Below are 272,914 nucleotides of genomic sequence, written 5' to 3'. Positions count from 1 at the left end.
GGTGCAAAAAAAGGCAGTGAGCTTTGGCTGTTTCAAGTTCTTGCCGGACGCGAACAGCCCCTGCTCCAATTTGACCGAACATTGCATTAAGCAGTGGTCGCCGCCTATAAAAGTGGCAGTGGCTGTGACCAATTTACAGCGGGGCATGCGAGCGTAACGGAACGCTACGCGAGTGTTGCGCTGGAAAGCGCCGCAAATACCGTGGCTCGAGTCTGAGATAGTGTTTGTTGCGCTAAAAAAAACGATTAATCGCTCATTCTGGGTGCACAGCGCAATCATGACAACTGAATGGTTTTGCACTAGAAACTTTGCATGATCTCTGGGATTTTTTTTTTCGAGGTGTGCAGCACTGAATTTGCGGAACAAGAGTTTTTCGGCGCCCCGTTGTCGGCGACACTGCTAATTCTACGGTTCGAGTGTCGCTGTTCGCGCAGCGTCGCGTCCACGCCATTGACCAATGTCTATGAACTAAATTCAATGACCCTGCCACGCATTCGGACCGTTTGTTTAAGTCGGATGGCGCGAATCGAGCATGACCGGCTCGAGAAAATAGCCGGGGAAAGAGCAGTTTGCGCTGATCCACCATGTTGGCAGCCTGACTCGCTGCTGGGTCGCCGCCGCTCGGCCATGCCTCCGCTCGCCACTTCGCTCTAAGCGGGTCAAGCACTTTGTGCACTTCGAGTAATGCGGCCTAAAATGCACGCGTTTGGATTGGGACCAGAATAAGTTTCGAATAAAGCGATATTTCGAGCAAAGCAAAGCGATTTCTTTATAACGAGGGCTACTGTGTTAGTCTATTCTTGGTAAGATGACACGTCACCACCCGTTTCAAGGGGGAGACCAGTATAAATAAATAAATAAATAAATAAATAAATAAATAAATAAATAAATAAATAAGTAAATAAATAAATAAATAAATAAATAAATAAATAAATAAATAAACAAACAAACAAACAAACAAACAAACAAACAAACAAACAAGCAAACAAGCAAACAAGCAAACAAGCAAACAAGCAAACAAACAAACAAACAAACAAACAAACAAACAAACAAATAAACAAATAAATAAATAAATAAATAAATAAATAAATAAATAAATAAATAAATAAATAAATAAATAAATAAATAAATAAATAAATAAATAAATCAAGTATGTAGAAAGGGGCGTTCGGAAGCATGACATGCTAACTGGTATAATCGATTGCAAGTTAATACACTTGTTTGTATACCACTGCTAATCAATCTTTAAATACCGGGCGTGTAGAAACAAAAAAACGTAAGCGTTTGAAACGAGCCCGAGCTTGACAACCGGGATACTGTCTGCGCTCGTTTAGAGACGCGGAAGGCCCCATTAAGCAGAACAATTTGCTCTGTGATAGGACATTTATTGTTCGCTTGAATTAACATCGATCATCCGCTAACGGCGGGGCTGTTGTATAAGCCATGAGTTTTCTGTTGCAAAAAAAAAAAAAAAAAAGAAAATGCCGCGCGCTCGTGAGCGCGTGCCTCGCGGCGACCACCGAGTACATGGCTCGCGCAGTGGCTTTAGCAAAAAAGAAAACAAAAACTCCAGCGCTGTCGTCAACCGCTGCTGCGCATGTAAAAAAAAAAAAAACGCCAACGCTAATGCTAAAGATGAAAAGACAGCCTGCTTGGGAGAGCTCATCGTGGCCGCCGCATTCCGTAAAAACCATTATGGATCATTGAAGGCATGGCTTCGAGTGTGCCACTCCTTCCCGAGGTGACTTGCAGATCCTGCAACCGCTGCCTAGAGTCGATAGCAAAGAGATAGTGGAAGTCTGCAACGCTGAGGATGACTTTGCATCCACCACTCACCGCGAAAAAGACCACGACCTCTTCGATGCATATGGCTACGATTACCGGTACCGCAACTACGCAAATAAACAATGATATTGAAACTTAAACATGTGTCCGGCAATGCTCACCTACAACTGCTCCGCCGTTCAAGTATTACGCGGGAGTGAAAGCTTTCCTGAGGTTTTTTCAAGCACCTGACGAATCGAACGGGTTGGTCCGCCTCGTTCAAGTTTCTCTACTTTGCAGGGCGTCCAGCATAAGGTTATGAACGCAATGGCGCCGAAATGGCGTTTGCAACTCGGTCTTAATCACTGCCGCGATCCAAACATAATCACAAAACGCCCAATTCTGGTACTGTTCGTCCTGTAGTACCGTTTCTTTTCTTGGCGTTCTCGTGAGGAACTGACCTTGTATCCAGAGCGGTCTATAACGATAGGAAGCAGCCATGTTGGATTGGCCACCTTCAGTGATGAATGCAAAATAGCAATTTAAAGTCCGGAATATTCGACATAAACAATAGTATCAAAACCTTTTTTTTACGTGACAGATGGTTGAAACGCGAAACACTCTCCTATTCAACAGTAGAAAATCTGAACCGCTTCGACCGTGTCGTAATGGCGCAAACGGATAAACGTCGGCTTCATAACACGGGGTACTCGGGTGTTGCGTCGTCCGATACACAGAAGTAGCCGAGATGAACAGGAGGACGGACCAAGGGGCCAACCTCGGTCGTCTGAAGAAAGAAGAGAAGGAAGACGAGGATCACCGGAAGCCATGGACATTCGTAGCTATCTAATGTAAACACAGTTATCCTCCCTTAATCCTTATTGTGGACTTAGACTTTTAAAGACTAATTCCTTGGGCTACTAAAACGCAGAAATTTTTGTCTGCATGTCTGTCTGTCACTCGATTCAGCCACCCGGCCAAAGTGAAATAAAATCTGCGCAGTAGTCTTAATGTAAACGTCTTAGCCCTGTGTCAGTGTTCAGACTTGTCAACATCGCTGAACAAGAACAACACATTACGCAAATATAAGGCAGAAAATCAATACAAAAGTGATATTTGCAGTGTTCCATTACAAAGTTCGTGGATGCTTGGTTTTTGCGATAGCAAATAAAATACTACATCAACGGCAGGAAACCGTCGCCTGCTGTTGCCAGCGCTACCTCCTGGCGGTATTTAAGAAATCAAACGGCAATAGCAACGAAAGGTTCCACTAGATTGGATCCACGTTCCGCTTGGAACGCTCGTGCAGAATGGCATCGTGGTTCTGTAAATGTTGTAGCAGGGTGCCTCGAATCACGCGCGTCTCCGCCGTTCGGCAGCGCTGGTATCGAGGCACCCGACTTGGAGCAGTAGAAAGCTGTAAATTTAAATTGACTTGAGCAAACCTCTGGCGTGTTATCTTGGGAGGAACGAGGAGGGAGAGGAACAGGATGAGAGGGGAGCGGGAAAGAGAAGGGATGCATTTACTTGGCAGGGGCGCCAGTCGACTATCGTATTTCGGCGGCATTTGCAACGAAAGGAGCAGATACGCGACCATTTTTTTTTATTAATCACCAGGTTCGATTCAGACAACGGGAAGCACTTTTATGTTTTGGCGCTTGATGTGCCTTCGCTTATCATCATCGTCGTTTCTTGTACCCATTGTGTAAAGTCGGCTTTCCTTGGGGGAAGTTTCACTCGGACGAAGGACACCGTCAGTGAGGCACAAAGAGCTTCGATTTAAAATATTCTTCGCGGGTTTGAAGCAGTAACTAAACCAAATACGCAAGGAGCAAATAATTCGGCAGAAGTCTTCTTTCGTGATTTATTTTAATCATGATTTTGACCACGTGGTCTCGTCCAGAAATTTTATTTAAAAATGGGCATTTTCTAACTGATGCGCTTGCAACACATTAAGTTACAAATACAAGTAAAATTGAAATTCACATTTCGTTCTGGAGCGCCTCGTTTAAGTGTTGTAAGAAAACCGGACTCGGTTGCGGATTGTTTCGGGCGTCGCACGGGAACATCTGACGACGGTAATATGATGGAGTAGCAGCTTTTGTTGCTATACCTGACTTCTTATCGGCCATAATGGTCGGAACTGAAAACAGTGTATCTCTTATTTCTGTAAAGCGCCAGAAAAGAAGGGTACCCGTAGCTTTCGAGTTCGCTACGCCAGATGTTCGCAGCTTCCTACAAGACCGAACTTGCAAGTTCCACAATAAAACTTGGTTATCCATGTTATCCTTTCCTTCTTTCAAGCCAGCTGTGCTTTGAATTCTAAGACAAGCTGGTGGAGACGTGACAGTCCGCATAATTTCCCGTCAGGCCATCATAGGTCACGTGCTGGCGAGCAGAAAATGGCCAGCTAAAAGCCATTCTCGACCCGAGCTCGGGAGAAAGTAAAAACAAACCCAGCCACGAAGTCACGACGGGAACACCGAGTACAGCATAAAACCCTCAGCATTCCGGGAAAGGGCCCATGACTCGGGGTGCAAACGTGGCTGCTGCAGAAACAGAAGGGGAAAACAGCGAAGTCTGGCGGACGTTGTTAGTCGCCTTCTGCGCAGCGGCGACGCTTGTCCGGCGGGTTCGAGTTGCGCGACTCCGATTCCGGTCACGGCCCGGTCCGCCAGAGTCGCTGACAAATCGGGCCTCGCTCGACCAGGTACCGTTGAGTGGGCGAAGCAGAAGCGCCGCGATTTATGGCGTGAACGGGGACACAAACACAACTCCGTGACCACGCATGAGGTTCCTAATTAATTCAGCCACGCTGCGCGCTGACAAATGGCATCAGACTCTCCGCTCCGGCCCCCCCCCTCCTCCCTTTCCTACTCTCCCGTGAAAGAGCGCTCTGCGCGGTTACAGCGTTGCGGAGCAAAGGAGCCGAGCACTATGCCCATCACGAAGCGGTGCGCGGGATGCTCTCCGTCGGCGGGCTGAGAGGGTGAGACGGGGGTCCCGCAAATCGAGTTAGGATGGCGCTCTCTTCCGCGGCGCCCTTTAACCTCCTTAGAGCAGAACACCTGCGCGCTCGCGCACTCGCGCGGGCTTTTTCGAGACTCGTGGGCCGGCAAAACCGCAACCGCCACAGCGCCGCGGCTCTTCGGACGGGAACTAAGGAACGGGGCAAAGAGCGGTCCTCATTCAATTTGCCGTGGTGCAAAATGCTCGCAAAACGGGGCCATGTGCTGCTGGGGCCTGGGCTTTCTGAGGTTAGAAGACCCTCGCGCTGCGGCGGCGTTGAAGCGTCTCGAGGCGGCGCCGAGGAGCACCCGGCTCGGGATCAAAGCCAACTCTTGACTTAGTTAGGACACATTTGGCTCGTAGCTTTTAGCAGCGTCTCTCGCCTATAAGCTATACATATATATACATTTTTTTTCTCTTTATACCCTCCGTTGGGTCAGTATCTAGGCAGCCGTTGCTGCTGTTCTTGACTCGGCGTCTGCACTTCATGCTGCTACTGTATAATGTCTAGTAGGGCGGACGGGCCGCTACGCGCTTCACGCCAAATCACGAAGGCGCAAGAGCGGGTCGACAGGGGAGAAAAAGAAAGCAGCTGTTGCCGATGGTTGTTCTTCCCTAACGTTTGTTTCCTAGTAGGGCGGCATGGACTCCCAGGAAAACAACTGTAGTCTGAGGTCCATTTGAACCGGCTGATCTCTGTTATCCGGTTGTTTTGCTCTTTGCTAGCCTTAGCTATTCTTTTCGAATGCATACATATTTGATAAGCGAACAAAAGTTAAGGATCACGAAGAACGTCCTTCGAAAAAGATGGCCCCGAATTCACGCTTTGAACGTGGCTGCACAGCGAAGCTCCCGAACGAGTGCGAGAAACAAGACGCGAGTGCTTCTAATTTGCGAATGAGCAGCTGAGTTAATTGACTTAGTAAAGCTTGAAATGACTACTGTTTTACTGTATAGCAACAAACATAAGGCTGCTGGTTTCACTGCGCCTTTGCGGTGTTTCTGGACTGGTTTAGTAGCGGCGCGATTTATGGTTATTTGTAATGAAAATGTGACTTATAATTATCCATAATAGTGGCTGAGATAAAACTTCCCGCCGTTATGTAGTCCTTTCAGCAGTCGAACTTCATGTAATCAGTTTAGAGACGATTTTTGTGCAGCATAAGTTACAACAGTTTTCTGTAACCGATGACAGCCAGGAAGTCCGTACAATTCTATGGCGAACTAATAACAGTCGCGCACTTGACCTCCCTTTGACGATAGACAAAATGGAGATGGTAATTGGAGCTAAAAACGACAGAAGTACCCCACGACTGGACGGCATTCATCACGCCCAGCTCAGCGACCTTCCATCCAAGCAAAAGCGCCTTTTACTGGACTCAACTTTTTGGAGACAGAAATGTAAAGGTCTGCAGAGTAAAAATAAACGCTCAACCTGTGCAACATCTGTATCTCGAGGGACTTCTGGGAGACCGGATAAATTCATTTTTACTGGAAAAGATTGGGGGTTGAACAGTACCTGAACAAAGTAAGCAACGTAGTAGCCTAGCAAATCTTCGCCCCATTTTCGCTGATTTCTAATGTATGTAAAGTAATTGAGCGCATGGCTATGTGCAAACTTCACTGGTATACGGAAAAGCATGACCTCCTTTACCATGACCAAATAGGATAAAGGCCTGGGCTGGACACAAGGCATTCTACTCCAAATTTGTCAGGGCATAGTAGAAACACCCAGCAGTCGTCAAATACGTACAGTGGTCGGAAGTGACGTATTTGAGTCTGTACTATACCGTACTGTTGTCACCAAGATGCAGCACCTCGAAATTAGAGGACGCATGCTCAACTTAATCACGTCCTTCCTCGAAAACAAGACTTTTCGGGTTCGCGTAGGGGAAGATGACAGCCTCTGAACTGCAAACAACATAGGAGTGCCTTACGGAGGGGTAATCTCCTCTACGTCTTTGAATCTTGTTATTGCGGGCCTACCACATCAGCTCCCGGCCGTTTCACCAATTTCCATTAGGCCATGACGTAGATACTCTACCCACAATTCTCACATACCCACTCGAGAGGGTTGGCTCATAACGATTATAGCGGTCGTCAGAACCCTGCTTCTGATTCAACGTGCAACCAGGCTGACCTCGAGTCCGAAGATGTGCCGTCTGACGGAGGGATAGGCTGTGGGCATATCAAGAAATTACACAGCATTATAGGCTGAGCGGTTAGCACAGGACCGGGATAATTGGAGATAAAAGGGAGAGGCCTTCGCCCTGAAGTGGGCGTAGATAAGCTGCTACTGCTGCTGCTGCTGCTGATAATAAGCTGAGCCGTCTGAAGCTTCCGGCAGCTCACAGATCCCTTACGAGAGGAAAATCAGTAGCGTGGCGTAGAGTGCAGGCATACACTTTCCCCCACCCCGCCATATGCCATCGACAGTACCCAGAAATATACCAGGACACTTGCAAATGGTGTGGACTATCAAGCTGCTTCACTCACACACATGGTTTGGGCCTGTAATCTCAAACACCGGCCCACTAACCCTGGATTTCTAATGAGAACTTACGAGCAGTGGGAGCAGCTCAGCTGCATCCCCGAAGTACAAAAAACAGTCGTCCAGCTTGCGGAAGACGCCACTAAGGACCACGGGCTCCTGGCCGTCGGCTTACAAAGCGCCCACCCGAAACCTCCCTCTCGGGTGGTTACGCTCAGCACAGATGACAGATCTCTCTCTCTCTCTCTCTCTCTCTCTCTCTCTCTCTCTCTCTCTCTCTCTCTCTCTCTCTCTCTCTCTTTCTCTCTCTCTCTCTCTCAACGATTCCCTACTGGCTTCGACGTCAACATAAACGACCGAAATTCTCACATAACCCTTCAGTCGGATTGTCCAGTGACGATGGCAGCGGCCGCCCGAGGTTCACGGCTGATTCACCAATTGCCATCGGTTGCGACATCAACACGCCTACTTGAAGGCGCACTCCTCCGCGTTCAATTTCGACACGAATGCTTTAGCATTCACAAGTCAGAAGAAGTGGTTACATGTCGTTGAACTTCTTTTGCTCTTGTGTGTGTGTGTGTGCATCTGAGGAGTAGCACGAAGGGCAAAAATGTTAGTGGATGAATAAATAAAAAAGCAATGAGATGCTCAGTGGACCTGTAATGTGTCTCTAAGAAGCTCGCAAATATCACTCTCCGAGCGGACTATAGAAATGAGCGCTCTCAACGACCCGTCCATCGCCCGCTTTTTTTTTCTCATACACACTATCCTGTCAACGCTTCTCGTAATGGTAGCAGTGGCAGAGCACTTCTCGAGCGCGTAGTTCGATCGTATCTGTTTTTTGCTACTTTGATAGAAAGAAAGAGAGAGAGGTGGTGAGATCCTTCGCTTCTCCACCACTCCCTGGCCAAGTACGTTCGACAGGCGGCCTCCCTTCCCTCTCTCCCCTCTCCTCGGCCTTTCATCTGTCGTCACGCGTCGGTCGCGGCTCGCACTTTCCAATCTCGCGGGATAACATTTGCATGAAAGCGCACACTCGCGCCGGCTTCATGCGCGCGCGCTAAAACCAGCGGTGCTTGTCGTCTTGGTTTCGATTGCTTTCGAGTACCGCCACACCACCGCCTGGGAGACGTCGGTTCGCCGGCACCACTGGCAGAGTGCGCGCGCGCGTGGCCCGTTTCGTAGGGAGAGGGGGGGGGGGGGGGAAGCCAGCACCCAGGGCGCAGCATATTCTCCCCCCTCGCCGCCGCTCCCCAGCTAGGTCGCAGCGCGCTAGCAACCCTGTGGCGAGCGACGACGGCGACGGCGACGTTGCAACTCCCGAGGCGCAAACAGGCTAGAAACAGCAACATCGAGCCCGCCGTCATTGAAAAGGGCTCCTCGCGCACCGCTGCCCTTACCGCCGTGCGCCGCGTTGGGAGATAGCGTGGGTGCAGGGGGGAGGGCGAGGAGGCGATCTCGCAATCCGCGGATGCCTCATTCGACGAAGTCCGCCGAGCCGTCTCCTCGTGTTGACACTGTCCGGGAGCAAATATTAATTCCCCGGCTTCAATAGAAAATCACCTTCTCCACCCCCCCCTCCACCACCCCCACCCGACGCGGTGCACGGGGAAGATGAAAAAAGGAGTCATGCGACCGTGTTCATCGCCGGATAACCGGCCCACCTCCGTCCTTTTTATTTTTTTTTTAATGTCTTGTTGCTTCCTTCCTCGTGCATTTTCTCTTCTTTCCCGCCGCACCGCAACCCCGAGGGCATTGCATGTCACCGCCCTCGCTTTCTTTCCCTCCCCTCTTCTTTTGTTGTGTGATTCGGACTCCGTGGCCGCAGCCGACGACGACCCCGCGCGCGACGCGCGGTGTCGTCGCACACGCTGCTCGGGAAAAGATAAGCGGATCGTCCCCTCTGACCCCGTATAGTTCGGCGCGGTAACCTTCGCGCTTAGCGCCGTGTCCGACCGGCGTCGAGGGCCCCGCCCCCTTTGCTCATATCCTGCGCGAGGGGCGCCATCAATAACTCCTGCCGATAAGCCGCTAATTAGCTTCGGATGGTGGCGCGCGACTAGCTGAAATGAGTGCTTGGCCACCCCGGCCCACCTTTCATATTTCGGAGCCCTCGTTTTCTTTTACCTGTCAGAGCGCACGCGCTTTGGGGAACAGCGAGCTCGATTCGATGAGCGCTATGAAGAGGCCAGGTGATGGTTATATATACGTCGCGGATGATGGCGGGGTGATACAAAAGTAAATGCACGAAGAAAGCTTTAGCGGAGAGATCAGGGCTGCGATGGTATTCAGGTACAACGCAAGCGTGCATTGTGTATGGTATACGTCTTGTCACTGATCCGACGTCACTCTTTATTCCATAGATTAGCTAGCGTAAGATGCTTGAAGTTTTCTACGCAATTTAGCGGTAACGGTCTCATGTCTTGTCGTTAGAAGCACATTGGGAGTAGTACGCGGGGGAAGTGACGGTGGTTAAGGTAGCGTCTGTTAAGTTGCAGGATCGTCATGAACTTAACATTGACAGTACTCGTTCACGTACGCCGCGAAGATCGTCGGCGTCGCCACACTTTCATAGATGCGAATTTGTGCGACTTGTGATCTTTGACAAGTTGCCAGAAAAACATTCCTTTTACTCTTAAACAAGGGCGGATATTTAATAAGGCTTCGTGCACCCATTAGGATTTGGCATATTCCAGGGCAGCTACGTTACAAGCTTGGGACTCGTGGGGTCCGAGAAATTTGTAGCACTCTGTGAAGCGCCGCAAAACGGCGCATTATTTAAACTATATTCAGGCATTGTTACATTGAAGGGGTTTTTGCACGTAAGGTCAAACTGCGTGTTGAAAGGGTCCAACCCTCGTAGATGCTGAATGTAGTCACCTTGAAGCACGAGTTCAACACAGCGGGATTGCCCCACACTATTCACACCTTTACTGCCAACGGAATCAACAAGTAGTGAGGTCACAACTTCATTTATAGGGGCCAACAACACAGGGAAGTCGTCGTCACCAGTGTAAACGTGGCCCAGTCTGCCGTCTCTCTTACCTGTGGAGCTCCGACGACCACTCGCGACCCAGCAAATTTCGGTTGCTTCCATAATAGAGGAGGAGTTACGGCTCTCATCGATGCGTTCGTATGCTTCTAAATACGTTAAAAAATCCAACCGTCACCAGCGCCCTGTAGGAGGAGGTGCCTTGGGTACACTACTTGCCAGCCTTGGGTGACATTCGCGGAAGGTCTATTTTTTAATGGAGGCTCAGTAGTCTCAAATCCCGCATTTATGATCTTCGCCATGTTTTTCTTCTCTAACCTCTTCCCGATTCTTGTCTGTAAGCCAAAGTTACCCCGTACCATTTTACTGTCCCGCTTTGAAGGTTTTCACTCACCTACCTTCCGAAAACGCAGCAAAGTCACAGTCTTCATCCTCCGGGAATTTACCTATACTGTTCATTAACTGCACCCACGTAATACCAACCGGTATGTATAACCGAAAAAAGAAAACTTTTTTGGTATGCTTCTCAGTGTATACATATCCTAATCAGCTGGTCTTGGTAACCGGAGACTAGGGTATACCTTCAGGACATTACCAGACCCTTAAAATCCACGGGATGCCTTGATTTCCACCAGCCACTGTGGGAAGCTCCGTGGGGGACCGCAGTGGCCCAAGGCTTGTTTTAAACGCGTCTGAACATGGTATTTAAATACTAAATGATGATGGCCCTACATTTCTCCGCGCGCGGTACAACGTATGCCGGCTCTCTAGGTTAGACCTTGGTTTTATGCCGTTTTTAGGCTGTTTCTGGGGGTTTGCTGATATTGAAACTCGGGTGGCTATCGGCAATGCAACACGGGCTGTTTGTGTGGGCCACTCGAACCCTGGAAGCCTCTTCTTCGTAAGTGAAGGACGTATATGACGTTGTCTGGGAAGGCCTGCACAGCCGTGCTACCCGTTCAAGACGTTGGAATTCCACGAAAGCCATCGGAAGCTAAAAGTCGCAGAGAAGTTCTGCGCGAAGGATTCTGGCACAGCCGATTACGTTGAATTTGCCAGGACTGGCCATGCCTCTTCCTTACTGGTTCAACGTATATGCGTGCTCTTTTCATGAAAGAGTTAAAGGCAGCCCATACGCCCTGCAGGTGTAGCTCGTCAGACGTACGGTCAGGGTGGAGTCACATTTTGCCCTAATGCCTCTTTGACACTTAAGATTGTCAAACGCTTGCGGGTCGCTTTCATCGGGACTGGGTGGATGGTTTGATGGCTGCAGAGTGGAACTCTAGCCGTGTCGCTACCTGCCAAATCGCCGGCAACGTAGTGCTCAGTTGCACTGCCAACTGCTTCGGCAAGGTCCCAGAAAGGATTAGCGATCCTCAAGCGGCGGTAGTGTTACCTTTGACGTCAGGATACACTCTCCCATGCTATAGCCACTTTTCTTCGTGAGCCTTCTGCTATCAACTGCAATGGGGACTTCATGAAGTAAAAGCCCCACTCGTCTGTCGGCGGCCTTTTAGCAGCAGAGCTGTTATTTTTTTCGTTCCGCCGTACAGCGTTACCAGAAAAAGATACCAAGAAAAAATACCGAGCGCACGTCAGCGTGCGCCTTGTGAGGAGAACTCGGCGTCGGCCAGCTCGACCTTCGAGAACACTCTGTCCAGTATTCGTGGCGTGATCTCTCGCGCGCTGCCCTCCTCGTCAGTTCACGTGCGTTCGCGCCAGAAGTTGGGAGCACAGACGCGGAGTTCGCGCAACAGGTGTCGAGTTCACGCTGCAGACGTTGAGGTTGAGTTCGCGAAGCCGGTTGCCACGGGTTCTAGCGCGTGCTGACAGGGTCCACTTTGGGAGAGATGTGAAAGTCTGCGGACAAAACGATCCGATCCTGCCAGTCGTAGAGAACTTTCAGCGGCAAGTTGGGAAATCTATGTGCGGTGCAACAGCCGGGTCTCTGTCGAAGGGAGAGGGGCGGCCAGCTATGCTGTTTCTCCTACCTTGTACGACTATTGCTAGCTGCGCTACCGTCTGCCGGCAGCCTTTTTTCTTCGTTCTTTTGAGTACACGATTACGTGACAATATAAAATACAGCGCACATTGAGAGCCCCTCCCCACCCCCCTCTTTATATCCAGGATAATCTACTGCAGCGCCATCCCCTCGAAACCAGTCAAGGTGACTTTGTCGTCTGTCGTTGGGAGTACGTCCTCATGACAGCCAATCCCTCCCTCATCGGGATGGCCACCGGCGCCCGCTTCGGCGCCTGTGGTGCTGTAGAGACCACATGCACATTTTTATGGCTCCCAATATTTACCCTTCCTGAAGAGTAACAACTTTCGCAGATAGCATAGCGCTTTTAAGGAAATGCCCTGTACCCGCCGCGGTAGCTCAGTGGCTAAGTCGTTGTGCTGCTGAGCCCAAGGACGCGGGTTCGATTCCCGGCCGCGGCGGCCGCGTTTCTGATGGAGGCGAAAAGAGAAAACGCCCGTGTGTTCGAGATTTCGGCGCACGTTAAAGATCCCCTGGTGGTCAAAATTAAGCCGGAGCCCTCCACTACGGCGCGCCCCATCGCCTGAGAAGAGTCGGCGCGTTAAACACCACAATCAATCAATCAATCAATCAATCAATCAATCAATCAATCAATCAATCAATCAATCAATCAATCAATCAATCAATCAATCAATCAATCAATCAATCAATCAATCAATCAATCAATCAATCAATCAATCAAACGCGCTGTGCAAATGAAAGATTGTGAATGTGAGGGAGAAGGAAAGTAATTATACAAGGTGAGTACTTAAACGACTTCACCTGAATGTTGGACTTGTTGGTTCCTCCAGTCCATGATCGATTCCCGATCGAACCACGGTAGATCTGAGGAGACTAGTTCCTGTCGTCACTTTCACTGAAAGCGACCAAAACACTTATCCCTTTTCACCACGGTACCGGCTTGCAATAACGACTGCAGCGCCTTAAAAAGGACTATCACCATTTTTCGTTTTGCCTCTCTTTTAGTCCATGAACCTCACTTCCGCAGTGCGAGGTAGTGAACAGGCTCGGCACCTGGTTAGTCTTCCGTCCTTCTTTTCTCTTTTTTCCTCGCGGAGAGGTAAAGTGGCGCCCAAATCAGTGTAACTACGACCAGGCCAACGCGTGGTTCCTTCCTTCTTCTCTCACTTAATGTGCACCTCAAGAACTAGCGCAGTGACCCAGAGGGCTCGTGGCGCAGTACATTAATGTAATAAAAAACAAAACAAAATATCAGCTCCTGTTTTTTATCTTGAATCACCGCCGCGAGTTCCTGTATACCTTTTTTCCCCAACTTTTTGTGTGCTGAGAAGAAATAACGAAAACCCCGGTACCTCGCAGTTTTTAGATTTATCTGGGATCGCTGCCTGGATTAGGATAGCATAACAAGGAATGGAAGTGTCTGCAATTTAGCCGGCACATATCGTATAAGGTTGTTTTACAACAGCGACCGGGGCAGCCGGCAAGCGAGTCCGTACGGGCGCCTGGCGAATCGCTGAACACAAATTAATTGCGTCTCGTCGAGGGAAAACATTCTCAGCCACTGCACAGTCATGGCCCGCCGCATGCATTCTTCAACGGACGAGCTCGGCGAAGTGCGCCGCGCCCAGTGTTAGTGGTGAATATGAAGCGCCTCTCGTATAAGCGGACACTTTGGCATGGGCCGGGAATGGCGAAGCTGTACGCTGTAAATCTCCGCGCTGCTTGTGTCCGCGCGCGTACACGGGTTCGTATACGTGGCTGGCGCATAATGTGGCTATCGGGAAAGAGAACGCGCACGTTCCCCAAACGCCTTACTCATAAAAAGGCCGGAGGGTTGCTTCATCAGAGCAGTTTTTCTCCTTGGGTTATTACGTACCTTATATTCTACTCTAGCATGGCTTTGTAATTGTTCTTTAACTCAACATTTAGGCAGAAGTTTCTTTTGTTTTAATGTATGATGACACGTAGCAGCTTTCTGTTCGTCTTGGAGGTGTTAGATCTCTTGGAAAATGCTCCTCTTCATCTGGTTTCCCCCTCTTTTTTTCGGGGAGCGCGTTCTGACTGAGACAACCCCGAAGGAACGCTGCCTATACTAAAATACCGGAGTTTTATTCGTTATCGATGCCTTTTCTCTTCCGTTAAATTTTGTGACGTTATTCGTGAAACATAGACGCCAGCAGTTGCGTTTTTCAACGGCACCACGAGAAACGGGGATTCCGATCAGTACTAAGCCAGAGGCCATGCGCAATCTTGGTGGCGACGCTTGTAGTCACTCGGCATAAGAGCAACGTGAGGGCGGCGGCAGGGAATTCGGGATGCATAAGCAATACAGCCGCTGCCTTTGGAGTGCCCTCTTCGGGGTGGATTCCGTGGCTGGCCCCTGTTGGAGTCAATCGCGCAGGAGCTGTTTTTCTGGGAGCGCGTTTCCTATGCGACTGACTGCTTCCCAACAGGGCTCGGTCTCCCTGGGAAAATGTTACACCTTTCTTTCACATGAAGGATGTTTATGAGAGGTGAAGTTTCCGCGTGTTCTTCATTTGCATTGCCCAGTCACTCGCTTTAAATTCCCGACATTGACCTAGCTTCAAAACGGAGATCGGGAGCGACTTCTTTGTCCGCGGCTAGTAGGCACGTGAAGCGCGTACTTGAGGGTGTTCCCAGACTGAAAATTTGGTGCGGACGGAACAGAGGGAAAGGAAAAAAAATTGGAGTGTGTTCTACTGCATGGTGAATGCGGCCGTAGTGCGAAAGCGATCGGTAGCAAGCATCCGGGCGGATGCGCCCGACAGCATCCAGCGGGGACAGCTGAACGTGGAGGAAGAAACCGGAAGAAACAACGAAGAAGTGAGAGACGGGCGCGTCTGATGATGAACCTCAGCCTCAATGAACACCTCAGGACTACAATTTGGAAAAACACGGTTTCCTTACGCAACCACGCAGGATGCCTGGAAGCGATGACTAAAATTTTCTAGCGCTTTGTTGTGAGTGAGTGAGCGTGTGTGTGTGTGTGTGTGTGTGTGTGTGTGTGTGTGAGAGAGAGAGAGAGAGAGAGAGAGAGAGAGCTGTTGGCGAACAAGTAGTACTGGCCTTGTGAGGTGTGCACTTGCTTCGCCCGGACAGCACCGTTTATGAATACTCACGGCGAATCACACATAGTGACAAAGGTTTCAATACATTTCATGAGATCCGCCGCGGTGGCTCATTGGCTAAGGCGTTGCGCTGCTGAGCACGAGGTCGCGGGTTCGATTCCCGGCCGCGGCGGCCACTTTTCTGATGGAGGCGAAAAGCAAAAGCGCCCGTGTGTGCGAGATTTCGGCGTACGTTAAAGATCCACGGGTGGTGAAAATTAATCCGGAGCCCTTTATTACGGCGCGCCTGATCGCCTGTGTTGCGCCGGCGCGTTAAACCCTACAATCAATCAATAAATTTCATGATTTTTCCTCCACCAGGAACCTACCACCGTGTCTCATGGCGCCGTGAGGGACGAGGCAAACTCCGAGGCCAGAATATGTACACTTCTTGTACTCCCTATGTACTTCATGTATATATACAGGATATATACAAGACAACTGAAATAGCCTACACTGGGGCTTAGAAGATAGCCTGGGTCTAACCGGCACCTTGTGAAACAGGAGGACTAAAAGAAAAATGCCACACCCATAAATACAGAGGCATGCGGGGCGGCTTTCCTTTGAAATTCCTCAAACGCAGCTGCCCGCTCCATCGCATAATATGGGTAGCGTTGTTCGTTTGCTGGTAAAACCATATTTTACCATATTTTTAAACCCCGAACATGTTTCAGGAGAATCGGGTTAAACCCGATTTTTTCCCCGAATGAGCCTTTTCAAAGCAGCGACCTGCACAATCGTGCGCTGATGGTCCGCCGTTCTCAACCAGCACTTGCTGGAAGCGATCCCCACAAATACAGCTTTCGAACTCATTGAGTGTCGGCATGACTCTACCGCTCGCTACCCCAGGCTGGCAAATTCTGCACTGGCATTGTCGTCCATGGAAGCTGTGATGTTGAGAGAACTTTCTCTCAGCTTAGGTTCATTCAACAATCGGACAGGTTTCGAAACGAGACCTACATGTTTCGCGTGCAGATGATAATCTACGCAAACAACAATGTGCAAAAATTCGATGACCAGCTTTTAGTGAATAAAACGTTTCATTTCTTAAAAGTTACCAATGCTCTTCACTGTCATCATTACTGAAAATTTTGGAGAATATTTGCTAGAAAACCCTGATATCCCCACTGACAACCAGCTTGAACCAAACACCAATTTTAACGCGCTAGAGTTAAAAAGCCCATGATACCTACTGATAAAATCAGCTGGGTGTATCACTTAGTACACCTCTATATTTAACCCGAAAACCCCCGAATTGCGGATTGGTGTAAAAAAAAAAAAAAAACCTGATTCCTTCCCGATTATCAGCTTTAAAAATAGCGCCCGACTTTTACCCCTCGATTTGAAAAAAAAGGATATAAAACCCGAAAACAAACAACCCTAAATATGGGCAGTCCATGATAAAATGATTGACGCCACTCGATACTTCACTCGTTGAACACAGTGGGGATAAGGCAAGGCCCAGCTTATAAAGCCTCGCCGGTGTTCTTGCGAATTTGACTCGTAGACGGAACAGCAATGAGTCTTCTAACCTTTTAAAGCAATCCTGTATACCTTTACCCCCAATGGTTTCATCGCCCTGGGCAAAAACGATCTCCATGGGCAAAAAAAGCCAAGGTGTCTAGGCCTAAGACGCCGGGTGCATGCGTCAGGCTAATCAGGCATAGAGCTCAGAATTCATTTAAGGAAGCCACAAAACGAGTATCGAAACCGCATTATGGATGATAAGGCGCCTGTGAACAATGTGACCCCCACCATGTGTTCCTGGTAAAGATTATATTTGCAGGTTATGCTTGAAGGCTAGGCAGGACTAGTGTCAGTAAATAGAGCAGTTCTTGCCGAAGACGCCGAGCGCACGCGTCTGGCTAGGCAGGACCCAGCATTTGCGTCCAGAGAAGCCGAGCGTAGTGTCAGTAGATGAGGTATTAGAGTACCGCCCTTGAGGCACGCAAGTCGGCAACGGCGGCCATTCATCAGTGTTGCGAGATTGCCCCATTTAGGGCCTCGCCGTTAACTTCAACCGGGTCGTTTGTTGACAACACCACCGAAGATGTAGCAAAACGGCTTCTTTGGACACACTTCTGCTGCTGAAATGCTGCTGCACGCGCTGTCCTTGATTCGCATTCGGAACGATGTCAATCGCGCGCTGCCGCAGATCAGGCAGGACAAGCTAAGCCTACCAAAGTTGACCGACTAAAACGCATGAACAACAAAATGGCGGCGCCCATGAACCATCGCGGTGTAAACAGATGTCACGTCATGAGAACTGACCAATGATCATGGCGGTGGCACGGAACAATAGGTGAATGGAGGGCCGATATTCTGTAGCCTTATCTAGTGACACTATCCGAGCCCAAGCGACAAGCCCGCCGAGACGACGAGAAGCATTTCATATTCTCCTCCATCACCATTTCTAGTGGTGCAACAGCTTTGCTGGACATTCAAGAGGGGCAGCGTGAACTCACAGGGAGCCAAGATGTTCGATGACGGTCTTCTTTACCATGGAGTTGATTGTTCTCATCACGCGTATGCACGTATTTTAAAGCATTTCATTTCCAAGCCCGTATAAATAGTTTGTTAAGTTCGAAAGCACTTTTGGGTATTGATGTGATTTTGTTAGCTTTGCTCACAGTTATGAAACCTCCTAGCGTTTGCTGATGCGTCAGAACACCGCTAGAACTAAAGCGTCACAATAAGCGTGTAAAACACGCTTGTTAAGTACGAACGAAGTACTGTGGAGAGTCATAACTGTAGCCTTTGCAGTGGACCATGTTCCTTCCAAGGGAATTTTCGGATGATATTCTCTTTCCTTGCTAAATGGCTTGACGTAATAAATTGCACATTGTCAGAAAAATAAAAACAAAAGGACCAGAAAAATGTGGGCTTGCAGAGAAAAGAAAATTGTTGCTACGCCCCGTTTAGATGGGTCGATGACACTACAGCCTGAAGTTAACTGAATAGTGGCGCGATGCTTCGAATTCAAAGCGATGCTTTGAATTTGTTGCCGTGGACGACGAAGGGTGAATTAATGAATTTATTTTTGGGGTATAGGAGGACGTGAGGGCACGCTTGTCAGCGGCCTTCGTAACAAGTAATTTCGATAGACCTGTGAATGCAGAACTGCAAATACTGCCCGTTTAGCTCAATCTTGTGTAGCTTCGAAAGTTTTCAGAACCCCAAACCAAGCTCCTATTGACGTCATGTATTTGTCTCCGCTTATTTCGAAAGGTTTTTTGACGTGTTCCTAGATTAACTCGGCATTACGCCGCAAAAAATTACCTCCTCTTTTGTGTCTGACCAAGGGGCTGGGCAATACTTCTAAAGACGATGATCGTCCCCTGAAGATCATAGCTGGCACGAGTCCCTACCATATTGCGTGGTGCTGTCACAAGAAACCCCCATTACGTTCCCTTCCCTTTCCCTCCCCTGAACACTGGGAGAGAGCACTGTCCAGCTCGGACCTTGACGGCCAGTTTTAGCAGGTGAAGAGAGCCGAAGAAGCCGGATGATTTCAAGGGGCCCTGGAATGAGGCTGACCGCTTCACAAAGACGTTTTTAACACGAAAGTGTTTTATGCCGGGGTACAGCAAGACCTCACCGACGTCATATATATCCGTCACGGAAACGACATCGCCAGAAATATTTCCACTGACGCGGCGGCGCTCGGTTTCGCGCCCACGATCCCTCTGGCCGCAACGGGAGGTGGGAGACGCTCTGCCCACTGGGCTATAACTCACGCCTGTTTAGCTCTACGAACGCGCCTTACATCCTTCCCTATAAGATTCAGATGGTGGTGTCGTCTAGGAGAGGTGAAGCGAACTAGAGCGTGTTGACGCTGATGAGCGCCGATAGGTGGCGCTACTGCTGTGGGTGGGATGGCCCTGCGTAAGAAAACTTGCATTAAGGCAGAAAGGAAACGACACCGACTGGCGAATGTCGCGCTCATGACTGCTTTGGTGCGACGAGAGACACGCCAGCGGGAAGCGGAACGCCTTTGCGGTACACACCACGGAGCACGACCGAAGTGGGTCCCACCTTTGCCGAAGCGAGCCGCCAGCAGGACTTCGGTCTCCAAGCACACCCACGAGACAGCTTCCGATCCGCACATCGTGCTCCTTTCGCTGCAGCGGACCGTGAATTCACCAAACGATTCGCTGACAACTAGTTCGGTTTCGTTCGCATGGTTTGCGAGCGCCTGTGGTTTCAGTCGGATTTACGCAATTCTCCGGCGCGTGTAATCCAGTGTCTAATGTTGATGCGTCCAACGGTGCCATACCGATGAAGTATAAATAGCGATGTGCAAGTTCACATCGGTGCAGAATAACCATTCAGCTGCTCCTGTGAAGGCACATTTTACTTCCGTGTTGTACCGATTCCTATGGAAAAGGGATCAACTACATTTTTTTCTCTCCTCCTCCTCAACAATTGTATAGCAGCAGCTGGTGGTAGCCCATGCTTAAGTATTAATCCACTGTCCCGTTGCTCCTTTCCCTCCTTCTCTTCCTCCACATGACATTCTAGTAGAGTAGAAAGGGTGAGGGGGTTGACGCAGGATAGTTTGAGCCAGACATGTTGGAGAGCATGCGGCTTCAGACATGGGCCTCCACGTGGAAACTTTGTCAGCACCAAACTTAGTTTGGAGACAGAACGCACACTAGGGGAGCCACAATTACCTCAAACGCACAGCGGTGAAAACTGGGTGCTCGATGCCGGTATTGTGGTCAGGGTTTTCGAAAGCACTGAAGGCGAGGAACAATATTAAGACAAGCTAGGCGTTTCGCCACTGGCTGAGAGCGAATTTGCCGCATCTGCTACTCAACACAATCGAGTTCAGCGGTGGGGAAGGCAGGCTAATTAGGCCCGTGATGACAGGCGATGTTTCCCTTGCTTCAAATGTGAATTTCAAGTAACGAAAACCGACGTTTTATGTTAAGTGTAATGCGACCTGGGAAAAAAATAGTGTAGTGAAAAACAACCTCTTTTTAGTCTTGCTAAATGTCACCGGCTCAATGTTCTATTGCACGTCAGGTATTTGCACTAATATTTTAAATCTAGCCTTACCCGAATAGCTACGCCTGGTTCCGACGCGAAATCGCTATTGTCTCTAATGCCTGCTAACTAAAATATATTCCGAATGTGCGACCGCTGACTTCTTTATTATTAGATTAAGTTTTGCTTACCTCGAATGCATTTCTTGTTTTTCGCACTTCGAGTCGATCGGGTATTACTGTAACCGGAACTAATATTCAAAACTATCAAGAATGAATTCTTTTATCCAATAGCTCTTAAAAACCACAATTGTTCTGATTCGTTTAGAACCCGTTCGTATTCACGGACACATATGTGTTAGCGAATATCACCGATTTCGAATACGAATACAACGCTAGTGTGGTTTGATCGGTACTCAGTTTACATTCAAGTACTTTAAACCTAGCACTGAAAGTAAAAAAAAAAAAAAAATTAGCCAGGCATCGCTGCTTTTTAAAATAAAAAAAAATAGGCCAAGTAATAAATTAAAGCGAATGATTGCCCTGATATTTGAATTCATTTCTGTCCCAAATTGAATCTGATTTAATTTTTCTTACAATATTAACCGCAATCAAAGGGTGCTGTCAGTGTTAGCGCTTCCATTGCTTCTAGCCAAGATAGCATTTATTCATGGGTCTGGCCCCGTGGAACATAATGGTCATAACCCCTATCCACTCCCCTTTTGCCGTCCAGTTAAGACAGTCGTTAACCACATGCAGCTTCTACACGACCAACAAACGTTTTAAGAATTTTCTAAGCTACATCACGGGTCGTCAGAAATGAAAAAAAAAAAAAAAAATCAAACATCACTTGGGTTATTAGCCGAATATGTCTGGTCCACTGAACGTAAAAATACAAATCTGCAGGAACCCTTTCTGTGCTAACAGCGATAAAACCTCATTTAAATAATGTAACTCTTTCTCGAACATAAGCAACCTTTGTTGGTATGTAGTGCGTAACGGGGTTTTTAATGGTAATGGTCTTCGCAGGATATAACCTTCCTATTTTAATACCACTTACCTTTCGCGGATTTTTATCTTGTGATGCTGCCTGCCTCGGTTTTTGTTAACTTCGAGAGTTTGCTTTAAATTTGGAGCTTTGGTACGTGCACTCTATGTCGTGTATCTGCTGTACTGCGTTTTTAGCCGCAACAAAAATATTAATAAAAGCGCTATACTGTAGCCAATAAGCACAACAAACGGTTGTTGGGTTGAAATGCGTGACTTAAAAAAATATCTGCTTTCACATAACGTATAGTGAGTTTATTATTCTGTTGATAACAAGCGTTTATTTTAAACTGTTCGTGTTTCTTGAGGTTTTTTATCGTTACTTATCTTGTGATGAGTACTCTTGAGTGTGATTGAGATATGTGGCAACGTACGGTAGGCGGCTGTTGAAAGTGATTAGGGGTTAAAAACAGGGGGTGGTATAACAAGGAATTACCGCTCAAAGAAACAGGATTTTTAGAAGAGCGAAACTCCTCATTCTGTGTGATACAGTAAAAGCTCGTTAATTCGACACCAGTTAATTCGGAAATTCGGATAATTCGGACAGCTTTATTGGTCCCGGCCAAAGCGCATGTTAGTCTATGGGTCCAAACCTTCGTTAATTCGTCAGAATTCGGCCCCGCACCGCCTAATTCGGACAAATGCTGGTCTCCTGACCAATTAAGAAATTATTAATGATGTCACGGGCGCCCAGGAAGACCACGATTCTGACGAAGAGTCATCCGAGGAGGTGCAGCCGCGACCTCATCGCACCTCACGAGAAGTCTCGGAGGCGCTTTTGATATTGGAGGACGTTTGCCTGAGCAGTTCCGACAGTTTGCGTGCTGTTGGCACTTGCAAGAGTTAAGAAAAATTGTAATGTCAGCCGGAATCTGCGCGAAAAAGCAGACGACTATTACAAAATACTTCAGCAAATAAAGGTATGCTTCTCCAACGTGATTTTAATGTTGTTTTTCCTGTTCATTCATTAATTCGGCATTCGGATAATTCGGATATTTTTCCCGGTCCCGTGAGATCCGAATTAATGAGTTTTTACTGTATTACAAAAAAAAAAAAGTTGACTGGGTGCTCTGAAGATTAGCAGAAAATGTCCCCTTGCTACAATTACCGATATGTTCGACGCCAGTAAGCAACCTCTGCAATAATTTTTTGTTCAATAACGCTCATACAGGAAGCAGGCTTTTTAAATTTCAAAAGTACACAAATCGCTTTAAAATTTATTGCTTTGTTACGGGCCCACGTATTTATTCGCAATTGCGCCGTGCCTTTTTTTCAGTGCTTTCAGTGTTTTCAATGTTTTCTCTCCACGAAACATTCGGGAAAAAAGATTATAACACAAAAAAATAGTTATCGCAAGTCGTTATGATTTTATTTTATTTTTGTTTTTATCTCCCTTTGCCAGACATAAAGAGATCAACTTAGAGATTTCTTTTTATTGGTTGTCCCAGTCCCAACAGTGACTAGTAAGGACGTCATGTAGTTGCTCATAAAGTTTCGCTTCGAAAATGTTTGAAAAGGGAATCCTTTAACTTATCCCGCTGGTTGGGCAACCAGAGCGTTCTATAGTCCGGTACCAAAGCAGCGCCTAAGTCAAGCATGGGGACACGTGATTGTTCCGCCCGCTTCCTTTTCGTTCCTGCACTTATCCGTTCTATCAGCGCAGCTCCTTTTTGAACACTAGCATCATGGTCTGGGGAGGAGATGAAGTTTTATCTCGCAATCATAACCTCTGCCCATGGTTCTGTCGCAACAGTGTCGTTAGCGAGAGACTTCCAAATCGCCCCCTTCTAACCGCTATGATTGGGGACACTGCGCTTTGTGGGTACGCTAACTGCAGATCGTACCATTTGGGACGCTTGCTATTGCAGTGTAGAGATGGATTTTTGCAACAACGTGCTTGTACGGTCAGCGTCATTCACTAAAGAGGCTACTAAGTGCTGTCTGGCCCGGTCCTCTCGAATAATTCTCACTCTAATCGCGCACTGTGATCCAGGCGTGCGCATTTATGCCGCAAGAACAGGGCTTTTAAAACAGAAAGAAGGAGCAAATCAAATATGGTGGAGTGTAATTTTATTCCGAATGGGACGATGTAAGCCACACAATTTTTTTACATGTTCCCTTGCTGGCTGAACGTTCCTACATGTCACACATTGTTCCATGTTTGTGTATGCATGTTGGGTCAAAATATGAAACCAACCAGAAATTGGAGGCGGATAGTTCCGGGAAAAAAATCAGGGTGCCCCTATACATAGCTACTAGTTTTTGAACTAATCAGGAAAGCGGAACAATGCCGGTATTTTTGTATATTTAATAGAGCGTCTCATGTTATGGCTATTTTTTTATAGAAGAAGGGAGGGGATATATTTGATTTCACCTATTTGGGCCCCCGTGGAGCTTTGTGACTGCTTGGAGAGGGTATAAAATGAACTTTATCTTTCTATTTTTAACTCTTAGGTTCGTCAAAGCGCGTTAGCAAAGTAACAAAATTTAAGACATGATATAGCGGTCGCATGAAAGTAAATGTTACGCCATCTCGTTTGCCTTTTTTTACCGATTGAATTTTTGACTCGATCACTTTCGTGAGTTGTGACTTTCGTGTGTATTGAATCGCCACCTAGCCATTCTTTGAATTTTGATTGGGCTGACCTCACAGTTAGCCGCGGCCAGCTGACGACGAAAAAGTCTAAGACGTACGAAGATAACACATTTACGTATAATAATTGTACGTACGTTAGGACATTTTAAGCGAGCAGGAAAAACTAAATATCGCTTTACGACTAACTGTTGGGTCCGTGGGACAATGTACGCAACCAAACGAAAGCCTTCCTTGCCTTAAGGGAATTTTTTCAAATGACGAAGATGTGTGAACACTATTAAATAAGTGCACTTTCCTCTGAAACGCTCTGAAATGGGTGTGGAAACACACAAGGGTGTTATGTATATTGGCGAAACTATCTGTGTCGCGTCGTGGATGTTGTATGTATATAGATGTGTATAGTTCTCTTGGTTTTTTTTTAACTATATTCCACTGCTGTAAGGAATCATGTATATATATATATATATATATATATATATATATATATATATATATATATATATATATATATATATATATATATTGTTACGATAGAAGCGGAAGAAACGAAACTTGGAGAGAAGACGACGAAAACGAACTGACCGGCCGCGAGTGGAAAAGAGGAGGAAGACGTTGGTGCTGCGCGCTACTCGCTCTGTGCTCACCGCTCCCCGCCTACGAGTTCCCTGCGCACTGGTCGCCCCATCTTTAATAAAGCCCATCTCATTCCCTACGACCGTGTCAATTGGTGGAGGAGCCGGGGATCGACACCCCCTGGAAACAACCGACGACTCTTGACGGAGCAGGCGGATTTGCTGGGCTACCCTCCAGACAGACCGGCATGCCGAACACCCGAGCTACTGACGCCGCTGCACCATCAAGGGTGAGCATCTGGCCCTACCCGAGGGAACCGCGCAAGTTTTTGGGGGCTCCGGATGAGGACGTAGAAGATTGGCTGAAAAATTATGAAAGGGTCAGCAAGTACAACCACTGGGACCCGGCGTCACAGCTCGCCAACGTGCCCTTCTCTCTCGATAAAACCGCCCTGGTGTGGTTCGAAAACAACGAGGAAAAGTTGACTGCGTGGGATAACTTTGTTACCGAGATTAAGAAGTCTTTCGGGGATTCAGGCGCTAAAAAGAAAAAGGCTGAGCAAACTCTCGCGCAACGAGCCCAGGTTCCTGGAGAAACCTGCACAACGTACATCGAAGAAGTGCTCCAGCTGTGCCGCTTGGTTAACCGTAGCATGTGCGATGAGGACCAGGTGGGTCACCTGCTCAAAGGAATTGCTGAGGACGCGTACAACTTTTTAATAACGAAGGAAGATCTTGTGACTGCACAGGACGTGATTCGCCACTGCAGGGCGTTTGAGGCACTGAAGATGCGGCGAATTGCTCCCAAGTTCGGTCGTCTAGCAAACGTCCCCACCGTAGCGACTGTGGACTTCAATTCGAACCCTTCCGAAGATATCGCGTCACTGGTTCGCAGAATTATCAGAGAAGAGCTTGGCCAGCGAAGCGTCTGCCGCGACTCGCCCTGCCATCATTGTCCCGCTCCAGCCCGCCCCGTCTACCATCAGTGTGCATTGCAAGAGTCATCAGAAGAGCCTCCGATGCCCTGGTGTGAGGACAGTTCGAGGTGTCGGCCAACTTTTCGGAATGAACGCTCTGGAGCCCGGGCTAATCGGTCCCCGTTTCGGAGGTTTGCATCGTCCAATAGTGACCCTCCGCGCCGACCTCCTGATGATCACAGACGACCCTACCAAGGATATGTTGCGCCCCGACCGCCTCCTGTTTGTTATAACTGCGACCTCCCCGGTCATATATCCCGATTTTGTCCCTATCGCCTACGGCAGCCTCAAGGACATTTCGTGAGACCACCTACGGCAATGCGCAACAACCCGCCTTCCGACACGACTATACCGACTTCCACTTTCTACCGGTCCAGCCAGTCAAGCAACATGCGCCACGACTCGCCCGCGTCCGACCGCAGCTTCTCTCCTCCACGTACGCACCAAGCCCGATCACCCTCGCCGCGGGGAAGGCGAGGATCGCCGACGCTGGGAAACTAGCTTCTGCGACCCACGGGGGTGAGGTCGCGAGACGGTCGCTTTCACCAATTTCCCCACCTGTGATAATGTCAAAAAACAAAGTGATCGTTAGTGTGAATGGTGTAGAAACGTTAGCTTTAGTGGACACTGGTGCCGCAGTTTCGGTTATGAGTCTTTCTTTCAAGAATCGTCTTGGACACAAAGTTATGTTTGCGTGTGATCGCAACGTTCATTTCCGCGGTGTCGGGGGCGAGCATCTGCGCGCTATCGGCGTTTGTTCCTCGACAGTTACGCTTGGTGAAAAGGCATTCCGGACGGAGTTTATTGTGCTGGCGCAAGCTACCCATGATGTTATTTTGGGTATAGATTTCCTACGTGACAGCGGAGCTACGCTCGACTGTGGTACTGGCGAGATTTCTTTCCGGAGTGAAATTCTGCCCACACCAATTGACGATCCCAGCGAGACCAGCGCAGGTGTGCTGGTAACTACACCGTTACTGAACTTGAGTGCCTAGCTGTGATCTTCGCCGTTCAAAAGTTTCGTCCATACCTGTATGGGCGTCACTTCTCCATCATCACGGACCACCACTCACTATGCTGGCTCGTTGGCCTGCGGGACCCATCTGGTCGGCTCGCTCGCTGGGCATTGCGCTTACAAGAGTACGATTTCTCTGTGTCGTACAAGAGCGGACGCCGACACACTGACGTGGACTGCTTGTCACGCCTTCCTGTCCCGGCGCCTCCGTGTGACGACGATCACTTTGATGACTGTCTGGCATCTCTGTCGACTGCAATTCCCACCGCCTCCAACTTGAAGGAAGAACAACTGAAGGATAGTTCTTTAAAAACCATGTTTGATGCAGCGCAGCGAGCGCAGCCATCGTGCCCGTTTGTCGTGCGCGACGGCTTGTTGTTCAAGAGGAACTATTCGGTGGATGGCGCCCGCTTCCTTTTGGTTGTTCCAGCCAGTCTTCGCGCCGCCATTTTGCATGCTACGCACGACGACCCCACAGCGGGTCATCTTGGCTTTGTGCGCACGCTACATCGGCTTAAACAGAATTTTTAGTGGCCAGGAATGCGGCGATTTGCGAAGTAATACGTGGCCGGCTGCCTGCAATGCCAGCGTCATAAACGCCCTGGGAGCCCTTCGCCGGGACCTCTGCATCCCGTGACTCCACCTACGTCACCATTTGAACAAGTCGGAATAGATCTTCTTGGACCTCTACCGAAGTCTTCGACAGGTCACCGGTGGATTATCGTGTGCGTCGATTACTTGACCCGGTACGTCGAGACGGCCTCTCTCGTTGCAGCTACAGCTGAGGACGTCTCAGCCTTCCTTCTGCATTCTGTTATCCTTCGTCATGGCGCTCCGCGCGTTATCATCAGTGACCGCGGGCGACAGTTTACGGCAGACGTTTTAGAAGAACTATTGAGACTTTGTGGCTCTGTCTCTCGCCATAGCACCGCATACCATCCGCAAACTAATGGTCTGACGGAGCGCACAAACCGCACGCTGACCAATATGCTATCAATGTATGTTACGTCCGACCAGAAGAATTGGGACACTGTGCTACCATTCGTTACGTACGCCTACAATACCGCCAAACACGAAATTACTGGCTACGCTCCGTTTTTCCTACTGTATGTCCGTGCTCCACGTACATTTCTCGACAGCATCTTGCCCTTCTCACCACATCACCACCTTTCACTCGCCCAAACTTTGTGCCGTGCTGAAGAGGAGCGCCGGCTCTCCCGTATTCGTACTCTCAGCTCGCAAGCTCGTACCAAGGCTCGCTACGATGACCGACATCCTCCCGTCGCTTTCACTCCGGGTGAACAAGTTTGGTTATGGACTCCGGTGCGCAAGAAAGGACTGCACCAAAAATTCCTCTCCACTTACTCCGGACCGTTCGTGGTGCTCTCCCGCTTCAACGATGTCAACTATGTCGTCGCCAAAGTCACGTCTAATGGTCGCCGCTCGAGCAGGACACAGGTCGTGCATGTAGCTCGCCTGAAACGCTGTCACTCTCGCACCCCTTAACTCGCTCGGCGAGCTTCGTCTGCCCCGGGGGAAAATGTTACGATAGAAGCGGAAGAAACGAAACTTGGAGAGAAGACGACGAAAACGAACTGACCGGCCGCGAGTGGAAAAGAGGAGGAAGACGTTGGTGCTGCGCGCTACTCGCTCTGTGCTCACCGCTCCCCGCCTACGAGTTCCCTGCGCACTGGTCGCCCCATCTTTAATAAAGCCCATCTCATTCCCTACGACCGTGTCAATTATATATATATATATATATATATATATATATATATATATATATATATATATATATATATATATATATATATATATATATATATATGGGTGTGCTTGTGTACTACACAGAGCAAGTAGTTACTGAGTGCGCATCTTTCATCCGCTGCTGTATCAATGTACTTAATCTAACCCCTTGTGGTTCCTTAGGGCAAGTATTGTACCTTTTGTATACTCCAATGCCTGGAGTAGCCAGCTCCTGTTTGGGTTGGAGCTAAACTCTCCAATAAATAATTATTTCTCTCTCTCTCTGTCGCAACTTATAACGCATTATACCTATCAGCGTAGCGTACGAGACGAGGGTGCATTCGCCAGAAATGTGACGTATCTCGAGCGGATACAGTCTGAGGCGAGTGGAGATATTTTCGGTTCGGTGGTGTAACGCTTGGAGAGGGCGGAGGATGCGTGACCAGCGATGTTTCGTGCTAGCCGCCATTAGGTGTCTTACCAGGCTCCTCGGCTGCCAGAAATAATTAGAGCAAATGAGCTGCACACACGTAATAAACCAAAACAGTCTGGAGCGTGCCGACATCGAATGCATCACAATAATGCAGTGGGCTTTGGGTAAAAAAAAAATCAGAGAATTATCTACTAATGCGTAGCATTCTTATGCCGCTTGTCTTGAGTGTGAGTTTTTTCCTGCCAAAATGTTTGGTTTTTTTAAAGTCCTGTCCGACCAATTATCGCCATTTACGCTATTATAACGATTAGAAGTGGAACTTTCGCGAAGTCTGCATTATTGTGGAAATTCAGGGCGTTACACGTTTCGCCATTTTTCGTAATTTCTTTATATTTTTCTTGTTTTCTGGTTTTTCAAAATTTCATGCGACCAGTTATCTCCATTTACGCCATTTTAGCGATTACAGGTGGGACTTCCGTGATATCTGCATTTTTGTGGAAATGCAGGGCGTTACAGGGTCCTGGCTGGGGGGGTACTCGGCAATGAATGGTACGCATTAAAATCCACTTAAAGAATCTTGTGTCTGTACTTATTAATGCGAAGGCTGCACTGACCCATTGAGCAAAAAAAAAAAAAGAAAAACCGGCGTCGGCGTTGTCCCGCGTCTGTAACGGCTCCTCAATATATATATTGGCTGCGACGCGTTCTATAACGCGTGTTTAGAAGAAAACACGACTAAAAGGAGGGCGCGTAGCGGCTAGAAATACGGCTATGTGCTGGCCTGACGTACCCAATGGCTGCGTCTATGCATTGGCTGTGAATACGGGTATGTTCCAGCATGACGTTTACAGTGGCTGCAACGCGTCGCGTGACTGCGAGCGGAACACAGAGAAACTAAGCGCTCCCTCCGTTGAATTGAAAACTCGGCGGAGTGGGCGTGGATATGCGCCGTGTCGATTCTCACTACCGCGCTTGCCTCGCCTAGCGGCGCAGCGCTCGCCAGCGCGCTAGACATCTTTGTACAGCGCCCGGCGGACCCCACCGTAGAGCTTCTTACTAATACCCTAGAGAGGAGCCTAGAATGCTGCTCACATCAAGGCCGTCTGTGTCGTCATGGGCCGCCGTTATACCATGCGCTTGCCTTAGTTTCATCATTGGTTTGGTTTGAAACGTTTCAGTGGCCATAAATTTAAATACAGTGCCACAAAAACGCAAAGAAGAGTGTGTAATTGTAGAATTATAAAATAAAACACGCTGTTCGAAAGCTGAGGAAATTGAAAGTAAAGCGCATTCCTTTACTGAGACTCTGCCGGATCGGTTCTGCCTGCTATTCTACAGACCAAGTGGGTAGTTCACAAATTTTGGGAGAAACTCATTAAAGACACTGATATTGAGAGCATTTCAAATAATGAATTGTTTGAAAAGCTCAGAAAAGCTTTATGCGCGTACCTGTGAAAACGAGCACCTTGCCTTCACGATGTTTTCGTTCGTATTTTCGTTACAGACCATCAGCTACAACTTTCGCAGCAACAAATTACCCGCTCAGTCAAGATGTGCGTTCGCTGTTAACATATGTCCTGCTACTAACCGGGAAGCGCGTTCTCCTTACGACAAGCTAACGTGTCTACATTGCGGGCTCGTACATAAGTAAATGTGGGCTCACTGAGGTCGCTCACCGGTACTGGTCCTTCCACTTGCTTATAACGAAGCAGGGCTTATAATGAAACATGAACAAATGAAGCGAATTTTGAGTTTCCAGGCGATGCGAGATTAGCGAAGCGAGTTTCGGCTATTTTGGCCGGAGCGGCCACCTCGTAGACATAGCACTGACTAGTGAAGAAAGCAAACCCACGAAGACGCTTAAGAATCCGATAGACATGCCAAGCCAGCAGTTGTGGTCTTCCCGAAAAATCATAACGCCCTCGCCGACACGAATTCCCAGGTGCAGTTTTCTCTCTAGTATACGTACTAAGAAACTCCATGGAGCCGACAATTCCGGCCTATTCGTTCGGCGATAGGGCATGAGTGAGCTCTTTTTTAAACTGAAGACTCAACGGCGTGGGTACGCGTAGCACCAAGCTTTGAACAATCGCCGCTTCCCCACCCAACGGCTCAGCAGTCACCACAGTGGCGGGGGGCTCTGTGGGCCACACGGCGGCGCCCAGTTTGCTGGCAGAACCATTAGACGATAAGCCAATAATGATTTCGATTTAGCAACTCATAAGAAGTTCTCAGGTACCCTCAGAATTTTTTAACTAGAGTTAGCAGAGGGGAACACCCTTATACAGGCGCAAGAATTTTATTACGATCTCATGATACAGTCGTGTGACTGTCATTTTTGTGAAGTACCCGAGCGGAGATTGATCAGCTACTGGTTAAGATATATTTGTTAAAAATAGCATGGGCAACAACCAAAGCGGCAAGACAAAGATAATTATGAAATTTTCACATACTGGTTTCAAGTTTTTATATTAACAATTTTCATCAGCCCCGTTTTTTTTGTTTGCGCCGATTTTTTTTTTCTTTTGCCTTTACGCCATTGGTTGTTCTTTATTGAACCTGTACAGTGGGTTTTCGAAAATCTGTCGTCATTCGTTCGTTTTGCATCTCCTGCTTGTGGTTTAATGGGTGATACTAAAAAAGAAAGGAGGCTGAGGCTTGCCTTTGTGTATGTTTTATTTTTGCTTCATATTTTCTGCACCACATGGGCGCTCACAGCACCGCCGACAACACGATGGGGAATGGATGCTGTGATCTGCACACCACATTCATACAAGTTTGTTTGGGATTGGTGAGATATGTGTCAATTCCTACAGTCATTTATTTACTCCTATTGAAAGGCAAGTAAAAACACCAGAGTGTAGACATAAAAAAACACCATGGAGCAAGGGGTGGGGGGACAAAGAATAATACAGCTTTCTTCCTTCAGCGGCTCTCAAAGCACCATTCGACGCGTGGAAGTCGGCATAAAAAGCTGGCCAAGTGCTCTAAACTCACCGCCTTCTGCTGAAGGCATCTCAAATGGCCGCTAAAAATGTTACTGTTGATGCATCGGGGGTCCCAAAAAGTTCAAAGGTTTTTGCCTCCTATGAGCATATTCGTCACACATGGGTACTAGAATCGTTCCAAAGCTTATATACCAAAGGCGGAGTACAGTTGAGTGTAATCCGCATCAAAATGATGTAAGCGACTGTTCTTTAAACTGAACTGTATGCCTTACTTGCTTGATGAAGCACACGCCACAGAACAAGCATTACGAAAAACAAATTTTTGTGCAAGTTACAAAAAATTGCACCGCAATTAAGTTAATACTTTTATTTTTATTGGTTTTATTTATGCGTTGTCTACACCGAGGTCCACTATTTTAATGCCATACTACGGTGACGTTTGCTCAGCATCGCAGAAGGCCAGTGCACTCGTCGCAAAATAGTTTGAAAGAAAAATTGACCAGAACAAATTGAACTAACTGCTGTCAAATCGCGTTACAATATAGTAATCCTTTCGAGTCATTTTGTTTCCCCATCGGACATTAACGTGGTAGGTCTGCAGAAAGAAGGAAAGTGCGAACCAAATAAACGCACTTGTGTTCCCGGATCTTACCCTCTGCATCACCACCTGTGCATGTGCCTTCGGTAAGGTCGACTTTGATTGTGAGGGACATTGGCCGATAAGTTCAGGTGAGAATAATTACAGCGCACACCACATTAAACGCAATGGTAACAAATTAAGGCTGTACTTACCAAATTAAGAAAAAAAAACGTTTCTTTAACGGGAAAACGGAGCTCAAACTTGGTTGAGGCCGGCGGTGCCGTACACAGTGCGCGCTCGTTTCCTTTCTCGACGGTGACATGAACGTTTTCTCTCCGGCGACCAGGGGCCACTTTTAAAACATCGTCACACACGGAGCTTCCGCGAACATTCACCAGGACTATGTTGGAAGGCTCAGGGAAAAGTGGCCGGGTATGAGAAGGCAGCTCATCGATTCACTAGCGGGGACGCCACAGCTCTGGGTCCTCGCCGGGCGTTTATTCACTCTGGTGGAGGCGCGCGTCGGCGTCAGCCGTCGTTCTCGTGGCTTAGCGGGCTCCATCTCGTCGCTCGCAGAGAACAGGCGAGGCCCGCGCTGCAGCGAGAGTTTTCAGTTTCCTGCGCCTCTTCGAGGGACGCAGCTGAGTCGGGCGCCGATCGCCGTTAGCGCTGCTACTGCCGCCCACTCCATGCTGAGGCTATCGGCTGAGAAGATCCAGGTTCGCTGTCGCGCGACGGGAGGAACAAGAGATACTTTAGCTTCGCCGCGAAAGGTTATAAGTGCGTGGGGCGCATCAAATCGCGCACTTTATACTTCTCTTAGAAGAAGGTCACGTAGCGTTTTTCTCGCACCTCGTTTTTTTCGGTTGCATGCCAGGGTTTTAAGCTGACGATCGGCGCTTGTTCGTATATGAAGATTAAAAAAACAGCCAACTCCCTTTTCGTTACATTTTGTATGCTGACGGAACAATGGAAGGCTGAAATTTAGAGGCTAAGTTTATTGATGTGAGGACATCAATCTGCCTGCCAATAATACTAGAGAATTACATTAGAACTCGATAACGAGGTATAGTTTTGTACGTTAACCGGCAGCTGTACGTTAACCTCGCTGACATGTATGTAATACATGTCAGATAGCAATTTGAGGAATGATAAAATGCTGCTGGATACGGCCCTTGGCGGCAGCAATGGCCTAACTTGTTTAGATTTAACGTTGGCACCGAAGCTAGGGCGTGGTATACGGCAGGATAGCTGCAATGGAGGCGTATGAATTATTCATTTAACTGTCTTTGATTTCTCAGCATGTTTCAAAGTCATGTGCACACGCGGTTGTCTTTGGAGTTACGTTGCCATCAAACATGCAGTGTACGCAGACGAGAATTGAACGCCCGACACTGCTCTTAGCTGTACGACACCTTAGCCACAACAGAGACGCGTATTGCAACAGAGCCGCGTATTGTTGACGTCACCGTAACGTAGACAAAAGTCTATTTTTTTGGTTAGCTATATTGCTAATTGAAAAAAAAAAAAACATATTAGCTCAGTTATTTTTTTCTTTCCTTTGAGCGTCGGTTTTGCTGTACCATTTTTTTAAATCTGGAAATTCAAAACGCGATGCTTTGAAACAAAAAATGATTACCTTGGTAGAACTTGTTGACTTGCATTCCAGGACAGTCCTGAGGAGAGATGTAAACATGGTTAAAATAGACGCAGGCATGAAAAAACCGTAGTATGTATTTCAACGTCATATTTTGAGCGCTAAAAATAATTCTCAGCGACAGCCAAAATTTATTTTTCTTGAGGAGATGCTAGCAGTTTGCTGTATAATTTGCTGGTAGCACGGAATTAATCCCGACAAAAAGAAAAAAAATTAAGAGCGAAGGCTTTGTGCACGAAAAAGCTTGATGAAGAAGTCACACTGTAAAAAAAAATTTGCTCAACATTTTATTACCATTATACAATTGAGCTCCTTATCTCAAAAGAGAGCTAAAGTTGTAAATGTAAAGATAAAGGAAAATTTTAAAAATGTCAAGCGAATATGCAATGCTCACCACGCTTGAATGCTCACAGACGTGGTGTCGATAGTACTGTTTCCACTTTTAAAAGCCCTAGAAAAGCTTACTCAGGCGAGAAAAGCTATGAAAGAAAGAAACAGGTAAAAGAAACAATTTATTTCTTTAAAAAATGTCTCAACGGCACACCTGCTCAGTACATTTAGAGAGCGCTGTACTCCAGAGTTGTGCTGCTGTTCGAGTAAAGTTTCATACTAATGCTGTTTACCCGATGTCCTTCACCTTAAAACGAATACTGCTGAGGGCCTCAAACGGCCGACCAGCTTAATTTATAGAAACATGCCACCTTTTGGTGCTTTATTGATGCGAGCAGAGCCTAAAGCTGTCAAATTTTAGCGCGTGCCCAAAGATCGCGACCGAGATTTAGAGTTTTAGATTTAGAGTTGGAATGAAGGTTGAAATTCGCGCCAGTGTACTCACATCGCTCCTAATGTCAATGTTTGTGCGCACGACGCGGCCGTGGAGTGGTTGCGTGGGCCTGAAGTTGTTCCCCAGCGGCGCCTTCGGGTGGAACGCGTCGCCCTGCATCAGCTTGCGCGTGGCGAACAGCTGCCGTCGCCGAGATTATCCAGTGGGGGGGAGGGTAAGAAAGAGAGGGAACAATATTAGTGGGAGGAAATAGATCTCAGCGCCGATGTAAGGCGCGCTCAAAGTGCTGTGAGGTTGTCTGGAAACTTTGGTATAAGGTCCGTCTTCATAAAGCGCCTTGCCCATTCCTCGTGTATAGTTTTTTGACATTTTATGCTCGCCCTCTCGCTGTTGTACGAGTAATGTCCAAAATTCACCATTCATCCCTGTAGTCATCCCCCATCTGGCGTACATCCCCTGTCATTAGCAGGGGATGCTGTTTAATATGGTTTACCATGTATATTTTTATGCGTGCTTGTCTATGTGCAAATGTATTAAGAGTACTTATTTGCATTTCAATTTGTTTTTGTGCCAAAAAACGGTTTGTTTGAAGCTGTTCTGCCTGCCTTGATTTTCTGCATCTGTATATTTGCCTGGGTGGAGGGAGCCTGTCAAGCTGGTTTTTCCAGCTTTTTTCCCCCCTCCTCCCTCATCGAATGGATAAAAATAAAGACATTATTATTATTAACGAGTTCACATTGAAGAACCATCTTTCTCTCTCTCTCTCTCCCTCTCTCTCTCTCTCTCTCTCTCTCTCTCTCTCTCTCTCTCTCTCTCACACACACACACACACGCGTGCGCGCGCGCACGCACACGCACGCACGCACACATGCGCACACGCACGCACGCACGCACGCACGCACGCACACACACACACACACATCAGCTAGAGTTATACCTGCGTTCGGCTGCACAAATGCATGTCCAGGCAAAACTTTTTTTTTTTTTTCAGAACAAACATTCAACAATTTTGCCATTTGTTCAACGCACGTTTGCATAGTCCGAATAAATGTTCAAACTGTTTTATACTTCCTAAGCTGGCAGAAAGTACTGGACTTCATAAAGGACTACAGCAGCGAATGCATAAAACAATGGCGGAATATTAATGACCCTTCAGCTAGCAGATTACCCCAACAGTGGAGGAGGAAAGAAAGCAAGAGGGGCTCCCGGGCTTCCCTGACATTTCACCGCTGCCTCACCGGCGTCGCTAATGCGTCACTAAGGGGTGGTACCTGTTGGCGTGTCATGTACAGCGGCCGGTTCATCAGGATCCAAGTGACCGTCTCCTCGCAACCCGGCGTCGTGCTCGAACCCTCGTAAGTCATGTAACTGTCCGTGTCCGGAAGCAGGTCCTGGATCGACACCGATTTCACGGCAACCTGCGAGCCTGCGGGTGCGCGCGAGTAAGGAAAGTGGCACACGGACTTCCTTTCTTTGTTTTTTACATTGCGACTAAAAGGTGACAACTCTGTAGTGGTCTCCGCAACACGTGCTCTGATCACAGATGAAAAAAAAAAAAGGTACTTGGAGAGATCTCTCCGAGGGCCCCGCAGGAAATTCGAAGCTTGTAGTCCTTAATCGCGTGAAGATAACCGCCGTGAGTGGCCCTTTGTTTTGGTCGTCGAAACGCAGTGCCTTGATCGTCGACCGACGGGGCCTCAGCTCAGCTTTGCAGCTATGGCTAGAGCGCCGTCCGATTGCATTCGTATTTTTAAAGGCTGGGATAGCGTGCTGCAAAACTTTTGCTATCGTAATGGTGTATCGGTTATATAGTGCCCCCTTGACAGGAAATGCTTTATATTTATTTTTAGTTTCTGTTGTTCCGTTGATCATGTTTAATTAGATTATTATTTAGTTTGAAGATCCTTAAAACATTGGTTTTGTTCGTTAGATCAGCTCCCGTTAGGTTATGTTATATTAGGTTGTTCCGGTTAGTTTAGTGAGGTTAGCTTACGTTAGAGAAAGCCTAGCGTTTTTAAATTATCTGATCTAAAAACGCTCTGGAGAGCGAGTGGGAACAGACCCGGCGTTACGCAATATAACGCGACTCGACGTCCCTTTAGTGGAGTGCTTATAGTGACATCGGAGTAGACAGAGCGTCGATAACAGGATATGGTTGACTAATACCGGTTTATTTCCGTGAGCCTTATTTCGAGGCATCCTTCGGCCAAGCGGATGAAGACGCACGGCGGATAGAAAACCGTCAACCGGGCATAAACAATTGGAGCTTTGCGCACAAAACTGTGAGCGCGGGAGCCCCGGAATGATTTTCTAACCGATTTGCCCGGGACCTCATTATCGGGACATTCCAGCGGTGCTGTTCGCGTGCGAGCGGCTGTACGTGACAGTCTCTGCTCTTATTACTTTTTTTTTCCGAGTTAACCATCAGTTGTACGGGCTTCAATGGATCCATGACGTCGCAACCATGGCGTTGATCATGTGATCACATCGACAACTTTCAGCGAAGTCACTCCTGCCTTTCAGACAGGGTTTTTTTTCTTGTTTGACTTAGCTTGTCTTCTTTTTTCAAGCCATATTCTAGCTCCTTCTTGCAACAAAAAAGTCAATAAGTGCTTTTAGTTTAAACAACACTGGGAGGCTCAGTGATTTACAGGCGGAAACACAACATTACGGACCGCGCGAGCGCGTAGCGAAAACTGTCGCTGCGCTCTCTGGAGGCACGGCGCCTGCTCTCGAGACCGACGCGGCGGGCATGCGCGTCTTCGCTTACTCGCAGGAACGCAAGCTTTCTCGCTTTCGGCAGCTGCAGCTCTAGGGCCGCATTTCCGATTATTATTAAGACACAACGAGAGAGAGCGAGAGAGAGAGAGAGAGAGAGAGAGAGAGAGAGAGAGAGAGAGAGAGAGAGAGAGAGAGAGAGAGAGAGAGAGAGAGAGAGAGAGAGAGAGAGAGAGAGAGAGAGAGAGAGAGAGAGAGAGAGAGAGAGAGAGAGAGAGAGAGAGGACTTTTATTTACATAAAGGGTTAGGGCACGGTGGGCACGACCCGGAGGGTCGCGTCGACTTCAGCCTGTGCTCTGGATCGAGAGAGAGAGAGAGACAGAAAGACTTTATTTATGGCCAGCAGGGAGTGGGAGGTCGGGATGCGCAGAGCCTCCACATCCCACCCACGTTCACGACGTCTTCGGGACTAGGCCCCGCCGGCGTCGGCGTGAACGGTGCGCGAAAGGTACTCGGGAGTTCGTCCCTCTCCCCCCCGTCTTCGACTCGCTCCGCTATCTGCCTGGCGAGAGCAGCCTCGAGCTGCTGGACGGCTAGAGTTTGTGCGCCCAGGTCCGTCGAATAGACGGCACTCGTTATGGTGTCCGGCAGCCGGCCGTAGAGGTCGGCAGCTTCCACGGGGTGCACTGCACAGTCCCACAGGATGTGGGCCAGAATTGCGCGATGTTGCCCACACACACTACACACGTCACTGGCGTACACGTTCGGGCACACGTGACGCGCGAGCGCCGGCGTGATCACTGACTGTGTTTGTAGTTGGCGTAGTAGCACTGCCTGCTGTCGTGTTAGTTCCGGGTGGGGCGCAGGAGCGGTGCGCCGACCGAGCCGGTACCACTCCAGCACCTCCCCGTACGTGAGGAGCGGCTCCGGGTCCCACTCCACGTCGTCGTTGTCGTCTTCGTCGTCGTTGTCTTCGCGTTGGCCTCCCTCTGACGCGGAGCTCGGCAGGGGGGAAGAGACCGCCACCGCGCGGTTGGTCAGTCCTCGCGCGGCTGCGTCCGCCGTCTCGTTGCGGTTGGGGAGACCGTCGCCCACGTTGCCTCTGATGTTGGTGTGCGCCGGGAACAACCGAAGGTGGGTGGCCGGCACCGCTGCACTGATCACCGCACTGCACTTCACCGCGCGCACTGCACTTTCACATACGTTGTTCTTGGCGTAGTTCGCGATGGCCGACCGCGAGTCACTGAGAACTGTGGTGCAATGCGGATCCGTCAGCGCCAGCGCGATCGCCGTCTCCTCCGTCTGGTTGGCGGACGGCACGCGGACGCTGTAGGCGCTGTATATTTCTCCCGTGGTGGCGCGGACCGCCACCGCTACGTAGGCGTCGGGTCGGTCGGTGTACCGGGCGGCGTCCACGTACAGGGCGCCCGTGTCGTTGGCGTGCGTTGCGGCGAGAGCGCGGGCCCTCGCCTCTCTTCGACCGCGGTTGCGGTCGGGGTGGACGTTGCGGGGCAGCGGGAGAATCCGGAGTCGCCCCATCACCTCCGGCTGGAGCTGCTGCCGCTGCTGTTGCTGCGCTGTCTCGTTCTGCTGCGACGACGTGCCCGCTAGCCCGAGGCGTTCCAGGATACGCCTGCCCGAGCTCGTGGTGGCGAGGCGCTCGAGTTGCACCGTTCGTTCAGCCTCGCTGATCTCCTCGAGGGTGTTGTGCACCCCGAGCTCGAGCAGCCGGGCCGTGCTGGTGCTATTTAGCAAGCCCAGGGTCGTCCTGTACGCCTTGCGGATGGCCGCGTTGATGCGGTCCCTCTCCTGGCGCAGCCAGAAGTGGAACGCCCCGACGTAGGCGACGTGGCTCATCGCGAAGGACTGGAGCAGGCGGAGGAGGCTGGCCTCCTTCATTCTGCTGTGCCGCGTCGACACCCTCCGGATGAGTCGGGCCGCCGCGCTGATCTTGGTGAGGAGGTGGTCCACCGCGGTCTTGTTGCTTCTGCTGGCCTCGATGTGCATGCCGAGGACCCGGAGAGTGGCGACCCTGGGGATGACTGTGCCGTCCCTCGTTCGTATGTGGATGTTTGCCGATTCTTCTGCCTCTTTCTTGCGGTACCTGCCCGGCGGTGGGACGATCAGCAGCTCCGACTTCTGCGGCGAGCACCGCAGTCCCGTGCCGATGAGTTGGTCTTAGATGGCATTCACCGCTGTCTGCAACGCGTCCTCGATGTGGCCGTTGCTGCCCCCGGGGACCCACAGCGTGATGTCATCCGCGTAGATGGTGTGGCGGACCTGCGGGATCTCCGAGAGCCTGCGCGCCACGCCGATCAGGACTAGGTTGAAGAGCAGCGGTGATATCACCGAGCCCTGGGGGGTTCCCGTGCTCCCTAGCCTCTTGGGCGGCAGCTGTAGGTCGCCCGCGTGTATTGTGATGGTTCGTTCTGAAAGAAAGTCCCAAATCTATTCATAGGACCTTCTGCCCATGCTGAGGCTGCTGACCTGCGCGAGGATGGCGGAGTGCTTGACGTTGTCAAACGCACTCTGCAGGTCCAGCCCCAGCACGACCCTGTTGTCGTGGGTGCGTACGGACGCGTCCAGAATGTCATGTTGTAACTGAATCATTGCGTCTTGTGTGCTCAGTCTCTCTCCGATTCTAGGTATCGTTGCCACCTGTCGTTCAGTATGTGTTCTAGGATCTTCCCCACGCATGACGTTAGGGAGATTGGGCGCAGGTTCTCTATGCTCGGCGGTTTGCCCGGCTTTGGAATGAGTACCATCTTCGCCGTCTTCCACTGCTTCGGTAGTGTTCCCGAACGCCAACAGCGGTTGAAGTATGTCGTCAAGGACGCGATGGCTCCGTCTCCGAGGTTTCGTAGGGCCTTGTTCGTTATCCCGTCCGGTCCGGCCGCCGACTTGCAATTGATGCTCTGGAGCACAGCCCCGACCTCCCACTCCTCGATGTCGCGGTCGAGAGCCGGGTTGTCCACGCCCGCGTATTCGCTGTGTCGTTCAACGGGGGTGCTTGGGAGGTACTTGGTATCTATGCGGTTTCTCGTCTCTTCTTCTCCCAGCGCTTTGGTTGCCGCGTGTATGACCTGCGCGAGGCGGTGTTGCTGGTAGCCCTTGGTGCCGGTCTCGTCCAGGAGGTGGCGGAGTAACTTCCACGTTCTCCCCTTGTGGAGTTGGCCGTCCGCTTCGTTGCACACCGCGTGTCAGCGTTGGGTGCAGAGCTCCCTGGTGTGCTTCTCGATTTCGCGGCCGAGCGTCGCTATTCTCTTGCGGAGGCGGTGGTTGTTGCGCCTTTTCCGCCACCTCTTCTGCATCGACCGGCGGGCTTCCAGCATGTGCGCCAGGCGGTTGTCCATGCCGGGGCAGTCCTCGTCTACGTCGTGTTCCGTCGTCGCGTCCTTCGCTAGGCGAACGACGTCGCTGGTCCAGTTCTCGATGTCTGTGATGTCTCGTGCGGGCCCTTCTTCTTCGACTCGCGCGCGGAAGAGATTCCAATCCGTAATCTATTGTCGGCGGAGTGTCCGGTCTTCAATACACAATGTATGCAGACGATATAACCCTGTGTCACTCGAAGACACTACGAGGCGACGCCTTTGCAGCATTCCTTTCGCTGCGACGATCAGTTTACGGCCGGACGCCAATTCACCGGCTTTTGCGCATGAGTTTTTCACGTTCTATAACTGATAGTCTGCCAGAAAGCGTTTTTAAAGCGAAGCTTTGTATATCTCACCCATGGCGTATGTCACGTCGAAAACGCACTGCGGGAAGACCAACTTTCTCTAACGATGATGACGGTGAGGAGGAGAAGGAGGAGGAAAACACTTTATTGACACCAAAGGGCTCAGGGATTACCGTGGACGAAGTGAAAAAAAAAAAGAGCGTTTTCCGTGGTCGAGATCGAACATGGATGGGTCTCTCCCGTTATAAAGCCGACGCCTATCTGACTGTGCCATTCTGACAAGGTCGAAGCGCGGTTTGGATTTGGGGATGGGTGAATGAGCGTAGAAAATTAGACAAAAATTATGCACCCCTTCGTCTAACGATGACGATGTCTGAACGCGAAGCCTGCTTTGTGCGAAATCATACGGCGAAGGGTCAAAGTCAAAGCCGTTGCAATCAAAAGTCCAAAGTGCATGCGAGTCAAAGCTCAGCGAGTCAAAGTCCAATGTCCAAGTTGTCTCCGAGTGAAAGTCCAAACTCAGACGACAACCAAGGAATCCCTCACGAGAAAGCTTCGCGTTCAACCATCGCCGTCGTTAGACGCGGGGGAGCATAATTTTTTTGTTTCGATACAGTTGGGTAAAAGCAAAAATCAAAGAGTCCATACCGAGTAACGATAGATCAGCTCGCAGAGAACAGATGCGTAAAAGCCGGCGTAGTCAGAACGTACGCGAGGCCGCAGATACGTAACTGGAGGGCACGGTATCGCCCAAAAGAATTACCCCATGGTGCGTTACTGACAATCGCAATGTGGCTGGTGAAAGAAACTTCCGTGCATGTCAGTCAGCGAGGACGAACATGCGCGCCGCGTCTTTCTCGACAGCAGGCGCCGTGCCTCCAGAGTGCGCAGATTTGATTGATTGATTATGGGGTTTAATGTGCCGATGCAACGCAGGTGATGAGGCACGCCGTAGTCGAGGGCTCCGGATGAAGTTTGACCCCCGGTGGGTCTTTAACATGCGCTGAAATCTCGTACAAACGGGCGTTTTTTCTTTTCGCCTGCATCACAAAAGCGACCGCCGCGGCCGGGAATCGAACCCGCGTCCTCGTGCTCAGCCATAGTGCACAGCAGCAGTTCTCGCCACACGCTGGCGTGGTCCGGAATATTGTGTCCCTGACTGTGTAGTCGGTAAAACGCTTGTCTGTAACAGCGATTTTAACTTCAACTAGTTACACCTGAATATGCCGAAATAGACTCTTTACAAGCGTGTTGGAGACAAAAGGGGGTGGGCTTAGACTTCAGAACGACGCAGTGATTTTCTTCAAATCTCGCTCGGCGAGGCAGGAGAAGGATGAAAGAACGAAAGCTGTGTTATAGACGAGCGTTCTGTTACATACTGTACTTGTACCCAACGAAGGTGGAGAGAAGGTTGCCGGTTAGCGATGGCCAGTTTTGTCGGAATTATGCCGTGTGGTCCGATTATGTGCATCAACAGCAGACTGAAAAAACAATGTTGGAAAGCGGTAAGGAAGCGTCGGCTTTTACGAAGGCCATAAGCGATAATCCACGACCAAGACCCTTCTCTTGGGACAACCTAATACGGTGTTGTAAGTGACTTTGGTGAGAAATAATCATTGCGCTAGACCAGCTAAGGCAAAAACGTGAGTGCAGATGGATTGCAAGAACGGGTGGCATTTCGCATCTGCCCGCTTACTTGTGTCCCTTAAGCCCGATATCTTGAGTCTAAGCCCTGCTGAGTTGGAACAGCAACAGCAACAAACTAACCAAGTAATAGCGCATAAAAACCAACAGGACACCCAAACTTTTCCCTAAAACTCCCAAGTCACCGAGGTCTCGGCCACTCTGGCTGATAAACTCTGTAGAGACCAATGCTATGACTCTGGCCCTGCAGCAGAACTTCCCGGTGCCCCCTTCATACACGCAAGCAACGGACACAGCCCCCTAATATACAAAACGGCCACGAACGTGCGTTCTCTTAATTGGGAGGCCAGATCGGCTTTCCGCGACCGGTCCTCCTGGTTCTTCCGAACTCCCGTGACTATGTTTTCGGTCATCGTGATCCACCCACGTAACATTCATCTCTCTCGGCTCCTCGGGGACAGGGCTGCATCAGCTGCCAAAACGAGATACAGGAGTAAAGCGGGCGAGGGAGTTAGCGCTCCCACGCGCTCAACGAAATCACCAGAGTCGCATCAAGAAGGCAACTAACGAGGGTGTGTGTGTGCGTGCGTGGGCCTCGTGCAGGGAGGGCTCACAGCTCCGCAGTTGCCTCGTGCTTCGTCCCCGTGGCCGGCGCTCGCATCTGAGCGCTGTGCTGTTCTCCTGTGCCGAGCACGCGAGGCGAGATGCCGGGGCCCGAAGGCGAGCAGCCCACGTGGCGGGCCATCCGCTCGCCTCTTACCGAAGCGGTGGCGGCGGCGCGCTTTTCCCGCGCGGCCGATTAGGGGGCGGCCTCATTACCCGCCGATGGCCTCCGACGACGCTGATCGCAGCCCAATTACGAAGGTTCTCCGTCGCAGGCATCTCATCCCGCTCAACACGTGTCTGCCCACTCTCCAAGACGGCGGCGCCAACCCCGCCGAGGAAAAAGGGCGCCGCTTTGCCAAAGCACTCTACGTGTGTGCGCGCTGTACTCATTTGCTCGAACTCGGAGGGGCATCGCCAACGTGAGGTGGCGGCGGGGGAAAAAAAAAGGTGTTCATTTGCAGTCCGCTGATTAAAACGACAACGCAGTGCTTGAAGCATTACCGGGAGTTTTGGTAAAAAACAATGACGCGTTTCTCTTTTTTTTTTGCGCGAAGGGCAGTGGCGTTTCAACCCATTTGGCACGGGATTGTGAAGTGGGAGTGAATGAGAGGATGGATAACCAAACACGATCGTGATAGCGAAGTGTAGAGGGTGCACACGTAAACAAACACGCGTGAGAAAATGCCTAATGAGTAGACGAGTAGCATAAAAATGAATAAAAACGGATGCGCTGGTTTTAAATGCAAGGAGGACCGTTCAAAAAGGCTTCCAGACTTCGTGTGTTTATTAACGAACGTTCAGCCAGATACCCGTACGTATTGTTATACAAAAAAACCGGACGGAACGGAATGCGTTGGAAGGTCTCCGGCTATTCATACCACGTGATTTCTAGCCAAATCGTATCAACAACCTCGCTCGCGCCTCCTATCATGCTCTACATGACTCGCGCCAGTGTTTCTGACACGAACGAGCCTTAAGTGTGAGGAAAGATACTGCGTGGACACACATACCAAGTCCATTCGTTCTGAGGCGCATGCAAAAGGCTTGAGGTAACAGACGATAAACACTTCAGAGGTTCGGTGTTATCACAGTAAAATGCGACTTCAATATAATTAGAATCACCAGTTTCACTTTATCTCATGTAATTTTTAATACGAAGCGTTAGGTGCACGCCGTGAATCACTTCATAAGATGTCTTGATGAGCTTTTGTTTACTTTCTGAGTGGACAATAATGCGCGCTGATGTATACGAACCTGCGATTGTGAGGCCAAAACACGTTATTGTTTAGGTTTTATGTCAATAATCAAATTGAAAAACTTTGTCACAAGTAGGGCCGAGTAATTTGTTAGTTGACTGACCACTGTTTGTACGTGTGAACAGCTTGCGGCAGCGCGAAAAAGCATTCCCTTTCCAAACTACCCACACAGCCGTACAAGTGCACCATGCTGAGCGAATTTTAGTTTGTGACAAGGTCAGATCACGGAATCCGCTCGTGTTGCAGGTCAGATCCCAGAAGGCGGGCCAGAGTTCAGCACCTCTTCCAGTGTCCTTCGCTTGAGGTCAAGCGCCAATCTTCTAACATCACGTACCGCATTGTTCCAGCAAATATTTTTAATGGCGAATCTGTTTAGCAAATCGTAATTTTTTCTGTCCGTATTTCAAAATACCAAGAAAATGAAAGCGCGCGCACGTGAGCGCGTGCCTCGCGGCGACCACGCAGCGTCCCCGGTGCACATTTGTCAATACATTAGTTTTGTCAATACAATAATACAATTGTCAATACATTACATTACATTTGTCAATACATTAGCACATTAGTCAAAAAATAAATTTCAGCATTCGCCGTAATCGTGGCACCACTTGCACGCAACGAGAAAGACTCGTCATAGCTTACGTTCTTCCAACGTGATGTCCAGTGATTATCACTTCCAAAAAAATGAAGCAAGCTCACACTTATAGCAACAATGAAGGATAAAGGGTCGTTGCGGCAGCGATAAATAAGGAAATCGGCTGCAATCGTGGACCTAAACTGTCATGATGGTCGTGAAAGTTGCGTACAGCTTCGCTGCCTTCAAGTCTTAGGCGTCTTAGTGTGAGCTTCCTTGCATTTGTTTCCTTTTGCCTTTCCTTCTCGCTCAGTTTGTTTGTGAAATTTTTAACTAGTTTTTGCTGGGATGAGCTCGCAGATACCATGTATCGTTATCTTATCTAGCTGCGCGCAGCACTAAAATTTGTCTGTGGAAGTTTTCTTCATATGCGAAGCATACCTCGACGAAACCCGGTAGGCTATTAAGACTTATTTTTTTGGTTTCACTCCTTTGTCGTCTCCTCTGTTCTTTGAAGCCGTTTTTATTACCCTTTCAAAATCATTTCTGCTAGCTATTACAACGAAAGTGAACACAAAATGTTCCCATACACGACCTCACTTTCCAAATGACTAAAACTGTTGGTGTCACCCATACATGTCGACACTGTTCAGCTCAAAGAAAACCTGAGGCATTTATGAGAGAAAAAAAAAAACTAGCACATTGCAAAAAAATTCAGCGTCTTTTCTTTCAAATTACATGCTACCAAAATAGACAAAAATGCCTTCAAAGCGGCGTCGAAGAAGGGTGATATAAGAGCAGTGCATAAACATGGGATGTCAGCTAAAGCTGCGCCAAGCAAACATAAATTATCAAGAAAAAGATGCTGGCTTGCCTCGTTGGTGCGAGCCACGCTGCCGAGGCTACGTCACCACGGCCAAGTATTGGTGACGTGGTCCACGACACGTGGAACACACTGTTGCGGTTAAGGTAGCTGAAAGTGTTATCTTGTTTGACTTCATTCTACTTGACAATGCTTCTTTGTTTCTGGGACCAAGGATGCCCGGAGGGGAGTTGAAGCCCGTGAAAATGAATTCATACTAGTCATCTCTCGCGTCAGGAATCTTTATGCGACTGGTAATTATACGCTTCGTATGCCTTTAACAACTCTCTCAGGAATTTATCGAATTTTTTGCGCCTAAAAATATCCCCCAGCTGGGACCCCGGGCCATCTATTTATGCAACCAAAGTTATACAACTACTACTACTACTTTCATTACTACTAGTACTGCTATTACTACTACTACTACTACGGCGACCATTCCTGCTCCGGTCACAGCTCGCCACGCCTTTCTTGCTCTTTATTATTCTCGCACCGGAGCTCTCGTCTCTTTTTACCCTGTAAAGCGTGCTTTGCCCTTTGTGCACAGAGGCTAATGAAGAAGTCCAACTAACGGCCGAAGAAAACGCGAGATTTTTATGGTGGCCGGCAAAGAAACAAGGTAAGGAGAAATAAATAGACGCAAAAAAAAAACTAAACTACAGCTTAACCTAATGAACAGGTTAGGCCATATTGACGTTTTCTAGTAAAAACAATGAGTACAATACCAACTCCGGTATAATAACAACTCCGGGGAGAACAACTCCAAACTACGATATAATAATTGTGGAGACTAAAAATGTGCATTCATTTGGGGTTTCGATTTCTCACCTTTGAAGCCCAAGTGCAGCAGCTGGCTTGTGAGAAGCCGAAGCTCCACGTTAGCCGCATCTCGTAGCTGTAAAAAAAGCGGCATGTTTTAACACGAAAGTGTTTTATTCGTGGATACACCAAGATTTCACTGACGTCACATCCGTCACAGAAATGACGCCAGCCCAACGAAGCAAGCGGCCTGTGAAGGCTGCACCCGTGCACACAGGGTCTTCTTGCCGGGAAGCTGTCTCGTCTACCTCTACCACCAGGGTCTTTAGTTTTTGAGGCCATATGTACTATCGGCGTCAAATGAAACGCGAGCACGAAAATATGAACCAGAACGTGCAAAATAGAAAAATACTGTTCGTAGAGTTCATATAATGGCACGCTATTGGTATTTTTCGTAATCCACTTTTCCTAACTTTGTTTTAGTAACTAATCAACGCGTCATTTTGCTTGCATGGAAAGAAATCGTGCTATTTGTGTGTTCAGGTTCATATTTTCGTGTTCGCGTTTCATTTGACGCCGATAGAAATTGTTATCTATGTTGGACAGAGATTTGAATGGCTCTTTATACGCTATACTTCGTACTCTTTGAGGCGATGTGGCTAAAATGGGCTGCAATGATCACAAAGAAGGTTTTGGTAATAGAAGTAAGGGCATCTTTTGGTATGGCGGAAGGCGGGGTTGGATAAGCAGTGGTTGTGAGCTGATGTGCGTGCGATTGCGTCTAAGTATTGGAAAACGGGTGTCGAGATTTCTTGCTCCAGAGGTCGAAAATTTCGAGTGCCACCGGACTGCGATGGGCAAAAAAAAAAGAAACGCAACGTGGGTGAAATGTGAGACGTCTTAAAGACAGATATGAACGTAATGCGTTACAAGGAACGAGTTACTTCTACATAGTTACTATTTTCGGTAACGAGTAACGTATTTCGTTTCTTTTTAAAAAGGGAACGGGTAACGTATTTAGTTCTCTTTAAGGTCAAGCAATGAGTAACGTTAACTCCTTACTTCTGAAGAGTAACGTATACAACACCACTTAAACGGCCTTGTTTTTATTCTGACCTGTCCATGCGTCTATAGGCACATTGCGCTGATGTTTGCCTCGAAAGCAGCAGCGCCGTTTTCTACATCCTGGAGGTTTGGGGCGTCATTTCTATCGTGAATCATGCCACGCTCATCACCACCTCTTGTCGCAGCAATGAATTTGCGCAAGTGTCGGCGCACTGACCGACTTACGGACAACCGGGATTATCGCGACTCGAGCACGAGAGCCCACACAAAGAAGGCCGGATGGCTTTGTGCCGGAGTGCTTGCGCCGCATGGGTACCCGCTGACCTCCAATGAAGGCGCAGTTCCCGAATATTCACCAGCTCTTTCTTAAGCACCACACTGTCGTTCCGTCAAGCGCCTCGGTAGAACGTCTCTCGAGCGCGCCGGAGATGTATTTTCGAGGAATCGGGAAAACATAGAGAAGTAGCTACTGCATAAGTGCAACGACTACTAAACAAAAAACAATGAACCATGGAACAAAACAGTTCTGCGTTTTGTAGTCACATTAACGGGAAAAGTAACTCGTTACTTTTCGGGTAACTTACGCGTTCCCTTTGAGAATCGGTAGCGAGTAACGTGTTTAGTTACTCTTTGAGCGAGTAACGCATAACGGTATATTTATTAACTTATTGTCCCCTCTGCTAGTTCCCATCACGTTAATCGGCGGTGGTTAGACTAACGACATGCCGGATTGTCGCGTTAAGCAAGAAGAGGAAGATAGCGACGCGGATTTTTAAAGGAATGCTTGACTTGAGGAATAACTGCGTGTACAGCCTTTAAAAACATTATACACAAATAGACGGAGCATCAACCGAAATACAAAAAATCAAGTATTTTGGGGCCTGGAAATGTAATAGCAGCGTGCTTGTCGTATACTTAATAAGTTTTCATCGTTCGTTTCTGTTGTAACTCAGTCCTAGTGGTTATGTGGTTTACATGGAAAGAGACTACGGAATTTGCGCGTTTTGTCTGAAATTTTTGTGTTGACGATTGGTTTCTCAATATCTCAACGCGATGGTACCCTAACTAAGCTGTACTGTCTTTAAATGGTCAACCATGGCTGAAATCGCGGAAATCTTCCTCGCTTAACACGCATTTCTTGCAAGCATAAAAGCTATTCGGACGCGTGGACGGAGGCGCATATCCGGACCTGGAATACTCGATGAGCAGCCGGGTACCGTTACAGGCTTCACAAATTGTGCATTCAGCTAGTGAACTGCCATTCCAAGATCAATTCATGCCGTTTGCTCCGCTGTCCTAACCATACTAAATGCGAGAAGATAAATGCCAGAAACTTTGTTCTGTTTTAGTCAAGCGAAGCCACGGAAGCCTCTCAAAAACACCATTTGTCTTGCGAGCTTGTCGGATGGAAGGTTTCGAGCGTCGCTAGCGTATTAGGCTCGATTTTATCTCGCCTACGCTCGGAACAAAACCTCGCTACAAGCATTGGCCATTTCCGCTCCGTGTTGACCCTCTGTGGCACGCTGGCACCGACGGAGAATACCATGTTCTTAGTTTTCTTCCCCCCTTGTCTTCGTCAATTTGTCTTAGTCGATTCACTTCTTCCAATTCGTGTCTCGAGGTATGGCTATTTGAGTGAGCAACATTTTCTCTCCAGACACAATTCTGCTCCTAGAAGAAAAGCGGGACACGTGGAGAAAACACAGCTGGGATTATTTAAGCTGAAGAAAGACAGGGAAAAAAGTAAGCTTCCTCTAGCGGGTTTGTATCTTTATTTCGGGCAACAGGGCATCGGTTACAGAACGCAAGCGCGGTTCGGGCCTTTGTCTCTAAGGGGATATTTTATCGCTGTGATGCTAGTGTCGATATTTATTTGTTTCCTTGTTTTATAAAATGTCACCTTCAGTAGGAAGCTCACGCACGTGGCTTCCACGATTGTCTGCGCGAGGACTGCTACAGGCAGATGTGTTGATGTCGCTGGCCGGACATGAATTAGTCATGAGCCTGCCATGGCTGTCCGGCACGCGCAGTTTGTCGTTGTCTGCCGGCGCTGTCGTTGCATCAACGGTAAGTGAAATTATGCAAGCGCACGTGGCGGTTTTTACCTGATACAAGATAATAGCCGGGCACACCGATTCGCTTAGGGCCAACCGAAAATCGCAAGCGGTGAGTGCTTCGCTTTGTTTTTTTACTTGTTTCTAACGTATACATTTCATATTGCCTCTCGAGGTAATGCGATAAACTAGCCAGACAAGGACGCCTGCTTTAGACAAACTTAGCCTTTTATGGAGGGCTGACTAATCCTTACCGTCCTGTGGTTGCTCCATTAACCACTTATTCTAACCACTCGCTTTACCTGCGTTGAATTACAAACCACACGCTTTGTGCGTTGTCCGGCGAACACACTGGTGTCTTTCATCTCAGTGGCGCTGCGGCTTTCTTTCGGAGGCTTCGGAAACGGGGTTTTGTGATCGGGATGTTATTTGCCGTTCCTGAGTTTCATTGAAAATTTTAATCAATTCTCACTTGACTTTCTATTATTCTTGAAACTAATCTAGTTCATTTCTATTTATTTTCTTCCTCTCTCCTTTAAGTAGGGGCGAAGCCCCTTAGGGGCTTGGACTGTTGGCGTCTCCTGTCATTGTCGTCGTCGTAATCGTCGTCGTCTCATGTAGTCACGGTACTAAAATACCGGGAAACTCGTTTGCGTCTCGCGCTAGAACGTAAAGCTTACAAAAAAAAAAAAAAAAAAACACCGCGGCATTTCTTTACACCTCGGGCTAGAGAGATTCGTACGTCAAAGACAAGAGACTTTTACAGCAAAGCTGTATACCTCTACCCCCGAAAGGTTTCATCTCCGTTGGTAAAAAAACGCCAAGGCGCCAAGAATACACTTATACACTGCATGCTTCGCTCCTCCTCAGGTTTCACGTTAGTGGAGATGGCCCGGAAATTTTTTTTTTCGTTTTCTTTACACTCTGTTCAATTCCTCGCACACGGCATATATTTTACATTAGGTTGTACCCTGTCGCAAGCTAGGATTTTGTTTTTACCATTGCCGATTCTCCAATAGAGCATGCGCTATCCACCCATTAACATCGTCGGCAGCACTGTCATCAGCTATGCGAGCTACATATTCCAGTTTTGGGGGTCGTTCGTCGCCGATCAGCAGTACGGCCAGAAGCAGAGGTTAATCAGGGCCTGCTACACCTGGTTTGCTCGTCACACTTTCATGCTCTTTACTTCAGCGGAGGTCACCATTGGTTCATCGCAAGGAGGTTGGTGTCGACGAAACTGAGGCGGTGCGTCACTGTCAGCGATCGTCGCGACATCTTAACATTCGAAATTTCGCTGCATTGGCGCTGGCTTTTTGAACGAAACCCGGTGTTGTGATTGACTGACAAGAGAACAAATGGTCTACTCAAACAGCACGTGAAGGGCAAATGCACAAAGAGATGCATCTTGTTCTGGGTGCTTATCTACTGTGTTCCTCATTTAAGGGCTGTTGAAATGTCCACTCATCTGAAAATGAACGTGAGAAAGTCTTGGTTTGGTGATGACTGCCTTGCGAACCAATGCAACTCCTGTGATGTTGCTGCTCAAGCTGTCGTTTTGTCCCAGTACACTCAGCGCCACTAGAAACAAAGGTACCGAAGCTGCGTCACCACGCAAAGCAACATCTGCCAGCTACGTTTACTTGACTCGTAAGCACGAAAGTACACGGGCTGTGGTTAGAATAGCTGATCACTCGCAAAGTTTTAAAAAATGGGGAAGAAACAGTGAGCATAATCTTCTCATCCTTGCCGTTGTTTCGTATACCGAGAAAGATGGCCCTTACGCCCCTCTGGGTGGAATCGCTAAGTAAACGGGAACGCAACGTCGTCTATCAAGTTTGCTGGAAGAAAGCAAGAAACCGGGAAGAAAAGGCGAAGACAAGGAAAACTGACTTACACAACTGACTTACAAAACTAAATACAGAATTTTTCGTATCAACAGAATTTGAACGAAGGTGGGCTTAATCCACAGCCACTCACTCTTTTTTTTTCTACTGTGGCAACAAGCTCGTCGCATAGTTCTAGAGCTGTTCCAGCTGCCCGCGCGCTTATAATTTGGCAACCACGTCCAATTTTGGCAAAAGAATTTGCACAAGATTTTCTGCTGTTAAAAATTCCTCCGAGTAAGAGAAGGGTACTAAATGGCCGATGGAACATCCGTACTAAAACTGATGCCATTAACAGAAGAATGAGTTTTCGGGTGCTGAGACGCTGTCGCTAGAGGCCGCATGAACAGGGAAATTTGGACACAGCGTAGAACTAAAGCAAAATACTGAGCATTATTTATTAGTTAGCCTTCGTTCTAAAGCTTGCCGATGAATCTCGTCGAATACTGGCTTACACGCAGTTCTATAAAATAAGTAAAGCCTCATTGGCGTGATTTTTATGGTACTTCAAAATAAAAAATGTACGTATTTCTCCACAGCGTCACAGTGGGACAGAGCTTTCACGATGTAATGTCTGGAAACAACGAAATAACCAGAAATATCATAACGGAATCTGCTATATGCTTTTCAAAAGTACTGGAGGTTTAACGCGCCCGAGCTACATTTCTGCTATAAGGCGTGCCGTAGTGGAGGGTCTCCGGATTGTCTTTGACCACGTGAAAATCTTTAACGTGTGCCGATATCTCCGCACACGTGCGTTTCATTTTCGCCTCCATCGGAAAAGACGCCGCCACGGCTGGAAATCGACTTACGTCCTTGGGCTTAGCCACTCAGCCACCGCGGCGGGCGCTGCTTGCTGGCTGTTATATTATGTGCTTTATCATTACTATTTCTTTACCACACCTCGGCAACCTAAACAGTAGCGGTACTGTTCATTTAGGTACTGTTTATAGGTAACGGGGATGGCATGGCCGTGAAAATATTCATGGGCTCTTTTCAGAATAAAGTAATACATCATTAATAGCGTTAATTTAACACAGACAAAAATGAGAAGCACGGTACGACGGTAGCGCTGTCCCGTGTATTTTTTTTTATTTACTGTCACAATCACGCTAGTAATCAAGTCTCACATTGCTCGTTACCTGTACCAACTTCCCGCTTAACTACGCGCCAAGTCGGAGGTTGAAGCGCGCGCCTCCTGTGGTGGCTGTATTTTTAATAGAGGTGAAAAACAACTACAACAACAAAAACAACGAGAGAGTAAACTCGTAAACACCACATTTCGGGGCACCTTAACGAACGTCAGGTGCTTGGCTATGCCGTAGCACTCATTAACGGCGGCACTTGTAGGGCCAGGCGTTCTCTCGTCTTACGAATCGCGGATTTAAATTTTCAGGCTTTCGCCAGTGTGCCAGACGTTGTCCCATTTACCTTGGTTATGGCGTCAAGAACATTAAAAACTGCATGAGGGGGACATTAAGAGAGGTCTCATTTCGGATTCGTTTTATACCCAGATGCATTTCTCGTTTTAAATGCTTCTGTGTTGCTCACCCGTCATCCTGTCTTCAGCGCCTTTCTTGCTGACATCTGCCACTTGCGCATGCGCTTCGCACTAGCGTTTTCTAAATGCCAGCCGCTCATACCCGAGTATGAGGAGGAGTAAAACTTTATTTTATGATAAGAATAAAAGAGAGATAGGGCCTGTGGCCCTCCGCACAGGTGCAGTCCCTATTCCGAAATCCCATTGGTCAAGGCGGCCGCTCTCGCCCGTTGAGCTAGAGCCCTTTGGGACTCCAGCCCCGAGCTGCCTCCCATGCCTCTCTGGCAGGGGAAGGGTTGGGGGATAACGCACGGTTGCTGTGGCATGCCCACACCATGTGGAAGGTGTCCACACCTCCCCACAGTGCAGACACCGCCAATCTGTTTTAGGGTCGAAATGCTTTGTAACTGCAGGGCAATAAATGTGTTCGTCTGCAGGCGCCACAGTATCCGCTCATCTACCTTGCTCAGACGCTTTGCAGGGTCTGGGTAAAGCCGGTGGTCATCGCAGTAATGTTTTACGATTTCTCTAAACCGCAGAAGTGGTTTGCTAATCTCCGGGCCGGAAGAGCTTGGGTGACGCGGCCGGTGGGTAAGCGCTCGGGCAGCCGCGTGCGCGGCCTCGTTACCTCTTAGGCCCTGCCCGGAAACCACACAATTTCTTTAGGTGCGGGGTCTACGAACCGCAACACTCGTTTTAAAATACTGTAGGCCAAGGGTGGTACCTTGTCCGCTAAATAGCTTTCACAGGCTCGGCGAGAGTCCGTGATACCCGACGGAACCATGAGGGGACGACCTTCGTTGCTGCTCCGACTTCCCGACGGAAACACTACTATGGACTAGGGGTGGACGATTGGTCGATTAACGTTCCGGTTATTCGAGTTATGCATTAGTAGCGATTAATTTTTTAAACCGGTCATTCGGTTGAGGTCATGCGAGCAAGCTGAAACAAGGGCACCGCGTTGATATTGTTCGCGAGCGTGTCGGGGATCATATTCGTGTTCAAATAACTCGCCTCACGTCACAACACAAAACGCTGCGAGTATGCTCAGAGATTGTAATTAAAACCAAAAGTCAAAACAGACAAGAAAGCGGCTACTCTTAATACAAGTTTACAGGGTACAAAAATCGGCAAAAGAGCACTCGCATGGTTTTTATATAAACTACCTCTGTCGTAACGAAACCACGATTAAGTGGCTTTCACTGCAATTACGGCGAGTGCCGATGTTCCTGATTCTAGAAAAGTGTGAGTGACGAACGCGGTGATAAGCGCCTCGCCCGCATCGGTGCCCTGATGATGACCTGCTTACTCCATCTGGAATGTCTGTGAACGGGCCGATGAGCACATTAATCTTGTCATTATTCGTTATAAATAATATTATTATATTATTAGTATAAATATTCTGAAAATATTCTTGGTCGTTTTTTTTCTAAGCCAACGCAACAGATTAATCAGAATAAAATTTTTAACCGGCACGCAGCCCTACTATGGACTGTGATGCGAAAGAGTGTATGGGATACCATGCAAAACAGATTTTACTTGCACTCATCTCCGTGGGAAATTCCGCCGATGGCGCACATTCGTTTGCCATCCGCCATAACTGAGGCTTCTGCGCAACCCTCAGCGAGCAGAAAATGTTTTCTGACATCCTCACCACCAAACACCAAACCTGATTTTTTTTGGTCCCAGTTCTCAATTACGCATTGCAGCCACCTGGCTTTACGTTGACGTAAAGAAACATGCTGATATTCAAAGTCTGCCTTTTCTGGAGCTTGCAATGGTACCGCCCTGGTAATTAAAGCTACCTTCGTATCCTTGTAAGGACTACTTTTCCACCTGCCTTCCTAGGGCACATAAATTTCGCATCTAAGTGAACTGGACTGTAAAACTAGCAGAAAAGCTGATCGCTGGTTAGAAGGTCAATAAGACAGCCTCCCTCAGGTGTATCAAAGCTGTAATATTTGATTTTGTACGTACAGGCATGCAGAACTTTGTTAAGGTCAGTGTACCTCCATTCAGTCAGTAGCGGATTTACAGGCAATGGAGAGGGGAGGGGTATCTCCCCTCCGCTCCACCTCTTCTGCTTGGTTCCGCTTTTGAGTGCAACGCTTCAAAGCTCACCCCAACTTACGCAGCACTCCGACTGGGGCAAGAACGGTGAAACGGGCTCGTATCCCCGTTGCTCACCTTAATGATGACCGCTAGTGCGACGAGACCCTGCGCTCGTTGCCTTGCTTCGGATACGTTGGCGTAGAGGTCGCAATTGTAACCCAGGATCTGGAGCTGCAGAGGAAAGGGACCAAGGAATCATCTGCTGGCCCCGATGCTAGAGCGAGTTATCTGAAGGATGATTTTTTAGATGGGGAGAATCTTATGCTCGGGGCTGTGTCCCTCCCTCCCTTGTTGTTGTCCGCCGTCCGCACTCTACTGCGCATGCGCGTCCCTTCAGCCCCGTCAGCGTTTGGGCTGCTGTCAGCGCAGTCCACTATAAAAAGAAATAGTTAGGCGGCGCCCGGTTTCGATCCCACGACTCTCTGGCCACAACGGGAGGTACGTGGCGCTCTTGCCACTGCGCTACAAACCGAGACGGGAGCATGTGCTACGAACGCGCCTTATGTCCTTCACTCATTCAAACTACGTCAAGAAGCTACTGATACAACGAAGGCACGCGAAGCTGAACGTCAACGGCAGCGACTAACTGAAAACTAATGGGAACTTCAGTCGACCCCATGGCTGCTTCGCATACTACTCAGGGTTCCCCTACAAGAAGATGGTGTAATTTTTTTTTTCGGTATGCCTTTCGCATAAGTGTGAAGAAGAGGAAAGGTGAAGTTTTTCAGTGTAGACAAAAATTGTCGGAAATGTACAGATGCCGGAACAGTCACAAAAATATATCCTTGTTTACTTTTTTATACCTTCTCTTTATTTCTCGCACCCTCAAAGTCATGGGGAAAGGGTATTATCACTTGGCGATAGTTACGTGATTGCTAGTTTACGTAGTTGACAAGGAACAAAATGGGGCTTGGTTTCAAGTTGTCACGTTATGCGATCCTTTGAATGCAAGGTTAGGTGGTATCTGATGTCAATTAAAAAAACCACGAGGTGAAAGGGGCGGCTATGGAGAAGCTGTGACTGTGCATCATAGTTGTCTCATCTACAATGACACGTAGACTTTCTCCAAAAGCCGCAATCGTATTTTAATGCGCTTAGCCTACGCGCAGCTGCTAGCCCAACATGACAGATTTAGTGTTTTGCTTTCCCGAGTGCTTCCCTTATTTAAAATTAGTAGCCTTTTGAGAAGAATCAGGACCACGACTTTGGGACATTCCTGTCGTTAGCCTAAAGTTTAAGCATAACACACGCACGCACGCACGCACGCACACACACACACACACACACACACACACACACACACAGACGCGCGCGCGCGCGCGTGTGTGTGCGTGTGTGCGCGCGTGTGTGTGCGCGTGTGTGTGCGCGTGTGTGTGCGCGTGTGCGCGCGTGTGTGCGCATGCGCGCACACGCGCACGCACGCACGCCTTCACACGGGCGAGCACATGCACACGCAGACGTGCCCACACATTCGCACACACACTCGCACACACGCACGCATGCACGCACACGCACGCACGCTCACGCACACGTCCATACGCACGCACACACGCACAGCAATACAGAATTAAAGATTAAAACTTTCCTAATCCAAATTTGTAAGGTACGCTGGCAACCTTTCTTGATCACTAATTACTGGCGGAAACCATTGACTTGTTCTTGCGATCACGTATTAGATAACTTGATCCCCTGTTAGATAACCAACAAAAAATTAAGTGCTGTTCCGCGATTATGTGCACACCCGGTATGCCTGATATCTAAAAGTAACTCAAATGTCCATTAAAACTGCGAACAACGGAATCGTGGAGTCGGGCTATCTCTCCCTTTTTCCCACGGGAAAAGAAAGAAGGCCAAGTGCTCCCACTTCATGTGACAGCGGTGGTATGCGGAGAGCACATCAGTCGATCGATGTCGACAAGCTGACTCGGCCGTCTTGCGTCGGGTTCACGTGGACGGGGACTGCCCCACTGGAGAGGGCACCCGACCGGCGACTTCGTCCACGTGAGAGTCGCGTGATGGCTTTTCGATATCCGACAAGGTTCCGCGTGCCTCGTTACGCGAAATTGCGCGATCCCTGTCGCGGCGAGAAATGCGGTCGATCGCACTGTGACCATTGCTGGAGGCTGAAAGTCACCAAATGGGGGGAGGCAAAAAAAAAAAAAAAAACAGGAAAGACGAGAAAAAAATTGGTTCATCGTGCGTTTTCTGAAGCACAAGACAAAAGGGTCTAATTAAATGGCGTTCCAGACGTTTTTTTTTCTTGTGCTTGCCTGCTCCTTATCTTTGTTAAGCTAGGGTCACGCTAGGAATTTGTTTTGTTTTTCTTTGATTTCACTTTTTTTTCTCTTTCCTTTCCCCGGGGCACACCCACGGCCCGATGCACTTTTCGGGCCGCTTCGCAGAGATCATCATGGTCGACGTATTGGAGGACGAACAAGAGGGAGAGAGACGGAAGTAATAATATGCCCATGTACTTTTCTTCCCCTGTATCCGGGTCAGAAATTAAATGGCAGTTCGCCGATAACAAAATGGGAATTGACTTCCCAAGCACGTATTAGTGAGTGCCAGATTTTAACCAAAGAGCAGTAATAGCGTCGCTAATGCTCGTGACGGCAAAAAAAAGGTAAAAGCTAAATGTAAATTACGACGTTGAGTACTCATTACCCCTTCGGCAACAACTACAATTTAAAGGAGTAATTAGATAAGCGGGCTAATCGCAATATAAAATAACCAGGTTTATTCATAAGCAACGCATGAAGCTGATCAATACAAGTTCTGTTCTACACAAGGAGAAATTGAAATGCGGTCACGTCAGCAGCCTTTCTTGCGTTCGTTTTGCTGAGGTGCTGGTTCGTAAGCAGAGAGTGCTGTAAGGGAGGCGAAACGCATGGGCCATTTGGAAAGAACGAGTAGTTGAGGAACTTTGCCTTCCAAGTCGCTTAAACGCCAAGCGCTAGTGTTCCCTCTTTCTTGCGTCAAATTCGACGATATTCGTGGTAAACTGCTTTGATAAGATAAACTTGATGCACTTCCTCTTCGGGTGATGATTCTGCTTGGCAACATAGATCTTATTTTGTCGGAAAGAAAAAAAAAATTCGTATTACTGAGGCGGAGGCTGGTAGGGAGGCGCACAGAATTCCCTTAAAATAAGTTGTTTTGCAGTTGGGGCCATGAGAATGTTCGTAAGCAGTATCGTATGGGAGGGGTTTAATCAATTGTGTCCTTACAACTCTCTTGAGCGGCAACATTAGGAAGCCCTGAAGCCTTCTCTTTTTAAACACTTCCTCTTCCCATTTGTGTTCCCCGTACTTCTAGCCAGCAGCCACCTGTCTTCTCGTTGCGAGTGCCAGCAAACCGCTGTTTTTGTTCTGACGCTAACGATATATTATTATAACACTCTTCTTGAAGTTGCTTTCTCGACAGAAAACCGTTTCCCTGTTTTTAGGGTATCAAAAATATTTACAGCGTATCTGCTTGCTTCGTACAAACGAAATCGAAAAACGATTCTGCTCTGCCGACATCTCACATTACTTTTCTCCTCGTTTGCAGGATTGCAGGATTGCAGGAAGGCTGTCTTTTTATTACTTTGGTTAGGGGATGACAGCGTTTAAACCTAGCTTAGATAAGAGAATATTTCAAAGTCGAGAAAGTGGAAATTTGGAGGAAACATTTGTAAAGTTAGTACTTCGGGGTTCTTTGTTTTCGTGATTAACTTGTAGGTGTGCTATCAATTACATCACGGTTAATGTATCACTATTAAATTTAAGCGTCTGTGTTAGAGGGTTGAGTTATACCCCCCCCTCCCCCCCTGGAGGTCGGTTTTCTACGTTTTCCGCGAACTAAAACCTAAAAGCCCGATCTAAATAAAAGAAGAGCACGACTGTTTTCGCGTGATCGAAATAAATCGGTTCGTCTCATAAAAATGCAACCAAGTGGGGCACAGTGGCGTCTTTAGGAAGGTCTACCGAAAGAAGACTGTGAAAATGTTTTGCCGGAGCTCACTGAGTGCGTCCATCCTCAGATGTTGATGGGTGAAAAGTGGTAGATTCGTGTAACAGACAGACTACAACTTTCGTGTTTAGGTAGCCCAAGAAGTGTTATGGTATTCAACAGATCAAAAATCCCTTTTGCTTTTTTTTTAACGTGAAGAATTTTTAGGCAACAAGCTCACTACCGTGCGTTTCTCAGTTTTGGAGAAATGCTCGGTTCTGATTAGTCGACAGGTGGTGGGGAGGGTAAGAGGTGAAGAGATAGGTTACAGGTACAAAGGAGGTAACTACGCTTGACTGTTTAATGCCAGTATGCGAAACAAGCAGTGTGGAGAAAGTTTTCCTACGTAAGTCACAGCTGTTTAGTGGTTTGCGCGATGAACCTTGTTGCGCAGATGAGGATGCCATAGATCGGGAGGATGATAGCAAAAAACGTGAGTTTTCCCCAGCAGACGTAGGCTTTTTGTTGCAAATTATTCCGATTTATTACGCACAAAATACTTTCAACAAAGCAAAACCCATCTTAAATTTTCTGAGCATCCGAACGGGCTAGCAGTGACAAAAAATTTGGTTCTCATCCACGCTGTAAAGGTGGTTGAACTGCGAAGCTGTAAGTGACACCACCCACAGCGATTACGCATACGGTGGCAGTGGAATTCCCACACGTGGCTCTGCAAAGAGTGAAACCAGAGACGACCGAACGCAGCAGCGACGGCCGAAAGAAAACGGTGAGGAGCGTCTGGCTAAGGGTGAGCAGGAGGATGGCACGAACGGTCTCTCTCTCTCTCACTGCCTCCTCCTCACTCTTGTATCACTCTTGTTCTATTCGCCGCTAATCCAAACCACGTGAACGCCGTTATCATAAGCGGTTTGCACTTCACACTAGGACTTTGGATGAGCGCAGGTGTTAGACCAGCCGCTGTGCTCTTTGAGTACACCCTCTGTCTCCCCGTTTCCTCGTTTGGGTGTAGCTTAGTGACGGGCCCTCGCTCCGCTTCTCAATTCGGGTCCAGGTTCGATTCCTGTCGGTGCCAGTAATTTATTTCATTCAGCCTGGCGTTTTCTGCTGATGCGGACACGAAAAATTTCCTTGACTGGTAGGGGTACAATGCTTCGCAGTAAAAAAAAAAAAAAAAAAAAAGAAAAACCTGGACCATCTCTACGAAACCTGGGGAGGGGCGAAGCATGCGGTGTATAAGGGTATTGTAAGTCTCTCTTTTGCCACATGGTGCGCTGATTGGGCGCCGAAAAAGCGTCGGTGGGAGGAGAAAACGCGCGCTTGCGGAGTCGGTAGCGCCGTCTCTTGCGTTGAACCGGATTTAAGCAATTAAATGATACAGACTGTCCCTAAGTTGTCTTCGTGTCACATGCCGCAGCATGTTAAGAAGTATGCTTTACAGAAGAAAGCCAGGCGTTTGAAACCTATTTCGTGACAGAATTTAACAAATTTATGCTAATAATGCAATTAAATCCTGGCTTTTCCTGTATTTTAAATAAGTTTATATCATGTTCGTTTATTTTGAAACGGTGTTATTTATTTTGCACTTGTTTTTTGACCATCGTTTGACAACTTGATTTAGCGTGGCGACATGAGACGCTGACAGGAGACGTCGACAGTACGAGCCTGTAGGGTGCTTCGCCCCTAAAATAACTTTACACGTTTCCCACAGGCGTATAAAATTCAGGGCCCTCTATGAGAATTCAGGAAGTAGGGCCACTACGCTTTACTTACACTACTAGATAAAAGGTATTCCCTGTGAGGTTTTGTACATTGTACGTAATGTAAAAATTACTTGCGGAAGTTGGTTAGCAATTACGGCAAAGACGCAAAATGTAAGCCACGTGTCACTGCTTGTCGTTTCCCTTTTTCGCTTCCCGGTTCTTGTTGTTTCCCATGTTGCTATAACCTTGCCACGCGCGGGCTTTATTAGCCGAGCAGGGTCATACTCATTTTCGCTTGAAACCGTTTCTGCACTCGCCTTCTCACCATTTCCACCGCCTCCGGACAAATCAGAATCGAGCATTTGCACCAAACTTCTCAGCACGTTGCAGATCTTTCAGGAAAGCCACTCTCCCCGTCTTCGCCATCTTTTCACTCTCCCTTCTATCCCGTCGAGTTGTCTTCCTTCCCCTACCTATAAGTTCCTCCTTGTTTTTTTTTTTTTTACATTATGTGAAGATAGCAAATGCAGTGTTTTCGCGCCGCTTCAAATGAAATAATTATGGGGGTCTATGTGATTATGAAGAGTGAAATGCTTTTATGAGTTTCCTAAATTCATTTCTGTCGCCGTTTTATGTTTCAGTTCATGGGTTTTTAACAGCGAAGCTGCTTAGCCATTCGTTGATTCCGGCGTTTCATAAAACTGAGCAAAAGAGTATAACGAAAATAAATCACCGGCACCTGCAGTATTCGAACCTGCGTCTGGTGTTAGTCAGTTGTCTTACCCACTTAGCTACGACCGTGACTTAGTACCCGAGAGTCCAACGGCTTACTCACTCGGCATGCGACTCTGAGGAGACGAATCACGCCACCTGTTCGTCACAGAACACGCGATAGGGTACACGCTGCACCTGCGGGCGCCTTGTTTAAGTGTGCGCGTTGCGTTCGTTCGCTTGTTCTGCCTTTTCGAGTTGCTTCTTCGCCGTTATAGCAACAAAGATGGAGTGAATGTCGTTGCGGCAGCGAAGAAGAAGCAAATCGCCTCCAATTTTGGACGATGGTCATGACGGTTGCGAACAGCTTCGCTATCTTCAAGTCTTGCGCGTTGGTGTGAGCGTCTGTCATTTTTTGTCACATTAAGCCATACTTTACGCCTCGAGCTTCGCGATCGCTGCGCCGCCTGCCGCCGCTTCTCCGCGGCGTTGACGGGATTTGCGCTGCGTGACTGATAGGGGCTCGTGCAGTGTTTTGGTTCTATTTCGCTTCTTTTCGCCTTTCCGTGCCCTAAAAAAAACTTGTTATGGTGACGACTATAGGCAAAGAGTACGTTTAGGTCACTTAAAAAGCAGCTGCGTCTTCGTAGAGTACGCGATCGCCTGCAAGAGCTACCCGGGGACGCGGTTCTGCGCGCTTCGTCGCCGCTCTTCCGGGCGTCGGCGACGACAGCAACATATCACTCATGTCACCTCCAAAACATCAGGCACAAATGAATTCTACTGGCGCCTCGTTTATACCTGATACTGGCACAATCAGAGGTTGGCTTCATTTTGCAGTGTGGACAACGAATGCGGCTTCGTTTCGCATATATACGCCGCAGAAAAATATGTTTCGGGGATGTTATTACCCAATCCCGGACAATAACTTATGCCTTTTATAAGAATATAAAACATGTGAAAATGTAAAGTATATTCCAAGCCTGTGCGTCGTTAAATATGTGCCCACACACGCCATATACGCCTCGAGCTTCGCGATCGCTGCGCCGCCTGCCGCCGCTTCTCCGCGGCGTTGACGGGATTTGCGCTGCGTGACTGATAGGGGCTCGTGCAGTGTTTTGGTTCTATTTCGCTTCTTTTCGCCTTTCCGTGCCCTAAAAAAAACTTGTTATGGTGACGACTATAGGCAAAGAGTACGTTTAGGTCACTTAAAAAGCAGCTGCGTCTTCGTAGAGTACGCGATCGCCTGCAAGAGCTACCCGGGGACGCGGTTCTGCGCGCTTCGTCGCCGCTCTTCCGGGCGTCGGCGACGACAGCAACATATCACTCATGTCACCTCCAAAACATCAGGCACAAATGAATTCTACTGGCGCCTCGTTTATACCTGATACTGGCACAATCAGAGGTTGGCTTCATTTTGCAGTGTGGACAACGAATGCGGCTTCGTTTCGCATATATACGCCGCAGAAAAATATGTTTCGGGGATGTTATTACCCAATCCCGGACAATAACTTATGCCTTTTATAAGAATATAAAACATGTGAAAATGTAAAGTATATTCCAAGCCTGTGCGTCGTTAAATATGTGCCCACACACGCCATATAGCAAGAACCAAGGAAATGAAACCACAGAAAAATAAATGCTGTGCCAATGCGGAATTTAGAAACATAATAGCTCTAACGGAAATGAAAAAAAAAAAAAACAGTGCAGCTTCTGGCATGCTAAAGACGTTCGTCTGGACTTAAGCCAGGTAGGTTTCACTGGACCAACTATACGCGAAATGCACTGCTACTTCGCGAGAAATCGGTGGGGAGGCGGGGAGGGGGACGCCGTGTACAAATGCGGAGCGGAATCAAGCAATGAACGTTTTAGTAAACCCACACATAAATCTCGCGTTCACTTTCCTTTTGTTTTTCTACTTCAACGAAGAGCTGATCGTACGGCGGACGAATTTTTGGAAGTATACCGAGTAGGCTGTTCAACAAGCGACGAAATGTGTCGTTGGAAGAGTGTTGTATGTGATAAAGCCCTCTGATTTCAGTTTCTGGTTTATTCTGCAGGCTCCCTGTGCCATATGACGATATTTCGATGAAACATTTAGTCGCGGATGGGGATTATATTCTAAGCCCGTCTCCGCGCTGCTCGCAGAGGATATATGTAGCAGATGAATGTTTGTGGGCGCTCACCTCACGACAAGACGACTCTGTCGTGTGCTGATCCCCGAGTACAATTATGCATTTTCCATCGTACTTTTGTTGAATATTCCCGAAATTAACACAGACTGGCTTGTAAATGGTGGGGATCAATATCTGAGGTATAATATTGGCAAACGTAACTGGCGTGCTGTCAGGTATGAGTGGTCCGCTGATTATGTAAGCGCACAAAACTGATTTAAATCGTAGTGTGTAGCCGTAGCATGAACATCTGAGGAACCGGTGGTTACGGAGACACGGCTAGTAAATTCAGGTCAGTGTAACTACAATCGGCTCCATCATACGCCGGTTCCGCGACGCTGGCCTGTGACACACACCTGGCGCTTATACAGACCGAAAATACCACACTAAGATGGCGTCGGAAACATTTACACTCTCGTAAACACACCCCATTTGCGAACAGAGTGACTGCTCCACACAAACATGAATTTCAAACGCCTACAAGCGGTAAATCTCAGTCGTGAACGTGCCGCAAAAGCAGCGGCGGCACTGGGGAGCGGGGCGCGGACTCCCGCGCCTGCTTTCGAAACGGGCCGCTAGGGGGATTTCAGTGGCGCCCCTACAGGCCGCGCTCGAGGCGTATATGTAGCCTGCACACACGCTCCCAACATTAAAAAAAAAAAAGGGTGAAGCCAGAACAACGGTAGCACGTACATATGTGAGGAATTCTATCTGACGTGTCTTGCTGCGCATTGTCTGACTACAGAACGTCTGTAATAACGTTATTTAACCTGAGATACAGCGTAGACGACGTTAAAGAGAAACAACGCACTTTCTGGGCTGCGGTAGGCATACGTTTTTGCAATATAAGATAAACTTTATGCACTTCTTCTTCGGGTGATGATTCCGCATGGTTGATTTCGGGTTGATACATTTTTGTTTGTGTGTTCGTGGTTTTTATTACGGCTAATTTATTCTCATACTGCTTTATTCGCACATTTTATATAATAAGTGTAAAGTAAAAGTCATGCAAGGGTTTTTATGTGTTTTTGTGCCGAATTTAGGTAGCCCATTTTTTTTAGTTTATGTAGCCCGCTCCCATTTACAGTGAGTAAAGACTTGATGTTTCGTGAAATAAATAAATTTGCAATGAATTTTTAATTATACTCTTTGATCTACAGGCTATTTAATTTTAACTAGCTGGTGATCACATCGTTAGAAAATAGCTGCAAGCCCTGAATAAGACATTTTTTTAATTTTTCCATAAATGCTGGTGTCGCTTCACGTTGCGATTAATACCCAACGAGGACAACCCCGAGGTCGCCATTAGACCTAAGAAGGCATTTCTAGCGCCCTTGTATTTTTTTTTATTAGCCTCTGCTGATAATTTCTACGTCTATTTGTTTGGACATGCTTTATAAGAGTAAATTGGCCATCTGATCTAAAATATAAAAGGAAACGAGTGGCCAGAGACACGTTGGCTTTACTATGCAAAACTAAGGAATGTTTTCTTCAGGTTTAAATATGTTGGCTAATCGACTTACCTGCACACGGCTCGCTTATAATGAAACTATTTTCTTATTTCATTCCAACAGCATCAGACTTTAGCACAAATTTCCAGGCTCAGCACGACACTTTTTGCGGTATTATCATAATACATTTCTGGGAATTGCTCGAAAACAAATACCCTTTCCTGAATTAATTGAATTGGCTGAATTGAATTAGTGCCCGGCCGGAAGCTTACCTCTGCGGGAAAGACGAATCCCGAGACGGAGTGCTCCGAGCCCCGGTCGTCGGTGCGACCGAAGTGGAGCCGCAGCTCATAGACGCGGTAGCGGTACGATAGCGGGCCTAGGCTGATGTTGACTCCACCCAGCTCGTCGTCGGAAAGATGGAAAACGATGCCTTGGCCCGTGTTCCGCAGGAGGCCGTCTACCTGAAACCCGAAGAGAACAGCACCGGTGTAGGGACAAGACCTACATGGCAGAAATCTGCATCACACAGCTCCTGGAAAAAAAAATAGCTAAAAAAAATTATAAATATATATAGGTTGTATTCACTGGCGAGGCCCTGTATGCAGGCAACTATGTGAGTGCGCCGTCACTGGTTACGTCGGGCTCCGCGGGATGGCGGTATTTGTCCGTGCTAAGCACATGTTGTGTGTCGGACGTTCCAAACTCTACCCCAACGGACGTAAAGCAATGCCTCGACTCCAATGTGAGTGCGATTAATAACGGCTCAGTTGAGACCGTTGAGAATCGGGTTGAAACGGAGCAGTCGACGCACGCCGGTGTTTTTTTTTCTTCTGCGGCGTGCGGGCGCAGTGGCACAAGCCGTGCCATGTCCGTGGCGCTTCGGTTATGTCCTTGGCCGTTTCCAGTGCTGCCAAGCGAAGACATTGACAGCTAAACTTTTCAGTGAGTACCACCTATATGTTGTACTGAAGGTTTATTGTTCAGGTACGAAAAGAGGACGCTAAGAAATGGTAGAGCGAAAAGATCAGGGCACTGGCCGGCTGTCTGTATGCTGTGCAGTTCTCTGGCTAACGCTGCTCAGCGCTCAACCCTGATGATGATTGCTGACCGGTGGCTTTGTTTTCTTCGCACTGCGTGCAATGTTGTTGTTGTAAAAAGTTTATTCACAAAAGGAAGGAACTAGGCGTGGGAGAGGTAGTGCGTAGATATGGAGGGGATTGAAGGTTGGAGTTCCTCAGCACGGAGCACCGCGAAGCGAGTCTTGGGTTCTTTTGAAGCGGGTATCCGCTTCGCAGTATACGAGCACTATACTACTCGTGTTAAGTCGTTTTTACTACCGCATTGTGCAATTTGAATGAGTGTGTGTTCTACGACCTTTGTGGACAGCACGAGACTGCTTGACGCTGCTTTTTAACAAGTAGGATTTTTTTTTAATCGGAAAACAATTGGCGCAGCTTGCATGAGCGGTGCTAGGCTGGAAAACCCGCAGAGCTGGCGGCCCCTCTCCCTTCGTCGGAGACTCGGCTGTTACATCTCACATGGATTTCCGAAACTTTCCGCTGAAAGTTCCCAATGACTGGCAGGCCCGGATCGTTTTGTCACCAGCCTTTCACATCCCTCCCAAAGTGAACCGCGTTAGCCCGCGCTAGAACCTGCAGCCATAGGCTTCGCAAACTCGGCGTCTGCAGCGCGAACTCGGCGTCTGTGCCCCCCACTTAAGGCGTTAAAGCACGTGAGCTGGCGAGGAGAACAGCACGCGGGAGATCGCGCCACGAACGCTGGGCAGAGTGTTCTCGAAGGTCGAGCTGGTCTACGCCGTGCGCTCCTCACGAGGCGTACGCTTACCTGCGCTCGGATGGGCTGAATTTTCTGGTAGCGCCGAACGGCGGAACGAAAAGCTCAAACAGCTCTGCTGTTGAAACAGATTCAACGTTTGTTTTTATTCAAGAAAAAATGTTGTGACTCGTTTGCGTTTATGTTGTCCAACAAATATTACCGTCCTTAAAAATTGCCATCAAGCCACGGTTTGAACGCGATTAGACAGCGAAGCCACTAAGTACACGATAGAAAACACTATTGACCGGGGTGCAAGGTTTGTTCAATTAGATTCAATATCCAACATGTTTTTTTCCGTCCCTTGAGGTTCCGTTTAACGAGAGTCTACTGTACTAAAAAATTCGCGACACTGAGTTCTGGTTTCAGGAACACAGTAGGACCGCTCTATAAAGGCAGCATATCACATTCGTCCAGCTAGCCTTTGCATCAAATATAATTATAGAGGAATACTTTTGGAAAAAATATCCTTAATACATGCGAAATTTGTTGTCAAATATTGCTCCCACAAGTGTTCGCCTGGTGGCTTTCACTCTCCATGACATAATCGCAACGTCCTCCTGAACATGATACTGAACACAAAGTAGTTTCACATTTTTGCTTACTGGGGAGGAAGCTTTGCAGAACACTCAAGACCTGTTGTTATTAGCCATGAAAGTGATGTTATGACCGGAAGTGCAAAGTCAAAATCACGATTTCCACCATTCCGTGACACTCATGCTGCGAGTGAAATGCCTATGAAGACTTCAATCTGGGTTCGCTGGTTGCTGTTTACTGTAGAGTGAAGAATTTTAAATGCGGGTACGTGTTGCCAAGCGACCAGAATTTTCATAGTTTCGGTTTTGTTTTTTCAGTCTTCTCCCTCGGCAGCAGCGTGTCTGTTCGAGTGCGAAAATTTCTCCTTGTATGCGGGAGCACGAGCAAAAGCTGAGGACGGAGAGAGCTGGGCCGGGGTTGTAGTAAAGGGAAGCGAAAAATTTAGAATTTAAACGGCAACTGCCGAGGCCCTTGTAAGAATCTCGGGGTCAGCGTGCGCGATGATGGTGGCCAGACCAGTTCCCCTTTGTTATCGTTTCTTCTTTCTGCGCGCTCTCTCGCTGTTTTTTTATCTCTACCTATCTATTTTTGTTTATTATTCTTTTCTACGCTTATTATTTCCTTCTCTTCACTCGACTGCACCGCTTCCAGCCCCATTTCCTATTTCGTCTTTGTTTTCTGGAGGTTTTTGCAATGCCCTCCCTTTTATGCCCGCGCTGGTACACGATAGCCGTCATTTTCTGTTTACTGTCAGCACATTTCCTCTTTCGCGGGGCCGAAATTCTTCCAAAGTGTGTGCAGCAGCCTGGTATATGTTTGGACGCGCGTATTTATTTTGTTGTGTTTTATTTTTTTATATTTCTTGTTAATCAAGAAAGAGATTTTGCCTTTTTCCCCCAACAGATGTACATTTTTTTTACGCAGCGTGAACTGAGCTGCCTTTCTTCTTGTAACCCAGCTGGATAGCAAAACACAGAGCGCCGTTCGTTAGGTATTAGTAACATAACTTAAAATGTGTTTTGTAGTACCGTTAGTGACCGTTGGTTTTTTTCAATTGAAACTATTTTCTTTCTCGCTCAAAGCTGCTAATAGAGTCATTCCAACCAGTTTCTTTCGCGAAATTCAGGACAATGCGGTTACACTCTGTCCTAACTCTAACTCTGTCTAATTCCTAACTCTGTTTGTCAGCTCCACACCCATACACAAGCACTCACTCACTCACTCACTCACTCACTCACTCACTCACTCACTCACTCACTCACTCACTCACTCACTCACTCACTCACTCACTCAATCCCTCTCTCACTCAATCCCTCACTCACTCACTCTCTCGCTCACTCATTTACACTCACTCACTCACTCACTCTCACTCACTTACACTCATTCACTCACTCACTCACTCACTCATTCACTCACTCACTCTCACTCACTCACTCACTCACTCACTCACTCACTCACTCACTCACTCACTCAATTCCTCTCTCACTCAATCCCTCACTCACTCAATCTCTCGCTCACTCATTTACACTCACTCACTCACTCTCACTCACTTACACTCACTCACTCACTCACTCACTCACTCACTCACTCACTCAATCAATCCCTCTCTCACTCAATCCCTCACTCACTCACTCTCTCGCTCACTCATTTACACTCACTCACTCACTCACTCTCACTCACTTACACTCATTCACTCACTCACTCACTCACTCATTCACTCACTCACTCACTCTCACTCACTCACTCACTCACTCACTCACTCACTCACTCACTCACCCACTCACTCACTCACTCAATCCCTCTCTCACTCAATCCCTCACTCACTCACTCTCTCGCTCACTCATTTACACTCACTCACTCACTCTCACTCACTTACACTCATTCACTCACTCACTCACTCACTCACTCACAAAATTGACGACGGAAAAGTAACGGTGTTGACCCCGCCCCATTCGCACTGTCATGTCAAGAAACAAGTGAGAGCGCATGTAGAATAATGATGGGAGGTGTTAACAAACGTACGTATACCCGGCGGAAAAATGAGCTGGGGCACGCAAGCGCGTGGAAAAATGCATCGCCGCGCCATCTGACGTTGCCCTTCTGGTGTCGAGGTACCGTTGTGCGCGTGCGCATCCAAACACGCTCGCTGCCCTGTCTTTTCCTTCACTTCAAGTGGCAAAGCTGATCACATTCAGCATTTGAAGCTCCATAGAAATTTTTGGGGCGTACCATTGTGACCAGGTATGCCTAGCCTGCTTCTTTTGCTTCACATCGCGGACATGTAGCTCGCGTCTATGCTACGATAAAAAAAGTGTGGATGATTCCTCTATCATATGAATCAGTAAAACACGAAAGTCAAATGTGGGGCGAAATGTGCAGCTGAGCATGATTTGCGGGTCGGCGGCGGTCTTGTAGGTGTGCTTGGCGAGCGACGTCCTGCTGGCGGGTCGCTTTGGCAAAGGTGTACTCGCGTCATTTCCGTGACGGATATGACGTCAGTGAAATCTTGGGGTATCGCGGCATAAAGCACTTTCGGGTTAAAATATATAACACGAAAACGAACAACCCTATGTATAACGTACTCTTTAGTGCTAAAGGTTGCTTCCCCGCAAGAATACGCTGTGTGCAGGAGTGCACCCTTTACAGGCCGGTTGCTTCGTTGTACTGGCGTCACTTCCGTGACGGATATGCCGTCAGCAAAATCTTCGTGTACCCGGGAATAAAACACTTTCATGTTAAAATATGTTCTGCATGTACAATTTAAGATGCGTGAGCATCACAAACGCCTTACTTGGCTCAGTTTAAGAAAAAGTGGCGTCCACATTTACCCGTGGCTTGAACGTGACTAAAAAAATTCCAGTGGTTGCATGCAGCAGTCATCAATATTGCAATTGGCTGCATGCTTCCAGAAACATCTCACAGAAATACACATTGGCAGCGAACGCGACTATGTACCGAACTAACGCCCCCATTGGCTGCAACGCGTCATGCGGCTGCGAACATGAGTATATGGCATCGAACGGCGGTGTGTGAAGGTCTGACGCACCCATCGGTTATACGACGGCCTGACGTTGGACCTAACGTTCCGCTATGCGGTTCATGTTATCATTTGGTGCCCGCAGCTTGTCGTACTCTGAATTTGACATTGCTTGGTACATAGTTAGCGTCAACGTTAACATCACCAGATGCTCATGCTGGATATAGGCTTAACATTATAAACCTGTGGCGGGTTGGCCGGTGACGATAACAGCGGCCTCCAGAAAGAAGCTCGCGGAAATTCACGTATTTCCCACCAGTAGCTACATTAGTATACCTACCGGTACATATGCTTTCACAACTCAACAAGAAGTGATGCTCACTCATTCCCCCATCACAAAGGAAAGCTAAGGTACCCCCACCCCCTAACGTTTTTACAGTGTAGCTGTATATATCTAACGCAGCGTCAAGAGTGCCGTCCGACGGCACTCTAGCTGATCGCTTCAGGCATGGCTAGAGTGCCGTCCGACGAAATTTGAATGTTAAATGCAGAGCATTTCAGTAACTCACGATGTCACCCGCGTTGACGTCCGTAGTCGTAGTCCGCACCCCTCCCCCTACACTATATAAAAAAAATACTATCCGGCGCCTGGTCTCGACCCTGCGGGCGGAACGCAATGTACATGGTGCTCTACCCACTGCGCCACAAAACCGACACACAATGAAAGGCTACGAACGCGCCTTATATCCTTGACTCATTCAAACTACGTCAAGAAGCTGCTGATACAACGCATTCACTACCATCAACTCCCCAAACACTAAACGTTAACGCAATACACCCACCCCCTATGCGACGCATTTACTCGAGTCCCCCTCGCGGGGAGATGGGCCCAATTTTTTTAAAACTAGGCTAGCACCTGCCAAAGCGTCTGTGTAATAAGTATGTGTATTTCGCCAAATGCAAAAACGTGAGCTTCAAGCTTTAATCTTCCGCACTCCCAGTTAAGACATGGCTGCGCGGAAAAAGAATGTCTATTCCTTGGTCGGACAATTGTCACATATGCAATCAACCAGAGACAATTGATCATTGTTTTGTGTTGTGCCGGGACGCTGTGTTCTTCTGGGACGTTTTGCAGCGGACACTAAAAAAGGACATTGACATCACCCCGTACACCATTCGCTTCTTGCCATTTGAAGAATGTAATCGGGTGCCATATGACGATTTTGTTCTCCTAGGATTTTTTAGCTTGTGGAAGTGCCGCATGACTGATCGGCATGCCGAACACCCTAGGCCGACTAAGTGCATTTTTCGGGAACAGGTGGCGTTGGTGCGGAGCGTTTATAAAGCGCACCGGATCCACCGGAGTGGCTGCTCTCTTTTGGATGCGTGCGTTTGCTTGCCTGAGTTTTGAAATGGTGCCGGTCTTTGTTAGACTGATGTCTTTACCCTTTGCTGCCTGTTAGTTTTTATATTGTGTGGTTATTGTTTTTTCTGAGTTTTTCTAAAGATTTTCTAAAATGACCCTGGATTAAAGGTGAAAAAAAGTTGTAGTAGTGTAGAGGATCCGTCCTCGCTTCTTGATTCGAAGGACGGTGGTTCGGGACCGGCTTTTGCCTCGGTTTTTTTTTTCATCTTTTAATTGAACTATAATACTTATAGTTTAGGTTAGGTTTGTTTTTAAATGATTTCTATGTGTGCGTTCGGTCATGATATGTTATGTTTAGGTTAGGTTGCCTAGCTTAGGGCGATGTAGTACCAGACGCGGCAATTTTGTTACAAAACGCCGGTGGACTTCGATATAGTGGAGTGCTTATAATACCGTCGGACGGCACTCTATACACGGCGTTTATCTGATCCCCGCAGCTCTCGCTACCGTGTGGAACGAAAACTGGGGGACTTATGTTAACCCTATGGAAAAATTCCCGAACAAAAACAACAAAGGTCTTAAGGCCTCCATATTGTAAAAGGTCTTACATTGCCCCTGGAGAAATGTCATCCCAGCAATTAATTTTAGTTTAGAGGGGAAGCCGACTTTAAAGAAATTGGGGTAAGCTATGTCTTTGTAAGCTGGCTCTCTCACATTGCCTGTTGCGCGGTGAAGCATGACCACCTACGGCGTCTATCTCCCCGCTGCCATTTCTATGCGTGCAAAGGGTGAAGCGGCGTGCACGCACAGACAGGTACCCATTCTGCTTGGGGGATATTTTAACGTGCGCGTCTCATAGCCCGATGCGACCTGACTGCTGCGATTTGGGTTGGTGTGTTACGTAGCCACTAAGATTATGTTTGCAAAGGAACAAAAAGACACGGACGAACGACTGAGGTATACAGAAACAGAGCGCCACTCCCAACTAAAATTTAATTACGCAAGAAGAAACAAATATACTCAGCCTTGGCGCATGTCACACCTTGATACCAGGAATTGCGTCGCATGTTTTTATCTAAACACGCCATTTCACTTTAGATAGTGCGAGGGTCGGCTGGCTAACGCACTTTTCTCCGCATTTTCTGGTTGGCTGGGCTGCGATAATTTCTCTGGTTTGCTCGTTTTTAGGTTTGTACATGCAAGTGGTTGCGTCGAACCTCTCCGTGCATCCCTTGTAAGCATGAACTTACACCAAATCGCCCAGCTTTCTGTTGTGATGCCAGTTAGATACTAATAGGCCTACGACGCGGAAGGGAAATGGAATGCTCCACGTTTTTCTCTTGTAGTCCTTCCTAGTTTCATTCATCTAATCAGCTAGAAGTATGCTCAATCGCAAATCACAAACAAACGTGTTTTTAAGGCTTGGTTTCAAGAGGCGGTAACCGACCTACAAAGACAGTAATATTTCTCGTAGCGCACCATTCTGATTCAATGCTAATTCAGCTTTACTTCTATTCTGATAAGTTCATTAAAAAATAAAAAAAAGAAACGTTTATTGGCCTAATTATACATATTGCAAATACCCGGATAAACCTTATTTTCTTTCTCTTCGCGACACTTTCCTTGTATTGACGGAAAGGTCAATAATAGGGAAGGACGGAATAAATATAACCTACAGGCTGGCACGGTAAAATAATTTATCACGAAGACTTGTGCTCGGAGTTATCGGCGTTCGGAAGCGACACCACATCGAAACGTGCGCCAACATTTGGCCGCGATAAATTTGGCGCTCGCTCGATCAATCTTGAAAGCTCTCGGCGTGTATAAGCCCGCGAAAACAACGCAACTCGGAGTCAGGCACCTATTCTGCGTTGCCTCGACCAAAGCAGAGAAAGTCGGTTATTCTGACGCGATGAGACGATGTCATTGATCGCGCCTACAAAAAAGAAAATAATAATAAGACGCGTCAACGCATTCATAAGCTGCGCGACAAGCCACTTTAATATGCAGCCTTTTCAAGAAGCGCCTTCATCACCAGCGCTGGCATGGGCTGGACGGAGACGTGGACGCCAATGCACCAGAGGAAAGAAAAACAACAAAAAAGATATTGAACCAAAAATTAAAAGAAAACGATACGACAGAATGAGCCGGGATACATTGCTCCGGCAACGGCCTGTCTGCTTATTTTCGGCTTGAATTAGTTTCCGAAGACGCTTTAAGCGTCGTCAATCACTGCTCAGCGTGAGGAATTTGTTTAGCGGCTTTAACGGAACCGAAGAGCGCCGCGAGGCGATGTACATTTGTGAGACAGCGTTGATTTTGGGGCGCGCTACACTTAATTTTGTTTTAAGCATGCTTACTCATTTATACTAGACTGGAATATACTTCGCGAAATTTAGACGAAGCTGTATTCACAAAAAACGAGCAATTTAAAACCACTTTAAATCAGCTCGTCTCAAAGCCTCGAGACAAACTTGCTCTACTGAGATGGTCTCAACTTGAAATTCCGACTGGCCCTTCACTCTACTCCGACAGAGGGGTGTACTTTAATTCATTAACCCGTGGAAAATTATTAGGGGACAACACAAGCACTCACTACGACGTCGATTTCAGCTATGATTACTCGCGTGTCTTAACGGTGCTCTTGCAACACAAGTCTGAGAAGTTGGAGAGGAAACCAGAAGAAGAAAAAAAACGCGAGAGAAAGAATCATATGATGAGACGGAGCCGGAGGGATAGCGGATGGCTCAAAACAAGAGCGTATTGTTCGCCACGCTCTCGAGACAGCGGAGGCCAGCTTCGGTAGACGGTGGGGTCCACGCCGGCTCTCGAAGATCTGACGCAAGGGTTCATCCTGCACTGCCGGGGCCGCCCCGCCGGACGGAGGAAGAGAGGGGAGGCAGCGCGCGCCTCGCTCCGAGAGTGATCGCGGCGCCATTTGTCTCGCGAGGGGCGTTTCCATCGCGAAATGGGCTCTCGGGGGCGAGCGAAGGAACCCTTGTTGTCGCGGGGCCACCGATAACGAGCCTCATTTCCGCTCTTTGTCGCCCTGTGTCTCCCTACAGCCCCGGGGCAAGATATCGCGGGCGCCCCGCGCGCGCGCGTGGCCATCATGGACACGTCCCGACCAGCTGGGGCGGCGAGCCGGACTCCGCAAACGCCTCCCACACCCCACGAAAGCCTGCGCAACGCTCGGGCATCCCTCATTTATCTCGCGTTGCGACCCGCAACTTCGGCCTTACTTGTGTTACTTTCCTTCTTTTTCGCCAGTCAGTAGAGGAAAGAGAAAGCTGGAGATCTCACTGTGATGACACCACGAAGTGGCTTTCTTATCTTCGAGGCGCTGACTCCTCTTCCACCTTTTTTATTTTGTATTTGGCGCCATACGCCAAAGATCATGGCGATGAGGGGCGCATTGCGTTCGGCGTATACACTTCTGGCGAGGCGGTTTCTCCGTGACCAGTCGAGCCGGGTCGGCCATTGGAGTCCCTTTTCGCTTGCGGCCAGACGGCGGCCAAATGAGCGACGAGACGAGCGCCAGCTTACGTAACCTCTCTCTGAGAGGGGTCGACGCATCGCAGACGAAGCTAGTTATTATGCCTGCTAGAGATATTATACCTGCCAGACGGTCTGGCCATTTGCGTGCTCTGAATGCAAGCATGTCCTTCAGGGGCCGCGCTAAGTGAAAGTATCTCCAGGAAACCTTTGGTGACATCTGACGCAAGAAACAATGAATGGTGACGTTAGTGGCGCATGCTAGCTCAATGAAACGAAGAACTCGTCTAGTATAGTGTTGTACTCTGTGTTAGTGTACCTGGAAAACGTTTTTCATCGCGATGAATCAGTGCTACACACCCAGCTTATGATCTCTGTTAGAATTCCGTAAATATCATGCAAAGTCCACTGTAGTGAACGCTGGAATGACAATGTGGTAATGCGAAAACAAATGTTCCGCCCCATAGCGTAAAATGACTTGTTTTGCTTGTTAGACTTGCGGAAGAATTTTTATGGAACTAATTCACCCAGGAAGACGAGTAATGATCTCTAAGGCATTACGATCGAGGAGATTCAAGCTAGATTTAAGACTGTACTGCTGAAGTTCGCTCGACCTTAACAAAGGTCAGTGCCAAGGTCTTGGCAGAAGCCTACGACATTGACATAACTGTTCACCTGCGGAAAGCTTTGTCGCCTTACACGTTGTTAAAGGAGACAACTCGGCCACGAAAAAGCATTCAGCAGCGCAACGTAGACGGGAAGACTCATGTCGACCTTGTGGAGGGGTGTTGAGGAATTGAGGGGGTGGAGTGATAGGCTGCAGAGAAGGGGCTGAGAATGGCAAAAGACCGGGACGTGATTTCCTTCATACACGCTTGTCTGTCACATAGGCAGACGAACGTTCATCCCATGACCTTGAGACTGTGTATCGCAAATGAATTCAGCGTCAATTTTGTCGTGTGGGATACGAATGCGTCACAGCTGTTGTGAGTGCAGCATAGCTTTTTTCTTGCCCCGAGAGTAAATATTTTCTTCCAGTGCGACTTGTTTTATTGATGTCTAAGCAGCGGAGCTGTTGTTACTGGCCGCAAGTTCACCGTTGCAGGAAAAATACGAAGTAAATGCCAAGCGCTTGTGAGTGGGTGCCTCGCGGCGACCGTTGACCGTCCTCTGCAAGCGCAGTGGCTTTAGCAAAATAATAATAATAATAAACCGGCAAAAACCCCGAGGAGCGAGAAAATGGCGAGTGCTCGTGAGCGCGTGCCTCGTGGCAACCACCAAGTCCCCGGCTCGCGGAGTGGCTTTGCCAAAAAAGAAAAAAAAAATCTCCAGCGCTGTCGTCAGGCGCTACCGCTCATGTGAAAAAAAAAAAAACTCCAGCACTAATGCTAAAGATGAAAAGACGCCCTGCTTGGGAGAGGTCACCGCGGCCCCCGCATTCTCTAGAAGCCAATATGGATAATTGGAGACATGGGTATACGAGTGTGCCAACCCTTCCCGAGATGACTTGCAAATCCCGCAACCGCTGTCCCGAGTCGATGACTCGAGTCGAGCTGGTGGAAGTCTGCGATGTTGAGGGGGACTTTGCATCCACCACTCGCCGCGAAGAAGACGACGACCTCTTCGATGCGTGCGACGACGATTACTACTACCGCAACTATGCAAATAAACAATGATACAGAAACTTAACTATGTATCCGGCAATGCTCACCTACAACGGCGCCTACAAAGTCTTGCGCCTGAATGCAAGGTTCATTAATTTTTTTCCTGTGTCTTTAACTTGCGTTGTTTGTAGGATTCATTTCAGTATAGCTCCTTCGCCCATGAACGTAAAATAAATAAATAAATAAATAGAGTGAGTGAATGGATGAGGCAATGAGTGAAGGAATGAGTAAATAAATAAATAAATAAAATAAAATTGTTGATCAATAAAAATACGTCTGTTCGAAGCGACATCGCGGTCGAAAAGGTCGTGGTCGCTGTTGCTTATACCGTGAGCCAAAAACAGCATCTGGACAGTACGCGTTGCTCATCAGGCTTTTACGGAGAGGTAGGCTGTCGTGGTCATCGGGTGAATGCTTAGCGCAGTACGTTGCCTCGGACTGTTTCACCATCGTCGTGTAGTTGGCGGAGAAAGTTATTGATTAGTCCTTTAAATCAATTATTGCCACATGGTCGGTCAAAAAGCCATGGCTAAATTAATTATACTTCAGCTCGGAAGGGCAGGTAATGAAGCAGGGTACGTGCCGTTGGTAATGGTGACATGCGGCGTACACGTTGCAATTGGCGCGACCGAATTACCTTTTGCTGAGCGTATGAGCGGACCGTACTAACTTGTGATTTTTTTTTCCGTCGACGCGAATGTTGCGTTCATCGCAGAATTATCGGCTGCCGTGTCTACGAGTACCACGACATTCTGAAGACGGTCGCCTAATAGCTGCACGAACGGTGTAGAGCTGCCTTCGAGTTCTGTGTGCACCCTCAGATCATCTTCGAGTTTTGTTTGAACAGGAGTTATAAAGATAAGACGGGTTTTTTCCAAGATTTGCCACTGTGCGGCCCGTGTGGGCACTCTATAGGTTGTATTCACTGGCGGGCCACACATGCAGGCAACCATGTGAATCGCCGTCACTGGTTACGTCGGGCTCCGCGGGATGGCGGTACTTGTCTGTGCTAAACACATGATATAGGTTGGACGTTCCAAACTCTACCCCACCGAACGCAAAGGAATTCCTCGACTCCAATGTGAATGCGATTAATATCATCACTGTTGGCACCACCGTTGAGAATCGGTTGAAACGGAGGAGACGACGCAGGCCGGTGTTTTTTTTTCTTCTCCGGCGTGCGGGCGTAGTGGCACAAGCCACGTCATGTTCGTGGCGCTTCGGCCATGTCCGTGGCCGTTTCCAGTGTTTCCAAGCGAAAAAATTTACACCTAAACTTTTCAGTGTATACCATCTATACATTTGCAACGCCCCTCTCTTTGTTGGTTTTCCAAGGGGTTGAGCGTTTAGTTTCCTCCAGCTCCTCAGGGCAGCGGAACCCGTCGTAAAGAAAGTTGCCGTTTTCCATTCTGAATTTTTTTTCTTCTGTCGTCGCGTTTGGGACGCCGCGCATACACCGGAGTCAAGCTGCACTGGTCATCCACATTCAAAAAGCGGAATGGCTCATAAATGTTTTAGCCGTTCTTTTTTTTATCTGGTTATGTTTGTGTTAGCTTTGATTACTCCGCGGTCGTCGCACCCCGCGATTGTCAGCACATTTTTTTTAACTTCGAAGGGTGTGAGTTACAAAAGAGCAAATGTGCTCCGATTATTGCGGTAATACCAATTTCTCACTCCCCATTTCACCCCCCCCAAAAAAATCATTGACTCTTGCACAAAAGAAGTTCGTTGCATTCGCTGCGTTCAACAAAAGGAGCAAGCTTCAAGGAGCTGTAATGGCTCTGCACAAGATCTAAAACAAAATCTCGTTACGTTCGCATGAGACCGCGAATGCTCCTGTGGACAGTTCATTATAGAAAAAGGCTTTCTTTTGTTGTACTATACCAGTTGAATGGGATTGTCGCCTGTAAAAACAGCAACAGATGATGGCTGAGCTAGATTACTTCGTTCTTTTTCTTGAGAAGAAGGCTTAAGGGCAATGAGCGCGCAAAATGAGTCCTGTCTTTCTCTGCGGATTGCACAAAGGACAATTCCTGTAGCTTTTAAAACAGATTCTAGAAAAGCGATAAAAATAAAATCGAACAAATCAAAAGAAACAAGAAAGTACGAATAACTGATGGAGCACAAATATTGCGTTTCGAAGCCATGTAAGTGCCCTAGGTTCTGAACAGCGAATAAATAACGAGTGATAAATCAGAGGGACAGTATTGGCTATAAGGTAACCGCTGAGGCGGAAATGAACGGGGTGCGCGTCATACCCTGTGAGTTGAAACTGCGATTGGCTTGAGGTTCGGGTCGAAGAGTAGCTGTCGTGGTTCTATGTTGACAGGCGACTGGCGGCGTCCCGTGCTGCATAAACTCCAGGCGGGATTCAGGCGGCCCCAGAAGTCCGGACCTGAGCAACACAAGAAGGGGAAACGGGACACAGAAAACAAGTTAATGATTTAGATGCTGCGATTGCTTGTTTCTCGCTCTACAAAATCAGGGTGTTTACTACATTTCTTCAAACATTCGAGGGGACACCCCTTTGCACAGTGGGTTCAAACTGACGGGAGGAGGGGCAATGAATGCTTTTGATTTTCCGTCGTTGCATACCAGCTGCGGAAGGCTCTACTGCTTAGGAACAGGAACCCCCAAAGTACTACGTGCACTCTGTTTCCTGATGGTGGGTTAAGAGGTCGCCTTCAGCATAGAAAAATTATAGTACACTGTTCTGCTGAGCACGTACATCAATGAACAGGGAAAATGAGCAGTCCGTGTTTATAGTTTATTTTTACTTTTTATTGGTAGCCTTTGTTCTGAGTCATCTTATCGTTTCTGGTTTTACGTGCGGAACTCCCGGGGTGCTCTGCAGTTAGGATGGGAACTAACGAGTGCAGGGAGCTAAATACCGAACTTTTGAGTGGGTTAGCTAAATGGAACTTGTGAAGGTTATAATTTTGCCTCAGAACGCAAACATAGAGCTGCTACAGACCGCTTCACGACTGTTTTACCAAAAAGCCATGAAACTGCCGGAGCGGCTTTGAAAGCGGTGGCGTCATGGTATTTCTATTTTGACTTTGGCTACTAATTATCCGTGGAACAACGTGAACAATCAAACATCGTATATCTTGCTTTAAAACTCCTGTGGTAGAACACAAGAAGAGTTGCTCTCCTTAATTATATATCTTTCCTGCAGGAGCCCGTGTATTTATGGCTGGTGGGAACTTTCAAACGTTTGCAACTCTACTTAGAACTAATAGTGAGAAGTACGGGGGGAAGCTCAGCACCGTTAAAGAGTCGTCTTAGCGATCAAATTTACCCTATATATTTTTCATGATATGTGGATTAGAACGCGCACTACAGAGCTTTTGCTTCAAAGTCGGCTTTGCTGCAAAGCGCATTTCGCTAATGACGACAGGGTCGCGAAGCATTCCGTGCGAGGGGCCATAACAACTTCGCTGCTAAAGATGCAGAAAACAAAAATGCACGCCGAACCTCTCTGCTTGAGAATCGCCAAATAGTGCGTTTTATGGCTAGCTTATTATCATCTTACCTTTTTAGGCTCTTCTTTCTTACGGCACTACCTATACTACAGAATAAAGAAGTACTGCCTCCCCTCACCCCTCCTCCGCTTCCAGCACACCAACTGCAAAGGGTTATGTCCAGACAAACAAGTTCTTCCACTCTTCCCGAAGCCCCATTTTGCCTTCTAGTTTCTTCTCCTATGGGAGCAGATAGTGGAATATCTCCGGGACACCATTTCAAGAGCGAACAAACAGCGCTGAAAGATCACTGCCAACTTGTTTCCAACGCCCTCTCCTCCTTCTTGCTGGAGATGTTTGTAGGGGTCGGCGCCCGTCAGGTACGTTTGAAGGCCCTGTTTGAAACATTTCGGAACTGACTACAAGATAGTTCCTCAGTGATTGCATTTTTACCGGCCCAGAAACAGATGTCTCAGGTTTCAGTTACGTCTCATGACGAAACTTTTCTTCTTCGGGTTGCTAGATTCAGACCACTTTTGTTCGAGGTTGTGTAAGCACAATTAGAATTTCAAGCGCGCTTCTTAAGCAAACTCAATCCCCTTTGGGGTATTTTTTCCAGCATTTCGCTTCTTTTTGCGCTTACTTGGATTTTAATGACATTAGTATGTTGCTCCCTTTTTCTAAATTATTCGTTTTTTTATTGCCACCAAGGAAATATGAAATGATTTTGCGAAATCGGGGGTATGAACAACAAAGCCTTGTTCGCCCGGGTGTTCGTGGAGCCGTCAGATGCGAAACGAGAGAAAGCCCTTTGAAAAGAAGGCGTAGCAGTCTGTGGCGGCCATAAACTCGCCCTGTTCCTTACGCCAGAAGAATGAGCTACCTACTCGGCCAGGTTTCGTAGATGCGTTACAACAAAATAGGGGGAAAAGAAGATGACACGAATTCGAAATGGCTAAAGAGAGCCGAAAAGGTGCCATGACAACGTGCCAAACAGTAGGAAGAGTGCGAATGCGCGTTTAAAAAAAAATTTCGCCCACCTCCCCGCGAGGGGAACCCTGTGTAGATGCGACGCATCGTGGGGTTCACTTGGTGTTTCCGTTGGATTGATTCTGAAATCGCGTGAAACGTGTCGGGAACGCGTATGATTATTATGTTTTATTATTATTATTATTATGTTTTATTGGCCAATCTTGGTCAATCTCTCTAAGTGGTATGCTTGGGGCTTCGCTGTCGCAACGACCTTTACTCCATCATTGTTGCTGTAAGTGGAAGCTTCTTTTCTTTTATTGCAAGTGTTAATCATTGCCCCATCATGCGTTGTATCAGTAGCTTCTTGACGTAGTTTGAATGAGTCAAGGATATAAGGCGCGTTCGTAGCATTTGATTCTGTCTCGGTTTTGTGGCGCAGTGGGAAGAGCACCATGTACCTCGCGTTCCGCCCACAGGGTCGTGGGATCGAAACCGGGCGCCGCTAACTATTATTTTTGTATAGTGTAGGGGGAGGGGTGTGGACGGACAACAACGCCGTATGGAGGGACAAGGCGAGTGAATGAGATGCAGTCGCATCTAAAAAGCGCCTTCATCGTCCTGTAGCACAAGAATAGAAGGACGCGCCGTTCGTGTTATCTATTTCCGGAGTGCGTACTCGCCGTTCGCAGCGAACCAAGAGATCGAGCGACATAGCTGTGGGACGTAAGAACAGGGCGCTAGTGTCTTGACGGCATTTATTCTCCCCACTATCATCACCATCATCATAATCATCATCCTCGTCGTCGTAGCGATCACCATCATCACAAAAACGTAACGACAACATCATCTGCTCGTGCTCCTTCTTTTACTCCAATTCTTCCCCGTGATCCCACTTATACGAGTATGCTTCTGTAAACAGAGCACTTGTAGATTGTTCTTTGGGTTCCGAAACCAGCCTAACAGGGCAATATTCTTTCGTTACACAGTAAGAGCAACGGGGGAAGTATATTAAGGGCGAAGTTCATTAGGGGCTGGGGCTGTTGGCGTCTCCTGTCGTCGTAGTCGTCGTAATCGTCGTCTCATGTAATAACGGTACTAAAACACGGGGAAACTCGTTTACGCCTCGCGCTAGAACGTAACGCGTACTAAAAAACACCGGGACACTCGTTTACGCCTCGCGCAGGAGCGCTTCATAACGCGTACTAAAAAAACACTGAGACACCCGTTTACGCCTCGTGCTAGAGAGCTTCGTGCTTCAAAGTCAAGAGACTTTTACAACAAAGCTGTACACCTCTACTCCAAATGGTTTCATCGCTGTTGGCGTAAACGCCAAGGCGCCAAGAATACACTTATACACTGCATGCTACGCCCCTCCCCAGGTTTCACGTTACTAAAGGTGGCCCGCGATTTTCATCAGCGCATAGCATATCTTCGAGCGAATTTAATGTCCGTACGCCTTAAAGTCTATGGCACATTATTTATTCAAGTGCTTTCGAATGATGTGTTACATTTTAGAACAATTTATTTGTTTTTATTTACATCATAAACGACTTGAGGAAGCAGCTTCGCGGAGACATCGACCGTTGCTGCAGTGTGCGCTTATCATTCAAATTCAATTTTCTGGCTAGCGGACGTAGTTATTGTCATTAGCGCCGCTCAGCCGCCACAATGTGTGTCAATGTTGCGTATAGAGTAAGTTCCGTAAGTAAACAGGCAAAAGAAAACAGCGTCACAAGCGTCGCATAACAGCTGTCGCGCCTGATACGAGAGAGTTGATTGTCAAAACATGTCTTCCGGGTCGCAAGCATCTTTATCGACATTTAACCGGGGCTCGATCAAAAGCGCGGGTTACCACCACACGCCCTCCCTGCCACTGCGGATGCAGAGCATTCCTTCCGCTTCCCGTTGTCGCATCCTGTGGACCCACGGGACACAGTAGAGGAAGGGCCCTTTTGTAATTATTGCCTTAACGCGGCGATCCCATCACCGGTTCTGTTCCGGCTCGGTCGCCTGAGAAAGCGCTCAGGGCTCGAAGAAGAGGGGACAGGAAGGAGGAAGAGGGGAGGCTGGAAGCCTCCAAAAGTGGCGGATGCTGCATCGCCGCTATTCCTGCCACGGGACGACCCGAAGCGGATGGGTTTGGGAAAGGGGGATGCGAGGCCGAGGTGTGAAGCGGTGGGATGGTGAGATGATGTTCTGGGGCATGGCATCGTGACATCGATCGCGCGGCCTCGACGCTGACAAAACACGGGGCACCAACCAGCCACCGAGGCACCGGAGGAAGCAGGAGCAGCAGCAGCAGCGGCGGCGGCGGCGGCGGCGGCAAAGACGCGAGGATACGCTGCGTCCGTGTTGCGCGTCGCCCGGCTCGGCCGCTGTTTACCTTGCCCGAGCGGCGTGCGTGCGTGTGCGTCCTCTCCCCCGGCGAAGCATTGATCGAGACTTGGGAGGATCGGACGGGACAGCGACCACCGGGCACCGCTAACTTGGGCCGGCCGCGCGAGACAAGCATCGAACGCGTGGCGATGAGGGCAGTCAATGGCCGCACAGCGGCAGCGCCCCTAAGTGCCTCGCGTATACAAGCCCGCTCGTTATTCAAGACGCTCGCTCGGCCACTTCTCCCGGAGCCCGAGTTGTTCCGCTGCTCTTGCTCGTTTTTGTGGCTTGGAAAAACATGAGCCCTCTAATAAGTACCCCGCCGGCCCTTTATATGCTGGCTCTTGACTGCTACATATACGAAAAATTGATGACCTTTGAAGGATGACAAACTGCTGTCAGAACCTTCTCCTGCAGTTATGTTACGTTCCCGGATGCTTAAAAAACGCTTGGGGTGTTTGAAGATATCTAGAAAAATGGCTGGATGGAAGACAAGAGGATCAGAAAATCCCCATATCGTTTCTCTTTCAGCTGCCTGCCGACCTCTAACCACTCTCAGCGCAGACGCTATTAGCCGCTGCAGTTTCCCCCACGTATCACTGATTGCGTTACGTCCGCTGGTAACGCCAAACTCAACCAGAAACGGTAAACCGCGCTGACAGTTTTGAAACGGAGCTCGTAGAAACGTGAGACGGGAATAAATCATGCAAGCGTTTTGAGAATGCGAGCGACGAACTTCACGCGTTTCGCAGGTCCTTCGCAATCTCGCCGCTTAAGTCACGCGCAACTCCGTGTCGAAAATCCGGACGGCGTAAATTACCGGGCCACTGGGTTTCCCAGGCCACTGGCATATTCTTCTATCGCCAGCGTCGTTTATCATGCGCTAAATACAGTGGGCTATACCGCCACTCCTAGTCGACTCTTTTGCGCGCGCATTCCCCCCCCCCCCCCCCCCCCCCCCCCAGAGCATCGAAGCCAAATAGCGCGCGGTAGCAAAGGGCGCCAATTCAGCGCGTAACCCCCGTTGAATACAAATGCCCCGCGATTGCCTCACTCGTAGCGTCGCGGTCTGTGCGGCATGCACGACCGCGGTAGGCGGTCGTTTCTCGTCAAAGCGCGCAAACCAAAGCGCAGTGGCGTCACGCCGATTCTCCTTAACACACAACCGCGCTTGCGCTCGCTATTTTTCGGGCAGCGCCAGGCGCGGCCTCCTCCGTCGCGTAGATAAAAGTCTCATGAATCAAGATCCGGGCGGACGTGTCTCCACAATTTGCGTCGCCTCCTCTTCCCGTTCCCACACCGCCAACCGCTGCGGCTGCGGCGACAATCAGACGCAGCCTGCGCGCCGTAGGCGCTTTTTCTCATCAGATAGCAAAGTCCGTGAACGAGAACTGCCCGCGCGCAAAGGACACGCTGAAATGGAGGCGGAAGGAAGGAGGGGCAAGAGCGCAGATTGGGAGAGAGAGAGAGAAAGGAGGTGAGGCGCAAAGGACGCTTGCGTAATTAGCCCATTAAGGGTAATTAGTTCCGCTATTATTAATTGAAGCGTCCGATTTATGACGGCTTATCGAGAGCGCGAAAAGATGGGCTGCGCGCGCTGCGGGGAAGAAAAAAAAAGAGGAGTGGTCCACGGAATCAACTCAGCTCAGCAGCAGCGGAGAAAAAGAAGGAATTAATGACCAGAAATATCGTGCGGAGAGGCTCACCCCCTTTCCGTACACAGAAAAAAAGGCCTTGAAGCAGTTATTTTTTGTTTTCCGTTTAAAATCTGTCGGCTATATCTTACCCGCTGTTTCTGTTTTCGTTTTTTTTTTCTTTTCGGCCATACTGACCTTTTTCTATCTCCCCTCGCCTTGTATCTTTCACCGCGGGAGAGGCTAAGCGATTGATGAAGCTTACACACGGATAAAACATGGCCGGGCTGAAGCAAGTAATCACAGTCCTTCGCTTTGTTTCTATATTTTAAGCGCTGTTCAGTTCGCTATCGAGGATGTCCACACCTGCACGCCGGGAAAAGAAAAGACTGTTTTCGTGTTTCGTGATCGTCAACTACAACCCTGTGATAAATGGTTCTTTTGAATTTTCTCTTCAGACCTTCGGCTTCGCGTTTTTCAGTTTAACCCTGGGAAGGTGTTGTTTCACTCCGTGACGCCGTGTTTTCAACCCACTAGGCACTTAAAGTTGATGCTATCTTAATAGAGCTTGTTCGGAGAATTTCGCTTGGTTTTATCTACGTATTTCTTACCAAGAGAAGGAGATGTTTTCCTCTTGAAAACGTTTTTGTTCAGCAGGCTGCCTGTTAAAACGAAAACCCCAGTTTCTGTGCGTAACTAGACCAAAATTTGCTGGAACTGAGAGGTACTTTAGATTTTACAGTTGATTTCGATCGAACGATTTCCTAAGAGCACGAGGACGCGGGTTCGATTACCGGCCGCGGCGGCCGCTTTTCTGATTGAGGTGAAAAGCAAAAACTCCCGTGTGTGCGAGATTTCGGCGCACGTTAAAGATCCCCAGGTGGTCGAAATTAATCCGGCGCGCCTCATCGCCTGCGTTGCTTTGGCGCGTTAAACCAATCAATCAATCAATCTCACAATCAATCAATCAATCAATCAATCAATCAATCAATCAATCAATCAATCAATCAATCAATCAATCAATCAATCAATCAATCAATCAATCAATCAAATTCCTTCGCTGGTATACATAATCCTCCGTGATTCGGAAACCAGATCGATTTTATCCAGCTTTAAGCTCACGCACATTGCTTGCAACGTAGCTCGGACCTATTTCTCCCCGTATTATGAACTAGTGCGTCTTGTGGTTTGTGTGTGGCATTGTGTGCAAGCTATACCTTTGCGCCACATTTGCAGCTTTACTTTTCCAATAAAATCGCCTTTGGTAGAATGATATACTCGGCTACAAGTCAAGAACAGCAACGGAAATTGCCCCCGGCCCTTATCATCTCAACCGGCTGTTCCTCGGCGCGCCACAAGGGCTTAGTACCACAAAACGTGGCCTACTTTAATGAGCACTGAGGCCACACATGGCTGGCGGCCGAGTGTACTCTGATACCCTGATTTAAAACCTTGAAATCCCTCATCACTGCATCAAACGTAGAAAGCTTTCTTTTGTATTCGAAGCATATCTTAGCTATTTCTGGCAGGTTTTTTGGCGATAATTTCTGGAGGAGGAGAAGGAGGAGGAGGAGAAGGAGAATAAAAAGAAAAAAGACATCCCCCTCGCGAGGGGCACGATCAAATGCACAGCATTTCCGAGGGGGTGCGCCGGCAAGTCGTATCTCTCGATCGCGGGACCCGTGTCGCCATCTTTCGGAGGCGCGGGACAACTTGTGGCGCTTTCGAAACAAACGAGAAATGAGTGAAGGATATAAGGCGCGTTCGGTGCATCGAAATCTGTGTCGGTTTCGTGGCTCGGTCGGTAGTGCGCCGGGCACCTTGCGTTCCGCCCGCGGCGTCATGGGTTCGAAACCGGGCGCCGGAAACTTATCCTGGCTGCGGACTACGACAAGGCGCGCATGCGGACTACGACAAGACGCGCATGCGGACTACGACAAGGCACGCCAACGCCGCGTGACATTGTGAGTTACTAAAATGCTATGCATTTAAAAAACTTTATTCAAACGCGACATTAAGCGTCGAAAATGTCCCGGGCCAGGTTCACCAACGCCAACTTGTCTGTGAGCTGGTCCGAGGCTAGCCAAGTCCGCCACGTTGAAGGAGGAGGGTGGGAAAAATGTGGGGATTGAATTGCAATGGGGTAGGAGAATATGCAGTGTTCTAAATTAGCGTATGGTTCGGGATAATTTGGACATGCTGGTGAGTGTCGGAGACGGTAGAGAAAGGAACGAGCAGGTGTAAGGAGGGTATTATCTGAATGCGTCGAAGAATGCGTAGTTGCGTGGTTGTTAGAGATTTGTCTGGAACAGGAAGTGTGCGAAGAGTTTCTCTGATGTTCTTGCAGTGAAGATTTATTTCTTGTTTGTAGTGGAGAGTAGTGTCCCACGTCGGTGGATAAGGCCAGGGAATCCCATGTGCCCGGTGCAGAAGTTCGCGGGCGAGGCTATGCACTACCTCATTGCCTGGGATTCCTGCGCGACCAAGAATCCACCTCAGTTTGACAGTGTGGGGACGTAGCTTTGCTAAGGCTTTGCGTAGATCATACTGCAGTCCTTCAGGAATCCTACCCATGTAAATGGCGCGAATAGCTTTCATCGAATCAGTGTATATGTTATATCCTGAGGGGTTTGGGGGTGCTAAGGAGAGGTCCTGAATACTGGGGATTATTGGGAGGGTCTCTAGAGTCGCTGTAGGTGGGGCGATAGTTAAAGGACCAAGAGTGTGTGTGACTACTTCATTTCCACTTGCGATGGAATAGGCGGCTGCTTCGACATGCGTCCGTGATGCATCCGTGTAGACCATCGTAGAATCAGTAGGATGGACAAGATTGACAACGCGAGCACGCCGTCTCCCTGGATTGGTATCAGCTGCAACGGTTTTTGGGATGGGTGCTATCCTGAGGTTATCTGGGAGCGGTGCAGGAGGGGTGATAATAGGGAGATCAATAGGCTTCAGAGCAACTTGGTGAAGGATCCAGTGTCCTTGTTATGTACTAGAAAGACGCGCCATTTGCCGGTCTTTATGTTGTTGTATAAGATCTCCTAGGGGCAAGAACAGCCCCGTTGAGTATAGGCGCGGCTTTTTGGCTAAGATCAAAGTGTAGTCAGGCCGAGAAGCAACAGCCCGAAAGGGCTGTCGCTCTGTCCGGGTTCCCACCGAGCTCCTTGGACCCCTGGTTGAGACCCCCACACCCCTGGACTGCTGGGATCAACACGGCTCCACTGCGATCTGCTGTGGTCATCCTGCGCCTCTTCCCTGGTCCCACTCGTCCTCCGGCGCCTTGGTACTATACCCGGAGAGGTCTCTCGGCTCGGTGGTGCACCAAACCTGAGCTAGAACCTCTCAATCAACGAAGGGCGCCAGCAACTCTGCCTACTCCTTTGGCATGCCTGCCTGGGCGTGGTTCTGCGCCCTGCATCTCCCGGTGCCATACCTGTAAGGACTTCCCACTGCGGGGAGAACGCCTTGACCCTTGAGCGTGGGGTCCGGACCCCCTGAGCCCGCTGACCCGCCCAGGGACCCGGCACTCAGGTCTGACGACGGTTTTGTGTATTTAGTACAACACCAAGCCCTCTCGGATGGTGGAGCGGGACAGTGAACACCCAGAACTGTGCACATACTCTAAACCCTTTGTCTGAACCCTAGCATGGTTGAGTGCTATTAGAGTGTGCGGGGTTTTTTTGTTTTACCTTGTTGCATTGTGATGACTGCCTTCATGCCTTCTGGGTTTCTACTCTTCTTGGGTATTGCTCTAGCGCCTAACCTAGTTGCAGTAACTTCAGAGACTTGCCGCTTACTACAAAAATGGCGACCTCAGATAGCGGTAAGGGTACGAACCCCCTCTTCACGCCCTTGTCGTCATCCCCTGGCCCCAGCAGACCGCTTGAATCCAGGCAACCGACCCGAGATGGCGAAACTTTGATGCTCTACTTTCCCATCCCACAAGTATTGACCTGCACGGAGCAGGGTTGTGCATCGGAGTATACAGCGGCAGCATGGACGAGCAAGAGGCAGTCGCTACAACGCCACCCAGAGCAAAACCACAACATCCGTAAAGGACAACACTGAACTCCTGCACAGCATGTGGCGACAACCTGGGGCTAAGACCCATGGGACATAGTTGTCTACGCAACGCCAGCAACCAGCAAGCAACAACACTGCGGCACGCATGCACCATGTGCGACATGTCGTTTCCACCAAAGAGAGGACTTGTTAACCACAGACAGTGGAACAAAAAAGAAGCTGCTAAGCAAGCTCAACGAGAACGCAGCTCAAACCCCAGCACACCGGTTACCAGCCGTAGCCACGGTCCACCTGACGACGACTATTCCCAGGGTGCCAGCGCTGAGATGAGCGACACAAGTGAAAGCAGACCCCAACCGACGATGGACAGCCAGCGGAATATGGACCCACGCGAGCTACCTTCTGCACCTCCGAACCAACACAGTGAAACAGCTGCCGCACAAGGCACCCTCCAGGATGATCAAGTAGCAACCCTGGAATCAGCTGAGGCTACAACCCAGCTTACACAGCCAGCAAGCGATCACGAGGATGGCACCTCTTTGCCGTTGCAGACCAATGGTGATGGAGACGGACAAAAACTGGAGGCGTCACCGGAAGAATCAGCCACCGACCCGATTGCACTCCAACAATTCAGCCCGGGCGAAGATGCCCTGGTCCCCTATGTGGCAAAACTACGCCGACTACGAGGTCAACCCGCCTCTTATCAAGCGTGGGCGGAATTCGAAGCGATTTTGGAGTCTTCCATTGAGGCTGCATCGAAGGCTGTTCGCCTCCCTGCGGTGCCGCCAGAGGGAAGACCACGTCACCAGGGAAAAATGCCGAAAACCCCAAGCAGGTCCAGAAGCTCTACAGAAGAAACAGATGGCGAGCAGTACGACTCATTGTTGAGGGCCAGCACACCATGTGCCCAATACCAGTTCCTCTCCTAGAAGACCACTTCTCCTCCATCTGGGCCCCTAGAGAAGTGAACACCTCCATTTTTCGTCAAAAACGGCAGGCTGACGGCGAGGTGTGCATGACCGTCTTCACCACCGAGGAGGTGGCCGGAAGACTGAGACGGTGTGAAAACACAACGCCAGGCGAGGAACGGCTCACGTATGAGCATTGGCGAAGCGTTGACCCCGAAGGCCCCTTTCTCGCCGTAGCATTCAACATCTGCCTACACCACCGCCGTATACCGGATGCTTGGAGGAAGTCAAGAACAGTGCTCATCCACAAGAAGGGAGACAAGTCTGACCCTACAAACTGGCGGCCAAATGCTTGGGGATGCCCAATCATCGAAGCTGTACGCCAGCTGTTTTTCCGCCCAGATGCAACAATGGGTGTGCAATGAGGACGTCTTATGCAAATGTCAGAAGGGCTTCCTACCATTCGATGGAGTCTATGAGCACAACTTCATCCTGCAAAAATGGTTGGATGCAGCAAGAACCGGCGGAACTGACATGTGTGGCTTTTTTTGTATTTCGCGAATGTCTTTGGGTCAGTAGCGCACAATGCGATCTTTGATGCAGTACGCTACGCTGGAGAAGGAGAGACCTTCACTGCTGTAATCATGGACATATACCGAGCAAATACCACAACGATCATGGCTGAAGGGGGTTTCACCGACCCAATCACCATAGCCGCTGGCATACGACAAGGAGGCCCGCTCAGCGGATTACTCTTCAATATGGTGATTGATCATGCAATCCTCGCATACGCTGACGACCTTACGCCCATAACAGACGACCGCAATACTCTGCAACTGAGAATCAACGCCATTTCAACATTATCAGAGCAGCTCGGGCTGTCCCTTAGCCCAGCCAAATTCCGGTCGTTGCACATTTCTGGGAAAACACCAGTCGGCACCCGCCCGACAGCCTTCACCGTACGAGACACAGCCATCCCTCGGATAGACGACTTTGAAGAGTTCCTGGGTCGCCCAGTCGGGTTCCGCGTACTGCCACCGGAGGCCTCCCTGCACGACGCAATCAATCTGGGCAAAAAAATACTGACATCAATGCTTGCGCCTTGGCAGCGCATCGATGCCCTAAAACATTTCTGTTCCCTGCACTAAACTTTGAAATGCGCATGGGCACCGTCGGAAAAGACAACTGGAAGAAGCTTGAAGACGCGCTTTGTCCGCTAATCAAGCGTACACTCTATGTGCCGGCAAACGCCACCAATGACTACTTATACGGGAGCGCCAGCAAAGGTGCCGCCGGAATCCCAGTAGCCGCAGAAGTTAGCGACGCATGTCGCATTGACAACGCATTCAAGCTCCTGTCATCACCCCTTTGGTGCCTCTCGAAGCCAGAAGTGTATCTAACCATCCTGGGAATAACCAAGAAATCGGATGTTCCACCGCAAGGTCTCCAACAGCTCTCTATGCACTTTTTACATGAAGCCTACAGAGACCGTATTCATGTCTACACCGATGGCTCGGCAACGAACTCCAGTTCTGCGGGAGCTGTAATTGTGCCAGCCAGATCGGTAGGCATTCAATTTAAGCTGTTAAATTTAACAACGTCAACTGCATCCGAACTCAGCTATTCTTGAGGCTCTTCAGTGCCTAAAGCAAGAATTACCACAAAAAATGGGCTCTGCTTTTCGACTCCTGGCCAGCTCTCCAGTATCTGCACTCTGCTCTTCGCCGCGGCCCGTACGAACAGCGTGTGGCCGAGATTCGTCAAGAGTTTGACTTCCTAGTAAGGCATGGGCGCAATATTATTTTTCAATGGCTCCCTAGCCACTGCGGCATTTCTGGGAATGTATGTGCAGACAAAGCGGCTCATCATGCCCATGGAAGTGCCCAATCGGCCGACATCCCCTTATCGCGCTATGATGCGGCAAGGTCACTGCGCTCCATCGCCCACGTAATCACGCTGACTGTTTGAAATACGCCGGAGTTTTCAAACTCCCGCCTGTACTTGCTCGACCCTGACCTGCAGCGACACTTACCCACTAACATGCCACGCTCGGATGCCACCCTACTGTGCCGACTGTGGATTGGAGTTGCTTTCACCAAAGCTTACTCATTCACTATCGGCATGACTGACAGCCCTGCTTGTGACGTGTGCGCCACGGATGAGACAATAGAACACCTCTAATGTCACTGTGCCCGGTTTGCAATGCAGAGACTGCACCTGTCAACCGCTCTCCGGAAACTCGACCACCAGACATTAACTGCGCAAACTGTTTTGTGTCACAGGCGTTGCCCATCGCAGACCGAAAAGGCCACAAAAGCATTACTTCGTTTTTTTAAAGAACACAGGCCTGTCTGAACGATTGTAGAGACATTGTGTACCATTGTTCATTTGTAATTTGGTTAGTTTACCGTTTCAGTTTAGGCTTATCGCTATTGTTTTGTTTTTGTAGTTATCTTTAATTTTTTCTTTTCTTCCTCTTCAAGCTCTATTCCCTGTCTTTTCAATACCCTTTCTTTCTCTTTAAATCCCTCCTTCCCCACTTCCCGTGCGTAGGGTAGCCAATCGGACTGTAACCTGGTTAACCTCCCTGCCTTTCATGCACTGTATTATCCTTCCTTCCTTCCTTCCTTCCTGTCATCTACCGACGCTGAAGTACGGCAGATTGCCTTGGATGCAGTCTCAGAGGTCACATCAAGACGCCTGCGGTGACCCTCGACCACTGAGGATGTGGAGGCATACTTATCGGGTGAGACCGAAGGCGACTTCAGAGCAACAGCTACGCAGGTGCAGTCTGTTTGGACCGAAGCCCGTAAAGCCTCCCGTCGTCTCGGTGTCTCCTGGACCCTGTAAGCTGACGGTGCATACATTGAATGCGGTGGGGTATCCTTAGCCCCACGCCACCGGCGGAAGGTTGTGCGTACGCTCCGCCAGATCCAGACAGCAGCACACGATGACTCTCTTCAACAACGACCGAGCCAAGGGAAGACGATCGAGTGTATTGCTGCCGACCCAGGAAGTTGCGACTTCCTCAGGTTAGGGAAATACACGAGATTCTGTGGCCGGCGCTTCATTCACAAAGCCCGCCTTCACCTGCTCCCCCTGAATGGGAGCGCCTGGGCCCCAGCGACAGACCAACGGTGCAGGAGATGTGGTCACACTCAAGAGACTCTGCCACATGTCCTATGCCACTGTATGGTACAGATCAGGGCCCTAACCAATCGTCACAACAACATCGTCAAACGAATGAAGACTGCAGCACAGGGGAGGTTCACAGTTACCCACGAAAATCGGCAAGTAGGCGATTCCACTCTGCACCCTGACCTGGTTCTCGCCCGTGGTGAAGAGGCACTCGTGCTGGACGTTTGTGTACCATTCGAAAACCGCATGACATATCTTAACGATGCCCGCAGCAGAAAAAATGAAAAATGCCAGCCCATCAAGCAGTATCTTCAACGACGCTACCAAAAAGTCACCGTCGATGCGATCGATCGTGGACCCGCCGCGGTGGCTCAGTGGCTAAGGCGTTGCGCTGCTGAGCACGAGGTCGCGGGTTCGATTCCCGGCCGCGGCGGCTGCTTTTCTGATGGAGGCGAAAAGCAAAAACGCCCGTGTGTACGAGATTTCGGCGCACGATAAAGATCCCCAGGTGGTCAAAATTAATCCGGAGCCCTCCACTATGGCGCGCCTCATCGCCTGCGTTGCGTCGGCGCGTTAAACCCCACAATCAATCAATCGATCGATCGTGGTCGGTGCTCTTGGGTCATGGGGTACTGCCAATGACAAGGTGCTTCGTCGCCTTTGCTCCCGGCACTACCTGAGACTGATGAAGGGACTCATAGACAGCGAAACAATTGCGGCATCTCGAGACATCTATGCGCATCATATCTCCGGTACAACATGACCTCTCTTGGTCGCTTGGCGATCACAGCCCTGTGACCTCCCCCCCCCCCCTGTTCTATTCTCCCCCCCCCTTTCTTTTTCGTTTTTATTTTATATTTCCTTTTTTGTTTTGTTTTGTTAGTTCTTGACTTTTTAAGTTATTTCCCTTTTTTATTATTACATTGGTTTTTGCTTTGTGTGCATTTGCTTATTGCCTTACTGCTTTGTTAACTGTTTTTTTGAACACCTGTTTGCGATTCCTCTTATTCTTCTGCTATTTTTTTTTCTTTTTATATATTTAGTATTATATAACATATTAACATGCTACATCAGCGACTATATGCCTGTGTAAAATGTACTAAGCATCTGAATAAAACTCTGTTCTTATCAGCTTAATAATTTCTTGGGACGTATATTCAAATCCTATTTCATCTCCTGGGTGACCATATATCATTGCAAAAATAATTAATTGTACAAGAAAAATAATGAAAACGAAGCAAACATAGGCAAACGTTCTTCAACAACAACCACTGATGACACGGTGCATAGGCTCCGACATTGTTTAGTAAAAAAATCAAAGCCCCTTTCGGAGGAGAAAGATGGGTAAAACAAGAAGCTTTCTCCCCTGCAATCTGAGTCAAAGTTCGAAATCCAAACTGCTTAAAAAGAAGCCATGAAGAGAAAATACAACTTTGTTTAATTTGAAAGAACTAGGATTCAGTATCCCACTCAGCTCCATTACAGCCACAAAAGATGATTTTTTAACGAAAAAAAAAAGCAAGAAGAATTTAAAAACTTTCAAATTTTGCGCCGCAGTGACGTGTTATGAGCAAGGATGACGTCATACGGGCCAACAATAAAACATAATTTTCAGGGCGTTAACTGCCCGTTAGCATTCAAGTGATGCGGTCAAATGTAACTAGAGGCCCCATTACAGACGTCCAGTCATGTTTCGTCGTGATAGGTCAGTTAGGCGGCCGCCAATCGCACAAACAAGGTTCCGTGACGTCATAGAAAAGTTGCGGGAAATTGGCTAGGGGGTCGCGACTGCTTCACACGTTTTCTCTAATATCTCCGTTATTTGTTCGAAGATTCTTATGATATTGGTATCATTTTTATCGGGACTAAGCAGTCTTTCTAATTAAACCCAACTTGTATTTTGTCTTCATGGCTCCTTTAAACCACGTCGCAATGGCGTAAACGGATAGATGTCGGTTTCATAACGCGAGACACCTGGGTCCAGAGGTGGTAGTAGCACGCATTTTTTTTATTGACATTGGATACAAAAACGCCATGTTAAGCTTTAGCGAATTTTGGTTTGTAGTGGAGAGGGTATGTTATCGACACCGACCACGGGAAGCGGGAGTCTTTTTGCAGGTCGTTCCATCGCATCGCGATGTTTTGAGCGAAATGAAATCGAAGAAAACCCTAGTTACATTTATTCGGATTACGTTGGGTTTGGTTTAGTTTGCGTTTAGATTTGTTTTAGCTTGTGATAAAATTAAGTAAGGTTAGGTTCAGTTAGAGAGGTTACGTTGGAACGGCCTTTTAAGGTGCTGATGCGACTGAATGACCTGAAAAAAAAAAAAACACTTTCTCGCGGGAAGCGGTTTTTATTTCTTGGGGCGCTTGATGTGCCTTCGCTTATAATTATCATCATCGTTCCTTGAAGCCCACTGCGTAACGTTGGCTTTCCTGCAGTGCGTTTCTATGCGGGGGACCCACCCCATCTGTGAGGCGTAGAAAGCTTCCCTTTAAAAGGAAACCTTGGTCGTATTTGAGGCGAAACATTTGAATGGCCGAAATAGAAAGCGCTTTCTAAATATAAAAAAATACGTTGGATTGTATTTATTGGAAAGTAGAAAAAAAAAAGTTTATCCCGTTGTCATAGGAATCGGTAAAACACGAAAGTCAAATGTGCCTTCACACGATCAGTTGAATGATTGTTCTGCATCGATATGAACTTGCACATCGCTATTTATATTTCGTCGGTATGACACCGGCAGACGCACCAACATTAGACACTGGATTGCACGCGTAAACCCGAGTACTGCGTAAACCCGAATGAAACCACACGGGCCCGCAAACCATGCGAAATAAACCGAACGGGTTGCCAGCGAACCGTTTGTTGAACTCACAGTCCGCTGCAGCAAAAAAAAACTCCCACCTCCCCTCGCAGGAACCCCTGTGTAGATGCGACGCATAGGCCGAGCGGCGAAGGGACCGCGTTTTATAGCGCGCATAACGTTGACGGGACTGCGTAAGCCGGTCCCAGTCGATGACGACGTTGGCGTACTTTTAAAGCGGCGTGGACTGTAGGTGTTTGAGCCAAGCGTGGATGTTGCTTCGCCGGAGAACGGCACACCGGTTATATGCGCAGCGCGCCCGAAGGAGAGGAAACCGCGGAAGAGAGAGTACTGCACATGCGCCGGCCCCAGCGCGTCTGCCGCGGCTATGACGCAACACAATCCAACACAATCCACTTTAATCCAATCCAATCCAAATCCAATCCAAGCCAAGCCAAGCCAAGCCAAGCCAATCCAATCGAATCCAATCCAATGCCCCTCGCGAGAGAGTGTTCGCTATCGGAGAGGAGAGGGGATGAGCGGCGGAGAGCGCAGCTGGCGCGGCGAGGAGAATGGGGAAGGGGCGGACAACGCCGACGACGACGACGCCGGAGGGACAAGGCGAGTGAATCAGATGCTCTGCATCTAAAAGCATGATTTGCGGGGCTGTCTTGTGGGTGTGCTTGGCGAGCGACGACCTGCTGGCGCGTGGCTTTGGCAAATGTGTGACTACCGCGTTCCTGCTCCGTGGAGTGTACGGCAGATTGTTGCGCTGCGACGAGCTCAGCTGGCGCCAAGTGTCGGTGCTCTTTAGCATCGTGATGTACTACTTCGCTTCACCTCTCTTAGACGGCAGCACCATCTAAATGGAGGAGGTTATAGGAAGGATATATGGCGCGTTCATACAGCCATGTGTGCTTCAGCTCATAGCCCAGTGGGTAAATCGTCGTCTGGCACCTCCGGTTGCGGTGACAAAGATCCCGGCACGAATCCTGGCGCAGCCGCATTAATGGAACTTTTCTGGCGATGTCATTTCCATGGCGGATATGACGTCAGTCAGATCTTGGTGGATCCCGGCTTAAAACACTTTCGTGTTAAAATAGTGTTAAAAACAGCGTAGAAAAAAAAGGCGTGATTCAAGAAAAACACAAAAAGGACGCTCTTTCGCGTTGTCGGCACGATGTCAATAACGCACGTTCGGGTTGCTTAAGCTGCACAAACCCGGTCAAGTTCATCGTGTTGACTGTTTATGGAGAAAAATAAAGTCGGAACAATATTCAGGGAGACCTAAGCTCGTGCCTGTTGGGCCGTGGGGCTCGTGCCTGTTGGGCCGTGGGGCGAGGCCAGCGCGGTGGGTGCTTGACGCGCTGATATTTCCCCTTTCCACGCGGCTATGCGCATGACCAGGCGTTGCCTAGCAACACGGTCGTTTTTGTGTGGATCGGAATATTGCGACGCACGTGCTCTGGAACGTTTCGCAGTCACGAAAGTTTAGAAAGGAAAGAACAAACTTTTATTGAAAACAAGACTTTTAGTGTTGCTTACGGGTGGGGTCCCTAGTCCTGGGCTTCACTGAGTCTGGCCTTCTCCCGGGCCAGGTTGACCAGATGGACCTGGTCTTCCAGGCTCGAGCTGGCCAGAGCTGCCACCCATAGCTGAATTTTTTTCTCGGGTGTTGTGTCTTCTACGCCAATTGCTGTTGCACTCCCAGGTGACGTGGTATAGTATGGGATTGCTGCTGCAGGTTGGGCAATCTGGCCGGTACCTTCCCGGGTACATCTATACCTGTGGTCGTTTGGATAAGTGTCTGTTTGAGTCTCCAGGAGGTGGTTTCCATTGCGTTTAGATGTTTCCGATGCCGACGCTGGCTTTGTCGCTCAATGGGTCATTGCATGACCTTCCATTAGAGAGAGAGAGAGAGAGAGAGAGAGAGAGAGAGAGAGAGAGAGAGAGAGCTTTATTTTAGATCCTGTGTCTGAATGACTCAGAGAAACTGTCATGCGCTGCCAATGAAGGGGCCGCATAAGTCGCAGTACTAATGCAACCCTGCCACATGGCGACACTAAAGAGAACCACGACCGCTCACTGCAAGCGTCTTTACACGATTGGGATTTCATATGGTTCCTATTCTAGCGAAGAGCACAGTGCAAAAACCAAGAACAGCCGCGGACAAGAGAGGACACAGGACAGACGCTGCTCCTCTGCCTATTGATTGATTGATTGTAGGGTTTAACGCGCCGACGCAACGCAGGCGATGAGGCGCGCCGTAGTGGAGGGCTCCGGATTAATTTTGACCACCTGGGGATCTTTAACGTGCGCCGAAATCTCGTACACACGGGCGTTTTTGCTTTTCGCCTCCATCAGAAAAGCGGCCGCCGCGGCCGGGAATCGAACCCGCGACCTCGTGCTCAGCAGCGCAACGCCTTAGCCACTGAGCCACCGCGGCGGGTTGCTCCTGTGCCTACCCATCCTATCAAATGCTTCTGTTCCCCTGAGCAACCCTTGGAGAATTATCGTTCATTTTTAATGCGAAAGCAATAACTGCCACGTTGTGCAAAAAAACGACGTCGGCGTTGTCCGGTACATAAAATCGCCGCCGTTGTACAGTGTAAAAATAGATAAAAAATGTGGAATTTACGCCAAAGTGCGTTCGTGAAAATTTTAGTAAAGTAAGCCAATAAGTTAGAAAAACAAAAATTAGCAGTGGCTTCGCTCGGCTATGCCAGGATATACGTAGCCTGAGCCAAGGTTCAGCTGGTTATTCTTAGGTTTCCTGGTTGTATAGGATTAGCTGATAATCATGCTTACTGCTGCTAAAACAATTTCCAATCCAATCTAATCCAATCAAATCCAATCCTATCCTATCCAATCCCATCCAAACGCGGTGGCGGTGACGGCTCCAAGTATACTAGAGAGGAAACTGCGCCTGGTAATCCATGTCGTCGTGGGGGTTTATGGTGTTACGAATCGGCCTACCACCGTACTTTCCCGCATCACTCCTCGGCTGTGCGGCGAAGCCACTGCGTGCGCCTTTGAAACAGGCCCCATCTTGTCGGTGAATCAGACTTTCACGTCGAGACGCACCCAAGGACACAGAGGCCCGCGATCGCAGCGGAGTCCTCCTCTTTCCCCTCGCTCTCGGACTCAACGTGCGCCGATGCTACTGACTGCTCACGAACTCTGGAAAGAGCGTTGTGTGTGTTTGTGACGTTCGTGACGTGTTTCCGCTTGTTGCCGTTTTGACCGCTACCGCTTTTGGGTATAAATAGAGCCGCCCAAGCGCTGTAACCCATTCCTGTTTGAGAAGTGAATCCATGCTGTCACTCTGTTCAGTCCTGTACTGTAACCTCGCCCGTCGGGGCATTGTTCTTTGGCTTCGGCTCACCTCTTGCTATGAAGTAAACAGTTAAGTTAGCCTACGGCTTCTAGACTTCTTCACAGCTACAACAGCAGCTGGCCGCTCATCACATCACGCTACCACACGTATGCCGGAGGCGACAGAGCTCGGCTTGGGTGCGCCCTCCCGGTCGCAACAACTGGTTGGCAACGGTCGGATGGCAACTTCGTAACACGTGGAGCCAGCGGTACGAGATCCAACACCACGGACGTCGAGACGGCTTCGGGCTTCGCATAATTCACGGCGGTCAATGGTGAGTGCAGGACGTTTCTTCACTGAGTTTTACCAGGCTTCTGAGGATAGCTGGTAGGGCGTGTGTTTTTGTCGCGTGGGTTATTCGCGCATTTTTGGAGCAGTGGGAAAGCAGTACTCAAGACCGGCCATGAATTTAAGGCGTTGAAAAAACCGCAGTTGTTGGAGCTTGCAAAAGAGTTGCGCTTGGATGTTACGGACGCGCTGAGAAAGCCAGAGCTGATACAGGCTATACTCGCTGTCGGGGCTGACGATGAGGAGCCGTCGGAATGCATTGAGCTGATCAATGGCAGGGAGACTGCGAAACGTCAGGCCGCAGAGGCAGAGGCTTAGCGCCAGCGTGAGGAACGCGAGGAGAAAAAGAGAGAAAAGGAGCTCGAGAGGCAGAACCTGGAACGAGAGCACGAGGAAAAGATGCGGTGGTACGACCTCGAGCTCGAGCGCCTCGAAAGGGAAAGAAAGGAGCTCGAGGGAGAGAGACTCCAACGGGAGAACAAGAAAATAGAGCATGAGATTCAACTCAAGTGGGAAGAGTGAAGCCTGAGTTAGAATTGTTGCTCGAAAAAGACCTCGTTTGCGAGGAAAGCACCATGCCAGCGCTGCCAGTAGCAGACGCTCGGGAGTGCGAGTCGGCGGCGACGGTTGCATCCCAGCAGCGCGGCGAGGTGGCTAAGAGAGATAGCGGAGATAGCGCATTTCCGGAGGCTCACGACAGAGGGCAACGTAAGTCCACTGAGAGCGGAAATGTGTCTGTGTTGGTTTCGGAGATCTCGGCAAGGTGTTGTTCTGTTGCTTGCCTGACCAAGCCAGAGACGTTCTTGGGGAGCCAATACTCGTCCAGTGATCGGCCCTGTGAAGCTCCAGCACGGTGTCGTACAGCCCAGGCCTGGAGTCGAGCGTTTGTCGAGCACTTCACTTCGAAAGCATCCCTCCGGGCAACGGTTGAATACCCTTATCCATCGGGATCTCGGACCCCCGGCGGAGAAGCTGTTACGAATCGGCCCGCCGCCGTACTTTTCCGCATCACTCCTCAGCTGTGCGGCGAAGCCACTGCGTGCGCTTTTGAAACAGGCCCCATCTTGTCGGTTAATCATACTTTCACGTCGAGACGCACCCAAGGACACAGAGGCCCCGCGATCGCAGCAGAGTCCTCCTCTCTCCCCTCGCTCTCGGACTCAACGTGCGCCGATGCAACCGACTGCTCACGAACTCTGGAAAGAGCGTTGTGTGTGTCTGTGACGTTCGTGGTGTGTTGCCGCTTGTTGGCGTTTTGACCGTTACCGCTTTTGGGTATAAATAGAGCCGCCCAAGCGCTGTAACCCATTCCTGTTTTAGCAGTGAATCCATGCTGTCACTCTGCTGCTCAAATCCTGTACTGTAACCTCGCCCGTCGGGGCATTTTTCTTTGGCTTCGGCTCACCTCTTGCTATGAAGTAAACAGTTACGTTAGCCTACGGCTTCTGGACTTCTTCATGGCTGCAACAGAGGCTGGCCGCTCGTCACACCACGCTACCACACGTATGCCGGAGGCGACGGAGCTCGGCTCGTGTCGGCCCACCCGGCCGCAACAATGGGAAGACCCCCCTTTTTGGCTTGGGCTTGGCATGACAATTGGATTCTGAAGTGGTTTTGGGGATTTGCTTTCTTCACTATGCATTAACACGTCTACGAGCTACGAGGAAGCCGAAATCCCTCCTGTTCTGTGGTAGCCGTGTTCGGTGAAACAGCAGGCAGTGCGTGATAGCCCCTGAAGTTGCTTATGCCGCAGTCGAAGGACGTATGACTGAGCGGGTAATATGCCGCCGTGATATTTGTAGTCGACGAAAAAAAAATGTACTTCGACGAACACAAGATACGACAGATACGGGCGCCTGCGGCCGCCCTATCTTGTCATCGTCCACGACTGTTTAACGTCACGTTTTCTTTTTTTTTTCTTGTTAAACTGAAAATTAAATTCTTGTTAAACCGATTCACCAGGAAGGCGACGTTTTCATGGGCACGCTCAAAAAACTTTCCAAACTCTTCGATCAACTTATCATTTGAAATAATGGTAAAATTAATAAAATAAGAGTCTCTAATGAGTTTTCCCCCAAATATTAACATTGTTCGTGACTGCCACCTTGGACTGCAAAATAGCAGGTACAAACGTTCCGGCAAAAATACGCTTTTACTTCCTTTTCTCTTAGTTTTAAAACAGCCTGTTTGATTTCCCACTTGCATAATTGCACACTGTTCTTCGAGTTTTTGTGGCACTTTGTTTAAATTTGCGGTCACTAAAACGTTTCAATCCAAGCCAATGATGAAACTTAGGCGAGCGCGTGATGTAATGGCGGTCCATGACTACACAGCCGGCCTTGACGTGAGCCGCATAGACGCTAGCGCCAGATTCCTCTCTAAAGTATATTGTAAGAAACTCTATGGTGCCATGATAAGTCACTGCTCCTCGCGCATGCGCAGTACGGCTCTCCAGGAGCCACGCGAAACTGCTCAAACACGGCCAGTGTAGCTCGCGCTACAAAAATTAAATTTGAGTTTGTATGTTATTTAACTCGGTCTCCATAATTGGAGCCGAGTGTGCTACATAAGCGTGTTGTCCTCACCGGAACAATAGTTCACCAAGCGCGTGCACCTCTGAGATTTTGTTGCGTGACAGGTACACGTAACGGCTCATGAGGAGAGCAGATGCACCCCAGCGACGCAGAGGGCTGCTTACGAGGAAGTAGGGCCCGCATAAGAAGGAAGCAAGTGGTCTCCCGCCGTCTCATACTGCTTGCACCGTGCGTGCGAGTATGTGCAATAAATCCTGCAGTGTGTTTTTCAGCGGAGACTCACGTATACTTGAAGTCGTAGGTAATGCTTCCGCATACAACACGCAAGCAGAAATAAGTGCCCTCACGGAACTGTTTTTCTTCTCCTTCAAATCGATCACAGCTCGTTCGTACAAAAAAACTCGGCACATTTGCTTGTTCCAGTACGACCAGCCGTTTGTTTTTACTTGAAAAAACGCAAAACCGGTACATCAAGTCACCGTATGACGCAATGTGCCGTTAACCAGACCGGCCTAAAAAAAGGCGCGTGATCCAACGAAACAAATGACGAAGTTTACATCGATCATTGTGTGCGTTCGTCAAGGGGTGGAGGGTGCACCGTAGACACTTTTAAACTCGCCAAGAATCGCACCGATTGCATCACAAAGCTGCGATCCATCCTGAAATGCTTTTTTTTTTCGTCATTGATTCGCCACGTGCACTATTCAGCTGCCCCAGCCGTGGTCATTTGTGCGGGGAGAGAAAGTGCATCTGGCCGAGCGCTTTTTCTTTCTTGTGAAATGGAGAAGCAGGTGTTGTTTATTAAGAAAAGCATATGTGGCTAGGGTTTCCCATATTTTTTGCGTCTGCGAACGAAGATTTCCAAGGCTCTACGTGTCTCTAAAGCGCGAGGCGTTCTATAGAGCGCGACGCTAGAAAACGAACTTCGTGATGTGTGTGTCACCACGCAGTTACGACGGAAGTTGCGCGTCATCGAAAACACAATTGGGTCGTCAAGCTTATACGTCTCATTACTTGATATGCATGTTGCGGGGATAAGTTAGTAACAGGCACCATTTTCAAGATTGAAATGTGACTTATACCTGAATAATTGTAAGTCTCATAATTTGGATGTGCTTTTTGGATATGGAATGACCAATGTCATCTCAACGTCACAAGGTGACCAACCTCATCTCTAAAGTGACGTCGGTCATTGAGAAATGACCAACGTCAGCGCTCAAAAGGAATAAAATTTGACAAGGCTTTTCATCTAAACTCTGTCGCATTTCTATGTAGTGTCCTTCGCCTTCACAAAGTGGAATGGCTCACATTTGGTTCGTATATACGGAGACATAAAATCATTAAAATATCACCTAGAAATTCACCAAAAAAAAGTTAAGTGGAGAAACGAAACTTGGCCTCACGACTTCCTGTGTTTGTTCTTTTATTGGCAAAATTATTCTGTTTTGCGCTGAGTATGCTGAACGAGCTTCTACTTTCTGGGTGTCTTAAAAATGAATTCAGATTACTTACATAACCTAAGCATATCAAAAGATTAAAAATAAACTAACGCCGGTGATTAAGACCTGGAAAGACGGATACTCGCAGCAACGCAACCCTCACACCAAGAAAATGAAAAAGGGGGAAGGCAGGGATGCTCAAACAAGAAATCGTCCAAGACCCGTGTGAGAATAGATTTATTTTTTCCAGCACAGGAGTTACCTTGTATACAGGGACACGTTCATTTTGGTTAGACTTCATAATATCGAAAGACGGGGTTATAGTGACCTTAAGCTGAGCGTTTTTTGGAAACGTGTGTGCAGATATAGGTCCTTTCTTACGGGCATGGACTCATGCCGTCACGTGTGCGATTGCTCGTGATCTCTCCTACTGAAAAATATCATTTTTAACCTAAACAATGCGTGTGTATTTCCAGCAACCAGCTCTGAAGTTACTGAGATTAAGAACCTTCTGTGCCGCGTTCGCCTGGTGTATTCGAGCGTCTAGCGTTGTCACCTACGCGTCGAACGGAAGCCACGTTATGAATTTGGGAAGTGAACCCTTGAGGTCTACATCAGAGTACTACAGTTTAGGGTTCGTTAGGGCCGTTGCGCACACCTTACACAGGGAATGCAAGAAAGGGGGTATTTTTGGCAAAATTTTCTCAGCCAACTCGAGTCAGTAGCCCGATTGCAATGCCCTTAATTCATTCAAAAGAAATTTCTAATTTAAAATCTCGCGAACTCTTGCAAGCCTAAGCAATATCCATACTTGCTTACGTCAGTCCTTCGAACCTATTAATAAACATAAATGCCGGCGGTCTCTCTTAAGTGATGTTAAGGTATGCTCCCATTAGGGCTAAAGAGAAAATTAAAATAACACATTTCATGGCTCTCCAATAGGCTTTTTTTAGTGAACTATGTTCCACTCGCGTATGATGCATCACGAAGGAAGCGACGGCCTCCGCCGTCTTCCCTCGGAAGGGCCGCGACGCCGTACAATCAGAACACACCGGGGATTACCGAGCCCTGTAAACACGGCACAGCGACAAAGCGGGCGTCTTTCGCTAAGCGATTATGCTAACAACGCCTGCTTCCGTTCAAGACGTCTTTCTCCGGCACGCCCCGGCGTCGTTTCGCGCTTAACGCCGCATATTCAAGAACACTCCGCCCTCTGCCTTTTTAAGCGTCTCCAGATTGGTATCGAAGAGAGCAAAACAAGGGCGACAAAGAGGCTTAAGGTTGAAGGGGGGGGGGGGAGTTGCCAGGACGTGAGACAGCAATCAGGGCACGGCCGCAAAAACGCTCATTAACGCCATTCCGGCGGGAAATCAGGGGCTCGGCGCGGCCGCTCAAAGCCCGTTTCCCACGGGGATAGTAGTTCCGTACCGCTGCCCGCCGTCTGTCCCCTCCGCGCGGGCGGAGCGCGGGGACTACGGGAGCAGCTTGCAGCGTGCTGGACGCTTCTGAGCGCAACCGGTGCGGGACGGTGACGGTGGTAGCTAAGCGGCGACGGTGGCGATATTGCGCGCGGTGATATTGAGGCGTCGTGCGGAGAGCAGCGGCTGCTGCTGCTGTCGTCGTTCCTTCCAATTTCGAAGGCGGCTCGAGGAGCATTCGCCGGGCGCAGTCGGCTGAGCGAGAGACGGGCGTCAGCTGGCCTCGCTCGCGAGCGCGTGCGCTGCTGCTGCTGCCGCTGCTGGCCGGTCCTCGCGCGTTACTGCTGCTGCTGTTGCTGCTGCCCTTGTTCTCTGTTCCTCCACCCTTCATGGCCGCCTGCTGTGAGAAGCCGCTGCTCTGCCTTCTCTCCGGGGTTCGCCGATTCGTCTTCCGGCGCGATCGCGAGCCATGTCTTGTCGCTCCTTGCTTGCCAAGAGCGCTGAAATTTGCGCTTGGCTTTCTCCCCCGTACCCCCTATCTGCCGCTTCGGGGCTTGTACATCCTACTTTTCCTTCTTCTCGTCTCTCCGAGAGGCAACGGCATTGAACAGAGGACGTTGATGTCGGGCACGCTGCACGGGTCTCGTGGCCTTCGCTTAGCGGCGTGATCGGATGCGGAGAGACTGCGCTTGTCCTCCTCCTCCTCTTCTGCTTCCTTTCGTACCGGGTTGCGTGGTATGAGATGCGGCGTCGGCGATTTGCCGATTTTTCAGAGTTGACAAAACCGTCAGAGGGAGAAGTTTTCAACGAATCGCCGTAACCGTTGTTTAACGCACTTTCCCGTTTGTTTTGAACGTTGGAAACTCTTCGTCTATCCTTTGTTTTGCTGTGTGTGTGGACAAAATCTGTCATTATTTGTTTCTAGATAAGAATCAGGGGAAGGGATTTGATGACGTTACTTGAACGACGAATTACGTCAATGGGATAGCCAGAAATGATTTTTTTTCTGAGCGTTATTTTTCGCCTGGGTTGTTGATGGTATGACTGTCAGCTTAACTATCCTTAAACATAATTTATCCATAAAAAAACGTACTCTAGCGTTTCTGATGTTTGCTGTTTTTTTGTCTCGCACTTTTTCCGTCAACGTTTATTGCCCATCCGCTAGCCCAACATGAATCATTCCCAAGCCGTGTTAAACCGCGGAAAACATGTTTACTTTATCAATCGCTGCGTTCGAGACTTTTGTTAAGCATCTCTTCCAAGTGGGTGAAGCGCATAAATTCCGGTACCCATCGGGTTCTTAAAGCTTCTACGTGTAGGCAAACTTCCGGAAACGTTTACACTTACACACACTGCTACGAAAAGAGGAGTCTGCATTCCGAACGTCAGTGCGATCGATCAAAGTGCCCACAAATCCCACTGGAGCCCAAAAAACTTTACGCACAGCCAAGTTGCGAACGCAGCTTCGTTCGCAGACGAAGTAGTATTCGAAATCCGGGCCACGCGGCTCGTCAAACATGGCCGCGCAGAAGTTAACAAGGCAGGTCAACTTTCCCCAGGAGGGAATGACCGGGGTGAGAAGCCGGCGGTGCCGCAACCAGCGAGAATGGAGACGTCGCCGGTGATCCCGGATGAGGGAAAGGGCAGAAGGCGCAAGATTTCGGGGCGAAGTCGTCGCCCGTAGGGAGAAGGGACACGCGGTGGACGCGGACACCAGCGACGGCTGGGCACCCGGCGAGCGGGCCTGGCGTGTGGCCGGGCCAACGGCGCTTAATCAACGTGGCCGTCCAGCAGGCCTGCAATTTGGGTCCGCCCATTTTTTTCATTTCGGACCGGCGGGCCGCCCCCATTATCGGATTATGGGCCGCCGACGCTGCTGGCGCTGGCTTTGGGGGAGAGAAAACCCCGGCGCGTGCATTTTTCATGGGCGCCGCCACAAGGGGGGGAACCCGCGCGCGCGCGAGCAGCCGAGCCGTCCCGGTCTGGACTCCTCGCAACCGACGGCAACGACGGGCCACTCCCCCCTTCTCTTGCGGCCCGCCGCCGCCACCGGCGATGACGAAGACCGCCGCGGCGAAGCCGAGGAGAAGAGCGGAGGCAGCGGGCGCGCGGAGCGGATGCCCGCCGATTGCTGTGCGGTCTGGGCTCCTTCGTCGGGATTAGGGTGCACTCGGCGACATGCAGTGCGTGCCAATGTAAACCACAAATGCTTGCAACTGCTTGCCTTTCCATACTTCACCTAGACTCTGGTCGTCCCTTTGTACTTAGAAATGCATAATACATTTATTGGACTCGCAAAAGATTATATTCTCACTTTGCCCTTTTCTATACCACTAGGTCTGTACTTACAAAGGTGAGAAATAAACACAGCGTAATCTTATCTGGCAGAGAAAAATATGCTGCCGTTTTTTTTTAGATTACAAGCGGAGAATTCAACATATCTTTGTACTGCGATGTTAAATCGTAACCGTGCGAACAGGACAATGTGAAATTACGAGTTCTTGTCTCGTTTGTTTGGCGCCATTAGTTTTGTATGTTTAACAGTGGTTTGGGTGTTTTTATTTATCTTTTTGGCCCCAAAGTGATGGTACTTTTAGTGGAGCAAACGTCAACTATAATCAAGCAGAACTCTGAACTGAATAGTCTGGCTGGCTAAAATGGCAACACCTCCTGGCCAGCGGCATTGAAAATTCAAATGGGTGCACGCTTGCTCTGTTCCCGAAGGCCAGCTACAGGTATTACCGTGAGTAATGTAACAGCTGTAACGGTGCACCCCAAGTTCTATCGAAACAAAAGTGACGAAAGAGGGGGAAAAGGTAAATAAAACATTGCCTACTGTGCCGATATGCCTGGACATAACAGATAAGTTAAAATCATTACCTGCGAAAAAAAATATCAGAGCAGTTTCATATTTTCGCAGGAGGGAGTATCTCATGAGGTGTATAAGGCCATCGTAATGTGTTCGCGCGCGTCGCTCAACTTCATGCTGTGTAGACTGTAGATTCAAATGTGCGGAAAGGTAGCTCAAGCGTGGGGTTGATATTTGGATTCCTTGTCACGGCGGCTGCTTTCTTGGGGAGAAGGGAGGAGGAAACTAAAAAAAAGCAAAGTGTACAAAAGCCCCAAGCGGTGCAAGTTAATCCATTTTCTTTCAAAAAGGCGCACCTCTCGGCCGAGGTATAGCTCCGGCACGCATGACCACAGTTTAGTCATCGACGCAATATCATATCGGACCATCTCATTGTAAGTGATCGACTGTAGCACTTGGTCTTTCTTCGTTGGATGTTGAAGGGAACATGTTGAAGATAACATGTCTGTATAGTCCACTGCCGCTGTTCTTGAATTACAGTGGCACAGACATTTGATATGGTCTCCCATATAAAATCTTTGCGGTTTCCGTGCCAATCGAATTTGTAGTTTTTAGAGCGTCTTCTCTTTCATAGAGGAAATAACGGCTATTCATCACGTCCCTGTCACTATCATCACCATCGGTCACGACTCTTGACTTAAAGAGCACCCCACAGCAAGAACACTTATGTTGTGGTGAAGGTAGCAGTGAAAGTTACCGGCGTGAGTACTTATTACAAAATTGACCGTTATGGAATGCTTTGTGAGTATAATCAAAATTATAGAATTGTAATTTCGATATTTTACGCCGGATGAGACACAGTTTATCAAGCAGTATCAATGTCAACTATTGGAATGACGTTCGGGCGATAGCTTGTGATGTCTTTACGCCTACCAAAGCTCGTGTATCAGTCTTCCCAGCAAGTGGCACTAAATATAGGAAGCAGTTTGATAAGCCAGGCTTGTTTTATAAGAGCACAGTCTCATAAGTTGTGCGGGCGCAACAACAGAACGTGTTTTCAACGTGCGCATGTGGGCCCCTTCGTCGTATAGGAAGTGAGTAACGGCGGTACTCCCGCGTGGCATAGGCTGGACATCCGCTCCCATACCAAAAAGCTCTCAGCGTTTTGCACCAGTTACTTTCCGAGAGAAGGGCGTCATTCTGCACTCCCACGGGGTGGGTGGTAACGGAGCCATCGGAGCGAACCCGTTATTTTCAGCGGCTAACGCTTCCGGCAACCGACGGGCTGAAGCTTCCGGCAACCGACGGGGACACACTTGGAGTTGCCGCGAAAAAGGCGAACTTTGTCGCGATAACGAGACCGGCAATGAACCCGCCGTCGCTTGAGTGAAGGCGTACGCTAATAACTTGGCCACACAGCGTCATTGAATGTATTTTACGTTAAATCAGTGGGGCAGTACGCAATGCTAAGATGAAGCAGAACTATTTTGAAGCAGCGAGCTCTACAATGAAGTCTGCAGATGCGCGAGTCGCTCGTGTTCAGTTCAGCGGAATTCAATTTATTTTGACGGTCACTATGAAGTCTCAATTATTTTTAAATTTCATTAATAAGCAGCCTCAATAAATACCGGGCTACGGGCTACAAAAGGGCCAATGGGCTCTTATTGCATAACACGTTTTCAGGCATAGGATGCCATGCGGTCTATAGAACAAAAGAAGATTCCACGTGAATGCAATAATAGCTGATGCTAAAACTATTCGGTTAAATTCCAGGTGAATTCTAAGAAATTCTTCGTTATGTACCATTTTACTCTTTTAAACAAAACAAAAAAAAAACAATTTGGGCACTCCTCACTCTGTTATTTGCAATTTCAGCGCCGAGAAAAGAGAGATAACGTACTCGAAAAGGCCCCCAAGAAAAATTTGACAACTGCAGTTCTCGGCCTCCCCACAGACTTGCCGATTTATATAAACGAGCACTTGTGTCCCGCTATGAAAAAGATACTCGGAATGGCTATAGCACGTAAATGTGAACATAACTGGAAGTATGTGTGGACACGAAATGGAAATGTTTTCTCGCGCCGGACAGAGACGTCCCGTATCGCGCCTTTCTGCTGCGAAAATGATGTGAACAAAATCTGCGCTGACGTGTCCGTCTAACGCCTCATAGCGCAACATAAACAATGTATCTGACCAGAAAGTCATGTTCACGGGTTGTATTTCCCCTGAAGATGTAATACGCGTTGTCAAACGTAACCCAACAAAAACGTTAAAACTGTTCCACATGAACGCTCGTTCGCTGCGACAAAAATGGGATGACGTCAGCAGCTTTTGGATTCATTTCAGGCTAACTTTCGGTTATGACGTAGTTATGTTTACTGAGACGTGGTACAATAACGATGATCATAATTTTGTACTGCCTGGATGCACCCACTTTTTTCTGAACCGTCCGGAAGGTAGAGGGGGTGGCGTGTCCATTCAAGCTAGGCACCCATCATGTGAAATTATCCAGGATTAGCGTTATAACTTCCAATTACGAAATTTTATGCATAGCAAATAACAAAAACATATTTACTGTTTTCTATCGCCCACCCTCGGGGGCCTCCCGGCTTTTTTGCGCATTTGTTGACCGTTTACTATCGTATGCAAGTGAAAAAAAATGCTGCCTTATTGTCGGTGGTGATCTAAACATCGATCTTTTAAAAAACACCACCCCTGCCACTGAGCTTTCATCAATAATCCAGAGCAATGGCTTTACAAACGTCATCACGTCCCCAACACGTGTCACGTCGACAACAGCGTCTTTACTTGATGTATTCATTACTATCTCTGCCGCAGAATACACTACGTCAGGAGTCCTAAGCACGAATATTAGTGATCACATGCCCATTTTCTTTATCACTGACCCACACGATAGAGTAAGGCACAAAAACGGGGACGCCTTTACTTATCGCCTGATAACACGTATTTGGTGTTATCAGGCGATAAGTAAAGACTTTCGAAAACGCATAGCTGAAACAAACTGGGCGAACGTCCTTGCCGTAACGGATGCAAATACCGCTTATGCAATCTTTATAAAAAATTTTCAAATCGTACTACTTTACTTCATTTCCCATTCAAACGCAACGAACACCTAGGAAGTCGTGCAAGCCGTGAATTACCGGTTACCTAAAAATACAAATTGCAAGGAAAAACAGGTTGTACCATTCGTTTGTGAAAACTGGAGATTCAGAGAAGTGGGATAAATACAAGTCGTTTAGAAACAAGTTATATAAAGAAAACGCAAAGGTGAAACGAGAATACTACAACCGCATTTTCGATGCAAGTTGTTTGAAGCGAAGTGATATTGTTTGGAGGAGACTCAATGAACTGCTGAGCACGAGATCCTGCTGTACCCCGATCGACAGTCTCAAGGTGCATGACAAAATACTGAGTGGAACTGATGTCGCTGACAAGTTTAACGATTTTTTCGTACAACTCGAAGATGCTAGTAACCTAAATCAAACTGCCCAAAACATTGAGTCCTTTCCAAACACAATTTTTCTTCAGCACACGTGTATGCGTGTAGTAATAGACACCACAACTAAATTTAAAAATATTCATAGCAGTGAAGTTGACGGTTTACAAATTCGGCCTATTAAGTACGTTTTCGAACTCCTAGCAGAGGTATTGACTCACATTTACAATGTAGCCCTCTCACCAGGTGTTTTTCCGGAAGGCATGCAGATAGCCAAAGTGAGCGTGATACACAAATGTGGTGAAAAGAATGAACTAGCTAATTATAGGCCAATCTTAGTCTTACCAGTTTTTTCTAAATGTCTTGAGAAAATAATATGTAACCAAATAGAATTTTTTTTCCCGGAAACACAACCTTATAACTGATTGCCAGTACGGTTGTAGAAAAAAAAACCGCTCTACTGAAAGCGCGCTATTAATGCAGAAAGGCACGATCCTTGAAAATTTTGAAAAAAAGGCTACTTACCTAGACTTCAGTAAGGCGTTTGATTGTGTAAATTATGCACTACTTCTTAACAAATTGCAAAACTATGGTTTTCGGGGAGTGGCCTATAGTCTCATTCAGTCTTACTTGTTGACGCGTTTTCAGTGCGTAGAAGTAAATAACCACAAATCGCAAACTAAGCCTATAAAAACTGGCGTGCTACAAGGGAGCGTTCTTGGACCTATCCTATTTTTCTTTTACATGAATGACGTTACACGTATACAGATAAATTGTAAGTTTATTATATATGCCGATGATTGCACTCTGTTTGTTTCTGGTAATAACTTGGAGACTATAGTGCCTGTGTCATCTTCTCTATGTTACGCAATCCAAGAGTGGTCCCAAAAGAACTGCCTAACGCTAAATGAATCAAAAACAAAAGGTGTACTTTTCCGCCCTTTAGGCACGGCAGTAGTAGTACCTCTTAGCATTGTTTTAGGCCCGTAATAATAACTATGGTCAAAAGTGTGAAAACGCTTGATGTCATTTTTACAGAATACATGTCATGGAACGAACATGTTAAGTCACTCTGCTTGAAAGCGCAAAAAGCCGCTGGTATCATAAATAGGTGTCGTCATTTTTACCCACTGGCGTAAAGCGACTTTTATACCAGGCGCTCTTTCATTCACATCTGAACTACTGTGCATTAGTCTGGGCAAACACGACCTTGAAAAACATACATAAAATAACAACACTGCAAAAGAAAGCCATTCGTGCAGTTGAAAATGTTCCCTTTCTAGCGCACACGAAAGAACTATTTCAAAACACGGAATATTAAAAGCTGAAAACATATATCGATATAAACTCATCCGTAGTTACAGGTATGCAGAACAAAGCAAACTGGATACTTTTATGGACCTAGCACATTTACAGGAAACTGTATATGTATACGCACACCGATATAAGCCTCCTTGGAAAATCCCATCATCACGGACTCACTATGGACAGCAGCTACTAAAGCATACACTTCCCAGCACGCTGAATTATTTTCACAAACAGGAAATTGACATTCTGGTTTTAAAGAATGACCGCATCATAGATATGTTTATTTAGTGTCGCATTTGTCTTTTTGTCATTGTCAGTTTGTCGCATTTGTGATTTTGTATAATCATTTTCCTCAATGTACACTTTAAGTTTCTAGCCTGTCATTGCTGCGTCGGCGGACGGTGCTCTGTCAAGCTGCATGGTTGCAGCTTTTTTTCCCTCCGCTTTCTTTCACCTCTGTAGTGACATTGGTGGAAAATAAACCTCGCTGTATTGTATTGTATATTTTAATGCCAGGACACGGCTGGCAGAATTTTAGAAAAGTTAGATGACATTCTTTACATGCCACAGAAATCTGTACAGAAAATTATATTATTTTATAATGGGCTTCGATATTGCATTTTATATGATATCGCGTCGCATGTTATAAGATATCAAAGGCTTAGTTTTATTGCAGAACTGCGGCCCGTTATTGTTCTCCCAAAAATTTCCGCGCCTGTAGAGCGTGCTCCACCGCACTAAGACCCTTTATGCGGCAGAGACAACTCAAAAGAGGTTTGGTTGTAGGCAACGCTGAGTGGGCTGCTTTTACTCTTTCTGCTGATGTATTTACACCACCATTCCTTAACAATAACAAAACCTTGCAATAGGCTAATCCACAGATATTCCCCGAAGCAGCAGTTTGTTATTTATGCCTTTCTATCTTCTTAATTTATTGCTTGAAACGATATCATCCACTTTTCAAATAAATCCGAACCACTTCAAGGACGTGTTTCGCTCAAGTAAGCGTATTTGTATGGCAAAATCCCCTAAAAAACAAATCGCCCGGCAATGAGCAACAATGAATCGGCTCATTGTTTTCGGTCAACACATACGTCTATGTATGGCCATGGTTGTTTTTAACCACTAACAAAACTACTATAAAGCACTCACCAGATATTCCCTCGTAGGTCCACCAGTCGTCCCAGTTTGCAGCGACACCTGGAATTGGGATAAAAATACCTTTACCCACAGACCTTTTTAATGCGTAGCATTCTTTGCCCAGTACCCCCACATCCAGGAGCATGTAAGGCCCTGCATCATCCCCAGCTTTATCGCTCAGAATGCCGGATTCTGAGGAACCTAGTGGAACCACTGCAGGAAAGTGATATTTCGCATAGAGCAGGAAGTCGACTTGGACATGAAAGCAACAAAGATATTTTCCAGAACTCTAAATAGTTTCTGCATCATTCGCTGTCAAATTTTACCGTCCAAACATTTCTATGGGATAGTTTCCTTGGCTCTGGAACGTGTTAAAGTTAGGTGCACAACTTGAAACTCCGCACAATGCTAGCTTTCGCCCTCAGTGTTAGCAGTGCCAAAATTCTTTAAATTACACTTTGTAAATCAAGAGTAATTACTTCTAAAAGAATTGCGATGAGCCGGAAAGCTGCCCCTGTTTCCACAAAAATGCATATTTGGCGGAAGTAACACGTTTAATCGTTATAACAGCGTAATATGAGAAAATTGGTCGGACAGAAGTTCGGAAACAAAAAAAACATAGAAAATAACATTTTTCACAAAAATGATCTCACAAAATCAAAAATATGCGTCTTATACGTGTTCTCTTCCCCCCCCCCCAAAGGCAAGAATAAACAAAAAAAAAGTCCGCAAAAGAACGTTCAAAGTTCGAATAAAAAAATTGGCTCAGCTAGCTCTAATGGTGCAAGGCTGGAAAAACAGCAGAGCTGGCGGCCCCTCTCCTTTCGTCGGAGACCCGGATGTTGCACCTCACATGGATTTCATAATTTAGCGCTTAAGGTTCTCCATGATTGGCAGGCCCGGATCATTTTGTCAGCAGGCTTTCACATCCCTCTCAAAATATACCGCATTAGCACGAGCTAGAACCGGCGGCAACCGGCTTCGCAAACTTCGCGAAGCGCCAGCTGTCTTGCGCTGCACACTTCTGCTGCGGACGCACGTGAACTGTTTTCTTTGTATTTTAATATGGAAGTGTTTTATTCCGGGATACACAGATTTCACTGACGTCATATCCATTACGGAAATGACGCCAGTACAACGAAGCAAGCGGCCTGTAAAGGGTGCACCCCTGCACACAGGGTATTCTTGCGGGGAAGCAACCTTTAGAACTAAACAGTACGTTATACATATGGCTGTTCATTTTCGGGTTTTATATTTTAACACGGAAGTGTTTTACGCCGGGATACACCAATATTTAACTGGCGTCATATCCGTCACGGAAATGACGCCAGTTCACCTTTGCCGAAGTGATCCGCCAGCAGGACGTCGCTCGCCAAGCACACCCACAAGACAGCCGCCGACCCGAAAATCATGCTCAGCTGCACATATGACTTTAGTATTTTACCGGTCCCTATGACAGAGGAATCAAGATCATTTTTTTGCGAGCTCCTCGCGTGGCGCAAGCCCATGCGCAAGCCTGGCCGACGCCGGGCAGTCCTCACGAGGCCCACGCTCACGTGCGCTCAGTACTTATTTTTGGTATTTCTTCCGGTAACGCTCAACGTCGGAACTAAAAGCTTAAATAGCTCTGCTTTTAAATAGCGAAGATGAGCGAACCAGGTAACGCACTGCATTTCCACAAAAATAAAGATTTGGAGGGAGTAACACCTTTAACCGTCATAATTGTGTAAATAGATATAACTTGTAGGACAGAATTTTGAAAAACAAAAAATAATAAAAATACAACATACAATTTTAACAACAATGATGACGAAATCAAAAATATACTTCTTTTACATCTCCCCCGAAAAACTGAAGGACTAAACAAAAAAAAGTCTGCAAAACAACGCTATAAATACGAATAAAAAATAGCGTGAATGAACCAACTCTACAGTAGGCCTTGCGTTTTTGGTGAAAATAGATAATTAGCGAAGTACTTCTCTAATTATGTCGTTTGCATCATGGGAGAAAGGAAACAACAAAAACTGAAAAAAAGAATAAGTTAATCCAACGTTTTTTGCGACTCATATTCATAATTGTCTGTTAGGAACTCGCACTTAGACAAGCGCCAAGTGAATGCTACGCATTAGTAGACGATTATCTGAAGTTTTGCAGATTTATAAGAAGAAAAAGAGCGCGAGGGGACAATTATTTTGGTTGCTTTTCAAAACGTACCTTCGGGGTGAAGGTACAAATGTTTTTGTTTTCTTAACAAGCATCTTTATAATCACTTCAAACGTTATTCTTTGCGTTTATTGCCCTCTTTTTCTTACGCAGCGAGCTCCGTTTGGTGGTAGGAATAATTTTCGTCTCATCCAAGAATCTCACTCCAGCGCCACTCCTAATGCTGACGCCTTGATTTTGCTCCCTTATCCCATTTTAAGGAGAAATAAATACACATACTGTTTAACAATATTTAGCATTGGGTCGTTCAATAAACTGGATATAACTCATTAAATCCTTAAGAATCAATACAAAGGCTTCCCGATAGCCTCAAGCGCTAATAGAAGGAGCAGCTACATACAAAATCAAAACTCAACTCACCTAACGAAAAACAGCGTTCAAAACTTGGAAACAGCGTGAAAGTACGGCGTGCCTATTACGGCAGCCAGGGTAACGTCAACAGTGCAAATAGAAAGAAAACATTTGAAGCAGCAGTGTTTTATAGGCGACCCGGTGGGAAGCGAACTGGATCAAGTGTTGGAGGGAAAAGCGTTTAGTATTGGAGAGGCGGCCGGCCGCTTCGACAGCACCGGCCTCCGAGGGACCCTCGTGCCGAAGAAAAGGCGCGAGACAGAAGCTGACGCGGCGGAACGTGTCACGCCTCCGTGTGCTGCCGCCTTCTCGGAATGCGCCTTTCTAAGGGGGCCCTCACTACTTTATGTGGCCATCCGCTAGACGGCGTTCCGCGCGTTCCGCTCCTTCGCCCCATCTTCCGTATCCTCTCTCACCCCACCCTGCTCTTACTCCTCCGCATTTTATTTTCCCCGTCCCACTCACCCCCTCGCGACGCCTCTAGTTTACGACGTGCCACGCTGACGTGCTGCATGTCGCGCTTGAGCCGAGGAGATGCGCCGATGGACTCTGGAGTGGACGCGCGGGAGGACGCTTTGATGGCTGGGGATTGAACACTGCGCATTAGCGAAGACTGTGGATGTCGTAACGAGGCCCACAAAGGCTAAATCATTGCGGAACACGGATAGGACAGGCCGTTAAGTCAACCACCAAGATTAAGAGCTACGTACACCCAAAATGTGGCATGACCAAAGAACTTCAACACCGTTCCTGTTAGAAAAGCAAAGGGCACACTGTACTATCTGTAGGAAATGTAGAAGATGTAGAAGAGGTAGTGTAATAAAGGAACAAAGAAGAAAAGTGGGGGAAATTCGGAACGGCGGCTCTTGCCTGCTTCTTTTGCCCGGTAGGGTTTAACACCTTCTTAATAGCCTTTTGTTTGTGTCGGGTATGGCACAAACATAATAATCACCCGTTGTGGTGTTTCAGTGGTTAAGACGTTACAATGTGGAGCTCCTGGATGCGGGTTGGATACCGACCACGGCTGCCGCTTTTCTGATAGAGACGAGAAAGAAAAACGCCCGTATGTCAAGACTTCAGCGCGGAATAAAAAGCGACAGGTGGTCTAAATTTATCTACACTACAGCGAGCCTCATAGCCCGGCGCAGCTTCGACACGTACAAACACCCCTTCCTACCCCTCCCCCCCGCAGAAAAGCAAGAAAAAGATAGTTTTTTGAAAGAAAAACCGTTGTATTTAATAATTCATGCACTTACTTCCTACTCATTTTTCACAATCGGGCAGTCAAGCGAAATGACAACGGGAAACTCGCTGGGCTACAGCGGTGTGTGTTTTGTTGTTAAACTGATAACAATACGTCAGCTTTATCACATCGTATCTGCAACACCATATTACAAATATGCAAGCACCATTTGGGTCAAACCGCACAGTCGGCCAAATCTTTAACTAGCGTGCGCGAGCTGCGACTTCTCATGCCTCAGTACTGTATCACGGAAGTCATTGCAAACAGATCAAGACTAAGTGCATGCTCAGAAACCGTGATCAACTGGGCCCAGCGTCTGCTAGGCTGTTCCTTCTTAAGAGCGTCATGACACAGAAAAATCGCAGATCGTGCACACTACTTAAAGATTTGGCCGACTGTACGTGTTCGTATTTAAGCAAAAAATACACTCTAAAAGATTTTTACTCAAACATTGAAGGACAAATATTGAGTATGCAATAGGTCAGACGTCGGTTATTTTAATTAGGTCTTCATTATCTCGGACCAGCCAATAGAACCATTTTTTATCAGATTATGAAATGTCTAACACTTATCTTGGTGTCAACCCTATTGCAGAAAGCTACGAGATTAAGCCAGTGTCGGTGCTTTTGAGTTCTTATCTCTTGAGCAAACGCATTTGAGAGCGGTAAATGTCTAAAATAACATTACTGAGGTGCAGTAACCACACGTCCCAATTGTTTACATTTTCATTGCATGTTTGTGACTAGAAAGTTTGTTTGCTTGTTGCACTGCTATAACTGTTTCTGCTATTTATCTCTGAATTCAAAACCCAGTCATCAGCGAGCTTCCTCTAGTAGTCTCGCCTACAAGCAAGCAAACGTGCTTGCTTTGCGCCTAAATTCAGTAGTATTCCGAACCGCATAATGGCCTAGATAAAAACTGAAGTATACTAAGGAATTGGTTCTAGCAATTCTCAGCCTCTCCATAATTTTGTGCACGCGAGCTTAGATGTCTAGCGCAGGTATAGGGGAAAAAATGTTTTGACCGCTCGGCAAACTGTGCGTATACCACAAAGGCCTTTTTACACTTCCGAAGCAACATCCAGAATAGCCTAAATATGAAACTTTGGGGTTTCCCATCCAAGTTTTACAGCTTGTTTAAAATCAAGAAGCGGAGTCGAAATTTTTTACGGTTTGTAGATGTAGGCGCAACAGGCCGGTGATGCGGTAAATTTATGCTTGCACACTCATATATGACGCACAGCATAAATGGGGAGTGGAAGGAAATTGCGAAGGTAATTCCTGGCTAGATAAACCTGAAGGATCATCTGACCAAACCCCATTCCCCACGTATGCGCACATGTCTCGTGCCCATAGGCCGGGAATCGACACTGCGCCGGTCTGTGTTATCGGTGTGTCTGTCTGTCGGCCAAGGGAGGCGCGTGTTTCGTTCTTTCTTTTTGTGCCGCATGTGTTATCTCTTCTGATAGGGAGAGCATTCCGAACTAACGTGAACAGCTTAGAATAATCTTTGTCGATCTGCAGTGTTCTGGAAACACTTCGACTATTCGAGAAACCCGAGAAACTATTCGAGAAACTCCCGCAGAGCACAGGCCGCGGCATTCGAATCTCGACGCTTGCCTACGCACGTCACTTTCTTGACTGCTGTCTCGCCGCCTCTGTATTCTTTGAGTTATTAGGGGAGCACAAGTTCTACATGGTTGGAAAAGCGCTTTTTTTGTAACACATGGGACAAACGTAGAGCGAAAGAAAACCAGACAGAACGAGTGAGGCGCTATGTTCTGTCTGGTTTTGTCTGGTTTTCTTTCGCTCTACGTTTGTCCCTTGTGTTACAAAAAAACGCTTTTCCAACCATGTACAACTACCGATACCAACTAGTAGTCCAACAACAAGCCTTACTGAGCACAAGTTCGCTCTAATAAACTTGTTTTATCTGAAGACAACTGCGTCGTCTTTGACTTCGTGAGAATATTATATGCGTGTCATGTCCTATCAAAACCAATTTTTTTTCTTTCTAGCTCGCTTGCTTCCTTGCTTACTCAAGGGCATATTTTGTTTGCGTCTTTTATGCACTGGACGACCTTCTTAGCTGAATGCTAACTGCGATATTTTAACTTGTACTCGTGGCAAATGCACATTAAGTGGGCAATATTGCATTTAGAAGCGAGAGCTTTCTAAGTGGGACCGATGGCATTCTGTCAAAAAACTAATGCGTTTCCCCATAGACTGGTTGGTCGACCGAAAAGCTCTGATAAAATCTCTGGACACGTGGCGCGTGCGTGAAACCGGGCTTTCGCTGTGTCAAAACGGTTACTTGAAAATCGTGAAAAAGGAACGGTTCTAGATGAGAAAATACACGGATCGATCATGACGAAGGGGTACAATAGTACACCGTTATCTTCTAAACCACGTATCGGCGTACATTTAGATTGCTCATAGGTGCATTTACTTAGTGCGTGAAAAATCGTCGCATTAGTTCGTTCTTCGTTAGCGATTTGCGTCCGTGAAGGTTTGACGAGCGACTGGACGCGCTTTCAGGAAAGGGTGGACCCACTTTTAGCTTTCGTACTTCTCTCAGCTCTCTTTAAGGAGGGATGGTAATTTTTTTTTCATCCAACCAAGCAGGTATATGTAAAACAAAAAGGGGGAGAAGAAAGAAGAAACCTTTATTACAGCTTATGCGGAGGATTCCACAGTAAAGCTTGGCCGCTGTTGGAGCTTAGGGAATCAGGTGTTGTTAATCGCGGTGCGCGGAGCGGGTCAGGTGACTCCCCTACAGCTCAGGGGTGGCAGTTGTGTGAGTTGGTGTGTTTTCGTCTTTCCAAATTATGTGGTATTTGTGGCCGGCATTTTACACAACTACCACATGGGAATATACAAGAAACCTTTGTTTTGCTGTATTGAATTCTTCCAGCAAAAAAAAACTAATATTGCTGACGTCCTTTGAAGTCTGATTGATTGATTGATTGATTGATTGATTGATTGATTGATTGATTGATTGATTGATTGATTGATTGATTGATTGATTGATTGATTGATTGATTGATTGATTGTAGGGTTTAACGCGCCGACACAACGCAGGCGATTAGGCACGCCGTAGTGGAGGGCTCCAGATTAATTTTGACCACTTGGGGATCTTTAACGTGCGCCGAAATCTCGAACACGCGGGCGTTTTCGCTTTTCGCCTCCATCAGAAAAGCGGCCGCCGTGGCCGGGAATCGAACCCGCGACCTTGTGCTGAGAAGCGCCCTTTGAAGCCAGGTGCATAATCGAAAGAAAGGAATTGTAGCTGAGCGAGTTGCGGGCTTGGAAGAGGAGGCTAAATTTGACGGCTTTCAGTGGCGCACACGAGAGAGAGAGAGAGAGAGAGAGAGAGAGAGAGAGAGAGAGAGAGAGAGAGAGAGAGAGAGAGAGAGAGAGAGAGAGAGAGAGAGAGAGAGAGAGAGAGAGAGAGAGAGAGAGAGAGAGAGAGAGAGAGAGAGAGAGAGAGAGAGAGAGAGAGAGAGAGAGAGAGAGAGAGAGAGAGGGAGATTGTTAAATTGTTTTTTGGAGAAGTTAGCTCCTACCAAATGAGGACCTATCTACTCCAAACATCGTGGTAATAAAAAGGCGACGTGACTGCCTTAATAAAGAGCCAGGCAAAGAAAATAACATTACAAGTTATCGTGGCTGCAAATGCCACGTGTTGCTACAGTCGTTCAGGGGAACGTATGTATATTTATGAATGTTCGAATATCTGCTTTGTTTGAAAGAAATGTCGTACGGCACAGAATATTTGTCCTGACCTCGTAGACTGTCCCACGCACCCAACAGCTTTTGAAAAAGATAGAAGTGTCCTACATAACACGCCCAGCTTGTCACAGCGGCGAAGCGTGCAACAAGAGTGCAGCAAGAGCTGGAAGTGCAAAAATTCACGACCATAAACTCGGAATTCAAAGTCGCGAATTTTTACACGTTGCACTGCGTTCACCTGTGCTTCATAATTTTCAGCTGTCAGGTAAATCTTATACGGCGACTACACCAAATTCTTTATCCTACGTTGTGCGGATAACAAAATGTTGCTTTTAAAGCGATGATTTCCAAGAATGTGAAAAGGCTGTTGACGTTCACTCCGTTTAATTCTTACCACCACGCCTGGGAGCATGCGAAAGGGCTTCACTCATAAATCTGCCCCCACCGCTCTAGGTGCAAAAAATAAAAATAAAAGAATGGTGAGAACCGCGGAGCACAGCCCCAGCCGAAGCTTTAATCCTTACTCTGACGTTTCGGCGCAATTTACGCGCGTTCCGATTAGGCCCACGCACGTTGTGCCGTAAGTAAACGACACCCCCCCTCCCCCTTCGCACTGCCGAGTCGCTTCGGGAAAGCGGCGCCGAGAAGGGGCGAGTTAGCTCTTTCCGCTCTACCCGGAAGTCTCCGCGCGAGCGCAAATTGTGGGCCCATTCCCAGTGCTCTGTTCCCGGAGAAGCCCGGTGACTCGTTTGTAGCGACGTGTGGCTCGCATGTATGCCCTGTCGCTGAGTTATGTCCCGGATATATAGAACCCTTTGGCACTCGTACAGTTCATTTTTTGTTTGTTTGTGTGTTGTTACAATGAAACGCGAATTGTATATCTTTATTACGTCAAACGGCGTCAACCTGCAGATGCGATGTTTGGCTGGCGTGCGGGGCAGTCATGAAACTCGTGCGTCGTTTCATCAGCGACGTTACCAGCTGGCTCGACATAGCGTTTGCAGTGACAAATAGGATAGAAGAAGAGGACGAAACACGTTTGCTGTCGAACAGTGCAGTGACCGCGGCCGCCCGGGCGACCACCGAAGCTCGAGCCTCCCCCCACTGCTCAGACGGGGTAATTACTGAATACGGGTCTTTCTGGCATCCACAATCGGACAGACAAATCAAGAGGGTACCTAATGAGTCGAAATGAAACATTTTAATGCCGGCAACTTTGGCGAAAGTTAGTTAAATTGTAAAGGCTTAGGTCCGCTATCGCAGGGCGCCGTCTGTCTGTCTGTCTGTCTGTCTGTCTGTCTGTCTGTCTGTCTGTCTGTCTGTCTGTCTGTCTGTCTGTCTGTCTGTCTGTCTGTCTGTCTGTCTGTCTGTCTGTCTGTCCGCCCGTCCGTCCGTCCGTCCGTCCGAGTTCATTCCCAACTGCATCCTTTGTATGGCCGATACGTATTGATTGAGACCAAGTTGTGCTACTCATTTGATAAAGCCTGTGAAGTCTCGGACGGCCCGCCGCGGTGGCTCAGTGACTGAATCGTCGCGCTGCTGAGCACTAAGACGCGGGTTCGTTTACCGGCCGCGGCGGGCCCGCTTTTCTGATGGAAGCAAAAAGAAAAAAACGCCCGTGTGTACGAGATTTCGGCGAACGTTCAAGATCCCCAGGTGGTCAAAATTAATCCGGCGCCCTCCACGACCGCACGCCTCATCGCCTGCATTGCGTCGGAGCGTTAAACCCTACAATTAATCAATCGAAGTCTCGGATGTGAAACGTTGTCGCTGTGGCGCAGGCGGAAGACGTAAGTGGCTTCTTCGCAGCACCAAGGCAAGCCTTTTTCGTTTTCTCGACCATCACAGGTTCGACGCTTTGGTCTTAAAATAGCATGCGCGTGCTTGTAAGGCTTAGGAGTGCCGAAATCCGAGAACGGTATAAAAAAAGCTAGGCGGAACTTTTTGTAGTGCGTTCATGAGATAGAGCGTTTCATTTCTGTATATATTTCATGAGAAACAGCGCTGTAACTATTTCATGAGATACAGCGATTTTCAAACCCACACATCATTGTCCCTAGCTGAATAGATGATGCACGAAGAGCTGTAATCACGGCGTGTTTGGCGAATTAAGCCCTCCAACTTTGAACGGGGGGTGTCATGTTTTTTTTTTTTTTTTTGTTCTTCCCATTGCAAGTGGGCATTGCGAGCTGAGTGGTTAGAGTAAGTTACCCCTCTTTTCGCGTCTACCGGACTCGTGCTAGGGTTTACTACTAAATCCAATCTTATTTACCTGCGTGAGCGGGCCGTGCTTCCGAAGGGAACAGCGAAAAAAAAATCGGGAAGAAACGAGACGAACGACAACAAACAATGTGAGTGCTATCGGGTAAAAACATGCTGCCCTTCGAGCTTGTACCTCTTTGAAGTACATACGCCTGTTTTCCTACATGCTCCCGACACGTCTGTATTGAATTCTAGAGAATCCGGAACGTTACTGGAATGCGCCTTCAGAGGTGTAAAACTAGATTTAAAAAAATAAAAGTTCAGAAATATCCGGAAGCCCGAATTGGGTAGAGGAGTGACCTACTCCGTACGAAGCGTGCCCAAGCCTTCCGACAAGCTTTGGCTTCACCCCCCACGGTCATTCACAAATACGGTGGCAATCAACTGGTCAGGTTGTCACGCAGCACTGCAGTTGTGCGTTGCAGAAGTTGTGATTGGAAAATGTCTCAAACGGAGCAGCACTTAGGACGGGCCGGGCCTGAATCGCGATTTGTGAGGTTTACGTGTTCTTACATGTATGTGTCTTGTGCGCGCTGCGCTTTTATCCGTTGAAGATTAACCTGTTTCAAGAATGCACCAACTTCGTGCGATGCCGGAGAAGTGGAGGAGTGTTTTGTTTTCTGCGCTATAACTGGTTCCAGATTCTTGTCGCTACAAAAGCAGGTGTCTCCGAATGATACAACGGATATCTGCTTGCCCGCGTCTGCATGCGCTGCTGTCAGTTATGTGTGGTCTTTACCTTGTGTGTTATAACTTTCCTGTGTTTTGAAGTTTCCAATATTGCCGCACGGGAACGCACCAATTTACGGCTGGCTAGCTTATCTGTTGATGGCGGAGCAAGAACAGGCATTACAATCTATGTCAGAACTGTAAAATATATATTCACTTACGTGCAAAGCACGTATACGTAACCTTGCGTATGGGTGCTGTTGCTGTTTGGTACAAGCCTGTGTTGTTTTGTTCATATTTTCTTTCGTTGCATTGTCTGCTTATATGAGCCATCTATATATTTAAAAAATAGTGCAGCTTTCATTTTTATACATACCATAAACTTGTTCGCGAAGAACTTTGTATTTGGTGGTGTAACAATGAACTATTCGGTAAACTGTTATCAACACTGGGAAATATCGTTTTGCACGCCGTTACGAAACATTATTAATCCCAGTAATCTATTTTACTGTTACTACCGTCATTTTATCTTTCGCAAGTGCTGTTTACCATAAACCATGCGGGCTTTGTAGAAGCTTTGAGACCGTTTAGTTCTTGTGGTCATGTCGCTTATTGAAAGCAAAAGCATTTTTAATGGTGTGAGCCTTCCTTGCTACAGATCATTTAAACATTTGATGTTACAGCAAAACTGTCGGTTACGAGTAATTTTCAGCGGCATGAATTAAGAAGCTTGTCCGCTTTCTACTGATCAAATCGCCGTCTTGTGAACACTTGGTCAGTCATATGCTCGTGTTCATGAGCTAAGTCGATGCGAACACAGAAATCGCAGGTCAACGAAAGATTAGCTTATCTGCTTACCCCTATGGTGGTTAACTCACATACCTGAAGAAAAAAAAAAACATGACTCCGTGGTTAAAAGATAGCGGGGAAGATGAAGTGGCCGAGAGCTTTTGGCGCATTGCTATTTTGAGCGAGAAACACAATGCCGCTATTCTTCATAATGCGTCAGGGTTCTGTAAGAGCACTGTACTCACTTGCTTCAGCGATAGTTAGAACCACGACCTACGATTTATTTTAAAGCGAAGCTTTCTATGTCTTACTGACGGCGTATGTCTAATCAAAAACGCACTGCAGGAAAGCGAACTTACTCTGACGATGATCATATTCGTGGGCAAAGGGAAAGAAATAAACGCTTCCCGTGGTCAGAACTGAACCCAGGTCCCCCTGGTTATAAAACCGACGTCTATCCGATTGCGTCGATTTGACATGGCCGAAGCCGCCTGGATTTGGAGAGGGGTGCATGGACGTGCAAAATTAGGCAGATAAATCATGCATCCCTCTGCCAAAGGATGATGATAGTCGAACGCGAAGCTGCCTTCGTGCGAAATCAAATGGCGAAGGACCAGAGTAGAAGCCGCTGCAATAAAAAAAAAAAATAAAGGAAGCTCACACTAACGTGTAGGACTTGAAGGTAGCCAAGCTGTACGCAACCTTCATGACCATCACGACGGTTTAAGTCCCCGATTGCAGCCGATTTGCTTCTTCTTCGCTGCTGCAACGACATTTACTCCATCATTGTTTCTATAACTGTGAGCTTCCCTCATTTTTTTGGAAGTCATAATCATTGAACATCTTCTTAGACGAGCGTAAATTATGACGTGTTGTTCTCGTTCCGAGCAGGTGTTGCCACGATCATGGCGAACGCTGGAGTCTCTGTATTTTTTTTTTTGCCAATCTTGCCCAATATTTCTAAGTGGGTATGCGTGTCTTGACAGACGTCGCCGGGGACGCTTGGCGATGGCTGCGAGGCACGCACCTACGAGCGCTCGGCATCTTGTTTGTTTTTTTTACTGCCGGACGGTCGCCGAAATCTTGGCCAATCTCCCTAAACTGGTATACTTAGCTTGACAAACTTGCGCATGGGACACTAGGAGGTCATGGTGAGGCACGCACACACGAGATCTAGACATTTTCTCTGGGGTTTGTTAACTGCCGGGCGGTCGCCGCGAGGCTCGCGCTCACGCGCGCACTCACGTGCACACATTCGGCTATTTTTTAGTATTTTTAACTACGGACAGGAAAATTACGATTTGCAAAACAGCTTCGCTTTTAAACAGTCTAAACTGGGTGCGAGTCAAAGTGAAAGCTCAATGAGCCAAAGTCCAAACCGTCTGCGAGTCCCATTTCAAACTTACATTACAACCAAGGAATCCCCCACGATAAAACTTCGCGTTCAACCATCGTCGTTGTGACAATGAGGGGTGCATGATTTTAGTAAAGTACGGGCCGCAACTGCTCTGCGCCACGGTGCACTCTAATACAAGTTGCGGCAGTGTTTGAGGCTTCGTCAATTGCAACCGCCTCTGTGCGCTGCTGAGCACCAGGACGCGGGATAGATTCCCGGACGCGGCGGCCGCTTTTCTGATGGAGGCGAAAAGCAAAAACGCCCATGTGTACGAGATTTCGGCGCACGCTGAAGATCCCCAGGTGGTCAAAATTAATCCGGAGCCCTCCACAACGGTGCACCGCATCGCCTGCGTTGCGTCGGCGCGTTAAAAAAAAACACCTGTGTGCCGTGTTCACGGTGCAAGTTAATACTGTGCTCATGCTATGTGATGTGCCAATTGTAAGGAAGAATCGTCTGCGAGTGCATGTGGGTATATTATACATTTACCCGCAAACCCAGGGTGAAGGCGACATCCTCTGCATGTCGGTAGGATAGTACCTTCAGTTCTTTAAAACCTTCGGCTAAGCTTTCTACTCGCAGTTCTGAAGCATCATTCTTTGCAGGTATTTTCCGGACTTACTGAGCAAAACGCTGTCATTTGCGTATCTCACGTGACTTTATTATTCTGCCTTCACTCGTAATTAGAACTTACCCAAGTCAATTTTCCTAAATATTTTTTTTCCCTCACGCCCTCCATAATAGAAAACATTTCACTGCATTTATACAAGATTACATTCTCAAAATTCTTATGTATAAATCCCACAACAACCTGCGCAAGTCTTTTCTACGTCATGGTTGCTCAATTCTTCGTTACCGCTGCACTGTCCACTGAAGCAAAGGCTTTTTGAAATCTGCGCATGCAGCGCGAAACGGTGTTTGATTATTTGCAGATTTATTGATTACAAAGCTTATGGCGTGAATATGATTTATTGTTAGTACCTTTTCCTAAATGCACCCTCTTCTCTCAGTCATTGAAAACCAAGGGCGTCACTTATGCTATTAACTATTTTACTTCGTAAAAGAACTGTTATACAACACAAAAGATGCTGATGTTTCTGTAAATATTAGGTCCTTTAACATAAACCGTCCTGTCGATTAACATTAGTCGGCGTTCCTTCTGGATACTAATGCCTTTCGAGATCTCAGACATTCTGAGATTAAAATTTGAATTCATTTTTCGGATATCTATTCTATGCGCTTTAGGTGATTAATGGTTATTCCGCCATGCCCTGAAGCTTTCTCGCTTTTTATTGTTTTTAAGTTCATTTTCTACCTCGCCTTTTGTAACTATTGGGACCTAATCAACAAAGCTATTCCTTACAGTATCGACTCCTGGCTTTCCAACATTTTATAGTAAAAAAAACCTTACGTCTTAACGTTACCTGATAACCCGTGCAGTGGGTGACTCATTGATGCACCACCACAACGGCAAAAACCTAGAGTCACAATAACAACAACACTGACCTTAAAATCTTTGTGGCTCCTCGCCGTAAACGATTATCGTCGTGTGGTGTTGTGATGACGGTACTAAAGGTTTGATCGGTTTAAGGATGGTAAAATCCCTCAAAGTAACTTTAACTGGCTGGTAAGCAAAAGTTCCAGCAGCAAATATCCGATATCATCGATCGCCTATATGTGCGGCGACACTGATGTTGATACTGCAAGGATATAAAAAATATCCATTAACATCATTAATCCAGATAACGTCACTCGATATGCAGTGCGTACGCAGGGTGTCAAATTGGGAAGCCACCTTATCCCCACCGGGAAACAAAAACGACAGTGAAACGTGAATGGATCAAAAAGGAAACAGAACACAAAAAAGCTACCGCTTGAAAATAAAGAATAGAGGCGACAACTTAGGCGTGCAGTGTACATAGTCCACGTAATCTTTCGACTGTTTTGTAAGTGATTACTTGTCTTTAGAAGCACCGTAACGGCTAACCGTATAAACATACGTCGAAGTCATGTAAGCTTTCTGCATAGCCCAGCACACAAAAATAATTATCGGTAGTCGTAATTTGTGATAGGCAGCCAGTTGCCTGATACATCCCTGACCAATAAAATCCCCCCCCCCCCCCCATTTTTTAACACGAAAGTGTTTTATTCCGGGATACGCGAAGATTTCACTGAAGTAATATCCGTCACGAAAATGACGACAGTACAACGAAGCAAGCGGCCTGTAAAAAGTGCACCCCTGCACACTGGGTCTTGTTGCGGGGAAGGAACCTTTAGTACTAAGGGGTAGATTCCTTGTAGCAATCTATAAAGACAATAGAGTGCACCTTACATGGGAAGGACAGAAATGCGCCCAGCAGGTCAACATCCATCGGGGACTGAATCCAGGATGCCCTTTGAGCCCAATACTGTTCATGCTTTGCATGGCAGGGTTAGAAAAGAAACTGGAAGAAAGTCAAGTAGGGTTTAGCCTAACCCATATGCTGCAAGTCGAAGTGGTATAACAGCGTATTCCGGGAATGTTATACGCAGACGACATTGTTCTTTTAGCTGATAACCAGACCCATATGCAACGGCTAATAAATATTAGCGGCCAGGAAGCCACTGACCTCGGGTTAAATTTTAGTGCACAAAAATCAGGAATAATGGTTTTCAATGACGCTACCACTGATGCAATGTCTATCCAGCAAGGCGAATTACCCAGAGTGAAGGAATACTAATATTTCGGAGTGTGGATAAACAAAGGGGATAACTACTTTTAAGAACTGACGAGGAGCAACTTAAGGGTAAGGGAAAGCGAAACGCAGCTATAAGGAAGCATAGAGCTCTGTGGGGGTATAACAAATATGAAGTATTGAGAGGAATGTGGAAAGGAGTAATGGTTCTGGGTCTCACATTTGCGAACGGTGTACGCTGCTTAAAATCAGACGTTCTATCAGGCCTTGAAGTGAACCAGAGAATGGTAGGGCGTTTGGCCTTAGGCGCGCATGGAAAAACAACTAATGAAGCAGTACAGGGAGATATGGAATGGGCGTCGTTTGAAGTTCGAGAAGCACAGAGTAAGATATGTTTTGAGATGAGGTTGAGAGCAATCGATCAACGAAGGTGGGTAGCTAAGGTTTTTAGGTACTTATACTTGAAAAGCGTGGTCACGCAGTGGTTAAGGAAGACTAGAAGGCTAACGATGATATACGGAAGGAACAGTGGAGAATCCAAAACAGCCAAGGTAACCAAAAAAAGAGGCAAGGCAAATTGAAACGAATAAACGAATAGAAAAAATGGAAGCTAAAACGTCGTTAGAGATGTACAGGGCGGAGAAGATGAACATCAGAAAGGAAAATTTCTACGATAATTCCCAGGGCAGTGCTTTGCTTTTTGATGATAGAGCAGGTTGCTAGAAACTAAAATTTTTGTGGGGAAGTATTCACAAAATAATGAGGTGTGCGTGGTCTGCGGAAAAGAAACAGAAACTGTATGGCACATTGTGTTAGAATGTGAGGGTATCCATCCAAATCTACACGAGGGAAATGTTCGGCTTCCAGAAGCCCTAGGATTTAAGGGTAGCAGAGAGGAAGTTAACTTCAAGGCTGTCGAGGGGACGAAAAGACGATTAGAATGCTGGTGGACGAAAAGCAGAGAGGGGAATATTGCCTGGAACAGTTACCACCTGTAACAGAAAATCAGTATTCTGTGCCTAATAAGCTTTTTGTGCCTGCCCTAAGCAGCGCTAGTATTAAACCAATAGTATAAAACATTGGTACATTAGTCCTTTTTGGTAAGATGACGTGTCATCACCCCACTACAAAGGGTAAAACAATAGCAATCATCATCATCATAATCGGGTACGTTATACTTAGGGTTGTTCGTTTTCGGGTTTTATATTTTAACACGAGAGTGTTTTATGCCGGGATACACCAATATTTCACTGACGTCATATCCGCCACGGAAATGGCGCCAGCACACCTTTGCCGAAGCGACCCGCCAGCATGGCGTCCCTCACCAAGCACACACACAAAACAGCTGCCGAACCGCAAATCATGCTCGGCTGCAGATTTCGCTGCACATTTCACTTTCGTGTTTTACCGATTCCGATGACAGAGAAATCGACCGCAGTTTTTTGTATGCCGTGATCAGCGACGTTACGGTGTAAGCTGATGTAAGTTTCAAAAAAAGCTGTGCTTTGTAGAGTATATTGTGGGAAGTGTTCGCTGTTATTTACAGGACCTGAGCTAATGTAGTGTGCGCATTAAACTCTGCACACTTTGAAGCGAGCGGTTCAACAGTGGGGTAAATACGGCGCTCAAAAATACTGCGCTCCGTTCTCCTAGAGAGAAGTTTAACTCATTATTGAGCGACTGTGGAAAAGAGAAAGAAAACTTGAGCATGTTGTCTGGCTCGCCGAGCATGTACATGTCATCCGGGCGAGCACGCGCGCACGTACACACACAGACCCAAAATTGCAAGCGAATACTTCATGAGGTTCCAAGCAAGCGGCTTTTTCCGACAACAGCGAGGACGACAACAAGCTCCCTTCGAAGTTTTCACGAGCTTCCGACGTAATTTATTGACTTGAACGAAGCTCTAAAGCGTAATTTTCACTTGTGCTACGACCTAAACCGTTTTTCACTTTCCAAAATCGACTGCCCTGGCTGAGCGCTTGTCGGAGAACGGATCGTTTTATTGCTCTGCTCGGTGCTTTTACTTTTTGTAAACACTTTTAGACGCGAAGCAGTTCTATGTAGAATCAACAAAGATACGCGCTTGTCCGTTTATAACGCTTGATGTGTCGTCATACTTACGCCGCATATAAACATGCTATTAATAAAAGGCCGTATTGCATTCACGGAGTCGTAATTCCAGCAATGCACATGTGTGCAAAAGTGAAGCCGACTTTAAAGTGGCTTGATGTATTACGTATTGTAGAAGGCTGTGGCTAGCGTTCCGTCCAGACGGAACGATATACAAGTGCTAAAGTTCCGTCCAGACGGAACGGGGCGCTGCGGGTTATCCTTCCGTCCAGACGGAATACAACTGAGAGCTTAGCGTTCCGTCCAGACGGAGCCGGCGTGAAATTTGTACAGTTCCGTCTAGACGAAAGCAAAACCGGCTGATTAGACGCCGTGCTCCGTCTGCAGATTTGGGGTAGGGATTGCGCCTCGGATAATGGCAGTATTGTGCCGGGTTGGATTCCACCCGGACATGTTTTTTTTTTTTTTTGCGTGGTTGCGCCAGCGTTATGCAACAGCTAACTTCTTGCCCACTTTACAATTGACGCGGTGAGAGCAGTCGGTCTTGATTTCGCACTCAACCGGCTGCTCCGCTACCGCTCAATAGAGCCAAGGCTGACGTGTCCATCGCCAGAGTTCCGATCACCTCTAGTTCGTAATGGTGATTACTAATTAGCGGTTATTCTGGCTAGTCAATGAGCGGAAGCGATTCGTTCGGCTGGGTAAATATCAAGAACGACTGCCCTCGCTGCTTGTGGTGAAGCGGGTGTGTTCGAGTTAGCGGCTTGGAGTTCCGTTTGACGGAGTTAAGCGTGAACCGCATGACGCGTTTTTGCTCGCGATTCGTGCGCGTCGGCCTTCCGCGTGCGATTTTTTGACGCCCGCGTCTTCTTGCTGCCTCACCCAGAAAATGACGCACGTCGCGCGCGGCAGTGGGAGGAGCCTGCGACTTGCGCCATTGGGGAGGCGCGCGCCTCGTGGCATCGCCTCCTCTCATGGAGGCAGTTTCGAAGCGCTCGAGTCAGCCGGCTGGCTCCGCCAGCATAGACCGCCAGAGATGTTAGGCCTACCACCCCGGCAGGCAGATACTGCATGGGCGCTTTTTTTAGCTGCGCGGATGATGTTTTGTAGTGCCGTTTTCGCCCAAAATTATAAGCTCCTTTACCGCTCAAGCAACTTCGTGCGTGTCTTGAGCAGCATTTTAGAGAGCGCTTAGGAGCGGTCGCTCGTGCTCCCGACACCACTTCGCGGCCGAAGCCGCCGCCATGTTCCCGCCACCGGCCGCGCCGCGCGCAGCGTACCGGTGGTTCCGTTGCAGCGTCAGCGCGCCTGTGGCGTGCGCGGCGCGTTTTCGCGGGCAGAAAACGCTCCATCCGATCGCCTTTCTTGCGTTTTGTTGATTTTTGCCCAACCGGTCAAACCGCTTCCGCTAATTGTCACCGTTACGAATCACCGAATCACCATTACGAACTAGAGGTGATCGGAACTATGGCGATGGACACGTCGGCCTTGGCTCGAGCGGTAGCGGAGCAGCCGGTTGAGTGCAAAATCAAGGCCTAGTGCTCTCCCCGCGTCAATTTTAAAGTGGGCAAGAAGTTAACTGTTGCAAAAGGCTGGCGCAACCACGCAAAAAACAACAACAAAAAAAAAAAAACAAGCATGTCCAAGGGGGGATCGAACCCGGTACAATATCGCCATTATCCGAGGCGAGACCCCTACCCCAAATCTGCAGACGGAGCACGGGGTCTAATCAGCCGGTTTTGCTTTCGTCTAGACGGAACTACAAATTTCACGCCGGCTCCGTCTGGACGGAACGCTAAGCTCTCAGTTGTATTCCGTCTGGACGGAAGGATAACCCGTAGCGCCCCGTTCCGTCTGGACGGAACTTTAGCACTTGTATATCGTTCCGTCTGGACGGAACGCTAGCCACAGCCTTTGTAGAAACACATGGGATATTTTGCAGGTATTTAGTAAAGACCACAGGAGCATTCATGCATTGATATCGAATTGGTTATATTGCCCAGTAATAATGTCTTTCCAAAAGTGCATTTTTATATAGTCGTGAACCCGACATTAAATAGATTTTTTTTCTGTACAGGAGCACGGCCTACCCATTTACTCGACAATTGTAGCTTGCCAGCTTCTGTGAGCCTGTTTTATAGCGTGAACTACACTGGTCGAGGTTGAGCAGTTTCGCATGTCTCGTGGAGAGCCGTGCTGCGCATGCGCGAGGAACAGTGACGTCACACGGCGCACAGAACGTTGCTCGCTGCCCGGCGTCTCCCACACACCCCACGCGCCCAGCGTCTTCGACGACCTCCGTTCCGCGCGTGGTGGCCCGGTCCACTTGATGATCATGCGAGGGGTGGCCGGGTGTGCAACCGATGGCTCGTGCGTCGCAGAAACACCGGCGTGCGCCTGTGGAACCAGCTTAGCTCTGGGGCGATTGGTGACGCTGCGCCGGAGCCGCTTGATAAATACGCATGTGCCACATAATGCGTATACCGTGTGTGTGTCATTGAAGCGGCAGTAAGCATGATAATCAAGCTAATCCTAAACAACCAGGAAAGCTAAGAATAACCAGCTGAACCTTAGCTCACGCTACGTATATCCTGGCATAGCCGAGCTAAGCCACTGCTAATTGTTTTTTTATTCCCGTGATCTTTCGAATGCGCAGCCTAGTCCGATATCACTGAATTGATTGATTGTAGGGTTTAACGCGCCGACGCAGCGCAGGCGATGAGGCGCGCCGTAGTGGAGGGCTCCGGATTAATTTCGACCACCTGGGGATCTTTAACGTGCGCCGAAATGTCGTACACACGGGCGTTTTTGCTTTTCGCCTCCATCTGAAAAGCGGCCGCCGCGGCCGGGAATCGAACCCGCGACCTCGTGCTCAGCAGCGCAACGCCTTAGCCACTGAGCCACCGCGGCGGGTATATCACTGAATCTCATTTCAATTTTTCTGTAGGCCTAAAATATTTAGGCGCTCGCTTGCTTGATACCGGCTTGTAAAAACGTATAAGCTACACGGGAAGAAAGTAACAGTATTGTATTCGTACTGACGATACCTTAGCGATTATGCCTAATTGAAGATGCCGGCTCAAATATGAGTTTTTTTTTTTTTTTTTTTTTTCAGATTCTGGCTATCGGCGCAAAATAAAATTCCTTACTCCACGTTTCGGCCATAAAATGCTACACCACGACGTTGTGAATTCAGTGAGAATTTTGAAGACGTATGGACCACTATGAGATGATGTCGCAGACAGCGGAAACAATTGCGAGGTGCACGAACAGGAAATATACCAACGTTTAGAAATGGTGGTGGCGCTCTTTTAAGATAATTTTGATATCAGTTCTCGCCTAGCAATACGCAGTCGATAGAATAGAGCCTCGATTATTTTCTACCTGCAAGTCCACATGGCATAGGAAAACATAAATAAGGGTTTAAGATTATACTTTTAACATTACAGCAAATACAAATGTGAAAAGGCCTTTAAAATTGTATAGTGCTGTCATCGGGGGGAAAACAGTTGCATTATTTGGAAACCAAGCCTACTTCAAGAAGCCGAATAAAAGCTGCACGTGCATGCTTATAAATTTTTATTCGTTACATAATTTAAGGCGTCAACAAGACTTCCATGTTTCATTTTTGCAGTGTTATATTGTTGTCGTTGCTGTTCACTAGAATGTTTAAATGACTGACGGCATATTGCGCAAACTCATGAACATGTCACTCTGCTTGCCTGTCATTCATCGCATAGAAGCAGCTGCTTTCAGTTTTATCATCCCTTACTTCCACGGCGTTTTCAAGCCGACCGCGGGTGGTCCGCGGTTCGCCGCTGTACTATTTATAGTGGCTGTTAGACAGCGCTGATCGAGTTGTATAAAGGCTACAAAAGAAGTTTGACTCTGATCTAATCAAGCTAGATTCTGAACTAATATATAACTGCCCTATGAAGCAATGAAAGTGCGTATATCTGGAATATTGTGCGCAGACGATGTTATTATTAGAGGATACCAGCAAACAAATGTAACCCTTCTCAAGTATTTGTGGTGAAGAAACCGCAGACCCCAGAATAAATCTCGGCACGGAAACAGGTTATTGGATAGCTCTGAACGCTAATTTTATTTATTGGACGCGGGTTCTATGCCCGGCCGCGGCGGCCGCTTTTCTGATGGAGGAGAAAAGCAAAAACACCCGCGTGTGCAAGATTTCGGCGCACGTTAAAGATCCACAGGTGGTCAAATTAACCCGGAGCCCTCCACTACGGCGCGCCTCATCGCCTGCGTTGCGTCGGCGTGTTAAACCCTACAATTAATCAATCAATAATGCTATTGATTCAGTGTCAGTATATCCAGACGCAATGGCAAAAGTAAATAAATGCAGATATTTGCTGCTTCAGATATATGAAAGCTAGCACTGCTTTGTAACCAGCGAGAAACAGCTCACAATTAAAGAAAAAATAAAACACTGCCGAAAGAAAATGTTGTAACTCAAGGTTTGGGCAGTAGTTCTGGAACTGGCACTCGCGAACACGGTACTCTGCTCAAAATCTGTCCACCAGGTGGCTTTAGATGCAAAATAAAGGACGCTAGTTTAATTACCATTTGGGGTCCGTAAATACAAAATACAACATTGTTCAATTTCAAAGAAATAGTCTTTGGCATCTCACTGAGCTCCATTACGGCCACGAAAGGCTCAAGAAATAATTAGCAACTTTCAAATTTCGCGCTAAAGTGATATATTATGGACAAGAGTGACGTAATAAGGTCCGCCACTAAACACTTTGCTATCAGTGTGTTAACTGCGCGTTAGCATTCCAGTGATATGATTGGGGAGATCTAAAGGCCTTAATATAATCGCCCAGTCACGTTTCTTTGCGGTGGCTTTGGTTGGCGGCAGCCAATCACACAAAAAAGATTCTGTGACGTCACACATAAATTTCAGGAAAGCGCCTGAGGGGTCGCCACTGCTCCAGCTGTTTTTCTTGCTATCTCTATGATTTGCTTAAAATTTTGGATAAAATTGGCTTATTGTTAAGAAGAAAGCAATTTTTTAATAAACCTAACTGTATTTTGTCTTCGTGGTCTTTATAAATGCTTATGACAAAACTACGGGTAAAGTAGTTGATATAGATGCAAGCGGAATGCCCATCTAAGCTGCCGAACCACAAATGAAAATATGTATTGAGAGATGATGATAGTTGAAAGTGGTCGTAAATAGGTAAATTCTTCAAGCACCTCGAAACAAAAGGCGGGGATACGCCATCATGAAAAAGATGTGAAGTTGACTTTGGAGTATGTAAACCTCACTGAAAAGTGAATACGATAAAAACTGACTTATACGAACAGCAGCGAGCAGAAGAGTGGATTTTTCGAAAACATAAGTTCTTTATAAATAAGCATAGGCGGAATGACTCGACGTGAAGATTGTGCGGAAGTTAAAAAACTACATCGACTGACTTTGTGTTTCTATAATATGGTTACGACCATCCAAATTCGTGTGATAAAAGCATCCGCCTTCGTGAAACCCTTAGATATTAACACAAACAGCACGAGGGAAAACTGGGGACCACTACAAGTGTGGGTTCGTGTGGGTGAAAACCGTTTTACGGTTTCCCGTCTGGAATAGAGCGGAAATGTACGAAGGGTAGATCGGAACACTGGAGGGAGAGTCCTGCTACCAGCGCTACGATCACGGTGCGAACTTTTAATATATCACTCTTAGAACCCGCAAACATCGTCGTTTTCCTCAGCATCATCATCATCGCCGTTTTCTTCTTCCCCCAAGTGCTGGTACACGCAAGAACAACCGAGACAGCTGCAGATTTATTGTCCCTCATTTCGTTGCCTGTCACGCATCGCCTGATATTGAGTGCATATTTAAGGAGAACAACGAGGGGGAAGCATTCGAGACGCTCATGCGGGTCGCATCTGCGCGTTTTGGAGGGAAAATGATAACCGTGCGTGTCCGGACACGCGTCTGATGAATTGGAGACGCCAGCCGGCATCACGCTTTGATGCATCGATCGCCGATGCAAGGGTTCCAGGATAACGACGGTGTCTAACACAAAAAGGACGGCAGCGTTTCTTTTCCCCCTTTGCGTCCCTTCTGCAGTGTGCACGAGGCTCGTCGTCTTTCGCCGCGGTGATTTTACAAAAGCCGCTCGCAAGGTCGCCTCGGAGAAATAAATTGGTCCGCCCGGCCGAGAATGCAGCCCAGATGACAGTGGCAGCGCAGACGACGGCATCGCTTGAAAGAGCGCGCGCGGGCCCGTATCGCCTCGTCTACTGCCCCCCTCGCGGACGGGACGCGTCTGCTGCCGTAGTGCGCCTCTCGTTGCAAGCACAGACGAGTAGCGGTCGCTGACAGGCGCGGCTTCAAAGCGGGCACCTCCAGAGACTCAACTTCGCTTGCTCTACCCGATCTTAGCGATATGAAAACGTCAACTTCTGCACATTTCTTTTTCTCTCCTTGGTGGATACCACGCGGGCGGGCCGCGAACACGAGCAAAATTTATGTGAAGGTATGTCTGAAGTTGACATTAACACGCGTAAATAACAAAAACAACTACATTTCTTTTCTTCCGAATATATAGGCCTAAAGTACATCTAGAAGGACAGTACAAACTTTGTTATTTACCGAACAGTTCAGGGGACTTTGACGATACTGTTCATAGCAACTCCAAGCCTCTTTTCACAGCGCAAGCGAGAATATGACAGTGACAGGGCTGCTGCTTTGATCTTGACAAAACCCTTCCTAGGCTTTACTACAAGAATACACCTCGCTTGGCAGTTTTGGACATAGAGAGGAATAAAAAACGGGAGAACCAAAAAACGCAGTGGTTAGTTAAGGAGTATTTCAGCCTCGTCTTCATATTTTCTACCACATTGCGACTTACTAAGCAGTTGGATTACTTGCGTATCCAACTTTAGCTTGCGTAATTGGCATGCTACAGGTATATACTCTCGTGCTTTCTTCGTCCCTTGCCCCGCATTCTTCAAGCTTTCACTCCCTTCGAGCTCTCCTGGTAGTGCTTTCTAAAACTCGGCCATCTGATTTCACTCTTAGATATACCTGTCATATTCTTTGTATTTCAAGTGTCAAGTTTTGTATTTCAAGTGTCAAGTAGGCAATCTTAAAAGCCCATACCGCTTAGAATGTAAACATTTGAAAACTTGCTATTTCCTTAACTGGGAGCGAAGCTTAGAATCAAGAAGATGCGGCATATTTTGTCTTTTTCTTCATTCATTTATTCATACTGCGGTGCAAGATGCTGGTATATGCAGGGCTAGCAATTCATAAGGAGTGAAAGCACAAACAGCGCATGAACAGGTTGCTACATGTAGCATGTTAAAACAAGTCTCAATGCAAGCCTAGTACCACAACCACACAAAAAACAACACCACAGAGGAAATCGCAGTGGGGCAAGAACACCACGCGCCTCATCTTTAGGCCGCTAGGTTGCACTGGTTGCAAAACGAACAACAAAAAGAATACAAAACACAGCCCTCCAGCTTTATTCATACAAGCGAACTGTCTAAGGCTCGCTTTATTGGGTCCACCTCGCGTACCGTTCAGAAGTTACAAAGCGCCGACTTCGTGCACATTCCTTCTAAAAACCTCCACTTGTGCAACACGCCGTCACAGAAGCTTCCATCTTCTAGCGTACGCTTCGTCCTACTGCAGCAGCTCGCCTTTGCACTGCGTTCAACCGACGAGCAGCAATCATACGGGTGCGCGCCTTCGTCGAACGCAACTAGGTCGCATCGCGTAGCGTGCCATGTGGCCCATATAAGCGGCCCACTTGTCCATCGCACAGCACGCCGGTGGCAGGGACAACAGGCGCGGGGCTGAAGCCCGTCCGTGCGCCACCCTGCTGGCATCCGACGCCGGGAGCGGCGTCGTCTGTGAGCTTCGAAGGCTCTCCTCGGCGTCCTAATCCCCGGCCCTGACAGCGCTCCGGCAGCGACGTGGTTTGCGGCAGACGTGGCTTCGCGTGACAGCGCTATCGGGTCGCCCCGATCTCTCCGTGACATATGGACCCGGCGTAAGTCGTCCAAGATGGCTGCACGGCATTATTCTCTTTTCGATCGTCGAATGACGCGCATATACCACTCCGGCCGGTCGGGACAAAACATAAATCATGCCGCCGCCGTTACCCCCACCGTCCGTATATACGCCGCGACTCTGGAAAAAACGTCATTTGCCTCACGTCTCTGTTCGGCGCCAGCGCGCCAGACAGCACGTGAGTGTTCAAGATTTTGTTTCTCAGTAGATTTAATCCTGCCATTCTTTTTTTTTTTTTTTGTTACTACTCTTCGTCTTCCTCCACGGAGTTATTTCGTGTTTCCATGGATTTAAATATCCGGCCGGCTTGGCTTCCGTACGCTGAATTCTTGACAGTGGCTTAGCAATGAGTCATTCTTTCTTTTCTTGCCGTCACTTTTTTTTTCGGCTGTATTAAATTGGTGAGCACACTTCGAGCGAAAGAACGAGCTCGTATTTACCGGTCTTGTCAGACGTATGTATGTATTGGCTAATTTTTCACTCATTTTTCTTTACCGCGGCTTTAACGAGGGTGCTTTCGAGTGCTCTATAACGTCGCAACTTGGGTGGCACTTCTGACAGCGCTTTCTCGACGCCCGGATTCCGCTTGAGTGCTTGTGATCCGCATGCTTACTGTCAAACTGTCACTTGCAGAGCCTCCCGTCGCAGTAGCAGTTTTCGCTTCCCTTTATTCCTTCCCGTCACTCTTTTTTTTCTCGGATTTACGGAACAGCTTAGTTGTCTACAACACCGAACAATAGCGCGTACGCTTCACAAACACAGAAATTTCCTAGTTTAATACGCGTGTTTCTTTTTTTATACCGTACGCTTTATGGCTTTATAACTCGCGTGCCGCAGATTAGGCGCCCTCCTGGTTTCCCGTAGCTTTCCCCCGTCACGACTTACGGGGCTTCGTCTTTGATTACGTAACGTTCCTATTTAAAGTCTGAAGCCAACGTGATCCTAACAGGAGCCCTCGACCACTTCTGTTCATGTAAATCATGTTATCTGTCCTTATGGCTGCTGAACAGGACCCGGTTGGGCACAGGCAAGGCTCAAAACAAACAGCCAGGCGTTTCTTTGCGGTTTCAAGAAAAGAGCAAGGAACCTTGAAAATAAAGTTAACTATGTTTAGCGAATGGGAACGGAGAGTAAATAGAAAGAGAACGCTGTATAACTCAGCGGAAAGAAAGGTAAGGAAGTTAAGTTCTCGCCTGAAAAAAAAAAGGGGAGGAAATACATGAAGCGAAACGTTCTATACATACAATAAGCGAAAGAATAGCGCTGCACCATTGCAATGTAACTAAACTTATTAGCGAAGGTATGCAAGCTTCGAAAAGCGAAATTTGGTTCCCGTCACTGTTTGCAACAGCGACGGGAAACGCCTGTCAGAATAGTCTTTTCAGTAAATATGCAGTTACCTAGTTTGCTGAGTGAGCTCTGTAACTGCATTGTGAAACGATTACAGCGTTTTAAGGCGCGTTTAGTTGTCGCATTTGGGCCACTTACACCCCAAGTAGGACTGTTCGTGATCAAAATTATGTTTGAAGAAGCGTTAGTTCGAAAAAGTTTTGGTGTATTAGTGCCAGGCCGGCGCTGCAAGCAGTGTAGCGCAGTGACCTCGCAACATCAGGTCGTCATCATGATCGTGACATGCAGGATGATTAAACTCAACAGAAAGGATGAAATGCTTGTTAATTATGCATAATGATATTTTCACAAACCAGTCCTCTTCGTGCCTTTTTCTTGAGCATGGCCGCGTGCGGCTACCTTACCCGTTCCGAATTCACCGCGTGTTTGCTCTTTTGACGTGTGCCACGCCGGAACGTTCTTGTTTGATATCGAGAGAATTGCACCCTGTCGTCACTAGCCTACAATATTCCTCCCTGATGGACAACGTTATCGATCAAACTCGGTGGCTCCAGAAGGAATAGTGCAGAGATAAATACTCGCAGGTCAAACGCCGCGGCATTCAATTGTTCGCCGGCGTTCGTCTGTGCTCGTCACTTTGCTGACTGTTTCTTCGACTTCGATGTTTTCTTTCAGACCATTGCGTAGCGCAAGTTCGCTCCAAATCAAGAACACCGCGTCGTCCTTGATGCCATGATGACTTCGAAGCCGCCGGAGAACGACATTGTTGACAGACCTGATTACTAGGCCACAAGTATCGCCCGTTCGAGCAAAAAGCTGTTCATACAAGCCGCAGCGAAGTGCAGATTGAAGGCACTAAAGCGCAGGCTCATGATTCCAATGGCTACTCAATTTCTGTGGATATTAATGTTTTATGTATTGAAAAGGCCTGAGAACGGCTACAATATCGGTCTACGTCGTACGACTTGACAGGTGTGTTAAACGGACCATGAAGACTTGACTTGTCGTCCGAAATATTGCCACCTTATAATGACAGTCATGACCACTTGAACCAGCATTTCAAACAATAAGCCAGATAAAAAAAAGAAAGATGAAAAAAGTAATAACTACCCACCTACTTGCTCGATTTTCCCATATTACGGCCGGGGGACTTTTGTGGGATTGGCGCCCCTTGACAAAAGTTGCCGCTAGTAAATATGATTGCGCGATTGAAGTGGCGCCTGTGGTTCATTTTGATCACCATGGCTCGAGTGTTAGCATGGGGTTCACACTCTGGAGCTCTCCGGTTGTCCTCCCTGGAAGCACCGCGGGCTTTCCAAAAAGCAATCCGGCATTCGTTTTGCTCATATATTCCGGAGGCGTGGGAAATCTTCGGACTACTCGCGGACTATCCGTGGTGAGTCCGAGACTGTAAATCAGAAAGCCCCATTAATTACCCTGCGTTGGAAATCTTCGTAATGATATTGCCGCGAACCATGTATGGGTTTGTTTATGTATTGTTTGTTTTACTGTCTTTTATTTTAGCATCGGGTCGAGGCAGTACAGCAAGTCCTATTCTTGACCGGCCAACCTACGGCGGTTCTCCGGAATGCTCGGCCATCGGCAACAAACTGGCCAGAGTTGAACATAAGATAAACGGTTTGAATACGGCCACTATCCTCGCGCACGTTTTTGGCAGCCAATGTTCTTAAGTTGGTCAGCTTTTGTTCGTTAACCATCAACACGGTTTCTCCTCGGCGAAAGTTACTCAGAAGTTATCTGGCGGATCAACCACCGGCGATGAACGGAACTTGCTCCAGCAACGTTCAATCAAAAGATAGGCGGCAGGTTTCCCGCCGCCGAGTACTAGCTTGTTGCTTGAAAGCGGGTTTACAAAAGATGATAAGCTTGTGCACGGCCACCAGGCGACCGCTTTGTTTCCGCTTGCAGGGGAACACATGATGAATGGCTGTTGTCCAGTTCTAGAGTACTCGTGTTTCGTAGGCAGCCGTTGCTCAAAAGTTGTTTTGGAAACGTACGTTATCCGGTCCGCTTATGAATCTGCACGCTCCTGCTCTTCGAAAGGGGAACGGCTGACGTCTGTCGCAGGTCTAGCACCGCCCGTGCCCGAAGGTCATGCGTGGACACGCGCCCAGCCACCGAACAGTGTGCTGTATATATATATATGTGCACTCATGGACAAATAAACGAGGACACAAAAATATTAACCGAATACGCTAAATCAAAGATCATGGATAGTGAAGACAAAATAATGGCTTGCTAGTGGTATATTTGGAAAGGCACATTTTCAGTCTTGTGTTGTGAAATGTGTTCGCGCTTTGTGGATATCCTGCTTTCCACTTTAGAAACACGTGAGGCTAAGGATAAGCTGAAATGCTGCTGCAAACGATCGACGAACGGCGGCGGTTTTCAGTGCCCGGACAGAGAAAGTTCGGTAAGTTCATTTTTTCTGGCCATTTTCTTGCGCGAGTAAGGTTCGGTGCAGAAACGTGTTACGGCTCGATTTCCCGCTTCCGATTCAGTCTCACGGTGTGGTTCACGGAAGCTAAATTTAATTTACTGATGCTGACGACGCTTGATATGTCTAGCGTTGCTGATGGACAGGTGGTAGGCGCAGCGGAGGGGCTAGGAAGTCTGAAATAATTGCCGGTGCTCTTGATGACATCGTCAGGAATGGAGGTGTTTTGTACCGTATGCAGGTTTTTATCGCACGAGCTCTGTTTATACGGGGGGATCAAAGTTAAGTGGACATGTTTTTTTTTTAAATAGGCGCTTAGATTTACGCGACGACCACCGCTACAGTAAGGTTATGCTCCCAGGGGGACACATAATTAGGAGGTAATTATTGATGTAGGTGGTTTTTTACTAAAATTGATTAATTACCTTTTTAGTGGCTGCAGTAACCAGGCATGTTTGTATTGGAAAGTTATACGCAATGGAGGAAGAGGAAGAAGACGCGTTCGTCCGGCTGCGCTTGTCTCTCCTTGAAGTTTCGACGTTTTGCGTGTCGAATTTGGTACGTCACATCAGCCAAGGACATGCTTCCTGCGGCGGGCGCAGCCCCGCCAGGGCTGCCGCCGGGCTCGCCTCCTAGTATGCTGCCAAGTGCTACGTCTGGATGTCACCTCTCTGGCCCCGTTCCGGGGGCTGCTACCGGTCACCTGGAGATGAACCCCTCTCATCAGGCAACCTCCGAAACGGCTTCTGAACACGCTCCTAACGTCTCTGAAGACGCCCCTAACGCCTCCTCATTGGAACCGTCGCCGATACCAGCTGGTCAGGCAAGTCCCCTCTCATCTCCTTGCCCTTCTGATCAACCGCTGCCGGACGATGAGGATGCCTTCTCAGACATGACAGATGCAACCTCTGCCACAATTATTTATGCTCAAGAAAACTCGAGGAGTACGGACGAGCAAGAGAATTTCCAGACCGTGATGCCTCCTAAACGGCGACGTGGCTCTAAGAGACAGCATCTGACTCTCAGTTGCCAGCCTATCATTAAATTTCCGAAGCACGGGCGTATAGTAATTCTCAAACCCACAAAGGTAGAGAGCGTCGTCATTACCCGTTTCAACCCCCTCGCACTGAAAAGTGGCCTCGAGTCCATGGCACCAGATGGAGTCCTTCAAGGAAGGCCAAACTATCGGCTCAACCTTCTAGCAGTGGACACGCGAAACGCTGACGCTACTGCACGTCTCCTGAAAATAAAAACCATTCAGGGCATCCCTATCCAGGCGTATGAGCCTCGCTCGAGTGAGTGCGGAGCAGGAGTGATCAGAGATGTTCCAGTTGATCTGTCGGAGCCTGAAATCCTCGTAGCTCTGCGTCAGAAAACACCTGTCAAATCTGTGCGTCGTCTAGGCAAGTTATCCAAGAGCATGCGGATTGTATTTGCCACTGAAACAGCGCCTGAACACGTTTTCCTAGGCTACACGCGCTACCGCGTATATCCTTATGTTGAGACACCCAGGCAATGCACCAAGTGCCAGTGTTTTGGCCACGTGGCAACCATGTGTAGACTTCCGAGCCGCTGTGCTCGGTGCGGTGGCAGTCACGAAAGTTCTGCGTGTGACGCTGATAATCTTCGGTGCCCCAACTGTGGGAACAGTCACGAGTCGACGTTTGCCCGCTGTCCGGTCCTTCGGAAAGAGAAGGCCATACACAAGCTTAAGGGGGACCAAAACATTGACTACAAGTCAGCGAAGGCGACCCTGCATGAGCAGCGGGGGAAGGGTGCTGCCTGGAAAAAGTCCTCTTCAGGAATCCAGAAGGCCGCCAAAAGGCAACCGCCAGCCTCCAACACTTTAGATGCAAGCTTCGGCGACGACTTCCCGCCCCTGCCTGCTTGCGGAACCGGGAAACCTGCGGCGCCCACTACAGCGACACCCATGCCGTCATCCGAGTTGGCATCCACGGAGACGTCGGAGTCTCTTCCCCCACCTGCGGCTGCGTCCTCAAGCAAGACAGCGCCTGCAGCTGCGTCGTCGATTGTGACAGCGACAGCGGAGTCTCCCGGACAGCAGGCAAACGAGAAGAGGCCCAGGCGCCGTGTCCACCAAAACTCTGGCAACATTTTTACGCTCATCGTTTCAGTTGTGGAGGCCATTCGAGTTTTCCTGGCTCCGCTTTCATCTCCGGTGGCCAAGGGGATAGGCACAATCATTGACCTTGTATTGCCTCTCCTCACGCAATGGCGATAGGAGCTGTGACACCAAAAACTCTGGAAATACGGAACAAGGCCACTGTTTCAATGGAACGCATGCGGTCTTCGGAGCCGCCTTCCGGACTTCCGATGGTTCATACAGCAGCACCGCTTTCCAATTATCGCAATATCAGAGACGCGGTTACGCGCAAACATTAGGCTCTCTGGCTACACTGTTTTACAGTCTAGAACAGGTGAGGCTCTTTCAAGAGTTCTGCTCGCGATCAGGAACGACCTGACGTACATGGAGCATACCTTGCCTCCAGACGACACAAACGAGTACGTCACAGCGACTATTAAAAGTTCTGCGCAGCAGTTTACCCTTATTGCGGCATACATTCCACCTGATGCTGCATTTAACGTGGATAGGCTCCAGCACATTGTACGTATGACACCGGCACCGCACGTGTTAACTGGAGATTTTAACGCGCACCATCCCTCCTGGGGCAGCATTAAGACCACAATTAGAGGCAGGCGCCTCTTCGATGCGGCTTGCCGTAACGGCTTGGCTGTCATTAATACCGGCGAACCCACGTTCAGCCGAGGCGCAGTATCGAGCACACTAGATGTCACCATGGTCTCCCTCGGACTGTCACGTAGGGCCCAGTGGTACGTCGACATCGAGTCACATGGGAGCGATCACCTGCCTACATATATCTTGCTGGATGGCCTCTGTGGAGGGCCCTTCAATCAAGAAATTCGTTGCCCGGATTGGTCTCTGTATTCTGCTCTTATTGAGGAGCTCGATGGGAATTTTGAATCGTACAGCGACCTAATAGACGCCATGACACGGGCGAGAAGCTCCTGTACGAAGCTTTTCCGTCTACCCTCGAGGTTCTCTGTGGCCGATGCGGAGTACCAAAGGCTCCGCGCGGTGCGTCGCAGGGCTGAAAGGCGTGCTCGCAAAACACGAACATCCGAAGATATACAAGCCGCTAGACGCGCACAGAGGCACGTACAGCGACATATGAAGAAATTGGCTAAGCGGGAATGGCAGTCGTTCTGCTCAAAATTAGACCCCCGAAAACCTCTTACGAGGATTTGGAGCTTAGTACGCAGCCTACGGGCACCAGCTACTGCTCTGCATCCTTTCCTCTGTATCGCTTTGTGACAGAACCGCCGTGATCTAGATGTCGCTGAAGATTTCTGCGCCAAGGTCACAGCCTTGTCGGCTCCAGTCTTACCTGCCAGACTGACCGATGTCTCTCCGCCCTCTGCAAGTGTGACCGTCATGGACAAGCCATTTACAATGGCAGAACTATTTGCTGCCTTGTCTTCCGTAAACAAGGCTTCTGCACCGGGCCCAGATGGCATAAGCTATGCAGCTTTGTCACACCTTGGAGACAAAGCTAAGCGCTTCCTTCTCGGCACATACAACCACAGCTGGGAAACGGGCCACCTCGAACCGGGCTGGAAGCGCGGTCTCCTTGTTCCCGTGCTCAAACCTGGCAAACTCCCTACGGAAATTGAGTCTTACCGCCCCATTGTACTCCTCAGCTGCGTGGGGAAGCTGATGGAGAAGATGGTCCTTGCTCGCCTAGACTGAGACTTGACAGAGCGAAACGCGTATGCCCCATAGATGACTGGATTCAGACAGTCCCGCAGCAGCATCGACAACGTGCTTGCCCTTGTCAATGACGTTAAGAGTGCGAAAGCCCAGCGTCGCATCACTCTACCAGTGTTCATTGATATTAAAGCAGCCTTTGACTGTGTGGCACATGAGGCAATAAGATCTGCATTGGAGTCGGTAGGCATCGGAGGTCGCATGTATGCGTGGATATCCGATTATCTGTCTGACAGATCCGTCTTTATGTCCACGAAAGACGGCGAAACGGCCCCTCACAATGTCACGCGAGGTGTGCCACAGGGCGGCATTTTAAGCCCAACCCTATTTAATGTCAGCCTCATTGGAATTGAGAAGTGCGTGCCACACACTGTCGAAATATCGCTATATGCTGACGATATCTGCATCTGGAGCTCTGGCCGCAACAGGCGAGTTTTACAAGCTCGCCTTCAAAAAGCCATCCATTCTATTGCGGACTTTTTGACGAGACGTGGCCTCGAAATCTCGGCTAGGAAATGTGCTGCAATAGCCTTCACCAGGCGTGATGTCTCCCGCTATCATCTTTCAGCGGCAGGGGTCCCCATACCCTTTGTGGACTCACACCGATTCCTGGGCGTAACACTTGACAGGTCGATGACGTGGTCCCCCCACGTTCGTCTCCTGGAGGAGAAACTGGGCTCCTTTGCTCAGGTGCTACGCATGCTGACCAGCGGCTCAGGAGGTTGTTCTGCTGGGCCCCTCCTACGTCTCTACACGGCACTCTGTGAAGGACTGCTCCGATACAGCCTCCCAGTACTCGGCCCTCTTTCCAAGACCAACACAAGGCTGTTAGAAAGTATGCAGGCCCGAGCTCTGCGGTTTTGTCTGGGTCTTCCGAAGACAACTTCTACGCTGGGGACCATACGAGAGTCTAGGCGCTTCTTACCCAGTGTACTGGTGAAAGAGGAGCAGCTTCGCCTACATCTGCGGCTGGCGACTAGGGCCCATGGACATCCGCTGAGTTCTAGCTCTGCCTTAGAGGTACAAGACACTCTACCACCCTTGTGTCAGAAGTGCCCTGCGCCGCTTCATCTCCCGCCCTGGTTGTACTCCCCCTGGCGAATCGTCACCACAATACCGGGCATCGGCAGTAAATCAAGGTTGCCAATTCCAGCCCTAAAGTACTTCACTCTAGAGCACATGTGGAATTGCTACCCTAAACACAAGCATATCTACACTGATGGATCGGTGACGGCCACATCATCTGCTGTCGGAATCTGGGTTCCATCAACGCGCACCACAATTGCGGCCAGGTTAAGCCACAAAACAACGTCGACGACCTCAGAACTTGCTGCCTTGCGCTCCGCTTTGCAGTACATTCTTGGGCAAGAAGCTTCTGTGTGGGTGATTTTCACAGATTCACGGGCGGCGTTACAGCAACTAGCATCATTCCCGCGCGAGCAACTGGCCCACGAAATACACACCCTGCATACACAGGCTGCCAGAATGCTTCACGAGGTAGTGTTACAGTGGCTACCTGGACATTGTGGGGTGAATGGGAATGTGGTGGCCGACGAAACAGCTTGCGCGGCCCACACCCAATCTAGTGTCATCATCCCGATTCCTTTCTCTAGACGTGACGCCGCGACACTTGCGTACTCCGCGGCGCGGCAGTCACAACTCTCCATATGGACGGACGGGACAAAACATTATCAGCCACTATACAGAATCGATCCCGCCTGCACTTTTAGAATGCTGTGTGGCCTGGGAAAGCGCGACGAAGCAGTCGTTCACCGCATTCGCCTCAACGTCGCTTTTACCAGCCACTACTTGCACAAGACACGCCGAGTTGCCTCCCCTCACTGTCAAGTATGCAGTGTCCGTGAGGACATAGAACATGTTCTGTGTGTGTGTCCCCGTTATGACACTCCGCGGCTAACCTGGAAGACAACTTTGGGACTGCGTGCTGATGCACCATTGAAGCTTTGTGACGCCATTGGTCCTTAGCACTCAACTGCCGCGGCAACACGGAGTACACGGGCTTTGGTGTCGATTCTCCGTGACTCCGGCCTGAACGAAACTCTGTGAATGTGTGCCTTAACTTCACTTCTGTTTGTGCGCCGTGTGCGTGATCCTGCATTTGTCAGTTTGTGTGCTTATTTGCTTTCGTAGTGTCTGTATGAGTTTTTGTGTCTTCGTTTCCCTTCACTTTCGCACATCATGTTCATGTGGAGTAGCAAGCCAAGCTCGCTGCCAGGCTGACTTCTCTTCATTCATTAAAGGCATTCCTCCTCCTCCCTTATACGCAATCGTGTTTCTACGCAGTTTCAATTGGCAGAATTCTTCTAGCGCATCCGTAGTCCGAGATATGAAACGGCGAAGTTCAACGGATGCTTACGGATGATTACGGCGATGATTACGGAGATGATTACGGATGCTAGAAGTCAAGACCGGCATATAGCTCCTCCCTTTTGTTCTGTGGTTCGATAGCTGTTCCGAGTACTGCAGATTGCAATACCGCCAGCCAAGAATGAATGGGTGTCAGTTATCACTTTTTCCTGGGCCTCCACCCCTTTGTCGAACTAAACACCGTACACAGCAGGCACGCCACAGAAGGGAGGAGCTTTTCGCCGGTGCAGACTGTCTTGCATGCGTAATCATGCGAACGACAATTAAACTTCGCCGTTTGATATCTCGGACTACGGATGCACCAGAAGAATTCTGCCAATTGAATTTGCCTAGAAACATGATTGCGTTCAACTTCCCAATATGTCTGATTACTGTAGCCACTAAAAAGGTAATTAGTCAATTTTAGTTCATTAAGCCTCCGAAATCAATAATTACCTCCTATTTATGTGTCCCCCTGGGCGCATAACCTCACTGTAGAGGTCGCCTTCGCGTAAATCTAAGCGCCTATTTTAAAAAAAAACCTGTCGGCTGGGTGGTTTCACCGCACTATCGTGTGACTTCGATAGCTGGGCCACTTTGAACAAGGCAAAATACAATATGCGACTGCTCAACTTTTCGGAGCTAAAACTTCCTTTGAGAAAAAAAAAGGAAACACGGGAATAGTTTGAAAATCTGAGCTTTGCAATAAAAGCGTTTTCCCATTTTCATTTTTATCTGATTTCTGGATGAAAACCTTTCCTAATGCTTTCTCGGGTTCTGTTTCTTTGGAAACTATCTCTCTTCTTTAACCAATTTGTAGTTCAGGAGCACCTCGGCTGAACGCGCGAAAGTTGTGCGCTCTCACCTTGAGTGGGGTGCGGCTCACGGTGTTTGTTCTCTTTGGGGGCCTTCGCTATATCACAGGCCGTGGAGTTTTTTTTTTTTTTTTTTCTTTTCTCCGCAACGTGAAGGGGTCTATTTTCCGTATGGTGCCACAAAAAAGGAGGCATCGCTGCCTAGTCTCCAGCGCGTTCTCAGTCTGGTAGGGCGTTTTCACAGTAATGAACGTTTGTGTCGAGGGATCTCGTTAAACGGGGACTATTTAGTCGGTCACTGAAACTCCTTGCGCACTCAAAACACAACAGAACCCCCAAAACTCTACGTACAGGTTCACTCTTAGAGGAGGTTGGTACACAGCGCCGACGAACAGGAAATTCAAGAAATAAGCCGAGAAATTGACCAGCGACAACAAATAGGACAGCCATGGCCGTAATGACGTTGTTTAGGCCATGCCAGGGGTACATAATGAGCAAAATTGAAGAGAGTGCGGTTGGTTTTTCCGCGTCTTTCACAGTGATTTGCGCGCCCACCGCTTCACGTGAACGTGTAATATTTGGCTCAGGTGTTCCTGGCAGTGTAATCTAAACGTCGTGCAGGTTTACTTCCACTGCTCCAAGAGCAAAAAGTCTGCCATGCCTGCGGCCGCGCTCAAGTTCTTCACACTCGAGTATATTTCCAGCACTTACAAAGGCTACACACATGTTTATGCGGATGGCTCGGTTCGCCCGGGCTCATCCGCCATCGGCGTGTGGATCTCATCAGCCCGGTTCACTATCGAAAGAAAACTCAGCCATGAAACATCCTCGACTGCTACCGAGCTGGCAGCTGTGAGGGCTGCACTTCATTACATCAGCGGCCATCATGCCCAGCAATGGGTAATATTCCTCGACTCGCGCAGTGCCTTACAAGCGCTCCAAAAGCTTAACAACAACCGCAGTCAGCTTGTATGTGAAATTGCCGAAATTCACACAATGGCAGTGCGCGAAGGCCATGAAATCACTCTTCAGTGGGTACCTGGTCACTCGGACATACAAGGCAACATTAGATCCGACGCAGCCGCCAGCGCAGGCCACTTGCTGAGCAACACAACCCAGCTTCCTTTCTCCCGAGAGGACAGCAACGCCCTTATCCTCGCAAGTGGATGGGCTGCACAAAGGTCGGAGTGGCAGGACCCTCACCGCAGGTATCTGCCACTGCACGCTATTGACCCGCATTGTGACTTCCGATTTCCACGCGGCCTCAACAAGCGGTGTGAAGGAGTTCTGCACTGACTGCGCCTGAATGTGGCGTTTACTCGGAGTTTTAAGTTTAAGATTGGTTGGGAAGATTCCCCCCTGTGCCGGACTTGCGGTGTGCGCGAGACTGTAAATCACTTGCTCTGCGTCTGCCTTCGATACGCTGCTGCGCGAAAAACTGCAGCGAGCTCCCTCTCTCGTGTACGTCATGGAGGCAGCCTCGAACTTTTTCATTTTCTTGGGCCTTGGGCCAATAGTGCTGACAGTACCTTAGGTACAAAAGTACTGCTCCAGTTCCTACGAGAGACTGAACTGGACAAATCTCTCTAGATCAGAGACAGAGCAAGTGTGTCACGATATTTTCTCTTTCGCACTGTGGCGTTCATCTATTTATTTTTCTTGGGTTGGTGTTGTTACTTTTTTTCCCGTCGTTTACTTTTCATTTTGTTTGAGCGTTTCCATTAACGATTTTCTTTTCAATTGTATTTTTTTTTTGTCCGGACTCTGTTAGCAGCAATCTCTTGTTTTTCTTGTCCTTTTTTTTTCATTTTTTTTAACGCTTCATGTTTGTCTTCTTCCTGCTGTAACCCTGATGTCTGATATGCACCACTCATCAACGTAGTCACCCCCCATCTGGTGTAGCAAGCCTTGTCCCTAGCAGGGCTGACCTCACCAGTTCACATTAAAGAGCATTCTCTCTTCTCTCCCATTAGCAGTGTAAGTATCTATAGGTGCCTCGAACTGCCTTTCTAGTTTGGTGCCAGTGGGAGCTGTGCAGAGTTGTAACTTGTCCTTTTTTTTTCTTTTTGTTTTGTGCTGCAGGTGCTCCTGAGCATGACAGCTGTGGTTTCCGTTGGAACTCTGTCCATGACCACAGTAGCGGTTCCATCAAATGGAAGCAGCATCACTGTAGGAGCAGCAATTGAGAAAATAAATCTGCACCACATTTTGTGATCAACAGTCTTTGTCAGTTGCTGAATTTAATTGTTTACTTAAAAGCACGAATGATTGCAGTTACGAGGTTATAAATTCTGCACTTGGCTGTAGAAACAGTTCGACGATACCCATTCTAGGGCTGGATGAAAGCTGCAGCACCACAATTAATATGCCTCCTGCAGTGGAACGGCCGGACGAGTATGTTGCATGGCTAAAGTTCAACCATGGCTGAGCGGCTCTGGTTCAACAGCTGGCCCCCAAGCAAGGATGAATAGCCGTCGTCTGTAAAAGTTGAACGGCCGTGGGTTGTTAAAGGTTGAACGGCCGCCGGCCAATAAAAGAACGGCAAGATGCTTTGGCCAAAGGTGAGCAGCTGTTCAGCTTACACCAGGGAACTTTCAGCACACGGCCAAGGCCCACTTTTGAGTGCGGGCTTTACACTTTGATGGAGCAAGGGCCTAGCAGAAATTACCCGGCCAGGGTTGGACAGCTTATGCTTAGCCGTACATGCTTGTACTGCTTGGGGAGGGGGGCAGGGGTAATGCCGCGAACCATGTATGGGTTTGTTTATGTATTGTTTGTTTTTACTGCCCGGCCACGCCCGGCTCTGTTATCTGTGTCCCAAGCGAAGCGTGTCTTCCATTCTTTATTTTTATGCCGCACGGGCTATCTCATTCAGATAAGCAGACTGTTTCGCCCTAACGTCACTAGCTCACAATAATCTTCTCTGATCTACAATGTTCTGGATGTAAATCGACGGTTCTAGAAACACTCGCGCCGAAAGATAAAAGCCCGCAGAGCAGACGCCGCGGCATTCGAATCGCCGACGCTCGCTTGAGCACGTCACTTTGTTGACTGCTGCTTCGCCGCCTGTGTATTCTTTGAGTTGTTAGGGGAGCACAAGTTCGCATCCAATAAACTTGTTTCCCTTGAACACAACTCAAGCCGTCTTGGGCGGTGGAGCTTGCGCCTGCAAGAGTTTGACGTTACAATCGTCTATAAATCCGGCAGGAAACACTCCGACGCCAAATGCCTGTCCCGCGCTCCCATCGACCCACCACCGCAAGACTCTGATGAAGAGAGCGCGTTCTTCAAAGTCGGGACGGGGAGCTACCTAGCCTCCCAGCAGGGTGCCGACCCCGACTTACCCGTCATAATCGACTACCTCGAGGGAAGCAATGTCGCCGTGCCTAGGACCTTCAAACGCAACCTACCAGCATTCAGCCTGAAAAACTTCGTTCTCGTGAAGAAGAATTTCAGCCCCGGAACTAGAAAGAATTATCTTCTTGTCATACCCGCAGACCTTCGTGAAGAAATTTTCGAAGCGTGCCACGACGACCCGTCTTCCGGACATCTCGACTCAGCCCGCACAACTGGAAAAATCAAGGCGAAGTACTACTGGCTCCGCCTTACATCTGACGTCACCCACTACGTCCGGAGCTGCCGTGACTGCCAGCAACGAAAAACGCCACCGACGAGACCCGCCGGACTTCTGCAGCCGATCGCCTTCCCATCGAGGCCCTTCCAACAGATTGGAATGGACCTTCTGGGCCCGTTCCCTACATCCCGATCCGAGAACAAGTGGACTGCCGTAGCGACAGACTACACATGACGCGCTACGCAGAGACCACCACTCTTCCGAGGGGGACTGCACAAGAAGTCGCAAAGTTCTTCATAAAGCAAGTTGTGCTGCGACATGTAGCCCCGGAAGTCCTAATCACGGACCGCGGAACGGCCTTTACTGCGGAGCTGATGCAAGGAATATTACGCTTCAGCAACGCGGATCACCAAAGAGCGACGGCGTACCACCCCGAAACGAACGGACCAACAGAACGTCTGAACAAGACAATCGCGAATATGCTGTCAATGTACGTCGACGTTGAACATAACACTTGGGACGAAGTGCTCCCGTATGTCACGTTTGCGTACAACACGGCTATCCAGGAAACTACGCAGATGACGCCGTTCGAGCTTGTCTACGGAAGACGGCCGACTACGATGCTTGACGCCATGCTTCCGCATGTAGAAAACGACGACCTCAAGCCCGACGTCCAAGGATACTTCGTGACAATACACTACTGGCGTTGCATAGCGGAAAATTTCAGTTCGCCAATATTTGTGTTATGTTTTTTTTTTGAAAACTTTCTTCGGATATATAATGTAGTGGAACGAGTAATGAAAGGCTAGTTCTTTAAATAAACTGAAGATATGTATATTGCCTTAATGGTCCGTTTAATGGATCTTTTTAGCCCTAAAGCTCCAACCTTCCTGTTACGTACCGTTCATCGGTGCGTTAAATAGTTTCATATTTTCGTGGTATACAATAAGAAAGGAATAACGTATCATAGCTCATACGTATGACAGTACCGTGTGTTTTCTCTTACTGACTAGAGTAGCCACGTGTGGCAGAAAACACATTGCTGGCTGTACCGACAGAGGGAGGGGCGCAGGTGATAAATTGAGATAAGGTCAAGCTGCACACGCAACCTTTTCTTTTTGGCCTGCCCATTCAAACATGGCAAAATAAAATCTTAGTCTGGTATCGCACGAGCCTGTATTTTTTTTTCACTCCGGTGTGTTAAATAGCTGGTTAGACTATAATACGAGTATACGAAGTGTGATGTTCGAGCAACAAATCGTAAGAAAGAAAGCGGCAAAGAAAGAAAGCGGCAAACAAAAAAAAAACTGGCGGGAAACTCTGACATGACCCTTATGCGAAACGCCAGGAGGGGCTAATATGGTTTAGAAATAGAAAGAAACACATCTTTATTAAAAATAATAGAGCTTTATATCCAGAGAACTTGTTGGACTCAACGTTCAGAAAAAGCCATTCTTTCTCGCCTGGAAGAGCAGGAGCTGGGAAGCGAGGGACAGTAGCAATGGCTGTGTGGTATGTTAAGTAACAACCATGGTGAGTGCATTCGGGGGAGCCTGGTGACTGGGTGAAGATGTGTGCAAACTGGGCTGATAGGAGTGTGTATGTTTGGGCTCGTCGTATGGTGAGCGCGGAAATTTTAGAGAAGGATGTTGGAGTAGTTTATAAAAAAACTCAACGGCCGGGAAAACTTTACTGGAACAGAAATTGTTTTATTATATTTATTTAAACGATACTGCGGGCCACGAATCCACCCAAGCAGAAGTGGCTATCAATCAAGCAGAAATATTGTTATCAATCAAGAACTTGCAATCAAATACGATAGTAGAAACAAGTGCTAACGTATTGTGAAACAGAGTACCGAAGTCAACAAAACTACAAAAAAGCACAGAATGGAGAAGTGTTAATTGCGGCAAATGGGCTTGCCGCGTTTTTCGTCTCCGCAGTTCCAGAGTATGTAGTTTCTCTAGTTCTTTCGCTTACAACTGCGTTACATTCCACAAAATGTGACTCAGTGAATGCATCCCTTCCTCGTAAGTTGATTTAGTGCTGTCTCTCTTGTAGTTATGTCGCTTAACTTACTGTAGAGCCTTCACGGGTAGTAAGTAAAATAGTTTATTCGCAAACAATTATCACTTAGTTCATGAGTGAATATCATAGCGCTCATGATTGATTGATTGATTGATTGATTGATTGATTGATTGATTGATTGATTGATTGATTGAGTGAGTGAGTGAGTGAGTGAGTGAGTGAGTGAGTGAGTGAGTGAGTGAGTGAGTGAGTGAGTGAGTGAGTGAGTGAGTGAGTGAGTGAGTGAGTGAGTGAGTGAGTGAGTGAGTGAGTGAGTGAGTGAGTGAGTGAGTGAGTGAGTGAGTGAGTGAGTGAGTGAGTGAGTGAGTGAGTGAGTGAGTGAGTGAGTGAGTGAGTGAGTGAGTGAGTGAGTGAGTGAGTGAGTGAGTGAGTGAGTGAGTGAGTGAGTGAGTGAGTGAGTGAGTGAGTGAGTGAGTGAGTGAGTGAGTGAGTGAGTGAGTGAGTGAGTGAGTGAGTGAGTGAGTGAGTGAGTGAGTGAGTGAGTGAGTGAGTGAGTGAGTGAGTGAGTGAGTGAGTGAGTGAGTGAGTGAGTGAGTGAGTATCAAGTACAGCAAGTATAAATCCTGGAATGGCCCGCAGCAACGTGCTCGCTACAAAGCCTCGCTACAAATCACATCCATCCATTTTAAAGTAAAATGTACGTACGTATTTCAGCTTCATAGATTTCTCGTACTTCTAATGGCCTGTTACAAAATGGTGCAATAAAAAAGATCCGTCTGCAGCGTCAGCCGGACACAACCACCCACTCTCACTTGCTCAAAGCACTGTGTCGTTCTTGCGCTTCTTGCTGCTTTTGGATAATCTTCCACGCAGCGGACGTCACCGGTGACATTTCGTATCGCGGCTTTCTTTGACAAAAAAATTTGCAGCAATCCACGAAAAGTCACTGGGCGAGTAAAAGCAGGGTCTACATGAAATAAATCCTAAAGGTGTGTTAATAGTTGAGTATATGTTTCCGAGAAGGTTTGCGTGGCTTTAATTACGACCCCGTTGCAGTCAAGAAAATTACCAATTCGCAAGTAGAAAACAATGCAGCCAGGTGACACTGCATTAAGTCCGGCAAAAATAATTTATTAATACTCTGCACTCCGGAAAGCTCAAGAATACGTCAAAATATTGGCCAACAGTAAGTGTGTCAATTCGTCACTAACTTTTTCTTGGTTATGAGCACAAATAAATATCCGCTCTTGGCCGAAAGGGTCGTCGGATTGCTTAAATTTACCGTTTCTGCTTACATTGGGAATGAAATCTCTCGATTGTTCACCACTACCGGGGATCCAAATAAGGTACCCAAAAATAGCCCAGCCGTGGCTTCTCGGTACAGCCGTGGAATGTCATTCGTCATTGTTAAATTCGGGACTAAACCCCTGTTTCCCAGTTCGTACTCGGAAAGAGTTTATTTTTCCTTTTTTGTTGTCATTGTAGTATTCATACTCCGCCATGACAGGATATGAACTTCTACGGGCCTAGCCGATAATATAGCTTATTGTAATATAACAGAAAAAAAAATTAAAACCCATATCTTACTAAGCATCCAATGGTGCCAAAAATAGTATGGAAGCTCGGAAACACGCTGGTTATTTTCCCCAAACCTGTTTACTCATATTGGGTTGTAAGCATGTTCCCCTTCTTTCCAGCACCCCTGCCATTGCGGGTTTACTTTAGCACACGGTATATCAAATATACCTTCCAAAATGAGGACCTGTTGGTGACACCTGGTAAGTGCGTTGCCTCTTAATGTCAGGAAGACAATTAATCACGCGGCATCTCTTCGCTCTATTATAATTAAATGCACGCTCGTAATATTTTTTCTAGTAGCGGCTTTTAAAAACGTTTTTACATCGATCAGTATAACCTTGCCACCTGTGAACCTTCATAAAAGCGTTTATATTATTAATCTGCCGCAGCGGGCTATAAGCTTCCTTTTTTTTATTTCATGTAAGAATAAATAAAACATGTGGATCGCGTACTGCGGCTTTTCATTCGTTTTCGTGTTGGCGTTAGGTTTAACGCTCAATAAAAGAGAGGTAAAATGATAGGGAAAAGAGCAAACAAACGTGGGAAAAAATTTTAGCTCAAGTTAAGGAAAATATGAGTTGGGGCTTCCACATATGGTGCACAGGACGGACGAAAGAGTAACGACGCAAGTAACAGGGACGCCGAACACTCAATTGAAGGGCGGGGTAAGAAAATTTGGGGCAAACAATAGCCTTTAATGCACGACGGTATGGGCGCGAGGGGAAATTATTGGATTGGCAGTGATTTTCGCATTTTCTACTAGTGATTCAGCAGCTAAAGTTGACGATGAGTATGATGATGATGATGATGATTCCCAAGAATACATGCTTTAAGAGATTTTTTTTTTTTTGGAAAACAAAAAAAAAAAGCTCGCTTTCATCTAACCATAGTTTTGGACTACACAGGCTTATGCACGGCGCTTTGTACTCATAAGAGAAATCTGTATTATCTCTGTGGCACGCTCTTGTGACAGCCCGTTGTATACTTAGTCAAGATATCGCTTCAGTCTGTGTACTTACCATGCTGTTGTGGTTTCCCAAATACGACAGCTGCAGTAACTTAATTACTCATAATATATCAGTCACCAATTTGTTTTTCTCGTTCCTTTACTAACCTTTCAAAGGCACCAAATTATTTGCGTAAGCCGGATAAAGGGCATGCGCATTTCTTTTATATAATCTAGGAAGGCACTCCAAACTTCTTGGACAACTGTGCTTGAAATCTGCGCAAATGAAGAAACCCAAAATACGCCGACAGGCAGGAATAATGATATCAAAGTTTTTTTTTTCCTAAACGTAGCCAAATATATCCTTTGGGGCGCACTTAGGTCGAGAAAACCTATTCTGGATAAACTTCATACCACGTAGTTACTCGGCATTTCTGCACTTCGATCACACTCTTTCAAGACCGGAATTTGAGCCCTGGACTGCAGGGGCGGTCCTTGTACCCAGACCGACAAACAAAAAATCCACGGTGCTCGTAGTTGCGAGAGACGTACATTTGTACTAATTTTCAAGCATTTCCCCGCAAACTTCACCAAATGAGAAAGACTTTCGCCGTTTACTTGTGCGTGTGTTTTAAACAATTAGCCTTCAAACTGTGCCGTGTGGTTTGCAATTATTTCCTCTTCCAAGTTCAAATCAGGACTGTCATATGTGGAAGCTACATTTGTCACAAAGTGTCGCTTACGTATCGTGTAGGAGACGTTTCCGAAGCGTCTATGTTTGAGTTCCGTCGCAGAAGATCACCCGCCGTTCACTGCAGGGCTGGTTGGTTCATGTGTAAACTCCAGTTCCGGCGTGCCATTAGTCATGTCGGCTGCACGAAGCTGCGTTACAGAGCTTATCGGTCCGCTCTTTTTAATATTTAATCAGGCGTCTACGCCTTTCGCCTGCCAGCTCCCAGTTCTTCAAACTTGCCGTAAAAGCCCCGCTGCATCCGTTGAACTTAATTTAGCGTTATAACGTATATTTATCGGTTGGTTTTAATGACGTAAGACGAGAATACTGAGACGAATGCATTATCCGTTGTGCGCATGGTAGGAAACGTGGAAGAAAAAACAATCTTCTCGGGGAATGCAAAATCAACAAATCGTTCCTTATCCAGTCAATTTGCTTGACCGGCTCGGCTCTGAAAAATTCAAATTCGATGGTTACACCAATGGTCCCTCTCATTCATCTATTTATTATTGTATGGTCTTCTTTCGCGTTCTCGGCGAATGCACGTTATAACGTTTCTAAACGCCAACTTCCCTGTGTCGTCCGACGAGCTGATCTACGAGTCAATTATGAAGCAAAACAAAACAAAAATGTATTTTGTTCGGAAGTAGCAAAAAACTATCAGAGATATCAATAAAATATTTATACTAAGTATTTTTTCTCTGCTAAGTTACCCTTTAGGGATACAAACACGCTGATTATAAACTCGTATTTTCTCAAAACCAGTAGGTCTCATTGCTGCATCCTGAATGACATGGTTACGTTCTTCCGTAATCTGTTGCACGACGTGTTCACGCATAGCTAAACGCTTAGGAAAGAAGCATTGACCTCTTGGTACTACAGGTGATAAATCGCTTAAATTCTCTAAAAATGTAGGATATTAGCAGTTTAGGTTGCTTTGCACATTTTGTCGGACCCCTTAACGCTGCCACCGAGTGCAAGGGAAGAAAGCGGGCTGACTCACCGGGGAGCGACGGGACAGCGACGAGTGCGAGGAGATGGAGCAGCGCGGACAGCAGCCCTGGCATGGCCGGGGGAACAGCGGCGGTTCGCGTCGTCTCCATCGGCGGCCCTCATGGCAGGCCGCCCGGATGCATGTGCCGGCAACATCTCGACCCGAGTCCGGACCAAGTCGTTCCCCACCCTCCCCACTCTTCCCAACGCCCCTCCTCCTTCTCTTCGCCTTCGGGCTCGTCACGTGACCGAGGACGCCTCCTCCTGCGATCCTGCGGCGCCCCTCGCGGGACGCGCCGACCACGTGCTGCCGCGGCCGCGAAGTAACGGCGCCGTCGTCGAAAAGTGGCGCCGGCACGTGCGCTCCGAGGCCGTGCCGCGTTGGCACTGAGCAAAACAGTGGCAGGGGAGAGGGCGCTGGGAGAGACGCTCTGCAGCAGCGTTGTGTGCTTCTTTGCGCAGTACAGGTTCTTTCGTAACGAAGCCTGTTTCCATACGAGAAAAAAAATGCAGAGTTAATGTCCTTTTAAAATAACCATGACTGAAGAATATGATTGCAGGCTGTTCGTGTCTCCATAAGCACGGGAACGCAGGCCAAATCAGCCGGGGACATTGTTAGTTGCGCTCTTTAAAGGGCTTCGAAAACAAAATACAAGTTAGGATTTGTTTAAAATATTGCATTAACACTGTAATAATGGTGCCAATTTTAACGCAAGCCTCCAACGGTCAAGCAAAATATTAATGCAAAAGCGGAAAAGGGCCTATTGTGCGACAAAACTGGCATCTAGCGTCGGCTTGGGCGGCTTGGGCAGAAAAACGACTCTTTGAGGAGCGCTCGTAAGCAGAAGGCGCTCAAGCTTCGCAGCTCAATAAAAACACAAGTTAAAGGCCGCGCTGGTGGGCGACATAGAGCCACGGTGACTGCGAAGAGTTGTAGCTGTGGCTGCGAGTGCTGTTGCATATCAAGTAATAGCAGTCCTGTACCGCCCTGCTCGAGTCCATTCTTTGGCTCCGAATTCCCTTATTTCTTCCCTTCGTCGAGTTATTGGCCTTCCCGTTGTAGACCCGTCTTTCGGTATCCACTCTGCTACCCTTGTGGTTAACCGGTTGTCATTTCGCCTGACTACATGGCCAACCTAAGTCCATTTCTTTGTCTTTACGTAAAGTACGACATCCTCTGTTCCAATTCGTTCCCTGATCCAGGAAGCTCGTCTTCTCTCCCTACGTCACTCCTATTATTATTCGGGCCATGGCCCGCTGAGCCGATCTAAGTTTTCTTTCAAGAATTGTTTAGTGAGACGCCAAATTTCAGCTCCATATGCCATCACTGGCATTCAATCGGGCGTTATGCGTTTATTTTATTGGAATTAATTGATGGAGTTGAGTGAGTCACCAAAGGCTAGTTCAAATTAAACAAAAGTTTATTTTCTCTTCATAGCTTCTGCGAAGCCCTTCAACGTGCTCCCAAATTTGCCGCACCTGTAGAGCGTGCTTCACCGCACCAAGACCCTTTGTGCGGCAGAAACAACTCAAAATGAGCAACACCTGGTTGGCTTATTTTATGAAGACGAAAGCCCTGTGCGTCTCATTAAACGCGAAAAGCGTGCGTTGGCAAAATGGCCATCTGAAGCGTGCAGCTATAAAATAATAAAAACAAACATATCTATCTGGGTTGGTATTGGATTTGAATACGGGTTTCTTGAGTGGGAGCCAAGTGCATTACTACTGCGCTAATTCGGTACTGTACCGGAGGGGAAAGAAGAGGGAGCCTGTCCATGTCAACTGATGAATATTTAATAAGACCTGATTACAGGCAATGACGAGTTCATTAATGATTGATTTGTGATTTATGGTAATAATTATTAAGGTAGGATTCAAGTGCATTCAGCTGTAGCAGGAATGATAAAGTGGATTAAGAATAAAAATATGAATCAATGATAGATTAGGAGTTGATTGTAATGAGTGGTGAGGTAAGATTACGGCAGAATAATATACATAATGGTGGAATGAGATGAATTGAGATGAATTGATTGAGATTAAGCTGGAATAATGTGGATTAGAAAAGAGATCATGGTGGAGTAGAATGCATTAAGGTTACGTGATATCGTGGTGTAGGATAAGGTAGATTAAAACTGTTTATGGTGGATAAAAGTAGAAATAGTGGATAGTATGGCTGCTGTATAGACATAGAAGGTATACACATAGGACAGAACGTTTGTGCATTCATGTAACCCTGACTTCCAAGAAGACGAAGACAGTAGCTGCTGTAGTACCTTTGGCGTGCAGACTAACAGTGTAGCTGTAATATTGAGGGCGTACATTTCACCCGACATGCCCATAAGTGATGTTGAAGAGTTCATGAGAGCGCAATTTGCGTGTGTCGCTCGTGACGATACCGCGCCTGTTGTTGTTCTCTGCTTCTGCTTCTGTTGTTGTTGTTGTTGTTGTTGTCATCGTCGTCGTCGTCGTCGTTGTTGTTGTTGTTGTTGTTGAATTTTAATGTGGGTATTTCAACCCACAGACAAAACGATTCGCGTGCTTCGGGCTCAAGGAATTTTTTTGCGATGTCACACTGACACGAGCCAACCTATAACGCAGCGGCCATCATGCATAGGCCTGAAATCTTCAAGGAACGTGTCGTGGGTTGCGACTGCCTTACTCAGCGCGTAGCACAGTGACCACAAAAAATTGTGAATATCATGAAAAAGGGAGGAATGATCTCATAAAAAACTTTTAACCACGATGTTTACAACAATTATGCAGCTTTGACTGGTGACGGAGCAAAATAAGGTCGATGCAGTCTGTGCGTGGCTGGGTGGAGTATCGGTGTTCTGGAAAGTGACCCCGAAATGTGTTTAGCTCCACTAATATTTGATGTGGTAATTTTCCGCCTGGTTCACCAAAAAAAGAACCTTGACACCGTCGCCAGCTGTTTTCTACCGGTACAGTGGAAATGTGGCGATTGAGGCTACGTTCAGCCTAATATGCTGTAGCGCTGCTCAATCATCAGTATTATTGCTGACCTTACGAAGTGCACGATATCTGTTTACCAGGTTCATAACCACCAAGCCAGTGCTCCTGTAACGGGACGTAGTCGATAGCTCCTGATTAAGTTATAAATCCTGATTGAGTTGTCAAAAAAAATCGTGTTTTCTGACAAATCCAAAAAAATCCGAAACACACTCGCCGTTAAAATTTTTGATGATTCGTCTTTGTCCCACTAACTTCGATTCTAGAGGGATCATATAAATGGCGGTCGAAGTTCGATAAGCCCAAAGGGCAACGGGTGTCGAATAGGGCTTCCTTGCTGTCTTGAAGACACAGGACAAATAAGGGGTTACCTTATATCCCCTTTACTGTTAGAATTGTGCATCCTACTGTGTAGCTTGAGCCGAACGGGGCGTTTCAAACCTATGCGCCAATTTTAAAAGTTTGTGGTTTTTGAAACTGGCGTCATGAGCTGATCAGAGATTTTTTGAACTATCAGAGTTATGATGTCATTAGCAGTGTTGAAGCCCTCTATGTATTTGTCCTGTGTCCAGTGCTTTCTCCCTTCGCACAGAGGCTTTGCAGCCTCCTTCGTCTAGCACACCTTGTGAGAGCATGCTCATTTGTGAGAGTCATCAAACAAACAGGCTTTCATCAGCGACAAAAAAAAACCGGGCATCTCCACTAACGTGAAACCTAGGGAGGGGCGAAGCATGCAGTGTATAAGCGTATTCTTGGCGCCTTGGCGTTTTTGCCAACGGAAATGAAATCGTTGGAGGAGGGGGGGGGGGGGGGTAGAGGTATACAGCTTCGCTGTAAAAGTCTCGCGTCTTTGAAGCAAGAATCAATCTAGCGTAAGACGTAAACGAGTGTCCCGGTGTTTTAGTACCGTGACTACATGGGACAACGGTTACGACAACATTAGACGCTGAAAGCCCGAGCCCCTAAGGGGCTTCGCCCCTAAAAAGAGGTAAAGTATCTTTCCGCCGTCCACAACAAGCTCTAGGGTTTTAATACGTACAATACTATAACAGTGCGTGTGTGGTCGTCAAGCATTTGTGCCTGTGGTTGGGTGCTTTTGCATTAATACCTTCCAAGCAATTAAAGTACCCCGGTTCGTCTGTTCTGCTGTGTTCATCTTCAGATATCACTTCGTCTGCGATTTTGAGGTATTAAAAAAAGCGTGAAATTCATCTCCGAATTTCGGTGAATCGGCGATTTTCGAGAAATCACCTATTATCCGAAGAGGCTCCGTAAACCACCCTTAGAATTAAGCTTAAAAGAAACTCAGAAACGGAGTTTCAGAGTTTCCTTTTTAATTGAGTTCTAACGGAGCCGTTCTTATGGGGCAGCCTGGAGTTAACGTGTACGTGGGTCCAGTGTGTAGGCGCGTTTTTGAAGCTTGCGTGTTCTAATTTGTCACAAGTAAAGTCAATACGGCCGGAAATCAATCATATGCCTCGAGCTCAAGACCAGACAATGTTATACACTCAGCTACATGAGCAGCAGGAGGTGTCCGCCATAGCACTCACCGATCGAATATTTGTAACGGAACATATTAACATAACGGAGGATATTTCAGGGGAATCAGCTGTTAAACACGAAGAAAAGCGGAATTATAGTTACTTTTTGTAGAAATGTTGAAAGGTCAAGACTTTGAATGGACGAAGTTGGTAAAAACACCCACCTAAAGTCAGCAACGCTGTTTACTTTCCCGCATTTACTATCTACTTCTTATTTACGATCTGTTTCCTGTCAAGTTTTGTACACATGTTTGTAACAATAGTTGAAAACAAACATTTGTTAAGTTTATTTACAATTATAGCTTAGCCGTGCATATATGTGCGTTAAAAATGGCCAATTTAGTGAGTGGCTTGAAGTTCACGTTTCCAATACATTGTGTCAAACTATAAAGACGAAATGAACAAGGAAACTGGACAAGCACAAATTCTCCGTCTTTTTTTCGCTCTGTTTTCATCGTTTTACGCTTTATATTCCAATCATGTACTGCATGTACGCGTATGGGTAGACTTCTGTACTATTTTAGTGAAATTTTAGCCGAGTTTTCCGAACGACTTCGCAAAATTACTGACTTTTTTTTTACAATTGCGTGGTCACATTGTTTAGAATAACAAAAAATGAATAACTTTTCGCCCTTTCGCACTTAATAACCTTTTTGTTCTCTCTGACATTCTCATGCAAAGGTTGCTCTGTAGGTTTCACAAACAGTTTTGGTCTAAAAAAATTAACGCCAGCTTGCGCAGCAACGGTGCAAGGCTGATGTCACAGCAGAGCTGTGTTCTTTTCACTAAGCTAAACTCGGCCACCATGATTGAAGTTAGTGAGATCCATTTAACCTGCACACGCACTCTCGCACGCACGCTCGCACGCACGCACTCACGCACGCATCCACGCACAAGGAAATTCGAACAAGGTGGCGACCACGATTGCTGCCAATGTTTGAGCAAACAGACTTGCCTTCGTCATGTCCTGACGAAGGCAAGTGTCTCTTTGCTGAAACGTTCGCAGCAATCATAATCGCTATTTTGTTCTAAGTTCTCATCTTCCGAGTTTTGTTGTTGCTCTATATATATAAAAAAATACCGGTTCGGTTTCGTTCCGGTTCAGTTCCGGTTCGACAAAATCACGTACCGAACCGGTTCGCGAACCGGTTCGGGATCTTGAACCGGCTCGCGAACCGGTTCGATGAGTTGAATTATCCCTGAAATTAGAAAACAACATTTAGGAGTTTAAAACGGCTGTCAACGCAAAATACAAACAAAAATTCAAAATGCTGCTGTTCCCCAAGGGCAGTGGCGCAATTGCAAACCATACTTTAAACAATTACGAGATATTAGAAAAACAAATGAAGTGGCGACGATTTACCACCTACTTTCTCGCCCAGACTTATGTTGTCCTAGCGACTATTCACAAAGAAGCCACCGCCAGGGGATATGATGGTGGGATATATTTTCTGGCCTTTCCTTTTTTGTTGAAATCGAAATCGTCGTTATGGAATCGCCCATCATGCTAACCTCGAATCCTTAAATTTAGGCCTCCGTACTGGCGCGTTCAAATACCAGCGCTTAATACCAATGGCGCACATTTTTTATATTTGTAACAAAACAGAAACCTCCTACAACAGGCACATAAATACTACCAATGAACACCCTGAATAATTGGTTAGCTATAACCTTAGGGAATGTGTTAGCCACACTTTTGTTAAAAGTAAGCTTTAGTTAACGCTCATTCACTGCATTATTTCTCTGACCACTGCAATTTCTTTTGCGATAGCTATACCGGATGTGTGCATTGAAATCAGTATGTCATCGTACCGCTTGACTCCTGGCCATCGCTAGGTGTGACACATTGTGGAATCTTATAACAGATTGTGCTGTTACAAAATGAAAGAGAAATTTGACGCGCGGAGCATGAGATGGGACTTTTTTGGGTAGACGCTCTTTAATTCGTCCACAGCAGTACTCCCCTCCGGAACGAGTAGCAGTAGAAGTAACGTAGCGATTTGGGCAGTCAGTACAAGTGCACCTTCGAAAAAAAAGCAGATCTGAAAAAGACAAAAAACTGCAGAACAAGCAGAAAAGATGATCGCTGGGCGAAAGGGGCAAGGTGAGGTACCGGCCTGCCTTTCTGTACGTGTCATCTGCTTTATTACTGTTTCTGCTTCCAAGAAAAGGTTGAGGGCTGCAGTATCTTGCCAAGGGATTAAGTGCGTACCTTAACCGTTTTTCCTGACAAATCTGTTGTTATTTGTATCTGTAAAAACGGAAATTGTCCACTGTACTGTCCTCAAAAACTGATCACGGAACTCACTTCCTTAGCATTGGTGACAAGTTTGGTTGTGAAAGGCAGGGCAAAGAATAGTATAGAGCAATATGCACGTTTTGGGGCATTTTGTTCTTATTCGGTTTTACTTACTTTTTGCGTAATATTTTAAAATAACGTGGTTCTCCTTTCTTGTTGTTGTTTTCCCTGTAAACACATTCTTTTAAAAAAAAACTGGCGCATTTATGCCCCGTGCTATATTTCTGCCCCGGTTATGTTGCAAGCCACCAGGCTTATTTTAACCAGCTGGTGATATTAAACGTGGATCAAAATCTCGATACACGGACGTTCTCGATTTCCATCTACTTCAGAAAAACGGTCGTGGAAAGGGAGATCGAGGCCACCTGTGGTCAACAGCAAACGGCTTAGCCACTGAGCAGCTCCTGCGGTCACATTTGTCGAGTATTAACAATTGGCAGGTGTCGGACTTTTTAAACAAATTATGAAATGCAAAAAGTTTGCGCACATCGGGTGTGGACTTTGGTGTTACATTGTGCTTGTTACATTGTGCATTTGTTACATTTGGTGTTACATTGTACATTGTTACATTGGTGCTCGTTCATTTCCCCTGCTGTTACATAGAGCGTGATAATGTTCAATTGTCTGGAGGGGAAAGTGCGCGAGCGGGTACGAAGTTGATGGTACGTGAAAGAAAAAAAGGCCCGAATTGCATTTACTGTGCAATATCAACAACGGAGGGCCGAACCGTTTCGGCATGAACCGGTAACCGTTATTTCTTTTTTTCGGTTCAGTTCCGGTTCGGGTTCAGCGTGCTCAAAAAATAACGGTTCGTGTTCGTTCGGGTTCAGTTCCGGTTTCACACCCATATATATATATATATATATATATATATATATATATATATATATATATATATATATATATATATATATCGCTCGTCAGCAGAAGACCAAATCAAACGCACAGTAAAGTATATCAGCGTTTTTTTTTTTTTGCACAGTGCCCTCTTTAGTGTTTGTATAGGTTGTATTCACTTTCGTGGCACGCATGGGAGCAACCATGCGTGTGCGCCGTGGCTGTTTACGTCGGGCTTCGCGAGATGGCGGTATGGTCCGTGATAAGTACATGACGTGTGTTTCATGTTCCAAACTGTCCCCCATCTTGCATGCACCCATTCGGTGTCCCCGGCTCGTCGTCGCCGATTATATTCTCGCCGCGCAGCGTGGCGCGCTCCCTGGTAAGCCGCCTCTTCTTCGGTCGTTCCATTCCCCATGTGTGCGGCACAGCGTCGGAGAGGGTCCTTCCGCCACCAATTGTCACAAGAAAGAGGCATTTCCTTGCTGAAGAAGCTTCTTGGAAAACGAAGCTGTAGTTCAGTTCAGTTCAGTAAAACTTTATTGAGGTTGGGGAAGGGATTAAAGGGAGAAACTTGGGTGGAGTCCTCTTTCCAGGGCCCCAGAGGCTTGTGCCCCGGCCTAGGCCCTGTCGATCAGCTGGCGCTGGTCTTTCAAGGCCTCGCTGGCCAGAGTCGCCTCCCACGTTTCTAGTGAATGAGGTGTATTGTTCTCTGTTTGCCATATAACCGGCCAGTTTCATATGGTGTGGAAAATGGTGGCTTTTTCATTACATTGATAACAGGACTCACTAAATCTGTCTGGAAACATAAGCGCCAGCCTTGATTTGTGTGGGAATGTGTTAGTTTGTATTCTTCTCAGTGTTTGTGCATCGTGGGCGCTTAGTGCCATGTGAGGAGCGGGTAGCGTTCTCCTTTCAAGTGTTTTTCTTTTAAGACTTTCCCCGTATGATTCGTATGGTGGAAGGGCGTAGGAGTGGTCCTCGTCGCTGCGGTTCGTAAGACTTCTCGCAAGTGAGTCAGCGCTCTCGTTTCCTTCCAAACCTTCGTGCGCAGGGCACCATGTAATGTTTTGTACACGGTTCAGCTCCCTTGGGATGATGTGTTTGGAGCCAATGGGTATTACTCCGGCAGTGATGTTTTTGATGGCTCTTGTCGAGTCCGTGACGATGTTTAAGCTCCTGTTATTTGCTTCTCCCCATCTGATAACCATCAGAACAGCACTGGTTTCGGCTTCATCAGTTTCCTGTTTTCTAAGGGTGGCGTAGTCTACGGGGGAGCCTTTGAAGTCGACAACTGCTGCAATGGAAGAGCCGTGTGGCCCCTTACTTGCGTCAGCGTAGACAGTGTTTACATGATTTCCGAAATTTCTTCTTAGAACATTTGTTCTTGCTATTCTCCATTCCTCGTTGAAGGTTTTGTCCATGTGTTTGGGTATAGGTAGGGTTTCTATTCCCTTCCTTTGGTCCGGTGATAGTTCTACCGTTCTATTCAAGAACTGCAATTAGAAGAACTAGAAGGACAAAGGAAGGAGAAGAAGCCCACACAGCTTAGCAGGCCGTGCCACTCGCATTTTAAACAAAGAGATCCGCATGGCTGCGGTACCAACTAGCGAAGTCTCGGCATTAGCAGAGTAGCATGTGACTTCACGAGCAGACTACAGGGGGTGCGCGCGTTTCTGCTCATTGACGGCGCAACCAAGTCTCGCTTGTGATTATATGCTCTTTCTTCATTCAAATGCACAAGTTTCTAATTTGCAGCTTTGTCTAGTGGGCGTAGTACCACTCCTTACGCCCTATTCTTGGCCAATCCCCCCCCCCCCCCTCCTGTGGGTGCGTGCATGTTACAAGGAACATCACTAGACGCGCTTCACATGCGCTTAGCATTTTCTTGGTACTTTTTCTATTCGTTGACGGCGCAACAAAGACCTTAAGCAGCTCTGTTAAAATATCAGGCTGAGAGGTTTCCATTGAGATTTGAAGGTACACAGGCGGCATGAAAGGGACCCTGCAACACTTTCGATAACACTTTCAACACTTTCACTACTTCCTTCGCGTCTAGAAGCACTGAGAAAGCTATAGTTATCGCCAGCACGTAACGTCACTGTATGATTTTCTCGATTGATAGTAGGGTTTAACGCGCCGACGCAACGCAGGCGATGAGGCGCGCCGTAGTGGAGGGCTCCGGATTAATTTTGACCACCTGGGGATCTTTAACGTGCGCCGAAATCTCGCACACACGGGCGTTTTTGCTTTTCGCCTCCATCAGAAAAGCGGCCGCCGCGGCCGGGAATCGAACCCGCGACCTCGTGCTCAGCAGCGCAACGCCTTAGCCACTGAGCCACCGCGGCGGGGTTGTATGATTTTCTCGTCGCAGCAGATACGCCTTCCATTCCTGCCTTGTTTTTGTAACTTTATTTTTAAAGTTGCTGTCGAATGCGTTAATTGCAGCAACTGAAGGAAAGCCGGCCAACAGCCGCTACATGGCTTTAGTGGCGTAATTCGAGCGGTCAAAGAACGCCGATACCAGGAAAGAGAGAAAAATCTTCTGAAACGGTTTCCAAGTTATCTGATGGGTATAGAGCCGTGATTCTTGGCTGAGGTACTTCGCGACCTCCTAATATAAGTACTGGGTGTGTTGGTTGACTAAGTTCTGCAAGCATTTCAGATTTCAAAAAAAAGTCAAAAAAAGTGTTGCAGGGTCCCTTTAAACTACTTATCCGCGGCCTTTCGGCCTGAAGAAGCGTCAACTTCCGCGTACACTGCATAACGCCCAAACAACTATACTCCCGACTAATGTGTGCGTATTTGCGAGCAAACATAAGGTATATGCAGGCACCTGGCCAGCGATTATAAAATCTACGGTAGGCAAAAGATTAGGCATATCTCGTGTGTCTGCGAACGCTGCTCACTCAAACATTCCTGCCTGCGATACTAAATATGGTTTTGATATATGCTTCAAAACAGGATATTAATGGGGCCGAAAAAGCTCCATTCGTTACAAGTTCCTCGTGTGACGTCGATTCAAACGCTTATTTTCCTGCGCGTGGACAACCACCAGATGCAGAGCGATGGAGGTTTTCCATCTCCCGAGGTTGCTCCTCCGCGGTTTCTGCTTTCCTCGCCACCCGATCCTAGATCGCCTGGAGGAAGATTACAGAAAACGCCCTGACAGTATCGATTTCATCTTCCAAAGCGGCACAATAATTGCGAAAACAGAAGTGACGGCCTTCATATCTTTTCTTTTGTGTCTTTACAGCGACTAACACTCTTCTGCGCTCCTCACGAGTATATAGCGCGGCCGAAGAACGCCGGTTTTACCCGGCAGAAATTGCGCGCCGACGCTTGGTCCGTGGGTCAATATTTTTCTAATTCTGCAGCGACAAGAAACAATGGCTTGTAGAACATTGGTTCGAGTGCCCGCACGAGGCACGAGGAGAACTTCGTTCGAAGGGTTAAGTTCCTCGTCCGGAACCGGTTATTGCTTTGAGGCGTGTTTACGTAACGGTACCCACTCGGAAGGCTTCGTTAAGTGCGCACGGCACTCCGGCCGTTAAGCTCTGAGCTCAATGGCTTGACTGTGCCATTTATTTTATATACATACACAAAAACATTTTTTTTGTTTCTATATATCAATATTTATCGGCCGATTCCCTTTATCAATGACTCACAGCAGAGAGAACACGGCTGACGTAAAAACGACCAAAGTCTATTTTGTGGCGTGAGCTACACTGGCCGAGGTTCAGCAGTTTCGCGTGGCTCCTGGAGAGCCGTGCTGCGCATGCGCGAGGAGCAGTGACGTCTCACGGCGCACAGCTGGCGCGCCGAAGCCGCCGCCACCATGACTGGACTGGATTAGATTGGATTGAATTGGATTAGGTTGAATGGGATTGAATTGGATTAAATTTGAATTGAACTCAATTTGGATTGGATTGGATTGGATTAAATTGGATTAGATTGGAAATCGTTTCAGCAGCAGTAAGCATGATAATCAGCTAGTCCTAGACAACCAGGAAACCTAAGAATAACCAGCTGAACCTTAGCTCACGCTACGTATATCCTGCCATAGCCGAGTTAAGCCACTGCTATTTTTTTTTACCTCCAGCTGCTTTTAAGTTTAGGTATGCTTCTGTCTTTTTTTTTTTAATTTTGGCACGTCTTTTGTGGAAATTTCTATCGTGTAACTCTCTTTAGAAAGCGCTGGAGGACATGACGGTTGATGTTCGGTACATGTCCAGATTTCGTACCACGCGCACGACAACCCACGCTGTCAACAGGGCGCTGTCAAAGAGAAAATGTTTTCCCTAACAAGTTGAACCCGCTTGATTGATTAGATAACTTTGTGAGGTCATTAATTCAACTTTGCCGGCCCGAAAACATGACGTATTGATTTTATCTACGATTAATCGTTCTCCTTCTTCATCGTTAAAGATCAACAAGCTCCAAGCAGGACACTATTCCCGTCTCGAACGTTGATGAAACATTGAACTCACTCTCGGAAATAGTTTTCTTTATGCTTGCTGACCTCTCAGCGCTGTTAAATGTGTGTGTCTGCAGGGATGTTTGCCCTAAGAAAACGTTGCTTGAAAGATGACTTGTACAGCCAGTCCCATTTTGTAAACCCACTTTTTTAAAGACGATAGTCTTTCTTGGTCTACTTAACCCTGTAATGCCCAATGTATCATATAGGATACGCCATTCTTCGGATTTTTCTACTCGCCCTTGGGCCTGTCTACAGCCAAGAAATGCCCATTAGTATCATTTCGGATACCTTACCTCCTGAGCGTTTTTCAAAAATCTATAGCTCGATAACTCGCCGCATTGAGTCCAAAATATAGTTTTGAAGAGGGATTACTCCGTCGTAAGCACTCCCGGTGGATCTGCAACTACATTCAATGGGTGTATGATACACTTATTTTACCGGGTGTATGATACATTATATACCCACTTTATATGTAGGTACACATATACCTACACGTAAATTGGTTTATGCTACATTATGTACCTACATTATCTATGTAGGCATATATATGTTTACTATTTCTGCGTTTATGATACACTGTGTAATTTTGAAATCATGGGAGAAAAAAAAAATTCTTCGCATTTTTTATTGTTTCAGTCACAAACTACAATGCAACAAAGAATTAGAATTTTATCTATTGTTTTCATTGGTTGGGCATTACAGGGTTAAACCCAGAAATTTTGGTCTGTCTGTCCGTCTGTCTGTCTGTCTGTCCGTCTGTCTGTCTGTGACCCGATTCAGCCACCCGGCCAAAGCAAAAGAATGCCTGCGCAATAGTCTTATATAGTCACAGCTAAATCTACCCGTCTATGTCCGGTGGAATGTTCATAATTGTCAACATTGTTGAAGAAGAACAAGACATTACGCAAATATGAGACAACAAATCAATACAGAAGTGATATTTGCAGTGTTCCTTTATAAAAAAATCAAACATGCTTGAATTTGCGAAATTAAATACTTCATCAACTGCAGAAAAAGAATTCACTCCGCCGTCGCCTGCTGTCGCCCGCGCCACTATAGCTTCTGGGGCCATTTTAAGAAATAAACCGGCAACAGTTACGCAAGGTTCCACTAGGTAGGTTCTACGTTCTGCTTGCAACGCACGTGGGGTAGGGGAACGCGGTTCTATAAACGCTGAAGTAGGGCGCCTCGATTAACGCGCGTCTTCGCCGTACGGCAGCGTTCGCATCGAGTCACCCGGTTCGGAGCAGTGGAACGCGGGAAATTTAAAATAATTTAAGCAAACCTTTGGCGTCTTTACCTTGGGAGGAGCGCGACGCAAGAGGAACAACATGAGAGGTGAGCGGGAAAGCGAAGGGAGGCATTTACTTCGCAAAAGCCGGTAAAGACTATCGTCTTTTGACGGCATTTGCAACGAAAGGAGCAGATACGCGGCCAATTTTTTTTTTGTGCGAGGCATACTCCGTGGAAAGCGCGAGGCGCCCCGCACTTTGATGTTCTTATTGCGACAGCATCAGGCGCCCCGCTCAGCTACAATACGGCACCCGGCATGTCATAGAAATGGTTCCAGACATGAAATATTTCGCAGAGATGAACGTACAAACTGGGAGCTTACGAAACACGAGTCAAGCACTTCTATCATGGCCGGCCCACCGGTATACCTCACTGAAGGTGGAACAGTGCAGCGTGAAGGATTTTAAGTGCAGAGTACCTTAGGGGCTCACCTTGTCGTCGTAGCTCCCTCGCTGGACCCAAGTGGAGCCACAAGGCGTTCCGTCGCAGCGGGTGTCGTCCCGGCGTAATCTATAGACTTCGAAATCCAAGCGGTTTATATAGTCCTAAGCATTCGGAAATCGTGAATCACTGGCGCTTGTCATACATCTCCCCGTTGTTTAGCGCAAAGAAAACGGCAGGTACGTTTGAGGCAAAATATCAGGGGGGTAAAGCGAGCTCCGAGACCGTACGAATCGTGGGCGCTGACATGATACAATTCCCATGGTTGCCAGATCAATTGTATTCAGTTTTGTAAAAACTTGTTCGTGAATAATTTAACTAAAACAAAGAACTGAAGCAAAATAGTTACAAATAATTGCCTCAGTAATTAAAACTAGCTCTACAAAAACCTTTTAGTGTAATTAAGCTCTAATTAGCGAACAAAAAGTAAGTGCGTAGCTCAGTTTTGGTTTTGATTTTCTTTGAGTGTGCTAGGAAGTGGCGAGGCCCTTGCGCCCGAGTTGCGCAGTGTGTGTGTGTGTGCGTGTGTGTGCGTGCGTGCGTGTGCGTGTGCGTGCAGTATCCAGCTCAGATCTGCGTGCGTGCAAAACGCGTACAACTGGTACAACTCGTATGCACGCGGTGAGCAAGTGCCTCCCCGGGCGCTTGCGAGACCGTCATTCGTTCCTACTGCGCCTGAACTGACGCCGGAACAGCGATTCCGATCTGACCTTGACTACCGCAAGTTCACTACAGGCTACGGAGTGGCAGCCAGCGATTGTTCCGTTGGAAGAGAAATAAAAGGAACTTTTATAATCGTTCGGTTCCAACTGTTTTATTCATGGAACTTCTTGCAGCTCTCTGTGCTTCGAACTATCGTGCAAACGTTCGTGAAGGTAGAACGAAAAAATAGGTAACGAAATGCGGTTTCGTTTTTAATCAATCACAATAAGTCAACAAGTCAATGTTCCCTCCTAGCGCGCTCTGTGCGGCAAATTACTGCCCATTCAATACTGCCCATTCCATTCAGTCCCGCAAGCTTTCCCTTTGAAGTGGTGGAAACCAGCTAGAACTTGACGAATACAGACGGAAAGGAAAACGGGACACGCCGCTGACTGTATTTCGCATACTCCCTTGGTATGCATTCTGCCACTCCGTTGGCCTGCGATTGACCGCGGTCTTTCGTTCCTGTGCTTCAAAGGGCCTCAACTCACCGGCAATATCAGCGTTGGCTCGTGCGATAACGTTTTTCTTTTTTTGTGTGTCAATAAAGGTTTTACATTCAGCTACAAAGCCACAGTTCTTTACTTCACTTCCTTTGAAAAGCATTGAGCGACTCGCAAAATGTCACAGAATGGCAAGCAAAGGAGCACAGCGCAAAAATGCACGGAGATCATACGGAGATTCATTTTTCTGTGCGCCCAGTACGGATCAGCTGACTCCTTGGCGTCCTCGCGCATGCGATCAGTCGCATTCGAGCTTGCGCGCAAGTGTTGTGTGAGCGTTGCCACATCTTGCTCAAGTAGTCTCAGTACATATAAGTCACACGTACGCTAAACCGAAAACACGTCGGTCACCTACCCACAGGAGATAAACTACGCAATGCTGTCGACGCCGCCTACACAAACTCCGCCTGGCCAGCGTTCCGCCATGTTACAATTATTCCCGGCATGCTTCGCTAGCCGGACGCGGAAACGCCACAGTAGCACGTTGCCAGATTACAACCCATCGCTTTCGCCGTTTTTAGTAAGCAAAAGCTCAGCTGACAACCTTCAAATCGTTGTATCATGTCTGCCGCTATGTGTCGTACGGTTCCAATGCATTGGCTCAGCGGCGCGCTTTCCCTCTAGAGTATATTATCTCTATGCAAAATATACGTAATTAACCGGCAGAGCCCGCGTTCATTTAGTTAAGAACGCTCGTTGGGTTGGTTTTTAAGCGAAAAAAAGTGACAGTGCAACGCCGGCACGTGCGAGAGGAAAAGCTAGCACAAAAAGAACAGAACTCCCGCTGGCGCACTTTCAGGCAGGGGGCGCGCGAGCACTGCGGAGGCGGGAAATTTGAATTGCATTGGGAGGTAGCAGTGAGCGGATAACGGCTACAGCCCGTTATCCGCTCACTGCCCATTATGGGGCAGTGAGCGGATAACGGTACAGCCCGGTACAGCGCTACAGCCCATTATGGCGAATCGCTGCTCTGCACTTCCAGCAGCTTTCGAATTGAGTGGAACGACGTTTATTTTTATTCTGTGTTTACCACTAATTCCAAATTCTGATTCGCTATACGCATAGCGAGGGCCTTGGTTCTGGCGGTCATGGTGTTATAGGTAGCATAAGATGGCCATCCGCTAGTTGCCAGCTGCTGGCGTCGTAAACGCTCGAGTCATGGCCCGGCCGTTAAAAACAAGGTGCTCTTGATCTCGAGTTGTTGGAACGGCGCTGGTTACCACCTTCAAGCGTAGCTACCACCTTCAAGCGTTAACATAAATACCAAAGACAGTACGCATAAGATGGCCTACTTGGTATGGGATCAAACCGCTATTCAAATGTCCTGGGTTCTGTTTTCATCCCGGAAGCTTGTCTTTCTCCATTGTGTTTCTTTCAATCATTTCATAAAATCTATTTCAACAATCAAAAATGGCTAACCACTTCCCCTATACCCTCCTCGACGTTTTTTTTTTTTTTATTGCTGGCTTTAGTTTCGTGTTTATGTGTATGTATACTGACCTGTAGTAGTTGTTATTATGCCCGTGGGGCATCTAACATTGTCGAACAGCAAAGAAAAGCCTTAGTAAAAAATCGTCAAAACGGGTGGTACTGCATCAATGTGAGCCGACAAATTTAGAAAACGTCATAGAATGCGATGCTAAAAGCATGAAATAACTTGACGAGTATTTGGTACTGAAGCCCCAGTTGTGCCCGCGCTGACTTCTCTACTCAACCCACATGGCCTTTATAGAGTCGGCGTCTCCGACGAGCTCAAAGCGACAGAACTGTGGCCAGCACAATCCATTGACGAGAATATCCCCCTTGTCCGACGGAACGGTTCACAGATACCTCTATTGCAGCCTCAGCGCAATAAATCTATTTCAGTCATGCGTAATCAGCACGCCATGCAGCCGGGGAGATGACGCGATACACACACGGCCGGTCTGCAATTATACTGCTGAATGGACACGGTTGGCTGGACCCGTCTTCTGCGCAAACTAATTTCCACGCACTGTGTGCGTCACGCGCCAATCCGAGCGCCGGCATTCGGTTTATGTTTCCCGTCACGTGCCGTCATTGCGTCCTGAACGCTGATTAATCACCACAGACCAGCGATATCATTTTGTTCTTCACTAATACAAATCCCATTGCCGGCGCCATCCGAGTGGGCTCTCAGGTCCGACGGTGCCTGTCTTTCGGACGAGCCACTGATTCGGAGCAGATTTTATGGCCGCACCAGATGTACGCGGATCGGGCCGGAGAACCCGGGCGCAAAATTTACGGCCCCGGGGTCGACCGACGGATGGTCACTAAAGGGCGCCATTGTTTATTACGCTGAAAAGGTGGCCGAAAACGTGTATTAGTGCTACAGGCTGCCAAACTCTTAAGAAACTTCCAACAACTGAGTGAAAGCACCTCTCTTAAAGAGGTTAGGATAGGCCTGTAGGGTTAAAAGGCTCCGAACGAGTGAAAAGATGTTTGTTACTGTTTCTTTACACAGGCATCACACTGCCTATACCCAGACAGACAATTACTGCGAAAGTTGCCTAATGTCGTCTGCGTAAATCTTTTAGGCTAGTTATTTTGCGAAGCAGCGGAGCTAATATAATTTATATCCTGACATTGCTTCTCCTAACTATGCCACCTGGACGTTTTGTTTGATTTGCAACGAGTGAGCAAGGTTTATTGTACATTGGTATGAGTTTTTTATTGGTCATGTGTTTTGTTACCTGATTATCAGATTAGGTCAAGGAATGACAGCGGGACACATCTGCAAAAACAGCTTGCATAGTTAGCCACGAAACACCGCAAGTCCCGCAGAATAATATGGACAAAGCCGCCACCGTTGGTACTAAATCAGAACCTAACCTAAACTAAACCCAACCCAAAAAGAAGACATGTCTAATTAGGACGAAAAAATACTGTCAATAAACAGTCAGATAGAAACGTAAGCCTACCGTAAAGAGAAGCAAAATAACTAGGAAGAGGTCATATTAATAAATCGGCAAATTTTTAAAGAAAAGAACAACGGAAACTTTCCAGGTACAAACGCCAAGCCAAATAGCCTCCTTTCTTTCTATCCTCCCTGCATGTTATACTCTGCAAACTACACTTGCCAATTTTCTTTGTGTGTGTGTGTCTTGGCATGTGCGTGTATTTTAGCGTTTTATGGGTGCATCCATTGAATTTGTCGTGCTTGCGTTTATTTTTAATTTCATGCATTTGCTGGGTACATTGCCTGGGATATCCAACGTCGACATGAAGATGCAAGAGAAAAAAATAACTAATTAGATTAAATATACGTTGCCATGAACCCGCTATTCCGAGAAAGTTATAGCGTAATAATTAAAATGCAGCTATCTATCCGCCATACATTTTTGCCAGGAAGAGACCAAAAGGCTTCGCGGGTTGAAGGCAAAAGGTTCTCGAGTAACGGTCCCAGATCCTACAGGAGCAGGGTCTGTATAAAAAGCAAGGAAAAGCGAGAAGCTAAACTGAATTTGAAAGAAGCTTTTTTTTGCAATATTATTGTTTAAGCGGGGACGAAGTAACGTAAGCCTGAAGCTTCACGTTGTGGTCGGCAGCGAAGTCCTCTTCACTCGTTATGCGAATCTTTGGTGTCGTATTTTACGCCAGAGAAAAAAAAGGAAATGGAGTGGGTAAGCTAATCCCCACGAAACACTAAACCGTATTATGAGCTGAGTAGAAGCCTGCGCTAGAATAAATGCTGTAAAATCAAAAAGAGACCGCGGGCATCGTTACCATGGAGATAATTTACCCGGCACACAGTGGCTTTCAAGTTCTTTAAGATTGCGGGGTTAGTGAAACAGGGTCGATTTATTTCAGAAGTGCAGCAGAGCTTGTTTCGGCGGTTATGTGTGATAACACAAGACAATGCTGCGACGTTTCTTGTTGGTACTAGCATGGCCTTAGCACACTTCGAAATATTGTAAAGAGGCTGTTCCGAGGTGGAATAAAAATAGTGTGTTTTCCCATGGTGAAGTGGAGACTAGCGTGCGAGAAGGGTATTCCTCTGGTGGGTCTTGATTTAGCAAGGTTATAGTTGTGTTAGACGTTGTTAGGCTTACATAAATTAGCAAATAGAAAGAGAGAAAAAGTTTGATCATGGTTCAAACGACCATATTTGTGGTCGGAGTCTTCAGTCCAGTTGGTACGGTCGGCTGTCTCCGCCCTTTCCTGTAGCAAAAGTTGCGTTTTAGGACAGACGCTGGCCAGCGTACTCTCCCACTGCTCGCGTGAAGGATGGGGGGAAGATCTGTGTTTAATTGACATCCCCAGACAATATGGTAGGTTGCCTGGGGCTCGGCAGTGAATATATAGGGGATCATAGTGAATAGGATGGATGGGGTGTAGTCGTCTTGAATGTCTGTTTATATTGGTCTGCAGTTGCCTCGGGATGACTTACTGTTCTTTCGTGGCCTGATCGGTGACTGGTGGATAGAGTTGCCTCGCTAGTCGGTAATGTTGGGTGATGTCGGCGTATGAGAGGAGCGGTTGCCAGGTCCGCTCCAACTCTTCTTGCGGTGCCCGGTGGGCGAGTTCTCGGGCCAGGACGTGTGCCGTCTGGTTGCCGCAAAGAGCAGAGTGGGCCGGGGTCCAAATGATTGTGACCTGCTTCTGTGGTGGCCGTTGAAGGAGAACCCGAAGCGCTTGTCGAGAAATCCTACCTGCTTGGTATGCTGTGCAGGTGTCTTGGTATTCGGTAATAATTACTTTGGCCTTTGTCTGGGAGAGGTCCGATGGCTGGGTGCGTTTATCACCCAGCTGTTTTTTTCAGCCTGCTGGGTGTTAAACGACTGAAGTGTCAGACTTGAAATAGGATCGTTTCCGGAGGTAACGACCGCCGATCTTACCCCCGCACCTAGCGCATCCCGCCGCGTCTGTATAGATGACGTAGTCTAGTGACTCCTCCATACTGTTTTTTATAATATAGTAGCTTTTGCTATACGTCTTCCCTCATGATGTTGAAGCGGCATAATTTGGAGTATTGGTCGGACAAGAATTCTTTACCTTATTTTCCGCAGGGTGGCGAGAGGGGGGAGGGGCGGTGTTCACTGCGCTTTTCGTGACGCGCGGTAGCCACGCTTACCTACCGTTTCCTTCCCGTTGGGCTTTCTCCTAGTTTTACGTTCAACCCTGTTAGGTGGGCCTCTATGAGTTCCTCGGTGGCGTTGTGCAGGCCCAACGCCGTGAGGCGAACCGTAGAGGTGCTCGTAGGAAGTGCCAGGGCTTGTTTATATGGCTAAAGGGGCGTCTACCTTTTGGCGCTCCGGTGCCCTCAAACAGTTCTGGAGACGACGAAGGCCTGCACAAGACGGACCAGATCATTTTCTTTTAATCCGTGGCTCTTTTTCGCTATCCTACGCAACATCCCAAGAACCTGACGCGTGGTTTATTGAAGCCTATTGAGGAGCAGGGTGTTTTTGCAGACTTCCTGGTATGTCATTACTAATATGTTTGATTGAGGATATTGGTTTGATGAGCACCCTGTCAAGCCATATTTTGGTGTTATCTGGAACGTCCCAGCGACATTTTTGTACTGTGATGAGCTCCGACGTTTGCGGGGCACAAGCTAAACCACATAGGGTGGCACAGGTGCGGATGACGTCCGCTGCCATTTGCAGGCTGTCCTGCATGACGCCGGAGAAGCCTTTGGCAATACAGAACGTCATATCTTCCGCATACAGAGCGTGCTTAGTGTTGGGAATTTGGTATAATTGTCTGGGAAGGCCTAGCATGGCTGGGCTGAAAAGTAGGGGCGATAGCACTGCCCCTTGTGGTGTGCCACGGCTGCCACATTGTATGGATGTCGGCACGTTTAATGATGACCGTTCTATCTGACAGAAAATTCTTTACGTAGGAGTACGTCTTTATCCCGCAACCCAGGGTACCAATATTTGTGAGGATTGCTTCGTTTGTTACAGTATCGAACGCACCCTTGAAGTCTAGAGCCAGGATCGCTTTGGGTGTGGTGCGATTGGCTTCCTCAAGTATCTCTCTCTTTAGCTGCAGTAGTACGTCCTTAGCTAGAAGGTTCGGGCGGAAACCGAACATCGAGTGGGGCATTTAGTTATAAAACTGATAAAAGTATAAGCATTGTGTGTCTACGGGTCAGCTGCACTGTTTCCACGCGTTGCAAAACTCGTCTCGAAGGTTTTTGAAGCACCTCGGACACGTGCGCATTACTGCGCTGTGCGTGTTACCTGTATAAAATCACAACAGGTAAGCTGCGAGCCACCAGAATCACTAACACCCGTAGCTTCGTAGCCTCCCCAACAATTCTAGCAGTACAGGAAAGTTTTATAGTTTTCTGTGTGCGTGAATAAATTAAAAGTAAAAAATTCAATAGCAGCCCACTTTTTCCTGTAATTTTTGCCTTCCGAAACTTGTCGGTTTGTACTCGGGTACGCTACATTACATCTGTGCCAACTAATAATGTTACCAGCCTCGCCACGCAATACGCGAATTTTTCCGAACTTGCGAACATACAAAACAGCGCAAAAAACACGAGGACTAAGAGAGAAGGAGCACAGACAAGCGCTGACAAACAACTGAGCGTAATTTATTGCGGCTTGCAAATAAATACGATTGTCACACACAAAACAAACAAAAAAAACAGTAATTACACACATGTATAAGATACACGCAATCACATCGTGCCGTTTATACCTTTACACGTTCATCCTTTCAAGTATTTTGTCTCTTTTGGTGTTAATGACACCGATGGCTTGCTGAAGCACTTGTCATCCTTTATAGCAATCTCAAACGCTTCGTATATCTCCCGCCGGCATTTCTGTACTTTTTCAAGATGTCGCAGTCTTCGAGACGAGGCAAGCAACTGCACGATGCGCAATGAACCGCGAGGTTACATCCCGTGCGTGTCTTCGGTGTGTTTGCGTGTTCACGCAGCCGGTCATTCGCGCATCTTCTGTTTGCCCGATATACCAGCGACCGCAACGAAGTGGAATGTCGTAAACAACTTCCTCGGTGCACTCCGTAAAGAGTGTGGCATGATTCTTGGTACACGTTTTTTCTTCATTTCTCGACTCAGCATTCACTTGGCGGCATAAGCTACTCAACTTGTTTGTTGCTGAGCGACCCACTACAGACGCTAATTATAACTTGCGCTATACTCTCAAAACAGGTCTGCGTCGAATGAAACAAGGTATTTGTTTGCGGCGCTACTACCTTGCTTTCCCTAAACTCGAAACAACGAAAAAGCCCGTACACCGAGCCACGTACCATTAGGAGAAAAAGAACAATATTAACAAAACAGCAAGCAAATAAACATGTTACTGAGCGAGGAATCGCGGCAGGTGTCAACACGGTATCGATGCAGTTTTGTTTGTTGCTCCTTCGGAAATTTATTGCCTGATCATTTTGATTCATCTCGGTTTGTTGTTGTTATAGCGCATAAGAAATTAGCTGACATGCGCACAAAGCAACTTTTGAGTCCTGGTTCAAAGAAACACGGCACTGTCAGCGATTCCCAACGGTACACAGAAGTGAGATTTGATGAAGACCGAACGGTAATTAATCGTCACTGATAACTAGCCGATCCTTTTGTTTCCGTATTCCCTGGTGTATCCGGTGCTGCGACGAATGATCTGGGGTATTTCAGTTTGGTAGCGCTTGTGTTAAAGGAAATGTCGGTAAGACTGCGACACATCACTGAAAAAAAAAAAAAAAAAAAAACCTTGGGTATAGACGCATGTCGCTGTCATATCTGTCTCGTGCGACCACTATTGATAACAGATGCGACAGATATTGATGGAAGCTGCGGGTGGCTAATCATTTGATTCATGTGTTTGTTCGGTGGAGTGTCCTGGGGGCGACATTAATTGGACCATTTGCAAAGAATAAAGCATCACGACCAACAACAACAAGTATCTGAACCTTTACATACAAATTTTCAGATTTTCGCCGTTAAACGCGAATGATAGGGTGGCTCATTTGTCAGAAAAAAAGGCAGTTCTGTTGCGGAAGTTTGAGAGTCTATCCCAACATCACCATTGTTTTACATTCACGAACCAATACCATAAAGCATGCGTGTGTATTTTTTTTCTCACTTCACTTATAGCAAACTGTGGGATAGCGTTCCAGTACACTGATTTTATTCAGGCATCAAACTGTTTTTATATGTTCTTCGTTTTTAAACACCAGCACAAGGTCGTCAAATCGCTTCAGGCAACGACGATAATTTTTCTTAGTGAACTGGATAACAGAAACCTGTGTGGTGAGATTTTTCCGCACGTTCAAGATCCCCACGTATTCTAAATTATCCCGTGGCCCATAAAATACGGCGCACTTCGTAGCCCAGATGTAGCTTCTGCGCGTAAAACTCCAAGTTAAATTTTTGTAGCGTGAGCTACACTGGCCGAGGTTGAACAGTGTCGCGTGGCACCTGGAGAGCCGTGCTTCGCATGCGCGAGGAGCAGTGACGTCACATGGCACACGGATTGTTGCTCGCTGCCCGGCGTCTCTCACAAACCCCACCCGCCCAGCGTCTTCACCGACCTCCATTCCGCACGTGGCGGCCCGGTCCACTTGATGACCATGCGAGGGGTGGCCGTGTGTGGAACGGATGGTTCGTGCGTCGCAGCAACACCGGCGTGCGCCTGTGGAACCAGCTTAGCTCTGGGGCAATTGGTGACGCTGCGCCGGAGCCGCTTGATAAATATACATGTGTCACATAATGCGTATACCGTGTGTGTGTCACTGAAGCGGCAGTAAGCAATGTAAGCATGATAATCAAGCTAATCCTAGACAACGAGGAAAGCTAAGAATAACCAGCTGAACCCTAGCTCACGCTACGTATATGCTGGCATAGCCGAGCTAAGCCACTGCAATTTTTTCCTTCTCAGTGGATGAGTAAGAGTAGGAGTAAAGCGCGAAACGGCAAAAAAAGGAGGGGGGGTACTTGCTCTTTGTCTAAATTTGCGGAAAGTTTCCATACGGTGTACACGTAATGCACACTGTCTGTGGCATGATAAAGAGGGAGAAAACCGTTCTATAATGTTGCTGGCTGTGCATCTTACATGTACGCACTTGTATGTGTTTGAATGCCACCACTCCACTACCCGGCTGTGATCAACTTCTTAACAATTTGGCAATTCATTCATTGCTTTAAAGGAAGGATAGTTACTGTTATTTTTTTTTGCCACATGCCACAATAGGACAAACAAGGGGCGCAATTTAGTCCTTGTTAATTTTCATCGACTGGCACGCTTTGGAAATATGATAATCTCAGTGCATTTTTCTCTGTTTGCAGTCAGTCAAACTTAGTTCGCAGCATGTTCGTCGCAGTGTAGTTTCACTAAATACCCAAGTGAACCGATAAACTAAAATTCCCCCCCCCCCCAACCCCTCCCAAAAAAATCGTGCACCCCTCTGTCCGACGAAAACGATGGTCGAACGCGAAGCTTTTTCGTGACGGATCCTTTGGCAGGCAAATCCCACACTGCGAGTATGTACTACTCTGGAGGTACGCACGACTTTTCTAGAATTCCCGCAGCAACTTCGGTGTCGGTGCCTGCTGCTTGGCGTTGGAGAGAGAGAGAGAGAGAGAGAGAGAGAGAGAGAGAGAGAGAGAGAGAGAGAGAGAGAGAGAGAGAGAGAGAGAGAGAGAGAGAGAGAGAGAGAGAGAGAGAGAGAGAACTTTATTCGTCATCTTCGCGGAGCGTAGCCACCCTACAGGGAGTTTCCGGGTGGGCGGCCCGTGGTCTTTGGTGGCGTCTTCCGCCAGCTGGACGACTTGCCACTTGAACTTCGGGGATGCAGCGCGGAGCAGCTCCCACTGCTCGTAATTTCTAATATGAAATCCTGGGTTGGCAAGCTGTGGTTTGAGGTGGAAGGCCCAAACCATGTCTGGGAGGGAAGCACCTGACAGTCCATACAATTTGCACGTGTCCTGATATCTCTCTGGGTACTATCGATGGCATACGGCGGGGTGGTGGAAAGTGTATGTATGCAGCCTGCGCCACGCTGCTGATTGTCCTCTCGTAAGGGATGTGTGAGCTGCCGGTAGTTTCGGACGACTCAGCCTATAGGGCTGTGTAATTTCCTGACATGTCCACCGCCTATCCCTCCCTACCCGTGTCAGACGGCACCTCTTCAGACTGACCGGCCACGGGAAGCGTTTCTTTTTTTTCGTTAACTTTGCCCACGACCATTCATCACCATCATCGCCATCGTCAGACAAAGTTCGCTTTCCTGCAGGGCAAACTGGCGTACAACGGCATGAGTGAGAGCAATAAAGCTTCGCTTTAAAAGGAACCTTTCAGGGCGCGTGTGCACCTAACCTATATGCAGCTGCGCTCGAATTATTTTACTGCGTGTGTTTCGCGTGGATTTTTCTTCCTTAAAAATTACTCCGAATATCTTTTCAGAGCACGTACAGGATATTGGTAAGCCTTGAGAACTTGTCGGGGATAACATAAGCACAAGAATTGGTGCCAAGCACTTGAGGCACAGACAAAAAAACGAAAAGAAAGCTGGGAAATATGGTCCTCAATCACGCAACACGCGTGCGTCTTGAGAAGCAGAGCAAACACGCGAGGCAATGCATCCTCGCCCGACTAGTTTCCGATCTCAACGCGCTAGTGAGCGCCGGAAAATTCGCGGCCGTGATCGATGCTGGTCTGCTCAAGTCGACTTGCGACTCTGTCTTGATCCGCCGACGCAGTGCGCCCACTCGCATCTCGATGCCACAGAGTAGTGGAACAAGAGTCGAGACCTCTGTGCTTCCCGTAAGGAATGTGTGTGCTCGTCTGTATATATATATATATATATATATATATATATATATATATATATATCCGAACAATAAACATAAACACACGCACGCGTGGCTGGTGCGTGCGTGGGAGGAATTGGCGGGGAAGAAGAGGAGTGGAGCGTTAGTTGCGCGTCCGCCGCTCGCAACACAGCAGCCGTGTCCGCTCGGAAATAATCAGCTTAGAGCGGATGGCGTGCTCCAGTGTCTGCTGCTGCTCCCGCTGCTGCCGATGCTGCAGCCGTTGGGCGGCCATTTTTCTTGAGCGCGGGATTAAAGGGGCCAAGGGGCGCGCTCCTCGGACCGGAGGATTAAAACGGAGCAGACGGTGCGCCGAATTCTAAAAGCGGGATTTTCTCGGAGCGTTGGGTGGGGGCCAGTTGGTGGTGTATACGCGTCCTGCGGTGGTTGGGGGGAGGGGGGGGTGCAGCGGTGAGGATATACCTTCCAAGGGGGCAAGCACGGCGCAGTGAGTGTGCGTGAGACGCGCGCCGTATATACTTGGAAATGAAAAATCTGGGCGATCGCCGGCTGCCGCCGGCAACCCGAGTCCTATGGGCCTTTATTTCGCTGTCTTGGTGAATTTTCTCCCCTTTATCTACTTCAGCGTCCAGTATGGATGATAGTTTTTTTATTTCCTTCTCAGCTTTTTCGCTTATTTCAATTCACGGCGGTGGCATCGGAGCGGCACGTACGACGCGTCTCGCGAACTGGGGTCGAACTCGGACGGAGATGCTTTTGTTACCGGACAATGCTTCTCCCGGACGCTCAGGCCCTAACTGCATTTGCCAGCCGTGCGGGGACGCGCACGGGGGACCCCATTGCGAGTCGCTTGGCAAACGTAAACCTCCACGGATAATTTGATTTCCGCAACGGGTCGCGAGGGAAACGGAAAGGAAAGAACCGATGCGGGCGGGATTTGGTCAGCCCGCGCTCCGCCGTGGGACAGCCGTATACATCAGCCGGGACTCGAGAATCGTCCGAGAGGAGCGGAGCAAGTGGAAGAGGCGGGTTTCCGCCGTCCGAGCGTTCGGGGCGATCGTCTCCGCAGGTTAACTGCCCGACGACGTACGGGCTGACTCCTAACGGTTGCGTCGTCCACCGGAGCTTACGGCTGAGGAGAGAGCGTCGCACGCCCACTGGAGACGAACTGTTATTGGTGGTATGCTCGGTTGCTAGGGGTCTCTAATAAATTTGGAGAAGAAAGCGCCGCTGTTGGCGAACAGCGATGTTCTTTGCTTTCGCTGTATGTCGACGCGTACACTGCAACGCGCGCCCATTTGGAGGCGTAGGGGCTAGGACGTCCGGCTCTTACGAGGTCACTGGTTTGAATACATGCAGAAGCTGCTGTTCTTTTGGCAAAGGCAAAGAAACGAAAAAGCGTGTGCACGATGAATTAGGCCAGCACCATAGGAATGTTGAGAGGTGAGCCCCACTTAAAGAATTTCAAGCAGTGCAAATGCATCTGGAAGCATGCCTGACGTCACTTGTATTCACAGGGACAACGCCGGCAACTACTACTTTATGACAAGCCCAGGTACAAGCACAGCAGGCAAGGAAGGCTCGCTTCGATTTGATTTATTGTAGCGTTTAACGCGCCGACGCTGCGCAGGCGATGAGGCGCGTTGTAGTGGAGGGCTCCGGATTAATTTTGACCACCTTGGGGTCTATGACGTGCGCTGAAATCTCGTACACACGGGCGTTTTTGCGTTTCGCCTCCATCATAAAAGCGGCCGCCGCGGCCGGGAATCGAACCCGCGTCCTCGTGGTCAGCAGCACAACGCCTTAGCCACTGAGCCACCGCGGCGGATAAGGCTCGCTTCGACGATAGCCTCAATCGCCTAGTATACATTGTGGAGACAGAGCTTCGCCGCCCTGAACGTGGAATTGCTCACACGACAATCAGGGTGGCGAGAATCCACTTAGTGGTAAATGGGTCACGTCAGGAGCGAAACACGTCCGAAATATAATAAAAAAAAATTGGGCCCATCTCCCCGCGAGGGGGGCTCGAGTAAATGCGTCGCATAAGGGGTGGGTGTATTGCGTTAACGTTTAGTGTTTGGGGAGTTGGTGGTAGTGAATGCGTTGTATCAGCAGCTTCTTGACGTAGTTTGTATGAGTCAAGGATATAAGGCGCGTTCGTAGCCTTTCATTCTGTGTCGGTTTTGTGGCGCAGTGGGTAGAGCACCATGTACATTGCGTTCCGCCCGCAGGGTCGAGGGATCGAAACCAGGCGCCGGATAGTGTTTTTTTTATATAGTGTAGGGGGAGGGGTGCGGACTACGACTACGGACGTTAACGCGGGTGACATCGTGAGTTACTGAAATGCTCTGCATTTAAAATAACCATGCAACAGTGAATGGGAGTGAGCGAGCGAAGCAACTTTATTAAAAATTCCTGCAGAACGATTAGCCGCCCCATGTAAGGAAGGCGTCACCGTGACGCGGCCATGACGTCTTCCCGGCTGTTGGCGCCTCTACCTTTACTCCGGCCGCGGCCTCACTACTCCCTTTGGTCGACTGCGCCTGCCCCTGTTTTGGGGTGGCAGCCTCCCTCCGGTTTCGCTCGGTCGTTGCCTTTCGAGGGCCGCCGAGATCTGCTGGACGGCCTGGGCTTGGACTTCTTGATCGTAGCAACGCATTGCGGCCTCGAGCCGCGGTGGGATCGTTGTCATCGTTGTAGCTTGGTGCGGGTTCTTGACACAGTCCCAAAGGATGTGAGCCGCAGTGGAGTGTTTATGTAAGTGACCTTTGTAGTGAATGGGAACGGAAATATTCCGGACAACACCCTCCTATACAGGACTATAGACCCAACATGATTTTGTTACTGGAACTGCATAATCAAAGCAACCCGGGTAGTGCTGAAACGTGTGTATCAGTCGGTCGGTCGGTCGGTCGGTCGGTCGGTCGGTCGGTCGGTCGGTCGGTCGGTCGGTCGGTCGGTCGGTCGGTGAGTGAGTGAGGGAGTGAGTGAGTGAGTGAGTGAAGTCCCTTTCTGTAACATGCTTCCCGGTGATACTACTGGGACTTTGAAGGAGAACGTGAGGAGGACACCGCGACTTCCAAAGTAGCCCTAGTGCAACTGTAGAATCTTGTAGCAGATTGGGGAAGAGAGCAAGCTGGCAAGATGACAACCTGCCGCGGAGGCTCAGTGGATAGGCCGTTGTACTGGTGAATCCAAAGACGTGGGTTCGATCCCGGCCGCAGCGGCCGTTTTTTTTCTGATGCCGGCGAAAAACGAAAACTCCCGCGAATGAAGACTTTGGCGCACGCTAAAGATCATCAGGGGGTCAAAACTAATCCGAAGCCCTCCACAACTTACCTCGGCGTTCCGGCTTTGTAGCACCAGAGTCCCCCAATGCTTGAAGGATCCTGGTAGTACCTTGCTGAGCCAGCCTTTCCATTCGTGACTGAGGAATGGCGTTTACGATAGGTTAAATGTGCCCTTTGCTGTTGCACAATATTGTTTAATTTACTTTACGTTACGTTACGTTACGTTTATCTTTGTGTTAAGCCCGGTTGCGTCCACTGCAGGACGAAGGGCTCTCCCAAAGATCTCCAACCACGCCTATCGAGTGCTTGGAGGCCGATATTGTGATTGTATAATCATTGGGAGGATTTTTAGCAAGTGTACTCAACCAGCGTTGCCAAATCCTTGTCTGGTGAGGAAATGCTGTTTGTGTACCAGGGAGCCTCACCCAGTATGGTTGAACCAAGCGTCAAAGCGTAGCTTATTTTAATGACGCTCGTTCAACCTATCTAGTACAGCCTCCCGTGGTGTCCGGCGACGTGCTATACCGCACCAGGCAGCATTTCGGACCTGAAACAACGCTCTAGACGCGTAGCACGCACTTCTTAGAAGTATAGTGCCTCCGCATAGCGCGTCTCCGCAGTTGCCCTTACGACATCGCTTTTTTTTTACATTACATTACGTTACATTACCTTACGTTATTTATTTCCCTTTACTTTATCTTGGCTGATTTTTTTCCAGTAATACTATAGGAGCAAGGCATGCTGACTGAGCAGTGACAATAATCTCGAGCTCAAGCTTTCCTGTGAATTCGTATATTTCATAAAGAAGTCGAAGCTACACTTTTTTATGTGATGTGTTTTCTTGTTGTGTGTTGTTTTTTCCACAATTTTGGCAATTTTAAAAATCGCCATCGGGTCCAGTTAGTAGAAATCGCACGAGGCGAAATAATTCGCATATGCCCGATAGCAACGCACTAATCTTTCTCCTCATTCAAGCTATTCACCATTCTTATTATGCCCGTTCCTCCTAACCACAAGAGCCTCCGGAAAATATTCCACCCACTCTTCACTTCGCGAATATATTACTCATTTCCACAAAAGAAGACACCCATTAGGAGGCGACAGCGACAAAATCTCATGCGTCTCTTTAAAAGTCTCTTTTCCGACAAACGGAATAGACCAGTGGCTATCCCAAGGTTTCCCTCCTGCTCTAGTCGAAAAAAAAAAAAAAAAACAAGCTCGCCCCTGCCACTCTCGCATTCCCTTTACCAAGCAGTAGGTCTTTTAAAAGAGCCTTCCAGGCGTGGAGACCAGCCGGAGCTTCGCGTTCCGCAGTGGCTTACAATGCGGGCGGTCGGCGGTGGCTCGTCAGCCAGCCATCGAGCTCGACGGTGTCGCCTGCCTTCGGGGCTTCAATTATGGGGCAAATATTGACACGGCTTTTCTCCCAAGATCTGTTTGTACCTTGCCCGCGTTTTCTGTAGCAGCGCGTCGACAGAACTCGGTGGGACGCCCGCCCGCAGGCGGCTGCCGACATTATACCTGTGTATACATGTGGGCCCGTGGCTCCCCGCCAGCCATGTGTATTTTACGCCACGTGCGCGCCTCGATGGCTCTCGTTCTTACGCCGTTTTTTTTTTTCGTCGAAACCGCCCGCATGCACGTTACAGACAAAAACCAATCTGCTCGCTTTGGTTTATATTGTTGCGGACTGCGACGCGAGACTCAACAACTGCCGCCGCGATGTACTGATAGCTCTCACCTCTCTATTGTTCTTGGTAACATCCTATTCACCGCGTGGTCGTCTGTTCAGCCCGTTTCATCTGAGTTAGGCTAGTTAGGCTCCGGTTTCCGCGCGTATGATACGGATGTTACGCTGCCGCGCACGCGTGGGCCAACAGGAGCGTACAAACCTTGGTAAATGGTGGTTCTGCCGACAGGAACTCTGTTTATGCATAACCGCTGCTCGTCCCCTTTTTACTGCGGAACGGAATGAATAAAAGTGGCATAGGAAAAAGCATTTCACTCGTCCCCGAGGTGATCGCGACGGCACGAGCTTTTGATGGTGCGTTCTCAGATAGGCCCCGCGCATGCAGAATGCGTTGTGCGCGGGCGCATGAAAATGATCGACGATGGATGTGCGTGCACCCCCCACAAACAGTGCAGTGTTATGGCGATAATGCGGGATCGCGCATATTCGACGCCATGGATGCTGAAAAGCGGCGTTTGCTTGGAGCCGAGAATCTCGTAGGCGGATCATTGACGAAAGGCTGTGTGCCGTCCTCGGTAAATTTTTTTTCTGAGTCTTTCCGTTCTAGATGTTTTAGCTTTCTTTTTTTCGCTGGTTTTTATTTTATACACGCTTGAGCGCTTTGCCATGATTTTCCTTCATTTTTTGTTACTTTTGCTACTTCCTTCACCCTTTTTGTTTACCACGTTTTCGCTCTATTTATCAACATTCTTCTGTTTTCATTTTCGGTCTCCTTTATCATTTCTATTTCCCGTAATATTTTATTGGGAAGCATGTTTACTGCTGGCATAGAAGCAACAAATTCAAACTGGGGTTTTGTGCTTTGAAGCTACACTCGGGCCGTTCTCGGAGGCCACGCATAATTTTAGGCTCTCCGGATTTCTTCAACCAGAGTGCGTCAGAATCTCATAGACGCGGCCGTTTTTATTTTTCGTCCCCATCGTAAAAACAGGCACTGCGGCCGAGAAACAATACTGCTGCAACATGGTGTTGAGCAGCGCAAGCACAGCGCAAGACTCCATGCTCCAGCGCAACATCAGAGGCCCTGATAGTGGGCACGAGTGCGCTCACAGGATGTGGTGAGTGTTGTTGCAATTCGTACTCAAGCTTTATTAGCGGAATGATTCGTGGTTATAAAGTGCTGTTCAATGCCCCCTCTACGTTTATGCGCTACTCAGTGAGTAACACTTCAGGATTCAGGGCACGCGCACTGTTTTAAGAGTACGGTCGCAGATTTGCTATAAGTATTGTGAAATACACCATTGCGGTTGTGTGCTACGGCCTGGGTATGCAAGAATTTATTTATTTATTTATTTATTTATTTATTTATTTATTTATTTATTTATTTATTTATTTATTTATTTATTTATTTTATTTATTTTTTTATTTATTTATTTATTTATTTATTTATTTATTTATTTATTTATTTATTTATTTATTTATTTATTTATTTATTTATTTATTTATTCATTCATTCATTCATTCATTCATTCATTCATTCATTGAGACTGAGTGTAACGGAGTAGGAATACAAATACTTCACTGAAATCGCTATACAAACACTTCACTAGGCTAACATCTGCAACTGTAGTGCATGTGCAGGAACTTAACAGCTCAGACCTAGCGTAACACTTTGAGTTACAAAGTCAATCGGTACCCGCACCTTGAAGTGGGAAGAGTATAATGAGTACTGTATTCGATGAGTACTGGTTGACATCGTTACGCCTCATAGTGTGACGTCAGACCTAACGTCCACTGTTTACGCTGAATTCTCGCTAACCTTAACGCTCAGCCTAACGACATGCCAAGGAACGTCAAACTGCTGATACCACTTGATGACGTTGGACGTTAAATGCCTAACGTCGGGCCATCTCCTACCAGCGTCGCCGACTTTCTTCTGTTGAGTACCAGTTTGTCCACAAGCGAGTTATATGCTGTACGAAGGGGCGACTTCACTAAAGAGGCTTCACAAATGAGGCTTCACGAAACAGACTTCGCGAATTTCCCGCCAAACCGGCAACGGCAAGCCAATATTGCTTCTGCTCTAAAAATGCTTCCTAGACTTTCGGGAGCAATTTCCCCGTGATACGTCGAATCATGCCAGCCGTCTAACCGCGAGGTTTATGTAGGCGCCGCTTGCACTATACATGAACAACACAGATATCAGCATTGCGTAATTGACAACGTGACAAATTAATATTAGCGATTAAAGCATTGCACGACAGTGCGTTTTTTTTTGTTTTTTTTTTTGCTGTTATTGTTGCCGAAATATTTTTGGGGGGTTTACGAAAATCGGCTTTCTGTAAGCTCTGAATGATGTCTACAGTTCTGTCTGTTAGCTCTCGACCTGGTTGACTCCAAGCGTTGGGTGTGCATGTTTTTCGCTTTACATTTGTCGCCTAGTTCGCCCTCCTTTGGCGTCGTGACGCCTGCTGAAAAAGCCACCACTCCCCCATATAAACACAACCCTACCTCGTTTCCTTATGTAGCGCTGGAGTGGGCCCCCACCCGCTGAAAAGATTGCCTGTATCCGATGCTCCCCATTACCCTGTTTGCATCAATCGATCCCAAGTCCCTTACCACGACTGCTTAGCGTGCGCCCTGTAAAGCGTGCACCACCGCTTAAAGACTATGTATGTGGTGAAGCAACTTTGTTGTACACTGCGACCCGTGTCAAAGTTTTCCCTAAACTGGTCATCTAAGAATATGATTTGCATTCCACACTACGAAAAAAATAGTCACCTGCACTTACCAGCGCGTGGACGCCACAAAACATGCCTTGATATTACTTTGCCTACCTTCATCACCTCACAACAACGCTGCTAGTTTTGTGACTTGAAAGTGCAAGCAGTATTGATCGCGACGATTGCTATCGGCGCAATGCAGCTGGATAGACATTTGGGCTATAATTTTGTATGTAACTGGAAGTGGGGGGAGTGGGGGTGGTTGCAGGCGCGGGAAAAAAGACGCTCGAGCCTTTGTGTTCTTCTTTGTGGAGTTTGTATTGCCAGGCAAAAAAAGAGGGGCTCGAGAGCGCTAAAAATTGCATCGTAGTAAGAACTAACTGCGAAAAAGCCCAAAGTAGGCTAGAGACTCCATTAACAACAATAGCATGCCTTGCACGATAGTCTAGCTTCGTAACGCAGTGTCAGGCTGCTGCGTACCGTACGTAATAAAATAAAATACTGCAAAAATTCGGAGAATTATCTACTAGTGCATAGCATTCTTATGCCGCTTGTCTTGAGTGGGAGTTTCTTCCAGACAAATTTTTTTTTTGTTTTTCTAAGTCCTGCCCGACAAATTATCGCCATTTACGCTATGATAGCGATTAGAAGTGAAACTTTCGCGAAATCGGCATTATAGTGGAAATGCAGGGCGTTACACGGTTAGCCATTTTCCATTATTCTTTTATATTTCTCTTATTTTTCTAGTGTTTCAAAACTTTCTTGTACAAATCATCTCAATTAGGCTAATACAACGATTATATGTGGAACTTCCGCAAAATCTGCGTTATTGTTGAAATGCAGGGTGTTACACGGCTTGCCATGTTCCGTAATTATTTTATATTTATTTTATTTTTTAGTTTTTCAAGATTTCTATCGACCAATTATCTCCATTTACGCTATGATAACGATTACAGATGAAATTTTTGCGAAATCTGCATTATTGTAGAAATGTCATGCGTTGTACGTTTTGCCATTATCCGTACTTTTTAATATTGTTTTAAATTTTTTAGTTTTTCAAAATTTTGTCTGAGCAGTTATCTCCATTTGCGTTATTTTACCAATTTAATTTGGAACTTTCGCATAATCTGCATTATTGTGGAAATGCAGGGCGTTACACGGTTGGCCATTCCCGTAAATATTTTATATATATATTTTTTTTAGTTTTCAAAATTTTGTTCGATCAATTATCTCCATTTACGCTATTATAACCATTAAAGGTGGAACTTTCGCGATATCTGCATTATTTTGAAAATGCAGGGCGTAACACGTTTCGCCATTTTCCGTAATTTTTTTATATTTTTCCTTAATTTTTAGTCTCTCAAAATTTAGTCCTACCAATTATCTATATTTACGTTATTTTAACGATTCCATTTGGAACTTTTGTGAAATCTGAATTATCGTCGAAATGCAGGGCGTTACACTGTTCGCCACCTTTCGTAATTCCCAATAATGCATTTTTTTTTTTCAAATCTCGTTTGACCCATTATCTTCATTTACGCTATTATAACGATTACAGGTGGAACTTTTGCGATATCTGCAATATTGTGAAAATGCAGGGCTTTACTTGCTTCGCCATTTTCCGTATTTTTTTATATTTTTCTTATCTTTTGGTTTTTCAAAATTTCTTCCGACCAGTTATCTCCATTTACGCCATTAAAGCGATTACAGGTTGAATTTCCGCGATATCTGCATTTTTGTGGAAATGCAGGGCATTACATGGTCCTGGCTGTGGGGGTACTCGGCAATTAACGCTACACATTAAAATACTGGTGTGGTGTGACACTAGGAGAATACCTGATCTGCACTCAGACAAAAAACGACATATTCATAACGGTGAATGAGGAGGGGCGCGTACATCTTCATCTGGTACGTGAAGCTATGTAGGACTCGGCTTTCCCTATTTTTTTTTTTAAGTTTTAGTGATTTTAGACCAAAAACACTTTTAGCCTACATCGGCCAATCTCTTGCGAAAATGTTGAAGCCTCATTTATGAAGCCTCCCGTATGTTTCGGTTTAGATGTCCCTTGCGCAAATTTTGGTGGGTAACGTGATGGTGATAACTTTATTTTGTCCAACACTGAAACGCGCGAGAGAAAAATGTTTTATTCTGTCTAGGCCTATGCGCGGTTGATCCGCGGAAGCGCTGCTCTGTGGGCCCGAGACGTGTTGACCAGGACGCACTGGAGTCTGGGACTGGGCGTCCGAGCGCGCGAGAGCAGACAGCCAGGAATAGGGGGTGGGGGATAGGGAAAGAGGAAGCAGGGCGTAACAGTGCCAGATGGCGTGGGTGGTATCTTCGTAATCCCCGCAGTGGGAACAAGCGTGGGTGGGAAAGAAGGATGGTGATATGCGGGTGAGGATGGATTGAGTGGGGAGGGAGTGCGTTTGGATTTGTCTCCAGAGTGACGATTCTACTGGTGATTGCGAAGGGTGAGGGGTGGAACGGTGGTGCGTAAAAGCCTGTGATGGAGGGTGATTTCACGGAAGGTGAGCAGTGGCTCTAGCTGAGGAGGAAGTTTGGAGGCGGGGAGGGGGCCCCGTTGAGCAACGTTTATATCTAAAAACTTTGCTGTTGAGGGGTCCGGTGTATCAACGCTCGGGCCGCCACGTGTGCCTTCTCCGCGCCGCCAAAACCCATATGGCAACGAGTCCACGAAAGGGAGATGGAGCGCTCATGAGCGAAGTGGGAGCGGAGAATTTTGTGGGTGAGTGGCGAAATGATGCCTTTGCAGAAATTTCTACCGGCCGTTTGAGAATCCATTAGTATGAGGTTAGGGGTGGGGGGGCGTGGGGGGGGGGGGGGGGGGGGGTGGCCGGGACGATTGCTGCTTCCTCCGCCTCGTGGGAATGGGCAGCGCGGATGGTTTTGCTGAGGTAGAGGGGGTTGGGGTGTGGTTAACTGCTGCTATGACGTAGGTATGGCGGGGTTGCTGTTCTGCAGTATCAACGTATACCGTGTCCGAGGAGGGAGGCAAGTGTTCGGCACGATATCGTTCTCGCGCCGGGCGACAGTGTGTGGGATAGGTGGGGTGCATGTTCCGGGGGATCAGGAGGGGATAGAGAACCTCTCGATATTCTGGAGAGGTGAGGAGGAGTGAGGAGTAGTGTATGGGCGGGTTAACTTTTAGGGAGAATGGCTAGGTGTTGGTTAGGGCAAGGCGGGATAATTGGGCTTGTCGGTGTGCTTATATAAGCTCGGATCGTGTGTGAGGCGTTCCTGTATGGAGGAGAGCGTCGGAAGCAGCGCTGAGGGTAGCTGTAGCGTACGGCTGTTCAGTGCGCGTTGTATGACCTCGGTTCATGTCAGTTTTGTGCGGGTGATGGCGAAAGGGAAGGTGGGAAAGGGGGGTGGGAGTCTTCCATGATTCTTTCCCTTCAGGTGATGGCCTGCAGCCCTTAAGCGCGAACGGCATATTCGGCCGATTGGATGGCTTTGATCTGTGTTTCGGGGTTGAAGTTAAGCAAAAAAGTTTCCCCACTGCTCCGAACTGGTACTGCGTAAATGTGCTCGTACAGTTCGTGGCTGAGCATCACAAACCTAAATCACAAGCCCAGCCTGCCCGCAAGCCACCACTTGGGTCTTTTTTATTTTAAATGTGAAATTGGGACAAATATGCGATTTGTCTTAGTGTGCTGTTTGTTACATTATTATTCAAATCTTCGAGTTTAGACACAGCATGCTTTTCTTTCGTGCCTTACATTTTTCTATCAGCCAAACTCAATAAAAGCTGAAGTCAAAATATTTTGTCATTGAGGAAGAAAAACGTTAGGGGACACCGCCACGTGAAAAACGTGAAGCCTAGTAATAAAACGTAAACTCGAAGTCAGCCCCGGGCTTCACTGTGCCATGTGACGCCCGGGGCACAGGAGTCTGAAGCAGTGATCACCCTCGCCCCCCCCCCCCCCCGGAATCCCTAACTTTTACTCATGTCAATTCTTGTGTTAAACGTCTGGGCAGGTTGGTCAAACCCCTACAAAATGAGGTGTGAAATACCACATTACTTCATTGATTCGGGGCCGTTCCTTGTTTACAACTATAATCTTTGGAGAAGCTCTTACAACATCTGCATTAAAAATTTTCAGTTTGCGAGGTGAAGGGCTACGGAAGCTAATCCTGGCGTTCTAATAAATTGTGCGCGTCAAGAGACAGTCGGTGCGTGCTTTATAAGTGCTACATAATTCGTGTACTCTGTAAGTAATGTTTCAAAAAACCTAAATCTCGCCATTGGCCCTGGCAACACGTTTGAAAAAAATGGTTAGACATTTAAAGACTGAATATCAACCTTTTTCGGTATAATCTCAATTTCTAAAAGTATTAGTGTTTTTTAACACAAAAGTGTTTTATTCTGGGATTCACGAAGATTTCTTTTTTTTTTTTTAATTGCGAAAGTTTGGTCTGCAGCATAAAACGGCGGAGGTGAGTGTGTTTAAATGTACGTAAACAGGAAGTTTTCACTAAGAAAAGATTTCACTTACGTCATATCCGTCACGGAAGTGACGCCATTACAACGAAACAAGCGGCCTGTAAAGAGTGCACCCCTGCACAGAGGGTCTTCTTGCGGGGAAGCAATCTTAAGTACTTGTATGCGTGGGTATGCGTGGTCTGCGGAAAAGAAACAGAAACTATAAGATACATAGTGTTAGAATGTGGGGGTATCCATCCAAATCTACATGAGGGAAACATACGGCTTCCAGAAGCCCTAGGATTTAAGGGTATCACAGAGGAAGTTAACTTCAACGCTGTCGAGGTGAAGAAAAGAAAATTAGAATGCTGGTGGACGAAAAGCCGAGAGGGGAATATTACCTAGGACAGTTACCACCTGTAACAGAAAAATAAAAAGTATTTTGTGCCTAATAAGCTTTTTGTGCCTGCCCTAAGCAGCGGTAGTATTAAACCAAGACTATAAAACATATGTATATTGGTCCTTTTTGGTGAGATGGCATGTAATCACCCCGCTACAAAGGGGACACCAATAGCAATCATCAATCATCATCAATCATCATAATCATCATCATCATCATAATCGGGAGCAGACTCGGTCGGTGTGGCTGATGTGGCTTCCCACATTTATTTGGAGAGCGTAGGCCCGGCCAGAAGTGGGAGCGGCGAAGACGAGCTACCACCCAGATGCACAGTCTTGTTCGATCTCGTGTTCGGCGCGTGGAACTGCTGACGCTGACCAGGTACCATGATGATGATTGTGTTGCTGGTGATCACGATGGCGATGGTGTCGCTACATACTAAACAGTACGTTATATTTTGGGTTGCTCGTTTTTTGGGTTTTATATTTTAACACGAAAGAGTATTATGCCGGGATACACCAAGATTTCACTGACGTCATATCTGTCGCGGAAATGACGCCAGTACACCTTTGCCGAAGCGACCCGCCAGCAGGACGTCACTCGTCAAGCCCGCCCACAAGACAGCCGTCGACCCGCAAATCGTGCTCAACTGCAGATTTCGCTCCACATTTCACTTTCGTGTTTTACCGATTCCCATGACAGCGGAATCAACCACATTTGTTTTTTAGATTAAAGAGAAAACACCGCATCCCAGGTGTATATAGAGAAAAACTGAATCATACGTCACGGAGATGACCGTTTGGTTAAAAACGTCTATTATTTACTAGTGGACTAAAAAAGAAACAGTTTGTATAGGTTATCTAGCCTCCCGCCTCCTCTGACCCCCATCCCCCAACGTTGAGTCAGTCGCGGGGGTCTCCGGTTCGAACGAAGAGTTCGCTCTAGTTCGAACGATAGGAGCGGCCAAGGCGGCATTTTCCCACGGCATCCGTATTCATACTCAGTAAAAACACAATCGACGACAGATTACAGAACCCCCCCCCCCACCCCCCCCCCCCCCCCCCCCCTGTCTTTGCTCGATTTCTGGGGAAACCCCTGGTCTCAAGATTTCTGTCGGTCGGCTACCCACCTCTTTTTTGGCGGGTGTTTCTGAGGCTTTACTGAGAAAAGTCAAAAGCGTAGCTCCTCAAAAGCCGTCAAAACCTTCCTATGTAAAGTCAGTTGAAGCACCCTAAATACACAGGGTTACGCACAATCTGAAAAAGGTGGCAGAAAGGCACAAATTGCCTGTGGTGTATTCCGCTTTACAAAATCTTGGCTGCCTGTGTGCACAAATTTCTGGCAAACCGAAAAATTGTGGTTTATCCCTCTTTCATAGGAATCGGTAAAACACGAAAGTGCAAGGTGCCTTCACAGGAGAAGTTGAATCTTAAAGGAACCTCCTTCATGTGCGAAGGGTTTGCGAGCCTGACCCCGCCAGACAAAGTGACGCCGACACGCAAGAAACAAAAAAAAAATAACCGGTTTATTCCAAAACAACGAAACCAAAAATGACATGCACAGAAACAGCAGCTTGAAACACAACGGTCATGGGAACAACGCCAGCGCGGAGGGTGCCTCAATTTACGCGCGTCCTCCGTACACGAAGGCACTGGCATCGAGACGCCAACTGTCGGCGCTTATTAGCGTCATGATGCGCTACTTCACTTCGCCTCTCCTACACGGCAGCACCATCTGAATGAGTCATAGGAAAGGACATAAGGCGCGTTTGTAAACCAGCTCACGTCTCTGTTCACAAAGCGCAGTCGGTAGAGCCCCACGTACCTCCCGTTGCGGCGAGAGGGCTCGAGAGGCATGGGCTCGAATCCGGGTGCCGCAGTGTCAATGGCACTTTTTGTGGCGACGTCACTTCCGTGACGGAAATGACGTGACTTAAATCTTCGTGTAGCCGGGCATAAAACACTTATAAAACACTTTCGTGTTAAAAAAATGCGAGAGGAGAATGCCGAGCGTTTTTGCCCTGCGACGTAGGATGCATGGTACCGCTTTCATCCAGTGAGGCCTATATCGACGAGCAGATGTGGTAATGATAAGGCACGCGAGCACAATGCGTCGTTAAACAATAATACGGGCGCGCATTTACAGCGCATTGCGAACAGTGCAGGCCATTTAGTACTTTGCAGTCCAAATGCAGACCTTTTTTTGAGAATATTGAAATGGCCAAGGAGCTTTTAGAAGCTTTTTATATCAGGAAAAAAGGGACCAGCGCGTCAGTGACACATCGTTGCTTCTGCGTGCTTTTGAATTTGATCTTTTAGAAGGATGGTGATATGCGGTGTTGAAATCCCCATCCAACAGTTGCAATCAAAGTTGCACTTTGATTGTAACTGTATTGCCAATGTTTTCCGTGGACCGGCGCGGTGGCTCAGTGGCTATAGCGTTGTGCTGCTGAGCCCATGGAAGACGGTTCGATTTCCGGCCGCGGAGGCCGCTTTCCTGATGGAGGCGAAAAGCAAAAACGCCCGTGTGTTCGAGATTTCGGTGCACGTTAAAGATCCTCAGGTGGTCAAAATTAATCCGGAGCCCTCCGCTACGGCGCGCTCAATCAGGTCAAGGTTTTCCGTGGTTTTCTTTTGCGCATGCTCCCGGTGAAGAGAACATATATGAGACGATGCCTCTAATAAAACCAGTTGCGGGTGAGCGCTTGTGTCGTCGTCTTTCTGTTTGTCGTTGTCCTAGTCGCACTTTAATCTTTCACCAAGTATGGACCAACTTACCCAACAGCGCGTTCAACGGGGGTGGGCTTGCGAATGTTCGCTGCATGACGTCATGCCGTCTCCTAACTTTTTTTTCCTCTAAGTGTTTTGTACACGATTTGGTGGCTCGCCACACTCCACGAGGTTTGTCACGCTGGATTTACCGAAGCACACGGCCTTGTTTTTAATGATTCTGTATTGCGCTGACTACAATGTCATGGTGGAAGGGCAAGTTCAACGACGAACTGCAGAGGGAGTTCTCCTGTTCTTAAGACGAAGTGGGAGTACGATGTCCGCTGCAATAAATGTGGAGCAGACTTTTCTATCACTTACGGTGGACGGTCTGACATTGTTAAACACACTGGCACCGAGAAGCACGGCCGAAGTGTGTCAGCCGTTGCCTCTTGAGGTGCACTAATGCAGTTTTTTAGGTAAGAGCAGGCTGGTGACAAGGAGGTGCAGCTCGCAGACTCCGAGGGCGTCTTTGCATTTCACACTCTCGCCCACAATCCGGTCAATGGACTGCAACTCGAAACTTCCGCAGAAGCTTCTTGACCAGAAGTTTTCCCGTGTCCGCACGAAGGCCGGAGCGATGGCTTTGCACATGCTTGCTCCTTCTGCAGCCGAAGAGTTGAAGGCTAGCTGACCTGCAGAGTGCAATATTAATCTCGGTGTTTTGTGATGCATGAAACCACAATATTTGAAGGTGTTTCCGACAATGATTCGCTACTTCATCTCCACTGCAGGAGTGCAAACGAAGCTGCTGGATGTCAAGACCTTGCCAGGTGAGACTTCAATCAGGATGAGCCAGTACATTATAAACGCGCTGGAAACCAGCAACAATGCATTAAGGTTGGTTGCTTTTAGTGCTGACAATGCCAACTTCTACTGTAGTGGTGCCTCGCCAAACAGCAAGTACAACGTCTTCTCAAGAATGCATGATGTTTTGCCACACAAGGTCATTTGGGTTGGCTGCGCAGCACACATAGTGCACAACACCATTCAGACTGGCGCTGACTGCCTGCCACTTGACATTGAAGCTGTGATTGTTAAGATCTACTCCTATTTTTACACCTATACAGTGAGGTTAGAGTCATTGAAAAAGTTTTGCGACTTTGCGTCAGTGGAGTACCAGTGGCTTCTGGCTACAGCAAGACCAGCTGGTTGGCATTGATGCCAGCTGTTGAGAGGGTTCTCAAGATATTTCCGGCATTGAAAGCATACTTTTTGTCGATAGACAAATGCCCCTCCTTGATCAAGACATTTTGTGAAGATGCATGTGGAGAACTATGGCTATACTCCCTGCACAGCCAAGCTGCTATGTTCCAAGCGACTGTGTTGCAGGTTGAAGAAGTCGCGAAAACTGAAATTGAAGTCCACAAAGCCCTGAACCAGCTGCGCACTAAAGCTGAAGACAGAATGCAGCAGGCATTCTTGTTCCAGGATAACATCCCTCGAGGAACAGAGAAGTTCGAAGAGGATTGGTACCAGAAATTGCCAAGAAGTTATACCAGATCTGCACGTCGTACCTCGAGCGATTGTGCAGCCAGTTTTGAGATTAGCAATCTCTCGTGGGCCTCTCTCGAGTCAGCATAGCTTTGGGAAGATGTGCAGATAAGTGAGCAGCTCATACCTCACAGTCAAATCATCTCTCTATTGGCGAGAACGCTTTATTTTACGAGCTCTGCAATGTTTCACGACATTCATGACCGAAAAGCTGGAGGAATGGAATATCCAAAAGAAACTAGTAGGAAAACGGTGGGTGGACGTGCTTCTAGACAAATGAAGTGCCTTGCAACAATGTCAAGGAAATCGTCGAGTATGCCATGTGCTTGCCAGGCCCAAACGCAGCAGTGGAAAGGGTGTTTTCTTTCAATAATAAGATGTCAACTACGGAGAAGACGCAGCTTCAGTTGATTGCACTTAAGGGGGGCTCACCTGTTAACATTCATATGGGACTTCCTACTTCATGCCCCACGGACTTCAAAACCATCGTGAACAAATGCGAAAAGATATACAAATACATATCAATGTTCACAACGGCCTAGTTTGCTTATTTTAGATATATATGCACTCCTGTACTGAAATAAAAAATAAAACTCTTGCTTGATATACTAAGGAAATCATCGTACTAGCGAACACTAAACAGAGACAAAGGTAAAAGAGGCGATGTCTCTGTTTAGTGTTCGCTCTGTTTAGTCTCTGTTTAGAGGTCTCTGTTTAGTGTTCGCTAGTACGATTATTTCCTTAGTTAGTAACCAACTCGCCCAACTTACCGCCTTAGTTGATATACAGCTAGCGCCAGCTAGTGAAAACTGGATAAACCAAAATGTGTTTATTGTTTATTTCTTGCCTCAGTAAGGAAGTGATTTATTCCTAAAAGAAGGAAACTAGGCCGTTAGGGGCATTTCTATGAATTTGTACAGCATTTTGTACCGGAGCACGATATTTTTCAAGCTTGTGGGTCATGAGTTCGTGAGCCCCATATATGATGAGGTGAGTCCCCCTTAAAACAATGCTGTTGCGCAAGGTGAATGTGCACATGACGTGTGAGCAGTACTATGGACGCATCAGCAAAAATGGAGTATTTTGCCATACCAGGGCAGACCTACAACATTTAGTGTGGGACTGTCCCCGCTACAGTATTCCTCGGTACCATGCCCTCACCAACGTGCGACTTGGACCGTGGCCCACGTCTCTCCAGTCCTGGTCCTGTCCGCCGCCTAAAGCTCCTGCTGGGTACGCTGTTAGGTTGTGGCGCACCCTGCTGCTTTTTCTCTTAGACCCCGCAGCACCAGCCGTTGGTGACCGGTTTTGCGGGGACACACAGCACACTACGGGGGCTACGACTCCAGGCGACCACTGTGTTGCATCCAGGACGCTGACGCAGTAAATGGCGGCATAATTATCCTTTCCCACTTTCCCCTTCCCTACCAATCCCCTCCCGACCCTATCCAAAGCAGCGCCCAAGCGCAACAAAATGGAATAAACGTGTTTTCAATCAATCAATGAGTATTACTAATGGCAATTCATTCAAGCAAAAAGTATTAGTTCCTGGCCAAAAGAAAACCTGTAGGACGAGGAACACCGCATGGGCAGATGTAGCAATACAAAGTGTAATCTGTCGTTTGAGCTATGTGCCGCGTTCTTTCTCCCCCTGTTACGATTCATCGCGTCGCTACCCTGTGCGCGCGTGCTGCAAGTTTGGTGTAGTGCGGTGAAGATTTGTGCACTGCGGTAACGCCGCCCTCCTCCAACATGTTTCGACAAGCCGGAGTGCGTCCGCCGCGCGGTCCCACGTTTGTGGTGAATCCGCCTGCGGCCCTTGCAAAACAAACTGTTCTACCGGGGATCGGGTCGAGACTTGCATCTGCGAGTGAACTCCGCCAGCAGAAACCAACTCACCCCCCCCCCCCCCCCCCCCCCCCCTTCCCTCATCTGAGACTCAACGTGCGCAGGCTTTCACGAGACGGGGAAAGTGTTCTTGTGGGTCTGTACTTTTTCCAGCCGTGTGCAAACCCCTGCGAGGCGCGGAATTCCGTTAGCGGTTCTGTGTATAAATTCAGCGCTTTCAGGGACCGAGTTCAGACAGCATCGGGCTTCTGTTGGCAGGGCTGCTCTGTCCGAGTCATGCTGTAAGCTCGCCCGCAAGGGTGTTGTTCCTGTATCGTCGCTATTCATCTTTCGACATGCAGTAAACGAGTTAAGTGTTGTTCTCGGTGTTTTGTCGTCAGCGCCAACGCAGCAGTGTAACCTTCCTGCACCTTCCTCCCGCCCCGCTTACGGCTATAAGGAATATGGTCACTTTAAGTATGCATTAGCGTGTAGTTGACGCCAGGATACAGTTTGACGTCTGGTAAGCATTGGATGCGCTGCGGGATATTTCTGGCGCTCCATGCGATCATCAATGATGTACCGGTGAGTCACGAGCCTGTGCCTAGCCCCCTTATCCGAGCCGGTATCTTCGTCGGGGCCATTCCGGCAGCTGAAACCTCGGGCCACCCCATGGGCTAGTTCGTTTCCTGTTGTTGTGGTTGTTGTACTGATGACACATACCCACGTGGGGGATTGGCCAAGAAACGGGGTGGCTTTTTGGGGCTAACACGCTCACCTCAAACATCCTGTAGAAGTGAATGGGTAAGATGCGTGTGCCCTTGTCCAGGTTATTTGAACGCTGCGCATCCGAGCAGCCGGAACCGAGTCTAAGATGCGTCGGGCTGTGTTGGAGACCCTGCCAATTGGGAGAGGGACAACGAACTTTTATTTCCGAAGGACCTAAGTCCAGGTCCTAATTTGAAAGTTCCATTCACCGGATCCACGTATAGTACTGCAGAATGCCCGTGCGGATCCGGTGCACGTGTTTGTAGAGAGCTTGCTGGGCAGCCTGGATGTTTACTGTCGGCGGGGGAGACAGCCAGAGCTCCCAGGAGGTGATGGAGGCAAGGGACGGCGCAAGAGATGGCGGGGTGCAGTCCCAATACGAATGAGGGATGGATGGGTAGGAAGAACAGGTGGGACAGGAAGGATAACCAGGGCGCCGATAGATGCGGTGAAGAATATGACGGGAGGGGAGTGAGGAGGTTTGAGCCTGCCGATTGAGGCACGCAGCCTCCCGAGTTAGACGGGAAGTTGGGGGGGTGCAGGGTTGGCCAGGACATGGGCGGACCCGGGAAAAGTACTCGGGTGAGCGCGTTTGTTAGGGCGTTTCCGCAGATGCCAGCGTGGCCAGGAACCCAAACCAGTGTGAAGCGTGGCCGAGGATTCGATGCAAGTATCGGAGTGACGAAGTCAGTGGTGTGTGGGTGGGTCTCATGGTGAGCTGAATCACGAAGGGCTGACTGACAGTCGGAGAAGATGTATACTGGCGTGGTGGTAGGAACAGTAAGAGCAGCGTGCTCTATTGCAAGGGCAATGGCGTATTCTTCGAGGGAGGTCGAATCCGGTGGGGAAAGAAAGAAAAGCGTGGCAGTGTCTAAAGAAGGGAATTGGAGAAATGAAGCCGTGCCCGTTGAGTTTGAGGGGATGTCGATGGCGTTAGTAAAGTATACGATGGAACCATGGGAGAGTAGAAAATTAATTCGTTTGGAGAGGGCCTGAACGCGCAGTGCACGACGAGCAGGGTGTCGATCAGGGTTCATGTTGCGGGACAAAGACGCAACCCGTAAATTAGCGAAAGTGGCCCAAGGAGGGAGTTCCCAAGGTGTAGGGGGTAGTTGCGAAGTGGGTATAGTTAAGTGTATTTAGAATAGCACGACCTTGGGCAGAAGTCTGCAGGCGTTTGAGTTGGGCCTGGCGATGGCACACGATGCGTTCTTCAAGAGTGTTGTATACCCCGAGTTCCAGAAGGGTGGCGCTGGGGGCGTATGAGGGTACTCCCACAGCGATGCGGTAAAGTGTTCGGAGGGAGGCCTCGAGGGACGAGAGTTGAGATGGCTAGGGTTGCAAATACAGAATTGTGTATAGTATACAGGACATAACAAAGGCATCGATGATGCGGAGCAGGTGATATTCGTGCAGTACAGCTCTTCGGTTGGCGACCCGGCGGAGGAGATGGGAAAGCTGAGTGATCTGATTGTGAAGTGTCCGCAGAGTCGGTATAGAGCTTCCCGCGTAATGTAAGGTGAGACCGAGGATCCGAAGGGTGTCAACATGCGGCATACAGCTGCCAAAAATTTGTGCCTGAGGAAGAAAGTGGTCCGGTGCCACCCCGCGCTTGTTACTGACTACGAGTAGAGCGGATTTTGGAGGCGAAATAGAGAGACCGACAGACGTGAAATAGCCTTGGAAGACGTCACACGCTTGCTGAAGGGTGTCCTCCAGTTGGCCGGGACTGCCCTTGGTTGACCAGAGCGTGATGTCAACCGCGTATATTGAGTAGGAGAGAAGAGGGATGGCATCTAATAGTGGAGGAAGCGAAGCTAAAGCGATGTTAAAAAGGGTGGGTGACAAGATGGAGCCTTGAGGAGTACCAGCTGATAGATATAATGGCGGGGGGGGGGGGGGAGGTAAATCCCGGGATAGAGAAAGAAGCGGTACCGTTAGAGAGGAAGGAGTGGATGTAGGTATACATGCGAGATCCGCAATTAGTTTTGGCTAAGTTAGCGAGAATGGGAGTGTGCTGAACATTATCGAAAGCCTTATGAATGTCGAGAGCAAGGATGCCACGGAGCTGAGAGGAGCTACGAAAGTCGTAGACGTCGTGGGAAATATGGAGGAGGGTATCCTGAGTGGATATGTAGTGTAGTGGCGGAATCCAGTTCGGGTAAAAGGGAGGGCAGAGGTGTGAGAAAGGTGCCATTCAAAGCGCGTCAATGCCATATGATCAAGCAGTTTACCAACACAAGACGTTCGCGTTTGAACCATTCCCATTTTTCAACCTTCCCGCTTGTTCCCTCCTGTTTAAACCCGGCGCAAAACGTCCGTCCCATTTCGTGTTTTTTTCCATTTAGCACTTTCCCTTAATAACGCACTCAGTTCGACTTCGGTGACTCGAACCGAAGTGTGCGATTTAGATTGCTTTCTCAGATTCCATGAGTCCCGAAATACCTGCGGTTCCCGTTAGTTCAACTTCGAGGGAAGCAGAACAGCGACATTTTGGCAACGCTGTTGCCAAGATGTCGCTGCACCAACTTGCCTAGCTCACCACCCTCTTACAAATCTGCGCGATGCCTAGCCCCACCCCTTCCACCGCCCCCTCAAGGAAAATTTCCAGAAATTCAGAGAACTGTGTAAGCATTCTTACGCCTCGCATCTTCATTGTGTGTTTTATTACCGAGGTTTGGCTATGCACAGCCAAATACGTTTTTATTTTGCTTAAGGTGCTTGCTATGCGTTATTAAAACCATGAAGCAATAGTTTTCATAGTTTTTTTTTTTTAATTATGGATTTTCCAAGCTCATTTTCATAATGTTCCTTTTTTATTTCACTTTGATCGCAGTGTATTGAGTTTTTTTGTCCAGAAATTTTCCTAACCTACAGACACTTCAAATTGCAGCGAGAATACTACCTCCAGGAGCCTTTTAAACGTTCCGCGAGAAGACAACACAGTAAGACAATCGCGCTGCGTCGGCGTGATTGTGCCACGGACCAAGAAAGTGATGCAGCTCTAAATAGTTTCCGCGTAGCAGCCGCACAAGGGTTCTTTTCGCTGTTTCGCGATGAGTTGTATGCTGCGGGCAGTAACACAAGACGTGCCGTATGTCTTCCCTCACAGAGCACACAGAGCACAATGGCGAGTCCGCCCAGTCCCCACTACAAACTTGGCCCGTTGATAATGCTCGAAAGACAAGCTCTACGGGTATGTCTGGGTCTCCCCCGTTATGTACCAATTAAAATTTTCTACATGGAAGCCCATATTCCTCAATTAGTCTCACGCAGGCCACATTACTATTCATAAGTTCTCTTTGTTTCCTCGTGAAATTTCTTGCTGGAATAAGTTACCTGAATAAACAGAGAACACGGTATGATTAGAAGTATTTTCCCAACGAAGGGCTCCCGCACACAGCAGTGCTTACCGAAATGCTTGAATCTGTTCAAAACAAAGCCGCACGGTTTATCTTGTCATGATATTCCCGTTGTTAAAGTGTAGCATCCATTTAGCTAAGTTTAAATCTCTCCCCACTTGCCATGCGCAGAAAATTTTTCCGCTTATCCTTCTTCCACAGGTTACAGTAAAACCCGTTTATAGCGAACTGCAATATGCACCGCGATTATTTCGATATATCCAATAGTTCGATATAGCCGAGCCCGCCTATAACGAGCTTATTGTTACGAGTTCGCAATCCGCGGGAGCCCCTCCACCCCCCCACCCCCCTCCCCAACTCCGCCATCCGCGTATGCAGAAACGAACACAGTACAGTAGCTATTACCATACCAAAATAATCCATTTATTGCAAGTAATAAAGCAACTTTCCGCCTTAACTGCCCACGTTGCAAAAAAAAAAAAAAAGAAAGCGGTGATTTCTATTTTTACTTTCATTTTGGCGGTTTCAACTAGCATACCATTCTCTATACGAAACATTGTTTGCACCAGTTCGAGTCCGTGTCCTTAAAAATCTAAGAAGCATTGGCGGAGCACATGGACTGCCGAAAGCGCTTCACTATAAGCGTAGGACGCATTTCACTCGCGACATCGTCGGGAACGTTGGCGAGCGTTGGCCCACAGTTCACCGGGAACGTTGGCCCACAGTTCACCGATGCTGCTATCTTTGTCCGGACTCGCTGATTGGCCGGGTTCCGTCGCGAGTCCTGCGCGTCGGAAACAGTTACGGAAAGTATTGGGCGTCACCTCGTTCCGTGCGAGGCGCAATGTCTCAGTCGCGACTCTTGCTCCGTGGTCGCGGCCAATCCACATCTCAATCGCCGCTCCGAGATCATGCATTTCGGCGGCCATTCTAGGCGCCCAGAGTTCGATATATCGGATGTGAACTTCGTTATAAGGAATATGTTTCCCATGTATTTCCGTAACTGAAATATTTTTGTTCGATATATAGCATAATTTGCTCTATCCGGGTTTGTTATAGCCGGGTTTGACTGTATACCACACTGATTCGCCATTTCATCGAACTTTCATTCATCCTGCTTCGTACACTTCAAACACTTCCATTGGCCATGATCATAAGATGAAACCAGTATTTTCTCGCACAAAGAAACACATATTTTCCCCTCTTGCTTTGTCGATAAGTGAGTGGAATTCACTGCCTGCTAGCATTGTTGCACACACACAGCAATCAACTTTCCAAGCTGCGTTACTTGCTTTTCCTGAAACCGATAACAAATCTCAGTCATTGTAATCTTTTGCTTGGGTAAAAAGTTCTGCTTTCGCGATATGTTTACTCTGTGAATATTTGTTGCGGTCTTTTCGGTATATTTTTTTGAAGTCCGACTGATTGTTTTGCTATGCCCTCATATTTGAAACAATCTTCATTGTTATTATTGCTGTATGTCACCCCCCCCCCTAATATAATGCCCTGATGGGCCCTTAAGGTAAATAAATAAATAAATAAGCGAAAAAAGAAAAAAAAGTGTGGGGGTGTGGGGGGGGGAAGAAGTACACAGCAACAATGAATAATGGGGAAAAGAAAATAAGATCACTTCACAACGTAGAAAAATTTACAGCACTAGGGGAAAAAATCTGGGGATCCCAAGGTTAAAGAACCTCGATTAATCCCGAGTCAGACAAGAAAGTTAACAGAGCCTTTGTCCCTCGCGCTGCGTAAGCGTGATTGAGCCACGGACCAAGAAAGTGATGCAGCTCTAAATAGCTTCCGCGTAGCAGCCGCACAAGGGTTCTTTTCGCTGTTTCGCGATGAGTTGTATGCTGCGGGCAGTAACACAAGACGTGCCGTATGTCTTCTCTCACAGAGCACACAGAGCACAATGGCGAGTCCGCCCAGTCCCCACTACAAACTTGGCCCGTTGATAATGCTCGAAAGACAAGCTCTACGGGTATGTCTGGGTCTCCCCCGTTATGTACCAATTAAAATTTTCTACATGGAAGCCCGTATTCCTCAATTAGTCTCACGCATGCATGCCCTCGCCGTAGATGCATTTTTACGAGTCATAGAGTCGCGCATATCCAGGCCGCAAACAGCCTTCGTTACATTGTCTTCGAATTGTTCTTCGGTAGTTTATGGCCGCGGTTCAAACAACCACAGGCGGTATTTGTACAATCTCTGCTTGGTCCATTAAATGTGGCCCTCTTGTCGGCTTCCGTACTTCACAGACTGTCGCCCTTTGATATTTTTTTGATGAAATTGAACGGGAGGAGGAGGAGGAATAAACTTTATTTATGCGAGCCTTAGGTGCTGCTGTCTGGGCACCCGCCTGGTGGGGGGTTTCCTTCGGGATACCCTGGCCTGCACTGGCCACCCGGGCCCTCTCTACCAGGCTACGCTGGGAGGAGAGGTCGGAGCTGGTCAGTTGTGCCACCCACTGCTCGTAAGTAGGTTGGGGATTGGGAGTAAGGGACGGGGTTTGTTGACACCCCCATACCAGATGGTATAGGGTGCCAGGATGGGGGCAGTATTTGCAAGATGCGGGGTAGAGGGTGGGGTACATTGCATGGAGTAGGGCATTGTGGGGGTAAGAGTTTGTTTGTAGTCGCCGGAGTATTGTACCTTAGGTTCTGGATAGGTGTGGGTGGGGTGCTGGGTATTGTTGGCGCAGTCTCGCCGTGCCGATTCGCTGCTGATTGTTTTTGCGGTGTGGGATTTGAAGTTGGATGATGTAGTGATCGCTGCCTAAGGTTTCTTCCAGGCAGCATCGTTGGTGTTATAGGTGAACGTGAGGTCAGGGGAGGTGTCTCTTGAAACACTGTTGCCGATGCGGGTGGGGGTGCCGTAGGTATTGCAGAGGTAGAGATTATTTTGTTGAGCGGCTTCTTGAAGCCGAGTTCCTTTCCGGTTATTTCTCAGATAACCCCAAGCTGTGTGCGGAGCATTGAAGTCTCCGAGGACAACGAGTTTATGTCCTTTGGTGGGTTGGCGTACGTGTTTTAGTAGTCGGTCAATTCCAGAGAGGGATGAGGTGGGTGAGCTGTATATATTTAGAATGTAAAGGCTGGTATGGGACTTCCGGCGGGGCAGCAGTTCGATGAATGTGTAGTCTATTGTGGTGGGAAGGGTATGTGCCTGTGCCGTTTGGGAAGCTTGGACTAGGATGGCCGTTCTTGATTTGGGGTCTGTGGTGTATGCTGTGTATCCTCGTAATGCAATGTGGTCGGTGTCAGTTTCTTGTAGGGCAATGATGTCAGGTGAATTTTGCTGTGTAAGTGGAAGGAGTGAGGCTTGCTTGCTTCTGTACGATCGACAGTTCCATAATTCCATTGCCATACAAGTAGCGAGGACGGAGGCGTTGAGTCGGGCATAGGTGGATTAGAAGGTGTCATCGTCGGATGGGAGGTTAGGGGTTGCGTTGTTGGGGTCTTGGGGAGCGGTGTGTTGTTTGGGCTTTTTATGGGCTTTGCGTTCCGTTTCTTCAATGGCGACTAGGCGTTCTTCTGGGCAGCAAAACGGCTGTTGAACTGGTTGCCCATTTCACGTAGAAGTGTTTCTATGCGTCCTACATCCGAAGAGGGAAGGGAGGGGCCTTGCATGTTGGCAGCGACTGTGGGTATGGATACTTGCGGTGCAAAGGGTGCTGCTGTGAGTTCTTGACGTGGTAAAGTCAAGAGTTCTATCTTAGTTAGCAGCTCGTGAATGCGCTGTTCTAAGGTGGCAGTGCGCTTTTCCGTAGCTTCCAGCTGTTGGCGCCTGAACGGGATGAAATCTGAACGGTTTCCCTTTCCACGCCATTATTGCAACCGATGCTTCTGTCCGGAAGGAGAAGGCAGGCGTGGGTATTTTTTCTCCCTGTCTAGTTTGGGCCTTTTCCCTCCGGCTGCATAACTTGACTACGTCTTTTCACGAAGAATTTCTCGCAATAGTCTTGGCCATTCGTAAGCTTGGTTCTTCGAAACGACAGGCAATAATTATCACGGATTCATTTTCTGTCTGTTCTGCCCTTACTTCCCCAACTTCATCCCCCCTACGTCGAGCCCTTGTTTCTTTATCGCCTTCCTCCCTTCGTGAACTTCGTTTGGTCTGGGTACCTGGACATGCAGGTATCTGCTCTGGCGGGAATGGCATTCCAGTAGTGGAGGTTCTGCCTACCATTTCCCTCATAACTTCGGCTCGTATTCGTAGGCTGTGCTTATTTCAAAGTATGCCTGATTCTGCTTACGAAGACTGGAAACTCGAGCACCTCCGGTACTCATGGAAGTGCAGTTTCAGCCAGTCGCGAGCTTGTGAAGTCACCCTCACTAGCTTTCGCTGTCGTTTGCCAAATTAAAATTATTACTTGCACCGGTCTAATCTGGCCCCGTCGCCGCTATGCGCTGTCTGCAAAGAACCAGAAACGATCGACCATTTCCTCTTCTCCTGCCGACGGTTCTCCTCTATAAGACGAAGATACTTAGAAAGTATACATGCATCTGGCTAAACCTCCCGCTGTCTGCTACACTTATTTTGTCATTCGGGGCGAAGGAACTGGGATTCTTCCACGGGGATCTTCACAGTGCGTTGCACTCTTCATCCTGGAATCAGGCCGTCTGCCGTGCTAGACATCATTGCTGGATTCCCCTGTCAAGTATATGCGCGCCTAGCTCACTGCTTCGTCTGTACCACATTCTTTCTTCGTGTTTCTTACTTCCAATTTTCATTCAATGATGTTCGTTTTCACCTTTTTTTTATTTCTTTCTCTAATCTCCTTACTATTATTTCTGTAGTCATCTACTGCTAATCCATTCTAATATTTAATATTTTTCTTTCCCTACAAAAATTACATAATTTCTTTCGGTAAGGCGCCCATTTCCTGGCCAATTCCCCTGAGTGGGTACGCGCCATTTCATTGGTACCACCACCACCACCATCTTCGCGACGCGTAGCTGCAGCCAACGTTATTAGATCCTTGGCTGCAGCAAATCCTCCCTGTTCTGTGCTGCAGCTGTGGTGGCTGTGGTAGGTTGGACAAATCCTTCAACGTTTTTCTGCGTTGAATAAAAAACTGTATTAGTCATGATCACACGCTGCTGTAAAGGCGCGTGTTCTAGAGCTCGGTATATGCGGTACATGTCTGTACCCATAAAATAAGGAACGCTTTTCTTTCCTCCATGTCTGTACGATAAAACGCTTACGCATCAAACCATGCATCAAGCGCACCTGTCGCGTCGGCACAGGTTGAGCGCAACGCATTGTTCATCGTTTTATTTTTTTATTTCCCTATTCCAACACAGCTGCTTGTACAGCCAGACAGCAAAACTCGTGTCTCCTTGTGGCGACAATGATGTTTTTCAAAAACGCGCCACGATCTTCGACCTCTTCGAATCCGCGGTTACTAGCCGGAAACGCCGGAAACGCGCTGTAGTCTGGCTACACTGAGATCAAAATTCGTGTGCCAGTAAAGAGATTTGTGATGCAGCGAAATCTTTGCTCCAAGTACGGAAATGTTGACCACGTTCTAAGCCTCAAGTCTTACTGAAATAGTCGTCCGTCTCGGTTCGGTATGTGTGTCAGAACATTTTCTTCGAATGCACTGTCAACTAGTGCTAAAGCGCAGCTATTTCTGTTCACTCATGCCTCACCTAAACTGTTGATACGCAAAAGTACGATTTTTGCTTTCGTCTCTCTAAGCAAAAAGAAAGGCATTACTGCATAGAACGACGCTCTGGATAAAGTTAGCTCGAAATATTCTCCGTTACAGAGCGCGCTGAACAGCCTTCGGAACATTCCAGAAATTGGCTTCCTCAGGCCGGTGTTCTTCGGCTAGACCTACTTACCTGTGACAAAATGGGGGACGAAAACACGGAAAGGTCGACATCGGCCACTCCTCGTGGATTATCAGAAGTCATCGTGAGTGCCAACTTTCTGACTTCACTCGTGCGTTTACCCCTCGGTAAACCGCAGTTCCCCCCTACAAGCGTTATCCGACTCGTGTATGGTGCTTGCTTTCAGAACCACATGACCATCCACAAGATAGAAAGCCTGCTATGGATTACACGCATGTGTTCGGTGCTGTTTACACTGCTCTACATCGTCCCCGTGCTGGAGTAAGTCGACGTCTAAGGGGCTTTTTCCTCTCGAAAAAAGCGGCCTTTCTTTACTTAAGAAGTGTATTTTTCTCGTTATTCCAGCGGAAACCCGTACAGCTGCTACCAGCGAGCTCTAATAAGCAACGCTGCCACAAGCGCCCTCAGGTTACACCAGCGCATGCCGAGCATTCAGCTCTCGCGCATGTTCCTGAGCCAACTTCTGATCGAGGACAGCTGCCACTACCTCTTCTACTCCCTCATCTTCCTCTTTGCACAGCCAATGACGTGTATCCTTGAAAAAGTGTTTGTCTAGCCCCGAAGCAAAGAATTGAATCACTCTGCGTTCGCTCGTATGCTACACATTTCTACGCTTGGTGGGAGCAAAAGCTTCTATTGAGATTCCTAGCTGGAATTATTGGCAATTTAGAGGTATAGGTTTCTGATTTCGTTTTAAAGGAACCATGAAGACGGAAGTGCAACTTTGCTTTGTATGAGAGATTGAGCATTTAATGCCTTCGTCAGTTTTGTGTGGGAGAAAGTGGGGCGTCGATTACAGAAAAATCTTCGTTTAGAGGAAAGATTTGAAATTATTCTCTTCCCAACCCTTACCATGTGGTGAAATTCTTTCGTGATAGTCATGGGGGAGCTCATAGATGGTCAGTGTGCTGAGCACACGACAAGTGACATAGCTGGGCAGGAGCTGAAAATCGGGATATGGCCACAGTGGCTACTTTTAAGGTGGAGGCAAAAAGCGAAACTGCCTGTGTGTCGATATTTCAGCGCATGCTAAAGATCACTAGGCGGTCAAAATTAATCTGGAGCCCTTCACTACGCCATACCTGATGGCCCAAATGTAGCTTTGGTGCATTAAAATCCCCCCCCCCCCCCCCCCCTCCTAAAGTCGGCGTATTGGCGTTCAACCTCTGTAGCAGTGTGATGATGAACCTATAATTAAACATCTAGACCCCAGTTAAGCCCTCAGTGTTTTAATAAAACAGGCGACCCGAGTTAGATATTTTATTTGCTTTCGACCTCATGTGGCTTGAGTAGATTCAGCGTCGCTTTCATGTCGTCATTACAAGAGCCACACAGAAAGGGCGCCACATCCTTGCCGATCTTTCACCTGTTTTTAAAAGCATCAGCCAATACGTACAGGTGGATGGATGATGTCGCCTGGTAACTTCATTCAGTGATTGTGAGAAATGCCTACAGGAACTACATCCCTTTCTTTGTTTTTTTATGGTTATCATGTGCAGTTTGCACATCTTGCACATAACCTGTTGTATGTGTTATTACACTGGGGTAAATTTTTGGTCAAAAAGTTAAGTGTCGTCTTCATGGTTTCTCCAAGTTGCTTCCATTGCAGGACCCATGCCTTGTCGTGAAACTTATCATAAGTACGTTGTCATCGTGTAAGCCTTGACTCAAAAGCTGCCATGCAGTGGTGCTTCTGCCGGTGTTCCTTTTCTCCCTGCTGCACTCTGCAAGCTTTTCGTTGACCCTGCTTGACGTGAGTATCCAGTCTGGGCTTTCTCTTCATCGAACATGGTTGGTAGTGAAACCACCTGAACTTGTGCATTCCATATGCAGAAGTTCGGGGGCCGTTCTGGCTTCCTTGGGACGTGGCTGGTGAACCTCCTGGAACACCAGGGCAGGAACATCCTCCGTCTTGTGGCATTCACTGAAATCTTCCTCATGCCGCTCACCATCTTCAGTGTCCTCTCGTAAGTGCTGAGAATTGCTTTCTCTGGTGCATATTTTTGCTTTAAATTGAACAAAGAGAACTGGTCCTGTGAACAAAAAAAAAAAAAGAAAACCACAAATTTCATGATTTCCTAGTGGCAAAGGTGGCTCAGCATGACCTTGCAGAATGATAGCATTGATGATTCGCAGCTGTTTGTATATTTAAAGTGCAGAGCACTTTAGGGGCTCGCCTTGTTGTCATAGCTCGCTCACTGGACCCAAGTAGAGCCACATAGCGTTCCGGTCGTAGTGGCTGTCGTCGCGGCGTAAGTCAGAGGCTTCGAAAGCCAAGCAGTTTATATAGTCATGAGCGTTAGAAACTCGTAAACCGCTGGCGCTTGTCTTACATCTCCCCGTTGTGTAGTGCAAAGGAAACTGCAGGTACATTTGAGGCAAAATATACGCAATTAACCGGCAGTGCTTGCTATCTTTTAGTTAGGAATGCTCATTGGGTTGGTTTTTTCAATAGTCAGCGAAAAAAAAAGTGGCAGTTCTACACTGGCACGTGCGGGAGGAAAAGCAAGCACAAAAAGAACAGAACCCCCGCTGGCACAGTTTCAGCCAGGGGGCGCGTGAGCACTGCGAAGGCGGTGAGCCGATAACGGTGCTACAGCCAATTATGGCGAATCACTGCTCTGCACTTCTGACAGCTTTCACATTGAGTGGAACGGCTTTAATTCTTTTGTTGCAGTGGACGTAGCAGCTTGCTGACACCGTTTGTCTACTACCGCTTCCTGAGCTTGCGATACGCATCTCGTCGCAATCCCTACACTAGGCAAGTACAGTCCCCATTTCTGTTGGTCTTCTTTTTGCATTGGTGCCTCCTTTTTGATGAGGTGTAACAAAACATAATCCTGCATTAAAGTCTTGGATTGAATTGGGCCAATATTTCTGCACTCTGCTGCATCACATGAACATGTTACGAAAGCTGCCATCCAAATTATATTGAGACTCCCACCCAGATTTTTGTCTCCTCTTGCTCACAGAATGCGTGCTACTCGGCAGTATAAATTTTCCAAGTAGGGGTGCCACAATATGCTGCAGTGTAGTTCTGTGTGCTGTTTTGCCTGTCGCTCAAGGCTTTTCGAAGTTCTCTTTGTTATCATGTCCTAGCATTCCACAAACATACCTACGAACTTGAAAATCTGGGGAAAGTTGCAATGTAACAGTTGTTTGTGAAGAGCATTATGTGTGGAGAGCCAACGCGTTCTGGGCATGCTTTTCAAATTAGATGAAAGGAAAAAGTTTTGCAGCTTTACAGAAAGTAATAATGACAACAAATGAAGAAGAAAAGGGAGTAAAGTGAGAATAGCAAAAATTTATAAATCGTGTATATATTCTTATGGAATCCTTTGACGCTTAGGGATAAGGGTGCGAACATGGTTTAGAGGCCGTTTTTGCAATTTCGTTAACTTTGGTGTACCTCTACTAAGAGGTTGCCCATCCGATTAAGCTGAAATCTTTAGAGGTTATTGACAGTGAGATGCTTGAATGGTGCCTGCGGCACCTGATGTCAGTGTTGGCGTCTGCTTCACTCCGCTTGTGAGGGGCAGCTTGCCTGTGCTAGATATCGCCAGTTTTGATTGATTAGGGCAGGGTTCGGTAACCTTTTGTGGGGGAGGGCCGAGTTGCATGAAGCCGACACGGCTGAGGGCCAGACGGGAAATGGGGTGTTGGGGTCCCGAGAGGGGGAGAGGGGCTTTGCAGGCAACAAGAATTTCAGCGAATTGACGAGAATATTTGACAATAATAGACTTCACACGTAGACAGTGGCTGCCTGTGAAGATGGGGGACAATGGCAACTGGAAGCGATCCATTCTCTGTTCTGTCTCCTGATAGGAACTGGCAAGGGAAGGGATGGGAGTTCTCACAACGGGCTGGGGGCCGCATGTGGCCCGCAGGCGGCAGGTTGCCGGCCCCTGCTTTAGTGCATTAAAAAGCGCATTTCCAGTAATTCAGTTACTTTGTCACCTGATAATTATTCAAAATGCGTAGGCTTCCATAAAATATTTTTAAGATGCTCTTATGGAGGGAGGCTCAACAGTCTGTAATGCTATGCACCAAGCAGCAGCCCCCTACACGCGCATTGCACAGCAGGAAATTAAATGGCGGTCTTCTATTTTTTTTTTGCATTGTTGTTGACCTGAATGCTTCTTTTCTGTGCCCACCGCCTTAATTTTTCTGCATCGTCACCAACGTCTTATTAGGAGGTTTGGAGATGTTTGGGACCCTCACACAGTTTGTGTGGATATTTTCTTCAGGCTGTATGGCATACAGTACCTTCTTCACAAATTGGCTTCCGGACTTTTGTTATGGCTGCGTGCAAGAAGGTGCACGTCCGCAGCATGTGCTGTTTATGCACATGCAAATACAGTGAGAAGGTTAGTGCTGCACCACCGCGAAACGGCGCAGCCAATGTTGTCCAGAGTACTCAAAGGCGGCTGTTGTGCCCCGAGTTCCTATTGTAACCATCGTTATCATAACGAACTGACTTTCAACTAACGGTTATGGCATGATTACGGTGTTGAAGGCTTTGATATACCCTCTAACGAACACAATAAATAGTATGCGTACTGGTTTCCAGTATAACAATAATCAAAGCCGATGAATACATCCAAGCAGCTCTTTATTATTTTCCAACCCTTTCAGGCGTAAAGAACAAATCCTGGCCTACTTGGGATGATGTTCCATGAATTGAAGAAAATTGCTCCTACTCTCTATCTAGTGTAGCTTCACTATAACGCATATCTGAATATGAGGAAGATATGGCTTTGGGAAATGTACCATAATTATTCCTTCAGGTCTGAAAAAACAGTCTTACTGTATTTTTACCATAAACGTGATTAGCATGCATGCGTATGCATGCATGCATGCGTATGCATGCATGCATGTGTATGCATGTGTACGTGTGGTGGAAACATGTTATGGCAACGCACCTGTAGAAATGGTGGAAACCGACTAGCACTAGCTCCTCTCTGTGCTGATTTTTTACACTCTGTACTGACTTTTTACAAGGACAGAAAAGTACTAATGAAAAATGGGTGTGTCATCCCCAAGTCTCTAGATTTGGTTTACACCTTCAAATACCCGACGAGGTTGAAACCACGATTGATTTGTGGATGAAGTGCTTACGGCGCGGTGCCCTGTTTACGAGCACAGCCTTTGAGCTTGAACCGGCTAAGTTAATGGGAGTGATTGCTAACTTTTTGCTCAATAAGCCTCCATACTGGTTAGAAGCCTGGTATAAAACCAGCAGGTGCCTACACACACAGTAGGTTATTTGGAACTCAACCTACATTTTTTGTGTCCCATAGTGTGCATGTCGGCATACTGTCATGCCATGACAACATATAGGGATGGGATGCAATACTTTAAAGCGTTCGGCAAGGTTGCGAAAACTATTTTACCATCTGCTTACATTCATTAGGCGCATTTTCGCGATATAGCCAGGTATCAGAAAGCAAAACCATGGCATTTATAGTAGGTGTCGTGGCATCTTCATCGCTCTATGCTTGCTCCGTGATGTTGCTACCGCTGTCACGCCACTTCAAAATGTGCGTGGTAGTGACATTGAGCAGAGACCTGACAAACAGTGCTTTACTAACTTGTGGGTGCTGAGCCCAGGTCCCTCTGCATTCGAAATGGGAATGGAGTTTTGTGGTTTCTTTGGAGGTCCAGAAGGCGGAAAAGGAATTCATCATGACTTCCAGCTGCAGAGCCATGTCACGTGTTCCTTAACAGTGGTGCCGCTTTAAACCCTGGCCGTTTTCGACCCTGGGGCTGTGTATGGGTGTGGACCCCAATAAGACGTCAAGGGCTGTTGGGAAAATTTATGAAGCTTTACTTCGGTTTCTGCTGGGTTCTCCAACAACAAGTGACATTACTTGCACCGTGATTCCAGATGACTGTACTTCGACCAGACGGCGTCACTTGCGACCGGACGTAGTGCGCACGAAGCCTTATTTTTTCAAGGACATAACACATATGCGCTGGTTATCCGTATGTCCACACAAGCATCATCCTTTGGAGGGGGGTAAATGTTGCGTGTTCGTGTTCCTTAACACCGGCGCCAAGAGGCGACGCTGGCGACAAAGCAGTAGTTCAGTGCGTAAGTGTCTTGCGCGAGAACGAGGCGGCTCAAGTCGGGCAAAGAAAAAGTAGTGTGCGTTTTCTCGGATCATCATCATTCACAGCTCTGGCGCTTGCGCCTGGAACACTGTGCCTGAGCTCTCCCGAAAAGGCTCCAGCTGCCCCTACTCATCTGGTCTTTGTCTTCAAGTGCCCCGGCTCAACAGCGGCGTGTTTGTAGCATGCAGCAATATATTCACACGTAGATAAATACCTTTCTGAGGTTATTCAGAGGGTAATCGGGCCTAGTCCTAAAACCACATTGCACACATGGCATTTTGCACACATACACCCGTACGTTTGGGATTTTACATTTTTACATTGCACTCATATGCTTGGGATCTTATTTAAACTAACAAGTGTAGCACCTACTGTGCGGCTGTATTTTTTTAATTTGCACCAGGGTCCTGCAAGTCACTCAGTTGCATTGCATAACTCTTGTTAAACATTTTGTAGTGTGTTGCGCTTCTATGTGCTCACAGAAAGCAGGGGGACTGAAGATAAGTGAAGCAGATGAAAATTTTGGGAACTTCCTGTATCCCTTATCTGCTATTGTTTATTGCTTCTTCAATTGACAGCTCACCTTTAAGAGCTAAAGTAAGGACCATGTTTTTTTTTTGAAACTCAACGTACCTAATCTACAAGCATCAGCTGGTGAACTTTAGGTTTCCCTGCTTCTGAGCATTCAAGAACTTTCTCTCTCTCTCTCTGGCCTGTCACCCCAACAGCACGGTCTTTTTTCCTCCTCCCTCTCGACCCCCTACACCACAGGACCGTCTTTCACGAGCTGCGCCTGGTGACCGACCACTACGCATCGAGGCCCGGATGTCCGATGTTCGTGCGGAACATCCTCTACCGCACAGTAAACCTGCTGTCCCAGCTGGCGCCACCGGTCCCGCAGTAACCAGAGTTCGGTCGGCAGACCGCCAAGCGAGTGGCTGAGGAGTGGTGCGGCCCCTGTGTGTTGTGCAGCCTGTGAAACAGCAGCATCGAACCATGCGTGCGGCAGTGTGGGAGTTATGCAACTGTTGTGGGCCTTTCCATTGTCCTTTATTTGGTCTTGTGCGTGTCGTTACTCTTCAGCACAGCTGCGGGGAGGAGGAAAATAAAGAAAAGCACCGTCAGTCTCTCTTTTGCAGCCGCCTATGCGTGTAGATTATAGCTCTTCCTGTCAAATCCTGCTTAATTTTGTGTTACTGTGATGAATGTCGTTTAGTCTACTTTTTGTTCTGTCGGCAAAAGAGGAATTTTGTGGTCGTGACACATTATTTTATTTGGGAGCCTGTTGGTTGAGGAATGTCCGGATGGCGAAAACGAGTCAAAAGTACGTAGAGTAAAGAACAAGTGCTTCGGCTCAGGTAATCCCAAATCGGACAATTACTGCCTTTACTGCTGGCGAATTGTGTGGAAAGGTGCGTGAAAGTGGCCCTGTAAATTTTTCTTTCGTGTGAGAAGTTTTGTTAATAAAGTTTCTAAAAACCACTTTTGGCTTTTGTTAGGCCCCCTTGCCAGTTCTTTGTCTCTGTAAATCTATTTTACAGGGAACAGAGCTTTGTTTTCTGTAAAATAGAGGAATTAATTTGGGTTACACAGTTTATCTCTGCTGCTCCCTTGCCTCAAGTGTTTACCGTATTTACTCACGTAATGATCGCACTCCTGAAGTTTGTCGTTAAAGTTTGATTTTTTTATTTCCCGCGCAATGAACGCACCCTCAACTAGCCGCAGCAATATGTCGCATGTGTGCCAAGTCTAGCTGATGATGGTCGTGCATACTTCTGTTTCCTTCCCTTTCAAAGTTGACATAGCTACGTTATTGTGGCAGACTTGCCGATATTAGTGATATCGGCAAACATGCGTTCAATATTGATGAGGAAGAAACCCACTAAATGCACTTAATGTACTCGCGAGACAAAGAAAAAAAAACGAGCTCAGGTTGCTGCGTCGGCAGCCATGTCTGTTTTGATGTCCTGCACTGTGATAGTGGCAGCCACTTATCGATCGAACTGTTGTCACCTCGCAGCAAACTTGTTCCGGTGTATTCGGTAATTCATGAAAATGCTGCATTTTGTATCAATTTGCAGAGTGGCTGGCGGCGGTGTTTGTAGTTTTTATTGTTTCTTTTATTTTTTATTGTGTTCATGAGACCTATCGTAGATATTTTGACCCACAACTTGTGTGCGTTTTCTGTGCTCAAAAAGTGTTTGCGAAAACTCTACCCGGCGTAATGGACGCACCCCTAAATTTGCATCAATTTTCCCGAAAAGAAAGTGCGATCATAACGCGAGTAATTACATCTTGAAATTTTACACATCACTGTAGGTCTTTTGTTTATAAGCACAGATCAACTTATCATTGGTGAAATGGGCGATATGATGAGTACACCTTAGAAAGAATGTTACCTGGGCGTATTTTGTAACTTCATCAACGGTCCAATCGCGGCCACCTTGACTGTCAGCCTGGTCATCCACACAATCGTAAACGCGGTCCATTTTCTGTGAAGAAGGAAGGACATTGGCCAAGCATTCACTCAGGATTACATTTGATTCGCATCTCAAGCTGCTATAGGGCTTACCCTACTGTCATCGTCACAAAGCATGTCATAAAGTTGAAGATTGGCACTGCTAAGTCGGTACTGTCTTTGGAGGCACTCTGTCACGATAGCCTCTAGCTGGAAAAAAAAAGTGACCACTTGAGCCATATTACAAGTGCAGGAGGGGAGGTGAAACTTACTTCAATTTCCATTCGATCGCCAATACAGGTAATGGCCTCTTTTCTGTCGGCCACACCCTCGTATTTGCCTACAAAGAGAAAGCAGAGGATTTGAACTAGTGGCCGTGGATGTATGTTTGCATAAGGACTCAATAAATGTAGAAACCTAACAAAAATAACATGCTAAGCTGTGGCTAGCCACCTCCTAACGTTTTAGCTTGCACTAATTGCCATTAAGGCTTCAGTTTCTCAGTCATTGTCGTTCGTCTTTTTGCATGCACAATACACTTCGCATACACACTCCAAGTGGGCTTCAAACATTTTGCCATATGCGCGGCTGGAAACAAGCATTCCTACACACACCAAGGAATTACCTGTGTTAGCCAGTTGCTGTATAAGCCTGTCCCCTCTTAACTTTCGCTCGGAAGGCAGTTTATGTCCTTCACGTGCATTTTGCCTGCCTCTCACTGGGTGGGTCTGTTGTATGTTGTGTTAAAGGAGTACTGACACGAAATTTTTATGTTACGTTTTTTTCGCTGCTATGCGTGCCTACCAGCCCACTAATCATAAAATGACAGATTAGACAGTCGAGCGCAGCGTAAACATTCATTTACGGCGTCGTTTATTCGTGCCAGTTTCGGTTTCGACTGAAAAACGCCGAGCGGCCGCCATGACAGCATGTATAACATGACGTCACCATTCTTGCCGTATCGCTGACTCTCTGGAAGCGCGCGCGAGAGAGCGCACGCGCGCGCCCAGACCGGCCGAGGTTTTCGCCGTCCCCACAGGCCCGGGCAGCATGACGTCAGTCCCAAAACCATGACGTGTACACACGCCCGAGCAGCGCGCGCCAACCACAGCCAGCGCGTCGGCTTCGTCACGGGAGCCCCGACGTCGGCAGTTTGGGGCACGTAGCAGATGATGTCACGTCGACCCGCTCTGGGCTTTCTCGTGCGGGCGAAGATTAAAATGGATTTTAAATATGTTTCGCTGAACGGTTGCTGTTGAAACTTGCTGGGAGATATCTCCTGATAAAAAGGAAGCGTTTTATATAGTTATCTCAGCTTTGAAATTTCGTGTCAGTACTCCTTTAAAATAGGTGCCCATGTGGACTACTTTCACAGTCAATTCTTCAGCACTTCACTAGTTAAAAGGTTTTACTCAATCCCCCTGCCACCTTTCTTGTGAGCAAGTTCATTATAAGTTCAAACCACATTGGCTGTAAAGGTTCCTCATAAAGCTGCTGCTGTGTTCAAGCTGCAACCAACAGCACGTGTGCCAGCCTGCCCAATACCCCATGGCAATGGCACCTCACTGCTTACCTCATTCGCTTTTTGTGATGCTTACAAGTCCCAAAAAGCAGTGTTCGAAAATTTGACTCAACAGTACAGTCGAGTTAAATTTGCCCGTCAATAGCCTGTTGCCAATGGCCTGTTGCCAATGGGCCATTGATTTTGACTTTCAACTTCCTATTTATTCATAAAATTTTCTGAGCCTTTACTACCCATGGTGCTAAGGTTAGAAAGCGAAGACGCAGTTGAAGTACATGAACTGGAAGATTAAGCATTGTATGTACAAGTTGTGGTCATTGTGGACACAATGATCACCTGTGCTGGCAGGCAGCAAATTTTGCCATGTTTTGATGTGTGCCGCATACAGTGTGGCTCTGTGATTGTGGGACCCAGAATTGCCACAGACTCGGCACTCGAGCATTCATTTCTCGCGTATATTTTTGTGGTGTGGAGAATCCTTGCGCTACCTGTGGCGAGTCAGAGACTGTGAATCAAGGAGCCTCATTGTATAAATAGCTCTTATGATGTGCAAAATAGTTTTAATTAGTCCCAGGTTATTGCCGTTGCAAAGAAGGATGCATTACCATGACTGTGCTTCCACAGAAGGCTGCTATCTTTCTGAAACTGTTCAAGATCATCAAAAGTATTACACCATTACGAAGGGTACCTAGATGCACTCTAACAATGGTCTGAGCGTGAGGAATGGTGCAAAGAGGACGGCTGCATCACCTAAGCCAGCAAGCCCGCAACCATGAGTCGGCTGACCTCATCCCAAGCTCAAATTTTTGCTCAATCGATTGTTCCTGGAACAAGAAGCATGGCCATGATTTATGCACACATGTATATGGGCTACCGTTTCCTGCAGGTTGGAATCTCACTCGTGCGTAATCTGTTGGAGCTTGCGACGTATGTCTAGCTGAACTAGCTCACTTTCGCGCCCAGCTGGCGGAGCATGCACCACACAAGCGTGCCCCCGTTATTGGGTCTGCATACTAACGGCAGATGGTGGCCATGAGGTCGTCGAAGGGCAGCTCTTCCTCGCGTTGCTGGGCGTGGGTCCTCAGGGCGACCACGAGGACGAGCGTCGCCACGATTGACCTCATGTCGTCCAGCAGTAATGGTAGTGGTGGGGATAGTACGAGTCATACGGCTCACACCCACTCATGGGGGATTGGCCAAGGAGAAGATGCTCAGCGAAAGAAAATACGGGGACTCAAGACTACTCGCGGCGCAACTACAGCCGCTTTTATTCTACCCTTTTTTCATCCTTGGTTTGGTCTACCGTAATCCCCAAACGGCTATCGCATAATCTTTCAGCTGTTACAAGGTGAACATTAGAACTTGAATAACTTACTTCCGGCAGTGGTTAAATATTGCGCCACAAGTGACGCAGAGTTCTGATCGTCGCCTATTGGTTAACTGCTGTCACATACTGACGTCACAGTAAAGTCGTAATATATATTAGGATTGCTATTGCGTCACATAGTAACGCAAGGATTAAAACAAAATAGCTAACTCACCATGTTACTCACTTATTGCGAGTGTGATCGTGGTCACGTGGAAAGTGCATTGGAACCAGGTAGAGTTTAGGCGGAATGCTTGTGACGGCTAGGGTAGTATTTAGTTTGAGCATGGCTATGAGTACTCTAGCTATGAGCATAGTCGGCTTTGGCGTTCTCGATCAGTTTTAGCGTTTTTGTGTCTGCTTTTCAGAGAGATCACATGTTGCCGTTTGTTTTGTGTGTAATCTCCTTTCGTGTCTTGCAGTAAGTGCAGTAATTCGTGAACATGCTGACATCGAAGTCGTTTGTGAAGAAAACAAAGAAAGGAAACGTACTTAAAGTCGTCAGAGAACACTACTTGCGAGACGACATTTGGTGCGGATCTAAACTCTGTACAAAATGCAAACACGAAGATCCTAGCCTCTCATCGGCGCCCAAGAGTTCTAGTGACCTCTTCCCGTCGCCTCACTACGTTGTACCGGACACGAATGTAGTTTTGCATCAGGTTGGTTCGTATTAGCTATCCATGTGCGCTGTGTCGCGCGGCAAAGTATGATTTTCCCGCGCCTGCATGCTACTTTTGTCAAAGCGATTATAGAACCACTAAATAAGCGGTTATTTAGTGGCTTAAGCCACTACATAAAAGTTTTTATTTAGTGGCACCATGTCGTGCTAAACGCAAACCGAAAATAGCGATTATTGTATCCATGTACTGCCTTCACACAAATCACGTCTGGCACTCAGCGCGGTGCTTCACATGTTCAACTACTTCTTGCTTTCCGTACGCAAAAACGAACAGTTTTTTAAAGCAAGTGGGCATCTGATTCTGCTCTTCCTACTGCTTGAATTGACAGTTTTGATTAAGGCTATGGATCTCTTCACATCGTTATCGTTGGGCTGACCCCGTTGATTTTTTTTAAATGCAGTGAGAGTAGTGCTCGCTGTTTCTCCCGCGAAACCAACAGCTGTTACGGATTAATATTGTTCATGGGACTTAGTATTTTATTGGTGTGAGGGCCACAAGATGTTCACTGACAATCTGCTTGAAAAAGAGCAGTTCACTGCGGTTTATAGAAGCTTAATCGCCCCCTGCCGTGACCTGTGCTTGGCTTAAACCTAGGCCTTTGTAACTGACGGCTTTAGCACACTTCATTATGCAAAAAAAAAAATATTTGTACACACAGATGGGCACCAGTGAAAGCTTTATGTTCGTATATAGTAATCATCTTATACCCCTGTCACACGGGCACTTTCAGTCGGGATTGAAGCGAAGCGCAGTTGACTTTACGAGCGCTCTTAACACATCACCGCTGCTACATGGCCTGTTTCAATCCCAATCGAAAAGTTGCACGGGTTGCACTCACGTACGCCAGATGGCGGCAAAAATGTACTTTGCGGCCGGTGTCTGGTGACTTTGCATGGCCGTAGGTGTACGTAACTATATAAATGTTATCACACACTTATTTGGGTCAAGTTATTTGACACAATTTGTGGCGTTAGTTGAAGTCGCTAACTTCTGTGCCATTGCTCAGCGGGGACGAAAGTATGATTGCTTTCGTCTGATCGCGCTTGGAAACCTCAATCGCTCTTGGGGAACCAGGATTGAGTTCGAGCGGGATCGGGCTCGATCGCGATTGAAACTGGCCGTGTAGCAGTGCCTTATCCGGATTGAGCTCGATCCGGATCGACTTAATCCCGATTGAAAGTGCCCATGTGTCAGGGGTATTAAAGCACAGGAACAATCTTTACAGATTGACGTCCTGAAGGAAGATGTGTTCAAGAATGTGATCATTCTTCAAACCGTTCAGCAAGAACTGAGACATCGCCATTCCCCCGGGTACAATGCCATCCGTGAGATATTGGCAAACAAGGATCGACACTTCTATGTTTTCACCAATGAGCACCACAAGTATGTAGTGTCTTCCTGCACTTCCACTTGCATGCTTAGGCAGTGGTATGATATACCTTCCTGCCTTTATAGGGAGACGTACATTGAGCGTGAAGCTGGCGAAAGTGCGAATGATCGCAACGATCGTGCCATCCGCACAAGTGTCAATTGGTACTGCAAGCACTTGGCCAACAGAGTGGACATCGTGCTCTTGACCAATGATGAAGAAAATCGCTGCAAGGCACAGGAACAAGGCCTCAAAGCATGCACATGTAAGCAGCTATACAGGGTGTTACGACAGTATTTGAAACACTAAATTTTTTCCTGAGCGAACCGCCGCTTGGTTCGTGCTCAAACTTTACACGAAGGTCGCATTTTGTGGTCTATTTTGTTTGACAGCGGGAACAACAATGGTGCTTACCTATTTATTCTGAAAATAAATAACGATTTTCGCCTATGGGAAAATGGCAGCAGATTTGGACGTGCGAGCAGGTGCGAGCTGATCATGGAATGACAGTGCCACTTGGGGTATGCAGAGCGAAACGGACGATGGGGATTCACAGTGGGAAGGAGCCAAATGAGGTAGCAGATGATCAGAAAATCGCTTTTGTCCCTAGTTTATGATGATCACAAATATTTGCATAACAGCTGATACCAATCATAATAAAATATCCCCACGGTTCATCGTTGCCAATAATCGTTGGGTTTGTTTGCCATTTGGCTACTTCGTACTGTGGAAAGAGCCAAATGAGGTAGTAGACGGTCAGAAAACCTGCTTTCACATTTTCTGATCGTCTGCTACCCCATTTGGCTCCTTCCTGCCATGGAAGGAGAACGAATCCGCATCGTCCGTTTCGCTCTGCTTACCCCAGGTGGTGCCGTCGTTCCAAGATCAGCTTTGGCTGGCTCCGACGTCCATATCGGCCACCATTTTCCCATAGCTGAAACCAGGCAACTAGAAAGGCGGTACAAACAACGCACACAACCAGAAAATGCACAAAACTAATACGGTCCACTGATAAAATTGGCGAACTAAGGGCACTGCACTATAGTAATGTCCCTACAATCAAATAAGACAGGCCCGTGTCCTTCAAAAAGAGCACTAGGGCTTTTATAGCCTTTTGGGCCTGTGAGGGACAACGCCTTGTGTTTTTTACTTTTCTTTCTCTCATTTTCTTTTTTAATATGTACCGCTGTCCTTTCTTTCCCTTTCATTTCCCGTATCCCCTCCCCCCTGAGTAGGGTAGCCAACCGCACAGTATTCTAGTTAACCTCCCTGCCTTTCCTGTACTATTCCTTCCTTCCTTCCTTCCCATAGCTGAAAATCGTTTTTATTTATATTCAAAATAAACTGGTAAGTACCGTCGTTGTTCCTAGTGTCAAACAAAATGACCCCAAAATGTGACCTTCGTGTGAAGTTTGAGCGTGAACCGAGCAGCAGATTGCTCAGGAAAAAAATTTAAAGTGTTCCAATTATCATCGTAACACCTTGTATCTTGTATTGCTTTAACTGTACTGATGGCATTTGTTGTGCAGGAATAATAATTTGCTTGTTCATTTTCATTGCAGTAGCGGCATACGTTCGCAGCCTGAGGGACCATCCAGGTCTTTTGGATAAACTCGCAAAACTGGAGCTTGACGCATCAGCCGTAAGGGTTCTTGACTACCTCCCACTGAGCAAATATGAATTTAAAGCGTTGTGTTGCAATTAGCGCTGCGACGGGAGGCTTTGTGCTTAGCGATTTTTTGTTTCGCTCAAGGCATTCTATCACAGGGTCATGACTTGCCTTGATTATCTTCAACAGAAGGAGGCTGACAATCGTCGCGGTGTCTACCCCGAGCACCTGCCTCAATCGGAGCTACACCTGGGCATCAAAAGTGGCCGGTTTGAGCAGGGGAAATTTCAAGCTAGCAGGGATAACTACTTGGAGGGGAGTGTAGTCCTGGGTGATGATGAAGAGTCCCGCAGTGTAAGTGTCATGTCCTTGTTTGCTTTAATACAGCATGCGAACATTTCTTTTTTATTCCCACCGCTCAATTCATTTGCCATCTTAAAGGCCAACTGCACTCAAAATTTTGACCTCTTGAAAACACTATTTCCGTATAGTCTGCTGAAAAAGAAAGCTAGATGCAAAATACAACAGCTGAAATACGTTCGGGGATGCCGCAAGCGGCCAGCAGAAATCGGCGATTTTGAAAGTGAAATCGAGGAGAGCACAGCCATTAAAATGACGTTGCAGCCATTCTGCGAGCGGCCGGACGTTCGGCAGTTTGGGAGCAAGCCTGGGCGCAAGCTCTATGCGCGCACGGTGCAGCAAATGGGTGAAGCGCTCGCAGCAGAGCTTGACTGGTTCTCCATCTGCGTGGCTCGCCAGTGGAAGAAGCCCCAGACGGCCAGAGCGTCACAGGGGCATCACGGCTGTTTACGCGATCCGCCGGCAAATGCAGCGTGGGCTGCGGCGGAGCTTTTTTAAACGCTTCTGACTGATTAACAAGGAGTTTCACTGAGCTAGCACTTGTATCCCAGCTGATTTGGTGGTACTTACCACGCATTAAAAATAAATTTGGTCAAGGTGAAATTTGAGTGCAGTTTTTAAGGAGCCATAAAGCCAAAATACAACTTTGTTTTATTTGTAAGATTTGGTATTTTATAGTGCCCCCAGTGCTTGTGCCACAGCAAATGATGCTTTATGCACTGAGAAATTAAACATTTTAAGTCAAAATTTTTACTCTCTCATTAAATTGTGTGTTGTGTCAGTGTAAATTGTGTCAGTGATGACGCATCAAGGGCAGGTATTTAAAACGAATGTTAGTATGTTGACAAAGGCTGAAACGAAAGGTGTCTGGTTCTTTGCTTACTGTCCGCCTTCACAGGTGGCGCCACAATACCGCTCAGAAACCGCTGTCCGCACTTGCTCTATTTTTGACCGGTTGTGTACCTGGCTTACTTTTGTTACGGCTGATAGTAATCGTTTGTGAAAGATTGGATATGCCTCAACAAACAGGGTCACATAAGTGACGATGTCGCTTATGCCAGTTGGCCAGTGTCATGTCAGACAGGCTCAACGCGCCCGATGGCCATGCAGCTTCGGGCAGCATAGTGCGCGCCATATGCGCTGGCGCTACCATGTTTGTGTGCTTGTTCGTAACTTCCATTGTTTACCCTACCATTCTTATTGCTATAGAAAGGATGTGCACTAAATTTAAGCACAAATAGCTCGTTCTGCAAGCTTATAATCCGTTTTTAATTTGTGTTGGATTTTATTGGCCTCAGCCAATCGCAAAGAGCTGCCCATAATATGTCATAAGTTCAGTGCAGAAAAGTAGCTGGGGTGTCGCATGCCTATTCTCTGTTTTCCTCATTATATAGTGTATTTGAGTGAAGTTTGCATTAAAAGTGGTGTCAGTGGTATTCTAACAAGGCAATCTTTCGAATGAACCAAACTTGCATTTTGTCTTCATGGCCCCTTTAAAGCTGTCGGATAAGCGTATCAGCTGTGGCATTTATTTATGGCTATATGTATTTCCAATCAATCTTAAATACGCTGTGTATGCAAGTTCAAGGTCACATCTTGGCCTCTTTTCTTTTTCGCTACCTTACCTTACAATGTGCTTGAGGGAGTGCATGCACAAGTGTTGCCTTTGTTCATTGCAGGTGCTAATCCAAGGCAGGAGCAACCTAAACCGGGCTGTCCATGAGGATCAGGTTGTGGTGGAAATTTTTCCGGAAGATAAATGGTCTCTGCCATCCGGACTGGTTCTCGTGGACGAGACACAAGACGACGAGGACAAAACGGTCAGGCTCTGCCACGTTGCTCATGGCTCAGATCTGGTTGCCTTATCATACGGCTGGGAATGAAAAAAAAAAATGTATCTCGAAGCAATCGAGCAGAATTCTGTGAGCCTTTAAACCTGGGAATTGAGGCCTGACGAAATTGTTGAGTTAAAAAAATGTAATCAAAGAGAGTTGCATGTTTGTCATGCAGACTTTACATTTGTTTCACCTGGATTATAAGTTGACTTCTTTTTTCTACCAGGATGAAGAAGAGGAAGTGAAGCTAAACCCCATGCCAGCCAAATCAAAGCGGGTTCCAACTGGCCGTATTGTGGGGATCTTGAGACGCAAGTGGAGACCGTATTGTGGAATATTGGCGCCATCTAGCATCAAAGAGGTAGTATCTCTTGCATTCTTCACACCTTTTACAGCAGCCTTTTTAGTGCTAATGGGCGTTCTGTGAAATTTTTCTGTCTTCCCACGCATGCCTGGTATAGCAGGCAGTGACAAAGCACAATGTGCTAGCAAAGAGTGGCCCAAGAAAAACCTGTGGCAAATTGCTCACCATAGAATCTGTCTATTGATGCAGTGACTGGAAAACATCAGCTTTTTCTAATTGTAGCTCCGTTAAGTCATGTTTTATGCACTTAGGCCACCACCGTCCTCCGTACACACGACGCTGTCAGTGTGAGACGTTTTTAACCACCTAGACGAGGGACGGAAGGGTTCAGTTAGAGTGGTCATGGGAACAAGCACTTGGAAATTCCTCACCAGTGCTCCAGAAAGTGGCATGGGCAAATGCACGCGCAGGCAAAGAACAGGATTGGCTGGAATGCCACATATCTAGGTGACACACATCATACCTCTAGGATGGCTGGAGTACCAACACTGAAGTCTTCAAGGCACAATTAAGGCTGAATGTCTTCTTTTTAACTGAAAGACCACTCCTTTGAAAGATGTTTTGACTTCTGTTTCGTGGCAAGTGATGGTTTGTTTGTTTAGAAATGAGTCATAGAAGCTAGAATTTCTCCGCCTCTTGTTTCCATTCCATTCTTCTGTAACACAAAAGAATGTGTTAAGCATTGTGAACAGGGGCCACTTATGAAGTCATTCCAGCAAGGGAGTTGCTGCTGCTTAGAAGGAATAGAAAATACCTGTGTGGTTCCCCAGCATGTAGGCTGACAGCCGGGCAGGACACATTGCCGATTGCTGCAGTATTTTGGTTTTTGGGAATAGTTAACAGTAACAAGGGGCAGCAGCTTTTGTGCTTACCCACATAAATCATCTGGCCATATTAGAACAACAGTGCAAAACATTTGACTGAAATTGAAACAGATCTTGCCATCAGCAGTAGTGGGAGAAAACATGTGCCCAACAGAAGTTCCTGCATACATGAACATTTGCATGTCCCTGCCTTACTGATTATTTTTGAAAAATGCTGACAAGCTCCTCCAGTCTCATTGCACAATAGTAGATCAACTGTGATGTTCCAAATAGTAGTGTGGGAAAGTGTACATGGTGGCAATGCCTCTCACATATTTTTTTTTTGAATTTTCACATGCTTTTGACATCTTACGCTTTAATATGCACCTGCTGCTGCCACGGACAGCATATTTGCATTCACAGCGCTGTAGTCTACCGATTTAGGCCAGCTTGTTTCTTCACTTCAGGGTCCCTGTAACAAGAACACCCTCCAAGTCATGTGAGAATTTGCTTGGTTCACTTACCTTTGATGAGGGGTCTTCAATGAAACCAAACATGACTCTGTTATCCAGTTTTGATGACTAGATTCTGCGAAGTTTGAGAATCCCAAGTTGTGTGGGGTGCTATATTCTGTCCGAAGAACCTTCCTGGGGGTGTCGGGCCTCAATAATTTTCTGAGTCCCCAATTCCTAAATTATTTTTGCCTTTTTTCTCCTCTTTCCTCCTCCCCCTCTTTTTTTTACTTTTTTCCTCAAGTGCATTTTACCACGACCACCACCACCAAGACCACATTGTAAGTGTGGTGTGGGTTAGCAGTTCCTGTTCGTAAGGCAGTTTTGCCTGGCATTTTGAGGAGGGTGATGCATTTTGGAACGACGCTGAGCATTTTATCCTTTTCTTCTCAGGCTACTCGACACCTGTTTGTGCCTGCCGAGCGAAGAATCCCGAAGATACGCATTGAGACTCGGCAAGCGGAAACTCTCTGCCGGCAGCGCATTGTGGTCTCCATTGACAGCTGGCCAAAGGACTCGCGGTACCCGTTGGTGAGTGAAGACTTTCACTGGTGACGATGGCATCGGAAGTATGCCACTTTTAAAGTGGCACCATAGGGAAGGGGACAGAAAGTTGGGGATAGGGGATTGGGATGAAATGAGACCGTGGACGGTGGAGATATTGTTTTAGAAGAAAAGGTGAAAAGGACGGGGAATCGCTCCCACTGCATCTCTACTCCTCAAATTTGACTCTACTAACCACTGCTGGGTGACCTTTTGTGTCCATATGTAAATTTTGCTATCTTTTTTACTTAGAACATTTGGAACATTTACAAAAATCATTAGGCTTTTCATAAATGTTTAAGTTACAACAATATAAGGAGGCTTTTATTTGCAGTTTCACAATCTGCAGGTTCTCCCAAAGGTGTACTGCTTCCTTTGCAAGCAGTACACTTTCCTTTGCTGTAGTCCAGCATTTGTCTCACTGGCTGGATTCATTTGCCTGCTAACGTGTTTGTAAATAGACTGGTTTTGAAACTGTAAAGCAACGCACAGCCTTGAATTCGCAGGGCGTTAGTTGCCAAGGCTTGATCGAAGCCATGCTCTGGTGCCACTAATTCTTACCATTCGTTCTAATCACCTGCGTACCTTCATTCGTTCCTTTTTATTGTTTCCTTTAGGGTCACTTGGTGCGAGCTCTTGGGGATATCGGAGACAGAGCCACTGAGAACCAGGTGCTTTTGTTGGAGCACGACATCCCACATCAGTGCTTCTCACGGGCAGTGCTGGACTGCCTTCCATCTACGCCATGGGTCATTGGACCGAGGGTTGGTTGTTGCTGCCGTTGGCTAACCTTACGTGATGCAGTGCTTTTGATGATGCATTTGCCGGCGAAATGACGGCTCAGAGCACCCGTATGTAGTCGGCAGGAGTAGCTATAGCAGTTACTCTTAAATTAAGTCATTCCTCCTCCATGCACTGATGACAGTTGTGGTCAGGCTGCAAGCCTTCGTTAGTAAATGTCAAAGCATAACTTATGACAGACCCCAATAAAGTGGCAAGTGATTTTACAAGTTTCAGCAACTTTTCTGGTGGCAACAGTACAACTCTTACAAAGTTTATAAAACGAGCAGAAATAAAAATTTACCTGCACTTCAAGGGCTGGACGGGGTCGCATTGATTAGGTAGTTGAGTTGTGGAGCAAAAAGTACCAGTTTGCTAGCTGGATAAGCAGTGAAAGGGATTCCTGTGTTGATCTTTCCGGTTTACGAGGGCTAAAGGAGAGCGAGAGAAGTAAGAAGCTGTTCTGCTTAGTGTCCTATAGTTGTGATGTGATTTTAAACAGTGATTTTTGGAGGGGAGGGGGTACCCACCGCGGTGGCTCAGTGGCTAAGGTGTTGTGCTGCTGAGCACAAGGACGTGGATTCGATTCCTGGCTGCGGCGGCCACTTTTCTGATGAAGGCGAAAATCAAAAACGCCCGTGTGGTCGAGATTTTGGCACACGTAAAGATCCCCAGGTGGTCAAAATTAATCCGGAGCCCTCCACTACGGCGCGCCTCATCGCCTGTGAAGTGTCGGCACGTTAAACTCAACAATAAATCAATCAATCAATCAATTGGATTTTTGGGGGAGGAAAAAACTCAGCCATCAGGTTTGACAAATAAGTAGCACTTTTGTGCTTAATGCCTTTGGGGTTTTGTTTTGCTTCACCCTTTTTCCTTCCCCCCTCTGCACTGTAATAACTTTGCATCTTGTGACATGCATGTACTTGGTCACAAGCAACACTGCACTTAAAGTGTTGTGCAATATTGAACAGCTTTCTATGTGTGTTTCCTAGCAATTACTAAATAATGCTTGTGAGGATCAGTGTTCCTTAGGGACCTCGCTCACACTAAACCGCAGTGCCAGCTCAGCTGAATTGCACCATGGATCGCCTAGTGGCAAAGCGGACGCACGACACCGGAACGGCCACCGCCAACGTTTACTAGCATTCCGATAATGCTTGCTGGGTGCGTCGCTTGGTCCCGACAGGACCAACTGGTCAGGCCAGGAGAATGGTGCAAACGCCTGACAAGAGAAGGCACAGGGGAACAAATGTACCTACGTCTGCTCCGGTCGCCATCTCGTATCCAAAGGGCGCTTCCTTATGCCCGTGCAGCCGTACCAGCCCACCAGATAACCAGTCAAACCAGTCACTCTCATGGGAGTGAGCGCCGTGATGCACTTGCCCCACTGCTGGAGTGGGCGGGCGCTGAATGGGAGAGAGGAACCCCCCTCTCGCCTGCGCTGTGCGCCACGAGGCGTGGGGAATATGGTGGAAGTCCGTGGTTTTCACATGCTCTACAACATTTCTAACCGGAGAACATGTGGGATTCAGAGCCTTTTCTTGCACTTGGCGACACAAAGCACGTCGCCGACCACTTCACAGCCTTCTGGCATTGCTGTGCCTGCATGAAGGGTGGTCGTTAATATTGTCGCGAAGACAAGAACGATGCAGTTGTCTTGAGTGAGAAACACGTTTATTGGAGCGAACTTGTGCTCCCCTAACAACTCAAAAGAATACAGAGGCGGCGAAGCAGCGGTCAACAAAGTGACTTGCACAGGCGAGTGTCGTCGAATCGAATGCTCCGGCATCCGCACTGCAGGCTTTTTATCTTTCGGCGCGCGCGGTTCTCGAAACGTCGATTCACATCGAGAACATAGTAGATCCAAGAAGATTATTCTGGGCTGTTCACGTTAGATCGGAATGCTCTCCCTATCACGACAGATAACACATGCGGCACAGAAAGAAAGAATGGAACATGCGCTTCCCTTGGCGCAGAGATAACACAGACCGGCGCAGCCGGGCGGTAAAAGCAAAACACAAATAAACAAACCCAAGGTATGGTTCGCGGCAATATATACAGAGCAAAAATATGAACCGTAGGCCCAGCTTGTATGCTTTGTTCACATTTTGTTCGTCCTCACATTCTTCTCATGATGCTGGCAGGTAAATGTTACCAGAAAGCTTGGAGTAATCATGTGTTTGCCGTGTTCGCGTGATCAGCAACACGGGGTTAGTTTTCCAGCCACAGCGTCACATTGTGGAGACCAACGGGTGGGAAAGCATACATGTAATGCCACTTTAGCAGCTCATACGAGATGTCAGATTGGCTACTAGGCATAAGTTAGAAAGCCTCTTTACGGACATCCCTTCATAGTTAGATGTTGCCTTATGAGAGGAAACTACAACTTGGCGGCTGCTCCAGACGAATACCTACCCACATCCCACCCGCCTTCACCTCATCTTACCCACCCAACAACCTTCCCTTTGTGCTTACTGTCCCCAGCCTGGCACCCTATACCACATAGTATGGCCGTGCCAACACACTCCAGACTTGCCCCCACTTCCCAACCCCACCTTCGAGCAGGGGAGGGCTTCCCTGGCCTGCCCAGACCCGGATATCCAGCACGGACGGCCAGCCGAAGTCAAGGCATCCCGGACTAGGGATGCCTTCCCAGGGCGACGCCCACACATCAACCTCTGCTCAATAAATAAGATTACTTATTCTTTATCTCTCTCTCTCTCTCTCTCTCTCTGCCTTATGAGACAGAAAGACCCACATTGTCAGGCACATGCTGTTTTAGCTGGTGGGTAGTTTCACCGTGGGAAGTGTTTGAGCTTAGGCTGAGGTGTCCATTAATGCCCGCAATTTCCCCTCTGTTGTCCCCCTGGGCCAGGAGGAGCAGGGCCGCAAGGACCTTCGCCACCTGTGCATCTGCAGCGTGGACCCTCCTGGCTGCACGGATATCGACGACGCCTTACACTGCAGGGAACTGCCTAACCACAACTTTGAGGTGAGTGCTTGGGCTAAGATGTTCTAATGCTGCGTACTGTTTTGTACATGACCTCTGTGCCGACACCCCTACATCTTTTTGGGGTGGGAACGCGGTTGCCTTGTGGTGAGTTGTAGAGTACTGTCTACTTTGAGCTGAAGGCTAACTTCGACTTTCCGTAACTTTGGCACACCTTCCATAGCACAGGTCATTGAACTGATTATACAAGGGATTCTCGTGAATTGGTAGCTAAAGGGGCAAGTAAAACTTGCTCCGGTTATTGCAAGTTTCACTCAGCGTTCTAGTTGCAGAGTGGTACCAGCATCAAGTGCTAAAAACTCAGCCTCCTGCTCCAACTAAAGGGCTATCTGGAGTATCTGCAACTCTGTTTACTGAAGGAGCACTGTCCAGTCATCCACTAAGAAAGTAGTTTTGTAGTCGCGAAGCTGCTATTACATTCAATCAATCTCGGTCACCAAGAGTGAAAGGTCAGCAGCTGTACAGATTGCGGTCAACACAAAAAGCAGATTGATCACAAGATCACAAATAAAACAAAATTTCTCTGCTGTTTGGTACCCAGGAGGCCAGTGTGTGTTCTCAAGGTATTTTGTTTTATTGTTGACGGATGCTTTAAACGTGCGCAGCTAGTTGTGTGGTGCAGGAATTGCTTCCGTCGGTGGTTCCATGAGCTGCAAGTGAAAGAAACATGAGGCACATGGGCTGGCAGCACAATGAACAGAGTTTTTTGTTTGACAGGGACCATACATAAAATGTGCATTGCCATACAGTGACCAAAACACAAATTTATATAAGGGGTCGATGCAGAAGAAATAGGGGAAAAAGGAAATATTACCTTCTAGCTGAGATGTAAAGGGAGTGGAGGAATTGTGGGAAGGCCTGGAGGGAAGGCAAGGCAGGGTTCGCACATGTCCTTGAAAACCTTAAAAACCCTTGAATTTAGAAGTGTCAATTTCAAGGCCTGGAAAGTCCTGGAATTTTTAAATGGTCCTTGAAAACCCTTGATTTTTCCTGAGAGAATCAATGGCCCTGTTTTTTCACAAGAATTTAAAGTGTTTGTCATGGATTTTAGGTGTTAACAAATGTGAAGAAACATTGTAACAATCAAGTTTCAGTGTATTGCGTGAAATTACAAGTTTGGTGGATTTTCATTATTACAAGGCAACATTGGGAGCAGGCACTTGTCAATCCAATCCATATGACGACACAATCCAGTGAAAGCCAGCTTCTGTTCTCTCTCTTGCATCTTCCATCTAGTCTGTGGACGCTTGCTCATTGCATGTTTGCTGTGCCTCATACGCTCCATCTACGTTTGCTTTTACGTGCAAATGGTGGACAAGTACATAGTTCATCCTGCCTTGAAGCAACACTTGCTCGATTTAATTTCAGCTGGTACTCTTGCTGACAAAGCAGGAAATGCAGGCAACATTAACTAACTTTAGAAATCAAACAGCCTCAGCAAAACACAAAGAAAAAAGAAAAACCTCTAAATACCAGCCATGAAATAAAAAAAATAAAGCTGGGGGAGCATATACGAACCCATTAGCACCTATCTAAATGTGCACTAATGTGCTTAGGTATTGTGCAATAAAAAACGCTTGCATTGTGTTGGAAAAGTTATAAATAATCCCAGTCAAAACATTAGACGGGGACCTTGAAAATTGTTTTCTGGTCCTTGAAAGTCCTTGAAAACCCTTGAATTTTTGCTTTTGAAGCTTGTACGAACCCTGCAAGGGCATTTGGAAGAATGCTAATGGCATTGCATTGCACCGACAGTAGTCAGAGACGGCCTCTGCCTGACTTTCTCTTTTTAATCCTAGGTCGGAGTCCACATTGCCGACGTATCCTACTTTGTACGACCGGGGACAGCATTGGACCAAGAAGCAGCCAACAGGGGAACAACAGTTTACTTGGTGGATCAGGTGAACTGTGCCCTCAGTTTTGCGCGAAGATTGTCCTCGTGCATTGTGGGCCTGCTTAGCCTTGACTTGTGCTTGTGTGATTTACAGAGGATCGACATGGTTCCCGAATTGTTGAGCTCCGACCTGTGTTCCTTGCGTGGAGGAGAGGAAAGGTGAAATGGAAGGCAACTTTGAATAATGCATGTGTCTGCAAGAGAAATTTTGTTTCCTCTTTCAACGTGAATCTTTAGCTACCTTTTAGTCATTCAAACTGTGCCCATGCACTTGTTAGATCTATGCAGACCTATGTGTGTGCCATCCAAACAGGCCAGGTTGCAGCAGCGCTCATTGCTGGTATTTGCAGGTTCTGAACAACATTAGCATGAGGTAAAAGGAGTCTTTGGCATTGGCGCTTTATCACTTTCTCAAAAGCATCAAATTTCCTTTGCATTACCTACGGACTAACTGACCATTATACTTTTGCCAGCATAGTACATACATAAAAGCATTTAAACACAAACAAGAAAACCTTTGAAGTTGATTACCTGTTCATTTTTATAATGGAAGTCGTGGTGGAACCCTTACCATTTGAAGGGTTCCCCCATGCGCTTTGCAGTGCAGACCACTAAAGAGCCATTGCTGTCTTCATTCTTTTAATTTGTGTTTGTTTTAAACACAGTTGTAATTGTCTTAGTCTTCCTCGTACCATCCATGACTTCTTATAAAGTTTTGCTGCAATCCCAGTTAATTTTGAATGTATTTACCTTTGTCACATGTAATATGCGCTTGTTCACTGTAGGTACCTGTTATGTTCAAACAAAAAAATATATTTCTCTCGCCTAGACTTGCTTTTTCTGCTGTTTGGGAGATGACACCGGAAGGAGAGGTTCTGAGCACAGTCTTTCACAAGTCCATCATAAAATCCAGGGTATGACATTTTCTGTATACATTATAATTATTAGTGCATGCAAAGCCAGAACAAGTTGCGTATACTAGCGAAAGTCTAATTTTTTCGGAGAGCTTCATGTTTGCAAGTTTCTTGAAATAACAAATTTACTTACTTGAACGTGTGATGTGTGTATGCTAAAGCCATGCAGTAAAGCCCACTTTAACACTTTGCGATCCGTTGCTGGGCCCTGCCCGAAAACGCAACACGACGGTAGCGGTCTGCTGTCAGGGTATGCCTGACTTGAGGGTTCAAATTTAAATTTTGCGGTTTTTATCTCTGCGATGCACCTGCATTCTTTGTATACATGATGCACCATCTGTTGAGTGATCAGTGAACTTTGTTTGTTGAGGTTTTCATCTTTTTGCACTAGGGTGCAGCACAATGTTCAGCACGGGCCTTCTAGATTCCAGAGTGTTTTCACTGTGCGCTGTTTGCTGAGAAGCATGGCTGCTTTTTCATCGTGTGTGTTCTATGGTGTAGTGCCCTTACCGAAAGCGATGATGACTTCAGTGAGGAAGAGAACTGCGTGCCTCCATCAGTGAGTGATGACAGTGATTCGGCAGAAGCGAGTGACAAAGACCGCGATGGCAGTGGAGAGAGCACCGTGTGGATTATTACCTTGTGAACTATGCATTCTGTCGAAAGACAATGAATTGGTGGCGAAAGATTTTTTCCTGGCATCTAGAGGTTTCCATTGTTCACAGTAGTTTTATTTGGAGGTGCACACAGCTGCAGAGTCATGGCGAGAAAGAGAAGCGAAACCTGCAGTGCTACCACGACCTCATCCAACAGCTTGTGGGTGATCTGAGGGCTCGAACCGAAAAGCGGGGCCAGGAAAGGCTAGATGGGACGAGCCATTTCATCTACAAGCTCCCAGGCCTAAGCAGCAAGGACTGTGCTGTTTGTAGCGATAAAAAAAAATAAAAGTAGGCAGGAAAGAAACTTTTTTTTCTGCGTAACCTGCAGTACCAGCCCTGGCCTGCACCCAGGAGGATGCTTCAAATGGTTTCACACGTTGCTCAAAGATCGGTGAAGGAGTTGCAAGCAGAGTTCAAGAGAAAAAATAAATATCCTGCGAGTTTTTCTTGCACAGTTTGTGTTTTTCTTTCGCGGCACCAGAAACCGGCAAAATAGTTGCACACCGGAAGGACCAGAAAGGGGGCAAAGTTTCCGGACTGGAAATGGTTAAGGAGCTCTGATGATGATGATGATGTTAATTCACTTTTGCAGGTCTGTAGGTAGGCCACGGGTGATTCGTTTGGCCGAAGAGCAGGCAGTTATACGGCGGCATGCACTCATGACCGTTAAAAAAAATAATCGTAAAATAAAAATAGGGAATTCTAAACAGTTAAAATAAAAAAAGGTTTATAAATAGGAAAAATAAAAAAAAGGTTGTATAAATAGGAGTAACATTGAACATTTAAATAAAATTAAAAATAAAATTGAAATTTAAAAGACATTAAAAATATAGGTTATATAAATAGGAACAACACTAAGCATAGATGTTCTTATAAAAGGCCGTGGATGAAGCTCAGCCTCAGTTGTCGTTGTGCATTGTGAGTTTACCAACAAGCTTCACATGTTTTACGTTTTCGCTTAGGAAAAGAACATCTTGATTTTTTTTTGTTTTTAAATTGATGTTTGAGTTTATGAGAGAAACTATGTGGTTCTTTACTTAGCTAATCGGTGTCATGTTTTTCTTCCTGCATAACAGGCTGCCCTGACATACGCTGAGGCCCAGGCACGCATAGATGACAAGTCTAAAAACGATGACTTAACACTGGGCTTGCGAGGCCTGAACACACTTGCCAAAGTGCTCAAGGCAAAGCGGATTGCCAACGGGTGAGTGGAGTGTGGTAGCCTTACAGGGGATGCGTGAACCATGGGTACTGAGAGTACTAAGCGACATTGAGTTTTATGACTTCCAAATGTATTATATTTTGTTCTAACTGCCTATAATCACTTTGGTAACTTGTAGCAATCTATTTCGTTTAACTCTCTGCTAGTTTTACCAACAGCAGAAACCTACTCACTGTGCTAGAAATTACCCGTGAACCCTGTGTTTAGGGCCCAACAATATTGCTTAAACAGCTGAACCACAGGCTCCCCCTGAAAAATATAATCAAGAAGCGAGGCAAATACTAGTTGATTAATTCCTTGCATGTCCTGGCGGAAACGTTCTTATCCGGTTTCCAGCCTTGAATCACGTGTGGCAGAAATGCCCACACCTTGAATTCAATGTGCCAGAAAGTAAAGCCAATCTACTAGTATGACAAAGAGCTGTTGAAAAATGATAACTTGGAATCAAAAAGCACGTGCTTCAGGGTAGGGCTGTTTTGTGTAGCTGATTCTGGGACATGCGAATAAGTTGAGCACACATAAAAGACAGATTGTACGTATGTGTTATTGTAGCTTTAGATATTGTGTAAGTAGCTTACAGATGCTGTTTTAAGGGGGGCTATTAGAACATATTACTAGTGTATTGTATTTTAAAGTGCCCACTGCTGAGCTTTACCAACCACTCTACTCTAGCTGGTGTCAGAGTTCCTGAAATGGTTCATTTGTAAAACTGGGATCATTATTGTTGTACTTAGTATCTAAAATTTTTAAGCTTGAGTGGATGTGTATGTGTCACAGTCACTAATGAGAAACGGGACCTTGATGCTGGTCATCATTTTACCCTCTCGTTAATGCCACTGTCCCTAGTGAGGTGTGAGAGCATCACTTGACTTGGTGCTCAGGAAGGCATTTTTCCCCTGGCGTGTTTTAACGTGCAAACATAGAATAGGATTGGGGTAGTTAAAGTTGGTAGGTGTATGTAATGGTTTTGATGTGGGATGCGTGTTTGGCAAACCATCTCGCAACGGTGTAATTCAACAAAAAGAGAAAGCAAGGGAGAAATTGTGTTTAATAACTAAACATTGGGTTTTTAGGCCAGAAGGTTGGTTGGGTGCAAGAATTTTGTGCACTTTTGTAACTTATGTCACGCAACTTGTTTAATGCAGCTGGTTTCAATTTTAATCCGTACCATTTGTTTCAGAGCTCTTACCCTTGCCTCAACAGAGGTTAGGTTTCACGTAGACTCTGAGACACACGACCCCATTGATGTCCAGACGAAGCAAGTTTTGTGAGTACCTTTTAAAGCTGAAGTTCTTCATGAAGGTAAACAAAAAGTAACGATTGTTGCCTGTTTGTCCAATTTATGCAATACACCACCACTCCCCCCCTCTCTCCCTCCTCACTCTCCCTTCGTCCCTACATCCTCCTCCTCCTCCTCTCTCTCTCTCTCTCTCTGCAGTGGTTTATTGTGAATTTTCCTACTTTGATGCTGTCATTTGTGCTGCTTATGCAAGACTGCAACAACAAATTTCAAATGTCACCTATGGTGGCCTAAAAAAACCTTATTTGTTTGGTATTTGTGAAAGGTTTAAAGAGATGTGGGATTTATTGATTGCTCTTCAGACAATATGAAAGGCATGCAGCATAGCTTGCTGTCACAGTGGTGCAATGGCACTGTTCCCTGCCTCTCCTCATCTCAAACCTGCAGGGAAACCAACTCGATGGTGGAGGAGTTCATGTTGCTGGCCAATGCCTCGGTTGCCAAGCACATCTTCCAGGAGTTCCCCGAGTGCGCCCTGCTCAGGCGGCATCCATCGCCTGCGCCCGCTAACCTCGAGCCGCTGGTCAAGGCTGGTTTATCCAAGGTGGGCACAGATAATCCTTCGATAATCCCTTAGCAGAGTAATCCTTTTACAACCATGCAGTTCAAGAACATATTACTGTTTGTATATAGTCGACTTTTTATATAAATATTATGTAAGCTAGCGATTGGATTTAGGGGACATCTTTGGCTAGATCATTTCTGGAAGCAGCGGGCGGGCAAAGCTAATGAGATGAGATGCAGTAATTTAGGGCTAAGTGCTGAGTCAGATCATCAACTTGACAACAAGAAGACAAGTGCAGTGCTCCCCTGTGCCCTTGAAAATGTCTTTGCACGACCTTGAAGATGCTTTTATTAAAGGCCCTCTAAAGTACTGCTGTTCTTTTTTTCGCCACTAGCATGCAGTCAGTTATTGCGGCGCAGCTACAGTTATCTGTTTAGACATGTCCTTCGCTTTAGAAACTTTTTTGTTGGTAGCCAAAGGCCAGTGTCCTATCAGACGGGTGGCTTTTCTCTCTCTCCCTGCCTTCCGTCAGGGCTTCGACATCAAGGTGGACAGCGGTCTGCACCTGGCGGAGTCGCTGGACAAGGCGACCATGCCCGAGCAGCCCTACTTTAACGTGATGCTACGCATGGTGGCGACACGCTGCATGGCACGAGCCCTCTACTTCAGCAGCGGCTGCGTGGCCCTGGAGGACTTTTTCCACTACGGCCTCGCCCTGCCCTACTACACTCACTTCACCTCACCAATCCGCAGGTAGGATGATGGGGCCGCTTTTCTGATGGAGGCAAAAAGCCAAAACAACCGTGTGTACGAGATTTTGGCGCATGTTAAAGATCCCCAGGTGGCCAAAATTAACCCAGAGCCCTCCACTACGGCTCGCCTCATCGCCTGCATTGCGTCGGTGCGTTAAACCCTACAATCAAGAATCAAATCTAGGATGATAGGGCACTCACCAAGGGCCCTCCACAGTCATCCACCCACTCGCGCACTCTAACATCGAAAAGGTGGCTTCATTTTGAAGTCCTCGTGGCCAAGGCATCAGGGGGGGACCAAACATGTCGATTGTGCAAAGCCCCCCCCCCCCAATGGGAGAGAACATCATCATCAGCATCAGCAGCCTTTTTCATGTCCACTGCAGGAGGAACGCATCTTCCATTGACTTCCAACCGCTACTATCCTGCGCTGTTCAAATCCATTCAAAAACCATTCAGCCGTTCATTAGATCTCAGTGTTGGCAGCTCTGCGCACCGTGTAGCTTCTTGTGGTGCATAAGTAGAGCATGTAGCTAACTTGTGTCGTACGCTGTATTTTAAATAATGGGCAAGGCTCTCGAAGAGAACTGGCCTTGTGGGTGGAAACCCACGGTGACGTGTTTTTCTCTAAAGCGTCGAGAGAGAGAAAGAAACATTTTGTAAGCTCGTTAGCGGGAGGATGTTGTTAGGGCCTCCACCTCTAGAGAGGCATCCTTAGCCCAAGACGCCTTGGTGCTGGCTGGCTGTCCGGGCCCATTCCACCAGTCGGTGCTGGTCCGAGAGCTCGGAGCTGGTCAGCTGCTCCACCCACTGCTCATATGCAGGGTAGGGATTAGGGGTAAGAGTAGGGGTCTGTTGGCACTCCCATACCACTTGCTATAGGGTGGCAGCAGCAAGGAAGTAGTTACCGGTGGCGGTGTGTTGGATAGGGTACGTAACGTGTAGTCGGGTGTTATGGGGATACGGATTCGTTTGGAGGGCAGTGATAAAAATGCTTCTTGCTATGGTGTATTAACTAGGGGTGTGCGAATATTCGAAACTTCGAATATTCGATTCGATTCGAACGACACTTTTATGGTTCGAAATATTCGAACCATCCAAAACTAAAAAAAAATAAATTCAGAGCGTGTCTCTGCAGCAAAGTCGCGAAGCATATACACGCGAACGGTACGTGCTTTCGCAGTCTGTATTGGTGTTTATTCGTAGTTACAGTGGACTCTCGATGATATGATTCCGGGGATGCGAATTTCGGGATGATACGAATTTCCGAAAAGTCCCGGCGAAATTGCATTGTTTGCAATGGGAAAAATTTCGGCTGTTACGAACGGACCTGGGCGGCCCGGCGGAAGATACGAACGAACCGGCGAGGCACCCGACTGCCGAACGAGCAAGCGACGGCTCTCGCTTCCCTGTTTGTCACTTTTTCTCCAGAAACGGCCAGGCTGTTGTTTTCTGCTCGCGAAAACGCTCTGCGCACGTCCAACGCGCGCTGACACCGCCGGGAAACCACCCCCACGCTGCGCGCTGCGCGGCCGGCGGCGTCAACATGGCGTCGGCTCCAGCCGCGAAGTGGCGCGGGCGCTCGAGCGACCGTTTCTAACCACTCTTTAAAATGCGGCTCAAGGGAGACACGAAGTTGCTTGTGCGGTAAAGGAGCTGATAATGCATGCGAAAACGGTACTATGAAACATCATCCGCGCCGCTAGAAAGCGCCCGTAAAATATTTGCCGACGTGCTAGGCCTAACCATCTCCGGCGGAGCCAAGCCGGCTGTCTCGATCTCATCGCAAGTAGTCACGCTCCTCCATTCTGCCGTGCGCGTCGTGCGTCATTTTCTGACCGAGGTAGGCGCTACCGCGGGCGCGAAATCGTCGATGCGGGCGTGAAAATACAGCGCTCGCAGAGCCGAGGTGAGCGAATCGCGTGCAAAAACGCACCATGCGGTTCACGCTTGACTGTTGCGGCGTGTAGCGAGCTTGGGCACAGCGAGTGAGGAGACGAGCGCGAAGGTTTACGTGCTCCAGAAAGGACTGCTTTGCGACACGGGGGTTAAAAAAAGGAGAAAAAATCACGAATTTCTTCATGCGAAAGTAAGAGAAGAAATAAATGAAAACTTTTTTCAGCGCTCAATTTTTTGGTCTGTGTTAATTCATCCGAATTTTGGATGATACGAATATTTTTCGCGGTCCCGCGAGATTAGTATCATCGAGATTTTACTGTATCAGCGCGCGGCAATGTGCACAGGCTCGGGCATGCCAGCCACTAGTGTCTCAAGTAAGCGGCTGCTTTCGGTATCTGGTGGAGTCGTGACGAGCAGGAGGTTGTCACTGCTCCCCGAACATGTCGAGCAGTTAACCTTTCTCCATGTTAACATTTAAGTGAGTGCAGACCTTAACCTGTTGAGTGCCATGGTATTGTGTAATTTCTAATTTAACTTTGTATGAATTGTTGTGCAATAAAGTTGCAGTTTTTGTGTCTCTAGATGGTGAAGACTTTAATTTTACAAAAAACCATGAGTATTCGTATTCGAAAAATATTCGATTCGATTCGAACTTTATTTTTATTATTCGAATTCGCTTCGAAATTAAAAAATTGATATTCGCACACCCCTAGTATTAACCCTTTGAGGGCCGAAGTTTTTCGCCAAATGCTACCCCCCAGGGTCGATTTTTTTACTGCTGATTTAAATTCTTTGGATGAATCTATTTCGAGAAAAAATTATCGTAATTTTTTAGGGTGACCATAAAACGACAGAAAAATCGTTTGTGTTCTTACGTATATGTGGTTTATTCATGAGTAACACAAGAAAAATTCTAAATAAAAACGAGAAAGTAACAAGTCGGCACCTTTTGAGTGAATCAAAATCAGATAGACATCAGTTTTGTGGGTGCAAAAAGCGGAAAGCGCCCGGAGAACGATACCGAAACCAGCACGCGCGGGCGGGCACAGCTGGATGTGGGAGCGATAGACGGCGCACCGCTCATAAAATACAAAAAAAGGAGAGAAGAGCCTCATCAGTTTCGCAGGCGACCTTGGTCTGTGGCACGTGCAAGAGGCGAGAGGCGCCCGGGCGCCCGGTGGGTGATACCCAGCGTGCCCCCTCATTAGCGGATGCGCAAGCGATTGCCGGCGCGCCGCTGAAGTAAATTGTAAAAAAATAAAAACAAGAGCCATCGGCGCAAGAAAAAAATTTGACGTATTTCCGAAGTGTGGCAGCACATGCCAAGCAAGAGAAGTTGGCAAAAAGGCGCACTTTTTAAAGATACAAGCAATGCTGTACATGTACGTCATTGACCATTTTGAAAGTGTTTGCCGATGCCGTACATGTACGGCCGTGACCCTCAAAGGGTTAAAGAAACAGTGCCCTGCGTCTGGTCCTTTGCTGAAGCTTGTCATCCTTTGTTGACAGGTATGCTGACCTGATGGTTCACCGTTTGCTTGCTGTCTGTACCGGGGCAGAGGGCACATATCCAGAGCTTGTACACAAAGAGAAGTGCCAGGTAAAGAAAGAGTTTGACTTTTTTTGGCCCAAGTTGTGCATGCGCAGAGTCTCTGATATAATTTCTTTTTATACGGAAGCGTATATGCACCCACCTTGAAGGTGTGTGTCACAAAAGTTGTTTGCATGAGCAAGAAAACACATTGCTGGGCATTGCACAGAATTCTCGGTGCGTGGCGTTGCAGGCGGTAGTATTCGAGCTTAAAGTTGCTGGAAGTTTTTAAATGCCTATGCCGAGTTGAGTGCTGGATGCAAGTGACAAAACTATGATAAATAATCATCTGGTCAAAACAGTGAATTTATGCAAAATTGCAAAGTCAAGAATAGCCCCTGCAAACATTTGTATATTTTTATAATCGTTCTTTTTTCCTATATCGATTTCTACCAAATGCAACTTGTGTGGTTGGAAGCATGGGGTCAGGTTAGTTGGTGGAACATGCGTAGTTTGAGGACAGCGTTATTGTCAACAAGTCTGTTTTCTCAGTGTGTTTAATGGAATGCGTTGTTCTTACTAGACTCTCCTCAAAATATGGTTATGTTTGCATGTGTGCATTTATTCCTCTTTGAATGGGCATCCTTTTTCTGTGCACTGTTTTGTTGTTTTCTTACTCTGTCTCATTGGATAAGTGTGTTCAGCTTTGTTTGCAAGATGTGCAGTTGTGTTTGTATATTTGGAAGCTGGGACTTCTTTTTTGTGGGTTTTACTTATTGACGCAGGTCACCATTCTCATTTTTACCATCCATTGTCTTCACAGTATGCTTTCCAGCATTCTTTTGTTCCAAAACGAGCGCAGGCACATTCAGTCCTTGTCATTTTCTTGGCGCGCAGGAGCTGTGCAACAATCTCAACTATCGGCACAACATGGCGCAGTACGCTGGTCGTGCATCAGTGGCCCTCTACACTCAGGTACACCACAGTTACTTGCTTTCCCTTTTTCACTATGCCGTTCGTGTAGCTAACTTCCTGTTTTGATTTTGTAAGCCTGGTAGTGAAGGCACCCATTTCGTGTGCCCTGCTTTTCAAATCTTTTTTGTCACCGGTGCTGTTTTTTCTTTTGTGGTCCTTGGCTCTTCTGCAGGCCTTCTTCCAGGAGAAGGTGGTGGATGAGGAAGGCTATGTCCTGTTTGTTCGTGAGAACGCCCTGAAAGTCCTGCTGCCCCGTTTTGGCCTAGAAGCGACCGTGTTCCTCAAGGAAGAAGGCTGGACGTATGACGAGGAGGTGGGTGTCACTCTTGGCCTCCTCTGCAGACACCAGGAAAAATGTTCACTTTGCTTACTTTGCGAAAGAATAAGAAAGAAATGAAATAATACACAGTGACAGAAATGGAAGTGTAATACCTTCTTGTGATGAACAGTAGGGTAGGGTGTGACTCATTCAATATATCTTACAGCTTGTTCGTTGCCAGAACAACGTACTAGTATAGTAAATTTGTCACAATTTCCGTATACGTAAGCTTGGTTTCAAAAATGAAGTAATCCTTCTGCTTGTTCATTGAGATATGCAAGGCTCGATCACACAAAAGGTATTTGCTGTTGTTGCATTCGTTTGTTACAAATAGTTAAAAATAAATTGCAGTTCTTTCCTCGAACACTGCGTACAGTTGAGTAAGGCGCCAGTGCAGTTTTTGCTGCAGTTCTGCTAAATGTCACCTACGCACGAATCGGTCGCGTTGAACATTGCTGTGCTCTGTTGCAGGCTGGCACGCAGTCGTTTGGCGGCGTGACGTTCCACCAGTTTGACCGGCTGACTGTTCAGGTGTCGGTGGACAGTCGCAATGTGCAACACCAGAAGATTGTGGTCAAGATTGTGGAGCCAAAGGCAAGTGCAGTTTTAGAATGTGTCCCCGATTGGGAGAAATCGAGAATAATAGGTAATAGGCTTGCAGTAGTTGCGGAAGCAAAAGTGCTGGACCATTTGTGCCACGTTGCGCCAATCGGCTTTTCCTACGCCATCCTGCTCCAAAAGACAGTGTTGCGCCAAAACTGCTCCCAAGAGCAGTGGCGCAAAATGTGGGGCAGCTGTGAGCTGATGTACAATGCCAGCCACATTGCACAGTAAAGGATCATTCATTCAAGCTGTCATTCACGACGTGGCACACTCCAACGGACTCTCTAAAGGACTAACGCTCGGAGTCACTCGCCACAATTTCCTGATCTCCACTTGGTGGTGCAGTTTCACGGGACTCTAGAATGAACCTGGGAAGCGAGCAGTGTGCAAACTTTACCTCTAAATGCAGCTTCACCGCACACACGCCGCTCCGTGATGCATGCTCCGTCACCACAGTCATTGCAATCTTCCCGGTTATTGCTGAAAGCAAACTCAGACCCTACCCATTTTATCTTATCGGGAGCTAGAACACTTGCCATTCCATTCCAAACGTTAGATGCTGCCCTTTTCTATACTGTCAAACAGATGAGATAACAGCTGTGGGCGTGGCACAGGGGAGAGGAGAAATACTTTTAAGCTGGCTGATATCTGCATGTAATCAGCTCGGTAGGCAGTAGCGGTCCCAGAGGTCGGTTTTGGGGGGGGGGGCGATTTTTTTTTTTGAGGGGGTGGGGGCGAGGCGAATAAAGAATCGCTCCCCTCCTTGCACCAATTCTGCGGAGGTGGTGATAACCATGGAGGCGTGTGCGCGTATGCGGTGCAACCCGCTGGGATTTAACTTCGCGCAAGTGGAATGCTTAAAAAAACTAAAAATAAGAAACTGAGGACCTCTTTGGGGGGGGGGGGCGACCGCCCCCTTCGCCCCCCCCCCCTTGGGACCGCCACTGTCGGTAGGTGGTGTGTCGTGCTGTATAGCACTGCTTTTTTTTTTTCTCCCTATGAAAGGCCATCATCTCTCTCTCTCTCTCTCTCTCTCTCTCTCTCTCTCTCTCTCTCTCTCTCTCTCTCTCTCTCTCTCTCTCTCTCTCTCTCTTTCTCTCTCTCTTTCTCCCCCCGCTAGGAAACAGGGTTTATAACACTGGTACATTCCTTATTTGGGTGAACACAATGCAGTTGCAGGGGGTTTCTTTTTTTGATTTTTTTTTTACACAGGTAGGAGCATGCATTACTTGGTGAATAGGAACATCGGCATTTATTTTTAATTTCTCTGGAGCCTATGCAGGTTTAGTTGTGCAATGCATCAAATTATTCTTTCTTTCCTCTTAGTTCCGTTTTCTCATCTCTTAATTTCCCTTAGTTTTTTATTTGTCTAGAGACCCAAGTTTAAAATGAAGCTAAACTTTTAACAGCTTTTGGTGCAAAAGGAACCATTTCTTCTATTTCTAGTCTTCTCTGCACTGCTTCTCATGACTGTGATGGCGTAGTAATATCACAAATATCTATTTTGTATTTGTCTGAAGTCTAGTTAAATCTAGCTATTCAGAGCATCGTTATCCCTAGTTTTCTCTTGGTTAGGTTTATCAGCTTTAGGTTTATCAGCTTTATCAGCTGTTAGGTTTTTTCTATGAAAACATATATTTTCTAATTCATTGTAGAAGTGGTTGGTACAGTATTAATCGAATGTTGAGTAAGAGCAATTTGGATTTTTTTTGCATTTACAAGAAATAAAAAATTGCAAGTAAATAATGCTTGAGTCTAGAAATCTGCTCTCACACTGCTCCAAAACTTACTTTATGATGCTCCTGAGGTGCTCCAAGAATCTCTTATTACTGCTCCAAAGCTGATCCAAAACAGCATTATTCCTGCTCCCTAAGCTGCTCCAAAAGGCTCAGTCCGGCTCTTCCACCTTTGAGTTGTCTTTCATTGTGCCGAGCATGATGTGTGTAGCACTCCATAAATTAGTATGTGGCACCGTATTTTTAGGTATGAAATGCCTTTAGTGAATGCTACACAGGTACGAAAAGAAAAATCCTTTTGCCATTTTCAAGCTTAAAGAATTGAACCGGGCATGGAAATCATAACCACCAGGCCGTGATTCTTTGCTGATATATAGAGGTGAAACTGCGAAGTTTTCTGTGGAAGTATTATGGCCTATTATAAATAAGGTCTAGGATGGGGGAACACAAATAATCCTGGCTTGTAGATTGCATGGTGTGACTGATAATGTCTGTACCAAAAATATGTGCCCTTGCTGCCCTCTAACCATGCCCCAAGGTATGCACAGGTCCTTGGAACCCTCGAAAATTCTTGAAATTCGGAATTTAATTTTCAAAAGCCTTGAAAGCACTGAATTTTTAACAGCAGAGCTGTTTAATTTTCAGCTTGATCCGTTGGAGTTAGCAAAAAGAAAATACCAAGAAAATAAAAATGGCAGCATCTCCACTCCGCGGATGACGGCGAGGGTGCGGAGTACGGGGACTCGAAATGACATCCAAGTTGCGCCCCGAGTGACATCCGATTTGTGCCCCGACCTTCATTCGATTTGAGCCGTGAGTTGCACCTTGATTATTCCCTAAATGAAACTGCAACTCACGGCTGAAATCGAATTTCACTTGATTCTCGCTTGATGGTGGTGTGCGCACGGATGGACGCGGACGAACATTGGGAGGTCCTAAGGTACTCCGCACCGTTACAGGCGAGGGAGTAAGCCGTTTGACTCTCGGGTACTTACTCACGTAGCCCAACGGGTAAGACGACGGACAGTAACCCTGTCTGGTCTACCAGACACAGGCTCGAATCCTGCCGGTGCCTGCGTGATTTTTTGCAACTGTAAATGCTATGCGCACGGACGCGGACGGACATTGTGCAGTCCTAAGGTACTCCGCACCTAAAAACTCCCTCGGCGCGAGGTGCCTGTCATGACCTTCATGCAGTGGCTTTAGCAGGATAGAAAAAATACTGAGCGCATGTGGGCGTGCACTTTGTGAGGAGCGCCCAACATCGTCCAGGCTTGCGCCACGTGAGGAGCTCCCACCTTTCTTGTCATCTTCGCCTTTGGCGCGGAGGACCCATGGCGTGCCGCTCGCTATAGGGCTCCCCACCCACTGTAGAGCCAGAGGCGAAAATGAGCACTAATTACCTCACACTGAAGGCGAACAGAAGGCCCACGTGACATTTTTGGTCGGTTGAGCTTGGGCAATGTCACTGAGATGGGGAACCCCTGAGGGGATCAGAGGGATAGATGTAAGTGGGCTTGGCTCGGTCGGTGGTGACAATGTCTTGGTGGCCGTTAATGTCGAGGGTGAGTCTCGGGTTGCCTCTCGCCGTATGAGGACTTTGCATAGACTTGCTCTTTCTGCTCCCTCTCTCTTGTTATCTGCTGTCAGTGTGGGGAGAAGCTAGGTTGACCCCCAGTTCTGCTGTTTCTGCAGCCTTGCACCGCTGGTGCAAGCTGCGCTAATTTTCTTTTCTTTCCTTAGAAAGCACTTGAATTCTTCTAGCAATACAGTAGGGCCCTATTATTGTAAAATCTTGGTACAGTGGAATCTCGATGATACGATTATGGGTGATACAAATGCCGGGTTGATGTGAATTTTTGTAAAGTCCCGGCGAAATTGCATTGTTGGCAATCGACAAAATTTTGGCTCTTACGAACGGACTTGCGCAGCCCGGCGGATGATAGAACGAGGCGGTGAGGCGCCCGACTGCCGCATAAGCAAGCGATGGTGACATACGGGCTCTCTCTCCTCTCTTTGTCACTCTTTCTCCGGGAACGGCCGGGCTGTTGTTTTCTGTTCGCGAAAACGCGCTGCACACGGCACAGGCGTGCTGATACCGCCGCGGACCCACCGGCACGCTGCCCGCGGCGCGGCTGGCTGCAGCAACATGGCGGTGGCTTCGGCCGCAAAGTGGTGCTCAAGCAACCGCTTCTAACCGCTCTTTAAAATGTCGCTCAAGGCACACACAAAGTTGCTTGTGTGGTAAAGGAGCTGGTAATGTGGGCGATACAGAACAATAAAATATCATCCGGGCCGCTTGTGAAAGAACCCACGAAATATCTGCTGGGGTGGTAAGCCTAAACATCTCTGGCGGAGCCAGCCGGCTGTCTTGGGCACTTCAAAACTGCCGCCTTGACGTGCGCGCCTCCCCGTTGGCGCAAGTCGTCAGGCTCCTCCCACTGCCGCGCGCGTCGCGAATCATTTTCTGACAGAGGCAGTAGCTGCCACGGGTGGAGAATCGTCGACGTGAGCACGAAAACATCGCACGCACAACGCCCACGTGCATTAATTGCGTGCAAAAAAACGCACTATGCGGTTCACGCCTTGACTGTTGCAGCGTGTAGTGAGCTTGGGCACCGCGAGTTAGGAGACGAGTGCGAAGTTTTACACGCTCCAGGAAGGACTGCTCGGCGACATGGAGGTTTAAAAAAAAGTAGAAAAACATCACAGATTTCTTCACGCGAAAGTAAGAAAAGAAATAAACAAAAACGATTTTTTTGTGCTCAATTTTTTGGTCTGTGTTGGTTCATACAAATTTCGGATGATACAAATATTTTTCATGGTCCTGCGAGATTCGTATCATCGAGATTCTACTTTACAATGAACTTTTTTTAACCAAATTCTTGATATAGCAAAGTTGGACGGTAGAAGTAACCAAATGTGCATTGTAAGCAATCTTTATATAACACAATATAACGAAGACAGGTATTTTCGTTACGACAAAATCTCTAGACTAAAACTTCATTACAGTGTTGTGTGAAGAGCAAGCACTGCCAGTGTGGGCAAATTGGGCAACGTGAGCAGGCTTCCTGGGGTACCCGTGTATGCTATCAGGGGTGAGACAGCTGCGCATATTGCGCTGTTTTGATACAAATTTGTTTTCCGGTGCCAGGCTGCTCCAAAAGCTTGAAAATTGCAACCATTGCGCCAAACTGCTCCAAAACAGTATGAGAGCCAAGGATTTTAATGCTCCCGTCAGCTTCAGTGAAGAAAAGTGCTTACTGACGGCTTACCTTTTCAGCATCTCCAATGTGATGCTGTTTGTAAAGGCTTAATTGATTGATTTAGTTTTTGGAAAGTCACTATGTCGGGTTGCGCATGTTATATTCTCCGAGTTTTTAAAGTTTTCCCATCGAAAACCCTTGCAAAGTCCTGTAGAAAATATGCTCGTGTACTGAGGCGGCAAACTACTTGTGCAAGTTGATTAAAAAATGGCAATTTTCGGAGCACCCTATCTCCGGAACGACAATACTGGGTGCCGCCATCTTGGTGGGGTGAAGATTGGAAAACATGGCTGCCGGGCGAAGCAGTTGCTCGTGGTTCAGGCAGAGGGCTCTCTGCCGATTTCTACCGTGGTTTTGGTAATGAAGGTGGCTGGGTGTGCATTTAGTCATTTGATCTGTTGCAGGAAGTTGCGTGACTTGAAAGACGTGAGTTCATCATAAACAACGTGGTACCCGCACATTCGCCGTGTTTTTGGCCTTGAATGTGAGGCGCGGTGCGCGCTTGAATTGAAATTTCGACCCGCCGCGGTGGCTCAGTGGCTAAGGCGTTGCGCTGCTGAGCACAAGGTCGCGGGTTCGATTCCTGGCCGCGGCGGCCGCTTTTCTGATGGAGGCGAAAAGCAAAAACGCCCGTGTGTACGAGATTTCGGCGCACGATAAATATCCCCAGGTGGTCAAAAATTAATCCGGAGCCCTCCACTACGGCGCGCCTCATCGCCTGCGTTGCGTCGGCGCGTTAAACGCTACAATCAATCAATCAATTGAAATTTCGGACTCGTTGCGGGGTTATAAAACGCCGAGTTATTGTTGCCTTTCACAGCGAGCTTGCGAGCGGCGGGAAGGGGACGACGCCGCAAAATGTTCAAGCAGTATCCGATAGCGGGACGGGCTATTATTGCACGCTAGTAATAATGGTTTATCTATATGAAGTGAAAATTTATGCCAAAAGGGAGGTTGCTAAACATACCAACGTTACTTAAATTATGATCGTAGTGAACGTGCACCTTGGGGATTGAAATGCGAGGGCTGGTGAGGTGCGATGACTGTCACCTCGCTTTGCGCAACTTTTGCTGTGGTTTTACACTTGTGCGTAAAGCCGAGTCTGGGATTACAAAAATAACAACTTCAGCATTCACATGATAATAAAAATGCCTTACAATTGCTTAGTACTCCAATTTGATATTTTCAACAGCACTATCTATGCACTATCTATGCACACTATTTATGCACAAAGCCTAAGAATTTAAAAATGGTATGCAAAAAGGTAGTGCAGTTCATACCTTGTGATACTCTGGTTTAAAAAACTTTACTGAAAGGCTGTTTCAGTATAATGTATGTTTAGAACCGATTAAAAAGTGCTCTTTTCCCCACCGAGTTGCCAAAAATTTGTTTTTTAGGCTCTTAAGGTGACATAATAAATGTCATTATTCTGCTCCAAAATCGAGATTTCACTGCTCCAAAAACTGCTCCCAAATCTGATTCAGCTGTTTTACCCCTGGGCTATCCTGCAAGCACCAGATAAGCGACTGCAGTGGACCCCCTGCATATTTTCCTCTCACCACCAACAAGTGCGATGCCGCAAGCACTCTCCCCACTTTTATCCCCTTTGCTGTGGCCTAATTGGTCTCCATAGGCTGAAGCAAAAAGCAAGGCAGCACCTCCTTTTCCTAAAGTGACCAGACGTCCCAATTTAGGTGGGACATGTTCCGGTTTTTCGGCCGCGGTCCCGCTGTTTCGGCAGCCTGCATGTGGCACGGTGTTATGTCCCACCTTTGGCCGAATACTATGGAAGACAGGTATCAATTCCCGTGTCTCGAATGAAGAGCTGGAGGAAAAAAAAACCTGGAGGACCAGAAAAGCCCCGTGATGAGATGTAGTTATATGAGGGGCAATTTGTCATTTAAGCAATGTGCCACGTTCTTCCTTACACCCCCCCCCCCCCACACCCCACCCCCTTGCGTCCCGCTTTGGGGTCTGGGGAATATGGTCACTTTACCTTTTCCCCATCAACATTCAACATTAAGGGCTACAGCAGCTTAGCTGAGTTTGTAGATTTCGCACATGTTTTACAAGAAGTGAAGGGGTGAGATAGCTGTTCCATTTGCACCATTCAGCGCCATACTGCCCCTGTTGCGCCAAACTCTTTTATCAGTGTCGTCCTGCACCGAAGAGCCCTAATGGAGCGGCGAGATACGACCGCCATGATGCCCCGCGCCAAAAAACATGGCTAAAACATTGTGCTTTCATTTTCAATGCGGTTATGCTTTCGGCTTCATCACGGCTATGAGTGGCTATAGAAGTTGGCTTTTGCTTAGCTGTAAGGCCACAGGCACTAGGCTCCTTCTCCGCCTTCACTTCCGATGTACTATTTGTGTCACATTTGCGCGGTCTTGTTTGCCGGTGCCAGCCGCTGTGCCACAATCATTGGAAAATGACCGAAAGTGAGTGAAATGTTTTTGTGTCGCATCGCAAACAGATAGGAAACCGAATAATATTCAGATGAAAGGTTGTAGTTTATTGGAGGTGAACTTCGTAAGTCTAGTCAACCATTTTTTACAAGCGTAGTTGCATGTATATTGAACAAACATGGTCTTGGATGCTTTGCCATCGCTTGTTAATTCTGTTCACCTTCGTTATGAGGTAATTACTCATTCTCGCCTGGGAACTTTGGGGTTAGCTTTGCTTATGTGAAGGGTGGTCCAGCGTTAATTATGTTCTAACACGCTTTCGTTGTGTAGTCTACGGCAGACGTTTGTCGACTCGCAGCCTTGTGGTGGGCGAAGACAAAGCTGCGTTCTGCTTTGCACGCACTGAAACCACTGTTCAATAGAAAAAAATTCAAGCAAACGCCTTGTTTTACGGAACACCATTGTTAGTTCGCTTAACACTGCTGCTTGCCAGACACGAAGAAAGGATTTTTATGTGATCTCCTTTGAACCTGCGCATGAGGTTTACCCTTTGAACAGTGATAACACGGAGCACTCACAGCGGCAGAAGGTGTTATTACTCCGCTAGGCTTGTGCGAATATTCGGGGGCTTCGAATATTCGAACGAATATTACAGTATTCGAATTCGCTTCGATTAGAATTTAAAATTTCCGATATTTCGAAGTATTCGAGGTGAACTGTTTTCAAGTTTTGTCATTCTCCTCCGCTGCACCTCATCTTCTCCGCCTCTAGTCCTATTCAAATAGAAGCTGACCGGGCACGCCGGGCCACGTAAATGCCGGTGAAGCCCACATGCACTGCGAGACCTTTCCGAAATAAGCTGCGGTCACGTTCTTTGCTGCTACTTTCGTCCAGGTTGGTCAGGCACTTGAATGCCAAAGGGATAGGCGGAGGCCACAAAGTCTGTCGATAGTCAGCCAAGCAATGCTGACGACCTGTAGACATCCTCTGAGGTGGGGCACGGCTAAAAATTGTGCGAGTTCTGCCACAATTTCTGCAATGCATTAGGAGTGCTAGGGGCCTCTTGTGCGTGTTCTTTTTTCCATGGGGCAACCAGTATACAATGGCTGACACTTGCAGACGACAGAAGGAGCGAGTAAAGGTGGTGAAGTGCACATAAAGTACAAGGATAAAGGGAGACCTCCTAAGAGGCCATTTTCGGCTGCACGGAAAGGTTGGCCAGGGCCTTTTTTAAGCCCGCCTTTCCTCCATCACAATTGAAGGAAATGTAATTTGATAATGATAGCAGTGAGGATTAGAAAGCTAATTGCAAAGTAATGATGCAAGTGCACCCATAATGTTTTATACCCTTCAACGTTTAAAGAGCAAAATGAATAAACTATTGTTTAAATAGAAATCTTTATCGCAGTTCTAGAGCGTAAGTCGACATCACAAGCCCAAACAAGTAAGCAATAAATTCCTATGCGGTTAGCAGTGAACATGGGGGAACTTTACGAAGGTGTTTTTCACCTTCATTTGCCTGGTTTTGTGCACAAATGCAACAGGCACGGGAGGAGGTGGAGGAGTAAACTTTATGAAGGCGAGGCACTCACCTGGTGGGGGGTTTCCTCAAGTCCGAGATACCCGGGCCCTCTCCGCCAGGCTACGCTGGGAGGCTAGGTCAGTCACGGGAAAATATTAATTTACCGATAGGTTTTAGACACAGTGCTAAACATCCTTGTTTAATGACGGGCCACTGCTGTTGAGGCTATTCATTCGTTCACCGCGTTCTCAGTATTCTCGTGTAGCGCCAACCTGGTGGCATTAACAGCAAAGGGCGTTCGCCTCACAGCAAGGGCGAGAATTGCCTTAAATTTGGGGCGTTTGCCGACCGTGCGCGCTCCCGCGCTTTGACCGCGTGTGCGGTGGTACGGAATTTTCTCACCAGACGGCGCCACCAGTCTGTCTTCCATCTGGCGTAGAGCTGGCGTGCTGGCTGCGACTGTGCCGACTGTGCTGCCTTCATAGCTTCGTGTAGATCTCGTACAGGGAGCACGTACCTTCACCCTCTAATACCGTTTCCCCGATGACAAGACTGTAGCTCCTGTTTTCAACAGGCGTGGGGAGACAGAAAAGCCCCCCCTCCTCCCCCCACTACAACGGGCTTTGCGTGTAAAAGCATGCCTCCACAGTCGGAAAGTATTTACACAAGTTCCACGGTGGAGTCTTGAGCGGTCTTCATAAATCTTGGGTTTCTTTCCTCCATGTCATAAATATGCGCTGGTCGAAGCTCTTAGTGGCTGCGGAGGCCACTGTAACGAGTTCGTTTTTCCTTTTTTTGTTTTCCTTTTCTTTTTTTTTAAATCTGGGCAAGGTGAAGCTACTCGTGGCCGCTACAACCGGGTGGCTTGAAGTTAAAATGTTCAAATGTGGCCGCTAGATGTCCGTTTACCGTCAAATCGCAAACAAGGGGATCGCGCGACCTCACTGCCTGCCGCCGCGCCGAAGGATATCGTTCCGTGCCTGCCGAACTAGCGCATGCGCAAAATTTTGCACGGGAAAGTGCGAAGGCCTGGCTTCTCTTTTATTTTTAATGTGTTTGTCCGCACACACACAAAAAAATCTTTTTCCTTAATTAAATCACAAGCCAGGATTGTAATTTCTTTCTTGCTGAATAAGCATGCATTGTTTTTAGCTTGAGCTACACTTTAAGTACAGAAAAGAGATTGTTCATTTCTAAAGGTTAATTTATGTCGAAAAATGCGTCAAAATTGCAAGTCACGCCAACAATCACATCTAATAAGGAAATGCTGAATAGAAAGCTTTGGCATTTAACTAGCTAAATGGCCTGTGCAATGAACTATAAGGAAGTAACGATCGAAAAGCCGCATGCGATAAAAAATTGCCCCTTTCGACCAGATTTTTTTTTTTTTTTTTTGCAAATAGAGCTTTAAAATGCAAAATACCACTAAAAATACCACCTTCAGACCGTCGGCGTAGTCATTGTCATCGGCACCGACACGAGAAGTTGGGAAATGGCCGCCGCTTTAAAGAGAAAATAAGTTCGGTACGTGCGGGCATTGAGCCCAGGTCGCCAGAGCAGCAGTCAGGGGCTCTAACCACAGCGCTATCCCGGCACCCTGGCGGAAAGTAGCAAGGATCAGCCTGGTGCGTGTGCCGCGACAGGTGCACGTGGCGGCACGTGCGTAGAATGGTGCACGAGAAGGAGACCGCGGACTGTGGGGAAACTGCATCTTGAAGTGCGACCACTCTGCCTGTCGGAGCAATTCGCGTCAAAGGACGGAGAAAGATCAAACCAAGTCTTATTTTAGTCAACATCGTTCTCCGAGATGTTGGCAGCACGGACAAAACGCCTTCACAGAATCGGCTTGACCGGGTCCGTTCCCCCTCAGGAAACTGACAATCCCATTTAAAGCCAACCAAAGTTGACTGTGCAGCAGCGGGGGAATCGGTACATCATTTTATAGTGGTAACAATATGAGAAAGAAAAAAACAACGATAACAGCAATAACAAAGAGCAGCCAAAACTTAATAAGTAATCGGTATTGGTTGCTTTTTGTTGTTTCCTTTTTTTTGTGTGTGTGCAAACACAATACAGACGCGATGTAACAGTAAAGAAGCCTTCCATAATCGCCAGACCTCCAAACCACTTAAGCAGACTTAAATGCCGGCGTTAGGCGCTCGCCTTGTCGTCGTAGCTCGCTCGCTGGACCCAAGTAGAGCCCCACGGCGTTCCCTCGTAGCGGCTGTCGTCGCGGCGTAAGTCAGAGGCTTCGAAAGCCAAGCGGTTTATATAGTCATGAGCGTTAGAAACTCGTAAACCGCTGCCGCTTGTCATACATCTCCCCGTTGTTTAACGCAAATAAAACTGCAGGTACTTTTGAGGCAAAACATGCGTAATTAACCGGCAGCGCCCGCGTTCATTTAATTAGGAGCGCTCGTTGGGTTGGCCTTTACGTTAGTAAGCGAAAAAAGCGGCCGCGCGAGAAAAAAAAAAAATGGCGCGTTCGAAATGCCGCAGAAAGGCTCCAGCCGCGCCAGAAAAAAATGGCGCGTTCGAAATGACGCAGAAGGGCTCTAGCATACGAAATTAAACAAGCACAAAAAGAACAGAACTCCGGCTGGCGCAGTTTTAGGCAGGGGGCGCGCGAGCACTGCGAAGGCCGGAAATTTGAATTGCATTGAGTGGTAGCAGTGAGCGGGTTACGGCGGTACAGCCCATTATGGCGAATCACTGCTCTGCACTTACGAGAGCTGTCACTTTGGGTGGAACGGCTTTAATTCTTTCTTTTTATGCGAAAGCCTGAAGTGTCCCATTGTGCGAAAAACGAGCGTTGCAGGTGCGGAAAAGGGCCGCCGCTGTTTAAAGAAAACATGAATGAAAAACACATTTGAGCTCGCATGGGAATTAAGTTGAGCCCGGTTAGGGTGGTCAGAGTAGGGAGCCGATTCCGTTACCACCACGCCATACCTCGGTACGTTGCCGGCACTGACGTCGTATCGCGTGACTGGTGAACGTGTCGTCGCGTGAGTAGAATCAGGTGCCCGCAAATGACGAGAACTCTAGTTTCTGGGAAGATGTGGCGCGAAGTGTCGCCGCTCGGCCTGTCCGTGCAATTCGCGCCAAAAAACGAAGAAACGAAAGCGAAGAAAATTAAAGCCAGTTCCACGCTTGTGAAGTCTGATGAAATAGCGGCGCTGCTCTCGGCGTTCACGGGCGAGCGAGCGCTGACGTTCTAACCCTTCTGCGTCCGCTGTTTCCGTAGCGCCTACGAGCGAGCGTTCACCGGCGAGCGCGCTGGGAACTTTCCACCTTCCAACCATTCGGCGCCTATGGCGGGAACGCTCTCCTTTCTTCCCCTGGCCTCCTCCCCACCTCCTGGAGCGCGAGCGGAGATCGTGTATCGGATGGTTGTTGTTGTTGATGATGATGATGATGATGATGATTGCTATTGGTTTCCCCTTTGTAGCGGGGTGATGACATGTCATCTTACCAAAAAGGTCTAATACACCCATGTTTTACTCTTGGTTTAACACTAGCGCTGCTTAGGGCAGGCACAAAAAGCTTATTAGGCACAAAATACTTTTTTTTTTCTGTTACAGGTGGTAACTGTCCTAGGCAATATTCTTCTCTCTGCCTTTTGTCCCCCAGGATTCTAATCTTCTTTTCGTGGCTTCGACAGCCTTCAAGTTCACTTCCTCTGTGATACCCTTAAATCCTAGGGCTTCTGAAAGCCGAATATTCCCTTCAAGTAGATTTGGATGGATACCCTCACATTCTAACACTATGTGCAGCATAGTTTCTGTTTCTTTTCCGCAGACCACGCACACCCCATCATTTTGTGAATACTTCCCCACAAAGCTCTTAGTCTGGCCGGTTCAGGGTGACGTCAGTCGTTTTCGGAACCGGAAACGATATCCTGCGCTGCTGTTGTCGGTGGTATTCGTTTGGCAGGAGACGTGGGGGTACCTGTGTGAGCAATGCAGCTTGTAAACTTTGCGTACTTAGCGTGTTCGACGTCTTTGCTGTTCAGTTCGTAGCCGGCGCATGGTGTTTCCTTGCACTGGTGCCGAAAACTGCGCGGTGCCGGCATCGCGCGGTGTCGACGCGCACCGCGGCGACGCGGCGGTGCGCGTCGCCTTCACAGCGCGGAAGCAGAATTAAATATTCCGAATTTTTTTTCTATCATTTCTGCGAGTAGTGGATCTATGAATATTTAACCATTCCAATCCAGCGCTCTTTAAAAAAAAAAGGTCGTAGCACTTACTAACAGAACACCAACCAGTTACTTGTCACAGTACATACTAGGTACTTAATGCTTTTACTAACTTGCCATGCATAACCTAGTAAAAAACTACGCGTGACAACGTGGAATTGGGTGAGCGCGCAGTCCCAGATAGACGTATTTAACACGCACATATCACACTTAGACAACAAATAAATTCAGGAAGAAAACCAACGGGATGCACGAGGAGAGCGAGTACAACTTAGTTACCTTATAAATACATCTCCTCCTCTTGCTTAGAGGAGAGAGAGGACTCAGAGGACTCAGCGAAAGTCCTCTGATAGAGTCAGTGGGTTTCTCGCAAAAAGAAAATATCTTAGCGGTAATTTTAGAATTCCGCATTTTAATGTGAGCATGTAGATTTGCATGAACTTTTTTAATCGTGATTTGGAGTCGGAGAGTGCTGTATTTATTCAAGCAGCAGGTACTAAGTGCACAGTATAGACCAGTATAGATCGCATTTAGGTTCCATACTTAGTGGCAGGACCTATGCTTACCATTCTGGGGATAGTAAAGTTCGTAAGAAGTTAGTAAATACGGCCCGTTACTACCTTTTTACTAGCATTTTTCTTACGAGTGTACCCTTCCGCAAACCCCCGTCTTTCGCGCAGTTTTATTTCCCTCGAAGTTGCAGTCTGTGCTGCAAAAGAAAAAATTGTGCGATTTAAGGCTTAGGCTTGTGGAGCCACCGCTGTGCTTAAAGTCTCCAAATATTTGCTCTCACTATGGGATAAGCCGGGTTCACGCCGAAACGGCAAACAAGCGAAAAATTTCCTAAGGCTCGTCCGTTGTCGTGTGCGTTGTATTGTTACGTGCGGGCGCCGTTGTTTGTACGTCCCGCTTTCGAAGTCAACAACAGCGTCATTCCTCTGTCGTCGCCGCGGCGCGCCGTAGATTAATCAGTGGGGGCGTTAACGACTGGCGCCTAAATTGGCCTTCCTTGTTTTTATCTGAGAGGACCGATATCGCCGGTGTTTTGCTGCTTCCATCGGCAAGTCGTGCGAACAAATAGAAATGCCCCGTCTCTCGCTCACGCGACTGCCGCGTGATAAGTGTACGATTTGATCTCCGTTGACCCGCCGGCGTATACCATAATATACGTGTATGACTGGCCAGTTTGTTAATTTTATTTGAAATGTCGCGCCGGCTTAGAGGGGCCATGCAGGCAAAACACAAGTTTCGTTCATTCGAAATATTGCTCGTTAGAATCGTATACTGACCCCACTTTTAACGTAAACTTCGCTCAAATAAGCTACATAATGAGGGGGAAAAATGAATGGTCATGCGACCCACTAGCTCATCTCCCGCAACAGAACCTATGATGTCATATGTGACAGCTCTGCGATTGGCTGCGGCCGGCAAAAACAAACGCAATTTAGCAGGGCCTATAAGCTTGTCGAACGAGGTGCTTGCGCTCACATTTAGAGCACATTCTTTTTATAGCAGTGAGAATTATGTGGTAAACAGTGGAAGTTACGAAAGTACACGTAAACAGAAGTAACGATGCGTACTGCTGTTGGTACTGCGCGCACTATGCTGTTTTAGCTGCACAGCACTGCGGCGCTTTGGGGCTGTCTCAGACGACACTGGCTGATTGGCGTAAGCGACGGGGTCTTACGTGACCATATGTGTCGAGCGAACACCATGTTTCACGAAACGATTATTTTCTACCTTAACAAAAACAAGCCAGGCACAAATACGTTCAAAAATAAAGGCAGAAAACGCGGCACACCGCGGTATGGTGGCGCCATCTAGGTTGACTAACGGTAAACAAGGCTCCCCAGCACATATGACGTCATTGCAGACGCCACGAAAAGACAACTTGGCGGGAGAATCAAAATTTTAGCTTAAACTGATTAGTTTGTCAGTGAATAAAGCATCGTATGCTTCCCGACAGGCACTGCGGGCACTGCACAACATGAAATCTTTCGAATAAAACAAACTTGTATTTTAGGTGCATGGCCCCTTTAGGCGACTTTACGATCCAGTTTAGGGGGCCGTGAAGACGAAGTGCTTTTCCCAATAACACTTATACCATTGTTACCGCAAAATTCAAACAAACAATTGAGTTATTAAAGAAAACTATGAAACAGTGACTGCCGACTGCCAAGCTACTCTCCGGCGATTTTTCTATGACGTCACAGTATCTTGTTTTTGCTATTGGCGGCCGCTGACCCAACCCACCACCAAGAAACGTCACTAAGCGATTGTAGTGGGGCCTCCTGTTTCGTTTGATAGTTCACTCTAGTTTGATCGTATCACTTGAATGATAACGTGAAGTGAACACACTGATGGCGTTGTTTTCAGTATCCCGGCTGTTGCTTCTCTGCTGACGTCGTAGAGCGCGAAATTCTTTTTTTCTCCCTCAGTTAATAAAGCGTCTTTCGGGAATGCAAAGGCGAGTTACCAAAGGTTAGTATTTTTTTTAATGCAACCAAGGTTTATTTTCTCTCAGTGGCTCATTTAACAGCAGACCTGTTTGAACGCAGCGCATGCAATATCACGATTTGACATTGAACGATCGACTGGGCGACGTGTGTCCGCATTGTCCTGGGGGCTGTATTGCCGTGCTTGGTCTCGACCGACATACACCTCGCCACAAAGAGGTCGGCGGATTTGCGCAGGAATTTTTTATCGCAGCGCGTTTTACGCTCCAGCGAATTACAATTGCGAGCTTATATACGTCCGTGTACATATACGTCGTGAAGTTGAGTACAGAAAATTCCCCCGGGATTAGGCGAAACAATACGCCGTTGCTACACACACACCGTGTTCCGTCTGACCACATGCGATGCTGCTTTGAGGCGCTTTCATTGTTTGACCTGCCGTATCGCGGAGATTATGCATGCACGACGAACTTGCCTGCGCGAGCGCGATATTAGAATCGTAAGCCCCGGGCTTAACTCGGCCCTCGAAATCGTCGTATTCTTTCACGCTGCGGCCAGTGAACAGGCTCGCCAAACACTGCGGATGCTCCAGCTTGATAAAGAGTTCACTGCAGGCACCGAGTACAAATGGAAAGCAAGCCGTGGGCGCTGGGCAGCCCATAGTCTGCTGGATATTTTAACCCCTCCCCAAATAACTCAACCCGCCGTTTCTTGTCGTCTCAGTGCGATACCGTGCTTAGAAGCAACTGATCTCTTTGTTGTCGAGCTCTGTCTACAACACGCAAAAGCGTGCTGTAGATTAAGCAGGCTGCTATACTTTTGTTTTTCAACATCAGTGGCAGCAGTGTGCGTTTGAAGCATGGCCTCGCCAAATGTTTTTCGGCTAGAGTAGCATGACTTTGGAGGGGACACCGATATTGGTTGTTGGGTGTGCACAATCGAGATCGGTCGCTCACTCTAACGAAAGCTGGCATCGGACCAGTGACCAGAATCCTCGAAATACGCGGTTTACATAGCTATCGTCGCTCTCTTGATAAATTGCTTGGGACCTCTCGTGAAAGAGAAGCTGCTGGCAGCTGCGCCGCCTGCATGGAAGAGCAGCGTCGACCTGGGCAATGAGGCGCGCCGTAGTGGAGGGCTCCGGATTAATTTTGGCCACCTGGTGACTTTCAACGTGCGCCGAAATCTCGACACACGGGCATCTTCTCTTTTCGCCTCTACCAGAAAAGCGGCCGCCGCGTCCGGTAATCGAGCCCGCGTCCTTGGGCTCAGCAGCACAACGCCATAGCCACTGTGCCACCACGACGGGTGTGGAGAGGAAGGTGGCAAGCGCGTCCTGTGTTCGGACGAGGGCGAAACGCATATGCAGCGAACGACGCGTTTCCTCACGCGTTTTTAACAGCGGAACTGCTCTAAGTCGAGCCTTGTCTGTCCGGCGGTGTCACGACTCACGTAGGGGCAGGTTCCCGAACCGACCGCCAGAGGGCGCCCCAGTCTCGCCGGGGCTAGAGTTCCTGGAGCAAGAGTTGCGCCTTTGATTCCCATTCGCCGCTCACGACCCTATTCGCTGATCGCCGTCACGTGCACAAAAAGCATCACGCACCGCAGAGAAGCCGGCGATGCGGCTGCAACGCCGCTGCTGCCCTCTGCTGTCGGCGTCTTTCGTACATTTTGCGCAGCTGCCATGTCGCATTCGTAGTTCGTAGCGCGAGAGCGACAAGCCGCAACACGCTAGTACATGAAGAGTATCGTTTTTGCACAACTTCAGTACGCGGTCAAGCCGACAGCCCTGAAGGCCTAGAATTTGTTTTGGTCTTCCATTTTCGCTGTTGTCGGTTATTAGCAGCTCACTGTTCCTTTTGTTCGAATGTTTACATGAGAAGCTGACGCCTAGCTCTATTTTGCACAGCCATATCTTCCCGATATTCGGATATGTGTTATAGGAAAACTGCACTCAAGAGGAGGAGGAGGAGTAAGGGGAGAAGGGGAAAACTTTGTTTAACAATTGAATCGATCTGGTTAGTGGGCCGGGTCCTCAGTCCAGGACAAGAGAGTAAAAGTAATTTTCTTAAAATCATAGAACATCCCGAGTAGAATAGGATTTGTTCTTCGCGCCTGGAAGGGTTGAAACACGCCGTGTGGCAAGAGAGAGACCTGCAATTTTCGAATACACTTATACACTGCATGGTTCGCCCCTCCCCAGGCTAACCAGATCGATTTAATTGTTAAACAAAGTTTTCCCCTCCTCTCCTTACTCCTCCTCCTCCTCTTGAGTGCAGTTTTCCTATAACGCATATCCGAATATCGGATGGCTGTGCAAAATGTTCTGAAATAGCCCTCCAGGTCTTAACAAACATATATGTGTTACTATAAATTTAACGAAGACGTGACTCGTTTTGCTCAATAAACCTCCATACTGGTTAGATGCCTGGTCACATCACTTTACGTTGTCAAGGCATGAAAGTTTGCCGACATGCACTATAGACTGCAAAAACTGTAGGTTGAGTTCCAAATAACCCAGTGTGTATATACGCGCGTGCTGATTCTATACCAGGCATCTAACCAGTATGGAGGTTTATTGAGCAAAACGAGTCACGTCTTAATTCGTTAAATTTATAGTAACACGTATATGTTTGTTAAGACCTGGAGGGACATTTCGGAACATTTTGCACAGCCATATCTTCCCGATATTAGGATATGCGTTATAGGAAAACACCCTTAATAATAAAGCAAAGCGCGCGTTACAAAAAAAAAAAAAGCAGCGACGTCGGGGCGCGCTCACGCTCCCCTCGCGCGGTGCGCACTACTCCTTCAAGCCCGACGGTTGGCTTTCCCACGCTGCTTTGGATGCTCAGCGGTCAAGATGGCGGACCTATGCGCAACTCTGCTCCCGTAGGGAGCATATACAGGAACTCTAGCCGGGGCGCCCTCTCCGTGCCTACTCACGCTGGTGCTTGCCCGCCTCAAACGGTTCAGATGCGTTTATAAACTCACAAGGCTCTCTTACGCGTTTAAAATTGTGCTGGGAAAGGTGATATAGGTTAGTGCGTAATTATTACACCATATTTTACGCATTTTATGCCGAAATGTTTATCGGAGGCGCGAGTTCTGGTTAACGCGTTATTTCGTGGTAATTATTCCCACCAGATGACGGCATCAACATCGTTTTCTTTTTTTATAGCTCTACGGAATATGAGTACCACTATTTTCAAACAATATTATTGTGAGAGTATAGTCAAAAACGTCCGCTATTCAAGCTATTTCAAGCGAAGCGAACCACAACAAACTTCTGTGTAGCTTGGTTGGAGACCACCAATTCGCCAGATAACGCTACTTGCATTACAGCAGCTGCTAACCCGTAATACGAAAGCCGCGAACGGAGTGCTAAAACATGTCCTTTCGTTTTCAGCGGCAAGCGAAAACTCTTGTTTTCGGTAACACGGTAAACGGTAAAGTGCGCAGAGGACACTGGACAAGACGGTTTGCTCAGAAGGCCGAGCGCATCCAACCACATTTTCCTACGATCATGACTTGACGGGAAGCAATGAAATGAAATTCCTTGGCAGGAGTTGTGATTACCACAATCACGGGCTGCGCATCCTCTTTACCTGGTAACAGAAACAACGTTGATGCTACGCTCGAAACAGTGAATCACAGAAGAAAGTGCAAAAAATTGTTTCGGTTGCAGCAGCCAAGAAAACAGGAATGAAACCGATGAAACTCGTGGGCCAGAAACGGAGCGCTAATCTCTCGCGCCGCGCGAGTCGTTTCTCCGTCGCTCACTCTATCCTTCCATCAAGAACAGGTGAGCGTCGATCAAGGTGTATAATTGCTTTATTTTCCGGTATACCTCAAATACCTTCCACTGTATAAACGCAGTCACACTCGAAAGATGTTTTTTTTTTGTAGATTTGTGGTGTTTCTACGCTTATGAAAATTGCATAAATCAAGGTCGGACTAGTACGTCACAGATTAGTTCAATAAATAGCCTTTGCGGTGCGATACCATCGACCTCCCAAAAAACCCCATCTGAGGGGCCCTTCAAATGCACGATTGCAGCCAATTTGCTTCTTCGATGCCGCAAGGACCTATACTCCATCATTGTTGCTATAAGTGTGAGCTTCCTTGATTTTTTTGGAAGTGATAAACATTGGACATCACCTTGGAGGGGCGTACGCTATGACGTGTCTTTCTCGTTCTGCGCGAGTGTTGTCACGATTACGGCGAACGCTGGAGTTTTTTTTTGCCAATATTGGCAAGTCTCTCTAAGTGGGTATTATGCTCGGCTTGACAAACGTGCGCCGAGGACGCTTGGCGGTCGTAGCGAGCCACGCACTCGCGAGCGCTCGGCATTTTCTTGTTTTTTTTTAACTGCCGGGTGGTCGCCGCGAGGCACGCGCTGGCGTGCGCTCGGCATTTTCTTGGTATTTTGTAGCGAAAACTACACTACGCTGCTTCGGGCAGTCTTCACGGAGTGACCAGTTTTGACCTAAAGAGCTAGAGGTCAAACCACACCCCCTTTTGCAAGCGCCCGGCGCGTAGTAGCGGCCCGGTGGCGGGGAGAGATAGCCGGGAGGGGAGAGGCAGGCGAGGAGGAAATGGAGACGTGCGCGGGACCAGTGTCGCCACTTGGCGGAGGAAGGCGAGGAGGCCACCGCCGCAGCGTTAAGCGCGCGCCACGAAGGAAGGCCAGGAGGCCACGTGCGGCGCAGAGCCGTGTGCGATGGAGGAAGCTTTCGCTATCAACTAGGGTTAACCACAGCTAAAACAAAGCAATTTTTAGCTGCGGACACCATACACGAACGATTTGCTCAACTGCCTCGCTGTTAAAATACTGAAATTACGTGCTCGTACGACTCTATCATCGCACTGAGTTCCTGCTACGTGTTTGTTTCGTGTACTTCTTTGTCTGCCCCTAGCTCCGCTGGTCATCCTTTTTCACAAAGTGGAAGGGCGCTGATTTTTTTAATCCCTCTCCGACACCGACCCGGCAGCTTTCGGGCGGGTTCCTGGCGGAAACCGTGTCGCTCTCGAGAGACGGAAAACGCGCGCGGAAACGCGTCATTCTGCGCACGTTTTTATTGGGTCGCGATTTCCAGAGGTTGTAGAAAATGCGCTAACATGCCACATCGTCGGCAGCCAGACTGAACGCTTGTTCTGTGACGCAGCTGTCGCGCCAGTTGCGAAATTCTGTGAATCGCACTTAGAATACTGCCCCCTTTTCCTGAAACCACCGCTCGCTCTCCGCGAAAAGCCTACGGTAGTTCGTTGTTTTCTTTCTTCCCTTTCCCGGTTGCCCATCGTTGGCTCATTCTGCTCCTCCTAATTCGTAGGTTTGCAAACCAGGCTGTTGCCATTTTGCCTTTCCTCTCTTTCGTCATCTAGGCGAACCTTGCTTTTTTGTCCTCGGGAAATTACAGCATGGACCCCGAAGTTCTTGGATTGAGCCGGCGAAGATTGATCTGTATATTGTAAACAACTTATTGATAATCCTTGGTATTTCTTATTGTAGGATTGTTCGTGTAACTAGCCAGGTGATTCAGGAGACCCCGGTACGCAGAGCTACAAAGTCGCGGCTGGCATTCGCCTAGCCGCCACCAACCCTTAGTGACCGTGGCTCGAATAATCTCTCTCTCTCTCTCTCTCTCTCTCTCTCTCTCTCTCTCTCTCTCTCTCTCTCTCTCTCTCTCTCTCTCTCTCTCTCTCTCTCTCTCTCTCTCTCTCTCTCTCTCTCCTCAAGTATGAGGTGGTGGGGCAGCTCGGTGTTATTTCGCGCCCTCTTAAATCGTAGTGAAGTATCATGAGGACGAATTGAGTGAAGCGAAGGTTTACTGGATGATACCCGCAATTTAACGTACATTTGTTTTAGGCCGTACTTTATTGCCACATTACAACATATGATCTTGATTGACGTGTGAAAATGCAGTGCGTAACGCTTCGAGACACTGGTTCACCCAACTGGCGATGTAGCTTTTCGCCCTTGCCCAATGGTGGGAAATTGTATTTTGTTTCTATTACCTGAACTTGTGCGTCTGAGTGAATGCATATCGGGTTGCGAATGCATCGACAACCAATCATTGGCTTAGTTTGTACCCGATTATAGTAAGCCAATTCGTAGTGAGGCATTTTTGTCTGGCGGCGAATCTATCCACTTGACTTACGCATTGGATGCATTTGGCTAGGTGTTGGTGAGTCCCAGCAGAGCGCTTCTAGTAGCTTTACCGTGTTCTATATACGTATCCGTATGTAGTTGTTATGACACAGATAGCATGTATCGGGAAAATTTATGGCTGAGGTTCGTGGCATTCTCCTTGTATACGCGCGACCTGTAAAGTATACGACCTTGCCACCCCTACTTGAAGAAATATTATGAATGTATACTTCCCTAGTCTGCATAAATTTGCTATCAAGGAAGTGGATAGCCATC

The 272,914-nt window shown here is 47.6% G+C and overlaps 4 protein-coding genes and 1 pseudogene across 6 annotated transcripts in view; 3 read left to right on the top strand and 2 right to left on the bottom strand.

Moving 5' to 3' along the window:
• Window positions 1–31,428: 31,428 nt before the first annotated feature.
• On the bottom strand, window positions 31,429–160,699 carry LOC144174354 (carbonic anhydrase-related protein 10-like). Its single transcript, XM_077703008.1, has 10 exons — window positions 160,558–160,699; window positions 114,448–114,495; window positions 79,600–79,736; window positions 65,739–65,930; window positions 55,555–55,650; window positions 46,892–46,958; window positions 36,001–36,155; window positions 34,781–34,909; window positions 33,928–33,964; window positions 31,429–33,012 (listed from the first exon to the last, which is right to left on the bottom strand). The coding sequence occupies exons 1-10, from the start codon at window positions 160,655–160,657 to the stop codon at window positions 32,987–32,989; spliced, it is 987 nt and encodes a 328-aa protein (XP_077559134.1). The 5' UTR covers window positions 160,658–160,699; the 3' UTR covers window positions 31,429–32,986.
• On the top strand, window positions 91,813–94,622 carry LOC144173597 (uncharacterized; annotated as a pseudogene).
• Window positions 160,700–214,530: 53,831 nt separating the features above from the next.
• On the top strand, window positions 214,531–222,596 carry Kr-h2 (transmembrane protein 33-containing Krueppel homolog 2). Of its 3 annotated transcripts, none has more exons than XM_077703007.1 (8): window positions 214,531–214,715; window positions 214,947–215,064; window positions 215,167–215,261; window positions 215,346–215,530; window positions 216,686–216,753; window positions 216,834–216,967; window positions 217,678–217,761; window positions 221,886–222,596. In XM_077703007.1, exons 2-8 carry the CDS (start codon window positions 215,002–215,004, stop codon window positions 222,016–222,018), a joined length of 762 nt encoding a protein of 253 aa, XP_077559133.1. In that variant the 5' UTR covers window positions 214,531–214,715; window positions 214,947–215,001; the 3' UTR covers window positions 222,019–222,596. The 3 variants fall into 3 exon arrangements, with proteins under 3 accessions (XP_077559133.1, XP_077559132.1, XP_077559131.1); XM_077703006.1 differs by having other exon boundaries at window positions 214,533–214,715; window positions 214,916–215,064; XM_077703005.1 differs by lacking the exon at window positions 214,531–214,715 and adding an exon at window positions 214,799–214,817 and having other exon boundaries at window positions 214,916–215,064.
• Window positions 222,194–226,358, bottom strand: LOC144175199 (uncharacterized). Its single transcript, XM_077704302.1, has 5 exons — window positions 226,113–226,358; window positions 223,845–223,912; window positions 223,687–223,782; window positions 223,514–223,606; window positions 222,194–222,202 (listed from the first exon to the last, which is right to left on the bottom strand). The coding sequence occupies exons 1-5, from the start codon at window positions 226,216–226,218 to the stop codon at window positions 222,194–222,196; spliced, it is 372 nt and encodes a 123-aa protein (XP_077560428.1). The 5' UTR covers window positions 226,219–226,358.
• Window positions 226,359–226,751: 393 nt separating this feature from the next.
• Dis3 (exosome complex exonuclease RRP44-like protein Dis3) overlaps window positions 226,752–272,914 on the top strand; it is a 47,416-nt gene continuing 1,253 nt past the window's right edge. The window contains exons 1-21 of the mRNA XM_077703004.1: window positions 226,752–227,122; window positions 228,369–228,526; window positions 228,599–228,777; window positions 230,075–230,154; window positions 230,311–230,475; window positions 232,161–232,301; window positions 232,543–232,677; window positions 234,389–234,526; window positions 235,156–235,302; window positions 238,197–238,313; window positions 240,131–240,232; window positions 240,320–240,384; window positions 241,055–241,139; window positions 242,875–243,002; window positions 244,201–244,287; window positions 244,708–244,864; window positions 245,358–245,578; window positions 248,986–249,076; window positions 249,905–249,982; window positions 250,155–250,295; window positions 250,773–250,895. Of these exons, the coding sequence (XP_077559130.1) occupies window positions 226,904–227,122; window positions 228,369–228,526; window positions 228,599–228,777; window positions 230,075–230,154; window positions 230,311–230,475; window positions 232,161–232,301; window positions 232,543–232,677; window positions 234,389–234,526; window positions 235,156–235,302; window positions 238,197–238,313; window positions 240,131–240,232; window positions 240,320–240,384; window positions 241,055–241,139; window positions 242,875–243,002; window positions 244,201–244,287; window positions 244,708–244,864; window positions 245,358–245,578; window positions 248,986–249,076; window positions 249,905–249,982; window positions 250,155–250,295; window positions 250,773–250,895 (2,757 nt within the window). The 5' untranslated portion in view covers window positions 226,752–226,903. The remainder of the gene's footprint in view (window positions 227,123–228,368; window positions 228,527–228,598; window positions 228,778–230,074; window positions 230,155–230,310; window positions 230,476–232,160; window positions 232,302–232,542; window positions 232,678–234,388; window positions 234,527–235,155; window positions 235,303–238,196; window positions 238,314–240,130; window positions 240,233–240,319; window positions 240,385–241,054; window positions 241,140–242,874; window positions 243,003–244,200; window positions 244,288–244,707; window positions 244,865–245,357; window positions 245,579–248,985; window positions 249,077–249,904; window positions 249,983–250,154; window positions 250,296–250,772; window positions 250,896–272,914) is intronic.

The sequence above is a fragment of the Haemaphysalis longicornis genome, unplaced genomic scaffold (genome assembly GCF_048455015.1).
Source record: "Haemaphysalis longicornis isolate Haplotype H1 unplaced genomic scaffold, Haemaphysalis longicornis Haplotype H1 scaffold_3, whole genome shotgun sequence".
Lineage (NCBI taxonomy): Eukaryota > Metazoa > Arthropoda > Arachnida > Ixodida > Ixodidae > Haemaphysalis > Haemaphysalis longicornis.
This window is presented reverse-complemented; position numbering and strand designations above follow the sequence as displayed.

Bases quoted from the DNA above. Each gene is read 5' to 3' on its own strand.
- LOC144174354 (XM_077703008.1), bottom strand. From the start codon at position 160,657: ATGGAGACGACGCGAACCGCCGCTGTTCCCCCGGCCATGCCAGGGCTG. The intron at 34,910-36,000 runs GTACCACCCCTT...CGGCGACGGCAG, and splicing joins TGTACATGACACGCCAACAG to CTGTTCGCCACGCGCAAGCT. The intron at 33,013-33,927 runs GTAATCATTTTT...GTCGCGCGACAG, and splicing joins AGTCAACAAGTTCTACCAAG to CGAACCTGGATCTTCTCAGC.
- LOC144175199 (XM_077704302.1), bottom strand. From the start codon at position 226,218: ATGAGGTCAATCGTGGCGACGCTCGTCCTCGTGGTCGCCCTGAGGACC. The intron at 223,913-226,112 runs GTTAGTATGCAG...TTCTCTTTGTAG, and splicing joins CCTCATGGCCACCATCTGCC to GCAAATACGAGGGTGTGGCC. The intron at 223,783-223,844 runs GTAAGTTTCACC...TTTTTTTTCCAG, and splicing joins GCGATCGAATGGAAATTGAA to CTAGAGGCTATCGTGACAGA.
- Kr-h2 (XM_077703007.1), top strand. From the start codon at position 215,002: ATGGGGGACGAAAACACGGAAAGGTCGACATCGGCCACTCCTCGTGGA. The intron at 215,065-215,166 runs GTGAGTGCCAAC...GCTTGCTTTCAG, and splicing joins GTGGATTATCAGAAGTCATC to AACCACATGACCATCCACAA. The intron at 216,968-217,677 runs GTAAGTGCTGAG...CTTTTGTTGCAG, and splicing joins ACCATCTTCAGTGTCCTCTC to TGGACGTAGCAGCTTGCTGA.